General features: G+C 36.3%; 1 protein-coding gene and 1 pseudogene across 8 annotated transcripts; one reads left to right on the top strand and one right to left on the bottom strand.

Moving 5' to 3' along the window:
- The first annotated feature begins 12,638 nt into the window (after window positions 1-12,638).
- COMMD10 (COMM domain containing 10) lies at window positions 12,639-222,501 on the top strand. 8 transcript variants are annotated; one of them, XM_055298700.2, is made up of 8 exons: window positions 12,639-12,961; window positions 15,596-15,692; window positions 24,868-24,958; window positions 28,435-28,545; window positions 29,904-30,059; window positions 71,181-71,291; window positions 220,731-220,790; window positions 221,668-222,501. In XM_055298700.2, exons 2-8 carry the CDS (start codon window positions 15,688-15,690, stop codon window positions 221,704-221,706), a joined length of 573 nt encoding a protein of 190 aa, XP_055154675.1. In that variant the 5' UTR covers window positions 12,639-12,961; window positions 15,596-15,687; the 3' UTR covers window positions 221,707-222,501. The 8 variants fall into 8 exon arrangements, with proteins under 8 accessions (XP_055154675.1, XP_063469005.1, XP_063469006.1 ...); XM_063612935.1 differs by lacking the exons at window positions 220,731-220,790; window positions 221,668-222,501 and adding an exon at window positions 184,848-186,288; XM_063612936.1 differs by lacking the exons at window positions 220,731-220,790; window positions 221,668-222,501 and adding an exon at window positions 191,576-192,022 and having other exon boundaries at window positions 12,698-12,961.
- LOC129457880 (uncharacterized) lies at window positions 125,759-125,856 on the bottom strand (annotated as a pseudogene).
- Window positions 222,502-223,388: the final 887 nt, after the last annotated feature.

Genomic DNA, 223,388 nt, shown 5'->3' on the forward strand with positions numbered 1-223,388 from the left:
ATTTTACAAAAGGTTATTTAAATTAAACCAGTACATACTGAAGGATTTAGACAAATTATCCTGTGCCCACTTATGCAAGGATTTTGGTCTAAAATGCCATATCATGTCAATTTGTGTGACAACTTTGAGTGTAATTTGTAAGAGTTAAAGAATATCTGTACACTGTCTTAGATAATCCTTCTGTACCTCCCCTTCCAGCTACCCCTACCCAAGACACAACATCTTGGATCCTTTGCAGGTATAGACGTTGGGATGCTAACTCACAGAAAAATCATTTAACCTCTATTTTTATAAAAGTGAACAATGCCATTTTGGATAGTCTGTGGATGTCATAGATGGTAGTTATGTAATGAACGCTTTGGACATTTTTAAACTTTTACACATGCAAGGCTTCAATGTTTGGCTCTACAGGGACATTTATTACTTAAGTCCAGAAGGTGACTTTTACATGGACAGCTGTACAATGTCAATTATGGCCCCTAGAGTTGTACAGCAAAATGGTCCTGCAGAAAGGTGCCATTTGATGTGCGGATTTCTTTTCCAGCATTTATTGACATTTACTATGTGTTAGACATCGTGTGCTTTAGGTTGGTTCATATTATTGTATAAAATACTTTTTAAAAATCCCTATGTGTCCTCTCTCTTCTGTCTACTTTTTCTTTTTTCCTTCATTCTCTGTGATGTCTGCAGCAGCAGAAGATAGTTTGAGTTTACTTAGGACAATAGTCCATATGTATGATTTAACATACACAGTTTTTGTACTACTTTTTCCTTTTCAGAACCTATATTTTAATCCTGGACTTAGAATATTCTTTTTAAAGTTCTTAGATTCCTAAAATTCTGTATTTTTCTTCACTCTGTGGAAGGGAAATGACTCTCATTACTATTTATGTCTAATAAACAATGTATTACCTAAGATGCATATGCAATTTGAAAAATGTTTCTTTTGTGTTTATAATCTGTAGTTTTAACAGGTTATTTTTTCCTCAGTATTGTATGGTTGTTTGTATATTCTTTTTAATTTGGCCAAAGCTTAAGTCAGATACAATAAATTCAGCGAGATCAGTGACTGAGTTTAATTGTTTTTCCTTCAATAGTGCATTCAATAGCATAGTGCACTTAATAGATACACTACTTAGTGACCCATTATTCATTTATTCATTCATTTACCAAGCACCTCTTATATCCCAGACACTTTACTAGGTGCTAAGGATACAATGGGTAAGGGACCACACTCAAACATGGTCTCTGCTCTTATAGACTTTACAGAATAGTCATGGGGGGAGAGAGAGATGGAATAATAATGTCATGACACAAATGATTGTGAAAAGAGTAATGGGTGAGAGGAGTTATTAAGGACATCTTTACATAGTCTGGGTGGTCACAGAAGTCTTCCCTAAAGGAGTGATCACAGTTCTGGGGCTTGAAAAGTGAGAAAAAAATCACAGAGAAGAAGATGCGGGTGGGGGAGAATGTTTTTGGCAGAGTAAAGAGCATGTTGAAGGGTCTGTGGCAGGAAAGGGTAGAGCATGTTCCAGACAGTAAAGGAAGCCTGGATGGGTGGAGGGGAAAGCATGAGAAGCCTCTGCAGAGCAGAGAGTACTCATATCAGGGGAGGCCTTTTAGGCACATTAAGGAAGTTGAAGCCAAGCGTGGTGGCTCACACCTGTAATCCCAGCACTTTGGGAGGCCGAGGTGGGAGGATCACTTGAGCCCAGAATTTTGAGACCATTCTGGGCAACATAGCAAGACCTTGTCTCTACTAAAAATAAAACTAAAAAATGACTGGGCCTGGTGGTACGTGCCTGTAGTCCCAGGTACTCGGGAGGCTGAGTTGGGAAGATCGCTTGAGCCCAGGAGGTCAAGGCTGCAGTGCATCATGTTTGTGCCACTGTAACCCAGCCTGGGCAACAGAGTGACAACTGGTACAAAAAAAAAAAATAGAAAAGAAAAGAAATTTGTTAGATGTCCAAAAAGCAACAGGAAACCATTGAAGTGCTTGAAGCCAGGGGGGTGGCAGTGGATGACACTATCATACTTGCATTTTTAAAAGACCACACTGGCTGCAGTGAGGAAAACAAACAAAAGGACTTTGTGTTGGAAGAGATACGTGGGGTGAGGAAGACGGAAGCCACAGGAGTCTCCCACTTTCTTGGTTTCCATCGACAGATGGTATGGCCAATCACTGAATACTGGAACAGGGAACACTGGAAAAGGACCAGGGTTGAGGGATGTTCATGTGTGCGATTGCTGCTTCATATGTTATATGTTTAGTTTTGTAGGAAACTGCCACAATGTTTTCCAGAGTGTCTGTACCCTTTTGCATTCCCACCAGCAATGTATGAGGGATCCACTTTGTCTAATCCTCACCAGCAATTAGTAGTGTTACTATTTTTTATTTTAACCATTTAGATGGGTAAGTCACGATATCTCATTGTGTTCTTAATTTGCATTACCCTAATGGCTGATATTTTCATGTGTTTATTTGCTATCTGTATGTAATCCTAATGAAATGTTTCTTCATATCTTTTGACCATTTTCTAACCAGATTATTTGATTTTTTAATACTGTGTTCTGAGAATTTTTTATACATTCTAGCTATAAGTTCCTTGTCAGATACGTGTTTGCAAATATTTTTCTCTCTACAGGTTGTTTTCATCCTCCTAATAAGGTCTTTCACAGAGCAATAGTTTTAATTCTAGTGAAGTTTAATTTATAAATTTTTGTCTTTTACAGATAGTGCTTTTGGTGTTATGTCTAAGAACTCTTATCCAACCGCTTTTTACCAAAGATTTTCTCCTATATTATCTTCTAAAGGTTTTATGTGATCCATTTTGAGTTAATTTTTGTATGACATGTGAGATGTGAGGTTTAGGTCGAGGTTCCTTTTTGCCTATGGATATCCAACTGTTTTTCGGCACCATTTGTTGAAAAGACTATCCTTCCTCCACTGAATTGCTTTTGCACTGTTGTAAAAAGTCTGGTGGCCATACTTGTGCTGGGCTATTTCTGGGTTCTCTAGGCTGCTACATTGATCTATGCATCTATTCATCTGACAATACCACATAGTCTTTGTGATGGCAGATATATAACAGAGTTGGCTCTTGAACAGTACACAGGTGAGGGGTACCAATGCATATTTTGTATGTAATATATTTACAGACTGCATTCTTACAATAAAGTAAGCTAAAGAAAAGAAAATGTTAAGAAAATCATCATGAAGGGGAAATATATTTACTATTCATTAAATGGAAGTGGATCCTCATAAAGATCTTCATCCTTGTCATCTTCACATTGAGAAGGCTGAGAAGGAGGATGAAGAGAAGGGGTTGGTTTTGCTGTCTCAGGGACGGCTGAGGCAGAAGAAAATGTGGACCCAGGCAGTTCAAACCAAATAATTCCCCCCATTTTGTTTTTTTTTAAACATCATTTTAACTACTACAGTTCATTTACTTTTCCATATACATTTTAGATTAATCTTGTCTATACCCACAAAAAAATCTTGCTAGCATTTTACTAAGAATGTGTTAAATCTGTGTATCAATTTTAGAAGAACTGACATTTCTATTACCTTGAGTCTTTGTTGAAGTCCCTTATTAGTTTTAGAAGGCTGTTCGTAGATTTAAAAAAAAATCTTCATAAATTGTTTTGGAATTTTCTTTGTAGATGGAATTTGTCATCTGCAAATAGGGACAGTTTTATTTCTTCCTTTCTAATGTGTATGCATTTTCTGTCCATTTCTTTCATTATTACTCTGGCGAGACCTCCCATTACTCTCACAGCAGTAGTGAGAGCAAACAGCCTTACCTTGTTCTGGATCTTAGGGATCTCATTTAAAACATTTTTTGCTACTTTCTTCTAGCTTCCAGTGTTTCTGAAGAGAAACCTGTCCTTTGAATTGTTTTTTTCCCAGAAGTAATGCATTGTTTCTCTCTGGTTGCTTTAAAAAATTTGCTTTTCAGCTTTCAGAGGTTGAGTTATGATGTGTGTTGGTGAGTATGTGTTCCATTGTTGGGGTACCTCATTACAGCCTGGCCAAGGTGGAAGTCCAGGTTCCGTATTCAGCTTTTGCTGGTGGGAGTGAGGGCACAGTTTTCTTCTGTGATGGTTGGTGGAGTAGAGGGGTTACTGTTTAAAACCTTTCTGCCTTGCTGGGCTGCCTATTTCTTGGTTCTTTGGCTACAGAGACGAAGGTTTTGGGAGATTTTCCATCTGTGCCCATTGGCATTTCTGGATTGCTGACTTCTCCATTACCCAGTCTTCATACACCCAAGAATGTATGAAGTAAAAGAAAGTAAAAAGAAACCCAGGGTACTCACTGCTCTGTCCTTCCTCATGTCCCATGTCCCTAGCCAGTCTGCCTCCTCTCTGCCTTTCAGAGTCATCTTATATTTGTTTTATTCATAATGTCCAGAGTTTGTAACTGTATGTAGTGAGAAGAATAGAAAAAAAGCATGTCTACTCCATTTTTCTGCAAATTAAAGTCCTTGTTGGGCTTTAATGTCAAGGTGATGCTTGCCACATAAAAGGAGATGGTGACCATTTTCTTTTCTCTACAAGTCTTTGTTTCAAGTGAAACTATTCCTCACATGTTTATTGGAACTTGCCAGTGAGGCCAGTTGGACCTGAAGGGATTTTTTTTGTTGTTTTCTTTCTCTGCCTCTCTTTTTTTTAATAGGAAGGTTTTCAATAATACATTCGTTTTTAAAACAGTTATATTCTGTTTTCTTCTATTTTTCTTAGGTATTACATATTACATATATATGTTTCTATAAGTTATCTATTTTATATAAATTTTCAAATTTGTGAACACAAAGTTGTACAAAATATATATAGTCATTTTTAAATATCAACCATTTTCCCCAAATTTTATTTATAAATTATTGAAAGGACAGTAATAACCAGCATTCTTTCAGTAAATTATTTTCTCCCCTTAGCCAGAGTTGGTCAGAGTTGGATTCTCTTATTTATAAACAAAACACTCTAGCTAATGCATTTATTGTCCAGAAAATGGAGAGACATGTATAGTGCAGTTGCAGCAAATTGCTTTTCAATAAATTTCCACAAAAAATCTATTCCTTCTGTTTTCTGAGAGATACCTAGAGCCTGATTTAAGAGGTGTGAGCTAAGGCCCTCCCGTTTCTTTTCGACACGCTGCTAACAATGGTGTTCTCAGCAATAGGAACGGAAAAGTGTCCATACAACTCATAAAATGTTCCCACTTCAATACAACAGAAATTACTTTGCTTTTCAAGAGTTACTAAAAAAGTCCTAGGGAAAGAAAAAAACAAAAACAAAAACCTAAAAAAAGTCCTAGAGATTGAGAGGAAGGAACGCTTTTTCAGTTGCTTCACATTTAGAATCCCATTCTAGCTTTGAATTTTCCATACAGTACTTGGCATAGAGTATCACTAAATATGTGATTTCTATGATTTTTGCATGTATTCTTGAGTGATGAAGGTTATTTGCATTTTGTGATTTGTAATCATCCATTTTCCTAAAAGCGAGCTACAAAAGAAATACATGCATGGTTTTGGCTCCCTCTGCTGGTCATTTATATGTACTTTGGGTTTTACACAGAACAAAATCAAGACCACTATTTTTCAAATGAATTTGGAATTTTTTCAAAAAGATTATTTAAGGCTGGGTACCATGAGATTTTTATCTTTGCTTTGGAATAAAAGATGATTTTCTCAAGTTTTTGTTGCTTTTTTAAAAAGTCAGGGTCTCAATTTGTTGCCCAGGCTGGAGTGCACAATCATAGCTCACTGTAACCTCAAATTCCTGGGCTCAAAGATCCTCCCGCTTTAGCCTGCTCAGTAGCTGGGACTACAGGTGAGAGCCACCACGCCCAGTTAACTTTTAATTTTATTTAACTTTGTAAGATCAGGGCTCGAGCGCTATGTTGCCCAGGCTGTTCTCTAATGCCTGGCCTCAAGAGATCCTCCTGCCTCAGTCTCCCAAAGCCCTGGGATTACAGGTGTGAGCCACCATGCCTGGCTCTTTTTAAATTTTCAATTTAATTTTTCAAATTTATACTTTAAAAAACTTTAACATTATAACTGTTATAACATTATAACTTTAAAAAAGGATATATTTAGCACAATAAATAAAGTTTAGAAAATGTTTTACATAAAAGGCCTGCCTGACTCCTGCTATGTCTCTTTCTCAAGCTGTCTGTGGTGAAGGTACCCAGTTATACAGACTGATGCCATTCCGTATTTCCATAACAATTCCTCCTTCAGTCCAGTCAATTCCTCGGCCATTCTCCAAAGCAGCTGTTTAAATGTTAGGCCTCTTTAACTCCCGACTTCTTTATCCTCTCCTCAATGTTACTGTTTTCCTGGAAATGATAAAGACCGTCCAATTCATAACTTTGACATTCTGATTCTTTCTCCTGTCTCCAATCCTATTAAGAATCTCATCCATACCTCTTTTTTGCCTCCACTCTTGTAGTTTCAATGAAACAAGTTTCTCTCCTGTTAAAGGACAGTCAATTGGGATGGATCCCTTTTCCCTGGGTTCTTTAGGAACAGCACTTTATCAAACATTATCATCTCTCTCTTTTCTATATATTTGTTGGCTTTTAATGATCATATGATCATACACTTATTGTTTATGTCAGCTGGGATCTTTCAACTGCAAGCAGCTCTGGCTAATTTAAGCAAAAAAAAAAGGGAGGCGGGCCACTAGATCTAAGAAAATGCAGAAAAGGTTGGCCTCGGGAAGAAAAGGCATCAGGCCAGTTTTATGAGCTGGGTAGCCACACATCATGAACCAGGGACAAACATCAGAAATTTTGCCGAGCTGGGGGAGAGAGCTGAACTGTCAGATGTCAGACTAGTTAAAACAACAAGCCAAATATGAAAGAGGTAAGGGTGTAATCACATACTGTGATGGTATATGCAAGAATCTAAAAGGAGATTGCTGTGAGATTTAATGAGATAATGCTTGTAAAGCATCAGAAACAATCCTGGGTACACAGCAAACATAACTTGATAAATGATGGCTATCATTATGTATTCAGAGCATCCACAGTGCCCTGTACTTGGATGAATCATGACACTTTTTCACTTCACTGTTGTTTTGTGGCCTCATACTGATGTGTAAGTTCCTTAGAAGCTTAGGAGAAGGGACTGTGTTTTTTAAGCGCAAGATCCCTAGCACAGAGCTTGGCACAAGGTAGATATTTAATAAATGCATGCTGGATAATGGTAAGAGCCAACATGGATTACATGTTAAGGGCATATGCAAGTAAAGTAAAATAGGCGTGGTTACAAAAGGTCCTCTGGGTATCCTAAATAGTAGCATAAATTATTTACATTAAAATATTTGATTATTATCAGGCATGGAGGTGCATGCCTGTAATCCCAGCTACTAGGGAGGCTTAGGCAGGCAGACTCCCTGAGCCTAGGAGTTTGAGACCAGCCTGGGCAACACAGTCAGGCCCCATCTCAACCATCTCATCTTGGTTATCATTTTTACTTTTTCATATACTGACTCCTTGTCAGTTTCATATACTGAGTCTCGAATAGAATTCCAGAGTTTGTCAGACAAAAACTTTTCCTTTCCTTTGTTGTCCTATGATCACCACCACCAGCATCATCATTGCCAACACAATTGTCTTCAAGTACTTTAAGCAATCATCGAATAATAATCTTCATGGTTAGTTTGTCCAGCAAGAAATCCCTGTTGCACGTTAGATTCCTAGGAAGCAGAATCTGAGATGAGATTCACATGCAGGAAGTTGAGTGCTGTTGAGTTGAATGCTTAGTAGGGATAGAAAGGAAGCAGGGTTGGGTAGAGGGAGAGATTGGGCTGCAATGCAGTCACAATAAGCCCTCAGCTGGCCCCCTAGGGGCTGTGAATTTGAAATAAATTTGAAATGGCTCTTCAGTGTTGTCCCAAGTTGATATCGAAAGGACACAGTGGTGTGCTAGAGTTGACTCATTCCAGCTTGGGTGGTGATTGTATGCATCTGTTCCCCAATGGCTATTCATTGATCACACTTTGGTACTTGACATGGGCTATAGTAGAAACATCAACACTACAGAAACTGGTTAAATGCTATAAATTAGGGCATTTGTTTTTCTCTCTCCAGAGATCTGGTTGTTAAATATTACCAGTCAGATACAGACTGCACTGAGAAGTGGACGTGGCCTTGGGCTAAGTGGTACTCCTTAGGTGAGGCAATTCCTGAGGAGAACTGACAGCTCAGCAGTGTCAGCCAGTACACTTCACTGTAGCTGTGGGAATACATCCTTCCTCCAAAGGGAGGATTTGGGTGGCACCGCATAGCACTCACAATGGTGCCTGTGACCTATTTGTGCTGCTATGGAAAGTGTAACGGTGATAATGTTTCTAAGTTTTATAAGTGTCATTTTGACAGTAGTACTCCTTTCATAATTCAAAAAGTCGAAAATAGTTAATAGGTTTAAAATAAATAAACTTTATCTTCTACAACTGTTTCAGAAACAGAAAAATTGTGAAGACTTAAAAATGGCCATATACCCCACACCCAATTTCCCATATTACTGACAAATGAGTATGGCATATTTGTTACAATGAAGGAACCAATAATAAGAAATTATTGTTAACCAAAGTCCATGCTTTATCCGTATTTCTTAGTTATTGCCCAATGTCCTTTTTATGTTCCAGGATCCCACTGACAATACCACATTACATTTAGTCATCATGTCTTTTTAGGCTCTTGTAGACTGTGACAGTTTCTTGGGCTTTTCTTGTTTTTGATGACCTTGACAGTTTTGAGGAGTCCTAGTCAAGTATTTTGTAGAATGTCCCCAAAGTGGAATTTGTCTGATGTTTTTCTCATAATGAAACCAGAGTTATGGGTTTCTGGAAGAAGACAAAAAGACCAATTGCCATTTTCATGATAACATACCAAGAGTACTTACTGCCAACATGATTCATCACTGATAATGTTGGCCTTGATCATCTGGTTGAGGTGGTGTTTGTCAGGATTCTTCACTGTAAAGTGACTCTATCCCTACCACCCTTACAAACTGCACTGTTTGGAAAGAAGTCACTATGTGTAGCCTATAATTAAGGAGTAGAGAGTTATGCTTCCCTCTTTTTAGGGATGGGTATTTATATAAATTATTTGTAATTTTATGCAGGAAATTTTGTCTTCTCTCCCTTCTATTTACTCAATAATTATTCAATTATTTAAATAATGGAATAATTTATAAAATTATTTGTTTATATCACTATGGACTTGTGGATATTCATTTTATTATTTGGTTTTAAGCTATTAGGAGTTTTTTTCAGTTGCGTTCTATGGTCCTTTAACATATCTGAATCATTGTGAGTTTTAAAATTTTATGTTAAATTTTTGGCACTTCCTTACTCCCTGCACTACAAGATATCCCAGGCTCATTTTGTACTTACTGCCCCAGTCCTAGAATCAGCCATTTCTCCAGCAAGTCCAGGTTCTTTTTATTGGAGAATATTAGAAATCAAGATTAGGGCACTAGGTATGATTGAGTTAATAGGCTTTCACCCTGAAGTTAAACCTCAAATCAAACGTTCCACAATTATATATTTACCAAGTTGACCTTGATGAACAAATTCTGTCATACAAAAATAAAGAAAAGTCATGAGGGAATCAAAAAAACATTTTATAGACACATTTGGAACAGAGTATTTTAACATTAGTTTGTCGAAGCATGAAAGCATTGTGAAGTGTCTTGAATTCTGGAAAGACAGCTATGAAAATACAGTATTTCAACTCATTTTTCAAGATCTCAGTAAAACTAACTTCAAAGTAGAATAAATCAAGGAATCAAATAAAGTTATGTGTTTAGTGAAACACTATTTCTCTTTGAATATAGTGTTCACAGATTTCTGCATCCTTAGACATACCATTTAACTAAATTTGCTGTCCAACTGAGAGCTTAAATCTTCACTGTAAAAGGGTTTGAAAAAGTTTTATTTTATCTATCCCAGGCACCCATATGATACTGCGTATGATGAGGTCTCTGAAGAAATCTAAGGATGGATCTATGCCTTTACAACAGTTGGCTAATGAAGAAAGGCAATCATATAGAATTCCTTGCTAAAATGTTTGCTTCATATGAGAAACCCTCTCAAAGTCCAGAGAAGAAGGTGAGTAGGTGGTGTACATTTTAGAAAGTGCGAACTGAGTTGGATCTTGAAGTCTTGAAGGTTTGGTTTCTCCACACAGATGCTATTGGCACCTTGGGTGGATAATTCATCATCGTGTGAGACTGTGATTCCTGCTGTGTACCAGTAACATTTGTAAGGCATTAGAACAACCCAAATACTCCACATATTCCCTTCTGGAGAGGTAGGAACTGTGGGGAGAGTATATTACAAAGAAGAGATTACAGAACTAGACACAGAACTGAGAATGGGTATGGCATGCTGGAACAATGAGGAGACTGGGTAGAGTTATTCAAATAATCTGTATTTACCTATGGCTCTAAGGGGCAGATTGGAATCTCTTGAGCTCTTTGGCTTGTTAGAAGCACCACTTTGTCTTTAGCAATGCCACGCCGACTCTGATCCTAAAGGAAGGTAACTGCACCCATCTTGTTAATTTCCTAATCTAAGCAAACTATAAAGAAAAAACCTTTTAAAATCTTGTGTAAATAAAAAATAGGCAGTTACACTGAAGAGATATATTTGCCTTTTTCCCAAATGCAATAATATTAATAATTTACTTTAGACCTTTAACACACAAAAATCTTAAGTATATTTTGATAATAATACGTTAATATTATTTACAAATTACCATAAGAATGATGTTAATGTTAGGTCCCACAAAGAATTTTTCTTGGCATGTAAACTATTTTAGTACCTAATATAAAATATCTTGGGCACATAACTAATTATCTTGGTCTTCATGATCTTTTGAATAGTAACTGATAGTAAAAATAATTAATTATCATCATTGGAAATTTAAGTAATACAGAGAAGGTAAACACTTACAGAAAATCTCACCAGCCTGAAATAATTGTGGACATTAACCAAACCTAATTTTAGTAATCACTCTATGCATATTTATATCTAGATCTCAATCTATATGCTATATATCTAATATATGTGATACAGACATATAGAAATGATTTTATTAATGTAGAAAAGAGAAGAAAAAGAAACTGTAGAAATTGCTATATATTAAAGAGTTGTTTCCTTAACAAAGAGATGTTTGTCCCTAAAATATTCCGCTAAGATGGGGGTCACAAACTTAAATGCCTTTAGGCATAGGGACTATATGACTCATGCAGCAAACTATATGCAGCAAACTATAAAAATTAAGTTGCTTCTATTGTTTTCTAAATAAGAAACTCCCTGGTTACATTGTCTATGTCATCACTGAGTAGGTTAAATAAAATAAGCAAGCACAGTATTTCCATAGCCCATGAGCCATGTTCGGACTAGAGTTCTCTAGATTGCCACCTCTGCAAAGTTTTAAAGAGATTATGGAAACATTTGGGGCCTGGCGTGGTGGCTCATGCCTGTAATCCCAGCACTTTGGGAGGCTGAGGGGGGCAGCTCACGAGGTCAGGAGATTGAGACCATCCTGGCTAACATAGTGAAACCACGTCTCTACTAAAAGTACAAAAAATTAGCCACGTGTGGTGGCAGGCGCCTGTAGTCCCAGCTACTCAGGAGGCTGAGGCAGGAGAATGGTGTGAACCCAGGAGGCGGCGCTTGCAGTTGGGTGACAGAGCGAGTCTCCAAATCAAAAAAAAAAAAAAAAAAGAAAAGATTGTGGAAACATTTTAAGAAGTTATAATCAATTTATTTTTTAAATAACGTATTTCATTTTAATTTTTTAAAATTTTGTTGGGACATAGTAGGTATAGATATTTAGGGGGCACTGTTGTATTTCTTTAAGAGAATGTTTGATTCATAGTATTTGCTTTGAAAGATAAAGAAATAAGTACTCTTAAAACTTTATTCCACCCAATTTTGTCCATTTAAAAATTAGTTCTCTAGGCTATATGATGATTCTATATTATCAAACATTATAACATTTCTACTTAATTTCATAAATTAACTAAATTTTAGTTTTATATGGATTTAATGTTCACTACATGCCACAGCATCTCTGCTCCTGAGTTCTTTATTCTCATTAATCTCTTGGTTGGCTTGTTCTCAACTATTAGTTTTTATAAAAAGAGCCCATGAAAACTATGAATGGAACCACGTTTAGTAAGATCTGACTTTTGCTTTAATATTGAATAGCATGTTGGCTGGGCATGATACACTTTTCTCGACCCTTTGTAGACATTGCTATGAAGAAGTCTGAAAGTTGATTATTTTAGTCTTGTAAGTGACATGCTTTTTTTCACCATGTCGCTTGAATAAATTTTTCTTTATCCTTGGAATTTGCTAATTTTACCAGAATCTGTCCCATAATCGTCATACTCTATCAGTTTTTCCAAAAAATAATTTGCTCTTTCATTAGACTGTATATTCAGTTTTTCTAACATTATAGACAAATCGTCTTCTATTAAATATTTGTTTTGATCATCCTACAGAGGCAAAATAGACTTTGTACACCAAGTTTGGTTACGTGTTGATATGGTTTGGCTGTGTCCCCACCCACAGCTCACCTTGAATTGTAGCTCCCATAATTCCCTCATGTTGTGGGAGGGACTCAGTGGGAGATAATTAAATCATGGGGGCGGTTCCCCCACGCTGTTCTAGTGGTAGTGAATAAGCCTCACGAGATCTGATGCTTTTATAAGGGGAAACCACTTTCACTTGGCTCATTCTTGTCTGCTGCCATGTGAGACATGCCTTTTGCCTTCTGCCATGATTGTGAGGCCTCCCCAGCCACGTGGAACTATGAGTCCGTTAAACCTCCTTCTTTTGTAAATTGCCCAGTCTTGGGTATGTCTTTATCAGCAGCGTGAAAACAGACTGATACAGGTGTCTAGACTGATGATGCCATTCATGCAGCAGGGAGGTATGTAACAAGATTTCTTACTTACATAATGAGGTTTTCTGGGGAGAGCAGAGCAGACTCTCAAGCAAAACCAAAAATGGCTTAAGACAGCAGGGAAGGCCAATTGGCCTGGGGCTTTATGGTGGTTGGGGGTCGGGCCAGGATGAGGGTTCCCCGATGCAGTCAGGGGCTTATGTGGTTTGAATTTCTCATCAGTCCCAGAAAAGGAAACAGCTGGGCTTAACACTTTGCTCAGATGTGAGGCAGAAGGGGAAGAGGGAGTAGTGGGGCTTGAAATCTGTCAGCCAACATAAAAAATGGAGTCAGACTCCTTATTATCATACTTGAAAGTATTTTTGTGTCTATCTGTTGGGTTCTTTGCCTTTGAGACACAGTAACCTTTAGGTTGGTTTTTGTTATTAGTATCTACTTTGTGTTTGTCTCGTTCTTTGCATTCACTATGAATAGCCCCTCTGCTCTGTCCACAATTCAATTTAAAATTGTGTGTAGCCTTTTCCTTGCAGTTTCTAATTTACATCATAAGAAATGGTGTTTTTAATCCTTTCTTTCTTTGATTTCTGTGTTTTACATCTAATTTTGATATTTTGTCGAGTTGTCTTTTAGCTCGTTTCACTGAATTAATTTCCTTCTTTAGTTCTATCTCAAGAAGCATTCAAGTGGAATTTTTGTTTTTTGCATACTCTATACCTTTTATGTATTTTCCTCTAAAATTATTACACAACTGTCATGGCATTTCTTCCTATCCTACTTGTGTTTAGCATGAACAGCTCTGCCCAGACCTCTATTTTCTCTGATATGTCTTCTTGGTTCTTTTTAATGTGAGATCAATTTGTCTTTCCATCTATGCTAGCTTGATGGCTCAATATTCCATTCTACTTTTTAATAAAAGCTTAGGGTTGAGGGTAGCATTTGTTAGTGGCTTTAGTTTTTACTTTCTTAGCTCTGAGATTTTGTCAACTGTCCTGTATCAAGATTCACTTGACTGGTATGGGCATGTCCGGTAGCTGAGGGGGTATCCCCCAGGCTTCAGATCAGTCCTCCTTTAATTGTGGAGTCCCGAAACCTCTGATTCTTCCTGAGTCAGCCCTGGTTTTTACTTCCCCATTTCATTCTTTCATTTCTACTTAGTATAGAGAAAGAATCAGAGTGCCTGTGGTGAGTTTCAGCCAGTGTTAACGTTAAGGCAGGCAGGGTGAGGGAAGGCTATTTTCACTATAGCTTCAATGTAATCTTTTCCACCGGCTTTTTGCGCAGGTGTCTTTATTTTCTCTTTTATCTTCAAATTTCATAGCTTCCTATTCATCATTTGAGATAATTAGATGTATTTTTTTTTTCTGCTTTTTTGCTCTACTTTTTCCCTCACTCAGATACATCAAAAGAGTGACCTCCGGAGCTTCCTCTGGACCCCGCTAGTCCTGCATCAGCCTCAGGCATTTATATTCTTCAGGGATTTTCCATGATTTCTTCTTGGCTGACTATATACCTCCAGTTCTGCTCCTCCCCAAGTTTGGGGATATAAAGAGAACTCTCATGGTTTTGTGGAAACCTTCTTTTCCTAGCACAGTTTCAGCAAGTTGGGGACGACCTTTAGGATCCAGCTTAGCTAAGGCAGAAGTTCTGTTTCTTTTCTCGTCAGATCATTTTTCAAGTGTAGTATTAACTTATGCATCGTTTGTTTGCTATTAATGAGTTGATTTCTTTTTCCTGTTGTCTATTTATGGTGTTTACTCTTTTTTATTTTTTTTTTACTAGCTGTGGGGTAAAACGCAGTCTGTAATCTTGCCTCATTCTGACATGTCCACCGATTCTTTTCAAATGGTGTTCACAGGTGAAAATTACTGAAGAAAGCACTCTTGTCTTTCACACATCCTATGTGTAAATATCGGTCCTGTTAACGGTACAGGCCTCTGGGAGGTAGGACGTGGAAAACTAGGTGCAAATGAAAATGGACGAGTGATAATTTGAGATGGTTTTCAACTTTTAAGTTTGAGAATACATTAGAAGGGGATCTGTTCATAAATTATAAAGTGTATTTTTGCTACATTTTAATAAATATTTCCCTCTCGTCCTCTTCCTCACCCTCCATTTAGTTATGGGTGGCTGAACATAAATATTGTTTTTTATGGGAAAATGTGGCCTACAACCTGGATGCTATTCTGTTTCTGGCTTCTGTTTTTTTTTTTTTTTTTTTTTTGAGACAGAGTCTCACTCTGGCACCAGGCTGGAGTGCAGTGGCACCATCTCGGCTCACTGCAACCTCCGCCTCCCGGATTCAAGCGATTCTCCTGCCTTAGCCTCCTGAGTAGCTGGGACTACAGGTGTGCACCACCATACCCAGCTAATTTTTGTATTTTTAGTAGAGAAGGGGTTTCACCATGTTGGCCAGAATGGTCTCGATCTCTTGACCTCGTGATCTACCCTCCTCGGTCTCCCAAAGTGCTGAGATTACAGGCGTGAGCCACTGCACCTGGCTGTTTCTTGCTTCTTTCTACAGCACAGCCTGTTGTGCAAATATTCAGAGAATAGATTGTGTTCAAGCATTCTTTATTCCCTATGTGTATCTCATTAAACAAGAATATTCACATAAGTAACTCATAAATAAAAATATGTAATTTTAAAACTTTATCCCCCTAGGACTCTGGGAAGGCAATGTGAAATGAACAACTACGTGTTTACCATCTAGAAGGCTGCTCTTCAGTTCCACTTCAATTGATTCTCTCACACCTATGAGGCAAGTGCTGACTGCAGAGCTAAAAACAGGCCTAGAAACTGCATGTGTGTGATGGTAGGGAGAGGGAGAAGAGAGTGCGCAGTGCGGGGTGGGAAAGAGGAAAACTGGGCCAACAGCGTCTGCAGGTGAACGTGACAAAGCTGTTCAATATGAAGTTTGTGTTTTATAGTCAGTCTGGCAGTCAGGCATGGGTAGCAGATAGTTTTAGTCTCCTGCCTTTATATATCTCTTTGCTAGATGCATTTGATGAACTCAGGATATGTTGTAGGACTTCAGACTTTCAAAATGTTAAGGAACTGGGTCACATAGTTGGCCAACCCTTTGCCAGAACAATCTGAGGTACATAATAAAATGCCTGCATCCTCCTATTTGAGAATATATATCAAAAAATTACTTAAAAGATCATTTCAGCTGGACTAGGTTTCTGGGGACACTATTCTGGTGGGTGAGTAGGTGTTACTCTTCCTCCAAAGATAATCATTTGCATTTGGGACTGGAATGTCGAAGGACAGATTTGGGTGAGGCTCCCTGGTGTCTTCAGAGTTCCTTTAGGGTTGGGGGAAGACTTCTGGGAGAAAAACATCCCAGATCTTGGCTTTACTTCACTGGGTGTCAAAAATATAAATCACGCCTAATGGGGGGGAGGGTGAGTGTACAGTGTGGCTGTAAGTAGAGGCCACAAAGGAGCCCTTCCAAACAGGACAAAGCTCACACTCAGAGGGAAGTGTTAGCTTCCAGGATAGAGGGAGGGCTGACACCAGACCTTACTCCAAGTTGTGCCATGATGTACTTTGGGCAAACTAGGTGAGTATGAATTGAAAAAGCTGCACAATAAAGACTGAAGCAGTTAGGGCCCAAGCAACTCTTGTTTTGAGACTCCACTACAGGCTATAACTGTCTCCAAGTTATGCCCCTCCCTAGGTAAGTTCAGCCCCACTTGCTTCCAAGGCTTCAGCATATTGGTCTACTTTCCTGACAAAATGGTCCCTGGAAACTCTGACAGTTCCCATGGTTTAAAGCCCCTGTCACTCACTGCCACCCTTGGCAGGGCAGAGGGAGGGGGATCAAGAAGGGGCTATGGGCAGGGATTGGACCATGGGTTCCTCTTCTTCTATAGCTTCAGGACTCAGTTCCTATTCTACTGGACCCATGGAAGCTCTGAATTTTCCAGTGGGGCTACCTAGAGGCACCAGGTGACATATCCTAGAAATGCAGAAGCATGAGTTATAGGACAAATTTTGATAAAGAAAGAAAAAATTGGAAAGAGTTCACAGACAATTTCTTTCTTCCACTCCCACCCCACGTTGTTCCAAGACACAGTGATTCTGAATAGCCACTCTGGAAATATCCCAGAGTACTGAGAAATAAGCTAGGTTTTGAAGCTGTAACCAGTTCGATAACATGCCACCCTGTATTTGCTTTCTCCCTACCTTTCCTGAGTTTCCTTTTGCCTGCTTTCCTACTCCCTTGCAATTATAGTTCCCAATGAAGCATATATAATAACTAGGCTTGTTTTCTATAAAAGTTAGGCTAATACAGAATGTAATAAAAGGTGGATTTCATAAAAGTTTGCAATGGATATTTTACTTGGCTGGCAAGATGGCCGAATAAGAACAGCTCCAGCATGCAGCTCCCAGCCAGACCAATGCAGAAAGAAGGTGGTTTCTGCATTTCCAACTGAGGTACCCAGTTCATCTCATTGGGACTGGTTAGACAGTGGGTGCAGCCCACAGAAGGTGAGCAGAAGCATGGTGGGGCATTTTCTCACCCGGGAAGTGCAAGGGGTCAGGGAACTCCCTTCCCCAGCCAAGTGAAGCCTCGAGGGAAGGTGCCATCCAGCCCAGATACTCCGCTTTTCCCAGGGTCTCCACAACCCACAGACTAGGAGATTCCCTCAGGTGCCTACACCACCAGGACCCTGCGTTTCAAGCACAAAACTGGGAGGCCATTTGGCCAGACACCACGCTAGCTGCAGGAGTTTTTTTTTACTCCAGTTGTGCCTGGAATGCCAGCGAGACAGAACTGTTTACTCCCCTGGAGAGGGGGCTGAAGCCAGGGAGCCAAGTGGTCTAGCTCAGTGGGTCCCACCCCCATGGAACCCAGCAAGCTAAGATCCACTGGCTTGAAATTCTCATTACCAGCATAGCAGTCTGAAGTCGACCTGGGATGCTTGAGCTTGATAGGTGGAGGGGCATCTGCCATTACTGAGGCTTGAGTAGGCAGTTTTCCCCTCAGTGTAAACAAAGCCGTTGGGAAGTTCCAACTGGGTGCAGACCCACCGCAGCTCAGCAAAGCCACTGTAGCCAGACAGCCTCTCTAGATTCCTCCTTTCTGGGAAGGGCATCTCTGAAAGAAAGGCAGCAGCCCCAGTCAGGGGCTTATAGATAAAACCCCCATCTCCCTGGGACAGAGCACCTGGGAGAAGGGGTGGCTGTGGGCGCAGCTTCAGCTGACTTAAACATTCCTGCCTGCTAGCTCTGAAGAGAGAAGCGATCTCCCAGCACAGCACTTGAGCTCTGCTAAGGGACAGACTGCCTCCTCAAGTGGGTCCCTGATCCCCATGCCTCCTGACTGGGAGATACCTCCCAGCAGTGGTGGACAGACACCTCATACAGGAGAGCTCCAGCTGGCATCTGGTGGGTACCCTCTGGGACAAAGCTTCCAGAGGAAGGGGCAGGCAGCAATCTTTGCTGTTATGCAGCCTCTGCTGGTGATACCCAGGCAAACAGCATCTGGAGTGGACCTCCAGAAAACTCCAGCAGAACTGCAGAAGAGGGGCCTGACTGTTAGGAGGAAAACTAACAAACAAAAAACAATAGCATCAACATCAACAAAAAGGACGCCCACATAAAAACCCCATCCAAAGGTCACCAACATCAAAGACCAAAGGTAGATAAATCCATGAAGATGAGAAAAAACCAGTGCAAAAAGGCTGAAAATTCCAAAAACCAGAATGCCTCTTCTCATCCAAAGGATCACAACTCCTCACCAGCAAGGGAACAAAACTGGATGGAGAATGAGTCTGACGAATTGACAGAAGTGGACTTCAGAAGGTGGGTAATAACAAACTCCTCTGAGCTAAAGGAGCATATTCTACCTAATGCAAAGAAGCTAAGAACCTTGATAAAAGGTTACAGGAACTGCTAACTAGAATAACCAGTTTACAGAAGAACATAAATGACCTGATGGAGCTGAAACACACAGCACGAGAACTTTGTGAAGCATATACAAGTATAAATAGCTGAATCAATCAAGCGGGAGAAAGGATATCAGAGATTGGAGATCAACTTAATGAAATAAAGCATGAAGACAAGATTAGAGAAAAAAGAATGAAAAGGAATGAACAAAGCCTCCAAGAAATACAGGAGTATGTGAAAAGACCAAACCTACGTTTGATTGGTGTACCTGAAAGTGACGGGGAGAATGTAACCAAGGTGGAAAACACTCTTCAGGATATTATCCAGGAGAACTTCCCCAACCTAGCAAGACAGGGCAACATTCAAATTCAGGAAATACAGAGAACACCTCAAAGATACTCCTTGAGAAGAGCAACCCCAAGACACATAATCGTCAGATTCACCAAGGTGGAAATGAAGGAAAAAATGTTAAGGGCAGCCGGAGAGAAAGGTCAGGTTACCCACAAAGGGAAGCCCATCAGACTAACAGCAGCTCTCTCTGCAGAAACCCTACAAACCAGAAGAGAGTGGGGGCCAATATTCAACATTCTTAAAGAAAAGAATTTTCAACCCAGAATTTCATATCTAGCCACACTAAGCCTCATAAGCGAAGGAGAAATAAAATCCTTTACACACAAGCAAATGCTGAGGGATTTTGTCACCACCAGGCCTGCCTTACAAGAGCTCCTGAAAGAAGCACTAAATACGGAAAGGAAAAACCAGTACCAGCCATTGCAAAAACATACCAAAATATGAAGACCATTGATACTATGAAGAAACTGCATCAACTAATGGGCAAAATAGCTACCTAGTATCATATGACAGGATCAAATTCACACATAATATTAACCTTAAATGTAAATGGGCTAAATGCCCCAATTAAAACATACAGACTGGCAAATTGGATAAAGAATCAAGACCCATTGGTGTGCTGTATTCAGGAGACCCATCTTGTGTGCAAAGACACACATAGGCTCAAAATAAAGGGATGGAGAAATATTTACCACGCAAATGGAAAGCAAAAAGAAGCCGGGGTTGCAATCCTAGTCTCTAGTAAAACAGACTTTAAACCCACAAAGATCAAAAAAGACAAAGAAGGGCATTATATAATGGTAAAGAGATCAATGCAAGAAGAAGAGCTAACTATCCTAAATATATATGCACCCAAAACAGGAGCACCCAGATTCTAAAGCAAGTTCTTAGAGACCTACAAAGAGACTTAAGACTCCCACACAATAATAGTAGACAACTAAAAGGACTTTTCATGGACATAGATGTCTATATTCCAGAGAATGCAGAAATATCTTGGGTGAGGTTCTCATTTGAGGCGTGAAACTATTCACAGCATCACGCCTTTATAGAAACATGTAATAAAAAGTAATCAGCCCATCATTGAAAATGAAGAGCATTAGAGTGAGTGGCCTCTGTGTCTACTGGAGATTTGCTTTTGTGAAAACCTTAGAGGTCTGGGTTTTGTTTTCTAAGGAGGGTAGAATGTTTCTTTTACATACATATCACATTATTTAAATCTCATTAAGATCCAAGGGAGCAGACATTATTCTCATCCCCATTACAGATTGGGAATGAAAAACTTGTTGAGGTTAAGTACTTTGTCCAAGGTTACATGGATTTGGGATTTGAGCCATCTTGATGCTCTTTTGCTCAAAATCCTGTCTATATATTTTTAAGGCAATCAGAGGGTGAACTTCATTAGGGATTTGAAACAGTTTTAGTTGGTTAGTGGTTCTACTTCAGTTAAGGAATCAAGACAAAAGGGAAATGATTCAAAGAATGAGGGAACTGGGACCCTTTTAAGTTGTAGATGAGGTCATCTGTGTTTGGATCAGAGACCTATAATTTATGTAGATTCACATACATCTTTTTCAGATATGCATACATTGGGGACTGCAGAGTGTTGTGGAACTAAATGTATTTGTATGTGTTCAACACACTGTATAATTGACTCAATTATCCATGTGGAGATTATTCACATTTAATTTGCAATCTGGTTTCTCCTTTCAGTTAGGTTGTTCTTGGGCTGCTCCAGGAACTCCAACTAATTTAAATAATAATTTAAATAAAACATAATTAGGAAGGAAAATTAAATTCAATTTTTTGGCAGCTCTTGAATATTCTACTGCTGAAACGTAACTAATCCATCCACTATCTTTTAATTCACCAATGCCTTTTTAGTACCACAGGATTTTATTGCTTTCTATAGATTATTGCAGTAGTTTCCAGGTAGCTCTCCTGCTTACCTCTTTCCATTTCAATCATCATTCTGCTGACAGCAACCTTCAAAAATCCAACTCCCACTGCAAAATTTCTTTGCTTCAAAACATTTAATGGATAGAAAAAACATTTAATGGCTACCCATTTCTCACCAGATTAAGTGTACATGCCACAACCAGTCATTAAAGGCTTTTTCTAGTCTAAATCCCTGTTCTTCAAACTTCAAACCGCCCTTCTACTCTACTGACCTGAAACACACCGCCTCAACCTCCACATCTCTGCAGACCCACCGCATTTGCCATCTGCGTTAGGGAGCTTTTCCTGATCTTACCTCCGATGCCTTTCACTGCTCCTACATCTGAATTTCTTTAACTCTCTCCATGTTTTTCTCAAAGGCAGACCAAGGTATTTATGCAAACATGGTGTCTCTCTAGTCTTGGATGAGGTCCTTAACATCACTCACTGCAGCGATTCATTTCCCCTACTCTGCAGTGTCAGACTCTAAGGAAGGGTACAACAAATACTTGTCCATTTAGACTGCTGGCAAACCCTGAGAGCAGGAATTTTGGCCTTTTGTATCTCCAGTGCCTAGAACAGTGCTTGGTACACAGTAGGTGCTTATTCATTGAACGTTGCTGAAGGAACTGAACGTACATACTACAAGCCCTGCAGATGCAGATACAGGACGGGTGGATGGCACAGTGCTTAGGGTGGAACTGGAGGCACCACCTCTCCTGAGAGGTGATGCGCCGCTTCCTGGGCAGGCTTGGGGGAGCTCACTCAACTGCCTGCCTCTCTGTAGGCCAAACGCTGGAAAAAAAAAATACACACAAATCACCTATCCAAGTATGTACACACAGCCTCACTTAAACCCGCCCTATTAAAAAAATATACACACACACACGCACACACCATTTATCCAAGTATGTACACACACGGGCTTGCTTAAACCTGCCCTATTAACAATAATAATAATATATATATGCACACACATACACACATATATCTATCCAGGTCTGTACACACACTTGCTTAAACCTGCCCTATTAAATACACACACACACCCCTATCCAGGTATGTACATACATATATAACATAGAAATACAAAGACATATATATGCACAGACTTAAGTCCAACACGATTGGAGTGTCGGGAGAACAACTGGGCCGCCCCCCAGGACTGCGGGACAGATCTCCCGGCGCCCGGGTCGCAGGAGCCCCGGAGCCCTAAAGCGGCCCCTGCGCGGCTTGGGCCTTCCGGCTTTCCGTCCGCCGCGGCCGCCATTGGCTGGGTTCGGCGCAGCTGATAGACGGCGGCAGTGCGAGAAAGCCGAGGATGGCGGTGCCGGCGGCGCTGATCCTACGGGAGAGCCCCAGGTAGCTGATCCGTTAAGCTCTTGTGGTAGCCGCGCCCAGGAAGCGCGGATCGGGCTCACACGAGGCTGTCCTTGCTACGTGCCGCTTGGGCGCCGCGGCGGGCCCGGTGGGGTGGGGTGGGGTGGGCTGCCGAGGTCGCGAAGCTGGGTCTGCGGAGTGCGTGGGGCCGTATAATGCCTCTACAGTCACTGTGGTCCCGCTGTGGGGCTCACAGTGCGCCTGGCAGCTGAGGTCTGTACGGAAGCGTGTGGTCTGCAAGCGTGGGGTCTGCGTCACTTTTTGCGGAGTTTGCTATCAGAAGTTCCCGGGTGCTGCCTAATCACGTGGAACGGTATTCCGTTTCCGATTTCAGTTCCGGTTCAGACCTTCGGGTGAGAAAGGGTCACGCTGGTGCTGGAGGGTCTTTAATAGCCAACATGTGTTAATACCCCTTTTAAATCAGGATCGAATAGGGGACCGAATTTTTGGTTGGTAGCAGAATCTAGCCTGGCTTTGGTAGCATTTGCTTTTATTTGCATTTTAAACAAATTTTTAGTTAATTTCTACTTACGGTAGATAAAGTTGGTTGTCCATGGTAGTGATATAAAGTTCCCCTTTAACATTATTTAAGTAAAAAAAGACTCAATTTGTGAAAAAATAGGTAATAGTGCAGTTAGTGTGTGGATACAGAAAAAGTATTGAAGTATATAGGCAAAATAGTGTTCGGAAGTAATTTCTTTGTGCTTGGATTGGGCAGAAGTCTTCCAGAAGAAAAGTTATTTTAAAGTTTTTCCTTCTTCCTGGATTCCGTTTGTTACCAGTGGAGGATGTCCAGGTTCTTGGCGTCTTGAACAAAGAATTGGAGAAGACGCACAAAGCGAGGAGAGAGTGAAGAAATTTATTGAAAATGAAACTACACTCCACAGTGTGGGAGTTGCCTGATCATAGGGGCTGAAGGGCCCCTACAGAATTTTTGGGAATTTAAATACCTTCTAGAGGATTCCATTGGTTACTTGGTGTACTCCTATGTAAATGAAGAGGATGAAGTAAAGTTACAAAGTCATTTTCTGGGCCTATGCCCTATGGAGAGGGTATTTCTTGTCATAGCTGAAGTGTGAATCAGCCTTATGTTTCCCAGCTTCCTAACCCTGTTTTCCTGCCTCACTTTGGTTCTGATCACCAGTTTCTTTCCTCATACCAATGTCTTGGGGAACACCGCTACATCAGTAAACTGTATCCAATATGGTGCAGTAGAGAATTGTTCTCATCACATCATTTAAAGTTGATTATTACAGGAAAGGTGCTGTGGCTCATGCCTGTAATCCCAGCACTTTGGGAGGCTGAGGCGGGCTGATCTCTCTCTCTCTCTCTCTTTTTTTTTTTTTCCTGAGAGGGCGTTTCCCTCTTGTTGCGCAGGCTGGAGTGCAATGGCGCCATCTCGGCTCACTGCAGCCTCCGCCTCCTGTGTTGAAGCGATTCTCCTCCCTGAGCCTCCTGAGTAGCTGGGATTACAGGCACCCGCCACCACGCCCAGCTAATTTTTTGTATTTTTAGTAAAGATGGGGTTTCACCATGTTGGCTAGGCTGGTCTGGAATTCCTGGCTTCGGGTGATCTGTTCTCCCTGGCCTTGCAAAGTGCTGGGATTATAGGCGTGAGCCACTGCAGGACTGATTGAGCTCAGGAGTTCGAGACCAGCCTGGGCAACAGGGCGAAAACTACGTCTCTACAAAAAATACAAAAATTAGCCAGCATTGTGGCCCGCGCATGTAGTTCTAGCTACTTGGGAGGCTGAGGCACGAGGATTCTTAGAACCCAGGAGGCAGAGGCTGTAGTGAGCTGAGATCGTGCCACTGCACTCCAGCCTGGGTGACAGAGTAAGACCCTATCTCAAAATTGGTTATTATTGTAATAATAAAGTTGATTTTACAATTGAAACAGGGTTTTAAAATAACTGTGTGCTTACTTACCCCAGATGATTTTGTACATAGTATTAGAAAAGGTATTTGCCTTGCAGTATTCTTTTATGTTTTTGGTGTAATTGCCATAATTGCTATTCCTCTCCTCCCACCCCTTCTCAGAGTTCCATTTTTGGGTTAAGTGGTTATATAAACGCTCTACTAAATTAAGGCTCTTCCCTGCAGAGTACAAGCTTTCCCTAGTATTTTGGTTTGCCCAAAAGAAAGAGAAAATTTGTCAAATGGACGTTTTCAGCAGAAGTAATTTTGGGGGCATCTTTTTAGAAATGTTCACGTTGCCCTGCCTTTTTTGCTGGCTGTCATATGTTTTTATTTCACTCAGATTTACCATATAGCATTCAGAGTTGTTGGAATGAAAACTTACAGACAACTATAGAGAGTACAGTTCAACTTGGAAAACTCATTTCAAAACTTTGTTTTATAATTTTGTTTAGCATGAAGAAAGCAGTGTCACTGATAAATGCAATAGATACAGGAAGATTTCCACGGTTGCTCACTCGGATTCTTCAAAAACTTCACCTGAAGGTTTGTATTTTTGTGTTTCCATACCTTGTAATCATCCTTCTGATTTAATTGAAAGTCTGATTATTTGGAGAACGTTTTGCAAAGCATAGTGTTCTCCAATATGTTCTTAGAGACACTGGTTCTGTGGAAGATTTGGTAATGTTTCATGGTCAGAAGTTTGAGAAACTCTGTCCTCAACAAAGTTAAATTTTTTAAATTATGGAACTTTTCGGAGTATTTTATATGCTAGTGTTTGTGGTATGTATGTGAGGGTGATTATGGCAGGTAACATTTTCCAAACGTGTTTGACCTTGGATCTGTTTTATTATGGTATATATTCTGGGACTAATGTTCTAAAAATATACTTTAGGGAAAAATTCTGATGTCTTGGTTTTATTTTTCCCCTTAAAAATAATTCTGTGGTATTTTCTATCAACTGGTATTTAATCTTTCACTTAATTTTGTTTCTCTTTCACTTTTATTTTAAGGATATGGTTGTTTTGGACATGTGGATGCTTTGTAATTCTCTACCTGGCCCAATCCAAGTTAATTTCTTTTTCAGGTTATAAAAATTTGATTCCATCTGACATATTTATGGAGCACCTACTAACTGCTCTATGCAGTGCCAGGTATCACCATCCATTGAGAACCAAGACTCTTACTCTTTCCTCTTGTTTTTCTTGGCCAAGAGCCAGCCTCAAAACCGTGCCTTTCCCCTTCGAAGTGTCTTTCAAATCCAAGTTCTCACAATTCTAGGTCAAATCCTTATTACCTCTTTTTCAGATGACAATAGTTACCTTCAAGCTGCTTTCCCTGCCTATAGTCTTCTTGTTTTCTACTGCTTCATAATACTATGTAAATTACTTTCTAAAATTTTTTTCCTAAAACAAAGATGGATTATATTTTTTACAGTGTTCAAAGCCATCAGTGACTATCCATTGCCCCATGGAGAAAAGTTAAAAATCCTTAACATTGTGTGCAATTCCCATTGTAATATGGCTGCAGTCTACATTCTCCTCGTTTTGTAAGTGCTCAAGTTACACTGGATGGTACTCGTTTACTACAACTTGACATGAACTTGTTCAGCAATGTGTCTATGCTTATACTCTTTCTCTTGCCTATAAATGTCCTTCTTCCCCTTTACTGAGTAACCTGTTCATCCTTCAAGGATTTCACAATCTCAGTCTCAGCAGTTTGTTCTTTCTTCTGTGCTCCTAATTCATTCTCACCTGATTTTAGTACTGTATCATAAGTATTCGTTTCATGATTAGCAGGCAACCAAATCCCCAAACCTATTAGTATATCTTCATCTGGTTTTAAATATCTTGAGGATTATGTCTTACTCATCTTTATGTTTCCCATTCCTAATACATTGCTACTAGTATAGTTGGCACTCAGTAAATATTCTCGGAGTTAATTATTTTCCTTGCTGTGGAAAACACAAAACAAACCTAAGTCTTCTATAATATATTCCTTTTTCTAAGGAATTTCTGATGTGTATGGAGAGAAAGGAGAAACTGCAATGATAGCAACGTTGTGTGGTATTTGCTATTCATAAAGTTACATTGGTTTGTTTTTGACTGGTGTGGTGCTAATGGCTTTGTGTTACTGACTCATCTAATCCTTACGGCAACTTGAAAAAATAGGTACTGTGGTCATCTCTGGTCATCTTCATTTTATCTATGAGGTAACCAAGATAGAGATAGAGATCAGTTAAGTAACTTTCCCAGGGTAACACAGCTAACTAGTAGGGCAGCTTGGCTCCATAACTCTCTGCCTTATTACACGAAACCTCAGGAAAGAGTATGAAACATTTCATAAATTGGCCCAAAGTGAATGATGTGGGTGATACAGATATTCTGCTTTATTTCTTTAGCTGGTGGGTGCTTGCTTACGTATAACAATATGGGACAAGAAACTCTTATACACATCTTTTGTTCTTCACACTGAGGGAGTGGAGAACTTGCACAGAAAATTGTGATGTTTAGTTTGTCTTTGACACTCTCAGTCATGTATGGAGTTGAGAATAGTTAGTATCTATCATAGAGTTAACTGAGTGGCTAAAGCATTCCATGGAGGAGCTTGAATGCTTTGCCATCAGAGGTAGGGGAGTGGAGAGGAACAGAGGTGCTTGTTGAAAAGTGAATTTACCGGTCCTGCTGGCATTTAATGTCCAGGGACTTTTAAATAAAGAAACGTATGTATGTGAATACTTGCCTGCTAAGAAGACGTCAGGAAAGGTGTAATTGTTTTTTTCCTGTACAGTTTCAGGGGATCATCTTTTAGAGGGGCTCCTATTTTGATAAGGGCTCTTCAGTCAAGTTTGCAGTGCATTTCAGAATCTGCCTGCTTTCATTTATGTACCTTGACTCCATTGAGTTGGCCTTTACCTTGAGACAGAATTCTTAGAATAGTGAAACTGAGGCAGGTAGATTGGTGAAGAGGTTTAGGGATTTTGTTGCCCCTCTATTGGTACTTTTATTTTACCAAGTTTGAACGGTTTATGGGCAGAAGATACGTTTTTGTCCAGACTGGTTCCTTGGAAGCCCGAGCGGGAATCAATATGAGGGAACTAAGACAACTTAGGTATAGAATGTGGGCATGCCAGATTATGGATCTGGGAGTCCTCTTTGGCCATCTTCTTGGCCCATCCTGGCATATACAAATACGTGGAGATTTTGTTTCTTTGTTTGTTACAATGTGTGGAGGGTGCTGCTGGTATTTAATGTCCAGGGACTTTAAAAATATTTTACAGTGTTTAGGGCAGTCCTGCACAAAGACTTGTCTCATCCAGCATGCCAGTGGTTTGCATTGGGAAATGCTGATGGAAGTCAGGCGAACTTCCATAGCTGAGAACTTAGAAATAAACATTTGTGGCCTTTGCACTTCAAAAATGACTGTCACAACTCACGCAATAAAAAAACTCATGTACTTGGCTCCATAGGAGAGACTTTGAGGCCCTCACACAAAGCCTGTTGAGATAACAGTGCTGTATATCTAGTTTTGAGAGGTCAGCTCTCTGGGTTCCTGACCATGGCAGACTAAAAATAGCAAACTGGGGGTTGAAGGTACTGTCATGGGGTATGTAGGCAGCTTCAAGAAATGACTGCTGATCGTGAAATGAAATGGGAGAATTATGAAAATCAGACCCAAGAAACATCAAAGGACAGAAGTTTGAGATTTCTGTTTGCTCTAGTTAAAAATCATCCATGTATCTCAGCAGTTCTTTAGGATACATAAGCCCGTTAGCACAGGGCTCTGATGCTCATAATTATGACCTGCGTCACCACAAGATATTTGTTTAATTTATTTTGTTTACAAAGGCCTAGAAATGAGCATCATACGTTTTATAAATTTACATGCACATCAATTTCTTTTCACCGTGTATTTTCCTTTAAAGTTCTCATCTCATATATGAATAAATGAATCTTCTGTCAAGTATGAATTTTGAATGCCTGAATATGTGCTAATATAATAGATTGCTATTTGTATTATAGGCTGAGAGCAGTTTCAGTGAAGAAGAGGAAGAAAAACTTCAAGCAGCATTTTCTCTAGAGAAACAAGATCTTCACTTAGTTCTTGAAACAATATCATTTATTTTAGAACAGGTATTTTTATTGCATCAAATTTTCTAGCCATGATTTGTTTACTACATATTTGTATTGTTATGATATCTATGACTTTTTTTTAATTAAAAAGTATGCAAGATGGAAGCTGTGAATATATTTTAGTTAAGAATTTCAATGTAAAAATATTTGAATATTGTAAAGTATTTGAAAATATGAATTGGGACTTCATTGATTTGAGACAGTTATAAAAGATTTTAATTCATTGGTACTTGGTATAATGGAAAAATGGACATATTTTACTTAAGATATTAAATGATTTGGGGGATGTATTGACTAGGATGGTAAGGAAGACATTTAGAAAAGAAGTATTGTCATATTATGTGCTTCTGAGCTGCCTTCTGCATCCCTTTTTCTCATCTAAATTCACTTCATGATTTAAGCTCCTATTCAAGGCTCATCTCCTTTACTTGAGCTGTGACCCCTTATACTTTCAGTCTTCCTTTATTTGGATTTTTAAAAATCCTTGGCTCATCACAGTAGAGCACATTGTTAGTCTTTCAGCAGTTCATGTATGTTAGTTATGCCTTCTTCACCAGATTCTAATTTGTGGGGAGCAGGATCATATTTTTTGTGTATCTTATATAAGCCTACCACATTGGTGTGCTTAAAATAGATCCTCATAAATTCCTGTTGATTAAAAATAATACTTGTGAAATAAAAGTTTAAATAGTTTTATAACTTCATGAGCATTTTAATGAACATATTAGGAGGAGAAGCTGCCAGTTATCTACTACAGCCTTACATACATTATAGATCACAAAGATAAATGTGGTTCTAATTTTTGGTGGGTGTTCAGTAGAAGAAAAGGATCATTGAGTAGGACAGCATAGCATGGTGTTCCAGAATAACGTAAGAAACAGAACAGGTATCACTGTTAAAATTTTTTACAACTTTTAATTATGTATTATGTAGGAAATTGGTAGATAAGGTAATTTTGAGAAAGTGCTTCTGGGAAAACATTTGTTAGTTGGGAAACAAAACTGTTGTATACTTATTTGAAATGATTAAGTGAAATAAATGAAATTTTAATTAGGGTACCATTTACATAGCCAAAGCAAAGAAGAAGTTTTTTGGTTATTAAGTTGATTTAGGATTACTTAAAGCATAGGCAAGAATGAAAAAAAAATTCATCTTGAATAATTTAGGCCATTTAATCCTGAGTCTTCCAGCCCTTGGTCGTGTATTTTATTATTTGTAAAGTAACCAAAAATGTCAGTAATAGGACTATGAAGTTTTCTTTTGACTTAAGTCATTTAAAAATAATTTTGTATTCATTATAGTTTAAAGTTTCTGTATGAAGATGAGGGACATATGTAATTTTTTTTTCTTTTTTATAGGCAGTATATCACAATGTGAAGCCAGCAGCTTTGCAGCAGCAATTAGAGAACATTCGTCTTAGACAAGACAAAGCTGAAGCATTTGTCAATACGTGGTCTTCTATGGGTCAAGAAACAGTTGAAAAGTTCAGGCAGAGAATTCTGGCTCCCTATAAGGTATAGAACATACTATCTTAAATATGTTTTTCAATAACGTATGGCATAAATTATTATATCTGACAAGTTTTTAAAGTGATAATATTTTGTTGAGAGAGTCAGGCAAAAGAAACACAGATGCTCAACTTACAATGGCCTTACATCCTGATAAACGTGTCACAAATTGAAAATATCCTAAGTCAAACACAGAGTACACTCTAGAGAATCAGTTGTTTACCTTTGTAATCAATGGCTGACTGGAAGCTATAGCTCGCTGCCATTGCCCAGCATCATGAGAGAATATCGAACATATTGCTAGCCCAGGAAAATACAGAATTCAAAATATGAAGTATAGTTTTTACTGAATACATATTGCTTTCACACCATTATAAAGTCAAAAAATTGTCTGATGTGGTTCCTGACTTAAGTTTAGATTGTACAGTAGTGCAAAACTATCGCAATTTCGATGTACTTTTACTTTTGATCTCTTCCTGGGCTAGTGATGTGTGGTACATAAGATATTCCTTTTTTGGAGGCTTTTCAAGATGGCTGACTAGAAGCACAGGACACTTCTCTACAAAGAAGAACCAAAATAGTGAGTAGGTAATCACACTGTAAGTAAAACATCTAAAAGAGAATGCTAGAGTTCAGCAGAGAAGTGACCGGAAACAACTGAGGAGAGGTGGACAGTCTTGCTAGGATCAACCAGAAGCCTGGAGAGGCTCCTCAGTGCAAAAGTTAGGGTAAGTGAGAGATCCCTAGCTGTCCACATTCTTGCTGCAGACTCCTGTAATCCTAACTGTGGGAGAGTTCTTGAACCTCATGGTCCCCGAGACTGGCATAGGGAGCTCCCTGATGTTTGTGCAATGGTATTGCTCTAGAAGGGTGCTCTTGCTGGGTTCCATGCACCCCCTGAGTCTTAGGTAGCTGGAGCACGGCTCCATTTTCAGAGTCCAGTCCCTGTTAGAAACAGAATAATCTTAAAATTTGTATGAAACCAAAAGAGAACCCAAATAGCCAAAGCAATCCTAAGCAAAAAGAACAAAGCTGGAGGCATCATATTCCCTGATTTCAACATATATTACAAGGCTATAGTAACCAAAACAGCATGGTGTTGGTATAAAAGGAGACATATATACCAATGGAACAGCATAAAATACCCAGAAGTAAACCCATGTATTTATAGCCAACTGATTTATTACAAAGGTGCCGAAAGCATACACGGGGAAAGGACACCCCCTTTAATAAATGGTGCTAGGAAAACTGCATAACTATGCAGAAGAATGAAATGGCCCTTCTCTCTCACCATATAAAAAATCAACTCAAAATTGATTAAAGACTTAAACATAAGATCTACAATTATTAAAATACTAGAAGAAAACAGGAGAAACACTCCAGGACATTTGTCTAGGCAAAAATTTTATGGCTGACATTCCTAAAACATGGACAAAAAAACCCAAAATAGACAAATGGAACTGTATTAAACTAAAAATCTTCTGTACATTAGAGGAAACAATCAACAAAATGAAGACACAACCTGACAAATGGGATAAAATATTCACAAACTATTGACTTAGCAAATGACCAATATCCAGAATATACAAGGAACTCAAACACCTCAACTGCAAAGTAACTAATCCCATTTAATGTGGACAAAGGATCTAAACAAATGCTTCTTGAAAGACCATATATAAATGGCTAACAGGTATATGAAAAAATGCTTAACATCACTAATTATCAGAGAATGCAAGGCAAAACCAAACATCCCGTATCATCTTACCCCAGTTAGAATGGCAATTATTAAAAAGAGAAAAGAATAATGGATACAGATGAGGATGTGGAGAAAAGAGAACTCTCGTATGCTTTTGGTGGCAGTGTATATTAGTACACCCGTTAGGGAAAAGCAGTATGGAGATTTCTCAAAAAACTAAAATTAGAACTACCACACAGTCCAGTAATTCCGCTACTTGGTATATATTCAAAGGAAGGGAAATCAGTATATTAAAGAAATATTTGTACCACTGTGTTTGTTGCAACACTCTTCACAATAGCAAAGATAAGAAATCAACCTAAGTGTCCGTCAGTGGATGGATGAATAAAGGGAATTTGGGATAATTACACACTGGAATAATATTCAACCATAAAAGAGAATGAAATGTTGTTTGCAACAACATGGATGGAACTAGAGGTCATTATGTTACGTGAAATAAGCTAGACACAGACAAATGTAACAGGCCCTCACTCCTATGTGGGAGCTAAACAAGTTGATGTCATGGAGGTGCAGAGTAGAATGGTAGTCACCAGAGGCCGAGAAGGATGCATGGGATGTGGGGTCGGAGGGTGGATGAGTAGAAGTTGGTTAATGGGTACAAACATATAATCAGAAGTAGTAAGTATAATGTTTGATAGTTTAGTATGGTGCTTATAGTTGACATCAATATATTGGTCATTTCAAAATAGCTAGAATTGAGGAAGTGAAATGTTCTGAACATACACAAATGATAAATGCTCATGGTGGTGAATATCTTAAATACCCTGACATGATCATTACACAGTCTATGCATACAAGAAAATACAACACATATCTCATAAATATGCAAAAATATTATGTATTGATTAACAAATAGGCTTTGTGTTAGATGATTTTGCTCAACCATAGGCTAATGTAAGTATACTGAACATGTCTAAGGTCAGCTAAGCTAAGCTGTGATGTTCGGTAGATTAAGTGTGTTAAATACATTTGTGAATTATTGTATTTTAACTTACGATAGATTAATTGAGGCATAAGCCCATTGTAAGTCAAGGAGCATCTGTATATTCTCTAGAAGTCCTCTGTGAGATTTATTATTTGCACATATTTTCTCCTAATCTGTAACTTTCCTTTTCATTCTCTTAACAGTATCTTTCCCAGAAGAAAACCGTTAACTTTGATGAAATCTGTTGTATTTTTTTTTTCTCTTTTCATGATCCTGCTTTTGGTTTTCTAGGAATTTGCAGCCTTATCGTGACACAAATATTTTCTCTTTTGTTTTCTTCTAAATGTTTTACATATTTATACTTTGTTTAGATCTAAAATCCATTTAACATTAATTTTGTATGACACATAAAGTGCAGGTCAAAGTTCATTTTTTCTACGTATGGGTGTTCATTTCCTCCAGTGTGATTTGTTGTTAAAATTATCGTTTTGTCATTGAATTACCATGTGTTTATCTAAAATCATTTGATATTTTTGTGTGAGTCTTTTTCTGGAATCTCTCTTTGATTTCATTGACCTATTTGTCTATGCCAATATCACACTGCCTTAATTATTATAGCTTAATAGTAAGTCTTAAAATCAGGTATTGTAAACCCACTGACTTTTTTCTTCTTTTTTGTAATTGTTTTGGCAATCCTAGTTTCTTTGCCTTTTCGTATACATTTGAAAATCAGCTTTTGTATGTCTATAAAAAATCCTGCCTGGGGTATTGATTGGGGTTGTGTTTAATTTGTAAATAACTTTATTGAGAAAAGACTTCTTAACAAGTATTGAGAATATCTATTTATTTAGGTCTTTGATTTCTTTTATCAGTCTCTTTTGTTTTCAGCATATCAATCCTGTACTTATTTTGTTAGGTTTGTACCTTAAGTACTTCTTCTTTCTTTATTTTTTTGTTGTTGAACTATTGGTAGTATTTTTCAAATTTTGTTTTCCAACGGCTTATTGCTGGTATATGGAAATAACAATAGATTTTTCTATACTGATCTCTATCCTATAACCTCGGTAAATTCACTAATTAGTTTTAGCAGCTTTCTTATAGGTTTTTTGTGATTTCCTTTGAACACAGTCACGTTGTCTGTGAATAAAGACAGTTTTATTTCTTCCTTTTCAATCTGTACTGCTTTTATTTTTCTTGCTTTATTTTACTGACAAGGACTTCCAACATGATGCTGAATAGGAGTGGTAAGTCTGAATATCCTTGCCTTGTTCCCAATTTTAGGGTGAAAGCATTCAGGTTGTTATCATTAAGTAGGATGTTAGAAAATGCCCCTTTATTGTTTTCACTTCTCTACTTCCCTTTTTTAAAATTCTGCATTCTTACTACTCTCACGTGTCTTCTCTGTCATTGCTTCATTTTTTATCATTTTAAATTCTACTTTTTCCTATATCCTGTATGGATTTTAAGCTTTCCATTTGTTTCCCTGCAGTTCTTTTTTTAAGCCATTTTCATTTTTAAAAAAATTCTTGCCTTTTAATAGTAGCCTGTTCTCTGTTTATATTTTTCCCATATTTTATACAGTCCATTTTTTTCCTTGCATGTTAGTTGTCATAACAATTAAAAATATTTTTGTTTTCTGCTTCTAATAGTAAGTTACTTTTTAGTGTCTTCATGATGAAAGTTTGTTTTTTTAAAAAGTTATATTTTTCCCATAGTTGCATTACAGAAGCTTCTGTTTAAGAAATAAATTAATTATTTGTCATATAAAATATGCAAATAAAGAAATTGGAAGTATCTGATTAATTGTACATTGTCCCATTGAGAATGCTGGAAATTATGTTTTGGTAGTTCTGGGTATATCACAGGATCGCTAATATACTATTTTAAAGTCTGAAATGCTTAAATAAGGTAATATAATGATAACAAGCACTTATTGTGCTTATTGTGGGTCATATGTATATTAAGTTCTTTGTATCTTACAAAACCCATTAATAGTTCTAGTTTATACATGTACTTATAAAATTGAGGCTTAGAGAGGTTTAAAAAGTTGCCCATGGTTGTATAGCTAAGTAAGTGGCTGAGTTGGGATTTGACAAGAATAGTCACATTCCTAAGCTATTATACTATCCTAACACATAGATGTTAGCTGCGGAATTTTTCTGCGTCAGGCATTATGGAGAGTGATTTATGTAGTTGTTTGTATGTACTTCATATTAGTCCATTCTCACATTGCTATAAATACCTGAAATAGGGTAATTATATAAAGAAAAGGGGTGTAATTTGCCCACGGTTCTGCAGGCTGTACAGGAAGCATGATGTGCTGGCATCTGCTTGGCTTCTGGGGAGGCCTCAGGAAACTTACAGTCATGGTGGAAGGTGAATGGGGAGCAGGTGTCTTTCATGGCAGGAGCAGGAACAAGAGAGAGAGGGAGGAGGGAGGTGCTACATACTTTTAAACAAGCAGGTGTTGCGAGAACTCTACTATCACAAGAATAGCACTAAAGGGATGGTGCTAAACCATTCATGAGAAGCCTGCCCCCATGATCCAGTCACCTCCCACCAGGCCCCATCTCCAACACTGGAGATTACAATTGCACATGAGATTTGTTGTGGTCACAAATCCAAACCATGTCACATATCTTTGAAAAGTGAGGAAATAAAACTTTAGAAAATATTAGTCACTTTATCATGTTATCCCAAGTGGTCCATGATGAAACTGAGGTGAGGATTGGATCTGTCTATCTCTAAGTCTTATTCCTTTTCTGTTATGCTGCCTCTGGCAGCTATAATGCTATCTTTCTTTTTCATTCTGAGAACTGTTTAGGATACTGTGGCCAAAATAGCCAGATGTGAAAACAGATCATGCCGTCTAAATTGTAACAAAAATATATTACACTGACTTATATGATGAAAAAAAGTGTACATGCAATGTCTTTAACTGTTTTGTGGTAACTTAGGGTCTTACCCACATAAACTGTGTGTGTTTGCAACAGAACACCTGGTGGTAGTACAGTCAGCCCCCTGTATCCCTGGATTTCGTATTCATGGATTAAACTCGCAGCAGATCAAGAATATTTGGGAAACAAAAAATTCCAAAAAGTGAAACTTGAATTTTCCATATGCCGAGTACTATGTTAAATCCACAGAAATGATGTGTTGTCATTGTATTAGTTATTATAAATAATCTAGAGATGATTTAAAGTATAAAGGAGGGTATGTGTAGGTTATATTTAAATACTGTGTTATTTTATATGAGGGACTCGAGTATCTGCAGTTTTGGGTATCTGTAGGAGGTCCTGGAACCAGCCCTCCCTAGATACTGAGGAAAGACTGTGATTCTGAATTCAAAGAGGGTAAGATCAATGAAATAATGTTAAAAAATCAAAAGGTGTTCTTTTTATTCCGTTTTAAAAACTTCTTTTTTAAGCTTTATCGAGGTATAATTGATAAAAAAAATTATGTGCATTCAGGGTTTGCAATGTGATGATTTGATAGCTGTATACATTGTGTAATGATTACCATAATCAAATTAATCAACATTATCTATCACCACACAGTTACCGCCTTTTATGTGTGGGTGAGTGTGTGCGTGAGGACATTTAAGATCTACTATCTTTGAAAACTTAAAGTAAACAACGTGGTATTATTAACTATAGTCACCATGCCGTACATTAGATTCCCAGAACTTAATTTGTTTTATAGCTAAAAGTTGTACCCTCTGACCAGCATCTCCTCATTTCCCTCATACCCCATCCCCTGGCAACTGCCATTCTACTCTCTGCTTCAGTGAGTTAAACTTTTAGAGTATGCATATAAATTAGCTCATACAGTGTTTTGTCTTTCTGTGCCTGGCTTATTTCACTTAACATAATGCCCTCCAGGTTCATCCATTTTGTCGCAAATGGCAGTGTTTCCTTTTTAAAGGTTGAATAATACTTCATTCATTATCTATTCATTTGTTGACAGACACTTAGGTTGTTTCCATATCTTGGCCATTGTGAATAATACTGCAGTGAACATGAGGGTGCAGATATCTCTTCAAGATACTGATTTCATTTCCTTTGCATATATACCAGAAGTGGGATTGTTGGATTGTATGATAGTTTTATTTTTAATGTTTTAAGGAACCTCCATACTGTTTTTCATAAAGGCTGTACCAATTTACATTCCCACCAGCACTGTACAAGGGTTTCTGTTTCTCTGCTGTCTTCCTAACACTTGCTGTCTCTTGTCTTTTTGATAATAGGTATTTTAACAATGTAACGTCATCTTGTATTATGCTTTTGATTTGCATTTTGTTGATGATTAATAATATTGACCACTCTTTTATATACCTGTTGATCATTTTTATGCCTTTTTTTGGTGGGGAGAACGTCTATTGAGTTCCTTTGCCCAGTTTTTAAATGGGTTATTAGTTTTCCTGCTATTGAGTTTGTGAGTTCCTTATATATTTTTTATGTTAACCCCTTATACATGGTTTAGAAATACAGGTTGGGTATCACATATCTGAAATGCTTGGGACCAGAAGTGTTTTGGATTTTGGATTTTTTGGATTTTGGAATATTGCATATACATAATGAAATGTCTTGGGGATGGTAAGCAAGTCTAAACACTGAATTCATTTATGTTTCAAATACACCTTATATACATAGCCTGAAGGTAATCTTATACAATATTTTAAATAATTTTGTGTATGAAACAAAGTTTTGATTGTGACCTGTTATATGAGATCAGGTGGGAAATTTTCTGTTTATGGTGTCATGTTGGAGTTCAAAGAGTTTCAGATTTTGGAGCATTTTAGATTTTGGATTTTTGGATTAGGGATACCAAACCTCTGTTTTTTCACATTCTGTAGGTTGCCTTTTCATTTTATCAAGTTTCCTTTGAGAAGCTTTTTAGTTTGATGTAATCACACTTGTTTGTTTTTGCTTTTGATATGTATTTCTTATCCAAAAAGTGATATGCTTTTGGTGTCATATCCAAAAAAATCATTGCCAAGGCCAGTGTTAAGGAGCTTTTTTTCCTGTATTTTTTTCTAGAAGTTTTATAGTCTCAGATCTTTCATTTAAGTCTTTAATTCATTTTTTGTTAATTTTTGTGCATGGTATAAGATAAAGGTCCAGTTCCATTTTTTTTTTTTTTTTTTTTTTTTTTTTTTGCGTGTAGATTTCAGTTTTCTCAGTACCATTAGTTGAAAAGGCTTTTTCCCATGGTGTATCCTTGGTGCCCTTGTCAAAGATTAGTTGAAAGTCACTTCTTTTTATCTTTTATTGTTTAGATCTAATAAATGAGAGGGCCGATTGAAAAAAAATCTTGATATTAATAGCTTTTTGCAGAATATGATTGAAGGGATTTTAAAATTTCATCTCACTTTTTAACACGTCTGTTTTTTGCCATTTATTTATTTTTCTTTGTATAAATTTATGGTGTACAACTGAAATTTTGTTACATGCATAGATTCCATAATGGTGAATTCAGGACTTTTAGGTAATTTCTCACTATCCACCCTCGCAGCACCTCCTCTCCTTTCTGAGTCTCCATTGTCTATCATTCCACTTTTTACATCCATGTGTACACATTATTTAGCTCCCACTTATGAGTAAGAATATGCAGTATTTTTCTTTCTGTGTCTGACTTGCTTCACTTAAGATAATGGCCTCCAGTTTCATCCATGTTGCTGCAAAAGATATGATTCTGTTCTTTTTTATGGCTGAATAGTGTTCCGTTGTCTATATATACACACCATATTTTCTTTATCCAGTCATCCATTGATGGACACTTAGGTTGATCACATATTGTTATTATTGTAAATACTGTGATAAACAGGAGTGCAAGTACCCTTTTGATACACTGATTGCTTTTCCTCTGGGTAGATGCCCCATTGAGGGATTGCTAGATTGAATGTTAGTTCTAGTTTTAGTAATTTGAGAAATCTCTATACTGTTTTCCATAGAGTTCCCTTTTCTATACCATTTTCCATAAGAGTTCTCTTTTCTCCACATCCTTGTTAACATCTATTATTTTTTCACTTTTTTTTTTATTTTTATTTTTTGAGACGGAGTCTTGCTCTGTCACCCAGGCTGAATTGCAGTGGTGTGATCTCGGCTGACTGCAACCTCTGCTTCCTGGGTTCAAGAGATCCTCCCACCTCAGCCTCCTGAGTAGCTGGGATTACAGGTGCACACCACCACACCCGGCTAATTTTTGTATTTTTAGAAGAGATGGGGTTTCACCATCTTGGTCAGGCTGGTCTCAAACTCCTGACCTCGTGATCTGCTTGCCTCAGCCTCCCAGAGTGTGGGCTTACAGGCGTGAGCCACCGCGCCTGGACTTTTTTCACTTTTTAATAACCATTCTGACTAGGGTAAGATGATCTCTCATCGTGGCTTTGATTTGCATTTCTCTGATTAGTGATACTGAGCATTTTTAAATGTATCTGTTGGCCATTTTTATGTCTTCTTTGGAAAAATGTCTATTCATGTCCTTTGCCCTGTGCCCACTTTCTAATGGAATTATTTTTGTTGTTGTTGTTGTTCAGTTGTTTGCATTCTTTGTACATTCTGGATATTGGTCCCCTGTCAGGTGCATAGTTTGCAAATATTTTCTCCCATTTTGCAGGTTTTCTATATACTATGTTGATTATTTCTTTTCCTGGGCAAGTCTTCTTAGTTTAACTCAGTTCCATTTGTCTATTTTTATTTTTGTTTTCTGTGCTTTTAAGATCTTAGTCATGAATTCTTTGCCTAGAACAATGTCCAAAAGAGTTTTCGTTAGGTTTCTTCTAGTATTTTAAATTTCAAGTATTCCATTGAAGTCTCTTAATTCATCTTGAGATTTTTTTATATGATCCGAGACAGGGGTCTAGTCTCATTCTTCTGCTTATGGCAGTCCAATTTTCTCAGCACCATTTATTGAAAAGGTTGTCTTTTCCTCAATTTATGTTCTTGTTGATTTTGTCAAAGAACACTTAAATGTAAATATGTAGCTTTATTTCTGGGTTTTCTATTCTGTTCTCTTGATCTTTGTGTCTATCTTTATACTAGTACCATGCTGTTTTGTTTATGATAGCCTTGCAGTTTAATTTGAAATCAGAGAGTGTAAGGCCTCCAAATTTGTTCTTTTTGCTTAGGACTGCTTTGGCCATTCAGGTTCTTCATTGGTTCCATATGAATTTTAGGATTGTTTTTCCTAATTTAGTGAAAAATGACATGGTATTTTGATGTCTTGCATTGAATCTGTAGATTGGGCAGTATAGTCATTTTAATAATAATTCTTTTTTTATTATATTTTAAGTTCTGGGGTACATGTGCAGAATGTGCAGGTTTGTTACATAGGTATACATGTGCCATAGTGGTTTGCTGCACCCATCAACCCGTCATCTACATTAGGTATTTCTCCTAATGCTATCCCTCCCCCAGCCCCCCACACCCTGACAGGCCCCAGTGTATGATGTCCCCACCCCTTATGTCCATGTGTTCTCATTGTTCAGCAACACCTTATGAGTGAGAACATGCAGTGTTTGGTTTTCTGTTCTTGTGTTAGTTTGCTGAGAACGATGGTTTCCAGCTTCTTCCATGTCCCTGCAAAGGACATGAACGCATCCTTTTTTATGGCTGCATAGTATTCCATTGTGTATATGTGCCACATTTTTTTAAATCCAGTCTTTCATTGATGGGCATTTGGGTTGGTTCCAAGTCTTTGCTGTTGTGAACAGTGCTGCAGTAAACACACGTCTGCATGTGTCTTTATAGTAGAATGATTTATAATCCTTTGGGTATATACCCAGTAATGGGATTGCTGGGTCAAATGGTATTTCTAGTTCTAGATCCTTGAGGAATTGCCACACTGTCTTCCACAGTGGTTGAACTAATTTACACTCCCACCAACAGTGTAAAAGCATTCCTATTTCTCCACATCCTCTTCAGCATCTGTTGTTTCCTGACTTTTTTTTTTTTTTTGAGACAGAGTCTCACTCTGTCACCCAGGCTGGAGTGCAGTGGCGCAATCTCGGCTCACTGCAAGCTCCGCCTCCCGGGTTCACGCTGTTCTCCTGCCTCAGCCTCTCTGAGTAGCTGGGACTACAGGTGCCCGCCACCACGCCCAGCTAATTTTTTTGTATTTTTAGTAGAGACGGGATTTCACCGTGGTCTTGATCTCCTAACCTTGTGATCCGCCCGCCTCGGCCTCCCAAAGTGCTGGGATTACAAGCGTGAGCCACTGCGCCCGGCCTGTTCCCTGACTTTTTAATGATCATCATTCTAACTGGCATGAGATGGTATCTCATTGTGGTTTTGATTTGCATTTCTGTAATGACCAATGATGATGAGCTTTTTTTCATGTGTCTGTTGGCTGCATAAATGTCTTCTTTTGAGAAGTGTCTGTTCATATCCTTTGCCCACTTTTTGATGGGGTTTTTTCTTGTAAATTTGTTTAAGTTCTTTGTAGATTCTGGATATTAGCCCTTTGTCAGATGGATAGATTGCAAAAATTTTCTCCCATTCTGTAGGTTGCCTGTTCACTCTGATGGTAGTTTCTTTTGCTGGGCAGAAGCCCTTCAGTTTAATTAGATCCCATTTGTCCATTTTCGCTTTCGTTGCCATTGCTTTTGGTGTTTTAGTCATGAAGTCTTTGCCCATGCCTATGACCTGAATGGTACTGCATAGGTTTTCTTCTAGGGTTTTTATGATTTTAGGTCTTAAGTTTAAGTCTTTAATCTGTCTTGACTTAATTTTTGTGTAAGGCGTAAGGAAGGCATCCAGTTTCAGTTTTCTACATATGGCTAGCCAGTTTTCCCAGCACCATTTATTAAATAAGGAATCCCTTCCCCATTTCTTGTTTTTGTCAGGTTTGTCAAAGATCAGATGGTTGTAGATGTGTGGTGTTATTTCTGAGGCCTCTGTTCTGTTCCATTGGTCTATATGTCTGTATGGTACCAGTACTACACTGTTTTGGTTACCGTAGCCTTGTAGTATAGTTTGAATTCAGGTAGCGTGATGCCACCAGCTTTGTTCGTTTTGCTTAGGATTGTCTTGGCTATGTGGGCTCCCTTTGGTTCCACGTGAAATTTAAAGTAGTTTTTTTCCAATGCTGTGAGGAAAGTCAATGGTAGCTTGATGGGGATAGCATTGAATCTATAAATTACTTTGGGCAGTATAGCCATTTTCACGATATTGATTCTTCCTATCCATGAGCGTGGAATGTTTGTCCATCTGTTTGTGTCCTCTCTTATTTTCTTGAGCAGTGGTTTGTGGTTCTCCTTGAAGAGGGCCTTCAAATCCCTTGTAAGTTGGATTCCTAGGTATTGTATCCTTTTTGTAGCAATTGTGAATGGGAGTTCACTCATGCTTTGTCTCTCTGTTTGTCTGTTATTGGTGTATAGGAATGCTTATGATTTTTGCACATTGATTTTGTGTCCTGAGACTTTGCTGAAGTTGCTTATCAGCGTAAGGAGATTTTTGGTTGAGATGATGGGGTTTTCTAAATATACTATCATGTCACCTGTAAACACAGACAATTTGACTTCCTCTTTTTTTTTTTTTTTTTTGAGACGGCCTCTCATTCTGTCACCCAGGCTGGAGTGCAGTGGCGCGATCTCGGCTCACCGTAAGCTCCTCCTCCCGAGTTCACGCCATTCTCCTGCCTCAGCCTCCTGAGTAGCTGGGACTACAGGTGCTTGCCACCTAGCCCGGCTAATTTTTTGTATTTTTAGTAGACATGGGGTTTCACTGTGTTAGCTAGGATGGTCTAGATCCGCTGACCTCGTGATCTGTCTGCCTTGGCCTCCCAAAGTGCTGGGATTACAGGTGTGAGCCACCACACCCAGCCTCCTCTTTTCCTAATTGAATATCCTTTCTTTCTTTCTTTCTCTTGCCTGATTGCCGTGGCTAGAACTTCCAATACTGTGTTGAATAGGAGTGGTGAGAGAGGGCATCTTTGTCTTGTGCTGGTTTTCAAAGGGAATTCTTCCAGTTTTTGCCCATTCAGTATGATATTGGTTGTGGGTTGTCATGAATAGCTCTTATTATTTTGAGATATGTTCCATCAATGCCTAGTTTATTGAGAGTTTTTTTTTAGATGAAGTGCTGTTGAATTTTATCAAAGGGCTTTTCTGCATCTATTTAGATAATCTTGTTCTTTTTTCATTGGTTCTGTTTATGTGATGGATTACTTTTATTGATTTGCATATGTTGAACCAGCCTTGCATCCCAGGGATGAAGCCGACTTGATCATGGTGGATAAGCTATTTGACATGCTGCTGGATTCGGTTTGCTGGTATTTTATTGAGGATTTTTGCATCGATGTTCATCAGGCATACTGGCCTGAAATTTTCCTTTTTTGTTGTGTCTCTGCCAGGTTTTGGTATCAGGATGATGCTGGCCTCATAAAATGAATTGGGAAGGATTCCCTCTTTTTCTGTTGTTTGGAATAGTTTTAGAAGGAATGGTACCAGCTTCTCTTTGTACCTCTGGTAGAATTTGCCTGTCATTCTGTCTGGTCTGGGACTTTTTTTGGTTGATAGGCTATTAACTACTGCCTCAGTTTCAGAACTTCGTATTGCTATATTCAGGGATTCAAATTCTTCCTGGTTTAGTGTTGGGAGGGTGTATGTGTCCAGGAATTTATCCATTTCTTCTAGATTTTCTAATTTATTTGCATAGATGTGTTTCTAGTATTATCTGATGGTATTTTGTATTTCTGTGGGATCAGTGGTGATGTCCCCTTTATCATTTTCTATTGTGTCTATTTGATTCTTCTCTCTTTTCTTCTTTATTAGTCTGGCTAAGGGTCTATGTATTTTGTTGAGCTTTTCAAAAAACCAGCTCCTGGATTCACTGACTTTTTTGAAGGACTTTCATGTCTCTATCTCCTTCAGTTCTGCCCTGATCTTAGTTATTTCTTGTCTTCTGCTAGCTTTTGAATTTGTTTGCTCTTGCTTCTCTAGTTGTTTTAATTGTGATGTTAGGGTGTCGATTTTAGATCCTGCCTGTTTTTGTTTTGTTTTGTTTTGTTTTATTTTGTTTTGTGGGCATTTAGTGCTATAAATTTCCCTCTACACACTGCTTTAAATGTGTCCCAGAGATTCTGGTATGTTGTGTCTTTGTTCTCATTGGTTTCTAAGGACATCTTTATTTTTGCTTTTATTTCGTTTTTTACCCAGTAGTCATTCAGCAGCAGGTTGTTCAGTTTCCATGTATTGTGAGGTTTTGAGTGAGTTTCTTAATCTTGAGTCTAATTTGATTGCAGTGTGGTCTGACAGACTGTTTGTTAATGATTTCTGTTCTTTTGAATTTGCTGAGTAGTGTTTTACTTCCAATTGTGAGGTCAATTTTAGAATAAATGCGTTGTGGTGTTGAGAAGAATGTATATTCTGTTGATTTGGTGTGGGGAGTTCTTTAGATGTCTGTTAGGTCCACTTGGTCCAGAGCTGAGTTCAAGTCCTGGATATCCTTGTTGATTTTCTGTATTTTTGATCTGTCTAATATTGACAGTGGGGTGTTAAAAGTCTCTCACTATTATTGTGTGGTAGTCTAAGTCTCTTTGTAGGTCTCTAAGAACTTGCTTTATGAATCTGAGTGCTCCTGTATTAAGTGCATATGTATTTAGAATAGATAGCTCTTGTTGCATTGATCCCCTTACCATTATGTAATGCCCTTCTTTGTCTCTTTTGATCTTTGTTGGTTTAAAGTCTGTTTTATCAGAGACTAGGATTGCAACCTCTGCTTTTTTTTGCTTTCCATTTGCTTGGTGGATCTTCCTCCATCCCTTTATTTTGAGCCTATGTGTGTCTTTGCATGTGAGATGGGTCTCCTGAATATAGCACACCAATGAGTCTTGACTCTTTATCCAATTTGCCAGTCTGTGTCTTTTAATTGGGGCGTTTAGCTTGGTCACATTAAAGGTTAACATTGTCATGTGTGAATTTGATCCTGTCATTATGATGGTAGCTGGTTATTTTGCCCATTAGGGTTTCTGCTGAGTGATCTGCTGTGCGTAACCTGACCTTTCTCTCTGGCTGCCCTTAACATTTTTTCCTTCATTTCCACCTTGGTGAATCTGACGATTATGTGTCTTGGGGTTGCTCTTCTCAAGGAGTATCTTTGCGGGGTTCTCTCTATTTCCTGAATTTGAATGTTGGCCTGCCTTGCTAGGTTGGGGAAGTTCTCCTGGATAATACCCTGAAGAGTGTTTTCCAACTGGGTTCCATTCTCCCCGTCACTTTCAGGTACACCAATCAAACATAGATTTGGTCTTTTCACATAGTCCCATATTTCTTGGAGGCTTTGTTCATTTCTTTTCACTCTTTCTTCTCTAATCTTGTCTTCTCACTTTATTTCATGGAGTTGATCTTTAATATCTGATATCCTTTCTTTCACTTTATCGATTTAGCTATTGATACTTGTGTATGCTTCATGAAGTTCTCGTGCTGTGTTTTTCAGCTCCAAGAGGTCATTTATGTTCTTCTCTAATCTGGTTATTCTAGTTAGCAGTTTGTCTTACCTTTTTTCAATGTTCTTAACTTCCTTGCATTGGGTTAGAACATGCCCCTTTAGCTCAGAGGAGTTTGTTATTACCCACCTTCTGAAGCCTACTTCTGTCAATTCATCAAACTCATTCTCCATCCAGTTTTGTTCCCTTGCTGGCGAGGAGTTGTGATCTTTTGGAGGAGAAAAGCCGTTCTGGTTTTTGGAATTTTCAGCCTTTTTGCGCTAGTTTCTCCCTATCTTTGTGGATTTATCTACCTTTGTTCTTTGATGTTGGTGACCTTCGGAAGAGATCTCTGAGTGGCCGCCCTTTTTGTTGATGTTGATACTATTCCTTTCCATTTATTAGTTTTCCTTCTGTCAGGCCCTTCTGCTGGAGTTTGCCGGATGTCCACTCCAGACCCTGTTTGCCTGGGTATCACCGGTGGAGGCTGCAGAACAGCAAAGATTGCTGCCTCTTCCTTCTTGAAGCTTCTTTCCAGAGGGGCTCCCACAAAATGCCAGCCAGAGCTCTCCTGTATGAGATGTCTTTCGGCTCCTACTGTGAGGTTTCTCCCAGTTAGGATATACAGGGGTCAGGGACCCTCTTGAGGAGGCAGTCTGTCACTGGATCAGAGCTTGAATGCTATGCTGGGAGATCCACTGCTCTCTCCAGAGCTGCCAGGCAGGGACGTTTAAGTGTGCTGAAGCTGCACCCACAGCTACCCCTTTTCCCAGGTGCTCTGTCCCAGGGAGATGGGAGTTTTATCTGTAAGTCCCTGACTGAGGCTACTGCCTTTTTTTCAGAGATGCCCTGCCCAGAGAGGAGGAATCTAGACAGGCAGTCTGGCTGCAGTGGCTTTTTGAGCTGTGGTGGGCTCCACCCAGTTCGAACTTTCTGGTGGCTTTGTTACACTGTGAGGGTAAAACCGCCTACTCAAGCCTCAGCAATGGCGGACGCCCCTCCCTCCACCAAGCTGGAGCTTCCTAGGTCGACTCAGACTGCTGTGCTAGCAGCAAGAATTTCACGTCGGTGGATCTTTGCTTGCTGTACTCTGTGGGGTTGGGACCCGCTGAGCCAGACCACTTGGCTCCCTGGCTTCAGCCCCCTTTCCAGGAGAGTGAACGGTTATTCACAGGCATTCCAGGTGCCATTGGGGTATGGAAAAAAAAAAAAGAAAAAAACTCCTGCAGCTAGCTTGGTGTCTGCCCAAATGGCCACCCAGTTTTATGCTTGAAACCCAGGGCCTAGGTGGCATAGTCACCCGAGGGAATTTCCTGGTCTGCAGGTTGCAAAGACCACGGGAAAAGCGCAGTTTCTGGGCCAGAGTGCACCGTTCCTCTTGGTACAGTCTCTCAGGGCTTCCCTTGGCTGGGGAAGGGAGATCTCCTGACCCCTTGTGCTTCCCAGGTGAGGCGACACCCCACCCTGCTTCTACTCACCGTCCGTGGGCTGCATCCACTGTCCAACCAGTCCCAATGAGATGAACCGGATACCTCAATTGGAAGTGCAGAAATCACCTGCCTTCTGTGTCGATTTTGCTGGGAGCTACAGACTGGAGCTGTTTCTGTTTGGCCATCTTGCCAGCATGTCATCATAATAGTTCTTTTGACCCATGAGCACGGGATGTTTTTCCATTTGTTTGTGTCCTGTTCAGTTTTCTTTCATCAGTATTTTGTAGTTCTCCTTATGAAAATTGTTCATCTTGGTTAAAAAAATATTCCTATGTATTTGGCTGAGCACTATGGGCTCACGCCTGTCATTTCAGCGCTTTGAGAGGCTGAGTTGGGTGTATCACCACTCCTGGGTGATCACCAAGAGTTTGAGACCAGCCTGGCCAATATGGTGAAACACCATCTCTACTAAAAATACAAAAATTATCCGGGTGTGCTGGTGCATGCCTGTAATTGCAACTACTTGGGAGGCTGAGGCCTGAGAATTGCTTAAACCTGGGAGGGGGAGGTTGCAGTGAGCTGAGATAGTGCCACTGCACTCCAGCCTGGGCAACAGAGTGAGACTCTGTCTCAAAAACAAACAAACAAAAAATTCCTATGTATTGTGTTTTTCTTGTAGCCATTGTAAATGGGATTGTTTTCTTGATTTTGTTCTCAACTAGATTGTTACTGGTGTAAGAAATGCTACTGATTTTTCATGTTGATTTTGTGTTGTGCAACTTTACTGCATTCGTTTATTAAATGTAAGAGTTTTTCATGAATCTCTGGGTTTTCCTAGATATAAGTTATATCTTCAGCAAACAGGAATAATTTTACTTTCTCTTTTCCCATTTAGAAGCCTTTTATCTCTTGCCTGATGGCTGTGGCTAGGACTTCCAGTACTGTGTTAAATAGGAGTAGTGAAAATGGGCATCCTTGTCTTGTCCAAGGTTTTAGAGGAAATGTTTTTAACTTTTCCCTGTTCAGTATGATGTTGTCTGTGGGCTTGTCATATATGGCATTTATTATTATGATGCATATTTCTTCTATGCCCAGTTTGCTGAGAGTTTGTATCATGAAGGGGTACTGCATTTTATCAAATGCTATTTCTCAGTCTATTGATTTGATCATAAAGTTTTTCTCCTTCATTCTTTTTATGTGATGAATCACATTTATTGACTTATGTATTTTGAACCACTCTTAGATCCCTTGACTAAAACCCACTTGATTGTGGTGTATTATCTTTTTAGTATGCTGTTGGATTCTGTTTCCTAGTATTTTCTTTAGGACTTTTGTGTCTATGTTCATCAGGGATATTGGTCTTTAGTTTTCTTTATTTGTTGTGTCCTTGTCTGGTTTTGGTATTGGGATGATACTGGAGAATGAGTTAGGGAGAATTCCTTTCCCCTGTTCCAACTTTTTGGAACAGTTTTACAAGAATTGGTATTAGTTCTTTGTATGTTTGACAGAATTCAGCTGTGAATCCATCTGGTCCTACGTTTTTCTGGGGAAGATTTTATTACTGATTTAATCTCACTACCCATTATTGGTCTATTCAGGCTTTCTGTTTCTTCTTTGTTCAATCTTGGGAGGTTGTGTATTAGTCCGTTCTTACATTGCTACACAGAAATATCTGTGACTGGGCAACTTATAAAGAAAAGAGGTTTAATTAGCTTATGGTTCTGCAGGCTGTACTGGAAGCATGATGTTAGTACCTGGGGAGGCCTTGAGAAACAAACAATTATGGCAAAAGATGAAGGGGGAGCAAACTCATCACATGGCCGGAGCAGGAACAAGAGAGGAAGGGGGGAGGTGCTACACACTTTTAAACCACTAGATCTCAAGAGAATTCACTGTGGTGAGGACAATACCAAGAGGGGTGGTGCTAAATCATTCATGAGAAACCTGCCTCCATCATCCAATCACCTCCCATCAGGCCCCACCTCCAACATTGGGTATTACATTTCAATATGAGATTTGGATGGGAACATACATCCAAACTATATCAGGTTATGTGTTTCCAGAAATTTATCTATTTTCTCCAAGCTTTGTAGTTTATGAACATATAGTTGTTCGTAATAGTCTCTGATGATCTTTTGAATTTTTCTCATATCATTTGTAATATCTCCATTTTGATTTCTTATTATATTTGGATCTTTCTTCTGGTTAGTCTTGCTAGCAGTTGATCAATTATGCTTATCTTTTTAAAGAACTAGGTTTTTGTTTCATTAATTTTTAAATGTTTTTTGGTCTCTATTTCATTTAGTTTTGCTCTGATCGATATTACTTCTTCTGCGAATTTTGTGTTTGGTTTGTTCTTGCTTTTCTAGTTCCTTTAGGTGTATTGTTAGGTTGTTAATTTGCAATCTTTCTACTTTTTTGATGTAGGTATTTATTGCTGCAAACTTCCTTCTTAGCATTGGTTTTGCTGTGTCCTACAGGTTTTTGTATGCTGTATTTCCAATTTAATTTGTTTCATAAAATGTTAATTCTCGTCTTAATTTTTTTGTTGATCCAAAGGTCATTCAGGAGCATATTGTTTAATTTTTCTGTATTTGTATAGTTTCCAGAGTTTTTCTTGATATTGATTTCTTGGTGTTAGTTTTATTCTGCTGTGGTCTGAGAAGATACTTGATATGATTTGATTTTTAAAAATTTGTTGAGGCTTGTTTTGTGGCATAACATGTAGTCTATATTGGAGAATATCGCATCTGTTGATTGGAAAAGTATTTATTCTGCAGTTGTTGGATAGAATGTTCTATAAATGTGTGTTAGGTACATCTTGTCTAAAGTCCAATTTAAATCTGATATTTGTTGAGTTTGTGTCTCAGTGACCTGTCTAATGCCGTGAGTGGGATGGTGATGTCCCCTATTATTGTTTTTCTGTCTATCTCTCTTTGGGTTTAGTAATATTTGTTTTATGAATTTGGGTGCTCCAATGTTGAGTGCATGTATGTTTAGAACTGTTATATCCTCTTGTAGAACTGACACCTTTAATATCAGGTTTTATACTTTTGTGTTTGCTTGATGGGGTTGCCCTGTCTCTTTCAAGTTTAGGACTCCTTTGAACATTTCTTGTAGAACTGGTCTAGTTTTGACAAATTCTCTTAGTATTCTGTTGTCTGGGAAAGATTATTTCTACCTCATTTATGGAGCTTGATATTTCTGGATGTAGAACTCTTGGCTGATAATGACTTCATTATTTTTTACTATTTTTATTTTAAAGTATGCATTATCTGATAGAGATATAGCTACCTCTGCTTGCTTTAGATTTTTGTTGGCCCATAATATCAATCAATATCTTTTTCTACCCCTTTACTTTTAGTCTGTGTGTCTTCACAGATAAGGTGGGTTTCTTGTAAGTAGCATATAGTTGATTTTTTTTTTTTTTTTGATATGGAGTCTCGTGCTGTCGCCAAGCTGGAGTGCAGTGGTGGGATCTCAGCTCACTGCAACCTCCATCTCCCAGGTTCAAGCAATTCTCCTGCCTCAGTCTCCTGAGTAGCTGTGACTGTATATAGGTACGTGCCACCATGCACCGCTAATTTTTGTACTTTAAGTAGAGACAGGGTTTCACCATGTTGACCAGAATGATCTCTGTCTCTTCACCTCGTTATCCACCTGCATCAGCCTCTCAAAGTGCTGGGATTACGGGCGTGAGCCACCGCTGTATGGCCTATAGTTGATTTTTTTATTAATTCAGCCAATGTATATTTTTTAGTAGGACAGTTAATCCATTTATGTTTGAGGTGGTATGTGAGATTTTGTTCCTGTCATATTGTTTTTTCATTTTGTAACTTTTGGGTTTTTTTGTCTGTCTTTATGGTTTGTTGGAATTCTGTAATGGTTTCATTTGATTCTTTTCCTTCTTTGTATATCTTTACTAGTGTGTTTTATATTTTTGTGTGTTTTCGCAATGATAAATATTGTCCTCTCTCTTCCAAGTTTAGGGCTTCTTTGAGCATTTCTTGTGGGACTGGTCTAGTTTTCATGAATTCCCTCAGTATTTGATTGTCTGGGAAAGACTATTTCTCCCTTATTTATGAAGCTTAGTACTACCTGGATATACAATTCTTGGCTGACAGTTGTTTTCTTTGATTATGTCATCCCATTTTTTTCCTGCCTTGTAAGGTTTTTGCTGGGTAGTCTGCTGTTAGTTTGATGGACTTTCCTTTATAGATGACACTTTTCTCTTGATTTTAGAATTTGTTCTTTCACTTTGACATTAGACGCTCATTGTAATATGTTGTATTGAAGTCCCTTTTATGTTGTGTTTGCCTGCAGATCATGGAGCCTCCTGTATCTGTTATGTCTGTATCTCTTGCTAGCCTTGGGAGTTTTTCAGTCTATTATTCTATTATTTTGTTAAAGATTTTTGATGTTTCTGTCCCTTTGGGAATACTAGTAATTCATAAGTTCAATTGCTTTATGTAGTCCCAAACACCTGTAAAGCATTGTTCATTTTTTTCATGTTTTTAAAATTTTTATCAGACTGCACTGTTTGAAAAGACCTGTCTTCATGTTCTGAAATCTTTTCTTCTGCTTGGCCTAGTCTATTATTGGAGTTTCCATGTATTTTATATTTCCTTCAGTGAATTTTTTAGTTCCTGAATTTTTTAAAGACTTCTATCTCCTTGGGAAATTTCTCATTCATATCCTGAATTGATTTTCTGATTTCTTTATATTAGTTTTCAGATTTCTCTTGTATCTCATTGAACTTAATTGAAATCAAAATATTGAATTCTTTGTCTGGGGTCATAAGGTTTTCTTTTTGGTTCTGCTCTATTGTTGGAGAATTATTGTGTTCCTTTGATGGTGTCATACTGCCGTGCATCTTCATGTTTCTTGTGTTTTTATGTTCATTCTAGCACATCTGGAACATTGCTTTTTTTTTAATTTAACTTTTGTTGGGAGTAGACTTTGCTGCTGTATATGTGACTTTGATGTTGGTTGAGTAGGGCCACTTGTTTTTATTTCTGGGTGTGCGCATTGGTGAATACTTTATGATATTCTTGGCTATATATATTGTTATTGGTATCTGTGGATTCCTTTGTGTGTTAGGGTGTGAGTTTTGATGGAGTATGTGGTGAAATTATGCTAAGGACTGGAATGCTTGATAGGTCCTTCTTCAGGTTTCAGTGGTAGCAGTGGTTGTCTAAGAAGGTATGTATCTGGGGCAGTGTGTGCTGGCACATGTGTTGGCAGTTCCATGCAGGCTGATTATTGGGGGCTCTGGGTGGCTCTTTTGGATACCAGTTGTGGTAGCAGTGTACTGGGCAAGTGAGTGGGCTCATGAGCTCTTGGGTAGCTGGGTGGCCTCAGTAATGGTGGCAGCAGTGGTGGTGAGATGCTCTCCCCAGTGCCCTTGTGTTGGGAGTTATTGCAGTTGGCTACGTGGGCTGACCTCCAGGCCGGGTGGCACTTGCACATAGAAACCAACTGAGGTAGTAACGGCAGAGTTTTTATGCCCAAACTCTGTCCCCTGGGAGAAGTGCTTGGGTGTCTCAGGCACTGGTCTGGACTGTGGGACCTCCAGAAGCCCAGATCCTGCATTGTGTCTCAGAGAGTAGGGCAAAGCTGGGTAGATCTGGATTGGGAAAGCCTGGGCTTATCCTATGAAATGCTTGCATGGGGTGACAACATCTTTGCTAAAGTACTGCCATGATGGGAGAGTGGGGCTACTGGTCCCGGTGGTTTCAGCCTTGGTTGGTAAGTGGGGAATCTGTGTCCCTCTCATGTCTCAGTCCTGGTGGGGCTTCCTCCCTTATCCCCACTTTGCAGCTGATCCTGTAGTTTAGTCAGACTGGGTAGTTGTCACCTATCTCATAACTCAGCCCTGCCTAGGTGAGGACCAGACTGCTTTGGCGGCTCTTATTCTGCTGACATCTTGGGGATTGCCTAGCTCCCAAGCTGGGGCCTGGAGTTTATGTCATGCTTGCTTTTCAGTCCTGGTTGCAGAATCCCATTTCCTACACAGGCCCCAGTTCAGCAAACCACAGACTGAGTTACTCTGATACTTAGGACTGGTGCTATAGGTTCCCAGGTCACACAATTTGTTAAACCCTAGGATTGAGAATGGCATCTTACTGTAGCTGCTTAGGTCTCAGGGAAGTAATGGAACCCAGGGTGTGTTATTTCCCTATAGCACTTCCTTTATACAGTCTCCTGGTTGCTTCCCAAGTCAAATTCAAGGTTTGGGAGAGTCAAGATAACACTCCCATGGCCTGGATTATACAATTGATTCTCCAGTAGGAAAGTGAACCACAGAAAGACACTCAGTTACCTTCTCCCACGTTGCAGACTCCCTTTTGGTTGCCAGCCTGCCCTGTCCACATTAGCTGTTTGTTCTCCTCTCTTTTTGGAGTTTCTGTTTGCTTTTCTGTTGAATGCCTGTGTTCTGTCTTGGAACACTTACATTATAAGTGTGACTTTAGCACTTTATCTTAACCTCTTTGGAGACTTGAGACTGAAGTGTCACTACCACTTATTAGAATTTGTATTCTTCCGTCTTGAATCTGTGTTGACCATTAGCAGTGTTCTTCTAACAGGGTTTTCTGTTTCATTTTGTTGTTATAATACCTCTGTGTTCATAACATTTATTAAATCATGAATTCTTTTCAGACAGAAATTGAATGCTGTGTTTAATTTTATTCCTGAAATTCTGTTTAGAGCTCTTGTACATGTATTCCTACCATACTAACTTTAAAAACTGACATGTCAAATGTTTTTGACATCAATATATCTTTTTTGGGAGATACCTAAAGGAAACGACTTGAGTTCTTTTATATGTATTTTCTGAAATAGTTTTACAAATAAGATTATGAGACATATGTGTAAATAATATTTTAAGCACTTCTGAGTAGCTTGCTCTTTAAAGCATGCATTTATTGACTCCTTTTCTTAAAATGCACTTATGGTTTTGTCAGGGAGTTTTAAAATATAAATTCAACGGTTCTGTCTAGTTTGAATGTTTAAAATGTGTTTAATGTGATTTTCTCCTGCTAAGAATGTTCTTTACTTGGCCAAGTACCTGGCAGATTTTTGTAATATAAACTATTATATAGTGAAACTTTGTATTTTCTTACAGGTTCTTGAGAAATCTACATTAAGAAATGTATAGACAATAGTCATAAGATGATAATGTTCCTATAACATTAAAAAATCCCCTTTAAGCCATTGTAAGGTTTACTTTATTGTTAACAACTAGTTGTTTCATTAATTATTGAATATCTGTCTTTTATATGGAGTGTAAGAAATTATAAATTGTTACTTTAAAAACTTATGTTCTCGTTTTATTATTTTCTTAATTTGATTTCATTTCTTTTGGCATTCTATGGATGGCCGAATGGCTTTATCCTAAAGAGGACAGAAAAAGCATACTTTATGCAACTAAAGCTTTAAACACAATATGTAACTGAATACATATCTGAGAGCTTCTTCAAGATTTAAATGCTTCTGAACATTATTGTCTTTGTTTATAGCAAGGGTATTTTGTTGTAATTATATTCACATGCAATTCAAATTACTGCCTTTTTTGTTACTTTAGTGTCGGTACGTTATGTAAAAGGCATAGGTTTTCTGTATGCTTAAATTAACTGACTATACGTGGTTGTGAGCTTTAAATGCTTCTATGTATTCTCTTTACTTTTACTGAAATGTTTATCTGCAGTAAAATGCAGAGATTTTAATTTAATTGTTCAGTCTGATGGGTTTCAGAAGTTATATACACACATTTAGTTATGATACATAACAAAGTATAGAAAATCTTCATCAGATACTTTCAACCTCATCCTCACTTTTTTATTTCTATCACCACAGATTAGTTTTGTCTGCTCTTGGATTTAACGTAATGGACTCATATAATATGTATTTGACTGTCACTGAAAATAATTTTTTTGATTCATTCATATTATTACATTTATTAGTAATTCTTTTATTGCTAAGTGTCATTCCATTATATGAAAATATCACCATTTGTTTATCCATATTTCTGTTCATGTATGTTTGGGTTGTTTACAGTTTCTGGCTATTATGAGTAAGATTGCTATGAATGTTTGTGTTCAAGTCATTTTATGGATATTATATATTTTTTCCCTTGGGTAAATATCTAGTAATGGGGATTGCTGATCCCCCAAGCCAAAAAGTCTGAGACTTTCTATTTAAGTTTTAGTATCTCCATGCTACATGGATTGGGAAAAGTCATATATGTGTGAATCTCACCTTGAGTGGTTTCCTTTGAGAGTCAGATTTCCTTTAACTTTTGCCTGATTTTAGTCATTCTTTTTTGTTTGTTTGTTTTTGAGATGGGGTTTTGCTCTGTGGCCCAGGCTAGAGTGTGCAGTGGCACGATATCGGCTCACTGCAACCTCTGCCTCCTGGGTTCAAGTGATTCTTGTGTCTCAGCCTCCCGAGTAGTTGCGATTACAGGCACGCACCACCACGCCTGGCTAATTTTTTTTATTTTTAGTAGAGGTGGGGTTTCACCATGTTGGCCAGGCTGGTCTTGAACCCCTAAACTTAAGTGATCTGCCCCCCTTGGCCCCCCAAAATGCTAGGATTACAAGTGTGAGCCACCACACCTGGCCTGATTTTAGTCATTCTTAATGCATTCAAATTGTTGTTTTAAAAAAACATTTTGTATAGAGATTATACATTTTTATCTTCAAGGAGGTTAGTGTGATATAGGCTATTTCCCAACCATTACTAGGCTAAGAACTCCAAAAGTGATTTTTTAAAAATGTGTCTTATTTTATCCGCCCCACTCCATTTCCATTTTAGGGTTTCCATGTTACTTATTGTAGAAGTTGGAGTTCTTACAATTGTCTTTAAGGAACTACATGCTCTGTTGTCTCCTCAGCCTACAACCTACATTGTTGACCATCTCCTTTTAACATCCTCTCTCTGGCTTATTGAATACCTCTAATCTCTTTACTTCAAAAGTTCTACTGGGTGTTCATAGGGCTGGCTTGATTCCTTTTTCCAGGTGATTGTTTAAATGTGACATTTATCAGTGAATCTTTCCCTGATAGTGTCACCTCCTCTGTGGCATTTTATTATCTTATTTTTCTCCATAATATTTATTTTTTTTGTGGCCCACTATATATTTTACTTATTTACTTTTTTGTCTGTCTCTACCAACAGAATATAAGCTCCTCAATGGCAGTAATTTTTGTCTGTTTGTTTACTGCTGTTATTTTCACTACTTTTGGTCTTTGGGAGGTAGTAGAGTGTCAGTAAATATTTGTTGAATGAATACATGTGCAATATTCCAGCCTTACACACTGTGCTATTTTTAAGTTCACTTTATTCTGTTTTCCTATGGAGAGGGATATTTTTATTTATTGACAGAGAAAAGGACAATAAAAGGAGGAGGCGATGAACTGCATTTTGTATATCCTAATATTCTTTTGTGTTTTCATTTTTGGTTGTACTTTAAGCCTTTTTGTGATTCATTTATTTTATGGCTCTTGAATTTTGCTAGAGTACTAGATTCTAGTCATTTAAAAAATTTTCTCTTTAAAAGTGAAAATGTAGAAAGAATTGCTTTAGCTTGAAACAGATGGAAATTCTCCAGCAAAAAAAAAAAGTGATGGACTTAGCTGTTGATGCAGAAATCAATTTAAAAAGCTTTAGATCTAAGAGACCCTTAATCAGTCTTATTTGAAACAGGATGTACTTCTCCACTTCATAAGTAATTGGCTGAAACCAGAACCATTAACGAATTGAATGAAGATTTCATTAATGCCAGGGAACTGTGCTGTTAGCAAAATTACTCTTATTATGTCACAGTATTCAAAGATATGCATTTGTTAAATAGAGTTGATGTGCTTTTTCAGAGTGTTGCCAGTTGTGAGAACATTTGTTGAATGACATTTCAGTGTCCTCAAACTTGTGCTGTTATCTTCATATATTCTTGGTATGCAGAGGTGACAAACAATTTGAAAAAAAAATACATTGATGATTCCCCTCAATTCCCTCCAATTTGAATGTGAAGGCCAGTCTTACGATTTGGTACTTTGGTCAAGTCTGTGGGTCATGGGATATAATTAAGTTCCTTGTCACCCTAACAGTGAGACTAGGCTGACTTTTGTGGTGTCTAAACTTGAAGATATTGGTTAGGGAATATCCCTGAATTGTGTTTGTAGTGAGGCATTTGCACTTCTTATTATGATTTGATGTAGCAGCCAAATTAAAAGTACAGAGTGCCAAAATGAATGTGTTGGTTTAGTCACTTTTGGAGTTTCGCGGAGGGCAACAAATTCCTGAGGTCTTCTGGAGGCCGCCTAATGGGTAGCCCTGTTGAAGATTTGTGCAGTATGTCTTATGAAAGTAGGCAGCCCTTTGGGTGTAAGATATGGTAATATATTCATTTCTGTGTAATATAGGTTATATATTGTATACCAGTCATCTCTGATATCCTGGCCCTGGCATCTTATTATTATTATTTTTTTTCCAGAGACAGGGTTTTGCTCAGTCACTCAGGGTGAAGTGTGCAGTGGCTTGTGGTGTGATCATAGCTCACTGCAGTCTTAAACTCCTAGGCTCATGGGATCCTCCTGCCTCAGCTTCCCAAGTAACTAGGACTACAGGTGTATGCTGTCATGCCTAGATAAGTTTTAAAGAACTTTTTCATAGAGAGAGTATCTTGCCGTTTTGCCCAGGCTGGTCTTCAACTCTTGGCCTCAAGCAGTTGGTCCTCCTGCCTCAGCCTCCCAAAGTGCTAGGATTACAGGTGTGAGTCACTGTGCCTGCCTTGTATCTTTAAAAAATAATGTTTTAAAATTATAATTTATATAGTATACACTGTATTCTTTTGAGTTGTATGGTTCCATGAATTTTGATAGATGTACGTCCATGAGATCACCGTGGTGATCAAGATACAGAGCGTTATGTTTATAGCAGCACGATTTGCAATTGCAACAATATGGAACCAACCTAAGTGTCCATCAGCCAACAAATGAATAAAGAAAATATGGTATATATACACTATGGAGTACTACTCAGCCATAAAAAGGAATGAAGTAGCATTTTTTGCAGCAACTTGGGTGGAACTGGAGGCCGTTATTCTAAATGAAGTAATTCAGGAATGGAAAACCAAATATCTTATGTTCTCCCTTATTGGGAGCTAAGCTATGAGGTTGTGATGGCATGAGAATGATATAATAGACTTTGGGGATTTGTGGGGCAAGGTTGGGAGGAGGATGAGGGATTAAAGACTACACATTGGGTACAGTGTACACTGCTCGGGTGACGGTTGCACTGAAATCTCAGAAATCACTGCTACAGAACTTACCCATGTAAGCAAATACCACCTGTACCCCCAAAACTATTGAAAAAAAATTTAAAAAAAATTTTTAAAAAGATACAGAGTATTTTCATTACCCTCAAAAGTTTCATTTTCCTTTGTAGTCTCTTCTCGCCCTAAGCTGGCCCCAAGCAACCCTTGCTCTACATTCTGTCACTATAGATGGCATTCTGTAGTATTTTATATAAATGGACTTACAGATATACTTTTTGTATGTGTCTGGCTTCATTCACTGATTATAATGATTTTGAGACTGATCATTTTGTTGCTTGTATTAGTACTTTGTTTTTTTTATTACAGAGTAGTATTCTACCATATGGATATACCTCAATTTGCTTATCTGTTCACCTGTTTGTGGATATCTGGGCTATTTCTAGGTTTTGGCTATTATGAATAAACCTAATTAATGTTTATCTGTGATTAACATTTATGTATATGTTTTGTATGTTTTTGTATATGTTTATGTATATGTTCTGTATGTGTGTATGTGTATGTTTTTGTATGGGCCTATATTTTCTTTTTTTTTTTATTATACTTTAAGTTCTAGGGTACCTATTCACAACGTGCAGGTTTGTTACATAGATATACATGTGCCATGTTGTAATGTTGCACCCATTAACCCATCATTTATATTAGATGTTTCTCCTAATGCTCTCCCTCCCCATGCCCCCCACCCCACGACAGGCTCCTGTGTGTGATGTTCCCCCTGCTGTGTCCAAGTGTTCTCATTGTTCAGTTCCCACCTATGAGTGAGAACATGCAGTGTTTGGTTTTCTGTCCTTGTGATAGTTTGCTGAGAATGATGGTTTCCAGCTTCCTTCATGTTCCTGCAAAGGACATGAACTCATCCTTTTTTATGGCTATATGGTAGTCCATGGCATATATGTGCCACATTTTCAAAATCCAGTCTATCATTGCTGGACATTCGGGTTGGTTCCAAGTATTTGCTATTGTGAATAGTGCCACAGTAAACATATATGTGCATGTGTCTTTATAGTAGCATGATTTATAATCCTTTGGGTATATACCCAGTAATGGGATCGCTAGGTCAAATGGTATTTCTAGTTCTAGATCCTTGAGGAATTGCCACACTGTCTTCCACAATGGTTGAACTAATTTACACTCCCATCAACAGTGTAAAAGCATTCCTATTGCTCCACATCCTCTTCAGCATCTGTTGTTTCCTCACTTTTTAATGATCGCCATTCTAACTGGTGTGAGGTGATATCTCATTGTGGTTTTGATTTGCATTTCTCTGATGACCAGCGATGATGAGCGTGTTTTCATGTGTCTGTTGACTGCATAAATGTCTTCTTTTGAGAAGTGTCTGTTCATATCCTTTGCCCACTTTTTGATGGGGTTATTTGTTTTTTTTTCTTGTAAATTTTTTGGAGTTCTTTGTAGATTCTGGATGCTAGCCCTTTTTCAAACAGGTAGATTGCACAAATTTTCTCCCATTCTGTAGGTTGCTTGTTCACTCTGATGGTAGTTTCTTTTGCTGTGCAGAAGCATTTTAGTTTAATTAGATTCCATTTGTCAATTTTGGCTTTTGTTGCCATTGCTTTTGGTGTTTTAGTCATGAAGTCCATGCCCATGCCTATGTCCTGAATGGTATTGCCTAGGTTTTCTTCTAGGGTTTTTATGGTTTTAGGTCTAACATGTAAGTCTGTAAGCCATCTTGAATTAATTTGTGTATAAGGTGTAAGGAAGGGATCCAGTTTTAGCTTTCTACGTATGGCTAGCCAGTTTTCCCAGCACCATTTATTAAATAGGGAATCCTTTCTCCATTTCTTGTTTTTGTCAGGTTTGTCAAAGATCAGATGGTTGTAGATGTGTGGTGTTATTTCTGAGGCCTCTGTTCTGTTCCATTGTGTCTGTATCTCTGTTTTGGTACCAGTACCATGCTGTTTTGGTTACTGTGGCCTTGTGGTATAGTTTGAAGTCAGGTAGCATGATGCCTTCACCTTTGTTCTTTTTGCTTAGGATTGACTTGGCAGTGCAGGCTCTTTTTTGATTCCATATGAACTTTAAAGTATTTTTTTCCAATTCTGTGAAGAAAGTCGTTGGTACTTTGATGGGAATGGCATTGAATCTATAAATTACCTTGGGCAGTATGGCCATTTTCATGATATTGATTCTTCCTATCCATGAGCATGGAATGTTCTTCCATTTGTTTGTGTTCTCTTTTATTTCGTTGAGCAGTGGTTTATAGTTCTTGAAGAGGTCCTTCACGTCCCTTGTAAGTTGGATTCCTAGGTATTTTATTCTCTTTGAAGCAATTGTGAATGAGAGTTCACTCATGATTTGGCTCTGTTTGTCTGTTATTGGTGTATAGGAATGCTTGTGATTTTTGCACATTGATTTTGTATCCTGAGACTTTGCTGAAGTTGCTTATCAGCTTAAGCAGATTTTGAGCTGAGACGATGGGGTTTTCTAAATATGCAATCATGTCATCTGCAAACAGGGACAATTTGACTTCCTCTTTTCCTAATTGAATACCGTTTATTTCTTTGCCTGCTTGCCCTGGCCAGATCTTCCAACACTGTGTTGAATAGGAGTGGTGAGAGAGGGCATCCCTGTCTTGTGCTAGTTTTCGAAGCGAATGCTTCCAGTTTTTGCCCATTCAGTATGATATTGGCTGTGGGTTTGTCATAAATAGCTGTTGTTATTTTGAGGTAATACTTAGTTTATTGGAATACCATCAATACCTACTTTATTCCAACAAAAGCCAAAATAGACAAATGGAATCTAATACCTCTAATACCATCAGTACCTAGTTTATTGAGTGATTCTAGCATGAAGGGCTGTTGAATTTTGTCAAAGGCCTTTTCTGCATCTACTGAGATAATCATGTGGTTGTTGGTTCTATTTTTGTGATGGATTACATTTACTGATTGTCATATGTTGAACCAGCCTTGTATCCCAGGGATGAAGCTGACTTGATCGTGGTGGATAAGCTTTTTGATGTGCTGCTGGATTCGGTTTGCCAGTATTTTATTGAGGATTTTTGCATCAATGGTTCATCAGGGATATTCGTCTAAAGTTCTCTGTTTTTTGTCGTGTCTCTGCCAGGCTTTGGTATCAGGATGATGCTGGCCTCATAAAATGAGTTAGGGAGGATTCCCTCTTTTTCTGTTGTTTGGAATAGTTCAGAAGGAATGGTACCAGCTCCTCCTTGTACCTCTGGTAGATTTCAGCTGTGAATCCGTCTGGTCCTCGGCTTTTTTTGATTGGTAGGCTATTAATTATTGCCTCAATTTCAGAGCCTGTTATTGGTCTATTCAGAGATTCAGCTTCTTTCTGTTTTAGTCTTGGGAGGGTGTGTGTGTCCAAGAATTTATCCATTTCTTCTAGATTTTCTAGTTTATTTGCATAGAGGTGTTTATAGTATTCTCTGATGGTGGTTTGTATTTCTGTGGGATTGGTGTTGATATCCCCTTTATCATTTTTTTTTGCATCTATTGGATTCTTCTCCCTTTTCTTCTTTATTAGTCTTGCTAGCAGTCTATCAATTTTGTTGATCTTTTCAAAAAACTGGTTTCTGGATTCATTGATTTTTTTGAAGGGTTTTTTCTGTCTCAATCTCCTTCAGTTCTGCTCTGATCTTAGTTATTTCTTGCCTTCTGCTAGCTTTTGAATGTGTTTGCCCTTGCTTCTCTAGTTCCTTTAATTGTGATGTTAGGGTGTCGATTTTAGATCTTTCCTTCTTTCTCTTGTGGGCATTTAGTGCTATAAATTTCCTTCTACATACTGCTATAATTGTGTCCCAGAGATTCTGGTACATTGTGTCTTTGTTCTCATTGGTTTCAAAGAACATCGTTATTTCTGCCTTCATTTCGTTACTTACCCAGTAGTCATTCAGGAGCAGGTTGTTCAGTTTCCATGTACTTATGCAGTTTTAAGTGAGTTTCTTAATGCTGAGTTCTAATTTGATTGCACTGTGGTCTGAGAGACAGTTTGTTGTGATTTCTGTTCTTTTACATTTGCTGAGGAGTGCTTTACTTCCAACTATGTGGTCGATTCTGGAATAATTGCAGTGTGGTCCTGAGAAGAATGTATATTCTGTTGATTTGGGGTGGAGAGTTCTGTAGATGCCTATTAGGTCTGCTTGGTGCAGAGCTGAGTTCAAGTCCTGGATATCCTTGTTAACCTTCTCTCTCGTTGATCTTCTCATATTAGCAGTGGGGTGTTAAAGTCTCCCATTATTATTGTGTGGGAGTCTAAGTCTCTTTGTAGGTCTATAAGGACTTGATTTATGAATCTGGGTGCTCCTGTATTGGGTGCATATATATTTAGGATAGTTAGCTCTTCTTGTTGAATTGATCCCTTTACCATTATGCAATGGCCTTCTTTGTCTCTTTTGATCTTTGTTGGTTTAAAGTCTGTTTTATCAGAGACTAGGATTGCAACCCCTCCTTATTTTTGCTTTCCATTTGCTTGGTAGATCTTCCTCCATCCCTTCATTTTGAACCTATGTGTCTCTGTGCACGTGAGGTGGTTCTCCTGAATACAGCACACTGTTGAGTCTTGACTCTTTATCCAATTTATCAGTCTGTGTCTTTTAATTGGGGCATTTAGCCCATTTACACTTAACGTTAATATTGTTATGTGTGAATTTGATCCTGTCATTATAATATTACCTGGTTATTTTCCTCGTTAGTTGATGCAGTTTCTTCCTAGCATCGATGGTCTTTACAATCTGGCATGTTTTTGCAGTGGCTGGTACCAGTTGTTCCTTTCCATGTTTAGTGCTTCCTTCAGGAGCTCTTGTAAGGCAGGCCTGGTGGTGACAAAGTCTGTCAGCATTTGTCTGTAAATGATTTTATTTCTCCTTCACATAGGAAGCTTAGTTTGGCTGGATATGAAATTCTGGGTTGAAAATTCTTTTCTTTAAGAATGTTGAACATTGGCCCCCACTCTCTTCTGGCTTGTAGAGTTTCTGCCGAGAGATCCACTGTTAGTCTGATGGGTTTCCCTTATTGGGTAACCCAACCTTTGTCTCTGGCTGCCCTTAACATTTTTTCCTTTGTTTCAACTGGTGAATCTGACAATTATGTGTCTTGGAGTTGCCGTTCTCTAGGAGTATCTTTGTGGCATGGTCTGTATTACCTGAATTTGAATGTTGGTCTGCCTTGCTAGGTTGAGGAAGTTCTCCTGGATAATATCCTGCAGAGTGTTTTCCAGCTTGGTTCCATTCTCCCCATCACTTTCAGGTACACCAATCGGACATAGATTTGGTCTTTTCACATAGTCCCGTATTTCTTGGAGGCTTTGTTCGTTTCTTTTTACTCTTTTTTCTCTAAACTTCTCTTCTCGCTTCATTTCATTCATTTGATCGTCAATCACTGATACCCTTTCATACTGAATGGGCAAAAGCTGGAAGCATTCCCTTTGAAAACTGGCACAAGACAGGGATGCCCTCTCTCACCACTCCTATTCAACAAGTGTTGGAAGTTCTGGCCAGGGCAAGCAGGCAAGAGAAAGAAATAAAGGATATTCAGTTAGGAAAAGAAGAAGGCAAATTGTCCCTGTTTGCAGATGACATGGTTGTATATGTAGAAAACCCCATCATCTCAGCGCAAAATCTCCTTAAGCTGATAAGCAACTTCAGCAAAGTCTCAGGATACAAAATCAATGTGCAAAAATCACAAGCATTCCTATACACCAATAACAGACAAACAGAGAGCCAAATCATGAGTGAACTCCCATTCACAATTGCTTCAAAGAGAATAAAATACCTAGGAATCCAACTTACAAGGGATGTGAAGGACCTCTTCAAGGAGAACTACAAACCACTGCTCAGCAAAATGAAAGAGGACACAAACAAATGGAAGAACATTCCATGTTCATGGATAGGAAGAATCAATATCATGAAAATGGCCATACTGCCCTAGGTAATTTATAGATTCAATGCCATCCCCATCAAACTACCAATGACTTTCTTCACAGAATTGGAAAAAAGTACTTTAAAGTTCATGTAGAACCACAAAAGAGCCCGCATTGCCAAGTCAATCCTAAGCAAAAAGAACAAAGCTGGAAGCATCATGCTACCTGACTTCAAACTATACTACAAGGCTACAGTAACCAAAACAGCATGGTACTGGTACCAAAACAGAGATATAGACCAATGGAGCAGAATAGAGCCCTCGGAAATAATACCACACATCTGTAACCATCTGATCTTTGACAAACCTGACAAAAACAAGAAATGGGGAAAGGATTCCCTACTTAATAAATGGTGCTGGGAAAACTGGCTAGCCATATGTAGAAAGCTAAAACTGGATCCCTTCCTTACACCTTATACAGAAATTAATTCAAGATTGATTAAAGACTTAAAAATTAGACTTAAAACCGTGAAAACCATAGGAGAAAACCTAGGCAGTACCATTCAGGACATAGGCATGGGCAAGGACTTCATGACTAAAACACCAAAAGCAATGGCAACAAAAGCCAAAATTGACTAATGGGATCTAATTAAACGAAACAGCTTCTGCACAGCAAAAGAAGCTACCATCAGAGTGAACAGGCAACCTACAGAATAGGAGAAAATTTTTACAATCTACCCAACTGACAAAGGGCTAATATCCAGAATCTACAAAGAACTTAAACAAATTTACAAGAGAAAATCAAACAACCCCATCAAAAAGTGGGCAAAGGATATAAACAGACACTTCTCAAAAGAAGACATTTATGCAGCCAACAGACACATGAAAAAATGCTCATCATTACTGGACATCAGACAAATGCAAATCAGAACCACAATGAGATACCACCTCACACCAGTTAGAATGGCAGTCATTAAAAATTCAGGAAACGGCAGGTGCTGGAGAGGATGTGGAGAAATAGGAACACTTTTACACTTTTGGTGGGAGTGTAAACTAGTTCAACCATTGTGGAAGACAGTGTGGCGATTCCTCAAGGATCTAGAACTAGAAATACCATTTGACCCAGCCATCCCATTACTGGGTATATACCCAAAGGATTATAAATCATGCTGCTATAAAGACACATGCACACACGTGTTTATAGTGGCACTATTCTCAATAGCAAAGACTTGGAACCAACCCAAATGTCCGTCAATGATAGACTGGATTAAGAAAATGTGGCATGTATACACCATGGAATACTATGCCACCATAAAAAAGGATGAGTTCATGTCCTTTGTAGAGACATGGATGAAGCTAGAAACCATCATTCTGAGCAAATTATCGCAAGGACAGAAAACCAAACACCACATGTTCTCACTCATAGGTGGGAATTGAACAATGAGAACATTTGGACACAGGGTGGAGAACATCACACACCAGGGCCTGTCGTGTGGTGGGGGAATGGGGGAAGGATAGCAGGAGATATACCTAGTGTAAATGACGTGTTAACGGGTGCAGCACACCAACATGGCACATGTATACATATGTCACAAACCTGCACGTTGTGCACATGTACCCTAGAACTTAAAGTATAATAATAATAAAAAAAAGATGGGAAACATAACAGATTATCAGAGAACACTGCTCTGGTAAAAATTGTTTTGTGAAACTTTTGTGTATGTGTGTCATTTCGCAGCATAAAAAGTATTCTTCCTATGGGACATAGTCTAAAAAACTTAAGTGCTGCTGTTTTTAGAGAGCTACTAGTAAAAATTTAGCTGGTAAATTTACATTTTCTTTTCTTATTTTAAAGAGTTAATGTAGTAATTTTGTCTAATTTGAGATGTGCTTAGAAGTTTGGTTTACAGAGTAATTGTAAGAATTTAAGATTATATTGAAGTTATAATATTTTGAGGTGACATTTTAGTAACATTCTCAGGTAAAAGGTAATGTAAGTGAGATGCCTAACTACTGTGTTAACAGTTTTGGCATGGGTTGAAAACCATTATAAATATTAGTGGCTTATTTTCCTGTGTTTTATATTGTTTTGATCATATTTAAACCTAGGATATTAAAGTGTAAGGACCCTCAGATTTAAATTTGAATATGAAATAATAAAGAAATTACATTAATATAATTCATTGATATGATGTACACAGGATAGTTTTATTTTAAATAGAAGCAAATATAATTAGCTAACAAGGCAAAAGTCTATACTGGATTTTATTTCACATGTAACTAAAATATTGGTGATTGTCTTATTTGCTTAGTTATGAGTCTCAAGAATAATTAAATGGTATAAGATTTTTCATCTTGGCATAGTAACTGTATCTTGTTTATGTCACCAGTGCCTGCTATAGATCTGGCAAATAATATAAGAATATATTCTAAACAATGTAAGGAATTACTTATTCCCTTAGCTTTTAGGACATTGATATTTCTGAAGTATACATGCCACTTATTTTATGGCATATCTCTCAATTTTTATTTTTCTGTTGTTTGTTCATGATCAGATATAGATTGTGATTTTTTGGTTAGAATACTGTGTAAGTGACATTGTGACTTTTGCAGAATATCACACCTACAGGTGCTTGATGTTCATTAGTCACTTTTTGATAGTGTTAATTTTGATCCCTTGGATAAGGTGAGATTCTCCACTGTATTACTACTCTTTTCTTTTATAAATAAAGAGCAGTCGTGGGTAGATACTTTGTGACTATGTAAACATACAATTCCACATGAGACTTTCTCCACTTTGATTCAGTATCTAATGATGATTCTTACTTGACTGAACTTCTTGTAACTTTTGATTTTGATATAATTTTAAACTTACAGGGAAGTTGCCATAATGATGTAAGGAAGCCCCATATATTCTTTATCCTGATTCATGAATTGTTTACATTTGTTTTATGTTTTTAATCTATAAAACGGGGATAATAAGTGTTACCTGTCTCACAGAGTTGTTAGTTTTCTTTGTCTTTTTTCATTGAAAAGAGAGGTTTTTAAATTGCTCTATAGTATTAGTATATATAGTATGGTATATATATGCTATATAGTATAGTATTTTATATATATATTAGTATATATACCATGTAACATATATGTTATATATAGTGTAGTATATATACTATGCTATATAGTATAGTATTATATAGCTATAAACTGTTAGTTTGTAATAATAGTTATCCTTTCTATATTTTCTATTCATTTAAGCTTTCTGAATACTGATTATTTTCTGTGAAACTTTATGTGTGGGTGTTTGCATACACAAACACATATGAGGTCCGCAATTTTATTTACTTTTTTTATTACTCTGTCATGTGGCCATGGAACAAATATTTTTCAGTGACAAAATTTAATAGAAAAGGCTCTGGAAATTAAGAAAGGCAATCCATGAACACTTTTAGTCATGACTCTTTTAAAATTTACCTTCCTTGTGCATACTCTTTAATTTATTTCAATTCAGTTCTACGGATAGATGTAGAATGTGCCTGCTGTATGCTGGGCGTTATTCTGAGTTCTGCGGCTATAGCACTGATAAAAAGGGCAAAAAGCTTTGTTCTCAAGGAGTTTAGAATCTTAGGTGGTAGTCAGCAGGCAAATAAATACTATATGTTATGATAGATAGCAAAAAGCCCTAAGAAAATAAAGCTAGGCAAGTAGTGACACAGTTCACTTATTAGTTTTCTGTTATCCAGGGACTGAGAATACAGTTTAATTTATTGACCCTGCTTCTCTGTCTTTTGGATGTTTGTTATGTCAGTCATTCTTAGTTGAGGCCAGAGAAACTCGAATCTAAAAGTTATTTACTCCTCTACTTAGGGAGTGGGTAGTAAATGAGTCTTTCAAAATTTGATATAATTATCCAAAATTAGTGAATGTGTATGCATTTTTCTGAGATAAATTTCTATACTTTTCATTCAGTTATCAAATAGTCTGTGACCCAAAATATTTAAATGGTGACTCTAATTTGTCCTTTCTTCTAGCCACGTGGCTAAGGAGTTTTGTGAATGAGTAACACAGTCTTGATTAACATGAGGTTTGCAGGCTAGCCTTTGTGTACCTATCTCTAGTTAGTAACTTTTAAAATTAGAGTTGTATCTTTTTGTCAGATGGCTTTCTAATAATTTTCTAAAATGAATATAATAAGTATAACATTGTAAATATATTTAAAATGTGCTATTTTGTTTGTTTTCAAATCAAAATACTTGATAGTTTCCTGTGTGATGATATATATTTTGAGTCGTATTTTCCAAAGACAATTTATAATATCAACAAAGAAGGCTAACTCATGGCCATGTTATAAATATACACATATCTAGTTGGGGAAAGAATATATGGATTGGACAGAACACCTAATTGGAGAAATTGGGAAAGGAGGTGCCACTAATTCAATATTTGACAATGCACCATTTAACCCTTTAGAACTTAGTGAGGCAGGTCTTATTGTCTCCATTTTGCAGATGAGAAAATCGAGGTTCAAAGAGGTGAATAGAATGTGTAACTTGCCTAAGGTCAGTTAGTATGGAACTTCACAGCCCACACTCAGCTGCTACTTAGCAAACCAAATGAAAGCTAGGGTAATGTTTACTCATTATAAAAAGGATTTCTGGACATGCTTTGGCCTGCAGATAATATTGTATGTGTGACAGGTGGGAGGGGTGTGTGTGTGTGTGTGTGTGTGTGTGTATGTATGTATGTATGTATGTATGTATGTATGTATGTGTATGTGAAGAACCAACCAAATATTAGCTCTATAGGTTGCAATCCTGCATCCTACCAAAGCCATAGCCAAGTGGAACTACAACTTTTTTCTTCCTCTTTCATGCATTCATTTTCATGTGAATACTTCTCCTTGAAAGTTTGTATATGTTATGTGATCGATCACTTGTCTGAGAGGAATCTTCAGTGTTGACTCTGTCAGAGGCTGTTGTAGGTCACAAGGATATAAAGGTGAATAAGACTCCAGCTGTCTCCTAATGGAGATTACACTCTACTCTGAGGAGATAGACATGTAGACAAATTATTGCAATACACTGATCTAAATGTTAATAGAGAAAGATGCAGAGTGCTGAGGGAACAGAGTAGCAGACTACAGAGGGAAGGGAAAGAAAAAAATAACAGAGGAGGTGACATTGGAGTCAAAGAAGAGGCATGTGAAACAGCATAGTATGTTCTGGGAATCTTATTTGGTTCACTGTGGCTAAATTATAGATAATTAGTAATATGTTTTAGAACATAGGACTGGAAAGGTTGTTATCACATCCCGAGTGGTTTTGTACGTAGAGTTTGGGTTTTATTTTGTTAGTAGTAAGGAGCTATTGGAGAATTTTAAGAAGGGAAGTGGGATGATGGGACGAGGTTCTCTAGGAGGCAGGTAGCCCAGTTAGAAGACTATTGTGATAGTCTGGGAATATGTGGATCATGAGGATCTGAAATGAGTCATGAATTTTGGAAAATATTTGAAAAATATTTAGAAGATACTATAGAACAAATTAGGTGATCAAAATGCCTTATATTTATAATACTTTATAGTTTCCAAAATCCTTTAGGTGTGCATGTTATTGGATATTATCAGTAACCCAGAAAAGCAGGTAGTTCAGATGGATTTATTTCCATTTTGTATGAGGAAATTGAGATCTTGAAAGATTGTGGCTTAGCCACGGTCCCATAGCTGGTGATAGTTTAAGCGTGAACCAAATCATAACCTTTAAATATAGGGTTCTTTTTAATTTGTCTGCGTCAACTCTATGCAGTGCCTAAGCATACATTAGTTAATATCAAGGCCTGATCACAGTGGGGTGTGCGTTTTAATTTATTCACTTAATATCTCTCTTCATTAGTTATGTTAAGTGCCTAATGGAGAGGGATAGGATCAATTAAATAAGGTAAATACAACATTTTACAGGTCTATGTAAATAACTAGAATGTGCTTTTCAATTAAGACGACATGTATGCCAATGCTTTTTTATATATGAGAATGGTTATGACATTCCTATTTTATTGGAGAGTCTATTGCATGGGACTTGATGATAGTGGCAGGCTGGTATCAGAGAATATGCTTACTGTAATCAGTAAGATACAGTATGTAAAGATCAGTATGTAAAGAATCCTTACTTAACATGTACCATTAAATTGTTTTTTTATTAGTTATTATGGAGATATTATAGATTATATCTCTACAACATCTTCCTTCTTTTTACCCATAACCTCTAAAAGGCTTAGTGCCAGAAGGAACAGAACTGTATCTTTATTTTCTCATCACATCCTCTCTCAAATAGATAATACTTTCATTGCTGTCTTTCCAACTTGGCTTTGAGTCACTGCTGTGATTCTAGCTGTTTGAACAGTCTTTCAAATTAAGTGATTAGTATTCTAGTCAAGGAAAAGTTGTTGTGAGCCTGCCATTCTTACACAGTATTGGTAAGGTAGTTTTACTAAATCTATTATTAGGGTCATGTTGTCAGAGGCATATGACAATTGCATTTCACAAAACTTCCCTAAATATTGATACTTGAGATTTACAGGAAATTAAATCTAAAACCTTACACTTCTGAAGCTGGAGGCGTCATAAAGCTGTGAAGTTCAGTATAAAGCCACATCTGTGCTCCTTAATACTTTATAAGAAAAGTTACTCTGCCTTAGTCTTCCTTTACTATTTTTGTCTTACTTGATTAAAATTTTGCTGTTGTATTAACTAATAAATTCAAAGGAAATGTTCTGATTAGTTTCTGTCATAACTGGGAACGATAGTAAGAGTACCTTGGAAAGTATGATAGTCTGTTGCATAACACTTGCTGGGTAGTAGGTATCAATTCTCTGCCTGACTCTGGTTCAATCTCATTGTGTCTAAAGGTGTGAACCTCTTACCATCCGGATACGTTAGTTTCCCTTAAATTAAAAAGGCAAAAAGCAAATTTTTCCTGTATAGTACCTAATGCAAAGATTTTGGAAGATAATGGGAAGTCATTAAAGTGCTTTTCACCAATTTATGCTATTTACTAGTTGAAATTTGTAACTATTTAAAAATCATTAGTTTTAAAAAATACTATTTTAAAATAGTAATTTACTATTTAATATTTAAAAACCATTGGCTCTTTTAATATATTTCACTGCTTAGTATTAGAATTTTTTATTTTTAGAATAGAGTATATTTAAAGATGACTTTTGCTGTTAAATTTGACAGGAGTGGCAGGAGGCCAATCTAATAAGGCCAAAGGGAGAATTCACAGAGTATGCAGGTTAAAGGAGCCCTGGAACTGACTTTCTATGAAGCCCAGGCTATCCATATACATTCCTGCTGAGTGGAGATTTGCTTAAAGTTGACTGTTTTCTTCTTTCTGTACCATCTGATTCCAATCTGCACCTGTCTTTTATAGCTAGAGACGGTTGGATGGCAGCTTAACCTTCAGATGGCTCACTCTGCTCAAGCAAAACTAAAATCTCCTCAAGCTGTGTTACAACTCGGAGTGAACAATGAAGATTCAAAGGTAAGAAATGGTATCCCATTAAAAGGATGTATTTTGTTTGTTAGGACTTAAACTTTTTATTCTTAGCAGTCTTTGCTCTCTGGATTTAAAATTTAAACATAATTCTGTTAAACAATTATTAATAAGTGGATCTTTTTTGACAGAAATAGCTAATCTTGCAAGGTGTCTTTCTTACAAAAACATTTCATAATGTCTTAAATTCTGCAGTGAAAAAAAATTGGTGAAGACCATATAAAATTATGATTTTAATGTTTTAGGTATTTGCAGATATTCCGGAGTGTTTCATGTTTTAAGCTGAATATATGTGGTAGAGGGAATATTGTTTGTTGTCCAGCTAGTGCCTGGAACAATAAATATGATGGCGACCTGAATTGTATTTTTGTGTATGTAGTAGTGTAGTATGCCTGCATGTGTTTAAATCCCCAATTTTGAGAAATATAATTTTTTTATACCACAGGATGATTTTTACTTTATTCGTAATTTCAGAACAACTTGAACGTGATTATTAAAGATGAAAGCATTGCTATGAAATAGTTTTTGTTACTGCAGCATATAGGGACATATATCTTTCAGATATGACAAGAGCTTTTTATCATATTTTATATTGTAATGGATTATCTTTTAAGATAGAAAAGGGGGAGTGACTCTTTCCTCCCAAGTAGATAAGACTATCTCATCTTAAGACAAAATTGAATTGAGAATGACATATTAGAGAAGATCTGAGGAAGGAGATTACAGTGACTGAATGTGATAATAGAATAATGGAAGAAATGTTATTATTTATAACGAATTGAAGGGAATATTATTACTTTTTTGTTAAAAGTTTCACTATTCATTCTATTATGCACGTTTCTGGCTTCTTTAAGGAATACCTAGCCCAGGTTATATGACTATAAAATTCTGTGGAATTGACTTAAGTCTTACATATAATGTATTAGTTTATTACAATGTTTCAAAAGTATCATTTTATTTCACACATTTTCACTGGAAAGTAATATGAACTTAGTGGTTAGAGTCAAGCTGTTAGAGTATGTCTGGTGGTTTCCCTTTATCTGCAGTTTCACTTTCCGTAGTTTCTGTTACCAGTGGTCAACTGCCATTTGAAATAGGTGAGTACAGTACAGTAAAATGAGAGAAAGAGTGTCCACATAACTTTATTACACTATGTTGTTATAGTTGTTCTATTTTATTATGACTGTTGTTAATATCTTACAGTACCTAATTTATAAATTAAACTTTATCATAGGTTTGCATATATGGGAAAAAACAGTATATATTGGGTTTAGTACTATCCATGGTTTCAGGCCTCCCCTGGGAGTTTTGGAATGTATCCCCCCACAGTGGGCAGGGGGACTACTGTGTGCTCTGCAGTTTAGTGTAGTGTAACCTTGGGCAAATTACTTAATCTTTGATTCTCAGTTTCTTTATCTGTAAAATATAGGTAATAGTATCTATCTACACAATTTTTATGAAGACTAAATACCTAGTATATATAAAGTGTTTAGTCAAGTGCCCAGTATTACAGCATGTGCTCAATAAATGCTGGCTACTACCATCGTCATCAATAAAACTTTTTTGTTTTTGGCTAAAATAAATCAATCCATTTGTTTTAATTCAGAGTTCTCACTAAATTTATTTCCTGATGAAATTATTACCTCTTCCCTTGTTCCTTGCATTCCCTCTCCCTTTTTTCTTGATTATGTTTTTCATATGTATCCTTACTGGAAATTAGGAGGGGAAAAAGAGCCTGGAAAGTCCCTTTTATTACTTCTGTGAACTGAATAAGTTATTCCTTTAGGTGTAGGATGATGATCTGGAAGTCACTAGCATAGACTGGAACTATTCCATGAGTGAAAATACATACATACATGCACATTCCAAGTAGCTATATACTTCCTCTGTTTTGTTTTTCATGACTACTTAATGTTAAGTCTGCATAGCTAAAAGCATTTTGTATGTTGGAAGTGTACTATTTTGACCACATACATTGGATATGCTTTAAGCATCATGAGTTCAGCAATGCTTGTCTTTGGGATTCTCAAGTACTTCTAGCTTTGTTACATCTTCAAAGTATGCCTATGTGTCTGTTAATATTTTTAGGTAGTAGGAATAAAAGAGTAATGCTTCTAGTAAGACAGCCATGTTAATAAGACATTCAGATTATTCAGGAAGATGTGAATATCTAGATGTGAAATCTACCTCATTTGAAATATGAGCTTGAGTACATTTATGTTTTTCTGTGTGTTTGTATTTTGAAATTTTGAATACATGTATATATGCACATTGATTTATAACTTGCAGAGCTAGAGCACCATTTTCATGAACAAATATGCTGAGGAAGAAGAGCAGAAGCACACATACATAAAAGATATTTCTCTTTCATCTTGTGTGTAGACTGAAGTGACTTCTTTGTATTGTCTTTCTCTTTTATGGCGTTGTACACAGTTTGTGCCTGTGTCTTGTATCTCCTAAACAATAAACAGACACGTAATGAGGTATAGAGCTACCATCACCTAGGCAGAAACATGCCATCTCCAAGTGTTATGGTGTGCCCTAGCTGTAAAGGAAGTTAACTACTATACCTCTTTTCCTCAATGAACTGCTGCCTGGAATTACTGCTCTTTCTCTTGTCTACCTTCTCCTTGATTTCATGATTTGGTATTCTGTTGTTTGTACTCTTCATCTTATTCCTTATGTTAATTTTTATGTGACTCCTGTTATTAAGGACCACAAACTACTTTTTTCCCAAATATTTACAAATATGAAATGAGAATTCTTCACAGGTTGGAATATTAAGTAAAAAAGAATGAGGGTATAGAGCATGTTTTAAAAAACATGTTTATTAAAGGAAAGGAAAGCTTTTACAAAAAGGGAGATTAAAAGTTATCACTGCTTAGTTTATGATATAAAGTATCTTAAAGTACAAAACTGTCATACTTATGAAGTTGGTGTTTGTTTAAAACAGGAAGCATTGGGTACAGTTCTCATAAATGTGTATTTTATAGGGTAGTTATCTTGAAAATATACATATATTAAACTACTGGGAGGATTAGAGTCACTGTAAATTGTGAGGGAGTATTTTGGTGGTATTTACTTTTGAGCTGTTGAACTGAAAACTTACTGTAATTCACTGAAGAGTAAGGTTTATAAGGAGCTCGTTTTCTTCTCTTTCACTTCTAACATACACATGAAAAATGTAGCCTGCAGTGAAGTTTTAATTGCTATCACACTGGATAACACTGTTTGACTGTGGTCTCCTTTCTTAGAACACTTCTGTCTCGAGGCTTTCCTGTTTTGCTATTAATTTTATCACAAAAACTGGGTGATTGTCGCTTTCCTGCAGTATTTTGATATGTATTCTAGTTGTTTTTAGTTAATTGTCTTAGTGTTTGTCTACTGTGTTTAGCAAAGTGAGATTATTTTCCTGTTCCACAGATACCTCAAATCGAGTTTTCTGACTTAAAGTTTTTTTCGTTAGGGGGCAGTAGAGTGCTTTGCTTACCTAGCCTTTTCTGGCATTCACGGTGTTATTTGAAATAACATTCAAAATAATTGATGAAGTCAGTAGTTGAAGGAAATGCTAAGTGTTTACATTTGTAATCTTTATAGAACAATAGAGTTCTCTTATTTATTTCCATAAACAAAATTAATGCTTATTAGTCATATATGTGTAGAACAAATAAATGAAATCATCATTTGGCTTTTGAAATTTGTATATGATCATTTGCCAAAATGAAATATATTAAAAACTTTCTACATTATTGACTTTTTTGTTACATTCTGTCACTTGTATTAATTTCTTCGTGAGAAAAAAGAATAAAATAGTCCATAAGATAATTGAATGGCTCTATTAGGTTATGATGTAACTAGTTCTAGGCCCGTTGTAGTCAGCTGAAAGTTCTTTATTTCTAGAGAGTAATGTCATTTGTAACAAGTGTTGATAATTTTGACTGACACCAACACTTTAACTTTGAATATCTTAAAATACTTAAGTTTTGCTATTAGTACATTTTTTCCCCCAGTAAATTTCCTGTTAAAGACAAACTTGTTTTGTTAATACAGGGATTCTACATTTTATTTGTGCATCTTTTGAGGAAGGATCCTTGTGTTTCATTTTTTTTTTCTTTTGCAATAACTGTGGTAAAGTCACCCTGACAGTAGAACTTTTATTTATCTTAATGTTAAATTAGGTTATAATCGGATTGCAGAAAGTACTTTATGTAGAAGTAATTATGATTTTGAATGAATTTGGGGCTCTTAATACTAGTTTTCTGACTTAGAGCTCTTCATTCTTATTTCCAAAATACATGACAAATTCTGTTTAGTGTGAGAAAATGGGCAAAAGTTCTTTTTTATGGTGTTTACTCTGTGCTACACATGGTATCACCTCTTTTTGTGGTTAAAACCTCTCTTCCAGGCATGATTTCTTATTATTCTTATTTTATTGATAAATGGAGATGCGGAAGCACAGAGAAGTTAAATAATATTCCCCTGTTATACAGATAGTAAACAGTAGACCTAGGATTTGAATCCAGGCAATTTTATTTGAGTTCCAATTTATCAGTAGGATGCTGTATCGTCTTGTTAATTTAATAACTTAGCAGTTGAAATTGTAATATGTGCATATGTTTCAAGGTGTTGAAAGCTATTCTAAAATGTAAGGTTGTTCATAGGATTATAGTCACGTGGATTCTAGATTTAATTTTTCTCTTTCCCCTTTATTTGACTAAATTGAAACAATTTTACATTTTTAGTCAATTAGAAACACCATTTATTCTTACGTAGTAAGTAAAGTTATAAATGATGTCAGTTCAACAGAGGCTGCCTTTTATTAACAAATATTATTGTAAGGGCTACATGACATCAATGATGTTGATGTCTTGTGAGCAAATAAGCTGTATCAGTTAAAAAGAAAAGATGTCCTCAGATCTATTTAGGACCGATTTCTCAGAGAAAAATATGTATGCTATTCAAATCATGAATTCCTGTTATAGAAATTTAAATCTTTTCTTCTTAAAGGTCGTGTTAGTATTGACTGATTTGGAATGACCTTCACGTTTTTTAGCTACTTATGTGAGTTCGTCTGCATTTTCCTTTTTTTATTGAAGTATCACGTATCATATCTTTATTAGAATAAATCACACTAAAACATACTTTCTCACCCTTAATTACACATACAAACGAGATAATTCAACTGATCGGACATAATTCAAATGTAAATAAAATCATTCTCTCACATATTTAACATTGTTGAGTGAATTTTTAAAATGTATATATTTAAGGTATACAACATGCTGTTTTGATATAAATATACATAGTAAAATGATTGCTACTATTAAGAAAATTAACCCATCCATCACCTGCCATAATTGCCTTTTTTGTGGCTGTGGTAAAAGCACCTAAAATCTATTTTCCTAGCAAAATTTCAGTTTACAATACAATATCATTAATTATAGTCCTGATTCTGTACATCAGATCTCCAGACTTATTTATCCTACATAACTGCAAGTTTATATGCTTTGACCTGTTTCTCCCCATTTTTTCCCTCTCCTTGTCTCTGATAATCTCTGTTCTACTAGGTATTTTTTTTAAATTCCACATATAAGTGAGATCATGCAGTATTTTTCTTTCTATGTCTGGCTTATTTCACTTACTATAATGTCCTCCAGATTCATCCATGTTGTTGCAAATGGCACTGTATCCTTTTTCAAGGCTGACTCATACTCCTGTGTGTGTGTGTGTGTGTGTGTGTGTATGTGTATATGTATATGTATGCATATATATATATATGTACACATATGGACACATATACATATCACAATTTATCCATTGATAGATAGTTACATTGTTTCCATATCTTGGCTATTATGAATAATGCTGCAACAAACGTGGGGGTGCAGATATGTCTTTAACATACTGGATTCATCTTCTTTGAATATATACCAAGCAAGAGATTCCTGTTAGTTCTCATTTGAATTTTTGGAGGAACCTTCAAACTGTTGTCCTTAATGGCTATACCAATTTACATTTCTACCATCAGTGTACAGGAGTTCCCTTTTCTCCACATTCTCACCAGCATTTGTTGTCTCTTGTCTATTTGATAATAGTCATTCTAACAGTTGTGAGATAATATTTCATTTTGGTTTTGTTTGCATTTCCCTAATGGTTAGTGATATTGAATATCCTTTCATATATCTGTTGGCCATTTTTATGTCTTCTTTGGAGAAATTTCTATTTAGGTTCTTTGCCCCTTTTAAAATCAGTTAATCTTAGTACATTATTATTATTTTGCTATTGAATTGTGTGAGTTCCTTATACATGTTGGATATTAACCCCTTATCAGATACATGGTTTGCAAATTTTCCAGTCCATAGGCTGTATTTTTTGATGGTTTCCTTTTCTGTACAGGAGCTTTTAGTTTGATGTAGTTCTACTTGTTTATTTTTTGCTTTTGTTACTCAAGCTTTTGGTGTGATAATTCAAAATATCAGACTAAGATAAACATGAAGGAGCTTTTCCTCTGTGCTTTCTTCTAGGAGTTTTATGGTTTTAGATCTTATGTTTAGGTCTTTTATCTCTTTTGAGTTTGATTTTTGTGTATGGTGTAAAGGTCCAATTTCATTGTTTTGCACATGGATATTCAGTTTTCCCAGCACCATTTATTAAAGAGACAATTCTTTCATTATTGCATCTTCTTGGTGGCCTTGACAAAAATTAATTGAAAATGTATGCTTGGGTTATTTCTGGGCTCTCTATAGTATTCCTTTTGTCTGTGTATCTGGCTTTATGCCAGTACCATACTGTTTTGGTTACTATAACTTTATAATGTAATTTAAAATTAGGAAGTGTGATACCTCTAACTTTGTTTTACTTTCTCAAGGTTATTTTGGTTATTCAGGGTCTTTTGTGGTTCCATGCGAATTTTAGAATTTTTTTTCTCTGTTTCTGTGAAAAAAATGCCATTGGAATTTTGATAGAATTGCACTGAATCCATATATTGCTATGGGTAATATGGACATTTTAACAATATTAATTGTTCCAATTCATGAACATGGGATATCTTGCTGTTTAATTATGTTGTCTTCAATTTCTTTAATCAGTGTGTTATAGTTTTCAGAGCTTTCACTTCTTTAGCTATATTTCTTTATAGGCATTTTATTCTTTTTGCTCTCCTAGCAATGGTATAGTAGCAGGGGGCTGGGAAGAGGGGTGGTGGCTGGGAAAGTGGGGGCACATAAATAAGATTGTTTTCTTGGTTTCTTTTTAAGCTAGGTCATTATTTGTGTGAAGAAATGCATCTGATTTTTGTATGGTGATTTTGTAAGGTGTATGCTACTTTACTGAATTTATTTGTTCATTTTAACTTTTTTTGTGGCATTTTAAGGGTTCTTTTTCTTTAAACGTAGGTTAGTGTCATCTGCAAACAGGAATAATTTTATTGTCCTCTCTCAAGTGATTTTTTAATATTGCCTGCCTTTTTTTAAAAATCAAGATTCATTTTTCTGTTACCAAAGCTGTATGTGCTTACTGTAGAAAACTTAGAAATTATAGAAACATGAAAGGAAAAACTGTTAGACTTACCACAAAGATGCAGGCAATCTATTTGTTTTATTTCAGTGTTTTTTCGACACAAACTTTTTCTCCAGTCTGATCATAGGACTTGTTTGATTTTATATTCTGCCTCTTTTTTCACTTAATGCTGTAACAAATCATTTTTTATATTATTTCAAACTCATCATTAATATATTTTAAATGACTGCATTATATTATGGCTGTGACAGACTTATTAGGATTTCTTAATAATTCTTCCCCAGTCAAATACTGGGTTTGTTTCTAGTATTTTCCTGTTACGTTGTAATAAACATCTTTGTGTATATATACTTAGATGCTCAGTAAACCTTTATGCATTATGAATGAATTAAAGAAGCCTTCTTAGGATTTAGGGTTATTCCTCAAGAGGATGATTACTAGGTGAAAGGGTATAAACCAAAATAAAACAAAACATCTTATTTAGTTTGATAAATGGCTTTCTGAAATCATTTTGGGGAATACACACAGAAACGCAAACGTTGCATTCAGAAGATTTCTTAGCGTCTAGAGAAAGATGTAACACTATTTCAAAAATAGGTTCTTTAATAACTAGGTAATTAATTACTTTGGATTTTAGGAGGCTGGTGAAAAGCCCAGATATTTTTGTAATATTATAGCGCCCCCTCTTTCAAACTTTTGTATTACATTAGTGCACAAATTAAACAAGCTTTTGTTATGTGTATTTTGTTTTATTATAGAACATGTAGAAGCAATCTGATTAAATACTCAAGCTGTTAGAGAAAATAGAAATAACTCTTATTTGTTAGATAATTGCCAAGGTACTTTGAAAACAAAGCCAGCTTCTTTGGAATCAAATTTATTTAAATATTTTTAAGGCTTTGTGACTTTGGTTTTCTGATTGTTTTGTATCCTTTTTCATTGTGATCAATTTCTCAATGAAATTATGCTTCAAGGTTTTACGTTTTCTAAATAACAGCCGTATAGAAATGTTTTCCCTCAATTTAAGGTGTTTTTGGTTTTTTTTTTTTTTTGGTTTTGTGGTCAACATGACTTTTTAAAAGACAATATTATGTAGTCAAGTATATTGATACAAATCATATGTATTAATTTCTGCATAACGCAATGCAAACTTCCTCCATATATCTGTGTGTGTAAGATTTTTTTTTTCATATTTCAGGCTGTCAAGTGGAAAGTCTGAGTTTATCCATAATAAGATTTTATAAGCTAACAAAAATACTGTTTCAGATGCTACTTATCTTTGATGAGTGAAAGTACACAATATTAATACACCATTAAAGGTTAGTATTTATGTGGAGAAAATGATAATAGAGACTTGGAGGAGAAAATAATCTGTTAAAAATACTCCAAACGTTTTAGGCAATTTAGAATTAAAATATCATTGTTTTACTAAAATTCTTTTTAAATATTTTGTGGGATTCCATAGTAAGGAAACAAATACTATCTTCACTTGTCTTTTCTAGCTTCTGAATTCTGTAGTCTCTGAAACCCAGAGGCAGTTGGTAGATACAGAATTTTTAAAACAGAATTTGTTTTGAAGTACCTTTAAATTTCATTAGATACCTTTTCATGTATTAGAAATGACAATAATGTAAATGAATAATATAAATATTTTGACATAAAAGTATTAACAATGAATTAGACATCTGGACAAGTAAAATGCTAAATTCAATAAAGTAAATATGCACTAACTTTTTAAACATCTTGAATTCAGTTCAAGAAATATTTTTTAAGCGTTTACTACATGTGAGTTACTAGGCAAGGTATTCGTGATACAGACAGGTTTTATTTTCTGTCACGGAGCTTATGGGCTAGCAGGAAATACATATGTTAAGCCAGTAAATATAAGTTTGATGACTAGTACAAAGGAGGAAGTACATGGAAACCAATAGCAAGGAATTAGAAACGGTGACAGGCAGAGAAGTTTTCAGATGGAGGAAAAAGCACCTGAAAGAGGACAGAGGTTTATTTTGTGAGCATTTCAAATATGGAGGTACCTGAGATATCCAGGTGGAGATTGTCAGGTTTGTAGTCTGAGATGTGGGAGAAAATTGTAAACTAGAAATTGAGATTTGGAAATCATTGAGATTATAATTTCAGTCATGAGAATGGAAGAGATCACTTAGAGGATATATTAGACCTAACATTTAAATGACAGGTAGAATTGAAGGAGCTTATGACAGTGATTGGGAAGGAACAGCCAAATTCCAAAGGAAGAGAGCATTTCTTAGGGGTGAATCATGTGACATGTTGCTACTAAGTAAATTTAGAGGGAAGCAGGGTCAGAGAGAGAAGATAATAATTCTCACAGCCATGAAGTAGGTGCTAGTATTTTCCTGTTAACTAGATCAAGAAACCCAGACTCAGTGGTTAAGTATCTTTCTCTAAATTGGATACTAGAAAGTGATGGTGCCATAATTTGAAACCAGGTCTGTCTGACTCCATAGTCTGAGCTTATAATCACTACATAGTGTTAAAAAATGAATTCAGTGACATGGAGATCATTGGTGATTACTTTGTGGGACAGGAGAAGGAAATATTTCAAGATGGAGGGCAGTATTGAATGCTATTTGAGAGGTCAGAAGAGAGAAGAACAGACATTTGACCGTTGGATTTTGTAAAATGGACTTCTCTGATGACCTAGACAATTATGATTTCAATAACAATTGAGAGAAGAAGAAAGAAACCTAATTGGGATAAACTCACTAAAGAATATGAGGTGAGAGTGGAAGTAGTGATACAGGTAACTGTTTTGGAAATAGGACAGTTGATGTAGGGGAGTGTGGATTCAGTAACTGGAGATATTAGAGGAGGTTTGTATGCAGATGCCATAGGTCCACTGGGGGAGAAAATGATGCAGAATGGAGAGGGATATATTAATACATTTCTTGAGAAAGTGAGATGTGAGATTCAGAGCACAAACGGAAAGGTAGGATTCAATCAGAGTGGGAACATTTCACTTGTCTTCATAGAGAAAGAAGAGTATGGATCAGGTGAGTGGTTTTGATGGTGGAAAGAGAAAGTTGTAATGATCTGATTGCTTCTGTTTTCTCAATGCTGCTGTTATGAGATTGGGAGAATGGGGCGGTCCTAGTAGGTTTGAGAACAGAGGACAAAGTGTGAAATGGTTATTTTGGATATTGGACAATTGAACAAACTGGGTATTTTAGGGTATTTTACTGTTACTACACAGTGCTGATTGCCCAATTGTGATTTGTGATCACGAATTTGAGATGAGAACTGTTGGCAGGTTGTATATTTTTCTTCATTTATTTTTAATTGCTCAGGTGCACATGTGGAGTAGGTGGATAATTTGGTTTAATCATGCTTTTATCTTTGCCGGGTGTTGTCAGTGGAGGGTGAAAAGGACAAAGGGTGTGCCTGTGTCTGCGAAAGAGTAAATTTTAGCAACTGACCCTGGAGTCTAAATTGGGCCAGGTGGAAAGTGAGGATATTGTGTATGTGTGTTCGGGGCAGGGTGGTAAGTGATGAGAGGGAGAAACTATCTAGAAATATGCTGGAACCTAGCCACACTCTCTGATATGGTTAGGCTTTGTGTCCGCACCCAGATCTCATCTTGAATTGTAATCCTCACAATCCCCATAATCCCCGTGTGTCAAGGGAGAGACCAGGTGGAGGTAGTTGAATCATGAGGGTGATGCCCTCATGCTGTTCTCCTGATAGTGAGTGAGTTCTCACGAGATGTGATTGTTTTATAAGGAGCTCTTACCCCTTTGCTCAGCACTTCTCCTTCCTGCCAACTTAAGAAGAAGGTGTCTTGCTTCCCCTTCGCCTTCTGCCATGATTGTAAGTTTCTTGAGGCCTTCCCAGCCATGCTGAACTGAACTGTGAGTCAATTAAAGCTCTTTCTTTTATAAATTACCCTTTCTTGGGCAGTTCTTAATAGCAGTATGAAAATGCAGTAATACAGCTTTCCTAGAGGTTTATAGAGGAGCCTCAAATAGATGCATTATTTTCCAAGATCACTCATTGACTTTTAATTTGAGTCTTGAGATGTCTGTGGCTTGACCTGGTGGTGTACAGTTTATCCGTTAAGACAAAGAAGTGGATACATGTAAAATTTGAAAGCTGGTCTTTTCCGAACCTTTACCCTGCATCAGCTTGGAAACTGAAGTGGTCTAATTATATGAAGATTTATTCTGTGTCCTAGGAGTTCCCATTGTGTGTCCAGTGGCTACTCCTTGATCTCTTGCTTCCTTGGTTGATAATATACCCAGCATCTGCTGGAAGTAGTAGAGTATTAATTTCATAATGAGCCCACTACACCAGTGATACTATATCCAGAAATAAATTAAAATGTGAGAATTTTGTATGTTGTTTGAATTATATTAGCTTTTGAACATCAGTGGTGATTTTTTGAATTGCTTTTCTGAATCTGGTATTCTAATTTTGAGGGTATTATTGTAAATTTTACTTCAAGACAGAGTAAAGATGTCTTGATTAAGTTTTCTTATGAGTAATTTGCATTATTGGATACTGAATCCAGTCCCAATTATTTTGGCAACAAAAGGAGTTGACAAACACTCTTTTTTCCTGGCATAGTTTAAATAAGATTTTAAGCATGTTTGCAGTGTTAGTTACTATGTGAATACTTAAATATGTCTTTAATGGATTGTGCGGATTATAGTCTTTTCAGATTTTTTCTTTCCTTTATATGAGAATTATTTAGAAGAAGTTAAACTTATATGAAGAGGAAGAATAATTGTAACTATATATTTCTTAGAACAAATTATTGCGCACTTTTGGCTGTTTTGATGGTATTGGGAAAAGGGAAGATTCTTCTATTAAGTTTTCATATAAAATCTCTTTATTTTTGTTTTTCAAAGTTTCTCAGCTGGCCTTAATACTTATGATCCAAAGCTGCAACCTTTCAGAAATGCCATGTCCATATTTTAAAAAACTAAAATGCTTTAAGGATTTAATCAGATCCTCGAGTCTTATATCGCAGGACTTATTTGGAAATGTGGCCATCCCAAGATACCTAATGATTATGAGTCTGGTTTGGGTGTTTTCTTTTTGGGTATTTAGCATCACCCCAACACCATCGGTTCTGTGTTTTTGGTATGTATCTGGATGATACATTTGAGGATCTGCTGAGGACAGCTGTTTGGTTAGTGCACAAGGAACAGTCAATTTTAGTTACTTTATCATATGCTGGAGATTGATATTCATAAAGCAGTGGGAATATACTGTAACTAGGGCCATTGATGAACAAAGGGATAAAAATAGGGTTGATGAAGCAGTATTATTCTTTATCTCACCAATTATCCTACCCTTTGCTACCAGCACAAAGAAGAGACAGACAGGATTAATATAATCTAATTTTTACAAACTCTTTTTAACTTGCTTGTTTCATAAGTGTTTGATTCCTAAGTATAACCAATGAATAGCAAATTATACAGTATTTTTTAAAATATATCATATTTTAAGCTTTTAAAAATTGGTTGACTATCTGAAATTTACGTAAATTTTGCTTATAATCAATAACTGCTATTATGACATCAGTGAAACTGTATGTTGTGATTGTTGTGGCTGGTTAACCAAAATGTGTATTTCACAAATATATATATAATATATAATGGGTGAAGATGAAATGTAATAGTAAATGAATGTGTAGAAAGAAATTCTTGTGTATAAATTTCATGTTTAAAGAACCTTGATTTTATCTTTTAAAAAATTCTTTTTTACTTTTTAAAAATTACACAAGTAATTTACATTGAGGAAAAATAAAAAAATGTAAGAAAATAAAATTCACCTACAATCCTACCTAGAGGTAATCACTTTGAGTGACATATTTAATTGACATATATCTTTCCAAGTCTGTCCATTGTAAACTAGTTGTCTTTTCCCATAAAGCATTATATTGTAAATAACATCTTTTATTGTCAGTAAATGAGCTTCTACTCAGCAACATCATTTTAAATGACTGCATAGGATTCTGTTGTTTGTATGTTCCATTTCTTATTTCTTTTTTTGGTAAATATAATTTATTTATTCAAATAGTACTTCAGCAGTACATTTGCCTTTAAAGCCATATTTAAAATACTGTATACTAACGTGTTGACTAAAGTGATGGAAGAAGATTTTAGAAATTCTGTTCATGTAAATTCTGTTGGAATTCTAGTAATTGCTAAAATATTATATTTTTATTGCTGAGAGACTTCCTTTTTCAGGGATTAACATGTTTAGACATATAGTTTAGAATGTCTTTTAAAACTATGTGTGTGTTTGTTAATTCATGAGGTTTCCAAACCATGAGATTTTGCTCCTTCCCTTTCTTCCTCTCTTTCTCTTTCCTCTTCTTTGCTTCTTTATAATAGAGTAGATATGAAGTTTCTTTCAGACATAAAGAAGTTCTATCCTATCCATTATAAAGGGGTAATTTTTTCCATATTTAATGTGCTGCCACCTCCTTGGTGAGAGCAGTACCATAAATATCCCAGCATAACACCTTTGTTATTCTCAACAGTAAAATGACCAGAATTGTCCAGGTACAACTTTATTTATGGAATCAGCAAAGGCTGGTGGAATTTTCTAGCCAAAAGGGATCTTAAGTGGATTTGTCAATGGATTTTTTTTTTTCTGACAATGGATTCTTAATATGACACCAAAAGCATGAGCAACCAAAGAGAAAAGATAAATTGAACTTCATTAAAATTGAAAACTTTTGTGTATCAAAGAACATTGTCAAGAAGTTGAAAGGACAACCTGGAGAATGGGAGAAAACATTTTAAAATTACATATATTATGGGATTTGTATTTGAATGAATAAAGAACTCTTACAACTCAATAACAACAAAAAACCCCCACAAAACCCTAATTTTATTTATTTTATTTGTTAATATTTTTTGAGACAGGGTTGCCCTGTCACCCAGTCTGGAGTGCAGTGGCATGGTCATAGCTCACTGCAACCTCCAGCCTTCCAGACTCAAGTGACCCTCCTGCCTCAGTATTCCCAGGTAGCTGGGACTGCAGGCACCTGTCACCATGCCTGACTAATTAAATAAATTATTTTTTGTAAAGACAGGAACTCACTTTGTTGCCCAGGCTGGTCTTGAACTCCTGGGCTCAAGATGTCTTCCTACCTAGGCCTCTCTAAGTGCTAGGATTACAGGTGCGAGCCACTGTGCCTGGCCAGCAACCTAATTTTTAAAATGGGCAAAGGACTTGAATAGACATTTCTCCAAAGATTTGCAAACGGCCAATAAACATGAAAAGATACTCAACATCATTAGTCATTAGGGCAATGAAAATCAAAACCACAATGATACATCATTTCATACCCACTAGAATGGCTATTATTTTTTCTGATAGGGAAAATAAGTATTGGTAAGGATGTGGAAAAATTGGGACACTCATAATTGCTGGTGGGAACACAAACACTTCTGTGGAAAACAGTTTGGTGGTTTTTCCAAAATGTAAACATAGAATTACCCTAGGACCCTGCAATTCCACTCTTAGGTATATACCCAAAAGAATTAAAAACAAAGGCTCAAACGTGAACATGTACACAGATATTTATAGCAGCACTATTCATAGCTAAAAGGTAGCAATAACCCTGTCTGAGTCCATTTGTGCTGCTATAACAAAATACCTGAGATTAGGTAATTTATAAGGAACAGAAATTTATCTCTTAGAATACTAGAGGCTGAAAAGTTCAAAATGTAGGGACTGGCATCCAGTGTCTGATGAGGGCCTTCTTGCTGTGTCTTTACATAGCAGAAGAGCAAGAGAGAGCGAGTGCACCCATTCCTTCAAGCTTTTTTAAGTGCGTTAATCCCTTCCATGATGGCTTTGCTCTCATAACTTTATCACCTCTGAAAGGCCCCACCTTTTACTACTATTATGTTGGTGATTATGTTTCAACATATAAATTTTAAGTAATGCATTCAGATCATAGCAAACCCAAGTGTCTATCAGTGAGTGAATGGATAAACAAACTGTGTTATATACATAGAATGGGATATTACTGAGCTGTGAAAAGGATTGGCGTACTGATATGTGCTATAATGTGGATGAACCTTGAAAATGTTATGCTGTGTAATAGAAGCCAGACACAAAAGATCAATTATTGTATGAATCCATTTATATGAAAAATCCAGGATAGGCAAATCCATAAAAATAGCAGATTTGTAGTTGCAGGGTCTGGGAGGAGGAAAGAATGGAGAGTTGACTTTAATGGGTATGAGTTTCTTCTTGGTGTAGTAAAAGTGTTCTGGAATTAGATAGCATTGTGTTTGTATTGGAAGCTACTAAATTGTACACTTTAAAATGATTAAAATGGTAAATTTTATAAAAAGGCACACACATACACCCCTCTTAGAAATAAATCAACTCTTTAAGCTTACTGATGAGAAAACTCAGTCCCAGTGAGGTTAAATGATGTGTAAGTTGATTATTGGCACAGCTAGATGAGAACTTAATCTGATATAATGGAGGGAACATTGGACTTGAAGTGAGAAAGCTGAATTTAAATTTTTAGACTGTGGGAAATTTTCTGTGGCACATACCGCAGTTTGAAAATGTGTTGGTAATACTTGCCTCATAGGGTTGATAGAGTTAAATGAAATAATGTTTGTGAAATGCCTATTATGGCTCTCACATAGTAAGCGACTAATGTTAATGTTAGTTGAATTTGAATTTGCAGTGCTATAGTTTATTATTAGGAACATGAGTTACTCTTGAAAATAATTTTTATGAATATATTATCTTGAAGAATAGCTGAATACTGGTTTGGTGGGTTGTACAATAATTTGCTCTTTGAAAAAAAAAATCTGTGCTGTAGTACAGTAATTTGCTTTGTAACCTGGCTATTAGAATTGAGACTGAGTTGTCTGTGGCCATCATTTTTAACAAATCACTGTTCCTTTTCTCTTTAGTAGAAATGATTCTTAAATGAATATAGAGGAAGAATACCACTTCCTTAATTACTAATATTCTATTGTAGGCTACTTGAACTCCCTCCCTGTGGGATTTTTTTTCACAGTGACCTTTCAGAGAGTATGAGCTGTGAAAGAAGAAATCCACAGGGCAGTGTGCCAACTGTAAATGTAGATCAAAAATCTGGCTTCTATATCATCATCCTCAATTTTAATACTTTGTATTTACTTAGTAGCTTTCAGCTATAGGACTCAAAAGTCTACAAATAGCCTCAAAACACCCCATTGAGGTAAGCATAAAGTAATAATTATTTTTTGTTAAAAGAGGAAGTGAATGGTATTGTTTAATTGTCAATTTTAGAATAAGAGAATAAATCATCTTTTAAAAATATGCTGTTAGTTACAGCGTGGTCTTTTTTTAAAAAGAGGAACCAGAAGTTTTTCTCCTTCATGTTAAGGGATGGTCCAATTTTCATCCCCATTTTACTTTGGTTATTTTTGCCACTTTTTTACTGATTGTAATTATGTGTTGACCTCATTTGATTCTAAAGTACAAGAAAATATGAAAATTATAAGCATAAACCTTAAATAGTTTCATTGACCTATTTTAATTTATGAAATCTTTTTTTGCTATAAACAGATGAGTACAATAATTTATAGATAGCTTTGTGAGTGGGTATTTTGTTTCCAGCTATACAGAAGTTGCATAATAGCTACCCACTCAGGTATTTTAGATTGGCATGGTAGTGACTGTTCAATAATAAGACTGCTGCCACATAATAGCATATTTGTGCATCTTTTCGACGCTACATATGAATGATCTTTATGAATAAAATAGTGCTACCTAATTCTATATATTTTGGCTGTATGTTTCCTAAAAGTGATAATCTTTGGAGACGGACTGATCTTATATAGGTTAAGATGCAGGATAAGTTTAAAAATACAAATTAAGATGGAGTCCAATTAATAGTCATTTCTGAAAAAATATAAGCCTTTCTCATAAGGACATTTTCTGTCAAGAGGTAAGTGTGGGTCAGGGCTCATTTGGAGGCTGAGGGGACATCTGATTTCTTCATAATATTATATAAAATTTGCAAGTGGCTAAGCTACCTCATTGTTTCTTCTGTGGATAAGGGCCTGCTGCCTTGAATTCTAATCAGCCTGGATGGGTGGGGCTGATCAAAGCTGAGGGTCTTGATAGCTGCAGAGCACACAGTAATCACTATACCTGATACCACCATATTGAAATGATCAAGACAATAATGATAATAGATAGCATTTATTGACCAATTAATATGTGCCAGGTATTGTTCTGTGGGCTTTTATGTTTTTTTCTCATTGGAGCTTTGCAGTTAATAAGCAATGAGTTACTTCTTTTATTGGCCCAGAGGGCTGAAAATAATTTGCAGCTTAATAAAGTAGCTACTTTGCTTCCATAGTGATTGCCTTGCCATCTGTTTTAAGTGTGGGCCATGGCTTCTCTAATAAACCCTATTCTCATAATCTTTATCTTGCTCTTAAACATTTTGTTTTGATAGCCATGAAACCCTCCTCAGGGTAGGTGATTTATTTCCATTTGCCAAATGTGAAGAGTGAGAGAATGACCTTGATAAAGAGTTGGGTTGAGAATTGTTCCTGTTTTTCTTCTGGTGGGGCTTTAAGGGTGATGGAGCACTTACAGTACTAGAGAATCAGAGAATTTAGGGGCATAAAATAGAATCCATACTGGATTTTTTTAGAGCTTAGCTACTCAACCACAATACAAGTAGGCAAGAGGTCAGCTGAGATACTGATTGACTTCATATGCCCTTGGGGCAGCCAGGCAGTGTCTGAGGGGACCTGAGTTCCCAGCCACCCAGCCTCAAGCTGCCTTATTACTTAACTGCTTTGTAGAGTGTAAACATTATCATTTTCTGTCAGTGCCAGAATGTGAGTTAGGCTTGGGAAGCATAATTTCACCAGAAATGGAAAGAAGAAGAACTTTTATTTTGTTACTTTTATTTTTAACCTAGTTCTCTCTCTCATTGTTTAATTGATGATGAGATATATAAATATTCATATTGGATTTAAAACTTGAAATTTATACTGGGTAGTTTATTGTCAGTGATCTCAAAAGTTAATAGCAGTGACTTGCATAAAAGTGTAAACATTTCCTGAGCAATGCAGTATGTGGCCACCAGTCAGTTGTGTTAGTTGAGAAAGGGCAAACATGATCTGTTTTCTGAGAGTGCTGTTCACCTGGGTGCTTTTCGTTTTCAATACTCCTTTTGGAGAAGTTTGGTTTACTTGTAGTTTCAGATAATATTTGGAGCTCTGATATAAAAATTCTTTCAGATAGTTTAGGTAAGACTTATACATTAAGTGTTTTATATGGCAAGTTGGCCCAAAGCCATATACATAGGCCACCTTTATTCGTCACACATAGTTTTCCTTAATCCTCATCTCTGCCAGCCTTGACCACAGAACTTACTTTTCTTTTTCTTTTTGCACATAAATTTTAAAGGGAGTGATAGCCCTTCATTTTTTTTTTTTAAAATATACAATGGGATCTCGTTTAGGGAGGGATGGAATTTAGGGTCTCACTTTAGTGCAAAAGGTGATAATCTCAGAGACAAGGCTGTTCTTGAGAGGGAGCGGGAGTGCCTTGGGAAAGTACCACATTGGATCCCAGTATAACATTTCTAAATGAGTCCGTGACAGCTATGTTATTTTTCTTTAGCAGTTTTGTTGGAACTGTTGCTGTTTCTTTAGTTAAGCACTCAGAATACATTTATGTATCTTTTAACATTGGTATCATCTTTAACACACATGAGATCCTGGAAACACACGAGACCTTGGCATGCATTGACTGAGTAAACAGCAGATTCACCTTTTCCATCTCACGCTCACTCCGGGGCTTACACTTTTCAGGGGAATTGTGGACTTAATTGTCTGCATTATTTAGTTACTCTATTTCTGGTTGCAGAGTTTATAGTTGAATTAATATAAGTGAATCATAGTTAAATTCACATAAATGTGAAGTTTCTATTAACTGATTTATTACTTGGGTTGTTTGTGCATTGTCCTTACGTTTTATTTATATATGCCGTCAGAATCTTCAGATTCTCATTTCTTTGAATTTAAAAACGCTACTATTTTCATTAAGAAAATCTCTTGTCTGTTTCCATTTTGTACTGATTTATAGCATCAGAGGCTGTTAGGGGAGCTAAAAGGTTGTTAAATATATATTCTATATTTGTTAGCTGTATTTTTGTAAAAATTTTATAGATAAACAGACATCCTGGGTATTCTGGTGAGAAAAAGAGAGGATAGTATGGATGATTGCTGCTAATTTTTAAATTGACAAAGGGAGGAATGTGACTATATTGGTTTAATGAGTGCCTAATTTGAAGAATTCTAACATAGTTGTTTTTTCTCCTCCAGATATATTGATTGTGATTCTATTGCTTTCAGCCAAATTATTTTAATTAGATTTAGATTCAGGTATGACTGCCTCCCACAGTTTCTACTCTTGTAGGCTTTACTTACACTGCTTTAAACAATAGGGGTTTACTTTTATATTAGTAGCATTAATTATCTATTAATTTTTCTTCATTTAGAACCATTAAATTTAATATATCACATTTATTAATATAAGAAAAAATTATAGAAGTCAGTTATCTTAACAAATTGAGGTCCTACAATTTTTGAGAAGTGTAAGTTTATTATATTTTAAAAAGTCTAGCTGAGGATTACTATTTCTGGTTTCTTTTTTCTTCATGTTAATAAGTCCAATGTAGAGAGTACTTAGACTTTGTTACTAAATAGCTGTGTGCCCTGAGACCAAAGCATTTCACCTCCCTGACCTTCCTGCATTTATGTACAAAATAAAGGGTTAAGCTGTTCTACTATCCAGTTCCAAAATAACTCTGTATTATATTTTTGACAAATAATAGAGAATAAGGTGAAGGACCAGTGGTGGCACTGGTGTGTAGTAAAAACAGTACAGGCTTTGTTATCACCCTGTCTTGACACTTAGGAAATTGCTGCAGGATGTCAAGCAGATTACTTAACTGATTGAGGCTCAAATTGTGATCAGAAAATTGGGACAACAGTAGCTGCCTCATAAGGTTTTTCTGGAAATTAAATATGGTAGCAAATATAAAAGCATCTATTACAGTACGGTTTCATTCACTGATATCTTCATTTCCTTGAAGAGGTCTTTCCAGATTAGGGCTGGAGAATTAAAATGCTCAGATTCTTACAACACCATTATTTGAGCTGGAAAATACGCCCTTTAAGCAACATTTTCATGATACTTCATATCTATAGAAAGTTGGGGGCCTGAAGGCCTTTTGGATTTTGAATACTTTACATCTCTTTTAGTCTAGGTGGTATCACTTTGGCCAGTACAACTCTTAAAATTTTTGTAGTCTTGAATCTAATTCCATAACCCCCTCAAGTTAGAAGTTCTTTATAATTCTTTTAGAGACATTAACAAAGGGTTTTGTAGTTACTCTTCTGCTTTGATCTGTCCCAGGCTATACTGTATTTGAAGACTATTTTGCCAGCTTATACACTGGAGATGAGAAGCAGTTGTATTTTGCAACCCCGCACAGTCCTTGCCCCCCTTTATTTTTTCTAAATTCTCCTTATAACTGATCAGTTTTTTGTTTAGCTTGTCTCTTTGTTGCCATATTGCCTTATGATGTACAGTTAGGAACAACCAGTTGATTTTCAATTTTCTGCCTAGAGATCTCAGGCAAATCCAAATGTTTATTAAGTAAATATTTCATTGTCTGAGTTTTATCGTGAACACAATTTTGCCGATTTTTTGTTACTACATATCACAAGTTCCTATTTTTTCAGCCACCAATAACAATTTTTTAATGAATTTCTAGTTTTTCCTAATAGATTGCTCACTGTTTTTCAAGCCAAAGGCCACTGTTTAATTCTAAAACCAATACTACATATTTTTTTTTTTTCAATTATGGTAGGACCTTACCTTTGGTAACATCAGTTAGCTATTGCTAATAACATACCACTTCAAAATTTAGTGGTTTAAAACAATAACCATTTATTATTGTTCACGAGTCTGTAGGTGGGCAAGGTAGTTGGCTGGCTAGGCTTGGCTGATCTAATGCTGACTTGCTCATGTTTCAGCAGTTTGCTGGGTCTAGTTTGGGATGATTTTAATCAGTGGGATGAGTGGACTTCATGTCTGTTATCATTTAGCAGGTTACCCTGGGCTGTTCACTTGGTTCAGAGACAGCACAAAAGATGTAGGATAGGCCTTTTGAGATCTAATACAGAACAGGCACACTGTTATTTTCTTTTCTTTTTTTTTTTTTATTATACTTTAGGGTTTTAGGGTACATGTGCACAATGTGCAGGTTTGTTACATATGTATCCATGTGCCATGTTGATTTCCTGCACCCATTAACTCGTCATTTAGCATTAGGTGTATCTCCTAATGCTGTCCCTCCCCCCTCCCCCCACCCCACAACAGTCCCCGGAGTGTGATGTTCCCCTTCCTGTGTCCATGAGTTCTCATTGTTCAATTCCCACCTATGAGTGAGAACATGCGGTGTTTGGTTTTTTGTCCTTGCGATAGTTTACTGAGAATGATGTTTTCCAGCTTCATCCATGTCCCTACAAAGGACACGAACTCATCATTTTTTATGGCTGCATAGTATTCCATGGTGTATATGTGCCACATTTTCTTAATCCAGTCTATCATTGTTGGACATTTGGGTTGGTTCCAACTCTTTGCTATTGTGAATAGTGCCACAATAAACATACGTGTGCATGTGTCTTTATAGCAGCATGATTTATAGTCCTTTGGGTATATACCCAGTAATGGGATGGCTGGGTCAAATGGTATCTCTAGTTCGAGATCCCTGAGGAATCGCCACACTGACTTCCACAATGGTTGAACTAGTTTACAGTCCCACCAACAGTGTAAAAGTGTTCCTATTTCTCCACATCCTCTCCAGCACCTGTTGTTTCCTGATTTTTTAATGATGGCCATTCTAGCTGGTGTGAGATGGTATCTCACTGTGGTTTTGATTTGCATTTCTCTGATGGCCAGTGATGATGAGCATTTCTTCATGTGTTTTTTGGCTGCATAAATGTCTTCTTTTGAGAAGTGTCTGTTCATGTCCTTTGCCCACTTTTTGATGGGGTTGTTTGTTTTTTTCTTGTAAATTTGTTTGAGTTCATTGTAGATTCTGGATATTAGCCCTTTGTCAGATGAGTAGGTTGCAAAAATTTTCTCCCATTCTGTAGGTTGCCTGTTCACTCTGATGGTAGTTTCTTTTGCTGTGCAGAAGCTCTTTAGTTTAATGAGATCCCATTTGTCGATTTTGGCTTTTGTTGCCATTGCTTTTGGTGTTTTAGACATGAAGTCCTTGCCCACGCCTATGTCCTGAATGGTATTGCCTAGGTTTTCTTGTAGGATTTTAATGGTTTTAGGTCTAACATATAAGTCTTTAATCCATCTTGAATTAATTATTGTATAAGGTGTAAGGAAGGGATCCAGTTTCAGCTTTCTACATATGGCTAGCCAGTTTTCCCAGCACCATTTATTAAATAGGGAATCCTTTCCCTATTTCTTGTTTTTGTCAGGTTTGTCAAAGATCAGATAGTTGTAGATATGCAGCATCATTTCTGAGGGCTCTGTTCTGTTCCATTGATCTATGTCTCTGTTGTGGTACCAGTACCATGCTGTTTTGGTTACTGTAGCCTTGTAGTATAGTTTGAAGTCAGGTAGCGTGATGCCTCCAGCTTTGTTCTTTTGGCTTAGGATTGACTTGGTGATGCGGGCTCTTTTTTGGTTCCATATGAACTTTAAAGTAGTTTTTTCCAATTCTGTGAAGAAAGTCATTGGTAGCTTGATGGGGATGGCATTGAATCTATAAATTACCTTGGGCAGTATGGCCATTTTCACGATATTGATTCTTCCAACCCATGAGCGTGGAATGTTCTTCCATTTGTTTGTATCCTCTTTTATTTCATTGAGCAGTGGTTTGTAGTTCTCCTTGAAGAGGTCCTTCACATCCCTTGTAAGTTGGATTCCTAGGTATTTTATTCTCTTTGAAGCAGTTGTGAATGGGAGTTCACTCATGATTTGGCTCTCTGTTTGTCTGTTATTGGTGTACAAGAATGCTTGTGATTTTTGTACATTAATTTTGTATCCTGAGACTTTGCTGAAGTTGCTAATCAGCTTAAGGAGATTTTGGGCTGAGACAATGGGGTTTTCTAGATATACAATCATGTCATCTGCAAACAGGGACAATTTGACCTCCTCTTTTCCTAATTGAATACCCTTTATTTCCTTCTCCTGCCTGATTGCTCTGGCCAGAACTTCCAGCACTATGTTGAATAGGAGTGGTGAGAGAGGGCATCCCTGTCTTGTGCCAGTTTTCAGAGGGAATGCTTCCAGTTTTTGCCCATTCAGTATGATATTGGTTGTGGGTTTGTCGTAGATAGCTCTTATTATTTTGAGATACGTCCCATCAATACCTAATTTATTGAGAGTTTTTAGCATGAAGGCTGTTGAATTTTGTCAAAGGCCTTTTCTGCATCTATTGAGATAATCATGTGGTTTTTGTCTTTGGTCATCATATTCTGTTGGCCAAAGGAATTTGAAAGAGTAGGCGAGATTTAAGGAATAGGGAAATTGATTCTAATTGTTGATGGAACATGCTGCAAAGTCACACTTCAAAGGTTATGTTTATAGTGAGAGGTGAAGAATTGGAGTCATTTTTGCAATTTACCACAATATATGTGTTTAATTTTAAAGTAGTTGTACAGTTTATACTCCCACCAGCAGTGTATATAAGTTGTGATCGTTCTATATCATTTCCAGAACTTGCTAGTAACAGTCTTTTTAGTTTTAGCTATTTTGGTGGGTGTCTAGTGGTATTTTATTGCGGTTTTAATAGTCTCAATTGGTAAAATGGCTTTCCTTTCCTTTTTTTTTTTTTTAATCAACCGTTTGAATATCTACTTTTGTGAAAGGGAAGGGGAGGTGTGCCTCCAAAGTCTGTGTTACCTTCTTGGGCTGCCATTTCTTCTAGATCCTGGCCTGTAAATCATGACTTTGGTGTTAACTCTCCAAGGCCTTCAAGCAGATGCAGGCCTGCCTGCCTGCAGATTCCTTCCTCCTTCCCTTCCTTCCCCTCCCTCCCTCTCTCCCTCCTTCCTCTCTTTCCCTCCTCTCTCTCCTTCCTGTCTCTCTCTCTCTCTCTCCTCTCTCCCCCTCCCCTTCCCCACCCGTTTCTCCCCCAGGCTGAAGTGCAATGGCATGATCATAGCTAACTGCAGCCTTGATCTCCTAGGCTCAAGCGATCCTCTGGCCTAAGCCTCTCAAAGTGCTGGGATTATAGGAATGGGCCACCATGCTTGGACAGCAAAAGTTTTAAAATTTTCATTTTAAATTATGTTTTCTTAAGTGTTTTTACTTAATCCTTAGTGTGAAAATCTCCTATTACCGAAAGACTAATTCATTCCTATCTTCGTAGTTTTGACTTTCATTAACCTGATGGATTTGAGGATCCACATCTAAAACTAAGAATTAATGTACGTTTTGTAATGTCATTTGCCTTGCAAACAGTTTTTTTTTTTTTTTTTTTTTTCCCTGAGGTCAGACTAATTTATTGACAGTTTTGTTGTGCTTGACAAGTAACAAGTGCTAACATCTTTTGCAGTCTTGTCCCAGGGACTAGAGGGTCTAGGTCACCATGTTCATTAATGTAGTCCAGGAAATTTTATTTCTCCTGTGGCTGATCATTTACATTTTATATGAATCTGTCATCTGTGCCTCTAGTCTCTCTGCTTCCACCTTTGTCTTCTATAGTGTGTTGTTCTTATAATAGTCATACTTTTAAAATATAATTCAGATTATTTCTTTGCTCTGTATATTTTACAGGCTTTCCTTATAACTCAAAGTAAAACTCAAAGGCCTGTAAGAACCCACATGATCTAAACTCATGCTGCCTATTTGATTTCACCTCTTACCTTGTTCCGCCAGCCCCTCCACTCTGTTATGACCATAGAAGTTGCCTTGTTTTTCCTGACACTCCAAAATGCTCTTGCCTCATGGCCTTTGCACTTTTCATTTCCTCCTCTAGAATGCTTCTTCCCTAGATATCCACATGGATTGCTGTTTCGCTTCTGTTAGGTCTCTGCTCAAGTATCATCGGAGAGAGGCCTTCCCTGAACATACATTGCAGATAATTGCAGTGTCCCTCCTGTCACTCTTTATCCAAGTTATGAGCTAGGTGCTGAGCAGATAAAAAGGATATTAAGGTTCCTGCTCTGGACAAACTCAGTGATGTGAGAGAAAAAGGCTTGTATGCAGTGCAGTTAATTGGGAAATGTGTGCCCCAAACACTAGATGCTTATACAAGATAATGAACTGTGGAGGTTTATTCCAAGTACAGGCTGAGTGCACAGATGCATGGGGTTGATATTGTCTAGATCCATAGAGAAGACTCCACAGAGGAAAACACGTTTGAATTAGGCCTTAAAAAGTAAGTGAAAAAAGGAATGCGTGGTCTGGGTAAAAGGAAGAGTATACACAATTACTAAATTTATGAAGATTGAAACTTAAATGTATTGCCTGGAAAAATGCTTAATTCACCTCCCTAGTGGCTTAAAAAAATAGTTAGAAAACATGTTATTTACAATATGAATTGATTGTTCCAGTAACATTGTATTATGACTTTTCAGGATGGAATAGTTATGGACCAGGAATTGGAGGCTGTAAATTACCTAATGTGATGTTGATATGCTAGACACTTATAAATGGTAGTGAATTATAGAGGTCCATTTCAAGTGCAGTGGGATAGCAAACAAGAGGTTGTTTAATGCCCATTTGCCTCCTTTACCAGACCCTTGAACCTATTTTCTGCCTAAAAACTAAATGAAACTAGAAATAGAGATATGGGAGAGACTGTAGTGAGTATTTAGATATACGTGTTACAGAATTGTTACAACTTTTGCTGCAGGTTGCTGTTTTGAGGAAAAACTATGAGTTTTTTAAAAATATAAATTTACTCTGAAAATTTAGCTCAAATTCATTTGTTAATGAATTTGTTCCTGCATTTGGCAATGAGCTAAATCCACTGTATTTTGACCTTCTCATAGTAACTTAGCATCCTAATATCAGATGCTGTATTAAAACGTGAAGAAGACAAGATGCTCTTTTTAATTAAATGTGATAGATAAAGCTAGAAAGACAGGAATGCAACTGAAGATGGATGAGTCTCTTAGGTACAAGATAATAGATTTATACTCTTTAACAGCTGTTTTGATTACATCAGATCTAAAGATTTTATTTGAAGAAAAAGCCTGAGGAAGAACTGCTATCTGTGAAAGTACAAAGTAATACCTGTATTGAAAATGAACAATCTGCTGATACTAGAAACTTCTTTATTTTTAAAGCCTATATAATTTTCTTGGTCATCAGAACCTTGGCATATAAAAATTTCAGAAATCTCATGGCTTTAATTGAGGCAACATGCATTCTCTGTAATGAAAATAGGAAGAGGATGTAGGAGGATGTTTCAGGTTCTGTGTTCTGCCTCTCTGTTACGGGAAGCAGTGTGATTCAGTACAATTGTTCTCCCTTGCCAGTTGGTGAACCTGTGCTATTCTGTGTTGAAAATATTGGTATAAGGGTTTTTTCCCCAGAAGGCTTGTTTCTTAATTTCAGGTATTTTTTGATGTTAATATCATTTTTTAAAAAGTAATACTGATGGTAAATAGTAGGGCTTTGAAAAAATATCTCATTTCTTGGGAAATAAAGTATTTATGGCCCCATGAAGTCTGCCAGTTGGTTGGTTTGTTTTTGGTATATGTGTATGTGCATGTGTATCTGTGTATTGTACTGGTCTGTGAAATCTAAATGTCTGGAAACTACTGATTATGTAGAAGGATCACGGGCTTTGGATTCAGCAAACCTGCTTTAAATTCTTTCTCTGCTATGTTCTTGTCTTTGTCATGTTTAAAATGGGAATGTGAATGCTTATCTCCTAGGGTGGTTGTGAGAATTGACTAAGATAATGTATATATAATGGTTTAGTGCCGGGTGTATAATAGAAGCTGAATAAATGTATTTCTTCCTTTTTCTTACAAGTGGTTGGGGATAGAGAGAATCTCAGGTTAAGTTACAAGTACAGTTGACCCTTGAACAATACCGGGGCTAGGGGTACCAGCCCCTGTACAGTGAAAAATCAGCGTATGACTTTTGACTCCCCAAGACCTTTATTACTAGTTGCCTACTGTTACCCAGAAGCATTACCAATAATAGTCAACACATATTTTATATATTATACGTATTATGTACTATATTTTAGCAATAGAGTAAGTTAGAGAAAAGAAAATGTTATTAAGAAAATCCTAAGGAAGAGAAAATACATTATTTCTTCATAAAGTGGAAGTGGAAGCAGATCTTCACAAAGCTCTTCATCCTCATCATCTTCGTGTTGAATAGGAGGAGGAAGAGAAAGGGTTGCTCTTGCCATTCAGGGGCGGCAGAGGCAGAATAGATGGAGGAGGTGGAAGGAGAGGCAGGAGAGGCAGGTGCACTTCATATAACTTATATGGAAAAAAAAAACTCATGTATAAGTGGACCCCTGCAGTGCACACCTATGTTCTGTGGGCTTTTAAATCGTCTTTTGAAAATATGCTTCTAGTTACAGCATGGTCTTTTTTTTTTTTTCTCATCATATTATTGATGGTCCAATTTTCATCCCATTTAAATTGGTTATTTTCACCACTTTTTGACTGATTGTAATATATGTTGACCTCATTTGATTCTAAAGTACAAGAAGATATGAAAATTATAAGCATGCACCTTAAGTAGTTTCATTGACCTATTTAAATTTATGAAATCTTTTTTGCTATAAACAGATGAGTACAATAATTTATAGATAGCTTTGTGAGTGTGGGTATTTTGTTTCCAGTTACACAGAAGTTGCATAATAGCTACCCACTCAGGTATTTTAGATTGGCATGGCAGTGACTGTTTAATAAGACTGCTATTACATAGTAGCACATATAGATAAGTGATATAGCTATATATGTACATATATAGATTTTCTCTTTTTATCATTTATCATTCTCTATAATTGAGCTTGCCAATTTAGAAATAATTTGGTTGAAAACATTAAATTGTAGATAACACTATAATTAGCAACAAAAGTGTGTACTTTTCTATCCAGAGGGACAGTTTGTATACCGTTTGGTCAATTTTGTGAGATTAAGTTGAGAAATCTAAGTGTTTTAGAGACATAGTGGTAAATGTCTCCATCAGTGTTTGGTTATCGCACAGAACACCTTCTAGGGTCTACTTCAGAGTAGTAGTTTTGGAACTATTTTAGATACAATACCTTTTTAAAAAATTTATCAGATATTCGGAGCCCTAATATGTGTCTGACAAAAATGGAGCGTCTCTTGTTGGGTGAATGGGAGTGAAGGAGCCAGGCATTATTAAGAATTTGTCCTGCTTATACTCCTCTCTCAGTTTCTAGAAACCTCTCTGCCACCTGTGGGGCTCCTTACCACTTCTTTAGAGGTTCAGATAAGAAGAGTCTTGACTTAAAGACTAACCTAAAGGAAATACTAATTATTTTACCAGAGTGAGTAATTTTTAGATAATTCAGCATTAGATATATACAAATAACTTTTAATATCAAAAAGTAAAATGTATTTCTTAGTGTCTAGTAGCTGGATCTTAGATTTTTAAAAGCATCTTTGTAATCAAAAAAAGTATTGGCGTTTTCTTCTTGAAAATGTCTTATAATTTAAAAAAAGATAAACCAGGGCCAGGCATGGTAGCTCATTCCTGTACTTCTAGCACTTTGGGAGGCCGAGGCAGGCGGATCACCCGAGATCAGGAGTTGGAGACTAGCCTGGCCAAGATGGTGAAACCCCACCTCTACTAAAAAAAAAAAAAAAAAAAAAAAAAAATACAAAAAATTAGCAAGACTTGGTGGCGGATGCCTGTAATCCCAGCTACTGGGGAGGCTGAGGCAGGGAATCGCTTGCACCTGGGAAGTGGAGGTTTCGGTGAGCCAAGATCACACCATTGCATTCCAGCCTGGGCAACAATAGCAACAGTCTGTCTCCAAAAAAATAAAAATAAAAATAAAATAAAATAAACCAAAAAATCAACACAAGGAAACTATCTTGATGATTTTGTGAATAGTTTATAGTATATAGGATTAATTTTATGGTATGGCATTATTGAATTAGTAAGAGATTATTCTTTTATTATAATATAAAGCACTGTTATGTCTTCTTAAACCATTTTTTTTTAGAATACTTTCTATGCTTTTGAGTAAAGATGAAATTATATGTCTCTTAATTTTTTAAATTGAATGATGTTCAAGGGAAAACCCACCCGGTTTCCATTGTGTGAAATGTATGTATATTTTTGGTTTTGTCCTGTATATGAGTAAATAAACAGAGTTTCTACCCTTTTTCTACCCTTTCCCATTGAAGTAACAGGTTTATCTACAAAGGGGTGATGGAAATACTTTGTGCAACTATTTTCCTTAGTCAGTATAACACTCTGAGGCCAGGCCTGGTGGCTCACGTCTGTAATCCCAGCACTTTGGGAGGCTAAGGAGGGCGGATCACCTGACGTCAGGAGTTCGAGACTAGCTCTGCAAACATGCTAAAACCCCACCTCTACTAAAAATACAAAAAAAATTAGCTGGGTATGGTGGCACACGCCTGTAATGCCAGCTACTCAGGAGGCTGAGGCAGGAGAACTGCTTGAACCCGGGAGGAGGAGTTTGCAGTGAGCCGAGATTGGGCCACTGCACTCCAGGCTGGGCAACACAGTAAGACTCGATCTCAAAAAAATAAAAAAATAAAATAAAAAACCACTCTGGATTAATTTCTATTTTGTATTTCTGGTTAATTGTTCCCCTACCTCCAAATAAGTAGGGGTAATTGACAGTTGTTCACACAAAGGTTTAGATAATTCTATAATTAATTTTTCATCGGTTTAGAAAAGTCTTCTCAGTGAGCATGCTTATGTTGTCAAATGTTCATGCCATTACTGCTAAGGAAATAAAAATGTTAAGCAAAAACAGTAACTGTCTATTTTAGTAACTATTTTCAGTTAGCTTTTTAAAACACTAATTATAAAAGCCAATTTGTAGTTTACAAATGACCACATATATCTTTATTTCAAGGAAATTCTGGGTTACTTCATGTATTTACTCATAATAATATCTGAAATAGTAAAAAGAGTGTGGATCTGGGTTTCACCACTTAACTAAGAGTTAGTTGCAAAATTTGGGGGGAAAAATTTATAATGTTCTTAGGGGGGTTCTGTTGTACAGCTCAAATATGGTATTTTATGTACTGCCACTTAATAAGCTATAATGTGCCCTTGGCAAAGGAGGATGAAGAGGAGGTATACCCTGAGCCCTGGAATTTGTCTGAAGTCCTTGGAGACTGAAGCACCCGTGAAGACTTGGATCTACACAGAATGAATCATGGCCAAGACATGAAAACTCAGTGATAAAGTCAGTATTGGTCTCAGTCTATAGCTTACAGCTTTTCTAATTTTTTAAACACATTTAAGGAAAGTGTGTATCCCTCTCAAGTTTCTGACATGTCCTTATGCTGTTGAGGCCTGAAGAGAATCTCTGAGACTAAGACGAGAATTGGCAGTGAACAATGAAAAGGAATTAAAATTGAAAAAAGTCTGAATTATCTGGTTCCATTGATGTGGGAGTGCCTGTGGTGAAAAGCATACCTCAGGCTATTTAAAATATCATCTTAATCGAGTTCTCCTGGCTTTCATGCTTTGCTTGAAACACAGCTCTGATAATGCATGTTTTTGGTAATTGTATTTAAGGAGTATTTTTGGTAATTGTAATTCCTTATTACAAATTAATAGCCACTCACATACATCTTATGTACTTGGTGTATTAGTCTGCTAGGGCTGCCAAAACAAAATATCACAGGGTGGGTAGTTTGAAAAACAGACATTTATTTCTCACAGTTCTGGAAGAAAGTTTAAAATCAAGGTCTTGGCGAATTTGGTTTCTGGTGAGGGCTGTCTTTCTAGCTTGTGGATACCTGCCTGCCTTGTCCTCACATGATCTTTCCTAGAGGGGTGTGTGTGTGTGTGTGTGTGTGTGCGCGTGCGCGTGCACAAGGCTGGTAGAGAGTGAGCTCTCTGGTGTCTCTTATTTAATTGTTTATTTTTTCTTACCTTCTTATTTTCTAATCTAGTCTTCAGAGAGATGGTGTCTCTTCTTATAAAGGCACTCATCCTAACAGATCAGTGCTGTACTCTTGTGACCTAATTTAACCTTAAATACTTCCTTAGAGGCCCCCTCTCCAAATGCAACCACAATGGTATTTAGGGCCATAAGATGAATTTTGGGGTATACAAGAATTCAGTTAACAATACTTGATTACCCTTTATCTGCCCCTGAGAGGTGGTTCATCTTACCCTTTTTTAGTCAAATCACATTTGGTGACATGAATTGAGGTGGGTCAGCTATGGTGGCAGACTCACTAAGAGTGTCATCCTCAACTATCCTGCATCAGTTGTGACATACCTAGACATTCTATGGCTGAAAGACCTTGCATATTTAAATATTTCTATAGTTTCAGTCCTTGGCACATGGACTTGAGTCCATTTCTCTGTAAAATGGCGATAATAATAGTTGTTCCTCAAAGTTGTTACTGGTCATAATTGTTTAAGGGAAAATATATTTTGAACTATAAGATGCAAAGATTAGTTGTTTTTTATAAAAATGTACAATATTCCTTTTTCTATTATTTGCAGAGCTTAAGGACTTGAATCCAGATCTTCTAATTACAAGTATAAGACTCTAAGTAGCCAGACATACCCATTTTTTTTCAGGATAATTGGAATTCTCCATAGACAAGCACTCTAGGGGAAGTTCTGGCAAGTTTTATTTGCACCATGTAATGCATTGAAATAAATTGTACCATCTAATAAATTGAAATGCTGTGCGTCTAGCACTGGAGCTCTGTTAAGGGACAGACTGCCTCCTCAAGTGGGTCCCTGGCCCCTGTGCCTCCTGATGGGGAGACACCTCCCAGCAGGGGTTGACAGGCACCTCATACAGAAGAGCTCCAGCTGACATCTGGCGGGTGCTCCTCTGAGACGAAGCTTCCAGAGGAAGGAACAGGCAGCAATCTTTGCTGTCTGCAGCCTCCTCTGGTGATACCCAGGCAAACAGGGTCTGGAGTGGACCTCCAGCAAACTCCAGCAGACTTGCAGCAGAGGGGCCTGACTGTTAGAAAGAAAACTAACAAACAGAAAGGAATAGAATCAACATCAACAAAAAGGACATCCACAGAAAAACCCCATCCAAAGGTCACCAACCTCAAAGACCAAAGGTAGATAAATCCATGAAGATGAGGAAAAACCAATGCAGAAAGGCTGAAAATTCCCCAAACCAGAATGCCCATTCTCCTCCAGAGGATCACAGTTCGTCGCCAGCAAGGGAACAAAACTGGTTGGAGAATGAGTTTGACGAATTGACAGAAGTAGGCTTCAGAAAATGGGTTATAACAAACTTCTTCGAGCTAAAGGAGCAAGTTCTAATCCAATGCAAGGAAGCTAAGAACCTTGAAAAAAGGTTACAGGAATTGCTAACTAAAATAACCAGTTTAGAGAAGAACATAAATGACCTGATGGAGCTGAAAAACACAGCACAAGAACTTTGTGAAGCATACACAAGTATCAATAGCTGAATCAAGTGGAAGTAAGGATATCAGACTGAATATCAACTTAATGAAATAAAGGATGAAGACAAGAGTAGAGAAAAAAGAATGAAAAGGAGTGAACAAAGCCTCCAAGAAATATGGGACTACGTGAAAAGACCAAACCTATGTTTGATTGGTGTACCTGAAAGTGACGGGGAGATTGGAACCAAGTTGGAAAACACTCTTCAAGATGTTATCCAGGAGGACTTCCCCAACCTAGCAAGACAGGGTAACATTCAAATTCAGGAAATACAGAGAACACCACAAAGATATTCCTCGAGAAGAGCAACCTCAAGACACATAATCGTCAGATTCACCAAGGTGGACATGTTGGAAAAAATGTTAAGGGCAGCCAGATAGGCAGGTCAGGGAAGCCCATCAGACTAATAACAGATCTCTCTGCAGAAACCCTACAAGCCGGAAGAGAGTAGGGGCCAATATTCAACACTCTTGAAGAAAAGAATTTTCAACCCAGAATTTCCTATTCAGCCTAGCTAAGCTTCATAAGTGAAGGAGAAATAAAATCCTTTACAGACAACCAGATACTAAGGGATTTTGTCACCACCAGGGCTGCCTTACAAGAGCTGCTGAAGGAGACACTAAATATGGAAGGGAAAAACTGGTACCAGCCACTGCAAAAACATACAAAATTGTAAAGACCATTGACACTATGAAGAAACTGCATCAACTAACAGGCAAAATAACCAGCTACTATCATAATAACAGGATCAAATTCACATGTAACAATATTAACCTTAAATGTAAATGGACTAAATGCCCCAATTAAAAGACACACACTGGCAAATTGGATAGAGTCAAGACACATTGGTGTGCTGTATTCAGGACACCCATCTCGCGTGCAAAGACACACATAGGCTCAAAATAAAGGGATGGAGGAATTTTTACCAACAAAATGGAAAGCAAAAAAAAAAAAAAAAAAAAAAGCAGGGATTGCAGTCCTAGTGTCAGATAAAACAGACTTTAAAGCAACAAAGATCAAAAAAGACAAAGAAGAGCATTACATAATGATAAAGGGATCAATGCAACAAGAAGAGCTAACTTTCTTAAATATATATGCACCCAATACAGGAGCACCCAGATTCATAAAGCAAGTTCTTAGAGACTTATGAAGAGACTTAGACTTACACACAATAATAGTGGGAGACTTTAACACCACACTTTCGATATTAGATCAACGAGACAAAAAATTAGTAAGGATACTTAGGACTTGAACTCAGCGCTGGACCAAGCAGACCTAATAGACATCTATAGAACTCTCCACCCCAATCAACAGAGTATATATTCTTCTCAGCACCACATCCCACACTTATTCTAAAATTGACCACATAATTGGAAGTAAAACACTCCTCAGCAAATGCAAAATAATGGAAATCATAACAGACTCTCATACCACAGTGCAATCAAATTAGAACTCAGGATTAAGAAACTCACTCAAAACCGCACAAATACATGGAAACTGAACAACCTGCTGCGGAATGCGTACTGGGTAAGTAACGAAATGAAGGCAGAAATAAAAAGTTCTTTGAAACCAATGAGAACAAAGACACAACGTACCAGCATCTCTGGGACACATCTAAAGCAGTGTGTAGAGGGAAATTTATAGCACCAACTGCCTGCAGGAGAAAGCAGGCAAGATCTAAAATTGACAGCCTACCATCACAGTTAAAAGAACTGGAGAAGCTGGAGCAAACAAATTCAAAAGCTAGCAGAAGACAAGAAATAACTAAGATCAGAGCAGGACTGAAGGAGATAGAGACATGAAAAACTAATTCAAAAAATAAATGCATTCAAAAAAAATCAATGAATCCAGGAACTGTTTTTCTGAGAAGATTAACAAAATAGATCTCTAGCCACACTAATGAAGAAAAAAAGAGAGAAGAATTAAATAGACACATTAAAAAATGATAAAGGAGATATCACCACTGATCCCACAGAAATACAGACTACCATCAGAGAATACTATAAACACCTCTACACAAATAAACTAGAAAATCTGGAAGAAATGGATACATTCCTGTACACATACACCTCCCAAGACTAAACCAGGAAGAAGTTGAATCTCTAAATAGACCAATAACAAGTTCTGAAATTGAGTCAGTAATTAATGGCTTACCAACCAAAAAAAGCCCAGGACCACACAGATTCATAGCCGAATTCTACCAGAGGTACAAAGAGGAGCTGGTACCATGTCTTTGGAAACTGTTCTGAACAACAGAAAAAGAGGGACTCCTCCCTAACTCATTTAAGAGGCCAGCATTATCCTGATACCAAAACCTGGCAGAGACACAACAAAAAAAAGAAAATGTCAGGCCAACATCCCTGATGAACATTGATGCGAACATCCCAATAAAATACTGGCAAACTGAATCCAGCAGCATATCAAATAGCTTATCCACCATGACCAAGTCAGCTTCATTCCTGGGATGCAAGGCTGGTTCAACATGTGCAAATCAATAAACGTAATCCATCACGTAAACAGAACCAATGACAAAAACCACACGATTATCTCAATAGATGTAGAAAAGGCCTTCAATAAAATTTAACACCTGTTCATGCTAAAAACACTCAATAAACTAGATATTGATGGAACATATCTCAAAATAATAAGAGCTATTTATGACAAAACCACAGCCAATATCGTACTGAATGGGCAAAAGCTGGAAGTATTTTCTTTGAAAACCAGCAAAAGACAAGGATGCCCTCTCTCACCACCCCTGTTCATCATAGTCTGGGAAGCCCTGGCCAGGGCAATCAGGGAAGAGAAAAAAGTAAAGGGTATTCAAATAGGAAGAGAGGAAGTCAAATTGTCTCTTTTTGCAGATGACATGATTGTATATTTAGAAACCACATTGTCTCAGCCCAAAATCTCCTTAAGCTGATAAGCAACTTCAGCGAAGTCTCAGGATACAAAATCAATGTGCAAAAATCACAAGCATTCCTATATACCAATAATAGACAAACTGAGAGCCAAATCATGAGCGAACTCCCATTCACAATTGCTACAGAGAGAACAAAATACCTAGAAATACAACTTACAAGGGATGTGAAAGACCTCTTCAAGGGGAACTACAAACGACTGCTCAAGGAAATAAGAGAGGACACAAACAAATGAAAAACATTCTATGCTCGTGGATAGGAAGAATCAATATCGTGAAATGAAAATACTGCCCAAAGTAATTTATAGATTCAATGCCATCCCCATCAAGCTACCATTGAATTTCTTCAGAGAATTAGAGAAAACTACTTTAAATTTCATGTGAAACCAAAAAAGAACTCGTACAGCCAAGACAATCCTAAGCAAAAAGAACAAAGCTGGAGGCATCACACTACCTAACTTCAAACTATACTACAAGGCTACTGTAACCAAAACAGCATGGTACTGGTACCAAAACGCCACACATCTACAACCATCTGATCTTTGACAAACCTGACAAAAACAAGGAATGGGGAAAGGGTATTCTATTTAATAAATGATGTTAGGAAAACTGGCTAGCCATGTGCAGAAAACTGAAACTGGACCCCTTCCTTACACCTTATATAAAAATTAACTCAAGATGGATTAAAGACTTAAACATATAGACCTAAAACCATAAAAACCCTAGAAAAATACCTTGGCAATGCCATTCAAGACATAGGCATGGGCAAAGATTTCATGGCTAAAACACCAAAAGCAATGGCAACAGAAGCCAAAATTGACAAATGGGATCTAATTAAACTAAAGAGCTTCTTCACAGCAAAAGAAACTATCATCAGAGTGAGCAGGCAACCTGCAGAATGAGAAAAATCTTGCAATCTGTCCATCTGAGAAAGGTCTAATATCCAGAATCTACAAATAACTTAAATAAATTTACATGAAGAAAACAACCCCATCAAAAAGTGGGCAAAGGATATGAACAGACACTTCTTAAAAGAAGACATTTATGCAGCCAGCAGACATATGAAAAAAAGCTCATCATCACTGGTCATTAGAGAAATGCAGATCAGCACCACAATGAGATACCATCTCACGCCAGTTGGAATGGCGATCATTAAAAAGTCAGGAAACACCAGATGCTGGAGAGGATGTGGAGAAATAGAAATGCTTTTACACTGTTGGTGGGAGTGTAAATTAGTTCAACCATTGTGGAAGACAGTGTGGCGATTCCTCAGGGATCTAGAACCAGAAATACCATTTGATCCAGCAATCCCATTACTGGGTATATATGCAAATGATTATAAATCATTCTATTGTAAAGACACATGCACATGTATGTTTATTGCAGCACAATTTACAATAGCAAATACCTGGAACCAACCCAAATGCCCATCGATGATATACTGGATAAAGAAAATGTGGTACATATACACCATGGAATACTATTCAGCCATAAAAAAGATGAGTTTATGTCCTTTGCAGCATCATGGATGAAGCTGGAAACCATCATTCTCAGCAAAGTAACACAGGAATAGAAAACCAAAGACTGGCATGCTCTCACTCATAAGGGGGAGTTGAACAGTGAGAACACGTGGACACAGGGAGGGGAACATCACACACTAGGGCCTGTCAGCGGTTGTGGGGCTAGGGGAGGGATAGCATTAGGAGAAATACCTAATGTAGATGACGGGTTGATGGGTGCAGCAAACCACCATGGCGCGTGTATACCTATGTAACAAATCTGCATGTTCTGCACATGTATCCCAGAACTTAAATTATAATAAAAAAAATCTGTCCATTATTTTGTGAATTATCATATTTAAACTCAGTTGCTGGTGGTTGATGTCCAAAATAAGATTTTGCTTAGTGGTATGTCCAGAGCTTACAGAAGAATAACCTAAAGACTGGAAAAATACGTCTTTCAGCCCAGCAACTTTATATAGTACATATGGTAAACTGTGTAGAATGTTAAGGAAACATCTCATATTGGCTTACCAGCTGCTATTTTTATAGCAAGATTTTATTTAATATGTAAGGTTGGAGGGAGGTGTGAGAGGAAAGTAAAGACAAGCTTTGGATTATTAAAGGTGTGGGAAAGCTATTATTTACACTGCTTCAGGGATAAATAGGAGGGAAGGAGTACTCAGACAGGGAGCGAGCGATTATATAAAGAAAAATACTATGATGATGCTAATTGTGTTTTGTAGGAATATGGATGCTGCCTCTTTGTCTCTAAATGTGCTACCCTGAATTACAAGTTACCTCTGGCTTTTTGATTCTACAAAATCTTAGGAGCTCCCTCAAATCTGGAGCATTTGCTCAGACTATTGCTTTCTGTTATCTACCCTAGGTAGGAAATATTTAAGTATTTTTTCTTCAGTCCTACAGAGTTTTAGTCTGATACTTTAGAAAACAGAACTGAGTTCCTATTTGAAAAGATTTACTCACAGTGTTTTGTGTTATGAAGTCATACTCCAGGGTATCTTTTAGAGCCACAGCCCTGAACCAGGCTAGGAGGCGTGGAGAAGAGCAGCACAGGGCTTCTGAATCCTGGCTGTGCATAAATGTGGGTTAAAATTAAAATATTACTAACCTTTACTCATCTGAGATAGTAAGATTTTGGAACTTGAATTCTTCATGCTTTTTAATTACAAAAAAATACGATGAAATTTCAGTGTTCTTGCAAAAATTTGAGTAATACAAGAATTGACAATATGAGAGGATGTCTTTAATAATTTTATGTAACACAGTCAGATCTTTAACTTTTGCTCGTGTAAAGTTTGTAAAATTTAAACTGCTTAAAATAATGGCAGTATTAGAATACGAGATTCATAATAACGTAAATTAACACATATAACCCTTTCTTCTGTTTGTATATTATCTTTTAATATATAATGAAAATATTTAGGTAGTAAATATTAAGGTTAAGGCAAAGTCATTTAATCTTAATTCATCTAACAGCTGCCTCTTGTTTCATATTTATTCCATTTTTGAAGTAGTTTACAAATGAAAAAAATTGTACGAATGCCTTGGCATTAAACAGCAGTTCTTGGGAATCAGGAAATTCCTAAGTTATACGTCCTCTAGCAGTGATATATCAACATTATTTCTATGAGTTTAGTTATATTCAATTTTCCGGTTATATATACACCTTTAAAATGTTATATAAGCCAATTTAAGCAAGTTAATATTAGAGTAGAAGTGTAAACTTTGGAATTTCCTGATTTTTAACATTTTACTTTCTATGTTATTTTGGTGAACTGGATCATGCAACTTAATTTGTACAGTTAGTATGAATATACTTACAAAGAGCTAGATTTTATTTTCAGCCATCACATTATGAATAGCTTTTTTAAAAAAAGACTATTTCATCCTCTATAATGAAGTACTTAGTGTTCGCCGTTCACTTTTGGTAGCATTTAATTTTTACCTCTCCAGCTATGATCTGAAGTCATTCTAAAAGTTATGGTCTGATCTTTGTTTTCAGTAGAGAGTTACAGTTTCATAAATTATCCACCTGCTTTAGATGCACTGTAGAGATACAAATAGAATTGCACATAATAACTGCAGAAGGCAAAGCATTGGGTATCACCTTCCTTGTTGATCTATGTTTTTTTCCAACTGTTTTTGGGTTTTTGTTTTTTGTTTTTGGTTTTTTTGGAACCAGGACAGTCATAATATAGTAATATGAATTCATTCCTTAATTCTTTTATTCAACAAACATCTATTGAAAATATGCCATGTGCCATATACTTCCAGGTATTGAAGATACAGCAGTAACTAAAGCAAAGTCCTTTTCTCTTAAAGCATTTATTCTAATAAGTGGAAAAAGAACATAGATTGAATAAGTGTATACTCTATCAGGTTGTGATAAACACTATGAAGAAAAATTAAGTAGGATATGGAGATGGAGAGCAATAACGGTACTATTTTAGGGAAGGCTTTTCTTGCTGATAAGATAATACCTAACTGGATACCTGAAAAAGATGTGCATGTCTTAAGGAAAAACAATCCAGTAAGTAGGAACACCAAGTGCAAAGGCCCTGAGATGGAAGTGTGCTTGCTAAATTCCCAGAAGGAGGCTAGTGTGGCAGGAGTAGAGTATATGGGAAGAGAGGTTTGGATGATAAGGTGAGAGTAATAATGGGTATGGGAGGACATGGAATTCTGTATTGCCTTATAGGCCTTGGTAAAGACTTTGAATTTTCCTCAAAATGGAGGATGTTGAGCAGAAAAGATACATATTCTGAATTACAGCCTACAAGGATCACTATAGCTACTGCACAGAAAACAGATTGCAAGGGAGCAATGATATAACTGATGGATAATCAATTAGTAGAATAACCATTCAGTCACGAGATGGTAGTGGTTTAGACCAGAATGATGATGGTGGAGGTAGTGAAAGGGGAATTCCAAAATACTTTGAAGGTGAATATGGTAGCATTTGTTGGTTAGATGCAAAGTGTGAGATAAAGTGAGTCATTAAAGATAACTCCAAAATTTACGTGGATAACTTGTGTCTCTCTTACTTGCCTATAGTTGTCTTTACAGAAATCCTTTCCTAACCATTTTGGATTTTCTCTAGGTAGTAGCTACTCTTACTCAATTTTTAGTCAAAGCTGACTGTTGTCCTTGAAGTCTATTAATGTGTCCCATTTTAACTTCTCTATAAAGAAATGGTCAGTTTCTAAATGTTTACCGAAGTTTGGAACGCCTTTAAGCAATTTAAAACACCAGATTAACTTTTCTTTCTTTTAAATAATTGTACCTTATGGCAGATATAATATAGCTTGCTGACTAAGAGATGTGGAGAACCAGTTTGCTGGGGAACAGAGCTCATTGTGGTCTCTCAAAACTATTTCCTTTACTTCCTGAAGTTCTTTCTAAATGCCACATTCAGAGTGGACTTCTCTCACCACCACATTTAAAACACTCCCGCATTACTTTCTATCTCCTTACCTTGTTTTATTTGTCTCAAGTATATTTAATATATGATATATATATTTGTTTTTTATTTTTGTGTCTGTATCACCTCACTAAAATACAAATTTCCTAAGGGCAGTGGGTTTAGAAAATAAACTGCTGCAACTCAGTGGGCTAGGTAGTTACTAACTTACTATAAATGAATTGAATGAATAGATGGCTTTAAGTAGATGTCCTTATGTCACATAATGGGTGTTTATTAAATGGCAGCGTGAAAAGAATAATGGGTATCCTTGTACATTGCCGGTGGGAATGAATGTAAAATTGTATAGCCACTCTGGAAAACAATATAGCAGTTCGTAAAAAATTATACACAGAATTACCATATGACCTAGCATTGCTACTTCTGGGTGTATATTCAAAAGAATAGCAGGGACTCAGATATTTATACACCCATGTTTGTAGCAGCAGAATTCACAATAGCCAAAAGGTGGAGGCAACCCAAGTATTTATTGGCAGATGCATGGATAAGCAAAATATGGTATATACATGCAATGGGATATTATTCGGTCGTAAAAAGGAATGAAATTCTGCCATATGCTGCAACATGGATAAAACTTGAAGACATTCCGCTAAGTAAAATAAGCCAGTCACAAAAGGGCAAAATGTTGTATGATTTTATTTTATGAGGTACATAGAGCAGTCAAATTCATAGAGACAAAGTAGAATGGTAGTTGCTAGAGGCCAGGGGGAATGAGGAGCAGGGAGTTATTGTTTCATGGGTACAGAGCTTCAGTTGATGAAAAAGTCTGGAGATGGATGGTGGTGATGGTTGCACAACAATATGAATGTACTTGTTGCCACAGAACTGTATACTCAAAACTGTTAATTTGGCAAATTTTATGTTATGTATATTTTACCACAATTTAGAAAAAAAAAAGAAAAAAATGTTCTGAGCTTGAATCTCACATTCACCTTGTTGGCTTTTTGGACTTATTCACTGTTTGTTTGTTTGTTGAGATAGATTGTCTCTGTCTCCCAGGCTGGAGTGCAGTGGGGTGATCTTGGTTCTCTGCAACCTCCACCTACAAGATTCAAGCAATTCTCATGCCTCAGCCTCCTGAGTAGCTGGGATTACAGGCATGTGCCACCATGCCCAGCTGATTTTTTTTCTATTTTTAGTAGAGATGGGGTTTGCCAGGCTGACTAGGCTGGACTGGAATTCCTGGCTTCAAGTGATCCACTCTCCTCAGCCTCCCAAAGTGTTGGGATTACAGGTGTGAGCCAGTGTGCCTGGCCTGGACTTCTTCACTGTTCTGCTTTAGGCTTTTACAGATAGAATCTAAAACATTTAACCTAACGTCTGAAATGTGGGTTTACCACTATTATTCCAAGTCCTCTAATTTTGTATGTCTTCATTTTAAAGTCCCTAAGTTCATGTTATTAATGGTTATTTTCCTGTATGTTTTACTTTATCATGTATATAAAATTCATATTTTAAAGTCTTAAATTCTGTTTTCTGATGTTGAGGGTCCTATAAGGTTGTACTCTTAATGGGTGGCTTACTTTCATTTTCTCATTTAATTATTATTTTTTAAAAATTTCCTAGTTACTGGTTCTCATGTTATTTCTTATGATTGTTGTCACTATCTCCCTAAATCTAATAAGGAGACAGAAATCACAAAGTAATTTTAAACAGGGAAAGTTTAATATAAAGAATTACAAAGCTATGATATGTGAGTAACTATAAAAGTGTAAAGAGAATTGTAACAAACATACTAGGCCTGAAGGAGGAGAGTATTTAAGGAAAGAACAACTTGTAAGAGGGTCCTTCCCCAGAGTGAGAGTTCAGACCTTGTTAGAGAAGGTACAATCTGCTGGGGCCAGAGTTGGTCTGTAGTTGCTGGGCAAGCAGGAAACAATCTTTTGGGGGTGCAGTCAAGCTGAGGCTCCTGGATGGGCTTGCAAAGGTAGTCACAGTGCTACTGACTGGTAGCATGTTCTAGAACAGGTACTATTGTGTTGGAAGAGCCTCAGAGTGGTGATTAAGACAGGGATCCAATGGACAAAGGGTCTTAACAGAGATGTGAAACTTGGGAGGGGTTGATGGTATTGGGTGGACCAGAAATAAGCTGGGACATTTGGAATGGGTTTTGAGAAAGGAAAGAAAGAGACAGCTATATTTTTCTCTCTCCTCTCATCTTCATATGTTTAAAATAGATGTAAATGTAAATGCTCTTTGCATTAGTATCTTTTCATCTTCATTGTTTTAACGGAAGCTTTTATTATCTCCATCTAAGGAGCTGCATTATTCTCCTAATTTATCTTCCTATTTTCAGAATCTTCCTCTTCCAACCTAGTGTCATTTTTCTAAAACAAAGTTCTGATATACTTTCCTGCTTAAAATGTCTAAGTGACCCCCCCACCCCACTGCAGAATCATGTGACTTTGTAGGATCAGATCTCTGCCTACTCTACTAGTTTCTTTTCATCCCACTTTCCCATAGTCATCCTAGGAACCTTCTGTATTCAATTGTTCAAAGGTTTTCAAGCATCATTTTCTTCTCCTTTGCATATTTTGTCCGTTCTCTTCTCCCTTACGTTTGCATCTGGAAAAATCTATCAATCCTTTAAAACTTATATGCCACCTTGTTTGCCCAAACCTTCCTCAGTACTAAGTGGCCATTTCACTTTGAACATGCTTTCGTTTGTATATGTATCTCTCATCCCACTTCATACTGAGTTTTGTTTCTTTATTCATATTTTTCCTTTTGGAATTTACACAGCACATAGTGGGTGCTTAATAAACGTTTATTATCTGAACAAATAAACCTGCATACATGCCTTTATTATTCTTTTACTCAGATAATATGAGCATGTACCCTAACTTAAAAAGATAGGGTTCAGAATGGTACACGCTATACTCGAGATTTATTTGGGCTCTTGTGTGTTTTGTGCCTGTAAAAGAAATAAATACTTCATTTTCCTAATGTTTAGTTATATTGCTGTATGATAGATAAAGCAAGTTAGACATAAGGAAAGTAAGGTGAAAATGAGCCAACTGCTTAAATGAACAATAGAGTTGAGATATAAACCACTTCATTTTGGATTGTCTTCTTTTATTCTCATTAGTATTACGACATCGCTTAGATAAATATTTATTGAGCCTCTGCTATGTAACAAACATTGTGTTAGACCTGTGATTCTAGGTTCTTTCCCACTTCTTAAGATTCTGTGATTAATTAGTAAGATTTAAGCCTTAAACAAAACTTACTTTATAAAATTGTTCTAAAGTACATGATTACATTACATATTTGGAGTTATTATAAAATGACTATGAAATTAACACATAATAAAGTACAATAAAGCCCCTGAAGACACCAAAAATGTATCTTGGTTATGCAAATGTACATGTGTAAATATTTATAATTTTAAAAATGTGTGCATAACTGTAATAATGGGGATGATGCCCTCTATTTGACTTCCTGTCCCTAAAAACATTCACTATTCTAATTCCTAAGAAGCACTTAATATTACAGCGTCAGGAGATATAGCATCTCAGGCCAAGTTTACTTTCTAACCTAAATGGGACTTTTGAAGTTAGTTGACTCTGCTTTTCTTAGTAGCATTAAGGAAAGTTGGTTTATAATAAGGTTTTAGCACACAGGTTAATGCCCTGATTTATTCTCAGAAGTGGTTAGCTGTAGTTGATGCAGATGGCCACTAGAATGTATTCATATAAACATCTTCCATTCCAAAATATTAAGAAAATATAACATTGTATACCTTAATTATTCAATTACATTAGATACATGTTATTTAATAATATACCTGAACCAGAGACTTAGGGATTTCAGATGCTCTTTGTTAAAGGAATACAAAATAAGCTTGTTTTAAAATGTAATACATCATGCTTCTGGCCCCATGTTTACCCATGTAATTTTATGATTCCATAGATAAAATACCTGAAAGAGAACCATTATGTTATCAAACACTGTGTCATGCTTGCTGAGTTTGCAAAAATATAAAACGTACCATATGTAACTTTTCAGGAAGTTTATAAGCTAATAAATAAGATTCAATACACATAAAACCTTTAATGTACAATTAAGTGATAAAATATTAAGACTATAAGTGTTCCGGGAGTCAAATAATTTTAAAACAGATTTTAGAAATAATCTAATTTAATATCTCATTTTATTGTTGAGGAAACAAAAGTCTGGACTAGCTGTTTAACTCAAAAATCTGCCCAGAGTTACACTACTGGATAATGTCAGCACCAGACTAGGAACACAGGTTTCCTGACTTTGGCCTGGTACTCTTGCCATTTGTAAATACCCATGACCCTGTGTGGAATGGGCTTGATTCAAAGCATATGGAAGAAATGAGACATTGAAGGTTATGGGTAGGTGGTGGGCAGAAGAGCTGTTCCACAATGGAAGGAACAAGAAGGAAGCTTAAAAGACCTGGCACAGAGCATAAGGAATGGCCTAATGAGAGTAGAAGGTATACAATAGGAATTAATTTCAGTTAGTAACCTGGGCCTGGATTGAAGCGGTCCTTGCACACCAGGTAGTTTTTATGGGATAGGCACCAGAATGCTTTTATAGATTTCTTGAGCAGGATCACTTGATAAAAATTATATCAGTTTTATCAACTGGAAGGTCAGTGTGATGGTAACCATGAAAGACTGAAGTAATATTGAGGCAGGAAAAGGTAGTAGTAGGAGGAATGAAGTAGAAAACTCAAATCTACAAGACATTTCTTGGGGAAAATGATTGGATGAGATGGCAGTTTTCTATAGAAAATAAAGGGAAGAAGAGTGTAGCAAGCAGAATGCTATTTCCATGGACAGAAATAAAATAACTTGAAAGGAGGGCTGGGATGAATTGAGGTTTTTTGTTGTTGTTATTCTTGATATTAAAAAGATTATTACTCAGTGTTAAAGCTTACTGTAAAATATAGGATTTTCGGTTTTTGAGAGCTTTCCATATCTTTGGACAGTCAATACTGAAATTTTTGAATTTAGGGTTAATAATTGATTGTATCTGTTGTATACACTTAGAGACAATTAGGTTACCTCTGTACATTTTCAGTTATATGTATAAAACATTTTTGAATGGAATAATATGTACATTCAGGTTTATAGAAACTTTGATGGATATGGTTTAATACAAATTAACAATAGTGTATCTAAATTTGTAATTGTCACTGATCCATTGCTTAGGATATGTTTTAAAATATGTTCACTAAATTCTGTTTTCAGTTAAGTTATTCATTTATCTTTTGTTTAGGTCCTAGGCCACTGAAATGGAGTATAAGAGAAGTGGATATTTTTTCTAATTTGATTTTTTTCCTGTATTAGTCTTGGAATAATGGATTTGTTTTTCATACATAATTTTAGTGTCTCATATTTTTGATAATAGTTGCCTAGACAATACAATTTATTGTGAAATTTTCTATTAGCAATTCATTCTAAATGTTTAAGAAATTATACGTTTTTCTCTTTTTGTGACCCTCAATCTTAAAAGTTTATTTGCAAAACGAATTTAGTGAAACCAAAATTAAAAAAAAATAAATTTCCTAACTAAAAAAATGTATTCTTAAAACTATTTTTATAAAATCAATTTTTTTTGACTTGGGATCATTTAGGGGGATCACATATATTGTAGTATATCAGCTATTGACTACATTTTAATTCTTACCATTTTAATGAATTTTTTTGTTGTAATTTTTAGGAGAAAATGAGGAAATGCTTATTTTAAAAGTCTTTATTAGACATGTGTGGTGGCTCATGTCTCTTATCCCAGCACTTTGGGAGGCTGAGGCGGGCAGATTGCCTGAGCTTAGTAGTTCAAGACCAGCCTGGACAACATGGTGAAACCCTGTTTCTACAAAACTTACCCAGGCATGATGACACACACTTGTAGTTCCAGCTACTTGGTGGGCTGAGGTGGGAGAATCACTTGAGCCTGGTAGGTTGAAGCTGCAATGAGCTGAGATTGTGCCACTGTACTTCAGCCTGGGCAACAGGGTGAGACCCTGTTTCCAAAAAATATAAAATAAAAAAGTCTTTATTATTCTTGCTGTGCTTTCATTTTAATTAGAAATCTAGTTTATTTCACTAGTGTACTTCTCTGTTGGATTACATTGAGGTATCTGGAAGTGGTATGTGAATGTATGGTCAGTTGATACTCTATGTGAATTCTAAATGCTGACATTTATGCTTTTGGGGTGTTTGTTTACCAGTGTTCTTATTATTGACCAAGACTATGCTTTATATCTTCTATCTTCTGAAGTTGTGTGAAATACTGATACAATGTAAATTAAAGCTGAGCTAGTGTTTTACATCTAGTATGAAAGAAATTAGCAGAAATCAGAGTAGTTTAAACCTATCTACATTATTGCTACTGAGTTTTGAGTCATAGATTTTTTTAAAAAGTATGAAACATGGTTAATCAGAAACATCCACATAAAGAAGGAAATAATAGGAAGTCTGTTTTGTTGAATTCTACAAATATTTTTAGAGAACTATTATTTTGAAATGTGCAGGTTGCTTCTGGTCCAAGGACCCTACTTTGAGAATCACTGTTATAAATCATGGTGGAACCATTTGACCTAATCAAGATGAAAATGAGAAGGAAGGTTTTTTAATTTAAGAAAGTGATCTTTAACTTCTGGCACTGTGATCTTGCTTATCACAGTAGTAGGATATTATAAAATTGGCCAACATCTCAGCATTTCTTTAAACTTTCTACTATATTCATTTATTCGTAAATATTTACTAAACATCTAATATGTGCCAGGCATGTTTCGAGCTGGAGATAAAGAGTAGGATAGACATAGCTCGTGCCCCCATGGAGTTTATATTCTCTTAGGGGACATATATATGAACAAAAACAGGTAAACAGACAAATTATGTAGTTGCCAATTGAAATATGTCATGTGAGGGACAAGAACAAGGAGATGATTGATACTATTAGCAAACTATTTTAGGTGTAGTGATCTCTGAGGAGATGACATTGAAATTGAGACCCACAGAAGAGAAACAACTAGGTCTATTAAGAGGAGGGAGGCGCGTTATTCAAGCAAACAATTGAATGTATACAGGCTCTGAGGCAACAACAACAACAACAAAAAGTTTATTTAGTCTAAGAACTGATAGCACTCTAGCTCTAGGCTACTATTTAATATTAAGGTTATGGATGGAAGGCAGGGACGGAGGTGAAAGAGAAAGAGGAGAGAAATTAAGAACAATAGGTTTCCGGTTTATGTAAAGTAATGATTGGTAGTATTATTTACTGAAATGGGGAAGAGGTGTGGGGGGTGGGTGTCGGGGAGCTCAGCTGTTTTGAGAGAGTGAGCAAAAAAAAAGTCAGTTGAGGTGATTAAAAATTGATACATCAAAGCGAGAAATCAAAGAAGAAACTTTGTTGCTGAGAAATTTAGAATATTTCTCAGATATTAATAAAATTTAGAGAAGCAAAACAGTATTCTAGAGAAAACACTAAGATTATCAATTAAGAGGAAAGCAATCTATTTGGGGAGGTTTAAGGGAATGTTGACATATACAAATATTAAGAAATTAGAAAGCCAAGTAAAAAGGGATTAAAATTCTGTCTCCAAGTGGAAAAAATCAGATTGTCCAGAAAATAATAAATACATGATTGATATGGTTTGGCTGTGTCTCCTCACCCAAAATCTCATCTTTAATTGTAATCCCCATAATCCTCACGTGTCAAGGGCGGGACCAAGTAAATGTAATTGGATCATGGGGGCAGTTTCCCCCATGCTGTCCTTATGATAGTGAGTCTCAAGAGATCTGATGGTTTTTTAAGCACCTGGCATTTCCCCTGCTTGCACTCACTCAATCCTGCCACCCTGTGAAGAAGGTGCTTGCTTCTCCTTTGCCTTCTGCCATGATTGTAAGTTTCCTGAGGCCTCCCCAGCAATGCAGAACTGTGAGTCAGTGAAACCGCTTTCCTTTGCAAATTACCCAGTCTTGGGTATTTCTTCATAGCAATGTGAGTACAGACTAATACAATGATCATAAAGAGATTGTTGATGAGAGAGGCCATTGACTCACCAGAGAACCTAGAAATAAATTACCATGGGCATATAATATCTAATATTATATTGACTTAGTCAAAATATGAAATGTTAATATTTATAGGGGAGACCAAGGATGATGCCAGAACTGAAAGAAAAATGTTTCTAGAAGATCTAAACCTAAAGATCTTAGCAGACTCCTTGAGAAAAATGTAAATGCCTGAAGTAGTTTTGAAAATCTGGGTTTAGCTAGCTCATGCCCTAGAATTTCAATGACTACATACACTCATTAAAATGAAATTCAATCTTGTTTTTATTTTAAACATATCTTTCAGGTATCCAAGGGACTGTTAAGAGGAGTTAAATAACCCATATCATTATGAAAGTGAATTATTGGCCTCCTTGAAATTAATAAAAATCTTCAAAGTAGTATTTAATTTAAACTTGTAACTTTCTTTGTGTTCTGAGAGAATGCCATTTCTTTATATTTTAAAGAAATAGACCATTTCTGTTTTGTTCACCAATATATTCACTGCACTTAGCACACTGCCAGAGTAACCATTTAATAAATACTTTTTGAATGAATGTATAAATCTAAATTTTACATTTAGTTTTGGGTTACCTAGATAGCTGATAATTAACGAAGCAGTTCCTTTGTTGCCCTTAGGAAATGTCTCTACTGTGACCATATTCAAGTATATTTGGTGGCAGGCTATACATGAATAGAATTAGTGCTTATTAGAAATGGGGTAGGATGTTTTTGAGATGATATGTTTCCATGCACTACAGAGCATACTGGTGTTATTTTAAACAAAATATAAATAACTTTTGGATTTTGTGTGGATTTTAATTATTTTAATCAGTCTCCCATTAAGGGTTAATAATCCAGTTAACTATGTTGTTCTCAAATTCCAAATACTAAATTACTGAGGTCATGATGCTTTGGGGAACAAATACTATTAATGACTAGTGAAAGAAGTTTCATGGATCCCACTTCGTTTCTGGAAGACCAATAGATGTATTTATTACCATAGTAACATGTAGGAAAAGGACAGACGTTTCTATGTGGTCCTTAGTTCTGTCTGTCTTTTTTTTTTTTTATCATGTCAGTCCTTTGTATTCACTCCCTAATTATGTATTTACATTTTCTTTATTTTTCTTAACCATATATCTGACCTTTTTTTTTTTTTTCTGAAGGTCTTGATTAAAATCAGCTTTACAATAAGTTGAATTGATTTGGGCTTCTTTTTCTCATGATCCTATTATTTAGTGACTCTTTTCTTCAAATATTTGTTTCTATGACTTTTGTTACTTCTTTATAGACATATTTTTTATAGTTGCAATTTCACCTCCACCCAGCCTTTCTGGGTTGATAATATTGGTTAACACTGACTCCTAGGGTACAGTATCATCAATGTTGGTGTAGAATTAAGATATAATGAATACCAAACCTAAAAAAGCAGTGTCAACTTGTACTCCAGTAGCAGTGGAGTTATTTACCAAAAGAAAACAGATTCAGGAGAGATCTGTTAGAATGCCTATGTTATGCCCTATTCATCTAAAACAGCTACAGGATAATTCTCTAGGGTTGAGCTGTTTTTAATAGTATATATGAGAAAACATTTTATGGGCTTTTAGCCAGAAGATTTTATATATAAATGGTGGTAGAGGAACATTGTTAAATTCATGAATCTTGGAGGCAATGTAATATAATCGATTTTGGGGCTTTTAAATCAGCTTTGAATTAACTTTGTGACTGTAGGCAAGTTACTTGACTTCTCTGGGCCTTAACTTCCTATTTTGCTTCACTTATTAACTTTGTGACTGTAGGCAAGTTACTTGACTTCTCTGGGCCTTAACTTCCTATTTTGCAAAATGAGAATAATGTAACTTCCTGACAAGAATTTTGAAAGAATAGAAGGCAGTTATACAAAATGTGTGATAAAGGTTTTGGCACATACAGGTTTCTTCCCAAAGATGAACAAGTCCTACTGCTAAGTATAGAAAGGGAGATACAAGTAAAGTTTCTTCGTTATTTCTTAGAGCTTTGTGCACATAGATCTTTATATTGTCTTCACCTATGTGATCCACAATGACCCAAACTAGAATGTGTGTCTTAAGAAAGCGTAGAATTTTTACCTTTTTGTTCAGTTTGAACAAAAATGGTCAGTTGTTCTCTGAGTCCTGGGTGTCTTCTAGATATAAGTATGTGGGAAGGACAAAGACAAGGGGCATTTAACAGAACCTCAGGTCCTACTTCTAGCAGAGCAGCTATACTTTTCTGTTTTACCATTTGTATTTCTGTGTAAGATATTGATTGAACAAAGGAGTCTGTGTATTACAAAAAAGCTTGAAAAAACAAAAGCAGGGTCAAGCAGTCTGTTTTTGGGATTTCCATTTTCTCCGATCCCACCCTGCATTTTCCTTGGTGTTTTAAAGTTTGTGGGAATGGGTGGGAGTTAGGGTGGGGAAGTAGAGAGGAATTCCATTCTGTCTTATTGCATGGAGTTCTCTGAGAACAGAACATAGCAAAAGGACAAGGGTCCTATGCAAAGAGGGCATTTCTGGTGGAAAAATTCCTTGACCTCCTTAGCTCTTGCGTTGAACTCTATCAACAAAGAGCCATGTTTTGAGCCTTCATTACAAATTTTACAACTGGTAAATAACAAATACAGACATCTTGCCTCTGATTACTTCCTCCTCTGACTACATTGAGATATCTTTATTAGACTCTTACTATTTTCATTATCTTCTTATCTTAGACTCTAATCACTTTACTCTCATTTCAGTGTCTGCAAGTTCTTTTCCCATTAGTCTTCTCTGTACCAACCAGCAAGAACTCTGACCCTGGATGAATGTTACCTGACTTTACTGCCATCAGGCATTTTTGGAGAAAATAACACGTTGGGCTAATGGTTACCTATGATTTCCTGAGGTCTGGGTTCCACCCCTTTTAATCATCTGAGGAATTTTTCTTTCCTCTATCTTCATTTTCTTTCTCCCTATATACTTTTTACTGTCAACCTTTAAACATGTTCCAATAAATCCAAGCATCAAATGAAGGTAACAGATTAATCAACTTGTTGGTTCAGCTGCAACTCTGTTTCTCACCCCACAGTCAAACTTTTTAAACAAATTGTTTATTTTCATTGTCTTTAGCGCATTCCAATACAGCTTCTGCTGTAAATTTGTTTCACTTCCATACTTAACAGCTTTCCCATTACCTTCTGATAGTCTCATATCCCTAACGTTATATTTACACAATTCTACCTCTCCTTTCTAGCTATAAGCACTTTTTTCATTTCATGAAATACAGTTAGTATTCTCCTTCTTCTCTGGGTTTTTGCAGGTTCTGTCCTTTAACTAGCGAACACTCTCTGCCTTCCTCAGCTCCTCCCACCTAACTGTTCAGTTATCAGATGTAATCTTCTGAAGGAGGTTTACCTTGACCTGAACTGGCTGAGTTCTCCTACTTTATACCTTCTCTTCACAGCACTTGTCACATTTGTAATAATGTATTTGTCATTCTCCCTGTGCCTTCTAATGTTGGCTTCTAGAGAGTAGGGGTCCCACTGGTTATAGGACTGGAGAAGGGAACTCAAGAAATATTTGTTGAAGAAATGAGCGAATAAATTAACAACTGTAGCTTTTCCCAGTTCAGTTCATCAGTTGTGTCCTTGGCCTTATTAGAGTTGCTCTTCCTTAGCAGCATAATGAATTTTAAGTGGAGGAAAAACTATTAGTGATTCCACTAGACTTATTAAGCACTGTAGCCAGTAATGCATCATAGGCGCACAACATATATACTTTTCCATTATTGTCCTCTCCTTTTTGCTTTAGAAATAACTAGAAATATGTAATAATTTCAAATATTAGGAAGCTGAGTATTTTGTTTCTTATGGCATTTTTAATCAAATCATTATTTACTGAGGACTAAGTGTATATCCTAAAGTGAAAAATAATAATAATAGTAATAATAGACAAATGAGTCAAGTTTCTAAAAATCAAAACAAAAACTTTAAAAACATTATAGGAAAACATGTGTTCAAAAAAGACCCCAGAAAGTGTTTTCTTCCTGAAGATATTAGACACTTTTTAGCTCCTAATGCTGTAGAATAAATGAAATGTTATGAAACTTATAATTAGGAACTATCTGAAAGCTAAATGTTTAGCTAAAATGTATGATAAATTAATGAACTTACAAAGGAATAGATAGCAGTGGCAGTGTATTTGTTTTGTAAATTCTGTTTATATGCAAAATAATTATTTATGCATTTAAATATAACTGAATGGTATACATATGTATAGAGATTGCTACCATATTTGATGGATTGGTAAATAGTATTAATTTCTGAAGATATTTTAGTGTAAAGATATTGATGTAAAAAAAAAAACCAGCAACCTATCTATATATGGCTGTAACAAAGAAGAGTGATTTGGACTACTGCTACAAAGTAGGTTAAATGATCTCTAAATTACTTCATGTATTAACATTCTCTAAATTACTTTATATATTAACATTTATATGTAATATATTTGTAGTATATTCTAATTTAAATATCCAACAGAAATTTGGAAATGAATATAGTTTGTGTTTAACTGAGTTGAGAAAGCATAGTATGGTAATTAAATTCTTTTTTTTAACCAAACATTTTTATTAATAAAATTGCTGAATTCCAAGTATTTATACTTAAATAACTTTATGCTGTAAACAGTGTTTTTTAAAATACTTTCTTTATACCTTACACTTTATTTTATTTAAGTTATAGCCATGTGTCTTGGGTAGAATTCTGTGAGAATAATAAGGGACTTTACCCTGTAATCACAGAAGCAGTTTGGTAATATAAGAACCAAGTGACAGTTTTTCTTTTTCAAGTATATAGATTCAGATCTGGACAGGAATTTTTAGGGGTGACCTAAAACATCATTATGTCAGCTTACAACAGAAGGTTTACTCTGTTAGTTTCCAGTAGCTATAATGGAAACTAACCTAGATGAACATTGGTACCTACTTTGCAGTTAGTAACTGATTTTATTTGACCAATTAGCACTCATGATGGAGAGGAAAATAACTTGTCTCTGACCTGTCATGATCAACTCCTAAGGGACAAGCTTTGATTACCTCTTAGGTTTATTGTTTCTGCCTTATCAAGTCCACTTAAACTATGTTCTACAGGCAGAATACATTGGGGGATGGCGGGCATGGAATTTTTTTTTGCTAGAATTAGAGCCAATAAGTTTGATTTAGAGTAATCAGTTTTTGCCTCTGTTCTCCCAACAGTTGTGTGATATTAGGAATATCTTGTGTTTCTTTTTAATAGTTTTTATTTTATTTTTTAAAAAATCGAACACTTCACGAATTTGTGCAGGGGCCATGCTAATCTTCCCTATGTCTTTCGAATTTTAGTATATATGCTATTGAAGTAAGTGAGCACCTGGTTTTTGTCTGTCTTTCTTCTTTCTCCTTCCTTCCTTCCTCCCTCCCTCCCTCCCTCCCTCCCTCCCTCCCTCCCTCCCTCCCTCCTTCCTTCCTTCCTTCCTTCCTTCCTTCCTTCCTTCCTTCCTTCCTTCCTTCCTTCCTTCTGTTTCTTTCTCTCTCTTTTTTTTTTTTGACAAGGTCTGGCTCTATCATCCTCCAGGTTGGAGTGCAGTGGCACGATCTTGGCTCAGCTTCCACCTCCCAGCTCAAGCAATCCTCCCACCTCAGCCTCCCAAGTAGCTGAGACTACAGGTGCACCCCACCACACTTGACTAATCTTTGTATTTTTTGTAGAGAGGGGGTTTCTCCATGTTGCCCAGGCTAGTCGTGAACTCGTGAGCTCAAGCAATTCACCCACCTTGGCCTTCCAAAGTTCTGGGATTATAGGCATGAGCCACTGCACCCAGCCCATATGTTTGTTATTAATGAAGATTGTGCTATCAGACACATAATATCGCTGTGAAAACAACATTTGCTACCTAATTCCTTAAACAATGTTTTACAAGAATGAAAAATTTATTGATGGCTCATTGTATGTTAGGGTTTATTCTGAGTGCCTTAGGTTCCACTTCCCTCTGTGGAAGCCAAAGTGAGGCAGATAGTTCCTCTCCTAACTCCTGTGACAGCTGGAGTTTGGGGTATATGACCTCCTGTGACAGCTAGAGTTTCCATCAACCAGTTGGAAATCTCTGCATGAGACTTCACATCTAGGAAAAGTGATGCAAAGAAGTAGCGACAGTTTAGAATTTATTCTTCTAGTAGTTTCCAACTCCTGGGCTCAAGCAGTCCTCCCACCTCAGCCTCTAGTGGCTAGAGCAGCATCCACTGTCTCATACCAGTGGAGATACTGGTACCAGCAGTGGTGGTAGTGCCACATTCTCAGCAGAGGCTTCCTAGGCTTTTTTTTCAGCATGATTTTGGTTGCAGTTGTGGCTTCCTAACCTCCTTTAGTGCCATCTTGTTTCCCAAGTCTGTTTCTTCAGCTTCATTTTGTGTGCCATCTGAATTGTTTCCTGCTTAACTTAATAACCAGAAATCACTTCGATTGTTTGTGACCAAGAACTGGACTAGTACAATTCTCTTGGAAAAATTGGTCTTAATCCCTAGCTGTTTGGCAATATCTTATTATGATTACTTTTTTATAGCCACAGCTGCCAAAACCCTAAATTTCAGTTAACACTGTAATGGGAATTTAAGAAAGAGGGAATAAAAGTGTATTTAAGTCATGGCCTCAGAAGAAAACAGTAATGAAAATCTAATGAACTACTATTTTCAAGAAATTGTTCATATATTTTAGCAAAATGAAAACAAAGCATATTTTTAGTTGTTGCTGTTTATTAATATTATCTTTACTATGAAAGGAGATAATTTGTACTAGGCATGTACTCCTGACCTTCTGAAAAACCTCCCTTCATTTTTCTGTGAAGAATCTTTCTCTTTCCTGCTCTTAGAGTAGAGCTACCTCCACCACTTCAGAAGTGATGTATGTGACCTATGCCTAAGCAGTCAGCACGCTTTATCTCCTTCAACACAGTGATTGGTTGAGATTGGATGAGTATATATCAGGGTACCTCCACTGAAAGATAGCTATTGCAGCTTCAAGCACCACAGCCTCATACATCACATGGAGCTGAGAAGACCAAAATATCAGAAAGTAGGACTGAGTGGATGGAGGGAGAGAAACTGAGTCCTGATGGTATATTTTGAGGCCTAAATATATACCTAGTAGAAAATGTTATGAAACTTTTATAATTAGGAACTGTTTGAAAGTTAAATATGCAGCTAAAATATATGAGTAATTAATGAATATATGGAGGAATAGATAGCAGTGACAGTGTATATATGTTGTGGAATTCTACTTATATACAAAATAATTGTATGTGCATTTAAATACAACTAAGTGGCACATGTATGTACAGAAATTGCTACCATATTTTATAGTTTGATAAATATCCATCTATTTCTAAAACTATTTCTAATCCTACAGTTTCAGTTCCATGGCCCATTACACTGCCTTTTTGCCTATGCCAGTTTGGGTTAGATTTTCTGTTACTGGCAACCAAGAGTTCTCTGTTTAATGCTGAATCATTTTGAATTGGGATTGTAAAGTATTACTACCATGTTTTGAGGAATACCTCTTATTTATATTTTAGTTACATATAACTTTTGTACCTGAAATATTATTAACAAGGAAAGCAACTAACAACTTTAAGCTGAAATACTAATCCTGAAAGATAAGAATGAAAACTCAAACCTTAAGTTCTATAAAACTTTGAGATAGCTACATGTTTACTTTCAGAATAATTTAAATTGATAGCGTACAAGTTGGGAAACACACTTTAAGTGAATATTTAAGTCATGTAAAATATGTATGTTTAAAAGTCAAATTAAACATATTACCAAATTTGCTGGAACTATATATTTTATTTATAATAAGCACTTTCCTACGTTTTACACCCTGTTGCCTTATGTAACTTTCCACAGTTTTGACATTATAACATTGTGATTTTCTGTCAAACATGAATGAAAATATGAGTTTATGGATGATAGAATCATGCTATTTCCAGGTTTTGGTATATATTCCAAGTAGGAAAATATATTTATCAATACTTTCTTTAACTTTCCCAACACCATTCGTCAATGTCTGTATTTAGCATTCGCTAGTCATTCTTGATCTGAAATTGAAATTGTCTTCATTTTCCCTCTTGCTTGTACCATATCTGTGGGTGTTGAAATGGGTAAAGAAAAGAACTTCCAAAAGCACTGCCTAGAAAACATGACCTCAAGAGTTTTCTAAGCGAGGGCTCTTTTGAGTGCTGGCACTAGAGAGTTAACACAGATTAACTTAATCAAAATAGGAAATTGATCGGCTCAAATAGCTACAGTGAAACAAGAGGTGAATCTCTAGCCTCAGCCATGGCAGAATCCAGGGGTTCCAGCACCACACAATTTTGTCTCTGCATGCTTCGGTTTTGCTTTCCTCTGTGTTGGCTTTATTCTCTGACAAGGCTTCTCCATGGACTGCCCATGTGCAGATGTGTATCATTCTTATAGTTCCAGATATCAAGTAAGTATGAGTGACTGTTGTTTTCCCCAGTGGTAATTAGTAATTTGCAGGGAAAAAGTACTGGCCCTGCTTGGTTCTCATGCCTACTAGGGCTTGCAGAAGGAAGGCCACATGATTGATGAGTCTCTCAGAATCACACTGAATGGCATAGTGGTATTTCTGAAAAAGAAAAGATGCAGTCGGACAGTATAGATGTCTTCTTAAGTAGGGCTTAAGTTTCCCATTGAAAACTGCTCTCCTTTTATTTCACTACCTAATATACCATTATTGAATTCAGTTGGTTAACTTGCCTTCTTTTTTACTTGATGAAAACAGTACTTCTGGCAAGATTCATTTATATCGTGTCAATTAGATCAGAATGGTTTCTCGTATTATGTAGCTGGGGTTGCTTTTGTTGAAGGATTGGGAATTTTGGCCGTGGGAAGGAAGGTGGGTATTTTGAAGCCTGGCAGTGTAGCATAGTGGTAGACAGCATGGACCTTGGAAGTTATGTGGTCCTAAGTGTGAGTCCTGGGACCCTACCACTTCTAATCTGTGTCACCTTAGCCAAATCACTTAGTTTTTCAAAAACCCATTTATTAACCTGTAAAATGAAAATAATAATACCTATCTCATAGAGTAGTTATGGAAATTAAATGAAGCCAACTAGGTAAAGCATTTATTACAATCCTTAAGACATGGTGGGTGTTCCATAAGTGGCGGCTGATATTATTACCCCGGTACTATTAACGGTAATAACAAACACTGCCCTTTTGCTATGCCTGTTCCTGATGGTCCCCAGCTACCTAGAATTAAGAGGTCAAAAGTGTTCTGTTGTTCAGTTAAGAACACATTAAATAAAATCTCACGTTAAATTTTATAAACTAGTCTGGAAATCCTAACTACTGCTCATAACATTAGTTCTGTGGGGGAAATTGGTGTAAATTTTTTTCAACTTAAAGAAAATATATTTTTGTAACGTAATGCATTTTTCAATGAGATTTGCCTTTGTGTGTTAAAAATTATGTATACTTCTTCTTGTGAGGGACAGCCAGTCAAGTAAGTGAGGGTCAGAATCTGTTTAATAATAAACAGAATCAAAGTAGATTCTGTCAAAATAAAGTATATTTGCAGGGGCTGCTGACTGCAATACAAAGTTGCATCATGATGATGTGGCTCGCTTGGGGAGTCTGCCCAACTTGGACTAATTAAGCTACAAATACAGTTTCAAGCATTTTCATTTTGTTTTTGTATTCGGATACTTAGCACTCCACTTTAAAAGTCCTATTATAACTTGTGGCCCTTTAGAGTGGTAGGCTCGCTGAGTCAATATTAGGAAATGTTATAATAAGCAAAGAATTCCCCTGAATTTGAGACTATGCATTACGAAAACTGATCTCAGTGAAAGCTACACAGATATGCCAGGATAAATGTACATAGCCACATAGATGGTGGGCAAGTCAGTCTATTGTCCTTGTTTTTATTAATAATATACAGTATAGACGAACATTTTAAAAGCATTCATATTCAGAGAATTTAGAATAATTGTATTGATACATATTTGAAAAAATATTTACCACTTGCAACTGTTATCAAGGAGAGTAAGTTCATGGATAAATAATCTTATACATACAAAGCTATAATGTTACTTTCTAGTATTAAAAAACTTGCTCTTGCGAGATAATGGCAGATGGGAGGCAGGACTAGGTTGCAGCTCCGGACAGAGCAGCGTGTGGTGGTTTGCATTGTGAATTTTAGCTCCAGAGTGACTCTAAGAACAAACCAGCAATCCCGGAGGACCCACAGACCCTTTGAAGGTAGCAGACTGCTCCTGCAGGACCCAGGAGACACCCCAATACTGTGAGTGCCCCAACTGCAGAAATAGGAAAGGGAGACCCTCCTCTCCCAAACACATATCCACTGGAGAAGCTGAAGGTCTGTCTGCGGGAGAAGTTTCTGACCTTAACTACAGCTGAGTCCATTTAGAGGGCTGAACAAAATATAGGGGTAGAGGAAGCAGCAGAAAGGCCCTGGAGCTCACTGGGTCCCCTAGCAGGCCATTCCTGCATGACACCACAGGGATCCATCAGGAGGGTGGCCAGAGGAGCAGGGGGCAAAACTCCACAGAGAGAAGTAAATCTCTAGCTGAACTTTGTAACAATTTGAATGGGGTGAGAAGCCTCCTGGCCAGAACTTGGGGGAGGACACAAATCTGGTGTGCACACTCAACAGGTGGGAGAAGAAGGAAGCCCTTTTCTTTTGCAACTGGGCGGCGAATAGCCTGGGGCAAGTTTTCAAGCCTATCTCACCCACCACCTGGAAACAGACTTGGGGCTCTAGGGGGGCTGGGTGGGAGTGAGAGTGGCCCTTTGGTTTGCATAAGAGCTGGGTGATGCCTGTGACTGCCAGCTTTCCCCCACTTCCCTGACAACCTGCATGACTCAGCAGAGGCAGCCGTAATCCTCTTAGGTACACAGCTCTAGTGACCTGGGAATCTCACCCCAATCCCCAACAGCAGCCACAGCAAGACCCACCCAAGCAGAGTCTGAGCTCAGACATACGTAGCCCTGCCCCCACCTGATGGTCCTTCCCTACCCACCTTAGTAGCGGAAGACAAAGGGCATATAATCTTGGGAGTTCTAAGCACCTGCCCACTGCTGGTCCTTCTCTGCACTACTACAGCTGATGCTTTCTGGAAAGTGCCACCTCCCGGCAGGAGGCCAACCAGCACTAAAATGGAGCATTAAACCACCAAAGCTAAGAACCCTCACAGAGTCCGTTGAACAACCCCCCATCTCCCGCCCCCCCACCCCGCTACCTCCGCTGGAACAGGTGCTTGTATCTATGGAGAAGAGACCCATAGATGGTTCGCATCACAGGATGTGATATTGTGCAGACAACCCCCAGTACCAGCCTGGATCCGGGTAGACTCAATGGGTGGCGAGACCTGGAAGAGAGACAGTAATCACTGCAGTTCGTCTCACAGGAAGCCACGTCCATAGGAAAAGGGAGAGAGTACTACTACATCAAGGGAACACCCTGTGGGACGAAGGAATCTGAACAGCAGCCTTCAGCCCTAGACCTTCCCTCTGACAGAGCCTACCTAAATGAGAAGGAACCAGAAAACCAACTCTGGTAATATGACAAAACAAGGCTCTAAAAATCATGCTAGTCACCAGCAATGGATGCAAACCAAGAAGAAATCCCTGATTTACCTGAAAAAGAGTTCAGGAAGTGAGTTATTTAGGTAATCAGGGAGGCACCAGAGAAAGGTGAAGCCCAATACGAGGAAATCCAAAAAACAATACAAGAAGTGAAAGGAGAAATATTCAAAGAAATAGACACTTTAAAGAAAAAACAATCAAAAATTCAGGAAACTTTGGACAAACTTATAGAAATGTGAAATGCTCTGGAAAGTCTCAACAATAGAATTGAATAATTATAAGAAAGAAATTCAGAGCTCAAAGACAAGGTCTTTGAAAAAGATGCTTGCACACACGCATGTTTATAGCAGCACAATTCACAATTGCAAAGTCATGGAACCAACCCAAATAAATGCCCATCAACCAACGAGTGGAAACTATTTTTTTTTTTTTTTTTTAATTATACTTTAGGGTTTTAGGGTACATGTGCACAATGTGCAGGCTTGTTACATATGTATCCATGTGCCATGTTGATTTCCTGCACCCATTAACTCGTCATTTAGCATTAGGTGTATCTCCTAATGCTGTCCCTCCCCCCTCCCCCCACCCCACAACAGTCCCCGGAGCGTGATGTTCCCCTTCCTGTGTCCATGAGTTCTCACTGTTCAATTCCCACCTATGAGTGAGAACATGCGGTGTTTGGTTTTTTGTCCTTGTACTGAGAATGATGTTTTCCAGTTTCATCCATGTCCCTACAAAGGACACTATTATTCCAAGTGAAGTAACTCAAGAATGGAAAACCAACCATTGTGTGTTCTCACTGTTTTGTGGGAGCTAAGCTATGAGGACACAGAGGCATTAGAATGATACAGTGGACTTTGAGGACTTGGGGTGAAGAGAGGGAGGGGGGTGAGGGATAAAAGACCTGAAATATGGTGCAGTGTATACTGCTTGGGTGATGGATGCACCAAAATCTCACAAATCTCCACTAAAGAACTTACTCATGTAACGAAATACCACCTGTACCCCAATAACTTATGGAAAAATAAATATGTTTAAAAAAAGTAATAATCAAATCTGTTAACTCTGTGATGATTCCTGCTTTGGTTAATTTAGATTATTACCACATGATATTAAAGAGTCAGGATTATGAAGTTGATGTTTTACTGGTGCTTTTTTTTAAAAAAAGAAAAATGTTTATTATTTAAGGCTGTATGCAGTACGTGCTTATATTCAAACATCCCTTGTGCTGTTAGTCACAGAAATACTAAATATGTATGTATGAATGGCTTTTCACAGTCTAGATGATCATTGGAAAAATAACTAATATAGTATATTCTAAATGATGAATCTTTATCTTCATATATAAAGGACATCATATTGCTAATTTTCAAATTTTTCAGGAAGACACTGAATAAAACCTAAAAAATAATGGATATTGTTTTAATGTGATGTATGATTTACTAAATTAAGCTTAGGAGCATTGCAATCTATGTATTCCTATCTTTCAATATGTGCTTAACATACAAATAACAACTTTGTAAGTATTTTCTTGTTACAGATTTTCAGTAATTTATATCAGAAGTATATAATCAAGAAAGTTTAGTGTTTCTGGCCAATAAATATTTAAAATATTTATTCTAAAGTAAACCCTTTTGGCATTTTTTAATGTGGGGTTGCCTCATCAAATTTTGCATAGCCTACATTACAATCATAGAATCTTGAGTTTTGGAAGAGACTGTAAAGTTCATTTCATTCATTCAGCATCCATTTGGTGGTAGTGTGCTTTGAAGACTTAGTAAGAAATTAACACCTAGGATAACATTTTTTACTTTGCAAAATGTCATTGTATTAATATTTTACGCAAACAATACATGAAATTACAGTACGTTTTTTCAGTTTCTTGCCAAATTATAAGTAGGGTTGAAAACAGAATTATTTTTTGGAGATATGATCTCGCCCTGTTGCCCAGGCTGGAATGCAGTGGCGTGATCTTGGCTCACTGCGACCTCTACCTCCTGGGCTGAAGTGATTCACCCACCTCAGCCTCCTGAGTAGCTGGGACTTGAGTGCCACCAAGCCTGGCTAATTTTTATTTTATTTTATTTTTTGTAGAGACAGGTTCTCACTATGTTGCCCAGGCTGGTCTCAAACTGAGCACAAGTGATCCATCCGCCTCAGCCTCCCTACATGCTGGGATTACAGGTGTGAGCCACCATGCCTGGCCCCAGAATTTTATTTTCTTTGAAATAGAAAATTCATGAAAGGATTCTGCCACTTTATTCACCTTTCTGACACTGTAGTAAAGTGCAGATTAAAGTATAGTTCCCTGTGAAATAGCCAGTTACCCTTTAAGTAGAATCCAGTTCACATAAAGAAGTACAGGGAGATTACATGACTTGCCTGGGTTATATATTGAGTCAGAAGGAGAAGTAGAAATATTAAGTGCAGATTCACAAGTCAGTTTAGCCCAGAGCTATGGATGCTTTCTTTGTGGTTATTACCTGGAAGGCTTTACAACCACTGATGTACCCTCCCTGCTCTCTCCTCTCACTTACACATATGCAGTCTTGATTATTTTGATAATTTTTCTACATTTATACACACTTCACACAGAATTTTCATTTTTTTAAACCTCAGTTTATAGCCTTAAGTTATACTCAGGAATGTACTTTGTACTCTTAAGCAGAAAGACCTTAATATTAGTTACAGCTGAAGAGCGAGCTTAATTTTTAAGTACATTTTGGTTTTTCCCTTTTTGTATGCCTTTTATAGGTGTTCACCTTTAGCAGCCAGTCTCTTGACTTTGCCTAATACTATAAAGAACAGCAAACATTGTATTGACATAATTGGTTGTTATGGAAGTCATTTTTAATAGAATGACCATACCTTACTTATTAAAAAATAATAGACTATTTTTTAGAGCAGTGTTAGGTTCACAGTAAAACTGATAGGAAGGTATAGAGATCCCCCGTATATTCCCTTCCCCTATGCATGCATAGCCTATCCAATTATCAGTATCCCCCATTAGAGTGATGTGTTTGTCACAATAGATGAACGTATATGATTATCACTGAAGACCCTAGTTAATGTTAGGGTTCACTTTTGGTGTCATACATTTCATGGATTTGGACAAGTGTATACCCACCACTGTAGTATCATATTGCATAATTTCTACTACACTGAAAATCCTCTACGCTCCTATTTTACATTTTCAGAAGTGTCATATAGCTGGAATCATACAGTATGAAGTCTTTTCAGGTTTGCTTCTTTCACTTAGTAGTATGTATTTAAATTCTCCATGTCTTTTCATACATTGATAGCTCATTTATTTTTAGTACTAAATAATCTCTTGTCTGAAGGTACCACAGTTTATTCATTTACGTACTGAAAGACATCTTGATTGCTTTCCAGTTTTGCTAAGTATAAATAAAGCTGCTGTACCTTCCATGTGCAAATTTCTGTATACATGTAAGTCTTCAACTCCTTTGGATAAATACCAAGGAACATGTTTGTTGGATTGTATGGTAACAGCATGTTTAGTTTTGTGAGAAATTGCCAAACTGTCTTCCATGGTGGTTGTATCTTTTTGCATTTCCACTAACAGTGAAATGAGGGTTCTCGTTGCTCCACATCCTCACCAGCATTTGGTGGTGTCAGTGTTGTAGATTTTGGCCATTTTAGTAAGTGTGTAGTAGTTTCTCATTTTTGTTTTAATTTGGATTTCTCTACTGACATACGGTGTGGAGCATCTTTTTATATATTTATTTGGCATCTGTGTAACTTCTTTGATGAGGTATCTGTTTAGGTCTTTGGCTCACTTTTAAGCTGTGTTTTCTTATTGTTGAGTTTTAAGAGTTCTTTGTATATTTTGGATAACATTCCTTTACATCAGACATGTCATTTGCAGATATTCTCTCCCAGTCATCTTTGGCTTGTCTTTTTATTCTCTTAACAGTGTCTTCCCAGTATAGATTTTTTGTTTTTAATTTAATGAAGTCCAGCTTGTCACTTCTTTCTTTTATGGACTGTAGCTTTGATATTGTATCTAAAAAGTCTGTTCAAAATAATAATGATTTGGATCTGTTAGATCAATTAAGAATGAAACAAAGTTATTTTACCGTTATGTATTCTTTCCCTAATGCTCCCTCTTTATGTAGATCTGAGTTTCTGACCTATCTCCTTTAACGTCTTTTAAAGAACTTTAAAAGACATTTCTTGTGAGGCAGGTCCACTAGCCTAAAATTTTCTTGATTTTTATTTGCCTCAGAAGATACTTATTTCTCCTTCACTTTTTAAAATAAACACGGTCTCGCTATGTGGCCCAGGTTGGTCTTCAACTCCTTGGCTCAAGCAGTCCTCCGGAGTATCTGGGATTACACATATGTAAGCACCATGCCTGGCTTTCTTCTTCACTTTTAAAGGGTGATTTCAAAGGGCACAGAATTTTAGGTTGGTGGGTTTTTTCCTCAACACTAAATATTTTACTCTTTTTGTATTTTTAATTTTTGTGGATGCGTAGTAGGTGTATATATTTATGGGGTACTTGTGATGTTTTGATACAGGCATACAATGTGTAATAATAACATCACGGAGAATGGGATATCCATCCCCTCAAGCATTTATCCCTTGTGTTACAAATAATCAAATTATATTATTTTAGTTATTTTAAAATGTACAATTACATTATTATTGACTGTAGTGTCCTTGTTGTGCCATCAAACAGTAGGTCTTATACATTTTTTCTACATACATATTTTTTTGTACCCATCACTCCACCCTTTTTGCTTGCACTGTTTCTGAGGAAAAATTGGATGTAATTATCTTCGCTCCTCTGTAAGTAAGGTGTTTTTTTCCCCCCTTTGGCATCTTTCAGGATTTGTCTTTATCTTTGATTTTCTGTAATTTGAAGATGGTATCCTTAAGTGTAGCTTCTTTGGCATTTATCTCGTTTGGTGCTTTGTGAGCTTCCTGGGTCTATGGTTTCATATCTGTCATTAATCTGAGGACATTTTTAGTCGTTATTGCTTTACATTTTTTTCCTGTTCTTTTCTCTTTCTTCTTCTAGAATTTTTATCACACATATTTTATACCTTTTGTAGTTGTCCCACATTTCTTCCTGGGTTTTTGTTTTGTTTTGTTTTGTTTTTGTCTTTGCTTTTCAGTTTTGAAGTTTTCTGTTGAGATATTTTCAAGCTCAAAGGTTCTTTCCTGAGTTTTGTCCATTCAACGGCATTCTTGATTTCTGTTACAGTGTTTTGTTTTTTTTTTTTTTTTTTTTTTGGTCTCTAGCATTTGTTTTGGTTCTTTCTTAGATCTCTCTGCTTCTACTTCCCATCTGTTACTGCTGTCTTCTTATCCCTTAGAGCCCTTAGCATGTTAATCACAGTTGTTTTAAATTCCTGATCTTATAATTCCAGCATCCCTGCCATAGCTGTGTTTGGTTCTGATGCTTGTTCTGTCCTCTTCAAACTCTGTTTTTATGTTGGGAGAAGAGAAGTGTTCTATTGTCCTATGATTAGGTATCAGTTTTTTAGTAAGCCTGTGCCTCTTGACTGTGAACTTCACAAGTGCTTCTCAGTTTTTTTATCGCTTCTCCAGTTGGAAAGATGGCTAGAGTGAGCTGGAGTTGGGTATTTTCTTTCTCTCACCTGGAATGCTAGTGCCAACTGGAGTTGGATATTTTCCTTCCTGTAAGTCAGTTAGGCTCTGATAGAACTCCAATAGGTTAAGCTCTGTTTAAATAGTTTCCTCTGTGGGCAGACCTTGGTAAGAAGAACAGAATGATCTGGCATATTTTAAAAATGGCGTGTCCTTTCCTTTGCTGGAAGCATGAGTGGATTTTTCTCCAGTATTCACTGTGAGAACCAGATCAAGTTCCTGGAGGTTAAACTCAACAGAAGTGAGGGAGCCTCTTTATGGCCGGGTGCCCCTGCATTTTTCAGTTTTTACAGTTGTCCACACTGACTCCAGCAACTAATTGCTGTTTAAGTTTTCTTACATTGGCACTAGTTCCCGTGGAGGTTTCTGCTTCTGGGTTTCTACTCCCATAAATTACAATTCTCTGTATTTACATCTGTCTCTCCAATCTGGGGGGCAATTGTTTACCCTATGACTTGACTTGTCTTATGGATCCAAGAAGAATCGTTGATTTTTCAGTTTGTTGAGATTTGTATTTGTTGTTAGGATGAAATGGTGACTTCAAGCTTCTTACATGCCATACCAGAAACCAGAAATCCCAGCTTAATGTCACAGACTGACATGGACTGCACTGCAGCATTAAAGAGAATAAGAAGTTGTTGGGTTTTAAGTCTGTGAAACAAAGTAAGGTTTTTAATTTATCCAAAGTTTCACACCCTGCAAGTGACACAGGTGGGAATAGAATCTAAATATTTGGACTCCCAGTTAAATTATCTTTCTATTTCACTAAATTCCACTTTTCTGAAAGGTGATATGAATGGTTCATATAGGGAAATATTACAGTGAGGCATAAGTTATTGTTTCTAATACCATATTCATTTAGATGTTTTCTCCCTCCTCCCTCCTTTTTTTAAATTACCTTCTTTATAATTTTCCTTTTAGTTCTGGTTCCTGATGGTACTGAATGTTAAGAAGATTATCTGCCATTTTGAGGAGGAAATATCTAATAGTATAATCTTCTTCCTCTATGTTACAGGCAGAAGTATAACTGAAGCACCAATCTACCTTTCCCCTTTAATTTACAGAATGTGTTAAAATCAATAATAAGATGCAAACAAAAAATCACTCATTGACACTTAATATGCTTAATACAAATTCAGCACCGTAAATGCAAAGTTTAACATTGTACTCCATTTTGATATTAATATTTGATCTTACAATGGATGTCTGCATGTCAACCTTTTATTTACTGTGGAGGTCGTGGTATACGGTATTAAAGAAGACATTCAACTAGAGCTCAGTTTTTCTGATGACCTCCCAGGTTCCCATCGCAATTTTAGACAACACATGCTGTTTTACTGGAAGAGTAACTAAAGGATATAGTCTGATCACTCTCTACCTCCCATGGTAAACCTTCTGGATTTTTTTTTTTTTTAATTTGGTAGTTACAGGTGCATGATAAAACTTGCCATCTCTGCTAGATGCTGCTAAATCATGCTAATAAAATGACTGCCAAGCTCCAGCCGCTCTTCATTTTATTGCTTTAAACAGATTTCCTAGATGGTCATGATCTGGTTTGTCCAAATCCACCTTAACTCTGAAAGCAATAATAAATATAAATTTTAAATTCTAAACGAAAGAGAGGAAGGGGTCTCTTCATAAGTGAAAACATTCCTTAAACAAATGAAAGCAAACAGAATTTTTCATGGACATGTATTTTCATTTTTCTGACCATTATATGATTTTCCTAGCAATATAAAACAATTGCCTGCAGTCCCTCGCTATTTAGTTGTTGAAAGAGAAAAGTACATTAAATCTTAATTAGTATACTACCTATAGTAGCATCTGGTGTTACTGAATTTTTACCATCCTCTGAAAGCAGTAATCATTCTTTACCTGGAGGAAAAGATTCCAGTAATATGTTTTATTAGCAAACTTTTCTAGCCTTCCTTTCGATTAGAGGATTTGTTGAAAACTACCTTGTATACATATGTACATATACCCATATATGCATGTGTATATATACATGTGTGAATACATGTATGCCTATAGATCTATGTGTATGTACACATATAGACACGTGTGTGTATGTTTTTGTGTGTATATGTTTTTATGTGTATCTGTATGTTCCTTTCTAAATAGCATTCTATTTCATACCTTGGAAAAATATAAAATTAAAAAATGAGGTAAAGATGGCGCCTTTTAAGAAATAAGTTGTTTTAACAGTTCCTTTCAGCTTCACATCATAAGTGTTAAGAACACTTGAGTATTTTTAATGTAAACATATTTTAGCATCTATTTGATTTTTACTTTATTTTCTTGATACTTTCAGATACATATATTTGCTTTACATTATTCTCAGGGTTTCTTATTTCCCCTAAAACACTTTGAATCATTTCCACTGATTCTTTTTCATCCTTTGTTAGTTTACATGTATCATTTGTATGATAGTGTCTGGAAGTAAAAGGGCACTTTAGAAACAAAGTTGAATAAAATTTCATCATACTTAATTCTGAAAATTGTTTTCTGAAATTATTAGTTCATTGCTGAAATATATTCAAATCAAACGTTCAGAACATCAGCTCCCAAGGAGCTTCATACTTAGTTTATGGTGGGGTGTGATTGTGTATTTCACAAAATTCATGAAGGAAATTTAGACAAATTTATTATGGGTTTTAGGCCAGTGGAACTGTTTAAACTTCCTAATCTGTTTGTTCCATTGAGTAGCCTTAGAGTTGAAACAGCAGTTTCCATTTTTCTCATGGGTAGATAAACACATATGCACATTTATCATTGATTTCTAGCACTGGAAAAGCATAGACATTGGAGACAGTTGTTGGGCGTGGTGGCTCATGCCTGTAATCCCAGCACTTTGGGAGGCCAAGGTGGGCATATCACCTGAGGTCAGGAGTTTGAGACCAGCCTGGCTAACATGGTAAAACCCCGTTTCTACTAAAAATACAAAAAATTAACCGGGTGTGGTGGTGCATGCCTGTAATCCTAGCTACTTGGGAGGCTGAGGCAGGAGAATTGCTTGAATCCGGGAGGCAGAGATTGCAATGAGCCAAGATAGTGCCGTTGTACTCCAGCTTGGGCAACAAGAGTGAAACTCTGTCTCAAAAAAAAAAGAAAAAAGAAAAAAAATTGGAGACAGCTGTTCACGTATTTAAAGGAGGGAGAATATTCTTGGAGAATATAATTGGTGAAATGAAATTAAAATTCATATGTACTCTATGGAAGATAAACTGCAATAAGCAAACCTCTTTGGCAGATTTTAAAATCAGAAATATATTCCAGCCAGTGTGGGATATTCAGTCTAATTTCCTTTGAGAACCTGATTCTGTTGGATTGGTAGGCATTAGGAAGCAACACCACTTCTCTCTCCATCTCCTCAAAAAATTGTAAATAGAAATGTTGTGTGAAAAAAACTTCAAAGATACAATCTAATTTTTTTCTTTTGCTATTTTAATAGGCTTTTTTACTTTTTAAGAACTGAGGTTAGTGAACATGTGAGAGAATCTGAAGTACTTTTCATATGTTTTTGCCCTTGAACTGAGTTATTTGAATCTGGCAAATTTCTCTATTAATAATTATAATTATTATATCACTGTGTCACTATGTGTGTTATATTCAGTCTAGAATATTTGCTCTTTTTACTCCCATGATTTTGAAATAAGCATGTAGGCATTTAATTTTTAGGAGTTATAAATGTTCAATAGCTATGTTTTATATTGATAAGAATTGCATTATGTTTTATTACTAATAGTTTAGATGAATGTGTATATCCAAATTGTGAACCACTGAAATGAATAATTCCCTTTCTTAGAGAAGGACATGAATATAGTGAGAGATCTCTTACTTTCTGGATTCTTCTTTTTGGTCCTTCAAGAAGTTGTACAAAGATAATATCGATGTTCTCTTTTATTCATCAGTTTCTCTCAACTGGTTTCAGAACATTGCAGTATTAGAGAGGGGGAAAAAATCAGTATTTCAGTATTTTTTTTTTCTTGAGACAAAGTCTCACTCTGTCACCCAAGCTGGAGTGCAGTGGCATGATCTGGGCTCACTGCAGCCTCTGCCTTCCTGGGTTCAAGTGATTCTTAAGCCTCAGCCTCCCAAGTAGCTGGGACCCCAGGCGTGCACCACCACACCCACCTAATTTTTGTGTTTTTAGTAGAGATGAGGTTTCACCATGTTGGCCAGGCTAGTCTCTAACTCCCAGTGATCCACCTGCCTTAGCCCCACAAAGTGCTGAGATTACAGGTGTGAGCCACCATGCCCTGCCAAAAATCAGTATTTTCTCTATATCACACTCCCACCTTTTAACATTGCCTCCCGTTCTTTCTTTTGGCTGTTATTTAATGAGAGTCTACTATGGGTGGGACATTGTGTGAATCTCTGGGAATAAGAGACCTTCATATTCCTGCTATTATGGAGTTGCATTTTAGTAGAGATGGTAGGTAAGAACATGGGCTCCTGAATTGCAATGCCTGGGTTCTATTCTTGGTTGTGGTTGTACTGCTTACTAGAGAAGCTGAAGAAATCACTTCATTATTTGTTTCAGTTTCCTTCTTGCCGAAATAAATATAACTCTACCTTAAATAAGATAATGTGTGGGTTAAACAATGCATGTAAAACATTTAGCACTGATGTTAGAAAAGGGAACATACAGGTTAGTATCTGTAACCATGTTGTAAAAGTGGTTTGACCAGCTGTATTTAGTTATAAACATTTTATTGCACTTTTGGAACCTTTTCCAAGTCCTGTGTAACCTTTGGAATACCCTCTGTTCACCTCCTCCCACGAAAAAGGCTCCTGTAAGTCCATCACTTCTTGGAAGCTTCCTCATTTAACATCCCCTGGCTAGCCATTCCTATACATGAAGGAGCCACGACTCCTCGGTATGCACTGTGCAGTAATGAACAGTTATTCCCTCCTTGTACATGTTGGTAATGTGTATTGTTTATTTGAGTTCTGACTCTTTGGGATCCCTTTGTTTATAATTTTAAGTTCTTAGAAGGATAGGGACCATAGTAATCTAACTTGGTCTATGTGACACTTGCACCTTTAGTATTCAATAATTGAAACATGTAAAAGTAATTTCAGTGGAGGTGAGCACAAGCTTCCTTTTTTCACTGTGTGAGTAGAAATAGAGGTGACCACACATATTTTCTTGTTTTGCTTTTTCACTAAGTTTTCTCTGTGATTGAGAACAAACAGGGAAGTCTGAACGGTTTCCTGTTATTTTATCTTTTGGAGGTAGAGGCATACATACAAATTTCTGTTGAATGCTTTGTAAGGGTTACCTCTTTTACTCTTAAACTTTTACACAGTTACTGCTGTGTATTTATGGGATTGCAGGTACTGTTTACCCATTGTAATTATAGTTCGTTTTTTAGATCAAACATTGGGAAAATCTTTTGTTGTGAATGGTGATTTTCTAAATTTTTACTTTCGTTTTTTGATTTATTTGCGAGATTCTGTCTCTCTTTTCTTTGTTGTTGGTGTACTAATCTGATTCCTCTTCCATAGCTATTCCACTTTTTCCAAGTCTTACCCTAAAGCCTTTTAAAGCGATACATTTAGATCAACTTTTTTTTCTTTTTGTTTGTAGTTTGCACATCATATGCTGTACTTTGACTAATTTAATAAATAATTTTTTCTTATAATTCCATGTGGAGATTTTAATTTTAGTTTTGTTTTCCCCTGACCTTTATAAAAACAAGAGATTAAGTGTAATATTTTCTAGTTACTGCTTCAGGCTTTGTAAATTTGGCACTTAATAGTTTCATTGTTTTAGAACAGAAAAGATTATCTTAACTGACCACTAACAACATAGTTGCCAGTTTGGTGCACAAAATCTGTAGTTAATACTGATTTCAAAATAGTGTTCCTTGGCAAATCACAACCAAAAGCTTAGAATATTCTGTATGATTTTTAGTTCTAAAGTACCTTGCAAACATTACTGTTAGTATTATTTTGTAGCGGAAATAATAGACCAGGAGCGTTAAAAAGACGTATTTGTTTATTCATATGGCTTGTATGTGTGATATTACTGAACTGAACCCATGCTTCTGCCTCCTAGTTAAATGGTCTTAAAACACTAAGAAAAAAAGCCAACATATAAAATTCAATAGCGGTTCGTAGCAAGGAATGAGTGTTATCTGAAGTCATAGCATGCTTGTTAAAGTATTTTCAATTAACTTTCTCCATTCATCTCTTAAACATATGTTTTTATATATTTACAGTTTTTTTGGACAGATCTATTTGGCAGTCTTCTTTAAGATATTGTCAGCTACTCATTCACAAAAATGGTGACATCTTAATTTTAAAAAACGTTTTATATAGTTACTGTCTTTATTCTGGTGCAATAATAATACTACACACTGGGTAATTTGTAAAGAAAAGAGATTTATTTGACCCATAGTTCTAAAGGCTGAGAAATCTGAGAGCAGGATGCTGGCATCTGGTAAGTGCCTTCTTGCTGCATCATTATGTGGCAGAAGGCATCACATGAAGAGGAGTTGTGCTTAGGAGGCAGAGAAAAAATCGGGGCCAAACTTATTCTTTTTATAACTAAGCTACTTCCTTGATAACTAACTCACTCCTGCAATAACAGTCTTAATCCATTCACAAGGGTGGTACCCACATGACCTAGTCACCTCCTAAAGGTCCCACCTCTCAATACGTTTGCAATGGCAATTAAATTTCAACGTGAGTTTTTGAGGAGACAAACCATAGCAGTTACATATTTTGTTAAACTTAAGCATTTTATTCTATTAAAATTATGTATATATTTATATATATACATATATACACGCAAGCACACATACAGGCATACTTTTGTGTTTATATGTGTGTTTATAGATCTTTTTCCTAGGAAGATGAATAATTATGTTTTAAAAGTCATTGATGGTAGGGATGACAGCAGAGGAAGCTGTGAAATAGCTGTGAAATAGTCTAAGTAATATTATAGAGAATACGTTCAGTATTTTGAAAACTGCTCAATAAATTAGGGTGTATTTGTTGACAAGTAATAGATCACATTACAAACTAGTATTAGACGTTGTTTACCTAGTCAGCATTTATGAATAGTCTGTGGTGATCTCTGTGTTTATATTCCACATGCAGTCTATCAACAAATCCTGTCATCTCTACTTTCAGAATATATGCTAAACGCAACCACTTCTTACTACCTTTATCACTGCCACCTTATTTCAAAACCAGGTTTTACTTATTTACTGTACGATCTTGTCCAAGTGTTTATAGTGTTAGGATTTTTCTTTTCACAATCATTCATCATAGGTAAAGAACTTGTTTTTCTCTCACATGGTACATTAAAAATAGAAGCAAGCAAGTGATTGTATTAAAAAAATTTTTGCTTTGCCTAGTATTATTATTATTCCTCTAGAAAAGGTAATAATAACACATAGTTACAAGAACAGAATTGAGGAAGGTGACTTAATGTTCGAAATTATTATATTTAATATTATTTAGATTTTTATCAATGCTTGGTATATTTTGTTAATTTAAATATTGCTAAATGTTGGAGAAAATTACAATGGAATCATTATATTAGAGTTCTTCAGAGAAATTGAACCAATAAGGGATGGTTATATCTCTATAATTATGTTTATGTTTGTGTTTATGCATATGTATGTATATTTGTATGTATATGCAGTTGTGCATCACTTAATGACAGGATACATTCTAAGAAATGTGTTGTTAGGCAATCTGATCCCTGTGCAAACATCATAGAGTATACTTACACAAACCTAGATGGTATAGCCTACTACACAACTATGCTATATCATATAGCCTGTTACTCTAAGACTATAAACCTATACAGCATGTTACTGTGCTGAATACTATAGGCAACTGTAAAACAGTGGTAAGTATTTGTATATTTAAACATAGAAAAGGTAATGGATTGCACTACCACATTATGATGGCTACAGCATCACTAGGCCATAGGAAATGTTGGTTCTATTTTAATCTTATGGGGCCACCATTGTATGTGCAGTTCATCACTGACCAAAACATCATTATTCAGTACATGACTGTATATATATTTGTCACTTATTAGCACATTAATATGGATTTGTATAAAGAAATTTCTAGTAATGCTCAAATAACATACATGGTTGCATTTTTAATTGCTTCTCAAATATATGGATAATTTTAAATAAGTAGATTCCAAAGATCAAAACAAATTTAATAAATATCTATTTGCAGCTACATTACACGTTCACACACACACACACACGCACACGCACACTGTCTCAGAGGCAGTCAACTGTTCATGAAATATTAATAAGATTATATTTTACAATGATATTTAAAACTTGAAACATACATACAAAACAATGAAGTGTGATAGCTAAGAGCACAGACTTGAATCAGATAGAACAACATTTGAGTTCCAGCTCTGACTTTCTGAGCCTTGGTTTTCTTATGTGTCAAGTAGTGATAATACCTATTTCTTTGTGTTGATTACATGAGAATATATGTAAACTACTTGCCATGGTGCCCTGTACACATCATACACAGTAAACTATTACCATCTGTATTTTAATTCTTAATTCCTTCCCCTGAACACAACTTGATAAATATCCTTTGGGTTTCTGTTCCACCTTTCAAAAGTTGATTTAATTCGTACTGTAACTTAGTGTAATATAAATAATACCATAGAAACAACCATCTGTAGCAGTGGTTTGATGGGAAAATACAGTCACAGCTACAATTTGATAAGCCAGGAACTGTGTTTTTCCCTCCTGAAGTTATAAAAGTAGAAGTAGTAATCCTCTCTCCAGGCATCCTTCTATCTTTTGAAGAAGAGAAGTAAATATATCTACATATCCAAGCCAGTGGTAGTCCTTCTGTATTGGGGCTTTTTGCAGAGGATTGGGGCTGTTTGCAGAGCAGGCCTGCAAGGGGAATGAATATCAGAAATGAGGTTCCAATGACAGAAGGTACTGAAATGCCGTGTGTGTGTGTGTGTGTGTGTGTGTGTGTTTGTGTGTGTGTATAGAATGTGAGGGGGGTTGGATAGGTTCATGTGGGTGTAAAGTGAAGACATAGGCCAGGGTGGTAGAAGTATAGAACTTCTGATTTTAAAATAAGCATGTAAGCTGTATACTATTTAATGAAATTACTATTGACATTTTATTGAAATTAAATAATGAATTCATCACATTTTATGAGACCAACTTTAAGAAAACTAGCTGGATTTTTAATGGTTTGTTTCAACTTAATAGTGGTGTATAACTTAGTACAAACATCGAAGGCTGTCAGAAAATCTGTTAGAATTTTAATGATTATAGAAACTGTGGAATATCCTGTATATATCTGACACTTATAATTACTTGTTCTGGCGTATCCATAATAAAATTTATGTCATGTGGTTTTTTTGGGTCGGTATTTTCAGGTATAAGCCTGGTGTGTAACAGTGAATGCTCTTAGAAGATTGGGACTGTATCTTTTATCCCTGTGAATTACACAATGATAGGAAGTTAATATGTTAGGGATTTAATAAGTATGTTAATGACTATCTATAAAGATAATATGCTTTATTTTTTGATTGGTTTGTCATATTTTATTGGCCTGCTTTCTGCTAGAATACCATTATGATATAACTTGCCAAGGAGCCCTAGAATATGAAAAAACAGTCTTTAATTATGAGAAGTTCAGAGAACTTCTGAATATATTAATGATGACTACTAAAGCAGTTCTTAATAATTTTTCCACTAATATGAGTTGTAAAGATGCCAGACTCAAACAGATGTGAATACTAGGCTCCCTTGCTAGTTGAGTTCTTGTTACTTCACATCAGTCTTACAGCTTTCTGTTAGTGTGAGTCAAATGTGGGTCTCAGCAAAATGATAAATTAGCACAGACACTGGACCTCTGGGTCATGGTAAAAATAATCACTGAATATTAAGGATCTGTGTAAAGACTCTTAACCTGTATAGAGTCTGTGTTCAGAAGATCTGTGAAACTCCTGAAATTGTCTGCCACATTTTGTGTATACGTGCATACACATTTTTTCTGTGAAGGATATATGAGTACTTTCAAGTCTATAACCCATGAAAGGTTAAGGAACAACGGATTTATAACCTCTTCAGAAGTCTTTTACATTGAGTAACCGTTTGCCATCTCATTTCCTCACTGCATTGCATATACTTCTGGAAAAACGTAGATACCGTGTATTTTTTTATTAGTCTTACTTTAATTTTCTGGAAAACTTGTGACCTTTTCATAATACAGTGTGCTTTTTTATGTTATTCGTATTTTAGTACAAATACCATGTTAATGTGATTGATAAAATGTGAATGATTTATGAAATCTTACTTATATACCCGAATTTGTTGTTAAAAGGGACAAAAAGGAATTTTTTTGTATTTTACATTCAGTCCTTTTCATGGAATAGAATATTTTAAAACAACTTTGGCTTGAATTTTTAATTATCATATTTAGAAATCCTGCTTTTATGAAAATACAGAACCCTCACTCTGTGGCTTACAGACAATAGTAGTACATTATGTAGGGTAGCCTGAACAATGGTTGATTATTGTGTTTGTGTTTATTTCATTCTCTCTGAACTGGACTTGAGAGTCAAACTTTGTCTTTAAACCTTTAGCTGTTGCTTTCTGGACCTTTGTATTGCCTAAGGGATGCAAACTTCTTGGAAAGTAGAACCATAAAGTTGTAAATGAACAGGGGAAGAAATAGAAAATATAATTATTGTCTTAACTTCATTAATGTTTTTAAAGTAGACAATGAGTAATTTCACAATTACAGTATCCACTTTCATGAAATTTACCAACTACATTAATGAGCAAATGTGAAGCTGTTTTGCTAATGTGGAAATTAAATTTTTGAAAACAAAACTTTTTTATTCTGTCACCAAAGAAAGAAGCACATTGGTTATGTTAATAAATAAAAATAATAGAAAAAACAGTCATTCATTGGATGTTTAATTGTTACAGGCACTTTTACATATTACCTTACTCGATCTTAACCACTGTAAGAATTAAATGATATTGCCATTTTGATGAGGAAACTAAAACATGTAGAAGTTTCTTCAAGGTGTTCTATGTGACCTTCAAAACCAGACAATTAATGGGTGCTTAATATTTGTTAAATTGAATTGCATTGAAATCTCTTTTTACTCTGATCTTTTCATTAGTATTTTCATTTTCTCATTTATCTGCGGTTAAATTATGGCCTCAATTTTGGGACTCCAGGCCTCAGTATACATAACATAGGAAATATACCCATTTAAATGTCTGCTACATTGTTTCCTGCAGTGTTTCTTCATTTTGTAATCAAAGCAGTGTGTAGCAAGCTTTTATCATAATATTTTGGAGAAATATGATCTCTTTTATAATCCTGTTAGCTAAGTGAAGCAGATTTTCTATACCTTCATTCCCACTTATTAGTCACAAATTATGGGGCTGAAGATGAGTTGAGGTATTGGAGGTCTTTTCTCCCCAGCCTTCTGTGCAAATAGAGGATTTTCATTTTTTCTTAATAGTTTGTGTTGTTTTTCCTAAAAAGTAATCCTTAATATAGTTTTTACCCATATTGGTTTAGTTTCTTTTGAGAGAAAATATATTTTATTGATATATAATAATTATACTTTTGCTATCTCTCATTTTAAGATATTAGCCTCATTTTTAAATAGTGTTTGAATCTACAAATGGATATCAAATTTGGGTGTTATGGAATATAAGAAAAAGAAATGAATAGTTGTATAGTCAACATTTTATACAGATGTAAGTATGTAAAGTTTATATCAAAGAAAATGCTTCAAAATATTTTAAGTATTATAGCTAGTATTGATGCAGTATGGTCAAATTCATTGAGTGAGGGAGTCATTACTGCTACATCTAGCTTTTATAAAATTTGAAAAATTCATGAATATTGTATTAAATATTTTACCACTTTGGGAGGCCAAGGCCGGTGGATCATGAGGTGAGGAGATCAAGATCATCCTGGCCAACATGGTGAAACCCTGTCTCTACTAAAAATAACAAAAATTAGCCGGGTATGGTGGCGTGTGCCTGTAGTTCCAGCTACTCAGGAGGCTGAGGCAGGAGAATCGCTTGAACCCAGGAGGCGGAGGTTGCAGTGAGCCGAGATCAGGCCACTGCACTCCAGCCTGGGCAACACAGTGAGACTCCATCTAAAAAAAGAAATATATATATATATATATATATATATATATATATATGTATATATAATTTATATAAATGTAGTACTTTATTTAAAAATAAATAGCATTTTCTCCTCTTCTCATTTGTTTATACTTTTAATATGTCCTACTTACTTGTAATCAATGTGGAGTCTTCTTTTTAAAAAAAAAATAACATTGCTGTTGTGAAGAAAATTTGCAGATGAATATTGGAAAATATACTGAATACCTGGAAGGAAAATAATTTTTCTGTCCTTCTTAACATAGAGATCAAAATAGAAAAGCTATTTCTAAAGTTGCCATTCGTGGGAAAGGAAAGGCCTTATCATTTATAGAATTTGATATCAGAGAACAGTTGTTCTGAAGTAAAACAATCCAGACCATTACCACACTGATAATTTTCTCCAATTAGACAGATTAGAAGTTTAATCCTAAAAGAACTCCAGTATCCAATATTTTTGCCTACATTTTTAACATTAAGGAGATCCTTTTTTTTAAATTTTTATTTTTAACCATTACACAAGATCTTTATTATTGGAAAAAGAACAGATGCAAATTAATCAGAAGATTTCTCATTGAGGAAGATTGAGTTTTTAAATGTATGTTAACAAAAGGTAGGAAAACCGATCACGTTTAGCATGTATACAGTACTTATATGGACTAGAAAGTTTGTTCTTGTGCTTTCAGTAGAAACAAAACAAATCTGATGTTGTCATAGAGATAGTTTCATAATAGGTTATGTTTTTGTACAAGTCCCATATTTTCACCAGAACTATTACAAACATTACAGTCATCAGCAGATGTTACATATGTCTAGCATAGAAATTTCTTTTTGTTGTTGTTTGTTTGTTTGAGGCGGAGTCTTGCTGTGTCACCAGGCTGGAGTTCACTGGTGTGATCTCGGCTCACTGCAACCTCTGCCTCCGGGAGGTTCAAGCGATTCCTCTGCCACAGCCTCCTGAGTAGCTGAGACTACAGGTGTGTGCCACCACGCCCAGCTTATTTTTGTATTTTTAGTAGAGACGGGGAATTTCACCATGTTGTCCAGGATCGTCTCAATCTCTTGACCTCATGGTCTGCCTGCCTTAGGCTCCCAAAGTGCTGGGATTACAAGCTGAGCCACTGCACCTGGCCCTAGCATAGAAATTTCTAAAGTGGATATGAATTAATCATATCAATTCTAAATTACAATTTAGTTAACATTTTTTAACCTGTTCTTCAGTTGTTACACTATATTTTTAGTCCAAAAAAAGATGAAAGGATTTATCAGGATATTTTGAGGGGATAGATTTTTAAATAGGTCATTTTGAAGATACTTTTGAGTAGACATAGTCATTACATAGTCATTAAAAAGCCAGAGCTTTACATATTTTTATAAAAGAATTTTTAAATTCTAAAAGTAATAAATGACCTTAGGGAAGATTTGGAAAATTCAAACAAGTATAAAGAAGAAAAAAAAAGTTCCCCCAATCCCACTGTGCAAATCAACCACTCTTTTTTTTTTTTTCCAAGCCAAACTGTATCCAGCTTTATTAAAGATACTTTCTTTCCATAAACAGTCATGGTATTTCAGGCAGGACATGGGCAGACAGTCATTAACAGTATGCAACAACTTTCAAACTCAACTACCTTCTTCAGTGGACTACCAAAAATCAGAAAGCCACTATAAAACCCAATGAAGTCTTCATCTGATGCTCTGAACAGGCTAAGTTAAGAGTGAGGGTTGACATGTCACATTTAGCATGTTGTTTAACTTTTCACAAGCCAACCCTGACTATCAGGAAGTGAAATGAAAATGGCAGAATTTATCTGAAGATCCACAATCTAGAAACGGAACCACTGCTCTTTTGACAGGTGCCATCTCAGTGGCATCACGGGAAAGTCCAGATTGCCTGACACACTGGTAACCAATGATTGGAGGTCAGGTCCCAACAGATGTCTGGGCTTAAGGGAGTTAAGTCTATGCTGAAAGATGGAACGGGAGAAGAGGATATAAAAACGATTTTGTTTTTACATACCACAAGGCTTTTGCGCCAAGGTGGCCATGTGTGTCAAAGTCGAGGAATCCCTCCTGGGAGCCAAGAGGAAGTCTCTTAAAACTAGAAGGGAAAAGTGTTTTCCCCACATCAATCCAGCTTCGAAGACACTCTATTAGTGACATATGCCCCTTCCCCGCAAAACAACAATGAAGTGTTCTGTGTGCTAACAACATAGCTCAAAAAAAAAAAAAAAAAAAAAAGTAAAACAAAATTCTGCATTTTTATAAAACTTGGTAAAAATAGTATTTCAAACTGTTCAGTCACCAGAAGTACACAGTTATCAAAAATGCACACACTTCACTTGGCATCTCCAGCACCTTCAGCTTTCTGTGCCTGATCTGTTTTGACATCTCCATTTTCTGCAGGGTTATTCCCCTCCTTGCCAGCATCAGCTTTTCCCTTTGGGTACCTTCTCTCCCTGCTTTGCAGGGGCCTTTTTAGGCCTGGGCTCTGGCTTTGGAGGAGCAGGTTTAGCAGACAACCTCGCAGATCTTCTCTGTGGTTTGTCCTTTACCTTGGCTTTATCTCCTTTAGCATCCCCTTCAGCCTTTCTCTTGGGCATGGTGGCGGCAGCGATGGTGGTGAGACATAGGCGCTGGGCGTAGGATGCAGCAGCATGTGGGCTTTGGTCGGTCCGGGGATCGTTCTTGCCTTTCGTTCACACTGCTCCCAATCAACCACTCTTAATAGTAAATTCTTTATAAATATTGACTATTGTGTACATTTAAGTTGTTTATTTTTTACTATTAAAAATAGTTGTTCCTCACACAGTTTCTAAGAATGCTTCCTAATGAGAGCAAAATGCAATTTTCTAAAGGAGTTTATCCAACTTGATAAAACCAAGAGTTCTTTACTTAGGACAGGTATATGGGCTAGCTGTAAGAGCTTCCCTAATCCCTGTTTGACACAAATTTTCTTGGAAGCAAGCAAAGTGGAACCATATTCCCAAGAAGCATTCTCTTGGTGAGGCAGAATAGAAGAAAGAATAAATACTATGAGAACGTTTTAGGGACAGTCGTGAATAGTAGTAGAGTAGTAAGGGCTCCAAACGAACCTACATTCCTTCTTTTGTCACTGGCAAATCCCAGTTAGCTTTGAATAGGGCATTGACTCTACCTGCATATTAATATTTTTAGAGAGTGTTATAGATTGAATTGTGCTTCCTCAAAATTTGTATGTTGAAGCTGTCGCTCCCAATGTGTCTGTATTTGGAGATAGAGCCTTTAATGAGGTAATTAAGGTTAAATGAGATCATAAGGATAGGGCTATAATCCAGTATGACTGGTGTCTTTGTAAGAAAAAGACTAGCTACCAGGTGTCTGCTTTAATAGAGAAAACCTATGAGACAAGACCATCTAAAAGCCAAGGAGAGAAGCCACAGGAGAAACCAGCCCTGCGGACAACTTGATCTTGGACTTTCAGCTTCCAGAACTGAAAGTCTGGAGGCTGTTTTTGAAAATCTGGACGCTATTGTTGGTGGCTATTGTTTAAGCCACCCAGTCTGTGGCGTTTTGTTATGGCAGCCCTAGCAAACCAATACATACAGTTTTCTCCCTTCCCCTTCCCCTTTTAGTGGTAGTGCAGTAGGCAGAATAACAGCTCTCCACAGACAGAAGCTGCTACTCTGTGGACTGTGTAAGCGTTACCTTAAAAGGAAAAAAGATTGGGAGACTATCCTGGGTTATCTAGGTAGGCCATAAGCACAATAATCAATGTCCTTATAAGAGAGAGGCAGAGGGAGATTTGACACAGACATACATCAGAGAAGGTGGTACGATCACTAAGGTAGAGACTGGGATAATGGCCACAAGTCAAGAAATGCTGGCAGCCAGAAGGAGGAAGAGGCAAAAAGCAGATTCCCAAGAGGGAATGCAGCCCTCCTGACTGCTTGTTTTCTGCCCGGTGAAACTATTTTGGACTCTGTGAGGGAATACATTTCTTTTCGTTTAAGCTATTGAGTTTGTAGTAATTTGTTTTCAGCAGCCATAGGTAACTAATGCAAATAGCTGCTGAAAATACCAAATACTTCTTATGGTTTTGAATCATATGATGTTTGCTTTCTAATTTGTGAAGAAATTAATTATGTTGATTACTTTTCTGTTTTTTTGTAAACTCTACCTCGTGCTGGTATTTTTTTCCATACACTGATGGATTTGATAACGTTTTTGATAGAGTTTTTTATTAAGGAATAAATAGTCTCTACTTTTTCTTTTTTATACTGTCTGTCAGGTTTGGGTCATAAGGTTATATGTTAAATTGTTTTGGATACATAGTGGGAGCCCAGGTTATTCTAATCTTGAAAGTCAGTTACCAAAGCTGAAGCTTTCTGTGGTAGACGATTGGGAGATAATTTTGGTTCTTAAGTAGAAGAAACCATATTAAAGTGTGTTTTTTAAGATAATAAGACATAACAGTACATCCAAAAATTGCTTGTAGGTACCTAGGGAGCAAAATCAGGCATTAAAGTCTCAGATAACAATCTAGGTTCTGAGTTTCTCAAACACATTCTGCCTCATTCATGTTCTTCAGGAGTGAAGACTACATGAATTGAGTTTTGGGGGATTTAATCAGGAAGTAAAGGAATTCTAAGCCCCTAGAGAATGTCACAGTAGATGACTGAGAGGTGATCATGTTTATCTTTTCCCTGTAATTATTTTATTCCTTTTTTTTTTCCTTTGGAAGAGGTGAACATCATAGATAATAAACTTTGGGAATGTTAGGGGATGGCAGGGAACATATCTGTGTAGGTCAGAGTTTCTGAGGTTGGTAGCCTTGGACTTTTTCTGAGAGAAAGAAGAGTAGAGTTGTAAGGATCCATGGATACATATGCAACCCAAGCGTTGTATAAACACTGGAAAAATAATATAACTCACACTTCTGTTATTCCAGATTTTCAAATGTACTTAATTACTTCGTAAATCTAAATCATCAACTGAAAAATTATGTTTCTAAATTTGTGGCACCTTTAGTTAATGCTTTCAAACAACAAATAATAACACCTTATACCTATTACCCAATGGGAATCTGTAAAGTGGGTTTAAAAAAATTATTTTAAAGGGACCATCTTTTAAATGAAACCCTCCCTATAAACTTATAAAATTAGGGAAGGAAGGGATGGGGAGAAACAAAAATCAAGCTTGCAGCACATTCAGCATTAATCGCTAGGTCAGGCTTGCTCTCTGGTCTGCGTCTTCATAGTTGTTTGGTGCCTACTGTCCTAGAATCACATAGACCTTAGATTATAGTTCTCCTTAACTGCTCCATAGATAACAACTTGAACATTATGAAACATTAAGTTTTTCCTTTGAGATATTCTTTTTTTATTTTTTTTAGCTGTTCCAAAGGCACACTGGCACCTTTGAGATATTCTTTCAGGTCCTGCATTCCAGTGAAACTACAGACACCAGCTGGTCTGATAATGAGGTGACTCAGCAAAGAACGCACTCGGTATCATCATGATTTCATCTCCCTTACTCTAGCCAATCAATTACCCCAATTTTCCAGCCCCTTGCCCTCTACTATCCCCTTAAAATCCCCAGCCCAGAACTCCTCTGGGAGATGGATTTGAGGGTCTCCTCCCATCTCCTTTCTCAGCCACCCTGTGGTCATTAAATTCTTTCTGTGTTACAAACCCTGCTGTCTCAGTATATTGGTCTGTTACTGTAGAGCAGGCGTACACATTTGTTGGTCTTGAATCTAAACACCAGTCCCTTAATCTTATTACTGAGGCTACTCTTGGCTATATAGTTATTCATGGTTACGTTGCTAGTTAGTTACAGAACCCTGGTGAGAGCCTGTGTTTTCAAGATCTCTTAGAAATGCTGTGAAGAAAAGGTCTTAGGTTTAGGTCTTAGTAGTAATTATTTTGTTTGACTTTGGAAAAGTGTAGATACCTGCATCTCCTCACTCTGGGCTATGCACAGATGAAATGTTGCATTATTAGTTTTTTTTTTTTTTTTTTTTTTTGAGATGGAGTCTTGCTGTTTCACCCAGGCTGGAGTGCAGTGGCGCAATCTCGGCTCACTGCAAGCTCCGCCTCCCAGGTTCACGCCATTCTCCTGCCTCAGCCTCTCCGAGTAGCTGGGACTACAGGCGCCCGCCACCACGCCCGGCTAATTTTTTGTATTTTTTAGTAGAGACGGGGTTTCACAGTGGTCTCGATCTCCTGACCTTGTGATCCGCCTGCCTCGGCCTCCCAAAGTGCTTAGTTTTTGAAAGGTGCAGGATAGCTTCTGTTTTTGAACATTATGCTTTAGTTGTTCTAGCCACCATTCTTTATTTAAATGAGTAGGAAGTCAATAGGAAAGTAAAGATGGATTTTTGGAGTCCTTTGCTTGTTTTCCCACATTTTTTCTTACCACAGAAAACATAACATAGATAGGTAGATAGGAAGGGAGGAAGGTAGATAGGCAGGCAGTTCAACCAGAAAAAAATAAACTGTGTTTTAGCAGGTTGTGAAAAAGATGAACTGAATCTGTCAATATCCGCATCTTTTTTAGTTAGCAGGAGTGGATGTGGGTAAGCCTTGGTGCAGCAGATAATACTGATAAGCGCATATGTTCCAAATAGAGATGTGGTCATAGGAGGAAAAAGAACGTTAATGCTATTTGGGATGTTAAGAAGTTAGGGAAGGACACAGAGCATAGCTGAGATGGAATTGTAACTTCTTACTCACTTTAGTGATAGTTAAATCTAATTTAAATCTGTTACTCTATTCTCATGAAAATATTCTCAAGAGTTGAAGAAAATAAATAGTAAGGCAGTCTATATGGACCTTAACAAAACTTAGTTTTGACTATTGGAATTAAATTTTAATATTTTAATTTGGAAATCTACTCATCCTGAAATCTCTTTTGGTAAAAACATGGAATCTTTTAATATGAATTAGAATTATTCTGGTCAACAATTATAGTTTCTGTACCCATTAGAGTATCAAACTCTTATATTCAAATTATATTAAATTGACTCATTGACTCATCTAGTTAAATGGGAATATGCTTTTAGAAGTAGAATAAAGTCTACTTGTATTTGTAAAGTTGACACAATGTTTTATGAGGGAATTTAATGTTCTTTTCAGCAACGTGAGGCTGGACAGAAAGATAATCTTACAAGAAATTATCTCAGTTTTTCATTTTGGCCTTTTGTTCACAAAAGAGCTAGAATTCAAAAGAAAACAACATTTAGCCTATTTATTTATTTATTTATTTATTTATTTATTTATTTATTATTTTTTGAGAGGGAGTCTTGCTCTGTTGCCCAGGCTGGAATGCAGTGGTGCGATCTCAGCTCACTGCAACCTCTGCCTCCCAGGTTTAAGCGATTCTCCTACCTCAGCCTCCCGAGTAGCTGGGACTACGGTTACACGCCACCATGCCTCGCTAATTTTTTAGTAGGGACAGGGTTTCGCCATGTTGATCAGGCTTGTCGTGAATGCCTGACCTCGTGATCCACCCACCTCAGCCTCCAAAGTGCTGGGATTACAAGCGTGAGCCACTGTGCTCGGCCGCCCTTTTTAATATTATGGTTATTTTAGTTGATATCTTCAGATTGCTCTTGATTGGAGTATATAAAATATGTCATAGATTGTGTTATTTTAATTTTACTTGTCTATGTTCTTATTTCTTTGAAGTTGCTATTTTTCACTATATTTTGCTATCACCTATAAATTATAAATATTAGTCTTAACAGAAGTCAGATATTTTCTATATTGAATTTTTTTTGAAAAAAAGGAGATAGGATAAAATGTGAGGAAATCAAATCTAGGAACTACTTTAGAAAAGTCAGAGGATTTTTATTTAGTATTGAGAAGTATAAGATAAGTTAAATGTATACACCAGAGAAAAAAAGTTTTTATTACAATGTAATATGTGGGACAAAAAAAATAGTAAGGATATGGCTATCTACATTTTATTTTAATATTTATTTAACAAATATTTACTCAGCTCCAAATTAGGTACTAGAAACTGTGTCAGGCTCTGGGAATATATTTCCAAACGTACTGGTCAATGAAACATTAAATTTCTAATTAGAAATTTTAGAAGTTCTAAGAAAGCAAAAAGCTCATGCTGCTTTTGGAACATAGTCCAGGGAGATTTAACCTAATCCAGAGAAGCTCAGGAAAAATTTGTGCCAGACCATAAGGTGAGACTGTCAGGTTCAATCAGAGAGGGACAGAAGGGGTTTGGAGAGAATGTTATTGGAATGTAGGAATAGTATGTTCAAACACTCTGGAGAGACTATAATGTATTGTAAGATACCCTGAAAGAAGTTCATGATCATAGGAGTGGAGGCAGTCAGAAGAAGTGAAGCCAGGCTGGAATGGTTCAAAGGCAACACTTGAAATTATGTGATTAAAATAAGGCACTCAACATAGCCTTAAGAATGAAGGTTATTCCATTTGGTATTCTTTGGTGAACTGCTTAACAGTATTTTTATGTTTCCATGTGCTGAATTCATTTTATAAATTTTAAAAAAGTAATGCGTGTATTTGGAGCACCATTATAAGACCATGGAAACGGTTTTACTATTTGTCTCTTTTATGTTTTTTGAGAACAAAGCTTCCATTTTCAGCTTCCATCTCTTGTACTATTCATTTAATGGTGATCTTTCTGTTTCTTAATCCAAGTTCTAAGGATTCTGAGGTTGGTAGTTTGACTCTTAATCCTTTTAAAAAATTGAACCAGTGTATTTTTTCAATGAGAGATAGTTCGTAAATCTTGCTACTCAAATCATTAGTCTATATGAGGACTTCAGTTGGGAATTCGTTTACTGTTGTTCACTAGAATTAGGAAACTCTATGTAGATAGGAGCCATCTCTGTGTTTACTTATTGTCTCTACAGTTCCCAGCCATTGCCTAGTATATTAATCCATTTTTGTTGATATAAAGGAATATCTGAGACTGGGTAATTTACAAAGGAATGATATTTGTTTTGGCTCATGTTTCTGCAGACTGTACAGGAAGTGTAGTGCTCTCATCTGCTTCTGGTAAGGCCTCAGGAAGCTTACAATCATGGTGGAAGGCAAAAGGGGAGTTGGTATATCACATGGTGAGAGGTAACAAGGGGCCGGGGCCGCGGTGCCACACTCTTTTAAACCACCAGATCTCATATGAACTCAGAGCGAAAACTCATTTATTGTGAGGACAGCACCAAGCCATTCAAGAGGGATCTTCCCTCAAGCCCCAAACACCTCCCTCTAGGCCCACCTCCAGCGTTAGACATCCTATTTCAACATGAGGTTTGGAGGGGACAAAACGTTCAAACCATATCACCTGGGATATTGTTGATGAAGTATTTGTTGATTGAATTAATACTAAATTTTGTTGGCATTACATTTTATTTTGACTTTAAATGCTGATGAGTATTTGATAGTTCATAGTTCTCTGATAACGTTTAGGCTTGTAGTGAATGAAACATTACAATATTGTTTAAATAACCTGTTCTTTTAAATTTAAATAAAAGATGGATAAGAATGTTACTTTAACATTTTATATAATATCCTTTAACAATGTGTAGGCTAATCTTTAGTTTATGGGGCTCCTAACCCATAATGCAGTTTTACTGATTCTTCTGCCATTTCCAATTTGTTGCTGGGACCATTTGGTGAATATTTTATTTCACTTATTATACTTTTTAGATCTAGAATTTTTTTTGTTTCTATTTTTCTCTTGAGATTTATTCTGTGTTCACTCAGATAGCATATTTTTCTTCAGTTCTTTGAATATATTTATAATAGCTTTTTTGAATTATTTTACTTGCTAAATTCAACATCTGAGCCCAGTTAGAGTCATTTGTATTGAGTGTATTTTTTCTTAAGTAATTTCCTGAAGACTTTCCTGTTTGTTTGTTGGGGGATTTTTTTTTTTTTTTTTTGCATATGTAGAAATTTCTGGTTGAAAACTAGACATTGGGAAACATATGGTGAAATGACTCTAGGTTCTGTCATATTCTTTCAAGGACCTTGGCTTTTTGTTCTAGTAGGCAATGAACTTCCTTGGGTTGAAACCACAAACTGTCTCCTGTGAGGTATTCAGCTTACACCTTTTCTCTGCTGATTTGTTAGCCTGAACACCTATAGGTCCCCCTTGTATATGCACAGTGTGGTAGCCCAAAGATTTTGGCAGATGTTCATCTTCGTTGTTGTTTCTTTGTGTCTCAGAATTTCCTCCTAATTGACAGTAGCTATGCCAGCTTTGGGCCCTATACTCTGACACATCAAGCCTGTCTAGATTCATCTTTCTACCACTCAGGCTGTAAATGATTGAAGAATGTTCTCAGTTAATAAAAGAATCATAGATTCTAAAGTCCTGTTTTTTTTTTTTTTTCTCTTCCTGCTTTTTCACTAGGCTTCATAGGCCTCCCTTGCTCATGTAATTTTTGTTGTCAGCTAGGAATTTGTGTAGCTTGTGCTCTGAATTTGAGTCTCGTGCCTTCTGAGATTAGCTTGGTGCTAAGATTTTTCCTTTAAATTTTCAGCTGTTTTTCCAGCTCTCAACTCTTAAGTTCTAGCATCTTTAGCCAGTGTGATGCCATTTTTTTTCTTCTCCTTTTTTGTAGCTGTAGCTATGGAGTTTGGTCAGTGCCCTGGAGCCACTATGAACTCTCAATTCTTACCCCTTCTAGTTTTCAAAATAAAACTCTCTTCAGCCTTATGTCTGCATTTGAAGGTTTAAAGTATCTTCGAGTAGTTTGTTTGCTTTAATCTAGTATCTTATTATTGGACATCTCTGGGGTTTTGTTTGACCACGTCAGTTTTTCAGCATGATCAGAAGTTAAACTACTTCATCCCTATTGATTTCAAATAGTACATTTTAAAGCAAGGGCTTCTAAACATTCAATGAAATTCAAATGATGTTTTAGACATTAACTTACACCTCATCTCTTCCAAGTTTGTAAGTTCATGTTTACACTTTGTACTTCCCTTTTTTGTTTTTTTGAGAACAGCAAATTATATTTTAGCTGATGGACTTTCTTCAGTTTCTATTAATTACACGTGTGTCTCTATTTAGTAGTGCATTTAGAATCACTATTTTTCACTGCTGCGGATATCTAGACATTTGATTGGAAAATAGTTTGGCATTGAACTTAGTAGCAATATTAGGGGACTTGGGACTAAAAAGCACCAGTCAACTTAGAAAACCAAGCCCTGTAGTAACACAAGGAAAAAAAAATTCCTGAAGCCAATACCTTGGGAAATAAAGATAATAGAAATGAAATCACCTAAGTAGATGGCCTTAATATTTCTGGACATGTTCCATGACCCTCACAGGTAATAGCGGACTGGCATCTGGGAGACAGGACAAAACATAAATGTGGAATTTCAAGAATATTCCTATTTTCTGTTAAAGTAGCAGGAAGTATGAATTACTAGAGACTTTACATATAGTCACATTGCTGAGTTTCAGTTTCAAATATTAAACACTCTTTTTCAGACATTCTCCCACTTCAGTCTCATTTCATATGAGTTCATATTATTTTATGCCCCAGGCCCAAAGTGTAGATAAGTTTACTGCTCTAATGTATACTGTTTATCTGATTCACTCTCCCCCTCTTTTGCCTTCTGGTGTCACACAGTGGTAAGCAGGAAAGCAGGGTCTGTATCTATCTGTACTATAGGTTCACTATCCTTGCCATCACTTAAAAAGTATCACTATTTTAGCACTAGATTTAGCTCGCTTTTAACAGAAATTTCATGGTGATCTTTTCTTATTTCAAGGCCCTTGAAATAAGGGCCTTGTTTTCTCGTTGATGGAGCATCTCATTCTCCTTCAACTGGGCTTGGTTTCCTTTGAACAAACATTATTCTTACCAATAATTCTGATAACTTTCTGGTAATTTAATTGTGGTTATCCATCCTCTTTATTCTCCATCAGTTCATTTTAGATATTCTTCTGATTTCCTTTTGTCTTTGACAAGATCTTTGAAATCCCATTTTCTCTACATCTTTAATATGACCTGCAAAAAATGTTTGTTCAATTTATACGTCATGCCACAAAATAGTGCTCTGCTTCAAATTCCACATTTATGTTTTGTCTCCTCTGCCACAGGTAATAACCAGTCCACTATTACCTGTGGAGGTTATGGAACATGTCCAGAAATACTAAGTCTGCCCACTTAGGTGATTTTATTCTTATTATCTTCATTTTCCAAGGTATTGGCTTCAGGATGTTTTTTCTCCTTGCGTTTTCTGACTTGATTGGTGATGCCGAGCATTCACACAGCTTTTCAGTTTCTCAGCTTAGAAGCAAGGAATGTTAAAAAGTTACTATCTGTGCCTTTAATCGTGAAAAAGACAAGTAGAAGGAATTAGTTCTCTCACCCAGGGACATCAGTGTGTATGTATACCAGTGGGAACCAGACATCGTGTCTAGGTAAAATCACTTATCACACTGCAGCTACTTTTTTAACCTGGTAATTTTAGCCAAACTAGGTCATGTTATAAATGTCAGCAAGGCGAAAGAGAGAATAAAATGTCATCAGAATAATGCACATACATTTCACTGGAGCTTAAAATCTTTTATAGGAAACAGGATTATGAGGTAGGAGGTTTTCTTCATTGCAGCGATAAGTGTGAATACAGTTACTATGATTCTTTCTTAAGGTATTCACTTTGGCCTCGTTCCTGCTTTCTTTAAATTAGAAAAAATATCTCAAGTTTGCTTATAGGTAAGAGTTTTAAGCCGGATAAATAACAGTTATTGTAGTGATTTGGTTGAAAAATAAACTTGTAATTCCCCTTTAAAAACTGAGAAGAAATGAAATATAGTGCAATGTCAGCCACAAAATCATTATTTTGATAGCTAACATCATTTGTATTCTAGGCTAGAATTTTAAAATTTAAAGTTCAAAAAAATAAAATTTTATTCACATTGTTGATTTTGCCCAATGACACAAGCTGTATGTTAATATTAAATTAATATAGGCAAATTAAAGAAAATATCACATTTATCACTTTCATATGTAGTAATTTTTATTTCAATAACCGGAAATGTAGATTTCAAAAAATGTTTGAAAATTTGCTTTAATTAATAGTTTTGACAAATAACTTTTAATAGACCACTGCTTTTCTTTTCAAAGTTTCAGTTAAACCTCAAGAAATAATATGGTCCTGCTGTGATTTTTAAATGAATGCTTTTGTGTTTGCATAAATTGTGTTTTTTCATGAATATTAGGATTGTAAATGAAAATTAAGCCTGGATTCTGATACTTTTCCTTTCAAGCTTATTAAAATAAGATCTTTTAAGATCACTATGACTCTCTCCTTGTTAGTTTTATGTCATAACTTAGCCCTGATTATAAACAAACTTTAACTGTTTCTTAATTCAGTTTTTTCTTTTGTCATGAGCAAAGAAAAATTACTGAAAAAAATAAGCATTGAGACATATTCTTGTATTTGAAAACTTAGTGTGGGTATCATATTTTTGACTCCCAGCTCAGGATAGGATTAGGTAGGGTAGATTATTTTATCTTCTTGTAAAATAGTGTAAAATAAATATTTGCCTATAGATATTACAATTTAGAGTAAAGGAGTTTCACGTTAGAAAGATGCTGATTTGCCTTTACATTTAGGCATAAAAGAGGGAGTACATAGAGAGCATTTATAATTTATCTACTTTAAACATAATTATTTTTATTATTTCCCTTTGTACTATTTTTAATCCTACTCATCGAATGAAAGATGAGGCATCGAACTTGTATCTAAGATTGATGATTTGTTTTGAGTCAGGAGCAGACAGACACAGTAATGGCTTAGTCTGATACAGGCATTTTGGGTTTAGTCTCTAGGGACAGGTATTCATATGTAATAAAACTGCTTGAAATGGCATTGATTGTCATTGTTGATAATCCTAGCAGGATCAACATTGATTGAGTAAATATACAGATGAATTTACCTTCTTCTCGCAAGGCAGGCAGAGAAGCAGGACAAAGCATAAAGACTTGACAGCATTATAGCATTACCTCTATTCAACTGTACTTCAGAGAAAAGAAGTGGCAATGATTAAGGGTACTGTTCAATTCAGCAAGCAGTTATTGAGCAGTTCTGTAGCCCAACACTGTGTTAGCTGCTAAAGGACACAAAAGGAGAAGACAGTATGATTTTGCACTAAAGTAGTTTATCATCTAATTTGGAAGACAAACGGTTCATATATGAAACAGCTAGAAAACAAATTACGACAGTATATAATTGAGTGTACAGTTGTTCATGCAACAGCATACAAGCACAATTTATTTGTCCAGCAAGTGAAAAGATATATCTTTATAATGTTAAGTTTTGTGTGGCAACATAAAGTAACATAGCCTGAGTTGATTCAGGTCTTTGGTTATTTAAGATGAAAAAAACCCCGGCAATTTAAATGGTATTTATTTAAAATATCCTTTATTTTATTTATAGTCCTTTATTTAGACCACCTAAAAACACTAATTAGATATATGATTATTCATACCTGAGCCCCCCCCAAAAAAAATCAAGAATAGCTTACTCCCTGTTAATGATTCAGTCAATTGAGCATAAACTTTATTAGGTTTTGTTCACTATTGATTCTTTGCCTCGTATATCATAAAGGTTCATTCTGTCTATTTTGCAGTATTTTCCAATGTCTAGGTATTCTGAATTATGTTCATTAAAAAGTAGATCTCAAAGAGCATAGTAATCTCCTTGGCTTTGTATAAGGAAGCTATGTAGCAAAGCAGCCTTACTATGTTTCTGTTTTTGCTTTTGTTTTATTTTTATCTCCATTACTTGTTAAGTGGTAATGGTGTAGTAGCATCTTAAAATACCATACTATTAAGATTCAGCTGGGGAACCTTCTCCTATTCTTTGCTCTTCAGATATTTCTCTACTGTACCCCCATAGCTCTTGAGCATCTCATGACATATATCATTGTATTTTAATTTAATAAATTCATTTTTCTATGCACTAGACTGGCTTCTTTGCATTATAACCAGGACGTCACATAGATGCTGGTACCTCATAGATTTCTAATAAATACCTGCTGAATTAAGGAAACACAAATTTATGTTCTACATCATGATGCTAGTGAAAATTTGTTGCTGTGTTTATTTCTCACAATAAATAAACATGGGGTGCATCCTGTAGTAGTGTCCAATGGGAATCGATTATTGATACCCAGTGATGTAGACAAGTTGTTTTAAAAAAGAAAAGATTGAAGGAAAGCAGCCTCCTCTTTTACCAGCCGCCACCTCAACTATATAATTTTCTTTAAGAAAATTAATATCAAAAGCTGTGATATCTGTTTCTCTTTACCATCAACAGTTCTTGAAGTTGTCTTGACAAGCAGAGATTCCTTGAATCAGTCCAAATACATGATATATAGATACATAATACGTGTGTGTGTGTTGACATCTTTAATAGAAACAGCTTTTCAGATACTGATTTCATACTGTCTTCCTCCTGGCTTTCCATTGACTTAATGATTTCAGATACAATTTCAAATTGCATCTTAATTGTGGGGAGTGGAGATAGTAGTTAGCCTCTTTTTTAAGGTTATTTCTGAGACTGCCTTGGAGTGGTTCAAACCAGAATAAATACAGTTCACTGCCTATCACTTCATACTTTTAAGATGGTTTTGCCAGCTTTTAGAGCCTCTCAGATGTTCTAAAATAAGGTCAAGCTGATTCTACATGCTATTGGTGGTAGGTGTTAGTGCTGTCACTTTGGCAAAATGTTTTTGACTTGAGGTAGAATCGTTAATCCAGAGATATCTTGTTAGTAAATTTACTGACTACTCACTTGGAATTTCTGACGTAGCAGTTTTTAATAATACAGCCTTTTCATGTCAACAAGAGTACATTCTGACTGATTCTATTTATAAAAGGATACAATACTAATGTTTAATATTAGAACAGTTAGCAGTAGTTAACTTTGGAGAACAAAAATGGTAGAGGTAAGGGGTCAGTAAGAGGACTTCTGAGGATGCAGGTAATGTGTTATTTATCCAGCGAGAGGTGGTTATATGGGTGTGTTCATTTTGTGGTAACTCATTGAGCTGTATGATTGCTATACTTCACTAAAATCTATGGAGATCAAAGGCTACTTTAGCAGCTTTAGTCTGATGACAAACTATTTTCTTAAACCATGGGCAAAATTTTCTTCTGACTTTCAGATTCCTACAGTCTAAAGGGAAAGATAAAACTAGTATGATAGCTAAAATGCTTTCACTCTTTTAAAATTGTCACTACAAAGTGTATTGTTTAACTTTTATATGACTGCTATAGGCTACTTAAAAGTCTTTAAAGAAATTAATTGGGAAATAACAGTTGAACATGAATACCGGAGTACTTACTTCAAGACAATCCGGAAAAAAAAAAAAAAAAAAAAAACAGAATATAAAATGTAATGTTTAACAAAAAACAAATGTCATTTTGTATTTAAAGAACAGTTTAAGATATGTTTAAAACAACTACTTCTGAACTGGATGATATTACTTCACACCCCCTCCATGGCAAAGGGATCATCTAAGTTTGTAGTCAACTGCACCAAGCTGAAGAGCCACTTTACACTGAACTGAATTTTGTATGGAAGCTGGAAAGAACCGCAGACTTTACTACCACATTCTCATTGTTTTTTGCTTTTGTTTTATTTTTATCTCCATTACTTGTTAAGTGGTAATGGTGTAGTAGCATCTTAAAATACTATACTATTAAGATTCAGCTGGGGAACCTTCTCCTATTCTTTGCTCTTCAAGAATAGGAGAATTACTGCTTCTGATGCTAAACAGCATGTCAGGATTGCATACTGTATCAAGTTCAGAAGTCCAAGTTACATTTGGGTTTATTGTTTTTCCAGCCACAAGTAAGCTGCCTTTTGTAACTTACCCATTGGCTTACTGGGTTATGATTTTCTAATTAGAAATGGAGGACTTTGAGATGTTAAAAGTGGGGGACCAATAATGAGTATTGCACTGCAGATACACAGACTGAATATCACTGTCCTAAAAAAAAAAAAAAAAAGAAAAAAGGCTTTTAAATTGAAATATCAAAATCATGATTAAAATCAAAAGCTAAACAAGGGAGATAGGATAAATTCAGTCCATGGTGTTGGTACCAGTACTCTTCACGTCAGAAGGACCTTGGCATAAGTGTTCAGAAATAACAAAGATCAGCCAGCTTGGCCAACACGGAGAAACCCTATCTCTACTAAAAATACAAAAATTAGCTGGCGCCTGTAATCCCAGCTACTTTGGAGGCTGAGACAAGAGAATTGCTTAAACCCCGGGGGGGCGGAGGTTGCAGTGAGCCAAGATCACACCACTGCACTCCAGCCTGGGCAACAGAGCAAGACTCCGTCTCAAAAAAATAACAAAAATAACAAAAATCAATAAGCTGAAAAAGTTATAAAATTTGACGTTGAATAATTCATTAGACATAAAATTACAGAGTGCTTACGTTTGTTGGGTACTCTTTTAATTGCTTTACATGTATTAACTTGTTTAATTCTCAAGCAACCTATGAGATACGGGACAAGACAAAGAGAAGTTAAGTACATGTATAAGGTCACACAAATGACATTTAAATCCAGGCAGTCTGATTGTAATTCTATGCTCTTACCCTTAAAAGGATTGGTCAATTCCGGCTAAAGGGTATGCCTGAATAAAATGTGGAGCACGGTAGCATTTATAGTATTTACTCGTTAAACAAATATTTATTGAATGCTTACGATTGGGCCAGGCACTATGCTAGGTATTTAGGATATAATATTCCCCCACTTATCCATGGTTTTACTTTTCACAGTTACCTGTGGTTAACTGTGGTCTGAAGATAGGTGAGTACAGTACAATAAGATAATGTATGTGTGAGAGAGAAAGACTATATTCTCATGACTCTTATTACAGTATATAGTTATAATTATTCTATTTTATTATCATTGTTAATCTTTTACAGTGCTTAATATGCAAATTAAACTTTATCATAGGTATGCATAATAGGAAAAAACATAGTATATATAAGGGTCAGTGCTATCAGCAGTTTCAGGCATCCTCTGGGGGACTCGAAATATATCTCCCACAGATAAGGGGGAACTATACATAAGAGTTTATGAAAGTCCTTGACCCTTGTGAAGTCTGTATTCTAGTAGAGGTTTACAGACAATAAACAAAAAAGTAAAACAACTAGGTTGTCTAATAAAATATTTACATTGAAGCTATGAAGGGGACTGTAATTTCATAAGGTGGTCAAGGAAGGCCTCACTGATAAGGTGACATTTGAGTAAAGATTTGAAAGATGGGAGAGGATAAACCACGAGGAATGTTCTGGAAGCAGAACATTCCAGGTGAAGAAATCAGCAAGGACAAAGTCCCTGAGAAGAAAGTGAGCTTGGTGTCTTCATGAACAAGGAGAGAGTTTTACTGAAGCACAGTAAGCAAGAGGGAGATTGGAAGAGGAGAGGTGAGAGGGGTGTAGCAGGACAGATGATGTAAAGCCATTGTTAGGATTTTAGCTCTTGTTTTCAGATGGGAAGCCATTTGAGGAATTTGCATAGAAAATCAAACCTCAAAGTGTTGAGAGAAGGGTTCTAGAAGAATCCTTGATAACTGGAAAGGTGAAGTTTTTACATTAACAGAAGAGGTAAAGAGTAATAATCAAAAATAGGAAGATCTTCAGTCAGTGATGCTAATGTGTCTGAAGAGTCAGGGTCCCCAGTAGGAGAAGGAAGAGGAAGAAAGTGAAAGGAGGCTAAAATTTTCACTGGCATTGTAGGTAGAAAGACTAGGGTTTGAGTGGACATCTGCTATGGAAGTCAGGTGACAGTGGAGGCCAAAGTAACAAAGGCAGGCAGGGAAATTCTCAGCAGCATCAGAGTAATACAATGAAATTCCTCATAGAAATACTATCAAGGAAAGACAGAGAAAGCCACTGGACACCTCTGTCAATCAACTAGGGCAGCTTTGCTAATGAACACACTCTTAAATCTGGCAATTGAAAGCTGCCTGTTTTAAAGAAAAAAATTTCAATTTTAGAATAATTATTAGCACAAGGTCACATGGGCAGGAAAGAACAATTACCCATTGTTTACATAAATTCTCATGGTAGCAATAATCTAATGCATATGGCTTTGAAGATGGGTAAAATTATTACTTTAATACAGTAAAACAGGTAAATCATGAATGATGTAGACTGCTTGTGCAAATATATCTGAAGTAAAGTAAAATTCAGTGTTCAAATGGAGAAACCATTGAAGTGTCCAGTAATGATGCATTTAAGTAAGGTAATTTGGCTGCATCTGCCTTCATCTGTAAATAATTTACACACAGATCGAGTTAGGAACTTCTGAAAAAAATAGTACGCATTCTAAAAACATACCCAATTGGATAATTTCACCTATAAGGTTAAAGAGTACTGATTTTAAAAGGTTCTCAGAGTCTGTTTTGTGAAGAGATCCCTTAAAGTATAATGGTGGCAGAGCACAGGGAAGAGCTCACGTGCAGCCGCAGGAGTGCTAGGGAAAAAGGGCGACAGCTCTGCTAAGCAGCCACTTAGAAAAGAGTTGGATAACAGCAGTCTCTTCAGAGTCTGACACCTTTCATTTTACTGGAACACCTTCACCTAGTCTGTCTATATCTTACCAGTGTACTTCCTGAAATGTAAAGGTATTTGTAAAAGGACATAAAAATCAATCATTTGTATAATCTAATTTCAGATCTGTGCCTTTCATATATATTTTTACCACTAATTTTTTCCATTTGTGAAATGTGCTGACACCTACTTTAACAAACTGATACAATTGAGAATAGAGAGTGTGGGCTACTAATAAGAAGCTCATCAGTCAAAACATAGTCAAAAACAGAGAACAGATTGATAATGAATACTTAATTCTTTTTAGGAGTATTTTTGGTCCTATAGGATTCAGAATTATAAAAGCTGTAATTCCGTTTGGCTGCAAATTGTAGGAATGTTGCTTGCTTGCTACATTTCAAGTTCCAAGTTGAATCAGTTGCTTTCTTGAACAGTTGAAAAGCTGTCATTTAAGCATTTCAGGTATTTCATTTCCTACTACAATCCTGGGTTAGATTTGCTGTTACTTAGCTCTCACCTCTTCATCTATTACAATTTTCTCCCTCATTTAATTGGGGTATATCCTCAAAGATCTTCCACAGAAAAGGCATACTGGAGATACAATTTCAGAGTTCTTGAAGGTCTGAATTATCTCTGTTTGCTTTCGGATTTAATAGATAGTTTGGGTATATAGAATTCTGTTTTCAAAATCATTCTCCTATAGAACCTTGAAGACATTTCCTCCATTGTGTCCTGGAATTTAGGGTTGCTGATGAGAAATAGAATTCCAGTTTGATTCACATTCTTGTGTTGGTAACATCTTTTTCCCTCCTTGGAATCTCTTAAAGTTTTCTTCTTTATCTTCGGTGGATAAAACTTGAAGAGAATATATTTGGATTCGAGTATTTTATTCATTCAGTCTGCTTGATACTTGCTCAGCCCTTCCATCTTAAAATGAATAGTTTTCTTCAAGCCTGGTGGTTTTTAAAAATTACTGCTCTGATTTTCTTTCTATAGCGTACATACATTATTTGTGCCCACCTGTTATCTTTGGTTATCTTTGAACACTCTTTTATATGTTTTATTTGCCACATTCTGTTCCTTAGAAAGAAAAACATTATATAGTTTGTTAGAAAATGATACATGTTATTGTAACAGAAGAAGTAGAGCAGAGGAGAAAACGTAGATAACCTTGGGTATGGAAGCATACAAGATGTCTTCCAGAGGATAAGTAAACTTGGTACAACCAGACAATGGAATATTATTCAGTGCTAAAAAATGATTCGTCTGGGCGCAGTGGCTCACACCTGTAATCCCAGCACTTTGGGAGACTGAGGCAGGTGGATCACCTGAGTTCAGGAGTTCGAGACCAGCTGCAGGAGTTCGAGACCAGCCTGGCCAACATGGTGAAACCCCGTCTCTACTAAAAATACAAAAATTAGCTGGGCGTGGTGGCGGGCACCTGTAATCCCAGCTACTAGGGAGGCTGAGGCAGGAGAAAAGCTTGGACCCAGGAGGTGGAGGATGCAGTGAGCCGAGATGGCAACACTGCACTCCAGCGTGGGTGACAAGAGCAAGACTCCGTCTCAAAAAAAAAAAAAAAAAAAAAAAGGGAAAAGAATAAAAGAAGTGATCCATTGGGCCATGAAAGGACATGGAGACCCCTTAAATACACATTACTAACTCAAGCCAATGTGAAAAGACTTTATACTGCATGATTCCAACTATATGACATTCTAGAAGAGGCAAAACTGTGAAGAGAGTAAAAAAGATCAGGGGTTAGGGGTGGGAGATGAGTAGATGGAACACAGATGATTTTTAGGGCTCCAGTAAATCCCGTGTATGATACTGTAATTTATCCAAACTCACAGAATTTACAACACCAAGAGTGAACCCTAATGTAAACTGTGGGCGCTGGGTGATTATGATGTGTCAGTATAAGTTCATTGACTATAACAGATGTGCTACTCTGGTGGGGGATACTGATAATAGTAGGGGTATATGGAAAATTTTTATATCTTCCTCTCGGTTTTGCTGTGAAACTAAAACCGATCTAAAATAGATTTTTTTAAAAAGTAGAGCAGTTTGGGGTTAGTGTATTGGGGTGGGGGTATGCAAATTGTGATTATTGAATAGAGTGATCAAGGTAGGCCTCATTGAGAAGCTGACGTGAGCACCGAGCAGAGACTGTGGCTATCTGAATGAAGAATGTTACGAGCAGAGAATATAACTAGTACAAGGACCCTAAAGCAGAATGTCTCTGGTATGTTTGATGAACAGCAAGCAGGTTAATGTGGCTCAAGTGAATTGAGTGAGGGAGAGAGAATGGTGGGAAATAAGATCAGGGAGGTAAATTGAAATGGGCTATATCACTAGTCTAGACTTTGTAGGCTAGTGTGAACATTTCTTAGTGTGACAGAGATGGGAAGTGTTTACAGAGTAGAATAGTAATGGTTAAATTTGAGTATTTTTCTCTTTGGTAGTTTTATTAAAACAGATGTAACATTACAGTTTTACAAATCACATGATTTTCAATTTAGTTCTATCATAAGTTCACAAACTTGAAAAAAAATACTACATCAAGCTTTTTTTTAAAAATGCAGATAAACGTTACAGAAAAAAAAATGCCAAGCACAATGGCACATGCTATAGTCCAGCTACTTGGGAGGCTGAGGTGGGAGGATCACCGGAGCACGAAAGTTTGAGGCTAGCCTGGGCAACATATTGAGACCCGGCTTCTAGAAAAAAAAAGAGGTAAGATTTATAAGCTGAAATACTCTTAGGAAATATTTCAATCACATGAGCAGGTATTATCTTTAATCTGCTTTTTATTATCATGGTTAAATTATGAGCAAAGCTCATAAAATGCAATAAATGCATTTTGTATTTCTTTTTTTTTTTGAGACAGAGTCTCGCTCTGTCGCCCAGGCTGGAGTGCAGTGGCGCAATCTCGGCTCACTGCAAGCTCCGCCTCCCGGGTTCACACCATTCTCCTGCCTCAGCCTCTCCGAGTAGCTGGGACTACAGGCGCCCGCCACCGCGCCCGGCTAATTTTTTGTATTTTTAGTTGAGACAGGGTTTCACCGTGGTCTCGATCTCCTGACCTTGTGATCCGCCCGCCTCGGCCTCCCAAAGTGCTGGGATTACAAGCGTGAGCCACCGCGCCCGGCCCTGCATTTTGTATTTCTTGCAAGTTAGCAGTGGTGTTAAATCTTACGTCTCTGATCTGTACTAATATCATGAGCTCCTACTGAGAAGAGTTAGAATAACAGTGGAAACTTTGGGAAAGATTTTAAATGACAACAAAGCTGAAGGGTCAGAATGTCATTGTTTCATAGCAATTTTCTTAGTTGTAATAAAGATAAATTTAATAACAAAAGCAATCTGCTCCCAGAATGTTACAATATTTTGTTTTGAATAAATTTATATTATCTGGAAATCAATATGGCTCATGTTGCACACAAACAAGATCTGAAAATAGTAATGCCCTAGAGTTCCAGTAGGAGGCCATCTCCTTGAACTGTTTAGACCAATATGAAAGGCTACTTCCTGGAAGAAACAATGCTTCTCAGCAAGATATTTCTTAAAATACCATTTCCAGAATTATTTTTAGCCACTATAAAAAAACATTATCAGGAAATTGACAGATTGTTCATGGCACTGGTGACAGAAAAACTGCTCATATTTACTGGACTGCATGACAACTAAGAACAGAATTTTTCAAGATTATTGGGTTAAAAGGCAGGAGTTTTGAATGAACTTAAATTGGGCAATTCTCAAATCTTTGATGGTTTTATTATATGTCATCCTGACCACTTTTAACTGGCTTAATATAATTTTGAAATGTTCCCCTAAATGTTACATCTGTTAATAGTTAGAAACCAGCTTAAATTCCCGTTAAGTTTTATTCAACAAGCCTAAAGCTTCTGTTCTGAGAACCTCATAAGTAAGTACCCTCTGTGCCATAGAAGGACTAATAGTATACTTCAACATTTTACAGTTGGTTTTGAAAATTAAAAAATATGTAGGCTCCCCAGGAGTTCATATTCAATTTAACAGTACCAATTCTACTTAAGACATAAAAATCTATTTCTACTGGCAACAAGATGAAAATCCCCAGCTCATACGCCTTATATGGGGTAAACACCCAGGGAATGATTCCAGTAAAGCACAGAACCAGGTTTGTGAAGGAGAGATTGGGCTTTGACATAGTATCACTGGGTGATACATAAACCAGTAATCGTTTCTGTCACTTACAAATATGGATCTGTTTAATGTCTTCAGTTGTTTAGACTAATGATTTGGATGGTCCTAAATTTCTTTGAAACTTTTAGGTTTCCAAAAATTTGTTTTTCTCCAAGATTAAAGCAATTCTAGCGTAGTAGCAGCATACTGCATCAACAAGTTGATTTTTTTTTAAGTGTGTGTCTTCTATTGAAGAGCTCAATGAAGTTCTTAACTGTTGTCTCTTTAATTAAACAGAACAGCAAAGCTTGTTTTTTTGCCAATTGCAAATTTCTACTCAATTTAAACCATGGCTTTTAATCAAAATTCGTATACTAGAATAACTCATTTCACACAAGAATCATAGGGGATTTTTTTATATGTTCTTGGTTAACCAGCAAAACTCACAAAATTTGTTGGCATTAGTAACAAATTCTTTTTAAATGAGCTTCTATTTCTCCCATCAAAACTTTGATTTCCCTTCAAAGAAGCCTCATCATAGACTTATTCACACATTTGTGAGAGTTATTAGAATTTCCATAATCAATGGATACTGAAGAAAAGGGGAGAAGATTAGAGGGTTTTTTTTTTTTAGTTTTTAAAAAACTCATATGATTCTGGAGCTAAAAGCAGCTCACATGGGCCTTATATGAGCTTTACCTCTCTTTGAGCAATACATTTTAAAAGTCAGGAAGAAGATAAAATCTGACTATTGTAGCATTTAGCTTTGTATTGGAGTGGCCTTTGCAGGTAATGCCAACTTCCACGACATTGAGAAGATTTATAAAGTGCTGGTCAAAACAATGGAAACAATAGCAGCTGTCATTTGATCAGAATCTGTGTGCAAACCAATTAAAAGCCCTGTCATAACTATTTAAGCATGTAAGGTGATTTATGATTACCTTTCATAGATTAATGAATTCTACCAATAAGAGCAGGGTGCTACATTGGGTGCTCCTGTTCTCACAGAGTTTACAGCTATACATTACATGAGGACTGCTCCGGATTTGCTGTGTTTAAATGATTGCAGAAACTTTGTCTTTTCTTCAACTGATTGGCACTATCTACTTATAACTTATAACTTAGCTTATTTTTCACTCCCCCCGAAGAGAATAGAGTCCAGAATGGCCGGTGGTAGTATCAGAGTAGAAGAGTTGAGGTGTCATAAGATAACGACACCCTTGAATTTGTTTCTCCTTTACTTTGCTTCATAAAAGTGAGCACAAGGACAGACAGGCAGAAAATAGTAGATCACTATGTGAGGCCGGAGTGAGTCCTCTTTCAGGCTCAACAAAGGAAAGACAGAAGGCAAGTGAATAAGATACATAAATATAAGAACATAAGTGTAGGCAGGTAGATGATGAAAAATGGGAGAAATGGAAGAGGTAACAAAAAAGAAAAAAGATGAGGAAAAATATGGGAAGAGAAGTAGGGTGAGATAAGGAGGGCAAAAGAAGCAGAGTGGAGAAGAGAGAAGAATGGAGGCAAAGGAAAGAGGAGGAGAATACAGCAATCTCCTCCTAAAATCTGCCTATCCCAAGCATAAAGATTAATTGTAATATTTTAATTACAAATTAGCTTTTCCTGAGAAAACTTCATAAACACATAATTCTTATAAAATTGTGATATCTCAAATATTTAAAATATTTTCTAGTCAAACATTTAGGGGGTCATCATTCTCCAAAACTAGCTAGCCTTATGCAGTTGGTAGGGGTTCACAGCTGTTCTTTAGCCATGTTGCGTGAAAACTTCATAGAGAACCTGAGAAGTTCCACTTTAAGAGTTTCTCTCACTTCAGCATCCTAGGCAAGAAATCAGGAGAAAGGAATGAGAAAGAAGAATCACTAGTGTCAACTGACACATCAAACTCCAGTAAATCTGGGTATTACTTAGGTCAACTAGAGTAATTCAACATAAAGGTAAAATAATGGTTAAGATTTTAAAAGCCAAGTGGTGATTTCAAACTTGTAGCTATTGTTCTAATATGATGGGTAATCACTTTCTGCAATGGTGAACTATTTATAAACTGCTGGCTCCTCAAAATGTAAATCAAGAAAAATTATTCCAGGCTACAAGATGAATTTTCCTCCACATCTTTAACCTGAGGTAGATCCATTTTTTGTTAAAACAGACTTTTTATATTTATTTAGTCAAATTCCTCACATTAAGAAGGAGGAATCTGAGGCCCAGTAAGATTTAAGTGACTAGTTTACGGTCCTTGGGTAGAACAGGAATGAAGCAGAGGTTTCCATTCCTAGGTCACTTCAGGACTGCTAATTGAGGTTCATCAGAAAAAAGACATAAGCCAAAGAAATTAGAACATGAAGTTGAGTATCATCTTTTGTAAAAAGGATCTAGTCATTGCTTCCTTATAATATTGAAAATTAGTTTAACTGTAGGTGGACATTTCTTTGAAATGGTTTCTACCATTAAAAATAAAACTGAAGATAGAGGATTAGGTTGGCCGATGGAACAAAATCAAAACAGCTTATTTCAGCGTAAGAACTTTTTTAAAGTAAATGGCAAACCGCAAATACCTACATATCTGTAATTTTGTGAGCCACCATAAAATCTACATACTCTGTGCCAAAGTGAAAAACGTCACTTAATGACACAACCTTTACTAAAAAGTGCCACAGACTGTATGTAAGAACACTTTTATTTAGAGAAGAAATAAAGTACAAGCTGTCTAGTTCTTAATATGGTAGAACTCTCTATCCTGTCACACTCTGCTTTAATTTATTTATTTATTTATTTATTTATTTATTTATTTAGAGACAGAGTCTGGCTCCGTCACCCAGGCTGGAGTGTAGTGGTACGATCTTGGCTCACTGAATGCTCTGCCTCCTGGGTTCTCGCCATTCTCCTGCCTCAGCCTCCTGAGTAGCTGGGATTACAGGTGCCCGCCACCACACCCAGCTAATTTTTTGTATTTTCTTTCTAGTAGAGACAGGATTTCACTGTGTTAGCCAGGATGCTCTCGATGTCCTGACCTGGTGATCTGCCCACCTTGGCCTCCCAAAGTGCTGGGATTACAGGCATGAGCCACTGTGCCCGGCCAATTTGTCTTTTAGTTAGCCTGAGTAAATTTAACCTCTCAGAGGATCCCTCAACTCGTGAAAAAATCCTTAATAGTTTCTGTCTTACATGAAACAAAAAGGCAGACCTATGTCACCTGGAGTCATAGGACCCTGAGTTATCTCCTAAGGTAACTCTAATGTACATTCCTTAACTCCGAAGCTAACAGCTATGAAGGTGAATGCCGATAGCTGCTGTATGTTTCACAGAGAGACTCAATGATTATGAAGATTCTGACCATATCTAATAACAGACAACAGATAATTGTACAGTAAGATTTAGGAAAAAAAGTCATTTCAGTTTCGAAAGTTTTGTTAAGGTATGTAAATACGTATCTGTTGCCTATTAGTATGATGATGTGGTAGACAAATTGCCTTTGTCAGGTTTTAATTTTGGCTCTGCCATTAATTAGCTATGGGGTTTTTGAGAATTTCAGTCACTTTAACAAATATTTATAGAGAGTTACATACCAGGCACTGTGCAAGTCATTTTAACAATTATCTTAGGAAATCCTCTCAGCAACCCTAAGGGTTTGACATTATTATTATTATCATCTTACAGGAAAGGGAACTGGGGTTTAGATTGAGTTTTTTCTCAAGGTTCAATAGCTAGTGGCCTGCTTCCAAAGCTGTATTATTTTGAACAACAGCCAGTTTCTGGAACTATGTCCTTAACAGGTACTTTTGACCCAGTGGGAATGAAAGGGGAGAGCAGAAAGAGGCATGTAGGATTCCAGCCCTCCTACTTCTGCTTCAGCCAGAGAAGTTGCCTGTTCATTGTTTTAATATATTGAGCTTTTCAGATAAGATTTTAGAGGGGAGAGGGTTCCGTAGCATAAAATGCCTGATCTCACAGTATTATGCTTCACTAGAATGAAGGGGTAAAAGTGGTATTAAGATAATATAAGAACAGTAAATAATAATTCTCGTTGGATAGGCTTCAAAAAAGAAATGCATTTGTGATGGACCTTGACAAACAGATAAAATCTTGATTTAGTTGAAGGACTCCATCTGGGGAAACATTAATGAAAGTACTTAAATTTTCAAATGTTAATTAAAATGTTTATTTTTAAAATGTTTCCTTTGATCCTATTTTTCTTTATTAAATAATACCCTGGACAGGAATTAAGAGCACAGCCTGAAGGGATTATGAAGTCCAGTAAGTGGACTACTAATGGAACAAATAGACAACTTGTCATATTTCAAAATTAAATGCTGACTGCACTATGAATATAGAAAAGTACAGTTGTGACCACTACATTCTGTACCATGTAACATCCTATGTATGATTTCAGTTCTTTTTAAGACCACCAGACTACAGTTACAAGAAAGCCAAGATCAGACTGACTCAATTTGCATTACCAACGTGTTCAGGGAAAGCCTAGTTAGGGAAGACAGAAACTTCAAATTTCACTCTTTTGAACTGAATTGGAAAATGTCTTAATATCCACTGCCAGAAAATATCACCCCAAAAGTGAAAATTTAGATGTTTCGATTTCTGAAATAATGACTTTGAAGAAAATAGTTAGAAATTATAAAACATACAAATTCCTATTTGTCACACTATGGAGGTATCCCATTACTTCAAACTATATTACAGGGCTATGATAATCCAAACAGCATGGTACTAGTACAAAAACAGACACATAGCCTAATGGAAAAGAACAGAGAACCCAGAAATAAGGCCGCATACCTACAACTATCTGATCTTCAACAAACCTGACAAAAGCAATGGGGAAAGGATTCCTATTAAATAAATAGTGTTGGGATAATTGGCTAGCCATATGCAAAAGGTTGAAACTGGGCCCTTTCCTTACACCATAAACAAAAATGGATTAAAGACTGAAATGTAAAAGACAAAAGTATAAAACCCCTGGAAGACAACCTAGGCAATACCATGCAGGACAATGGCACAGACAAATATTGCATGATGAAAACACCAAAAGGGATTGCAACAAAAGCAAAAATTGATAAATGGTATCTGATTAAACTAAAGAGCTTCAGTACAGCAAAAGAAGCTATCAACAGAGTAAACAGAGAGCCTAAAGAATGGGAGAAAATCTTTGCAAACTATGCATCCAACAAAGGTCTAATACCTGGTATTTATATGGCACTTAAATTTCCAAAGAAAAAACAAACAACCTCATTAAAAACTGGACAAAGGATATAAACAGATACTTTTCAAAAGAAGACATGCATATGGTCAATAGTCATATGAAAAAAAGCTCAACATCACTGATCATTGGAGAAATGCAAATCAAAGCCACAATGAAATATTCATCTCAGTCAGAAAGGTTATTATTAAAAAGTCAAAAAATAACAGATGTTGGTGAGGTTGTGGAGAAAAGAGAACACTTATACACTGTTGGTGGGAGTGTAAATTGGTTGAACCATTGTGGAAGACAGTGTGGTGATTCCTTGAAGACCTAACAGCAGAAATACCATTCAACCCAGCAATCTCATTACTGGGTATATACAAAGGAATTTATTAGTAAGCCATTCTATTATAAAGACATGTGTATGTTCATTGCAGCACTATTCACAATAGCAAAGACAGGGAATCAAGCTAAATGCCTGTCACTGGATAAAGAAAATTTGGTACATATACACGATGGAATACTATGCAACCATAAAAAAGAACGAGATCATATCCTTTGCAAGGACATGGATGGAGCTGGAAGCCATTATCCTTAGCAAATTAATGCAGGAACAGAAAACAGAAACCACATGTTTTCCCTTATAAGTGGGAGCTAAATAATGAGAACACATGGACACATACAGGGAGCAACACACACTGAGGTCTATTGGAGGGTGAGGGTGGGAGGAAGGAGAGGATCAGGAAAAATAACTAATGGATACTAGGCTTAATATCTGGGTGATGAAATAATCTGTACAACAGATCCCCATGACACAAGTTTACCTATGTAACAAATATGCACATGTACCCCTGAACTTAAAAAGATAACACGTACAATATCAAAATTATGCAATAGCTATAAATTTAATAAAAGTTGTACGAAGAATTATTGACAGAAATTTCAAGACCTAAGCAAACAAAAGAATCATATTCACTGACCAAGAATACCACTTTTACTGCTGTGAGTAGAAAATATTGTGCTAAGCCAAAAAAAAATAAATAATTGAGCTTTTTTCTTTAAGCTCTATACCAGCATGTGCTCACATCAGAATATTTATTAAACAGTCATCCTTCTATGACCTTGAATTTCTCTTAACTACAATTTAGGAGTGTATAAATTGACTAAAGTGTAGCTTTTGGACAGCATTGAAAGTTTCAGATACAGATGGATACAGATGGAACTACAAGGCAGCCCTGTGAGGGATAATTAGAAAAAGTATAATGTTAAGAGTTAGGCATTTGTAAAGCAGGTAACCTGTTTGACAGAGAAAGAATTAAGGTTATTTACAACAAAGACTTGGGAAAGGTAAAGGAAGATAGCAGAGAGTAAAGCCCTTAGTGCTGATCTGTGCCAGATGTGCCAGACCCGAGTTAGGCATCAAAATAGCCTGTGCCGTTCTGTTTTTGTCATAATTTTGTTTTGTTTTGTTTTAATACATTTGTCCTGGTCTAAAGACTTGCACAATTTCTGGGAGTGGCCTTCCGTATAGCAGTTATTCATACAGGTCTCTGTTGGTTCTGTTAGAGACAAAGTTGAGTTACTATGGCGCGGCTGTGCAAATATTCTTGTTTTCCTTTTCTATCAACTGTAAAAACAACACTAAAATAAAAACAAAATCTGTCATGTGAAGCAACTCATGTATGTTGCTATCTCTTGGATCCAGAAATATACTGACAAAATTGAAATGGAAGACCAGAGACAGAAAAAAACAAAAAAGCAATTTCTCACCATGCATATTATTTGAAACAAAAAGAATTTAAGTTACTGACGTCTTGTTTGAACGTCTTGTTTGGAGATTTCTAAAAATCAAGTAATAATAAGTAACAGTAAATGGTACTGTGCCCATTATTATAGTTTTAATTTATGTTAAATGTTAATGATGTTGTCTTCAGCAATTTTTGTTTCTGGTGAAAGAAAAATATATTCACATCAGAGCATGGTTACCATCCATATTCTTCCTTTAAAGTCATATTTTTCATCATACATTCTCATTACCTTGGTATATTTGGGACTGCTATGGTTGGGGCTATTTCAGGTAACAAATAATTGCAAAGAAGTGTTTACTTTCTATTGAAATATTCTTTAATTTTGTTTTATGACAGGATTGAGGTGTGCCCTCAAACATTATTCAGTGATTATTGTGGATTAGTATTTGGATCTTTTATCTGTTGGATATCTGGATAAATCAAATGGCCTGGCCATGGCAAACCACAAAATCCAGTTTTGTAGAGCTCATTTGTTTCAATGAAAGATTTTAATTAATCATATTTGTTGCATCACAATGATTTTGAAGTTACTTTGATATTAAATAAAAAAGAATTCTTATTTGTAATGGTAATAAAGTACTAAAGTATTAATAAAGTATTGAGAATTTGAAATTGACTAGAGAATTTAAAAATGAGAAGAGACAAGTGAAGGTAAATTCCCCCATATTCACATCTACACCTTATGGGTTACAGACATTTGAATCCTGAAAGATAATGCTGGCACGACTGTGATGGTCAATGGATTTATATCAAATAAACTATATTGTAGTTTATAAAATGGTTTTCTCTTACAAAGCCAATTAAAATCTTAAAAATAGAGTGTGTAATGTAGTACAGATTTTAAGCTGCCTTTATATGGCTTATGCTTCTTGTTATATTTGTGTTTTGGGGGGAATTCTTGGCAAGAGATTAGGTCCACATCTGATTTTATGAAATGAACCGACAATGACAGTAAAGTCATAAAGTCAACATAATGATTTAATTGTCTGTGATTCACATAAGTCACTTAACAATTATATTTGTTTAGTGGTATGTTTATCATATGTTTCCAGAATATTCAAGTTTTATATTGTTATATTTTTCAAATTTCATTTTATGAATAATGATAATTTATATTCCCTCAAACTTCCATGTATTACCATAGTTGATCTTTTTTATTCCCTGTTTTGAAAGAAATCTGACTTTACTTTCGAACATCTAGTTTTCATTATCTTGGAGCTAATTCAATCACTGTGATAACTGGAAAAAATTACATTTTTACCTTTTAGTTTGTAAGGAAACTTTTGAACCTGAAACAGAAACTGAATCTTTTTTTTTTTTTTTTTTTTTTTGAGACGGAGTCTCGCTTTGTCGCCCAGGCTGGAGTGCAGTGGCGCAATCTCGGCTCACTGCAAGCTCCGCCTCCCGGGTTCACGCCATTCTCCTGCCTCAGCCTCTCCTTGTAGCTGGGACTACAGGCGCCCCCTACCACGCCCGGCTAATTTTTTTTTGTATTTTTAGTAGAGACGGGGTTTCACCGTGATCTCGATCTCCTGACCTCGTGACCCGCCCGCCTCGGCCTCCCAAAATGCTGGGATTACAAGCGTGAGCCACCGCGCCCGGCCGAAACTGAATCTTTTTGAGATTCCCTAGATGGATTGGTTTTCTTAATTATGCATTGGGTATAGTAATAATAATGTGTTATCTTTCAAGTGTAATTTTCAATTCATATACAGTTTATATTGAAATGCTGTGGCGTTTTTATTTGTTTAGTTCTTAGAAAGGGTAGCTGTTCTGTGGGTTAACAGAGAGAAGATTTTTATACATAATTGGAGATACTAGATGGAAGTAGTCTGGCTAAAAAGGAAAACAAAATTCTATTTGATTGAAGATAGAGGGCTGAGCATACATGATGACTTCTTATCCTTCCTGACATCTCACCTCATAGAAGCATATACATAAAGGAATAGATCCATGCAGCAAAGAAAATCAGAGAGACTTACTAGCACTTGTATGTTTTCAAGAAATTACGAGGAGAAGGAAAAAATGGGAATGAGCTAACTGATGGAACAAGCAGTGCAGAGGAGGAGATGGGAGGGAACTGATCAGCCTGCCTGAACCCTGGAGAGTCTCTGGTCTGAGAATCTGCAAGGATGAATATACAGAGCTCAAAACAGGAGACTCAATTAAAGCACCATATCTGCAACTGGGACAGTTGGCTCCCCTACTTCACTTCTACAACCCAGATTAAAAACCAGTCTGATCTCAGTTCTTCCGAGCAATGAACCATATGGGAAAGGGTGATGTTTCTGTTGTGCCTCTTGGCACGCCACAACTAAGCCTACGTTATTCTGGCTTGGGTTGGGGGGTGCAGTTTTCCTACCAGTTCCTGCCTAAAGTGAAGTTCCTGCCTAAAGTGAAGCTTGCCCGTGTCCAAAGCTACCCATGTGCACAGAGCTCCTAGTTATGCTACCAAGTAGGCAAGAAGATAGGTGCAACCTGTTTTTATTATTATGCTTGTTCATTGTTTTCTGAAGCTGTCATTTCAAATGCTTGATTTTTCCATTATGTTCTTACCTTCAGTTTATTGTTCATTAAGTATTTGTTCCCTATTACACAGATTTTTCACAAATTAAAGCAGACTCTATTTTCAAGAGAAGTAGTTGAGTCTTAGGAGTCTGCAGAAACCACTTTTTCCTCTGAAGACATTTGCTAATATATTGATGGGATATAATTTAGGAAAAATTAGATAGTCTTTACATTTTATCATTTTAGTTTGAATTTAATAATAGCATAAGCTAACACTTATTTAATAGTGTATATAAATGCTAACTGAATATATGTATTCAGTTACTTATTCTTTATATCTTACAGGCAAAAAAGATACAACCCATGAGTTGCTTACTTTTTCGAGTTGTACCTTTTTTGCCTGTAAGACATAAAGAATATTTTATTAAAACATTAAGAAATGTTAGTCTCATTAAGTAGAAGAGAAGAACATAATTCTTATCTTTAAACCATTTAGTAGTGGGAATTGAATGTAGTGTTCAGAAACATTGCAGTTAGATACACTCTTAATTTTTCTCATTTCCTTAAATTTCATGGATATGCATATTGAGCTATTTTCGTATTCAATCTCAGCTAAATAAATTAGCCCAAATATGTATGACTGAAATTACCTTCTATAAAAAATTCCAAAAGCATTTGAAAAATATCCCACGGGTGATAAGTCTGTAATATTTTACTTTATTAAAATGCTGTACCTGGCTTCTGAATGGATATCTAAGAAGAAGAAAAGAATCTACAATATAATGAGAGTTAACCATGTTTTGTCCAAAATGATTTTGAATCACCGATGGGACAGATCCTGGAGACTAGTGGAAACTTCAAATGGTAGTATCCAACTTCTGTTCATTTTGAGGTTATTGAGTATATGAAGAATATTATTTTTCTGTGTCTGACAGTAGCTTTGACATGATTATTGTGAAGTATAATTTAGGTGTTGGTTTTAATCTATAATAGACTGTAACACCTTGTATTTTGGGTGCTATAGAAATTACCTTTCCCTTTGCATGTGTGTGACAGTTAAGATCTGAAGAATCTTGATTAATGGTTCTTGGATTTATGTTTAAAGAAATCAAAGGATGGGCATTTTTCTAATCTCCGTCTTTGGCATTTGAAACAATATACAGGTTGAGTATTCCTTATCCAAAATGGTTGGAACCAGAAATGTTTCAGATTTTGGATTTTTTCATATTCTGTAATGTTTTCATACACAATGAGATATGTTGGGCTGGGACCCAAGTCTCAACGTGAATTCATTTATTTTTTATGTATATCATAAACATATAGCTTGAAGGTAATTTAATGTAATGTTTTAAATAATTTTGTGCATTAAAGTTTGCATACATTGAATCATCAGAAAGCAAAGGTATCCCTGTCTCAGCCAGCCATGTGGATACTCTGTGGTGTTTGGCATCACTGTCATTCCTGACTCTGAATTTGTATGCTACTGATAAACAACTCTTTTATTAGACTTACTCACACATATGTACTTAACAGTGAAAAAAATGAGTTCAGAGTAACTAAGCAGCATAATAACATCAAAGAGTGGCAGGCTTTCAAACTTTACCTACAATGCTGTTTTTGTTAAAAGGTTACTCTACACTGTATTTTATTTTTTTTTAGATAAGAAGAAATATTGGAAACATTTGAGAGATCAAGAAATGGGTCCTCTAGGGATGAGGAGACATTCTGAATAAACTCTGTCCTGTGTTCCTGCATTTTGACTGCAACCCATCACATGGGGTCACTTATGGAATTTTCTGCTTGTAGTGTCATGTCAGTGCTCAAAAACTTTCAGATTTTGGAGCATTCCAGATTTCAGATTTTCAGATTAGGGATGCTCAACCTTCACAAAGGGCCTTTATAGGGATTTTAAATATATAGCTTGTTGTCTACTGAGTAGAAAGATGGGCTGCTTTTGTTTTTCTCCTAACAATATTTTCAGCTTCTATACTAACCAGTTCCAGATGTTCCATGGTATAGAAATATTTAATTTTCATATGAAATTTATGAAAGGAAAATGCATAGGAGGGCACTTTAGCAAAACAATAAGACAAAACAGCTTTTGACAGTTGGTTTGCTATTAATGAGTACATAGGAGTACACAGTAAATGGAAGGCTCATTTAGACCCTTAGAATTTTTCTTAGCAGGGGGCCCTTTACCTGAAATCATGGTACTAGTTTAAGACTTCATGTTCTTTTTTGTAAACACATTTAAGGTGATCAGCTCTTTTCAAAATTAGGTTAATTTTTCAGAAAGAAACAATATATAAAATAAAAGGAATATTATGGTGGGTTCAGATCAATTTTAATTGAAACATAAGCAACAGAAAATTTTAAGATTCTTATATGTGGACCACTTTGTATAATGTGCCTACAAGGTAAAGATTTTGTGGTCATCTGAATTTTGGGAGAAGTAATTTTCCAAGAATTAATACTGAAGCTTTTTGAATCACAGTTTTGTGTACCCAATTTCATTATTTGGTTCTGTGCGATATAGAATGTTCAAGGCTAACTATAATCATTTTTGTCCAATTTGTTTTAAAGAGGGCTCAGCAGCTCCAGGAATGGTATAATGGCGAATGATGTTTACATATCAATACATATCTACAAATATGAGTATATTTGAAGAAAAGCAAATTCATATTGAATTTAAAGGCATATAAATTGGATTTCTTTTCCATTCATGGACATCTACTTGTTTAAAGAATAAAAATTATATTTTGAACACATCCAAAACCTTTTTTCTTACTGAATGTCAATACTCTTTTCTAACAATGTCTTAGAATTTTGTAGTATATCTATTCCTCCCCTAGATAAGATCTCTAGCACACTTACTCTCTTCCTCCCTGTTACTATCCCAGAATACTTTTGTATTTTAATTTTAGATTATTTCCTTTTAAAATTATGCATAAATAATTTAAATTTAGCTTACTACTTTTTGGACACTACTGTTGGACACCACCACATCTTTTTTTCTCTAGATTGATTTTTTTTGTTTTACTGGAATTGATCATTTAATAATTCGTGGATTGTATCTGAAGATATTAAACTGGCCTGTCTGCATGACTGCAAATGTATATTTATTCTCACTTGATTGCTAATTAGACTTGACATAGAGTTCTATGTTTAAGTAATTTTATCTTAGATCTTTGAAAATACTATTCTATTGACTTTTCTGATATTGCTAAAAAGAATTCTGATATCAATATAATTTTCATACCACTGTAGATGACCCTTTTTCATCCCTTCATCCTCTTTCTTTCTCTTTGGAAGATTTTGGAATTTTTATCCTTAGGGTTTGATATTACACTAGGATGCCATATTATTAATGCTTTGCCTCATCTGCCTCTCCTGCACCTCTGCTTTTGTCTGAAACCTGAATCTACCTTTAGCTAAGGGAAATTTTCTTCTTTTATTTCTGTGATTACTTTTTCCACTCAGTTCTGTCTGTTTTATTCTTTCATTCAGTAGTTACTAGAACTTCTAGATCTATCCTCCTTTTCTCTTACTTTATATTTCCTCATTTTGCAGGGGATTCTGAATAATCTTTTGTGTTTGTCTTCTAGTTCAATAATTTGATATTTAGCTACGTCCTTTAATTTTTTTTTTTTTTCCTGAGGGTCGCGCTCTCTCACCCAGGCTGGAATGCAGTGATGCAATCTTGGCTCACTGCAATCTCTGCTTCCTGGGTTCAAGCGATTCTCCCACCTCAGCCTCCAGAGTAGCTGGGATTACAGGTGCACGCCACCATGCCTGGCCAATTTTTGTATTTTTAGTAAAGGCGGGATCTCACCATGTTGGCCAGGCTGGTCTCAAAGGTCCTTTAATTTTTCAGTTTCTTTTTTAAGGCTTTGTATTGTCATTATTTTGTTAGTCACGTTTTTAATTTTGTAGCAGTCTTTTCCGTAATTGTTTTTTTTGTCAGTGTGCTATCTTTTCAAATCTCACTGAGAATTACAATTATATTTAACGTTTTCCTCTGTTTCTTTTACTCTGCTGAGTGTTATTTCTTCAATATGTTAAGTTTGGTGACTTTCTTGCTAATTTTTCCTCAAGTGTTTGGTGATTTTTGGTTGTTTGTTGTTTGTTGAATAGTTGAGAGCCTAGACTGAACACTCTTGGTGGCTGGAGAGTATTTATTTCATCAGCCCAAATGAGAATCCCTTTTTACTTTTTGGGCTATGTAGATTCTCATTACAGAAGCCTTCATCCAATAACGGCAGGGCAAAAGAAGTGGGTGTGGCTGGGCAGGGTATTCCTAGTTGCAGAAGTTTTTCACCTGGGTTTGGGACTACCTTTCCATAAATTGGCTGCCACCTTGTTCTGTTTCTCTAATCTGGGACTCTCCACAGTCAGAAATCACATTTGGTCACGCCTGTAATCCCAGCACTTTGGGAGGCCGAGGTGAGCGGATCACGAGGTCAGGAGATCAAGACCACAGTGAAATCCCGTCTCTACTAAAAATACAAAAAACTAACCGGGCGGGGTGGTGGTTGCCTGTAGTCCCAGCTACTCGAGAGGCTGAGGCAGGAGAATGGCGTGAACCTGGGAGGCGGAGCTTACACTGAGCCGACATCCCGCCACTGCACCCCAGCCTGGGCGACAGAGCGAGACTCTGTCTCAAAAAATAAAAATAAAAAAAAAAGAAATCACGTTTGGGAAAATGTACTCCTGCTTTTGTTATTTATTGACCATGAGCTTTGAGTTTCTCTGAGTCTCTATAGTAGACTCACACTTTCTTGTTTTAGCTGCGGTTTTCTCCAATCTGATTTTGCCTTTAATCACATCTCCTCTGATTTGTGTTTGTTTATAGAACTTCTTCAAAATTTTTGGTCTGCAATGGTATTATTTTCCTGCACTATCCTTCTTTCTTCTTTTTAGAAATATATTTTATATGGAATTTGAGGGGAAAGGAAAGAGGTAAATGTGCCCTCATTTGCCATCCATTCTTTTTAAAAGTAAAACGTAAAAATACAGATTTTGAAATTAAGAGAACTAAGAGATGATGAAACCATTTCAATGGAGACTTATCAACGTATTTTAAAGGGAGGAAAATGTGCTGAATATTGCTGGTGTTTAATGAATTTAGAGAGGACGTTTATTTAGCATTAGCCTCTGTCACCAATTTATTATTTTTCCCTGTGGAAACTACTGACTTTGGAGAAATTCCTTGGGTAATGTTTATTGTTAGTCATCCTGTTTAAGAACACCTTGCTTAAGGTGATCTTTTTATTTCATGGTAGCAAATGGATTGTTTTGACATATTCAATATTGACCCATTTAAAGTAGGCATGTTATTTTCAAAAGTACCGTGGCATGTCAGTATCTTGTAAATTCTAACTTACCAATATTAAAGAAGTAAACCCTCATGTACTTTAATGGAGATTACAAAAGAACTTCACTGTCTTATTCTATGCAAGATTTAGTAAAAAGAGAAAATTAAGTGTTACAGTAATGGTCCTGCAAAGCAGTAGCTCATCTCTACAAGAAAATTAACGGTCTTCTAAAATGGCCAGAGATTTGTTTATAACTTCATTTTAATTAATTACATTTTTGGAAAATGAGTTGAATTTAAGATTAGACCCCAGGCTTGAATTTGTCATATTTTTTATAATGGTATTTTGAAACAAAGTTTGCTAATAGGTGTTTAAAAGAGAGTAAGAAAATATTTTCATTTACATAGGGTTTATTTGTGGAATAAGTATTGTATCTTTGTCATTATTCAAAAATAGAAAAAAGTTGTGAGGCAAAATGTTCTCTTTGTGAATGTTGAAAATCACTAACAAATCTGTGCGATTGGTTTTGTATACCTTGTGAAGACTTGCCAGATTTTATTTTATTTTTCTCTTTTACTTTTTTTCTAGTAAAGCCAAGTCCTACTTGAGAGACATCAGTAGCCTATGGAAATTTGTTGCTTTTCTTTGAAAAGTGCACCTGCATCCAAAACTGAGTAAAAACATATTTCACAAAGAAAACTATAACTAATTAAATGTCTCAGTACTACCTCATTTGCCAATGTAACTAGTTTTGGTTAAAAAGAAGTTAATTATACTGTTCACAACTGTTTATTGAACAGAAAAACTGGATGCAATCAGAAATCATAGGTGTACTCATGGAGATGAAAATCGTAGATGTGACCATTGCTGTTTCCTTTTAAGGTTTCCTAATCTTGTCTAACGTAATCACTGAGTTTTATGGGTATTTAGAGGATTTTCTTGTTCCAGGTGGTGGTGATCCTCCTTATTTTATATTTATTTTTCGGTAAGGCTATGAGTAATGTAGATGTATATTCTTACCATAACTTAGTAAAACTCTTTTGTCAAATTGGTCAGTGCAGCGTGCAGCTGGGGACTTCTGAAAACATGTTACCATGACTAGAAATTTTTATTTCAGTGAACTTATTTGACATCTTTCTGGTTATTATTGACCAAAACACCTGACTCCTGCCTCTTCTTTCTTTTTATCCATTTTGTTGTCCTTATTTTGCATGTTTTTGCATATGCACAGATTTCTGACTTCTTCATTCCTATGAACAACCAGAATAACTTTTAGTGGTCTAACTTGTATCTTCACTTATCAACTTAAACTGTTCTTTTTGAAATCTTACCAGTGGGTTCAGTGCTCCTGTCTCTGTTCTCTGTCTTCTGGATCTCTCTTCAACCTTTGCTTCCACTGGCTAGCCATTCTTAACTGTTTCGGTTTCAGAAATATTTTTTCCCTTTAGTTTTATAATAATAATTAGCTGATTTTTCTTGAGCACTTACTTTGTATGTTTGACTATTCTAAGCACTTTACATGTCATACGATCTTTAACACAATCCTTAGAGATAAGTTTGTATTATTTTTTCCACTTTCAGGTAAAGAAAGTAAGGCACAGAGAGGTTAATTACTTTGTTTGAGGCCACACTAGTAAGTGGTAGAATCAAGATTCAGATACAGGCAGTCTGACTAAAGAGCTGGTACTTTTCCTCTTTAGATGGTATACTATTCTGATCAGTGTCTCCTCTCATCTTTTTCTGTTTGGATCTAGTTTTGTATATTTTCATTTGCCCTACACTTACCTGTTAGGTTAAAATTTCTACATCCCTCAAAACTGCTGAAGTATCAGTTAATAATATAGTTTTCAACAGAATAGAAGTTTAATACATGTTGTGTACCAATTTCTCCGTGTTGCCTTTTGAAATTAACTTTAAAGAGAACAGTCATTAACGGATCAAAGTTAGACCTGAGAGGATTTACAGGTGATGCATATATGTGTTTTTGTTTTATCCATAATTCTTCAGTTTCTTAATTACCAATACTATACCAAGACAAATGCCTGCATTTCATCATTAGCAATTAAAATATGATTTTCTTAGAGTTGAAGATTGAATTTAGGGCCAGTTTTTTCAAGTATGTTAATTATGTTTAAATGTGTAAGTCTACTCATTATAAAAGTGAATTATTTTGTAAGCGTTGGTTATTAAGTCTATGTATTCCCAAGTCTTTTCAGTCTGAAGTGAGCTGCAGATACAATGCCTAAGCATTTTGTCCTTTATATTTTGTACCAGCAAAATGAAAATCATTTTTTATAGCCTCATTACTCATTCCCAAAATGATTTGAGGTACCACTTAGGCCCATTTGCACAATATCTGGCAATATTTCTATGTCAAATATGTTACAATCTGTCATTTAAAATGGCCATTGTAAGTATTATCAGGCACTATTGTTCCTTTTTAAAAAATAGTATAAAATTTGAAAACAGTGCTTTGGACATTATGTCTTTAGTGGCTGTAATATAAATGGTTAACCTTACAAAGGAAAAACATGAAATTGTTTGAAATTGGTTTATATTGGTTGTCATGCTAATCATATTTTTTATTAGTTTGCTTATTTGTTTTGATATTGGTTGTCATGATTTAAAATGCTATGGTTGTGTAGAAGTTCTTCACGAATATATAAGCAGTTTTTACTTACACATACATGTATTTTAGAAAATGAATAGTTTATATTTTTGCTGTTGGAGGACTTTTTAAAAACATCTATGAAACACTAAGATACATCTGAATTGGAGCTGAGGACTAAGCTCTGATTTTTTATCTTGCCCAAATTCCTACGTAAGGGGTCTAGAGAGTCACGCCCTACAAACCATAAATTCTCATCAGATGGGTTTTATTTGACCCTATGTATCGTGACTTACTTTTCAACCTGACTCTGGCATAACATTACGAGACAAGGAAAAAATATTTAACCCCAAAATATATTTCATTGCCATACCTTGAAATTGCCCTGCAAAGTGTCTTGTGGGAAAAATCCACATCTTATAGAGAATCCCCTTTCCCTTTTGTTTTCCTTCCTTTCTTTACAGATCCAGGAGATAATCAACTAAGAGCCAGGCACCCTTTTAGGTCCGATAAGAAACATTTTACAACCTGCTCTCTCTCTCTGAAGTCTGCTGTCTGAGAGATTCCTCTGCACAATAAAACTTGGCCTCCACAATCGTTTACCTTAACCTAAACATTCCTTTCCTTTGATCCCAGGTCTTCAGATAAACTCGACCAATTGTCAACTAGAAAATGTTTAAATTTACCTATAGCCTGGAAGCTGCCCCCCCGCCAACTTTGTGTTCTCCTGCCTTTCTGAACCAAACCAGTGTATTTCTTAAATGTATTTGATTGATATCTCATGCCGCCCTAAAAATATATAAAACCAAAATGTACCCCGACCACCTTGGGCACATGTTCTCAGGACCTCCTGAGGGCTGTGTCACAAGCCACAGTTGCTCATATTTGGCTCAGAATAAATCTCTTCAAATATTTTACAGAGTTTGACTCTTTTTGTCGACAGAGCAAACCGTACTTCCTGAAAAGATTAAGAGTTAGAGAGCTAGAGTTTATTCAGAGTGTGAACCTATATACCTATTACGTAAAATGCAAGACCTTTAGAGCCTTTAACTAAAGGAGTGGCCCCTAAAGCAAGTCAGACTCTTCTGTTTCCCAACTACCTTTTGCTGTATAGGATCCACCTGGCTTTGCTTTCTCAGGTGTACATTTTTCTTAGAGGAATTTTAGTGATTAAAGTACAGGCCTTGGTGCTGGGGGAAGAAAGAGGATTTTCTTCTGCAGATTCGTTAAACTGTAATTCAGGTCAAATTTTGAATATACGTATGAAGGCATAGAAGTGCTTAATATTTTAGTTTATTCCCTTTAGTAGTTACAAAAATTACTGCTTAGTGAAAGCTTAGCATCAGGGTGTCCCTTCACCAAAATCTAGGTCTGTGATTTGACAATTCATTTCACAGCACCTGACATTACTATTACATTCACTGTAGCACTTAGCATGCAAAGATTATATTTTCTACAACTCTCAATCTCCTCTGTTATCAGATGATACAAGGGCATTAAATACAAAGTCATGTAAAGGTCAAGTCAAGGCTTAATTTGAAAACAGAAGCCTGAGACCCATCCGTTTACATAACAGATACAGCATTGTGGTCTCTTGTATGACTGTTAGGTCTGAGCACTGCCCCATATTGCTAATTTCTCACATGTTTTTCTTAACATTTTTTTTCTTTAGGAGCTTGATGGAGAGATATACCATTTCTGTCAGATTTTGCAAAGTGTCTTGAGCTCCTTGAAAAATAGGTGTCATGTAAATGCAAAGTATGGTCAGTTCTTTTCACCTAAGACATTATTTGATTTTTAAGCAAGTCCATTCCATGTAAATGACATGCAGTCATATAGCTTACCATGAATACGTTCATGTCCTAAAAATCTCAGATACTGCCTATATTCAGAGTAGCTAACATTTCATTTTGTTTTCATGTGTTCTTTAAAAAGAGTAGGGAAAATGTTTTTTATATTATTATGGCTTAATCTCTGGATTTGGTCACCAGTGAAATGAATTTCATAGCCTCATTCTATTACAGACATTTTGTCTGCTTCACAAATAACACAATTTTGCATTATTGGTGGTCTGTGTTCAAGAGACATTACATCTAAAGAGAGCTAGAAATTGCAATTTAATACTAAGCAATGTGATGTGGGAAAGGAGGCCAACTCTCCACGTGCTCTTTCTGCTAGAGCATAATATTCTGCATATTGACTGTTTTTTTTCAGTATCCCCAAAAGTCAGGATTTTTCATCAAGTTCTGATAATACTGTTGAAATTGACCTTGATTATTCATTTAAAGGTCCTCTCAGACAACTTATAGGTATGAGAATAGCTTTCAGAACTGTAATCATATTTAGGTTATATTTAAGCACTGATGTTACACACTTCCCAAAAAGTAATTTATTGGGACATTTACATAACTCTATGTACTTAAATTTATCTAGTTACTGCTTAAAACATTTCATATGAGCGTTTTTGTTTTCCTTACTCAGCACTTTCCATATGACTTTATTTTCCACTTAGTTTGAAAACTTAAAAAAAAATTCAAGTTAATAAGCATTTATTAAACATCTATTGTATTCAAGGCCCTGGGCTACGTACATGTGGAACATAAAAAATGATGATGATGACAGTGATTGCAAACACTTGCAATAAGTCCTCATAACGCTGTCAAGTAGGTGCTGTTATTATGCCATATTACAAATGAAGCAGATGAGCCATAGAATATTTCATAATTTGCTCAAGGTCACACAGCCAGTGATTTGGGAAGACTGGCTTAAAACACATGCAGTTTGACACGAGAGATCACACTCTTAACCACTGTGCTATACTAAAATGAAGACAAGATCCTTCCCTTAAGAAGCTTTCATCCTACTAGAAAAGTGGTAATACAAATTCAGGGAAAAAAACAAAAAAAAACCAACAGTAAGTCAGTATGTGTTAGGTGCTACATTACTGGCTCAAATATGGAAGACAGTGGTGCTCAGAAAGAGATGCATTCCTTTTGGGAGGAGGGGAAGGCCTCCTGGAAGAAGTGTTTTAGCTGACCCTTAAAGAAGGGGCAGGATTTTGTCAAGTGAAATTAATTAGAGGAAGACCTTCTCCTTAAGGGGGCAATGAGAACAAAGGCATTGTTTTCAGGAAAATGCAGTGCCCAAAGTTAATTTGACTGTATGAAAAAGAAAAATATTCATACCTATTCAGACCTTTGAATGTAATGCATGTTTTCATTTAAAATTAGAAATTTATACAATTTTTGTGGTATTATGGATCCAAATTGTAGATTTTTTAAAGGTTAAGCTGTTATATCTTTCTTTTTAACTAAAGGGGTATATTTCAATGGAAAGGTGTTGCCCAAACTGCAATCCGGCAACGATGCTAAGGAATAACATTTATTTCATATGAAAATGTTATAAAATATTTTATGGATATTATTTTTTACATCTAATCTTAACATTACCTGTAAGCTAAACTAATAGATCTGAGTTGATGCAGCAGTAGTAAACCTACTTTCTACAGGAACTACTTCTATTACACTCTTTAATTTAAATCTCTTTCCGTAACCTGTCAATATTTAAAATACAACAAAAGATAGTTGCACTCAGAATAAAAATTTGTTTTTACAGAGAATTTTAGAACATTATCTCTGATGAACGTTGATGCAAAAATCCTCAATAAAATACAGGCAAACCAAATCCAGCAGCACATCAAAAAGCTTAACCACCATGATCAAGTGGGCTTCATCCCTGGGATGCAAGGCTGGTTCAACATACGCAAATCAATGAACGTAATCCATCGTATAAACAAAACCAAAGACAAAAACCACATGGTTATCTCAATGGATGCAGAAAAGGCCTTTGACAAAATTCAGCAGCGCTTCATGCTAAACACTCTCAATAAATGAGGTATTGATGGGATGTATCTCAAAATAATAAGAGCTGTTTATGACAAACCCACAGCCAGTATCATACTGAATGGGCAAAAACTGGAAGCGTTCCCTTTGAAAACTGTCGCAAGACAAGGATGCCTTCTCTCACCACTCATATTCAACATAGTGTTGGAAGTTCCGGCCACGGCAAGCAGGCAGGAGAAAGAAATAAAGGGTGTTCGATTAGGAAAAGAGGAAGTCAAATTGTCCCTGTTTGCAGATGACACGATTGTATATTTAGAAAACCTCATCGTCTCAGCCCAAAATCTCCTTAAGCTGATAAGCAACTTCAGCAAAGTCTCAGGATACAAAATCATTGTGCAGAAATCACAAGCATTCCTATACGCCAATAACAGACAAACAGAGAGCCAAATCATGAGTGAACTCCCATTCACAATTGCTTCAAAGAGAATAAAATACCTAGGAATCCAACTTACAAGGGACGTGAAGGACCTCTTCAAGGAGAACTACAAGCCACTGCTCAATGAAATGAAAGAGCACACAAAGAAATGGAAGAACATTCCATGTTCGTGGATAGGAAGAATCAATATCATGAAAATGGCCATACTGCCCAAGGTAATTTATAGATTCAATGCCATCCCCATCAAGCTACCAATGACTTTCTTCACAGAATTGGAAAAAACTACTTTAAAGTTCATATGGAACCACAAAAGAGCCCGCATTGCCAAGTCAATCCTAAGCCAAAAGAACAAAGCTAAAGGTATCGTGTTACCTGACTTCAGACTATACTACAAGACTACAGTAAGCAAAACAGCATGGTACTGGTACCAAAACAGAGATACAGACCAATGGAACGGAACAGAGTCCTCAGAAATCATACCACACATCTACAACCATCTGATCTTTGACAAACCTGACAAAAACAAGCAATGGGGAAAGGATTCCCTATTTAATAAATGGTGCTGGGAAAACTGGCTAGCCATATGTAGAAAGTTGAAACTGGATCCCTTCCTTACACCTTATACAAAAATTAATTCAACATGGATTAAAGACTTAAATGTTAGACCTAAAACCATAAAAACCCTAGAAGAAAACCTAGGCAATATCGTTCAGGACATAGGCATGGGCAAGGGCTTCATGTCTAAAACACCAAAAGCAATGGCAACAAAAGCCAAAATTGACAAATGGGATCTAATTAAACTAAAGAGCTTCTGCACAGCAGAAGAAACTACCATTAGAGTGAACAGGCAACCTACAGAGTGGGAGAAAATGTTTGCAATCTACCCATCTGACAAAGGGCTAATATCCAGAATCTACAAAGAACTTAAACAAATTTACAAGAAAAAATCAAACAACCCCATCAAAAAGTGGGTGAAGGATATGAACAGACACGTCTCAAAAGAAGACATTTTTGTAGCCAACAGACACATGAAAAAATGCTCATCATCACTGGCCATCAGAGAACTGCAAATCAAAACCACAATGAAATACCACCTCACACCAGTTAGAATGGCCATCATTAAAAAGTCAGGAAACAACAGGTGCTGGAGAGGATGTGGAGAAATAGGAACACTTTTACACTGTTGGTGAGACTGTAAACTAGTTCAAGCATTGTGGAAGACAGTGTGGCGATTCCTCAGGGATCTAGAACTAGAAATACCATTTGACCCAGCCATCCCATTACTGGGTATATACCCAAAGGAATATAAATCATGCTACTATAAAGACACATGCACACGTATGTTTATTGCGGCACTATTCATAATAGCAAAGACTTGGAACCAACTCAAATGTCTGTCAAAGATAGACTGGATTAAGAAAATGTAGCACACATACACCATGGAATACTATGCAGCCGTAAAAAAGGATGAGTTCATGTCCTTTGTAGGGACATGGATGAAGTTGGAATCCATCATTCTCAGGAAACTATCACAAGGACAGAAAACCAAACACTGCATATTCTCACTCATAGGTGGGAATTGAACAATGAGAACACTTGGACACAGAGAGGGGAACATCACAAACTGGGGCCTGTCGTGGGGTGGGGGGAAGGGGGAGGGATAGCATTAGGGAATATACCTAATGTAAATGATGAGTTAATGGGTGCAGCACACCAACATGTCACATGTATACATATATAACAAACCTGCATGTTGTGCACATGTACCCTAGAGCTTAAAGTATAATAATAAAAATTTAAAAAGATAAAAATGCTTAAACAGAAAAAAAAAAATTTTTACTATCATGTGAATTTTTCCCATGTTTGTCTATTAAAAACTGACATAAAACCTGTACAAAAAGTACTCTTTATTATACATTTTATTTCAAAGTACTGAAATAGTGTTTTATGATCATAGTATTTCTAGAGGGAAGATTTTCTCCCAAGCCTTTAAGGGGAAAGCTAATCCACTTGGAGAAATTTTGGGCCACCCACCAAACCTGTGATTTCCTGCCCCAATTTATGAACCAAGTTATAGTGAGATCGTTAAATGGTGTGATTTCTCCTTTTGACTTTCACATTTTACTTTATAGGTTATATTGACTTTTAGATTTCAGGTATTAATATAAAAAATCTTAAGCAGTTCAAGTTAGAAAAATTGGATTAGTCCAAGCCATATTTTTAGCTGGTATTTTTTTTCAGGCATTTTAATGTTACTTTTTATTACATTTGTATAATTATATGTTTTAAATTGTATGGTTTTCCCTTATCTTTTTAAAAAAATACCATACTGATTCATCTCAAATATTTTAGTCTCTTCTTAAGTTTCCCTTTCCCCCCAACTTTTCCATAAGTGCACAAAAGAAAGCATTGATTTTGCCAATTATTTTGGTTGCTGAGGTTGTAAGCCATCTTGGTTTGCATACATATAGGTTATTAAAACACCCTTCCTAGTCTGACTTGCCAGTCTTAGTTCTCTACCTTTTGTTAGAGGAATAAGAGATGAGGATGAGAGAATTAATATATATTTTTTACCCCATTCTGCGTATTTTAATCCGATCTCCAGAAACCAGGTTAATTTCACCTGTCACATTTGAAAGGAAGGGAAAAGATGTATTAATTGCCATTTTTATTGTTATTTTATGACTTTCAAGCCTTCTAATCTAAGGTTAGTAAATGGATAGCATTTTTAAAAATTATTATTCTTATCTTGACATAATGAATTATGTTTTTATATTTTTAATTATTTTGTCCATTGTTTCTTATTTCCTACTTTACATTTTTATTTACAGCAAGGTTTTATCCTTTTACTAAAGGGAAGGAGATGGGATGAATGGCAGACTTTAACTGGATGCTTTATTTAGGCTTTTCAAAAGCAAAAAAGTTTATACATTGTTATTTCTGGGTGTTGGGTTACGGGGTATTTGGTATATTCATTTATTAGTTCCTGTTATTTTAACACTTTAAATATTTCATAATTGAAAAAGAAAAAATTAGACTGGGATCAGTTTATAGAAAGCTTTAACTTCTAGGCAAAAAGGTAGAACTTTACAGTTGGTTAGGGAGAAGATACTGATTGTCTTTTGTAGAGAGTGGCATTTCGAAAAACTGAATTTGGCATCTGTATTTAGAATGGTCTAGAGAATGGAGATACTGATGAAAAGGAATTTTAGCACATTCAGCATTCTGGTTTCTGAAAAATGAGTGCTTAGATTAGGTAGTGGCTTGGGGACTAGAAAGAAAAGGGATGCTGCTGCTTTATATAATCATTCCCATTATATAAAGGTTATATATAAATTAGGCCGGGCACGGTGGCTCACACCTGTAATCCCAGCACTTTGGGAGGCCGAGGTGGATGGATCACCTGAGGTTAGGAGCTCGCGACCAGCCTGACGAACATGGTGAAACCCCATCTCTACTCAATACAAAAGAATTAGTTGGGCTTGATGGTGCATGCTTGTAATCCGAGCTACTTGGGAGGCTGAGACAGGAGAATAACTTGTACCTGGGAGGTGGAGGTTGCAGTAAGCCAAGATCACACCATTACACTCCAGCTTGGGCAACGAGTGGAACTCTGTCTCAAAAAATAATACTAAAGATTATATATAAATAAATAAAATCACACCGTTTAACGATCTCAGTATAACTTGGTTCATAAATTGGGGCAGGAAGTCACAGGTTTGGTGGGTGGCCCAAAATTTCTCCAAGTGGATTAGCTTTCCACTTAAAGGCTTGGGAGAAAATCTTTCCTCTAGAAATACTATGATCATAAAACACTATTTCAGTACTTTGAAATAAAGTGTATAATAAAGAGTACTTTTTGTACAAGTTTTGTTTATGTCAGTTTTTAATAAACATAAACGTGGGAAAAATTCACATGATAGTAAAAACAAATTTTTTTCTGTTTAAGCATTTTTATCTTTTTAAATTTGTATATATATTTATAAAATATATAAAATATATATAAAATATATATAATATAAATATATATTTATATTTATGATTATATAAAATTCCTGTATCTTTATATTATCATTTCCATAACCATTTTAGTAAGCATCCCCAAAGAGAAGTTAGGGTATATTACTAATTCTGCTTAATATACTTTGTATACTTTTATTTCCTATCTCAAATCTAGTTTCTACTATGTAAGTATAAGTACTCTCCATGAATTGGGTTAACATTCTAAACCATGACCAGACTGAGAGCACGATGACTAATGTGGTTTTTACTCCTAAGCTACCAGTATGGAAGATCAACATTTAAGAAGGGCATTAGTCATGTGTGTTGCTAAAAAGAATGGTTTCACATTAGTCTGGACCAATTAGAAGGAGCCTATGTCTACTTGGAAGAGTTCTGATTTGCAGCATAGTCCTTGGCTGCTTCTACAAGATTTGGCAAACTTTTTTTAAGTCAGACCCTGCTTAAATGTCTAAAAGGAAACTCTTAGGCCATTATTTCACCCTACTTTAAGTAATATTGCTTCATACAAACATTCCACCTTTACAAAATCATCTACTTTTTCCCAACTCTATGATACAAATGAATTATCTTTTCATAACCACCAACCTCTCAGTTTTATATTTGTTAGCTGAGATCTGACATGAAAGTAAAAATTACCCCCGTCTAGGAAGTGAGGAGCGTCTCTGCCCGGCCGCCCCGTCTGGGAAGAAGTGAGGAGCGCCTCTGCCCGGCCGCCCCATCTGGGAAATGAGCGCCTCCGCCCGGCCGCCCCGTCTGGGAAGTGAGGAGCGCCTCCTCGCGGCCGCCCTGTCTGGGAAGTGAGGAGCGCCTCCGCCCGGCCGCCCCGTCTGGGACGTGAGGAGCGCCTCCGCCTGGCCGCCCCTTCTGGGATGTGAGGAGCGCCTCCACCCGGCCGCCCCGTCTGGGAAGTGAGGAGTGTCTCTGCCCGGCCGCCCCGTCTGGGAAGTGAGGAGCCCCTCTGCCCGGCCGCCACCCCGTCTAGGAAGTGAGGAGCGTCTCTGCCCAGCCGCCCCATCTGGGAAGAAGTGAGGAGCGCCTCTGCCCGGCCGCCCCGTCTGGGAAGTGAGGAGCGCCTCTACCTGGCTGCCCCGTCTGGGATGTGGGGAGCGCCTCTGCGTGGCCACCCCTTCTGGGAAGTGAGGAGCATCTCTACCTGGCTGCCCCGTCTGGGATGTGGGGAGCGCCTCTGTGTGGCCGCCCCTTCTGGGAAGTGAGGAGCACCTCTACCTGGCTGCCCCGTCTGGGATGTGGGGAGCGCCTCTGCCCGGCAGCCCGGTCTGGGAGGTCTACCACAGAGGCCAGAAGCAATGTGGGGGCTGGACGTGGTGGCTCACGCCTGTGGTCCCGGCACTCTGGGAGGCCGAGGCGGGTTGATCACTTGAGGCTAGGAGTTCGAGACCAGCCTGGCCAACATGGCAAAACATGTGAAAAATACAACAGACAAACCAAGCAACCAACCCAGCAACAACAAAACAGGTCTACCCTGGAGTCATACTCTAATTTTTTCTATTTTTCTCCCTTTCTGATCCTTTATCCCACTTTCTTTTTCTTCCTCTTCCTTCTCCTTCTTCTTTGTCAAATAGAGGATTGAGTTATTATCATTGATCCATGCAAAGTCCCTCTCTCATTTATTTTCTTTAATTCCCACCCCCCATTTCTATTCCCCGTCTTCCCTTGTGCAACCTTCCTCATATGTTTGATATACATCTTTTTGTTTGTATGTACTTTTAGAAAATGTTTATTGTTTTGTGTGCAAAAAAAAAAATTAATAAAAAATGAAATAAAATAAAAAGAAAGTAAAAATTACTTATAACCACTTTGGGATTACACAGATTTAACCTGTTCCCATGTTGTAGTCAGTCATCTATGAAACATGAGCGTACTTCAAAAAGGTCAAGGAAAAATTGAATTAAAATATAAAAATAAAAGATACAAATTTTATTTCTCAACATGGGCTCCATTAAGGTCAAGACACTTTTGTAAGCGATAATACCAGCCATTTAGTCCATCCCTCAGTTCTTTTGGAATTGAGGAATTTAGCCATGTCAGTGCAGTCTTTTTGTACATTACTAACTGAAGAAAAATGGGTGTTCTTTATGGATATTTTTAAGATCAGGAAATAAAAAGTCAGAGGAGGCAAATCAGGTCTGTAAGGTGGATGCTTAATGACTTCCTCCTGAAACTCTTGTAAAATTGCTCTGTGTGATTAGAGGAATGAGCAGGAGCTTTGTTGTAGTGGAGGAGGACTCTAGTGAAGCTTTCTTAGGTGTTTTTCTGCCAAAGTTTTGGCTAATGCTCTCAAAACGCTTTCATAATAAGCAGATGTTATCATTCTTTGGCCTCCCAGAAAGTCAGTAGGCAAAATGACGTGAATATCCCAGGACACTGTTGCCATAACCTTTGCTTGTGACTGGACCACTTTCATCTCTTGGTAGCCATTGTTCTGACTGTGCTTTGTCTTCAGGATCATACCGGTAATGCCATATTACATATCCTGTTACCATTCTTGGAAGAAATGCTTCAGAGTCTTTATCCTACTCATTTAAATTTTCATTGAAAGATCTGTTCTTGTCTGCAGTTGATCTGGGTGTTATAAGAGTTTTGGCATCCATCTAGTGGACAGTTTGCTGAACTTATTTTTCAATCACAATTGCGTAAGCTGAACCAATTGAGATGTCTGTGGTGTTGGCTCTGGTTTCTGCTCTTAATTTCGGTTCTCTTAGGGCAGGAACAAGATTATTTTTTTCCTCTCAAATGGTTGTGGATGGTCTGTCACTGTGGGCTTCATCTTCAACATTGTCTCATCCCTTCTTAAAACAAGTTATCCATTTGGAAACTGCTGATTTCTTTTGGGCGTTGTCTCCATCAAGTCTTTATAAAACATCAATGATTTCACCACATTTCACCCACAATTCATCATAAATGTGATGTTTGTTCTTTCTTCACTTTTAGAAGAATTCATTTTGCTCTGATATGGGCTATTTTTAAATGGATGTCCTATCCTTAGTGCCTCAAACTAGATCCTGTTCAGACATACTGTGAAAAGTTAGTATATTTTGGTGCAAAAGAATTTTGAAATCCATGCGTAGTTTTTTCATAATATGTGTTTTCTATGAGCTTTTTGAAGAACCCTCCTTGCAATCTATCTTAATTCCCTATTCCATTAAATCTAAGATTTTGAACCAGCCATATGTGATCTGTAATCAAAAAGTGATGTTTGATAGATGCTCTCACCATTCTGTCATTTTTCCTCATCCAAGATAGAAGATGTCTTTGAAACCTTTGTATATTTTCCGGCCCTATAAAAGAATTCCATAAAACAATTTCAAGTTCAAAATTATTATTGAGAACTTTTAAACAGGATATTTAAAAGTTTGTTTTATTAACTTGGCTTAGGTCACAAAACTCATTAATATTAATGACTAGACTACAGTGGCATGTAGCCTGTCTAATCATTAACAGATACAAAACATTAAACCAAATTGTGAAGCTTCGTTATGCTATGAGTCATTCCAGGCAAAGACCAATATAGCAAGCAAAAGCTGAACAGTCCAATTGAAATGTTTCTGATCTAAGCCTTTGACTTCTGTTTGTAGATGAACTGGAGTTTTAAAACCGACGCTCAAATTTTTTACTGACTTCATATGAATAAATGATTCATTAAAATACTTGGAACTAAAGTCATCGTTCAAAAGCATTTATTATTAATAAACTATAGAAAAGAGAGAAAAGTTGAGGGTACAATTTACTTTTTTTAAAGTATCAATCTTAAAATTGCATTTATTTTCTCTTAGAGAACTTCAGATGATATCAGTCATTACTAATGTCATAAAATGTATGCAAATATGAGCTAAGTGATTTATTTACCCAAAGGTATGATCTAACAGCCTCTGCAACTGTCACCAGCCTTTCCTATAAAACAGCAATATATTAGATGATAGTGAAGAGGGTCTGAAATTTCAACCTTGGGATGAGCAGTTACACTGTATTCAGTACAGCAGACTTTTACTTAGTTCCACTTTTCTATCAACAACAGGTCTTTCTGACTGGCAAGTCTCATGATAAACATGAGAAATATGGATGCTTGTTAGGTCACTTTTGGTAAATAGAACTAATAATTTGAGACATTTGTCTACAGTAGAGGTTGGCAAACTTTCTTCTGTAAAGCACCAAATAGTAAATACTTTAAATTTGCGGACTATACATCTCTGCTGTTACAACACAAAAGTAGTCTTAGACAGTATATAAAAGAATGAGTGTAGCTGTGTTCCAATAAACCTTTATTTACAAAAACTGAAAGGTCAGATTTTTCCCAAAAGCTGAAAGCAGGTCATACTTGGCCTGCAGACTATCAGTCCCTGAGCTACATTTGCTTGATTTCCTTACTGTATACTCATTCCTCTATTCAGCTGGGCTTGGCTTTTCCCCATCACTACACCAAAATTCTTTTGCCAATATCAGTAACGTTCTCATCATTGAATTAAAATGAAAACTTACCAGTCCTTGTCTTATTTGGATTCTTGGGAGCAGTTGACATTCTAATCAGTTTGTCCTTAAAATTTTTTTCTTTCTTTAGTGTCCCTGACCTACCTCTAGTTTTTAACCCACCTCTCAAGGCAGTCTCTTAATTATTGGTGTGCCTTAAGGATTTATTATTGATCTTCTTGACACATTTGCCTTAGGCAGTACTTTGTGTTACTATAGCTCTAATTTCTGACTGTTTTTCTCCCTCCTGAGCACTCTTAAGTATTAATCTGTAGCCCAGATTCCTAATTTACATACTGAGTTTGTATATCTAATGGCCTACTGGTATTTTCTACATGCTTATCCAAAGATACTTTGAAGTACATGTCTTAAACTGAACTCAAAATTCCCAACCTCTGTCTTATCCCCAAGATTACTTCCCTGAGCCCCCATTCTATCTCAGTGAATGGCCCTACCATTTCAGTTGCCCAAGGCAGATACTTGTGCTTCATCTTTGATTTCTAACTCTTCATCTCACCCATTTTTTTCATTGAAAGAATCAGAGATTTGTGGATGTACCTCCAAAATAGCTCTTAAATCTATATATTTGTTATATTCTGTTGCTTCTGTGCTAGTTCAAGCCACCATCATCACAAGTTTAAATTACTAGTAGACTGGTCTGCTTTTCCCTTTCATGTTCTCTTTTGCTGGTAGGAATATCCCCCACCCTGCTTTATTCCCAATAGTTTATCTTTCAGGTATTAGATTAGATATCAGTTCTACTAGGAATCCTTTATTGACTCCAGAATGTAGGTGTAGTGTTTGTTCTCTGTGCCCTATACTTTGCCCGTTATGGCAAAGTATATTATTTTGTAACCTTAGTTTATTTGTCTCTATTGGACTCATAAGCTCAGGGAAAGCAAAGATTGTATGCATTGTCTTCATCATTGCTGTAACCCCAACACTCTAGCGTGTTGCTCACAAATCTATGTTGAAAACAAGTGAAATTAGTCTCAATATCTGTAAAATACACCATGTTCTGTATAAATCAAAGCACCAGAACATATCTGATGGCTTAATTTGCAGTCCAAGTAAGTATATAATTAGAAAGTTGAATAAATTAATGAAATAAAGATGTCATACTTCACAAAGTTGTTTTGTTTTATGTAGAACATCAGATCCTAAATTATAAGGCATAAACTGCTAATGGCCAGATTTGCTCTGCCATATGTTAATGAGCATACAAGTAATCACTGTGCTTATAACTAATATAAGTATCCCCTATTCTTATTTAATCCTGGCTCCTTTTAGAGGGAAAGTAAAGAAATAAACTGAAAAAAAATATATATATATATATATTTATAGTACTACCCTTGACCTTAAGGAACACACTATGTTTTGGAAGCCTTCATTGTAAAATGATCATAAGTACTAACACAGGTATTCTTACTGTGCTGTACAGCACCAAAGCAAGCAGCAGGTGGATAGGAGGGGGAGAGGAAATCAGGCGAGGTTTTGCAGAGGAGATAACACTTCAGAAGAATCTTAAAGTATGAGTAAGACATTGTTAGAAAGAAAAATAAAAATTAATTTCAAATAAAATATATATAAGCATGTGAAGCATGATTCAGAAATATCTTCTTTTTTTTTTTTTTTCTTTTTTGAGATTGACTTTTGCTTTTGTCACCCAGGCTGTAGTGCGATGGCACTATCTCAACTTACTGCAACTTCCACCTCCCGGGTTCAAGCAATTCTCCTGCCCCAGCCTCCCAAGTAGTTGGGATTACACCTGGCTAATTTTTGTATTTTTAGTAGAGACAGGGTTTTACCATTTTGCCAGGTTGGTCTCAAACTCCTGACTTCAGGTGATCCACCCACCTTAGCCTCCCAAAGTGCTGAGATTACAGGCGTGAGCCACCATGCCCAGCCTTATCTTCTTAATTGTGAAAGGAAAATCAAAGTGTGTTAGTAGCATTATCATATATTGTGTGTAAGCATGTTTTTGTGTCGTACATGATTTTTTTAATTCTAAATTTTAAAATCTAACCTTAATTCAGTTATTTAAATTAAGATAAAAACTTGCTAAACAGAATTTATACTGATACATGCTACAACATGGATACATCTCGAAAATACTATACTAAATGAATGAAACTGGTCACAAAAGACCACATATATGATCCCATTTAAAATTGATAGGGTTTCCAGAGTAAGCAAATCTGGTAAAACAAAGTAGATTACTGGTTGCCTAGGACCTGGAGAGGGGGAGCAGGGGGTAAGACAGGAGAGTTGGTGGATAATAACTAAAGGGCATAGGGTATCTTTTTGGGATGATGAAAATGTTCTAAAATTAATTGTGGTGATAGCTGCACAACTGTATGAACATTCTAAAAACCATTGAATTACATACTTTAAGTAGGTGAACTGTGTGGGACATGAATATTTCCATGAAGCTGTTACCAAAAAATGTAAGTTAAATTCTCCAGTGTTGTTATTTTCACTAAGTTACAAATAAAACCCATGTTCCATCCTTTATTCAGGTATCATTGTATAAACTAAACTATCAGCTGTTGCTGCGTTGAATTCACAGTAGTACACAATAGACATATTTCAAACATAAAATGAAAACCTTATTTATTAGCTCCAGACATACTAAGGATTATAGAACTATATCAACTCATTTAAACCATGTACTTTTTAGAATATGCATCGTTTGTTCACTTGATTCCAAGAAGATTTTGTGAATCATAATCAGGTAATTAGGTTAGCAGAGAACTAGTGTGCATGGAAAAACGAACTCCAGTTTTTGTCAGTCATATGTATTTGGAAGAGCATCATTAGAGGTTTAAATTTTCTTCTGGATAGTTACTGCGTTAAATTAACCACATATCCTATCAAATTAGTTATTGTACCTGCCTGTCTTTAGGAATTTGGTTCCACAAGTGTTGGAGGTAAAATAGGATGTTTCCTATTATTATGCTACAGTTTACAATGGATTTTCAGTTGCCTGTTGTATGATAAACTCAGTCCCCTTCATAACTTGAAGTAAATGCTGAACTTGTCCTTTTTAATTTGTTGAAACAGAGCTTCCATTCACTGATAAGAAGTGTAAATTTAACTAAATTGTCAAATTAACACTCATTTAGGTGCGCACATTGGTTCTCTTTTCCTTGAAGACTTATGTGACAGCACAAGATAGAGAAAAATTAATCCTGCACATGTTTTCAATTACCTTTTTCTTACTCTGTGAATTACATTAGGTTATTTAATTTAGGATGCCAAATACATAGTAGCTCTTGAAAGTACACATGCGTCATTTAAATTTCTGTCTATGAATCTAATGCAGTCATTTTATAAAGAAAAGAGAAACCTAAATTTGAATGTTGAGATCATAATCTTTAAAACTGCACACTAGAAACAATAGAATTTCAATTTATTATTTATAATTTACCCAGAATCCCTCAGCCAAGATATTAACACGTCTTGAAAAGTTAAATAATGTACCTATTACAAACGATGTTTCAGTAATCAGATATGTACTTATCCTTAAATTATAAATACTTAGAAAAATATAGCATTACCTATAGTATTTAGTACAGAAAAAGCTGCATTGTTTTTAGCTGTCAATGCTCTTTTGAACCTAGTTTCTCACTGTTTAAAAAGCTTCAAATAATCATATTCAAAACCTCTTATCTTGCTGATTATATTCAGCAACCATAGCTAAATATTGCAATACCAAAGCTGAAAATCATAATGGCATATCAGCACACACATAATAAATTATGGTTAAGGAATACTATACAAGGTGTGTTTTGATTGGCTCCAAGTTTGTGATCTGCTCATGCATAGCACATTATATTTTTAAGAGGAAGGAAAATATGGTGATGATATGACTACCAAGCATATTGCTTTACACTGGAGCAAAGTAGTATTTTAGCCAATTTCAAAATATAATATATAGACAACAAGTCAAGTGACCTAATAACCAAAATGAATATATCTAATTAAACATTTCATGAAAATATTTCTTGCACACTCTTATACAATTTTTATACTGAATAAAGGTTTCTGGTCAAAGACAGTTTGTTATGTTGACAACTAAAACTGTTGTATTTTTTTAGCTAAACATGTATAAAACACAGAAATATTTGCCTTAACCGGCTTGAGGTGGGGACCTTCAAGTGTGAGGTGCTACCTTTTTAAGCTAACTACAGAATTAGTTACTGTACTATTTAGCCCATATATTTTTTGAGTAAACAAGACTTATAAGACCTGAAAGACTACTATCATTGGGGTCAAATACTACAATGTAATTAGAAAATATTGAAATCATTTAGGCAAAATCCCCTTATTCTGATCCAATATTTTTTTCCTTCAGGGGAAAAATGACATGATGTCAAGTGAACTATACTAAAAGATCTAGCTAAATGAAATCACTGGTGTATGCATGTGTGCACCAGGATGTGCATGCATGCAATTGGAAGCCCTGTTGGGAGAACACGAGACAATATGAAAAAAGACCCAGAGAGAAGTATGTAAAACCCTACTGGTACTTCCATACTGCCTGGACATGCAGTGCATTAAGAGGATATTGAGAGATGAGTCGGTAGGAATCATGGGCCAGAGTTTGGAGGTCTCGAACGCTATGCTAACAAGTTTAGAATTTTTGCTGCTTACATTCTTAAATAGGTAATCATTTTGTTAAACTGTACTTTTCAAAAATTAAAAGTTATTTGATTGATTTAAAACTGGGAAAATGCCTTTTGTGGTGTATTCCATGTATTTGTTGCAGTTGTCCTTTTGTAACTTTTGTCAAACTTTGATGTAAGCTCAGGAGTTTCCGTTTGCCCAGTGCCCTTCTTAAAGAATGGGGACATTCCTGTGAGGTTTTGGAAACTGCTGGACTGCACGATATTTTAATGAAGTCTTTGGAATCACAGGGCTTGAGGTAGCAACAGAGATCAGCTGAAATTCAGGTGAAAATGATAATTATGTAGTATATTCACTGGACTAACTTTTTTTATTTGTTTGATATTAGAATTTTAACCTTAACGAAACCTAACTTTTTAAACTTGGCAATGGTATTGCATTGATGTTTGTAAAATACTCACAGTGGCTGTGAAAATTTTTTTGGTCTATTTGGTGTAACCGATACAGAGATTTGATTATATTTTTTCAGACCATTTTTGAGAAATTGAAGACTTTAACCTTGCATTACCTCTTATTATTAAGACAGTGTGACACCCCATCAGCTATATTTATCAAAATACTTACCCTCAGCAAAGCTTTTAAATATTTCTGTGTAGAATGAGTTACTGAATGGAAGTAATTGTGCAAACTGATTAGGACATAGGTTCTATGTATTATCTTGATATGCAGGTGAAAGTGCTATAACAATCTCAAGTTACCACAGTAATGCAGTGGAAAGAACAATGACATGTTTCACTTTTATGTATTTTATGAGTTATTTCACCTTTATGGGCACCATTTTCCTCATCTATTAAATAAGAGGATTGGGCAAGGATACTGCTTAAGTGTTTTCTTACTGACATTTCGTGGTTCTACCTACTTGCATTCACCAGTTTAACTTGCGTACATAGGTGTACTTTTCAACATTCTCGAATCATAGAATTGGAAAGAATCTTGGGTAGTCAGGCTGCCTCACAGAAAAGTGGAAATTTGTTCATTCACTCTGCCTAGGATGCTTTGCTTGTACCTTCTCAGGCTGGTGCCCTTTGAGCCAGAGCATTGTGACATCAATTATTGCCCCTTTGGTTGCCAAGATTGATTTCATGGATTGGAGAGATGGGAAGAGAATCCTGTTCTCCCTCATTGCCCCATGTACAGTTCTTCCCATATTTGGGAGCTTAGTTATAAAGGGCAACCTGCAAACTAGAAAAGGATCTTTCTTTGGTTAAGAGTCTGTTCCTTGCCATGGCACATTCATCTTTGTATCATGAGCACTTTTCTCGGACAGCACATGTTACTCTTTAAATGTTTACTGAATGACTGAATATAGTGGATGACAGAAATGACTAACAGTTGTAAATATAAGTAGAGTTTCATGGTTTATTTAGCCTATGGTGGAGCTGAAATTATATCTCTAGGTTTTTGAACAATGATGCTTAGTAAAGATTGTCAACAAATAATAATAGAGATATTGGAATATGTTTGCAGTCATCTATAATTATATAGTTATAGAGAATATATCTGTAGACATACTTAATAAATGGTGCCTAATGAGTTTTGTTTTATAAACTCATTAAGACTTGAAATACTACTTACATTTTATCTCTGCCTTTTATTTCTATAACTAAAAAGAAAACTTCCTCTTTAAGTACCTACAAAAGTATTTTTACATTCAACTTGGACAAGAGTTTAGTACTATTTCTTTTACTGAAATATTCTATCTCTTGATTTTCTAGGTGAAAAGGTAATTGTATCATTTCTAATTCTGATATCCAATTTAAGGTTTAAAGCTAAGCAATGTAAATTTGGTTTAATTCTTATCTAGTTTATATCTGTATTATTTAGAGGATATTTCTGCTTGGGTAATTTGTGAAGAGGTTAATGCATTTCTGTCTTGAAAAATGTATATGTGTTCCTAATTCCTAACTAATGGGAAAACAGAGGGTATTTTTAGTGTCAGCTTTCATCAAGTCAGACCTTTCTGAAGACCTTACTGAATTCTATTTCCATGGGAATTTTGCTAATGGATATGTGCAACATTATCTAGGTACTCATAGATAGGATTACAAATTAAAAATAAAAAGAAATGGGTGAACAAACACATCTTTCTTCTCTTTTAAGAAATTGACAGAATATTAATCTTTGCACTTTCATTTTCACTTCCATTTCACTTAGCATTGTTTTCAGATTAGGTGCAGAAAGTCCAAGTTTGGTACTAATGCATGAGATCAGCGTAGACAATATAAGTAATGGATTTATTAAGTTGTTAGTTGTAATCTTATATGTAGAAGCAGAAGAAAGAGAGTAAGTCTTCCAGTTTCTCTATATTTAGTTAGCAATATTAGTGACTTCAGTGGGTTTTACAGGAAAATGGAAGATTTAAAAGTAAGCCATCCAGTTGTATTGCCTGTATACTCATTTACTGATTTATTTTGATTCATGTAATGCTTGTCCACTGTACATTTCAAAATACTGTTAATGAAGCTGGTGATATTCAACATGTATTGAACACCTACATACCCTGGATATTGGAATTTCCTTATGGCTCAGCCTCAGGCTACCTCTGTTTTCATACTACTATGTTTTTTTTTTGGTCCCATATGATCTGGAAAATACATTCTTTTCCTGGGCAATTTTCATGTACTTTCGTGGTTTTAAATATCATCAATATATCTGTGACTCCCAAATGTGTATCCCTTACTTGAATCTCTTTTTTTGGCCCTCCAGACATATATTTTCAAGGAAATCTTGCAGATATATCAAGCTAATTGTGTCTGAAACTGTACTTTGGATTCTGCCCTTCTTCAGATCTGCAGCTCTAAGAGTTTCTAATCTCAGTTCCATCCCTCCAGCTTCTGCCAGAAACGTGAGAGTCATTTTTGACTCCTTTTATTTTTTTGACTACCCTTCATCCCAATTCAAATCTGTCATCAAGTGCTGTCTCATCTACCTCTAAACATTACCTCAAAATTTTTCACTTTTCTCTGTCATTGCTGCCATCACATTTGATCAAGCCACTGTGTCTCGCCTGGGCTAATGTAGTAGCCTCCAAACTGGTTTCTCCACATACAGTTCAGCCAGTTCTAATTCATTTCCAAATAAAAGCCAAAGTAAGTTCTTAAATATGTAAACATAATTATATCACTGTTATGTCTAAAACTCTATAATGCTTTTACATTGCTCTTATAATAAAGATCTCTTTTATCTATCCCAGTAGAGGTGATTGGTTTTCTATTAGCTTCCTGGGGCGACCATAACAAAGTAACACAAATGAGGTAGCGTAAACAACAGAAAAGTATTTTATCACAATTCTGTCGGCTACAAGTCTAAAATCAATTTGGTTTCTTCTAAAGCCTCTCTCCTTGGCTTTTTAATGGTTGTCTTTCTTTGGTGTCTTTGCATGTTCTTCCCTTTGTGTGTTTCTGTATCCTTGTCTCTTAATAAGCAAACCATTCATTTGGATTAGGGGCCACCCTCATGACTACATTTTACCTTAATTACCTCCAAGCTCTATCTCCAAGTAAAGTCACCTCCTGTGGTACTAGCGGTTAGGACTTCAACTTAAAAATTTTGAGGACACACAATTCATACCATAGCAGAGCCTAAACTCATAGTTGATAGACGAGGAATAAATATGTACACATAAGAGCAGAGACTTCTGGTGGGTTTTGTGGGAACTAAGCAAGTTAGATTAGAGAAGATTCTGTAGAACCAAGAATGGAAGACTAAGAAAAATGTTATCCTGCTTTATTCTCCCTTGAGCAGGTATCATTTGCAGTAGCCTCCAAAACATCTTACATATAAATACTTTTATCTCAAGAGGAATCATGCAATACTGCAGATGACTCAGTACAAATCCATCACCTCTCCTACAAAAACAACCATTCTACCTACAACAAAAACAATGACAGAAATAAAACAAAAACTGTACCTTATTTACTGACTTCATCTTTATATTTTAAAACTTATTCATTTGTATGGAAGGGTGTGTATGTATATCAATATCTTGGCCTATCTAGCTATCACAAAATAACAACTTTTTTTTTTTTTTTTTTTTTTTTTTTTTAAGACAGAGTCTTCCTCTCTCACCCAGGCTGGAGTGCAGAGGCACAGTCTTGGCTCACTGCAACCTCCACCTCCCAGGTTCAAGCGATTCTCCTGCCTCATCCTCCCGAGTAGCTGGGATTACAGGCACCCACCACCACACCCGGCCAATTTTTTATTTTTAGTAGAGGCAGGGTGTCACCATGTTGTCCAGGCTGGTCTCGAACTCCTGACCTCAGGTGATCCTCCCGCCTTGGCCTCCCAAAGTGCTGGTATTACAGGCGTAAGCCACTGCGCCAGGCCTCAAAATAACAACTTTTTAACCAAATCTGATAAATGTTTCATATTAGTCTTACTGCATAATGGCAGTATCCATTGATATTGCTGTTAAACAACCAATAAAAAGTTCTTCCAGAAATAATTTGTATTACATATCCAGTTATTATATTCCTTTGAAAGTCTTCCTGTTACAATTATCAGCAAAGGCCAGGTGCAGTGGCTCATGCCTGTAATGCCAACACTTTGGGAGGCTAAGGTGGGAGGATCACTTGAGCTCAGGGGTTTGAAACCAGCTTGGGCAATATAGTGAGACCTTGCCTCTACAAACAATAAAAATAACTTACCGGGTGTGGTAGTGCACTTCTAATCCCAGCTACTCACAGGCTGAGGCGGGAGGTTCGTTTACACCCAGGAGTTAGTTCGAGACTGCAGTGAGCTGTGATTATACCATTGGACTCCAGCCTGAGCAACAGAGCAAGACCCCATCTCAAAAAAAAAAAAAAAGTCAGCAAATTTAATTTGTTTAAAATCTTTTAACCTAAAATCCAATTTTGCATTATATGAAAATATCCTTGTGTCTGGTTTCTGGAAGAATGGATATGTAATGTCATTAACTCTTATGCTAAAGACAGCTATTTTTAAAAACTAGGCACAGTATCATCTAAAGGGGTGTATGTGTGTGTGTATGTATGTGTGTGTATATGTATTTAGATAGTTATACTTTCTTTGGTTTAATTCAAGATAGATTTGGTTTGTGGATGACAAGATGTGGATGCATTTTCATAACTCACAGCTGTAGTTTATGCCATTAGGGTATTTTTCTTCTTATTCAGTATGACATAATATGCTACATTTTATTATCCAGACTATCTTTCTGACTCTGAGGAAAAAAATAGGGCCAAATAGTCAAGTTCCATTATCTAATGACAGTGATAGGCAGGAAGCACAGGGATAATTATATACATTGTCAGATTCAGCCTATAAAACTACTTTAACCAGGAGTTTCTCCATTTTCCACCATGAAGTCTGTTGTTAGAGTTGCTGCTGATAACTAAGATGATAGGTCTGAATTTCATTTTATTTTCTCTTCTTCTTCCCTTAACAAAGATACTAATGAACTATGAGTTGACTCAAAGGCCAGAAGTGTATAAAATTAAGGATGAAATATGTAGAGCCTAGACAATCCGAAGAGAAGCACCCTTTAATACTAGTAACTGAACTTTCATTGAACTTAATGCATTTCATATATCTTTGTTGGGTGGGGGCTGCCACTGATTTGTGTTCAAACTGAAGATAAATTGTTTGAAAATACACTTAATTGATGGATAAAACCTTCCATACATTTTATGACAGGTAAAAAGTGAAGTTAGTTGATTCTGGTTTTATAAGCAAACTTGTGACTTCCTAGTTATAGTCCTAAGGAAAACTGAATGTGTTTTCCTCCTAAAAATGCGATGGTTCCTGGGTAGCTTTTGATCAGACCCACCTCTAATATTTGTAAGACCTGAAGCAAGAGTGAAAATGGAGACCCATATCATACATGTAAATGTAAAAGTCATTTAAAAAGCTACCGAACTCTTTACTTAAATGTGCTCTATACTCCTTACTTGCTAAGATATCTTCATGATATCTTGGAAAGACAGATTTAAATTTAAAATTTTTGGACTCCTTGGGATTCCGTGTCAGAACATGATAATGTGGGGAGTTGGCCCTTGGGCTGCCACCCTTTCCTTTTTATCCTTCACATCTAAGCTCCCTTCTTATTTCCCCACAAAACAACTGCCCTGGGCCACCCCTTGGAAGACTATGGAGTATATGCTGTCTACATATAGACATGAAACACTTACCACTGCTGTATTCCCCATGGTCTTCTCTAAGTCATTATGGATTGAAAGAGAAATGGCAATGATTATGATAGACATAAGTCAGATGCTTTTCTGTATCAATTCAGATGCTTATGTGTCTTTCCACCTTTATTCTGTTAATGCAGTGTAATACACTAATCAATTTTCATATGCTGAACCATGCTTGCATTGTAGAAATAAATACTACTTGTATAATATTTATTATACCATGGTATATAAACCTTTTAATGTGCTCTTGACTTTAGTTTGCTAGTGTTTTGTTGAGGATTTTTGCATCAATACTTATGGATATTGGTCTGTAGTTGTCTTGTAGTGTCTTTGTCTGAATTTGGAACCAGGATAATACTGGCCTCATTAGAATAAGCTTAGAAGTATCTCCTCTTTTTCAAGTTTTTGGAAGAGTTTCAGGACAATGGATGTTAATTCTTTAAATGTTTTGTAGAATTCTCCAGTGAAACCATCTGGTCCTGGGCATTTCTTTGTTGAGGGGTTTTTAACTACTGATTCAATCTCCTTTTTCTTTATTCATCTGTTCATATTTTCTATTTATTCATGATTTAGTCTTGGTTGTTTCTGGGAATTTATCCATCTTGTCTTAGGTTATTCAACTTGTTAGCAAACAGTTGTTCATAGTATTCTTTATAACACTTTTATTTCTATGGCATCTGTTATAATGTCCTCTCTTTAATGTTAGTTATTTGGGTCTTCCCTCTTTTTTTCTTCATTAGTCTAGCTAAGGATTTGTCAATTTTGTTGATCTTTTTAAAAAACTATTAATTTCTTTGAATTTTTATATTGTTTTTTGATTTTCTATGTCATTTATCTCTGTTGTAATCTATATTATTTTCTTCTTCCTGCTTACTTTGACCTTAGGTTTTTTCTTTTTTTCCTAGTTCCTTGGATCTAAAGTTAGGTTCTTAACTTGAGATATGTATGTATTTTACATTATACACTTAGCAGCTATAAACTTAACCCTTTAACACGAGTTTCACTCCATCCCAAAATTTTGGCATGTTGTGTTTTCACTTTCTTTTGTCTTAAGATATTTCCCAGTTCTAGTTCCCCTTATTACTTATTTGGCCCATTGATTGTATGAGAATGTGTTTAATTTCCACATATTTGTAGATTTCCCAGTTTTCCTTGTGCTACTGGTTTCTAATTTTATTCCATTGTAATCAGAAAAGATACTTTGTATGATTTCAGTCTTCTGGAATTTAAGATTTGTTTTGTGGTTCAATGCATGGTCTTATCCCAGAGAGTGTTCCATGGGTACTCAACAATATATTCTGCTATTTTTGATTGAAGTGTTCTGTATATATCTGTTAGGTCTAATTGGTCCATAGGGTTATTCAAATCTTGTTTCCTTGTTGATTTTCTGTATAATTCTGTTCATTGTTGAAAGTGGAATATTGAAGTCTCCTACTATTATTGTGTTGTTGTCAAATTTCTTCAATCCTGCCAAAGTTTGTTCCATATATTTAGATTCATATAAATACAGTAAGTCCTCATATAACATTGTGATAGGTTCTTGGAAACTGCATCTTTAAGCAAAACAGTGTACAGCAGGCTTTTAAATAATGTCATTTTGTTCAGTGTCCTTTTATCATAATGCTGAGGGAAAAAATGGTTTTATTGTTTGTCCTTTTACTTAAAGCTGCAGTTTTCAAAAACCCGTGACAACATTGAGAACTTACTGTATGTATGCACCAAAGCTATGAAGTTTGGTGCATAAATGTTTATAATTGTTTTATTTTCCTGGTAAATTGACCCTTTTATCATTATATAATGTCTTTCTTTGTGTCTTGTAATGGTTTTTTATTTAAAGTATATTTTGTCTGACTTTAGTGTAGCCACTTCTGTTCTCTTTTGTTACCATTTACATGGAATATCTTTTTCCATCCTTTCACTTTCAGCCTATGTGTATTGTTAGATCTAAAGTATGTCTCTTATAGACAGGGTATAGTTGGATTCTGTTATTTTATCCAGTTAACCAGCCTGTGTCTTTTGATTGGGGAGTTTAATCTGTTTACATTTAAAGTAATTACTGATAGGCAAGGACTTATTCCCATTTTGTTAGTTGCTGTCTATGTCTTGTTCCTTTCCCCTCTCATTGCCTTTCTGTTTCATTGATTTTTTTTCTAGTGGTATGCTTTCATTCCCTTCTCACTTCCTTTTGTGTGTATTCTACAGATATTTTCTTTGTGGTTACTGTTGTAAATCCATAAAACATCTCAAAGTTATAGCATTCTATTTCAAACTGGTAACAACCTAACTCTCATCACATATAAAAACTTTCTCATTTACTGCTCCACTTCTCCATTTGTTACTGATGTTACAAATTACAAATTCTATATATTACATATGCATTAACATAGATTTATGGGTTTTGTTTTGTTTTGGGGGTTTTTCATTTAAATTTCACGTACTAAATTTGTGGTAGTACTTATTACTATATTTTTCCATGTATTTACCTTTATTAGAGAACCTTATATTTTTATACAGCTTTGTGTTTTTGCCTGCTGTCCTTTCATTTCAACTTAAAGAACTTCCTTTAGCATTTTGTATAGATTAGCTCTAGGTAATGAACTCCCATGGCTTTTCTTTATCTGGGAAAATATTAATTTCTTCTTCACTTTTGAAGAACTGTTTTGCCAGATACAGTATTCCTGATTAATAGTTTTTTTGTTTTTGTTTTTGTTTCCTTTCAGCACTTTGAGTATATCATCCTACTTCTTTCTGGCCTTCAAAGTTTCGGCTGAGAAATTTGCAGATAATATTATGGAAGCTCCCTCATATGTGATAAATCACTTTTCTCTTGCCGCTCTTAAGTTTCTGTCTTTGACTTTACACAATTTGACTGTAATGTTTCTTAGTATGGTTATCTTTGGATTTTCCTAGTTGGAGTTCTTTGAATTTCTTGATCTGTATGTACATTTCTGTCCACAGATTGGGGAAGTTTTCAGCCGTTTTTTCTTCAGATAAGCTGTGTTATTTTTTTCTGTCTTACTTTGCATTCTAGAATACCCATCATGCATATATGGACCTGCTTGATATTATCCTAAATCCCTTAGCATCTCTTCACATTTCTTCTTTCTTTTTTCTCCTCTGCTCAGTGATTTCAGATAACTTGTCTGCAAGTTCACTGATTCTTCATTCTGCCTAAAACTGTTGTTGAATACCTCTAATAAGTTTTTCCGTTCCGTTACTGTATTTTTCAGTTCCAGGATTTCTGTTTGGTTCTTTTTTATAGTTGCTGTGTTTTTCTTGATGTTCTCATTTTGTTCATGTATCATTTTCCTGATTGTTTTCAATTGTCTGTGTCTCTCTCTTTTTTTTTTTTTTGAGACAGTCTCACTTTACCACCCAGGCTGGAGTGCAGTGGTGCAGTCTTGGCTCACTGCAATATCTGCCTCCTGGTTCAAGTAATTCTCCTGCCTCAGCCTCCTGAGTAGCTGGGATTAAAGGTGCATGCCACCATGCCTGGCTAATTTTTGTATTTTTAGTAGAGATGGGGTTTCACCATGTTGGCCAGGCTGGTCTCGAACTTCTGACCTCAGGTGATCTACCCACCTCAGCCTCCCAAAGTACTGGGATTACAGATGTGAGCTACTGCTCCCAGCCCTCTTTTAGCTCATTAAACATCCCTATAATAGTTATTTTAAATTCCCAGTCAGGTAGCTGATAGACCTTTGTTTCTTCAGGGTAAGTTTCCGGAGTTTTATTTTGTTCCTTTGATTAGGCCATATTTCCCTATTGCTTTGTATGCTTTGTTATTTTTGCTGGGCATTTTGAAAGACAACTACCTACCCTAGTCTTTGCATACTGGCTTTGTGCAGGGGAAGACCTTCACTAATACCCCAGCTCGGAGTTCTAAGGCTTCTCAAATGTTTTCTGGTATCTTGCTCCCTCTGGCACCTGCTGGTGGAAGTGCAGCTCTAATATGCCTCTCACCTCTGTTTTCAGTGCCTTCCAAACGCTGGTGCTGGGCCTGTGAGTGCCCTTCTTTAAGTGATACAGAAACCAGTTCTTGGGAATCCCCAGAAAGCCAGAATGTTGGATGTATGGTTCATTCTTTTGTTTCTGTCCTGAGGGAGGAGCTCTGGCATGGGGGGTGGTGGGTTCTTGGTTGTTCCACTATTCCACATGGGAGAGGGGCATGCATGGATACACTGAACACTGTGAAATTAATTTCCTATCACTTTCATTGGAATTCCTTCTTGGTTTTATAATGGCGTGGGCGCTGTAGCATCTCAACTGGTCTGTCAAGTTCTCACAAGCGTATTCTGATCCATATATTGTTAACTTGGTATCTTAGTGGTGGAAAGAGGGCCTCTAGCTTCCTAGTCTACTACTATAGCTATTGTTCTTTTAAGAAGTATGTTTTTGAAGTTACATTTCTTCTTTTTCCTCAGTGTAACATTTTAGGAAACACCATCTTAAAACAAACAAAGCAAAATATAGAAAACAAGAACCTGGCTTGACTGCTACCTTTAGGGGTACATCAGATCAGTTGTTTACACACTGATTCAGCCTTCATTCTCTCCTATCTTTTTGGATGGAGGTGAGAGTAATGAACTTGTCTTGCTTTTCTCAGAACTTTAGGGTAAACCTAGGCTTATCATCCTTCCTTAACTGCTAGGAGGACATATAGTATGTATAGGTGATGCTGATTAAATCTTTGGAGCTTTAATGATATGTGACAGCCAATAAATTTTTCTAATATAGTATAAAAACTTCATGATTTTATATCATTTTTAAAGGAAGAAGCTTTAAAGCAGATGTACTTCTTTATTCATTTTAAAGCTTAAGTACTTAGATAGATGTATGAGAGAAAATGAAGAAGTATGGAAATTTGATCCTGTACACTTAGCTTCATGAAGAGTGAGATGCATTTTCTGAACATAGCCCCATTGACTCTTCTGGAATTAGTTGGAGATAATTTGGTTTGAAATGTCAGCTTTGTAAATAGAAATGGAAATCATTAAAACAGATAAACAAAAGTGAACATAGAAACTGGGAACTAGAATAAATAGCATGTTGGAAATGACCATAAACAATTAATTATGTGGCTCAATTTTGCATCAGTTTTCTACTTCTTTAGTTCGTGATGCCCATTTTATGTCATTTGATTACAGCAGTGTCGTCAGAGCAGTTAGCATATTCTTGGCATTGTTTCCTCATTAACTTTCACTTCTTCAGAAGGACCTTGAGTAAAATAAACACATTTGAGCAGTCTTAAGCAAATTGTTTGAATTGTTTCCTCAGTGTACAGAATCAACCAAAAGTAGGTTGGATTGAGTTGAGTTGGGTTTAGTTTAATATCATACTTTACTGCAGCATCATACATGTATATACAATATTACTTAGCATCTGTAGCACCCATAAAGGATTCTCTAATGCATGTGAAGTAAAAGGAAAGAGAGTGTTTAAGTCCTGGTTTTGAAACTGTTGTGTTAATTGTGAACTTTTGCTGAGTCTGTACATTAAAGAAGGTAACATTCAGCATGTTGAGATCACAACTGCTAGATTAGTGCTTGGAGGCAGTAGCTGTGCTGATGTGAGACATTAATGGCTGGATGAGTTCAATCAGATATCCTGCCTCCAGTGTCTTTGTGTAATGGTATTTACTAGATTTCAAACAGACTGCTGAGAAAGATGAAATATAATCTCATGTATTATCTCTGTCTTGAAAAAAAATTAGGTAATGAAGTTGTTCTCTTACTGGCGTATGTTTTATTAACCTTCATAGAGTCAACTTAAAGGACAGATGTCTCTGTAGAATTGAAGCCTTTCGCTAGAGTGTTATTAAGTGCATTTTTGAGTTCTAGGAATCATGGGGTTGAGTAGAGCAGGTAGCATTTTTTAAAACCACTCAGAGGACAATCTTATGTCATATTCTAAGGTTAGCTGGAGAGAAAAAATGGGATGTAAATTGTGTGCAACTACATTCTTTTTGTTTTTTTTTTCTTCCTTACAGAGCCTGGAGAAAGTTCTTGTGGAATTCAGTCACAAGGAGTTGTTTGATTTCTATAACAAGGTCTATATTTTTTAAATAATTTTCTAATATATAGGATTTTTTTCATAATATTTTGTTTTCATTTTATGAATTCTTATTTTTAAATGTCCTATTATGGAACTAAGTTGTTTAAACTTCCTTTATAAAAGACCTTATGTTTCACAGGAGGAAGTATAGCAGAAATGAAGAGAACCTGAAAAACTAAATCAGGAAGAAAAGGAAAATAGTTTTAATTAAAGCAATAGGATTGTTGCTTTAATATAAAACATTAAGTAATGAACTTTGTGATTCCTAGCCACACTGACACTTTAAATATATATAATGTGAAATACTTTAATTTCTGGGCCCAAGGGTAAAGGGAAACATGCCTTTAGAGATTTATCTATGAGTGTATTTCATGTTTCTTTCTGAAGACTGATTTTGTAATCCAGGAAAATATACTCCCTCCACCCCCCAACTTTAAAATATTATCAAGTAGGCAGTTCTTCTGTCCAGTCCACTGCCACTGGACCATGCGTGTGGTTATCCTGTTCAGCCCATCACCATTGTAGCCACTCCCTTGTATATAAGCCTCCAATAAAACCCCATGTCTCATTAAAAAAAAATTATGTAGTGATAATTTAAAATGAAACAGCTGAAGACACTTAAAACAACAGTATTAAGAAATCTTCTTTCTTTGAAAATTTGAAAACTTAAATTTTCAAGCACAAATTCTAACATCTTCACCTAAAAAGAAAAATATTCTAAGTGGTAATTTTATTGCTATGTGAATGGATTTAATATTCATAGTTACCAATGCCATTTTTTCCTTTCTGTTTGCATGTGTCCGAATAACACTTGATATGAGTTTCGTTCCCTTCACTAACGTCTTTTTTTTTTTTTTTGTCTTTGTAAATAGCTAGAGACTATACAAGCACAGCTGGATTCCCTTACATGATGTTTTCGAAGACTGTTTTTTTCATCACGCTCCTGCCACCTCATTATTTTGCATTGAAGATCCATTGCCAGGTTGTGTTTTCTGAAGGATTCAGTGGCTTGCTGTCTGTAAATTGTATGGCTTATCACTTCTTAGACAAATAATGACCAAGAGAGATCATTGTTAAGAGTACTGAAGTTCTAATATACTTTCTTTAGTTCTGTGAGCCAACAGTAATTATTAAGAACACTTTCTCTTTAAAGGAAACAAAAGTGAATACCATATTGTTTTTACTGTCATAGTGTTGCTTTCTTGCCTGTGCTGCTTAGTTTTTACTTGCTTGATGATACCATAATGTATCAGGGAGGGTCCATGGATACAAGCTAAGATGTGTATGTTAGAAGAATACAGAGCTTTGGTAATTACATGAATAAAATTAAGAAAATAGCCATATACAATCAAATACACTATGGCATTTTTATTTGAATATGATGAGTATATTTTGCTTTGGAAATAATATAGGAAAGAAATATAAAATAGTGAGTAGTATGGTAGCAGTCAATTCCAGTCTGAGCTTCTCTGTCAACTTCAGTTTCTCTCTGAGTTTAATGATTTAATAATAGTCCAGGTTTTTGTGTGTTTTTCTTCATACTGCAAATTAATAATGATTCACTTTATAGTTTGGGAGACAGAATCAGGTCTTGAATAAAATAATCGTAATGAGTGCTAAATGGGCACCATTATTCAAATCAGATACCTTTTATATTCTCTTTCTATAAATATGTTGATTTCTGTCAATAAAAATTTTGTGTCTTAGGATTGGTTGAAGTGTACATTTTTTATTTTACATATTTATAGTATATTTTATGCCATGAATGTATGTAAATGAATACATTTACATATATTTGTTTAAAAAAAACTTGAATTTTTTTGTGAATGACATTTCTATATTGTTTCCAAAATGATTCAAACCTGACTTTGTTCACATGAAGAAATTTGATTTCAGAAATGCCCTGTATTTAAATAAGCAAAGCCATTGAAATTGAAGGACATTTCTTATTTGAAGCATCTGGGAAATACAACTGTTAAGTATCTCTCAAATATTTAATATGTGGAATTTATACCCACATTTGTTTGTATATCTATTTGCAAGCTGTTGCTTAGAAGAATTGAGAGTTTGAATTATTTCAGAATACAACTATTACAGTTTTCCATAGTTGATTGATTTTAAAAGTTTTTAAACTCAAACTTTCATTGGTAGAATATCTGGAAGGCATGTTTGCAATATAATGTGGCTTGTAGGATCTCTCCTACTTTTTTATGCTCTGTTTTGCCAGTTCTCAAAGGTAAATACCTGAAGTCCTAGAGGAACTATAAACATTTTGGTAAACATGCTTTGAGACTTTTTCTCATGTGCATATAAATATACATCATCCCAAGTTAAATTTGATAGGCCTTCCTGACAGCAGCCGTATAGATAAATAGAAGTTTTCGTTGGTTTAGTGGCCAGACTGAATTCTCAATGTAGGTATCCAAGTTAAATATGATGGTTAGAAATGAAGTTTTCTGAAAGTAGTTCGTTACATGCTGCCTAAAAGAATTAGCTTTATATTATCTTAAGAATATCTCTAAACCTATCCAAGAATATGGCAAATAGTATTCTTTCCATTAGTCTAGTTCAACAAAGTCTGACTCAGAGACAC

The sequence above is a fragment of the Symphalangus syndactylus genome, chromosome 11 (genome assembly GCF_028878055.3).
Source record: "Symphalangus syndactylus isolate Jambi chromosome 11, NHGRI_mSymSyn1-v2.1_pri, whole genome shotgun sequence".
Taxonomy (NCBI): Eukaryota; Metazoa; Chordata; class Mammalia; order Primates; family Hylobatidae; genus Symphalangus; species Symphalangus syndactylus.

Bases quoted from the DNA above. Each gene is read 5' to 3' on its own strand.
- COMMD10 (XM_055298699.2), top strand. From the start codon at position 22,437: ATGGCGGTGCCGGCGGCGCTGATCCTACGGGAGAGCCCCAG. The intron at 30,060-71,180 runs GTATAGAACATA...TGTCTTTTATAG, and splicing joins GAATTCTGGCTCCCTATAAG to CTAGAGACGGTTGGATGGCA. The intron at 71,292-220,730 runs GTAAGAAATGGT...TCTTCCTTACAG, and splicing joins TGAACAATGAAGATTCAAAG to AGCCTGGAGAAAGTTCTTGT.